Below are 288358 nucleotides of genomic sequence, written 5' to 3'. Positions count from 1 at the left end.
GGGGAGTGAGAAAAGGGGAGAGGGAAAAGGGACAGAGGAAAGGGGAGAGAGGAAAGCAGAGCGAGAAAAAGGGAGAGGGGAAAGAAGAGAGAAAAAATGGGGAGAGAAAAAAGGGGAGAGGGAAGAGGGGAGTGAGGGAGACAGAAAAAAGGGAAAGGGAAAAGGGGAAAAGGAGAGAGAAAAGGGGGGAGGGAAGAAGGGAAAGAGAAAATGGGAAAGAGGGAAAAGGAGGGAGGAAAGGAGAGAGGGCAGAGGGAGAAGGGAAGAGAGGGAAAGAGGAAAGGGGGAAACAGAAAGGGAAAGAGAATGTGGTGAAAGTGGGCAAGTCTCTGGGCCTCAGTTCCCTCCTTTGTAAAATGGGAATTAAATCTTTCTCCCTCTTCCTTAGATTGTGAGCCCCATGCGGGACGGGGACTGAGGAGTCCAACCTGAATAACTTTTACCCAGTCTACTGCTTAGTACAGTGCTTGGCAAAGAATAAGCGCTTAAAGTGTATATATACACATACATACATATATATATATATATACACATATATACATATATGTATATATGTGCATATATACATGTATATATACACATACATACACATATATACACATATACATATATGTATATATGCGCATATATACATATGCATATATGTACATATACATACATGTATATATACACACATACATATATGTAGATGTACACACATATGCACATATATGCATATACATGCACACATACATATATGTATATATACGCATATACGCATATATACATATATGTATATGCATGCATATGCATATGTGTATATATACGTACATATACATGTATATATGTATATACATGCATGTATACGTATATGTATATGTATGTGCATGTATGTGCATGTATGTATACATGCGTGTATATATATACATGCATATGCACATATACATGTACCTGCATATATGTGTATGTATACATATATATGTATATATGCACATATATTATATATATACGAATATATGCATATATACATATATGTATATACACACATGTATGTATATATACATATATACACTTATTTAAATACGATTTATTATATATATACCTGTATATATGTGTATATCTTTGTACATATTTATTATTCTATTTATTTATTTATTTATTTATTTTACTTGTCCATATCTATTCTATTTATTTCATTTTGTTAATATGTGTGGTTTTGTTCTCCGTCTCCCCCTTCTAGACTGTGAGCCCACTGTTGGGTAGGGACCCGCTCTAGACGTTGCCAACTTGGACTTCCCAAGCGCTTAATACAGTGCTCTGCACACAGTAAGCGCTCAATAAATACGATTGATTAATTGAAGTGTACCATTTTTTTTAAATGATCCGTCTGCTTTTCTCTAATTTATTTGCTCTGTGTGTATCTGTTTCTCCAGATTATCTCAGTCTCCCTCTTTTGGTCTCTATTTCTCTTTGTCTCTCACTGTCCCCATTTCTCTGTCTCTACCACTCTCTTTCTGGGTCTATACATTCATACATTCAATCGTATTTATTGAGCGCTTCCTGTGTGCAGAGCACTGTACTAAACGCTTGGGAAGGGAAAATTGGCAACATCTAGAGACGGTCCCCACCCAACAGTGGGCTCACAGTCTAGAAGGGGGAGATGGACAACAAAACAAAACATGTATTTATTTATTTGTACATATTCATTCTATTCATTTTATTTGTTTAATATGGTTTGTTTTGACAATACAAAACACGTATTTATTTATTTGTACACATTTATCCTATTTAGTTTATTTTGTTAATATGTTGTGTTTTGACAAAACAAAACACATATTTATTTATTTGTACACACTTATTCTATTTATTTTATTTTGTTAATATGGTTTGGACAACGAAACAAAACATATATTTATTTATTTGTGCACATTTATTCTATTTATTTTATTTTGTTATTATGTTTTGTTTTGAAAACAAAACAAAACATGTTTGTACACACTTATCTATTTATTTTATTTTGTTAATATGGTTTGTTTGGACAACAAAACAAAACATATTTATTTATTTGTACACATTTATCCTATTTATTTTATTTTGTTAATATGTTGTGTTTTGACAAAACAAAACATGTATTTATTTATTTGTACACATTTATCCTATTTATTTTATTTTGTTAATATGTTGTGTTTTGACAACAAAGCAAAACACATATTTATTTATTTGTACGCATTTATCCTATTTATTTTATTTTGTTAATATGGTTTGTTTTGACAGCAAAATAAAACGTATTTATTTATTTGTACACACTTATCCTATTTATTTTATTTTGTTAATATGTTTTGTTTTGACAACAAAACAAAACCTGTATTTATTTATTTGTACACATTTATCCTATTTATTTTATTTTGTTAATATGGCTTGTTTTGGCAACAAAACAAAACATGTATTTATTTATTTGTACACACATTCTATTTATTTTATTTTGTTAATATGATTTATTTGGACAACAAAACAAAACATGTATTTATTCATTTGTACACATTTATCCTATTTATTTTATTTTGTTAATATGTTTTGTTTTGAAAACAAAACCAAACGTATTTATTCATCTTATCTTACCTCCTTCCCTTCCCCACTGCACCTGTATATATGTATATATGTTTGTGCATATTTGTTACTCTATTTATTTCTTTCTTTATTTATTTTACTTGTACATATCTATTCTATTTATTTTATTTTGTTAGTATATTTGGTTTTGTTCTCTGTCTCCCCCTTTTAGACTGTGAGCCCACTGTTGGGTAGGGACTGTCTCTATATGTTGCCAACTTGTACTTCCCAAGCGCTTAGTACAGTGCTCTGCACACAGTAAGCACTCAATAAATACGATTGATGATGATGATGATGATTTGTACGTATTTATCCTACTGATTTTATTTTATTAATATGTTTTGTTTTGTCATCCGTCTCCCCCTTCTAGACTGTGAGCCCACTATTGGGCCGGGACCGTCTCTAGATGTTGCCAACTTGGACTTCCGAAGCGCTTAGTACAGTGCTCTGCACACAGGAAGCGCTCAATAAATACGATCGAATGAATGAACGAATGTAGACAGGTGTCAAAATCGTCAGAACAAATAGAATTAAAGCTCTATGTTGCCAACTTGTACTTCCCACGCGCTTAGTACAGTGCTCTGCACCCAGGAAGCGCTCAATAAATACGATCGAATGAATGAATGAATGTAGACAGGTGTCAAAATCGTCAGAACAAATAGAATTAAAGCTATATCCATTCATTCCATCGTATTTATTGAGCGCTTCCTATGTGCAGAGCACTGTACTAAGCGCTTGGGAAGGACAATTGGGCAACAGATAGAGACGGTCACTACCCAACAACGGGCTCACAGGCTACAGAATAATAACAATGACATTTATTAAGCGCTTAGTATGTGCCAAGCACTGTTCTAAGCGCTGGGGAGGTGACAAGGTGATGAGGTTGTCCCTCGGGGGGGCTCACGGTCTTCATCCCCATTTGACAGATGAGGGAACTGAGGCCCTGAGAATTATAATAATAATAATAATAATGGCTTTTATTAAGCGCTTACTATGTGCCAAGCACTGTTCTAAGCGCTGGGGAGGTGACAAGGTGATGAGGTTGTCCCCCGGGGGGTTTCACGGTCTTCATCCCCATTTGACAGATGAGGGAACTGAGGCCCAGAGAATAATAATAATAATAATGATGGCTTTTATTAAGCGCTTAGTATGTGCCAAGCACTGTTCTAAGCGCTGGGGAGGTGACAAGGTGATGAGGTTGCCCCCCGGGGTGGCTCACAGTCTTCATCCCCATTTGACAGAGGAGGGAAATGAGGCCCAGAGAAGTGAAGCGACTGGCCCAAAGTCACCCAGCTGACAAGGAGTCAGAGGTTATGGGTTCAAATCCCGACCCCGCCAACTGTCAGCTGGGTGACTTTGGGCCAGTCACTTCACGTCTCTGGGCCTCAGTTCCCTCATCTGGAAAATGGGAATTACGACTGTGAGCCCCGGGTGGGACAATCTGATCTCCTTGTCACCTCCCCAGCGCTTAGAACAGTGCTTGGAGCATAGTAAGTGCTTAATAAATGCCATCATTGTTATTATTATTATTATTATTAAGTGGCAGAGCCGGGATTAGAACCCGTAGATGGATTGACTGATTGACTGATTGATTGATTGATTGATTGATTGATTGATTGATTGATTGATTCCTCCCATCAGGTAGCAGACTTGCAGCAGTTGAGTGTTTGATTGACGCGTCTGCCGGCCGACTGAGAATTTGTAAAGATGTCGCGACGAAGCCTCGGGGAGGAAATGGATTGCTGCTTCGCACATAGTAAGCGCTTAACAAATAATAATAATAATAATAATAATTTATTTTATTTATTTATTTATTATTTATTTATTATTTAATTATTTATTTTATTTTGTTAGTATGTTTGGTTTTGTTCTCTGTCTCCCCCTTTTAGACTGTGAGCCCACTGTTGGGTAGGGACTGTCTCTAGATGTTGCCAATTTGTACTTCCCAAGCGCTTAATACAGTGCTCTGCACATAGTAAGCACTCAATAAATACAATTGATGATGATGATGATGATGATAATAATAATAATAATAATAACAATAATAATAATAATGAGAAGCAGCGTGGCTCTGGAAAGAGCCCGGGCTTTGGAGTCCGAAGTCATGGGTTCAAATCCCGCCTCCGCCACTTCTCAGCTGTGTGACTTTGGGCAAGTCACTTCACTTCTCTGGGCCTCAGTTACCTCATCTGGAAAATAGGGGTTAAGTCTGTGAGCCCCACGTGGGACAACTTGATTACTGTGTATCTACCCCAGTGCTGAGAACAGTGCTTGGCACATAGTAAGCGCTTAATAAATGCCATTATTATTATTAATTAATTAATATTATTGATTATTATTAATAATAATGGCATTTATTAGGCGCTTACTATGTGCCAAGCACTGTTCTCAGCGCTGGGGAGGTAACAAGGTGATCAGGTTATCCCACGGGGGGCTCACAGTCTTCATCATCATCATCAATCGTATTTATTGAGCGCTTCCTGTGTGCTGTACTAAGCGCTTGGGAAGTGCAAGTTGGCCACATAGAGAGACCGTCCGTACCCAACAGTGGGCTCGCAGTCTTCACCCCCATTTTACAGATGAAGGAACTGAGGCCCAGAGAAGTGAAGTGACTTGCCCGAGGTCACACAGCAGGCAACTGGCGGAGCCAGGATTTGAACCCGTGACCTCTGACTCCAAAGCCCGGGCCATTATTATTATTATTATTATTATTATTATTATTATTATTATTGTCATTATTATCATCATCATCATCATCATCATCATCATTATTATGCCCTACTGAGAGCTCACCTCCTCCAGGAGGCCTTCCCAGACCTGTACTTCCCAAGCGCGTAGTCCAGTGCTCTGCACACAGGAAGCGCTCAATAAATATGATTGATTGATTGATTGATGACCTACTGAGAGCTCCCCAGATTGAGTCCCCCCACTTTTCCTCCACTCCTCCTCCCGGTCATTCATTCAGTCGTATTTACTGAGCGCTTCCTGCGTGCGGAGCACTGTACTAAGCGCTTGGGAAGGACAAGTCGGCAACATATAGAGACGGTCCTTACGAAACAGCGGGGTCGCCCCGATTCATTCATTCATTCAGTCGTATTTATTCATTCAACCATATTTATTGAGCGCTTCCTGTGTGCAGGGCACTGTACTGAGCGCTTGGGAAGTCCAAGTTGGCAACATACAGAAGCTCACGATTCCCTCCCTCTACCCTACTTCCTTCCCCTCCCCGCAACACTTGTGTGTAGTTGTCCATATTCATTACTCTATTTTATTTGTCCAAATTTATCACCAATTAATCAATTTTTAATTAATTAATTATCTGTCCAAATTTATTACTAATTAATTTTAATTAATTAATTATTTGTCCAAATTTCTCACTAATCAATTGATTAATTATTAATTAATTCGCTGGGCCTCTAATGAATGAATTATTTAGGGAAGCAGTGTGGCTCAGCGGAAAGAGGCCGGACTTGGGAGTCCGAGGTCGTGGGTTCGAATTCCAGCTCCGCCAGTTGTCAGCTGGGTGACTTCGTGCCAGTCACTTTGCTTCTCTGGGCCTGTAATTAATGAATTATTAATTATTTAGGGAAGCAGTGTGGCTCAGCGGAAAAAGCCCGGGCTTGGGAGTCCGAGGCCGTGGGTTCGAACTCCGCCTCCGCCAGTTGTCAGTTGGGTGACTTCGGGCCAGTCACTTGGCTTCTCTGGGCCTCTATTGAATTAATTATTAATTATTTAGGGAAGCAGCGTGGCTCAGCGGAAAGAGCCCAGGCTTGGGAGTCCGAGGTCGTGGGTTCGAATCCACTCCGCCAGTTGTCAGCTGGGTGACTTTGGGCGAGTCACTTGGCTTCTCTGGGCTTCTAATGAATTGATTACTAATTATTTAGGGAAGCAGCGTGGCTCAGTGGAAAGAGGCCGGGCTTGGGAGTCAGAGGTCATGGGTTCGAATCCCGACTCCGCCAGTTGTCAGCTGGGTGACTTCAGGCAAGTCACTTTGCTTCTCTGGGCATCTAATGAATTAATTATTAATTATTTAGGGAGCAGCGTGGCTCAGCGGAAAGAGCCCGGGCTTGGGAGTCCGTGGTCGTGGGTGCGAATCCTGCCTCCGCCAATTGTCAGCTGGGTGACTTCGGGCCAGTCATTTCACTTCTCTGGGCCTCAGTTCCCTCATCTGGAAAATGGGGATGAAGACTGTGAGCCCTACATGGGACAACCTCATCACCTTGTAACCTCCCCAGCTCTTAGAACAGTGCTTGGTACATAGTAAGCGCTTAATAAATGCCATCATTATTATTATTATTATACATATATATATATATAATGGCATTTGTTAGGCGCTTACTATGTGCCGAGCACTGTTCTAAGCACTGGGAGAGATACAAGGTGATGAAGTTGTATATATAATGGCATTTGTTAGGCGCTTACTATGTGCCGAGCACTGTTCTAAGCACTGGGAGAGATACAAGGTGATGAAGTTGTATATACAATGGCATTTGTTAGGCGCTTAGTATGTGCCGAGCACTGTTCTAAGCACTGGGAGAGATACAAGGTGATGAAGTTGTATATATAATGGCATTTGTTAGGCGCTCACTATGTGCCGAGCACTGTTCTAAGCACTGGGAGAGCTACAAGGTGATAAAGTTATATATATAAAATGGCATTTGTTAGGCGCTTACTCTGTGCCGAGCACTGTTCTAAGCACTGGGAGAGATACAAGGTGATGAAGTTATATATATATAATGGCATTTGTTAGGCGCTTACTATGTGCTGAGCACTGTTCTAAGCACTGGGAGAGATACAAGGTGATGAGATTATAGATCTAATGGCATTTGTTAGGCGCTTACTATGTGCCGAGCACTGTTTTAAGCACTGGGAGGGATCAAGGTGATGAGGTTATATATCTAATGGCATTTGTTCGGCGCTTACTGTGTGCCGAGCACTGTTTTAAGCACTGGGAGAGATACAAAGTGATGAAGTTGTATATATAATGGCATTTGTTAGGCGCTTAGTATGTGCCGAGCACTGTTCTAAGCACTGGGAGAGATACAAGGTGATGAAGTTGTATATACAATGGCATTTGTTAGGCGCTTAGTATGTGCCGAGCACTGTTCTAAGCACTGGGAGAGATACAAGGTGATTGAAGTTGTATATACAATGGCATTTGTTAGGCACTTACTATGTGCCGAGCACTGTTCTAAGCACTGGGAGAGATACAAGGTGATGAAGTTATATATATAAAGGCATTTGTTAGGCGCTTACTATGTGCCGAGCACTGTTCTAAGCACTGGGAGAGATACAAGGTGATGAAGTTGTATGTGTGTATATATATATATATATGTATATATATATATAATGGCATTTATTAGGCGCTTACTATGTGCCGAGCACTGTTCTAAGCACTGGGAGAGATACAAGGTGATGAAGTTGTATATATAATGGCATTTGTTAGGCGCTTACTATGTGCCGAGCACTGTTCTAAGCACTGGGAGAGATACAAGGTGATGAAGTTGTATATATAATGGCATTTGTTAGGCGCTTACTATGTGCCGAGCACTGTTCTAAGCACTGGGAGAGATACAAGGTGATGAAGTTGTATATATAATGGCATTTGTTAGGCGCTTACTATGTGCCGAGCACTGTTCTAAGCACTGGGAGAGATACAAGGTGATTAAGTTATATATATAAAATGGCATTTTTTAGGCGCTTACTATGTGCCGAGCACTGTTCTAAGCACTGGGAAAGCTACAAGGTGATGAAGTTATATATATAAAATGGCATTTGTTAGGCGCTTACTATGTGCCGAGCACTGTTCTAAGCGCTGGGAGAGATACAAGGTGATGAGGTTGTCCCCCGGGGGGCTCACGGTCTTCATCCCCATTTTCCAGATGAGGGAATTGAGGCCCAGAGAAGTGAAACGACTTGCCCAAAGTCCCCCAGCTGACAAGTGGCGGAGGCGGGATTTGAACCCAGGACCCCGGACTCCAAAGCCTGTGAGCCCGCTGTCGGGTAGGGACCGTCTCTCTATGCTGCCGACTTGGGCTTCCCAAGCGCTTAGTCCAGTGCTTCGCACACAGTAAGCGCTCAATAAATACGATTGAACGAACTTGATGGCTTTGGGCTTCTCTGTGCCTCAGTTTCCTCCTCTGTCAAATGGGGATGAAGACCGTGAGCCCCCCGCGGAACAACCTCATCACCTTGTATCCTCCCCAGCGCTTAGAACAGTGCTTGGCACATAGTAAACGCTTAATAAATAACATTATTTTTATTATTATTATTAATGAAAAAATCGTATGGATTGATGGAAACCTCCGTTGTTGGGCAGAGATGTCTCTATTGTTGTATTGTACTTTCCAAGCGCTCAGTACAGTGCTTTGCACATAGTAAGTGCTGAACAAATGGCATTATTATTATTATTATTAATTATAATGAAAAAATAGTATGGATTGATGGAAACCTCCATTGTTGGGAAGAGATTGTCTCTCTTTATTGTTGTATTGTACTTTCCAAGCGCTCAGTACAGTGCTTTGCACACAGTAAGCGCTTAACAAATGCCATTATTATAATAATTATTATTATTAATGAAAAGATAGTATGGATTGATGGAAACCTCCGTTGTTGGGCAGAGATTGTCTCTATTGTTGTATTGTAGTTTCCAAGCGCTCAGTACAGTGCTCTGCACACAGTTAGCGCTTAACAAATGTCATTATTATTATTAGTATTATTATTAATGAAAAAGTAGTATGGATTGATGGAAACCTCCGTTGTTGGGCAGAGATTGTCTCTCTTTATTGTTGTATTGTACTTTCCAAGCGCTTAGTACAGTGCTCTGCACACAGTAAGCGCTTAACAAATGCCATTATTATTATTATTATCATTAATGAAAAAATGGTATGGATTGATGGAAACCTCCATTGTTGGGAAGAGATTGTCTCTCTGTATTGTTGTATTGTACTTTCCAAGCGCTTAGTACAGTGCTCTGCACACAGTAAGCGTTTAACAAATGCCATTATTATTATTATTAATGAAAAAATAGTATGGACTGATGGAAACCTCCGTTGTTGGGCAGAGATTGTCTCTTTTTATTGTTGTATTGTACGTTCCAAGCGCTCAGTACAGTGCTCTGCACACAGTAAGCACTTAACAAATGCCATTATTACTATTATTATTAATGAAAAAAGACTATGGATTGATGGAAACCTCCGTTGTTGGGAAGAGATTGTCTCTCTTTATTGTTGTATTGTACTTTCCAAGCGCTCAGTACAGTGCTCTGCACAGTGTAAGCGCTTAACAAATGCCATTATTATTATTATTATTATTAATGAAAAAATAGTATGGATTGGCGGGAACCTCCGTTGTTGGGAAAAGATTGTCTCTCTTTATTGTTGTATTGTACTTTCCAAGCGCTCAGTACACTGCTGTGCACATAGTAAGTGCTTAACAAATGCCATTATTATTAATATTATTATTAATAATGAAAAAATAGTATGGATTGATGGAAACCTCCGTTGTTGGGAAGAGATTGTCTCGATTGTTGTATTGTACTTTCCAAGCGCTCAGTACACTGCTGTGCACATAGTAAGTGCTTAACAAATGCCATTATTATTAATATTATTATTAATAATGAAAAAATAGTATGGATTGATGGAAACCTCCGTTGTTGGGAAGAGATTGTCTCGATTGTTGTATTGTACTTTCCAAGCGCTTAGTACAGTGCTCTGTACACAGTTAGTGCTTAACAAATGCCATTATTATTATTATTATTATGAATGAAAAAATAGTATGGATTGATGGAAACCTCCATTGTTGGGAAAAGATTGTCTCTATTGTTGTATTTTACTTTCCAAGCGCTTAGTACAGTGCTGTGCACACAGTAAGCGCTTAACATGCTATCATTATTATTATTATTAATGAAAAAATACTATGGACTGATGGAAACCTCTGTTGTTGGGAAGAGATTGTCTCTCTTTATTGTTGTATTGTACTTTCCAAGCGCTCAGTACAGTGCTCTGCACACAGTAAGCGCTTAACATGCTATCATTATTATTATTATTATTATCAATAATGAAAAAATACTATGGATTGATGGAAACCTCAGTTGTTGGGAAGAGATTGTCTCTATTGTTGTATTGTACTTTCCAAGCGCGCAGTACCGTGCTCTGCACACAGTAAGTGCTTAACAAATGCCATTATTATTATTATTAATAATAATAATGAAAAAATAGTATGGATTGATGGAAACCTCCATTGTTGGGAAGAGATTGTCTCTCTTTGTTGTTGTATTGTACTTTCCAAGTGCTCAGTACAGTGCTCTGCACACAGTTAGTGCTTAACAAATGCCATTATTATTATTATTAATGAAAAAATAGTATGGATTGATGGAAACCTCCATTGTTGGGAAGAGATTGTCTCTTTTTATTGTTCTATTGTACTTTCCAAGTGCTCAGTACAGTGCTTTGCACATAGTAAGTGCTTAACAAATGCCATTATTATTATTATTAACAATGAAAAACTAGTTTGGATTGATGGAAACCTCCATTGTTGGGAAGAGATTGTCCCTATTGTATTGTACTTTCCAAACGCTCAGTACAGTGCTCTGCACACAGTAAGCGCTTAACAAATGCCATTATTATTATTACTATTATTAATGAAAAAATCGTATGGATTGATGGAAACCTCTGTTGGGAAGAGATTGTCTCTCTTAATTGTTGTATTGTACTTTCCAAGCACTCAGTACAGTGCTTTGTACATAGTAAGTGCTTAACAAATGCCATTATTATTATTATTATTATTAATGATAAAATACTATGGATTGATGGAAACCTCCGTTGTTGCGAAGAGATTGTCTCTCTTTATTGTTGTATTGTACTTTCCAAGCGCTCAGTACAGTGCTTTGCACATAGTAAGTGCTTAACAAATGCCATTATTATTATTATTATTAATGATAAAATACTATGGATTGATGGAAACCTCCGTTGTTGGGAAGAGATTGTCTCTCTTTATTGTTGTATTGTACTTTCCAAACGCTCAGTACAGTGCTTTGCACATAGTAAGCACTTAACAAATGCCATTATTATTATTATTATTATTAATAATAATAAAAAATAGTATGGATTGATGGAAACCTCCGTTGTTGGGCAGAGATTGTCTCTATTGTTGTATTGTACTTTCCAAGCGCTCAGTACAGTGCTGTGCACACAGTAAGCACTCAATGAATGAGTGAATGAATGAATGAATGAGTGAATGAGTGAGTGAGTGAATGAATGAACGAATGACTGGATGAACGAATGAACGAACGAATGAATGAATAATTGAATGAATGAACGAATGAACGAACGAATGAGTGAACGAATGAATGAATAATCGAATGAATGAATGAACGAACGAACGAATGAATGAGTGAACGAAGGAACGAACGAACGAACGAATGAATGAATGAATGAACGAATGAACGAATGAATGAATAAACGAATGAACGAATGAATGAACGAATCAACGAACGAACGAATGAAGAAATGAATGAATGAACGAATGAATGAACGAATGAATGAACGAACGAATGAATGAATGAAGGAAAGAATGAATGAACGAAAGAACGAATGAATGCATGAACGAATGAATGAATGAACGAATGAATGAAGGAAGGAAACAAAGAATGAACGAATGAACGAACGAACGAATGAATAAATGAATGAACGAACGAACGAATGAATGAATGAACGAACGAATGAATGAGCGAACGAACGAATGAATGAACGAAGAATGAATGAATGAAGGAAAGAATGAATGAACGAACGAACGAATGAATGAACGAACGAATGAATGAATGAATGAACGAACGAACGAACGAATGAATGAATCTCCCAGGCCCAGCAAAGGAGAGAGAGAAGGCGCATGCGCACTCGCCCCTGGCCTACCCCTCCTTCTCAACATGGAGGGCGCCCCCCTCCGTTCTCGCGACATTTTCCGGAAGACCCTCGCGCCCTCATCGTGGGGCCGCCCCTCGGTCTCGCGAGATTCCCTCGACAAAAGCGTGCGGGCTGGAGGGGGCGGGGACAAGGGAGCGCGGCCCAGGGCGGAACGCTAGCGAGACGTGACGCCCCGCCCCCGGAAGCGGCGGGCGTGCATGCGTAGTCGGGGGTCCGTTTCCGGGGAGTGAGCGCGCGCATGCGCCATGATGACGTCATCGCCACCATGGATCCGTCTTCCCCAGCGCCAGTATTGCCCGCCCCCGGCGTTGTACCAAATCATGACGTCATCGCCACCCCTGCCTTCTTTCTTCAGCGCCTACTACGTGCCAAGCACTGTACTAAGCGCTGGGGAGGCCAGAAAGCTCATAATGATGGCCTTATTGGGGCCCAGGCACTGTACTAAACGTTGGTGTGACTCTGCTTATAATGATGGTATTTGTTGGGCGCCTAATAAGTGCCAGCCACTGTACTAAGCGTTGGGGAGGATATAAGTAGCATAACGATGGTCTTACTATGTGCCAGGCACTGTACTAAGCACTGGGGGGGTGACTCTACTTATAATGATGGTATTTGTTGGGCGCCTAATAAGTGTCAGGCACTGTACTAAGCGCTGGGGGGGAATATAAACTGCATAATGATGATCTTACTAGTTGCCATTCACTGTACTAAGCGCTGGGGTGACTCTACTTATCATAATGATGGTATTTGTTGGGCGCCTAATAAGTGTCAGGCACTGTACTAAGCGCTGGGGCGGCAGGAATATAAATTGCATAATGATGATCTTACTAGTTGCCAGGCACTGTACTAAGCGCTGTGGTGACTCTACTTATCATAATGATGGTATTTGTTGGGCGCCTAATAGGTGCCAGGCACTGTACTAAGCGCTAGGGAGGCTAGGAGGCTCATAATGATGGCCTTATTGGGGGCCAGGCACTGTGCTAAACGTAGTGGAGACTCTACTTATAATGATGGTATTTGTTGGGTGCCTAATAAGTGCCAGCCACTGTACTAAGCGTTGGGGAGGATATAAGTAGCATAACGATGGTCTTACTAGGTGCCAGGTACTGTACTAAGCACTGGGGTGGGTGACTCTACTTATCATAATGATGGCATTTGTTGGGTGCCTAATAAGTGTCAGGCACTGTAGTAAGCGTTGGGGGGGAGGAATATAAATTGCATAATGATGATCTTACTAGTTGCCAGTCACTGTACTAAGCGCTGGGGTGACTCTACTTATCATAATGATGGTATTTGTTGGGCGCCTAATAAGTATCAGGCACCGTACTTAGCGCTGGGGGGATTCTACTTATAATGATGGTATTTGTTGGGCACCTAATAAGTGTCAGGCACTGTTCTAAGCACTGGGGGGGAGGAATATAAACTGCATAATGATGATCTTACTAGTTGCCAGTCACTGTACTAAGCGCTGGGGTGACTCTGCTTATCATAATGATGGTATTTGTTGGGCGCCTGTTAAGTGCCAGGCACTGTATTAAGCACTGGGTGGGATACAAGTAGCCTAGTGATGGCCTTACTAGGTGCCAGGCACTGTACTAAGCGCTGGGGTGACTCTACTTATCATAATGATCGTATTTGTTGGGTACCTAATAGGTGCCAGGCACTGTACTAAGCGTTGGAGAGGATATAAGTAGCATAATGATGGGCTTCCTAGGTTCCAGGCACTGCACTAAGCGTTGGGGAGGATATAAGTAGCATAATGATGGTCTTACTAGGAGCCAGGCACTGTACTAAGCGCTGGGGTGACTCTACTTATCATAATGATCATATTTGTTGGGCGCCTAATAAGTGCCGGGCAGTGTACTAAGCGTTGGGGAGGATATAAGTAGCATAATGGTGGTTTTACTAGGTTCCAGGCACTGTACTAAGTGCTGGGGTGACTCTACTTATCATAATGATCATATTTGTTGGGCGCCTAAAAAGTGCCAGGCAGTGTACTAAGCATTGGGGAGGATATAAGTAGCATAATGATGGTCTTTCTAGGTGCCAGGCACTGTACTAAGCGTTGGGGAGGATATAAGTAGCATAATGATGGTTTTACTAGGTGCCAGGCACTGTACTAAGCATTGGGGTGACTCTACTTATCATAATGATTGTATTTGTTGGGTGCCTAATCAATCAATCAATCAATCATATTTATTGAGCGCTTACTATGTGCAGAGCACTGTACTAAGCGCTTGGGAAGTACAAATTGGCAACATGTAGAGACAGTCCCTACCCAACAGTGGGCTCACAGTCTAAAAGGGGGAGACAGAGAAAAAAAAAAACCAAACATGCTAACAAAATAAAGTAAATAGAATAGATATGTACAAGTAAAATAAATAAATAAATAAATAGAGTAATAAATCTGTACAAACATGTATACATATATACAGGTGCTGTGGGGAAGGGAAGGAGGTAAGATGGGGGGGATGGAGAGGGGAATGAGGGGGAGAGGAAGGTAGGGGCTCAGTCTGGGAAGGCCTCCTGGAGGACGTGAGCTCTCAGCAGGGCCTTGAAGGGAGGTAGAGAGCTAGCTTGGCGGAGGGGCAGAGGGAGGGAGGGCATTCCAGGCCCGGGGGATGACGTGGCCCGGGGGTCGATGGTGGGACAGGCGAGAGCGAGGTACAGTGAGGAGATTAGCGGCAGAGGCGCAGAGGGTGCGGGCTGGGCTGTAGAAGGACAGAAAGGAGGTGAGGTAGGAGGGGGCGAGGTGATGGACAGCCTTGAAGCCCAGCGTGAGGAGTTTCTGCCTGATGCGCAGATTGATTGGTAGCCACCGGAGATTATTGAGGAGGGGAGTAATATGCCCAGAGCGTTTCTGGACAAAGATAATCCGGGCAGCAGCATGAAGTATGGCTTGAAGTGGAGAGAGACACGAGGATGGGATATCAGAAGGCTGATGCAGTAGTCCAGATGGGATAGGATGAGAGCTTGAACGAGCAGGGTAGCGGTATGGATGGAGAGGAAAGGGCGGATCTTGGCAATGTTGTGGAGCTGAGACCGGCAGCTTTTGGTGACGGCTTGGATGTGAGGGGTGAATGAGAGAGCGAAGTCGAGGATGACACCAAGGTTGCGGGCTTGTGAGACGGGAAGGATGGTAGTGCCGTCAACAGAGATGGGAAAGTCAGGGAGAGGACAAGGTTTGGGAGGGAAGACAAGGAGTTCAGTCTTCGGCATGTTGAGCTTTAGGTGGCGGGCGGACATCCAGATGGAGATGTCCTGAAAGCAGGAGGAGATGCAAGCCTGGAGGGAGGGGGAGAGAGCAGGGGCAGAGATGTAGATCTGGGTGTCATCAGCGTAGAGATGATAATGGAAGCCGTGGGAGCGAATGAGGTCACCAAGGGAGTGCGTGTAGATTGAGAACAGAAGGGGACCAAGTACTGAACCTTGGGGAACCCCCACAGCAAGGGGATGGAATGGGGAGGAGGAGCCTGCAAAAGAGACTGAGAATGAATGACCGGAGAGATAAGAGGAGAACCAGGAGAGGACGGAATCTGTGAAGCCAAGGTCAGATAGCGTGTTGAGGAGAAGGGGGTGGTCCACAGTGTCAAAGGCAGCTGAGAGGTCGAGGAGGATTAGAACAGAGTATGAGCCGTTGGATTTGGCAAGCAGGAGGTCATTGGTGACCTTTGAGAGGGCAGTTTCCGTGGAATGTAGGGGACGGAAACCAGACTGTAGGGGGTCGAGGAGAGAGTTGTTGTTGAGGAATTCGAGGCAGCGAGTGTAGACAACTCGTTCAAGGAGTTTGGAAAGGAATGGTAGGAGGGATATGGGGTGATAACTAGAAGGTGAGGTGGGGTCAAGAGAGGGTTTTTTTAGGATGGGAGAGACATGGGCATGTTTGAAGGCAGAGGGGAAGGAACCAGTGGAGAGTGAGCGGTTGAAGATGGAAGTTAAGGAGGGGAGAAGGGATGGAGCGAGAGATTTCATGAAATGAGAGGGAATGGGGTCAGAAGCACAGGTGGCCAGAGTAGCACTTGAGAGGAGGGGGTAGAGCTCCTCTGAGGATACTGCTGGGAAGGATGGGAGAGTAGCAGAGAGTGTTGAGAGCCGGGGGGTTGGAGAACGGGGGGAAGTGACTTTGGGGAGGTTGGACCTGATGGATTTAATTTTGTTAATGAAGTAGGAGGCCAGATCGTTGGGGGTGAGGGAAGGAGGAGGGGGAGGAATCGGGGGCCTGAGAAGGGAGGTGAATGTACGGAAGAGCTGGCGGGGCTGATGGGCATGGGTGTCAATAAGGGAGGAGAAATAGTTTTGTTTGGCAGAAGAGAGGGCTGAGTTAAGGCAGGAAAGGATAAACTTGAAGTGAACGAGGTTGGCATGGTGTTTAGACTTTTGCCAGCAGCGTTCGGCAGCTCGAGCATAAGAGCGAAGGAGGCGGACAGTGGCAGTGATCCAGGGCTGTGGGTTGGTGGTGCGAGAGCGGCAAAGGGAAAGGGGAGTGAGTGAGTCTAGCTGAGTAGAAAGGGTAGAGTTGAGAGCAGTAATCTGATCATCAAGACTGGGTAGAGAGGAGAGGGAGGCGAGGTGGGGTGTGAGGTGCTCAGAAAGATGGGTGGGGTCAAGAGAGCGGAGGTCTCTGTGAGGGAGTAATACGGATTTACAGGGGGAAGGAGTGTGAGAGAGGAGGCAGGTGAGAAGATTATGATCAGAGAGAGGGATTTCAGAGTTGGTGAGGGTGGACACAGTGCAGCAGTAGGAGATGATAAGGTCAAGGGTATGACCAAGTTGGTGAGTGGGTGGGGTGGAGGAAGAGGTTGGCAGCATCAAGGAGAGATAGAAGGCGGGTGGCAGAGGAGTCGTTAGGGATATCCATGTGGATATTGAAGTCTCCGAGGATCAGAGTGGGCATGGAGAAGGAGAGAAGGAAGGTGAGGAAAGGGTCAAAGTCGTTAAAGAAGTTGGAAGTGGGGCTGGGAGGGTGGTAGATGACGGCTACAAGAATCTGGAGGGGGTGGTAGAGGCGAATAATGTGGGCTTCAAAGGAAGGGAAGGAAAGGGAAGGGGGAGGAGGGATAGTGCGAAAGCGACATTGGGGGGCGAGAAGGAAACCGACACCTCCTCCTTTTCCGGTGAGTCTGGGGGAGTGGGAGAAGAAAAGGCCTGCACTGCAGAGAGCAGCAGAAGAGACCGTGTCGTCCGGAGACAGCCAGGTTTCAGTTTGGGCGAGGAGGAGTAGAGAGCTGGAAAGGAATAGGTCCAGGATGAAAGGGATCTTACTTAAAACGGAGCAGGGGTTTCAGAGGCCACACTTGGCAGCAGCTGTCGATGGAGGGGAGGGAGGGGGAAGGGTGCGAGGGCTGGGGAGGGTTTGGATTGGGATGAGCTGGCGGGGGCCTGGGCGGCGAGAGTGGGAAGGGGGGTGGCGATGGGAAAGGAGAACTGGGATGGGGTGGGGACGGGGAGAAGGGGAGGGAGGGGGCCCGGAGGGAGGAGCGGAGGACTGGTGCTGGTACAGAGGAATCCTTGGTAGGGGGTGAGGGGGAGTGGTCTTGGTGGGAGAGAGGGAGGGAAAAAGCTGGGTGGGAGAGGGGAAGGGGAAGGTGAGGAATGGGAATGGCAGTTGGGAGCAAGGGAACTGAAAGTTCATGGTGAGGTCAGCAGGGTCAGTGACAGTACAGCAGGAGGTTAACAATTGAGATGCAGAAGCAATAAAACAGTAACAATGATATAAGGCGATGGCATCACAGGGTGCAGTTAAACAAACAATATGCTATGGCAATAATAAAATTGGCAGATAATGATGTCACTGAGAGCAGATACAAACTATTATGTGCTGGAGTAGGGTGGGCCTGTTAAGGGGGGTCAGGGAGCAGAGCAGATCGGGAAGGGGGGCGGGAGGAAAAAGGGGGGCGTCCGTGGGGGCGCTGTGATGGCGGGCGGGCCTCTCAGGAACGGAGTCCCGGGCGTCTATGGCGGCGCTCTGCGGAGAGGATCCTTCCGGGAGCAGCAGGGCCACGCGGTAAAGGCAGCAAACCCTGCCTACAATGAGCTCACAGTCTGGGGGATAGGCGGGGACAGACATTAATACAAATAAATAAAATTACAGATCTATACATAAGTGCTTGGATCATTTCTCTGAAAAACTATTTAGTTCATGTTTCTTCACACCCACAAAACCTCTAGTGTTTGCCCATTCATCTCTGCTTCAAGCAAAATTCCTTGCCATCAGCTTTAAAGCATAGTCACCTTGCCCCCAACTAACTTTCCTTACCTATGTTTTACAACCCAGCCTGCAAACTTCACTTCTCTAAAGCTAACAGACTCATTGAATCCAATCCTTCTCCTAGGCTTTTCCATCCATCACCAAAACCTGCCGGTCTCACCTCCACAACATCGTCAAGATCCACCCTTTCCTCTCCATCCAAACTGCTACCCTGCTGGTTCAGTCTCTCATCCTATCCCGACTGTATTACTGCATCAGCCTCCTCTCTGATCTCCCATCCTCCTGTCTCTCCCCACTTCAGTCTATACTTAATGCAGCTGCCCAGATCATCTTTGTGCAGAAACGCTTTGGGTATGTTACTCCCCTCCTCAAGAATCTCCAGTGGCTACCAGTCAACCTATGCATCAGGGAAAAATTCCTCACTCTCGGCTTCAAGGTGATGGAGAGCCTGCTCCATCACCTCGCCCCCTCCTGCCTCACCTCCCTTCTCTCCTCCTACAGCCCAGCCCACACCCTCAGCTCCTCTGCCGCTAACCTCCTCACTGTGCCTCATCCTTGCCTGTCCCGCCATCGACCCCCAGCCCACGTCCTCCCCCTGGCCTGGAATGCCCTCCCTCCGCACATCCGCCAAGCTAGCTCTCTTCCTCTTTTCAAAGCCCTACTGAGAGCTCACCTCCTCCAGGAGGCCTTCCCAGACTGAGTCCCCTCCTTTCCCTCCCCCTCCCCATCCCCCCACCCTACCTCCTTCCTCTCCCCACAGCACCTGTATATATGTTTGTACAGATTTATTACTCTATTTATTTTACTTGTACATATTTACTATTCTATTTATTTTGTTAATGATGTGCTTTACTTCTATTTATTCTGATGACTTGACACTTGTCCACATGTTTTGTTTTGTTGTCTGTCTCCCCCGTCTAGACTGTGAGCCCGTTGTTGGGTAGGGACTGTCTCTACATGTTGCCAACTTGTACTTCCGAAGCGCTTAGTACAGTGCTCTGCACACAGTAAGCTCTCAATAAATATGATTGAATGAATCACTGTAGGTAACACTGTCATCCTCCCTGTCTCAAATGAAATAGTGGGGCCGAGTGGATAGAGCACAGGCCTGGGAGTCAGAAGGATCTGAATTTTAATCCCAGCTCTGCTCCTTGTCTGCTTTGTGACCTTGGGCAAGCAATTTAACAAACCCTTGCCCACACCCTTCCTCTACTATAAATCAAATCAATCAGTCGTATTTATGAGTTCCTGGTATGTGCACAACAATATAGTAAGCATTTAGGAAACTACAGTATAACATTTGGTAGACATGTTTTCTGCCCATAATGAGGTTACATTCTGGAGGGGGTGATGGACATTAAATAAATATATTTCAGCTGTGTACATTAAGTGTGTGGACTGAAGGTGAGATGAATGAAGGGTAAAAATCTAAGTGCAAGATTGAGGAAGAAGGGAGTGGGAGAAGAGGAATTGAGGACATAGTTGGGAAAGTCCTCTTGAAGGAGAGTGATTTTAAAAAAGTTTCTGGTGGGGAGAGTGATCACCTGTTGAACATGAAAGGGCAGGAAGTTCCAAGCCCGATGCAAAACATGCTGAGGTGTGGCAGCAAGATAAGCAAGATCAAGGTACACTGAGGTGGTCAGCATTAGAAGAGCAAAGTGTGTGGGCTGGGATGTAGAAGGAAATCAAGAAGATAAGGTAGGAGGCGTCAAGGAGATTGAGTGCTTTACAGCTGATGGTTTGATTTAGAATTGAGAGGGTAACAAGGATGTCTTTATGAGTAAGGAAGAATTTAATGGCAAAATTTACTCCCTCAAACACAACGCTCAGTACTGATCTCAACTGACTTGTTCCCCTATCATTCATTCCTTCAATCATGTTTACTGACAACTTACTGTGAGCACAGGACTCTACTAAGTTCTTAGGAGAGTACGATATAACAATAAACAGACACTTTCCCTGCCTGTGACAAGCTTAAAGTCTAAAGGGGGAGATAGACATTAATATGAATAAATAAATTCCAGATATATACATATGTGCTGTGGTGCTGAGAGGGGCTGAACAGAGGGAGCAAGTTGGGGTGATATAGAAGGGAGTGGGAGAAGAGGAAAGGGGGTTTAGTGAGGAAAGGCCTCTATGAGGAGATAAGCCTTCAATAAGGCTTTGAAGCAGAGGAGACTACTTTTCTCTTAGATATGAGGAGGAAACTGCGTGGCTCAGTGGAAAGAGCACAGGCTTTGGAATCAGAGGTCATGAGTTCTAATCCCGGCTCCCCCACATGTCTGCTGTGTGACCTTGGACAAGTCACTTAACTTCTCGGAACCTTAGTTAACTCACCTGTAAAATGGGAATTAATAATAATAATAATAATGATGGCATTTATTAAGCACTTACTATGTACAAAGCACTGTTCTAAGCACAGGGGAGGTTACAAGGTAATGAGGTTGTTGCACAGGGGGCTCACAGTCTTAATCCCCATTTTACAGATGAGATAACTGAGGCACAGAGAAGTTAACTGACTTGCCCAAAGTCACACAGCTGACAATTTGTGGAGCCGGGGTTTGAACCCATGACCTCTGACTCCAAAGCCCATGCTCTTTCCACTGAGCCACGCCGCTTCTCTTAAGACTGTGGGACAACGATCACCTTATATCCCCTTCAGCGCTTAGAACAGTGCTTTGCACGTAGTAAGCGCTTAACAAATGCCATCATAAACCCCCAAACAAATGACATTCTAGGCCAGAAGAACAAAAGGTTAAAATGCTTACCATTTTGCTGAAGATCACTATCTTTTGCAAGATGACCAGAATCACCACTTTGGTAACAGGTGTCTGGAAGAGATGAAGAAACAAATTGGAAACCTTTTGCAAAAATGAATCATCAGTTGACCTCATACCACTAACCCATAGCCTTGGATCACCTCCACCGCCTGGCTTCCCAGACTAAGCCCCTTTTTCCTCAGCTCCCCTTCCCTTCCACATTAACCAGACTTGCTCCCTTTGCTTTACCCTCCTCCCCCCGGCCCCAAAGCACTTGTGTATATACTCCTCCTCGCCCTAACTGAAACATGGTTGTCTCCGGATGACACGGTGTCTTCTGCTGCTCTCTCCAGTGGAGGCTTCTTCTTCTCCCACTCCCCCAGACTCACCAGAAAAGGAGGAGGTGTTGGTTTCCTTCTTGCCCCTCAATGTTGCTTTCGCACTATCCGTCCCCCCCCCTTCCCTTTCCTTCCCTTCCTTTGAAGCCCACATTATTCGCCTCTACCACCCCCTCCAGATTCTTGTAGCCGTCATCTATCGCCCCCCCTGGCCCCACCTCCAACTTCTTTAACGATTTTGACCCCTTCCTCACCTTCCTTCTCTCCTTTTCCATGCCCACTCTCATCCTCGGAAACTTCAACATCCACATGGATATCCCTGATGACTCCTCTGCGGCCCGCCTTCTATCTCTCCTTGATGCTGTCAACCTCTTGTCCCACCCCACCTCACCCACTCACCAACTTGGTCATACCCTCGACCTCATAATCTCCTATCACTACACTGTGTCCACCCTCACCAACTCTGAAATCCCTCTCTCTGATCATAATCTTCTCACCTGCCTCCTCACTCACACTCCTTTCCCCTGTAAATCCATATTACTCCCTCACAGAGATCTCTGCTGTCTTGACCCCATCCATCTTTCTGAGCACCTCACACCCCACCTCGCCTCCCTCTCCTCTCTACCCAGTCTTGATGATCAGATTACTGCTCTCAACTCTACCCTTTCTACTCAGCTAGACTCACTCGCTCCCCTTTCCCTTCGCCACTCTCATACCACTAACCCACAGCCCTGGATCACTGCCACTGTCCGCCTCCTTCGCTCTTATGCTTGAGCTGCTGAACGCTGCTGGCGAAAGTCTAAACACTATGCCAACTTCGTTCACTTCAAGTTTATCCTTTCCTGCCTTAACTCAGCCCTCTCCTCTGCCAGACAAAACTATTTCTCCTCCCTTGTTGGCACCCATGCCCATCATCCCCGCCAGCTCTTCTGTACATTCAACTCCCTTCTCAGGCCCCCGGTTCCTCCCCCTCCTCCTTCCCTCACCCCCAGCTATTTGGCCTCCTACTTCATTAACAAAATTAAATCCATCAGGTCCAACCTCCCCAAAGTCACTCCCCCACTTTCTCCAACCTCCTGGCTCTCAACACTCTCTGCTACTCTCCCATCCTTCCCAGCAGTATCCTCAGAGGAGCTCTCCTCCCTCCTCTCAAGTGCTACTCCGGCCACCTGTGCTTCTGACCCCATTCCCTCTCATCTCATGAAATCTCTCGCTCCATCCCTTCTCTCCTCCTTAACTTCCATCTTCAACAGCTCACTCTCTACTGGTTCCTTCCCCTCTGCCTTCAAACATGCCCATGTCTCTCCCATCCTAAAAAAACCCTCTCTTGACCCCACCTCACCTTCTAGTTATCACCCCATCTCCCTCCTACCATTCCTTTCCAAACTCCTTGAACGAGTTGTCTACATGCGCTGCCTCGAATTCCTCAACACCAACTCTCTCCTCGACCCCCTCCAGTCTGGCTTCCATCCCCTACATTCCATGGAAACTGCCCTCTCAAAGGTCACCAATGACCTCCTGCTTGCCAAATCCAATGGTTCTTACTTGATCCTAATCCTCCTCGACCTCTCAGCTGCCTTCGACACTGGGGACCACCCCCTTCTCCTCAACACGCTATCCGACCTGGCTTCACAGACTCCATCCTCTTATCTCTCCGGTCGTTCATTCTCAGTCTCTTTTGCAGGCTCCTCTTCCCCCGTCCCATCCTCTTACTGTGGGGGTTCCCCAAGGTTCAGTGCTTGGTCCCCTTCTGTTATCGATCTACACTCACTCCCTTGGTGACCTCATTTGCTCCCACGGCTTCAACTATCATCTCTACGCTGATGACACCCAGATCTACATCTCTGCCCCTGCTCTCTCCCCCTCTCTCCAGGCTTGCATCTCCTCCTGTCTTCAGGACATCTCCACCTGGATGTCTGCCCGCCACCTAAAACTCAACATGTCCAAGACTGAACTCCTTGTCTTCCCTCCCAAACCCTGCCCTCTCCCTGACTTTCCCATCTCCATTGACAGCACTACCATCCTTCCCATCTCACAAGCCCGCAACCTTGGTGTCATCCTCGACTCCGCTCTCTCCATTCACCCCTCACATCCAAGCCATCACCAAAACCTGCCGGTCTCAGCTCTGCAACATTGCCAAGCTCCGCCCTTTCCTCACCATCCATACCGCTACCCTGCTCGTTCAAGCTCTCATCCTATCCCGGCTGAACTACTGTATCAGCCTTCTCTCTGATCTCCCATACTCCCATCCTCCCCACTTCAATCCATACTTCATGCTGATGCCCGGATTGTCTTTGTCCAGAAACACTCTGGGCATGTTACTCCCCTCCTCAAAATCTCCAGTGGCTACCAATCAATCTGTGCATCAGGCAGAAACTCCTCAGCCTCGGCTAGAAGGCTCTCCATCACCTTGCCCCCTCCTACCTCACCTCCCTTCTCTCCTTCTACAGCCCACCCTGCACCCTCCGCTCCTCTGCCGCTAATCTCCTCACCATACCTCGTTCTCGCCTGTCCCGCCATCGACCCCTGGCCCACGTCATCCCCCGGGCCTGGAATGCCCTCCCTCTGCCCATCCGCCAAGCTAGCTCTCTTTCTCCCTTCAAGACCCTACTGAGAGCTCACCTCCTCCAGCAGGCCTTCCCAGACTGAGCCCCTTCCTTCCTCTCCCCCTCGTCCCCACTCCATCCCCCTCATCTTACCTCCTTCCCTTCCCCACAGCACCTGTATATATGTATATATGTTTGTACATATTTATTACTCTATTTATTTATTCATTTTACTTGTACATATCTATTTATTTTATTTTGTTAGTATGTTTGGTTTTGTTCTCTGTCTCCCCCTTTTAGACTGTGAGCCCACTGTTGGGTAGGGACTGTCTCTATATGTTGCCAACTTGTACTTCCCAAGTGCTTGGTACAGTGCTCTGCACACAGTAAGCGCTCAATAAATATGATTGATTGATTGATTGTTGCCCTCTGATGGGAGGGACCTTCGAGGGAATGATGACATCTTTCCTTTGATTCAATGCCCTATCAATAGGATCCTTTCAGAAATAGTTTCCCTCTTGTGGTATCTGAGAGAAGGATGATATCTTCCCTGTAATTGAATGCACTGTCTCTGAGCTCCTTTGTGGGACAGGTCCCAAATAGTGAGCTGTTTCCCTGCTTTGGAAACCTCTGAGTTTTTACCATTTACGTCTCTGCAGGTTTAGCCTGCCAGCCAGCTCTCCTTTCAAACATATCTTCCATGTTAATGTCCGTGGGTCTACAGAGTCAAGAACTGTGGCAGAGAAAAAAATATTAGGTTTTAAGAAAATTGGTGGTTCACTTGTTTTCCAAGTAGAAAAATAACACATTAAAACCTCACAAATTTGAAGGAGTAAGTTTCCTTATGATGGAGCAGGGGTTCCATAGGCCACACTTGTCAGCAGCTGTGGAGTTGAATGGAGGGGTGGGAACTGAAGAGGGACGATGCAGGGGGTGGGGAGAGTTTGGATGGGACTGAGTTGGCAGGGGCTGGCTTGGGGGAGGGGGATGGGGGTGGTCCTGGGAGAGGGGGATTCCAGGGAAGGGGCTGGAGGGAGGCATTGGGAATGGGAGAGTTGTTTAGCAGAGAAGTAAGGTGGCACAGACTGGAAAGGGATTGTAGGATCATGGTGAGGTTGGTGAGGTACAACCTCAGGCAATTAGATCAGTTACCTCTTAATATATGACAGCAATAACAATAGAATCTGATGATACTGAGAGGAGATAGTTGAATGGTCTTTGGGCTGTTCAGTGTGAAAAGACCAGTGACTAGGGGAGTCCTGTTTAACTTTTATTTATTATGGTATATGTTAAGAACTTACAATGTGCCAGACACTGTACTTAGCACTGGGTAGGTACATGCCCATGTCTCCCCATCCTAAAATAACCCTCTCTTGATCCCACGGCCCCCTCCAGTTATCACTCCATCTCCCTCCTACCATTCCTCTCCAAACTCCTTGATCAAGTCGTCCATACCTGCTGTCTCAAAGTCTCTCCTCCAATTATCTCCTTGACTTTCTTCAATCTGGCTTCTGTCTCCGTTATTCCACAGAAACCATCTTCTCAAAGGTCACAAATGATCTCCTTCTTGTCAAATCCAATGCTGTCTACTCCACCCTAATCCTTCTCAACTTCTCAGCTGCCTTCAACAACTGTCGACCAACCTCCCGGCCCCGCAACCGATTCTCCTGAAAACATTATCAAACTTAGGCTTCAAAGACACTGCCCTCTCTTGGTTCTCCTCCTACTTCTCTGGCCACTCATACTCAGTCTCCTTCGTGGACTCCTCTTCTGCCTCCTAACTCCTAACTGTGGGGGTCTCTCAAGATTAGTTTTGGGTTCCCTTCTATTCTCCATCTACACCCACTTCTTTGGAGAACTCATTCGCTCACCCTGTTTCAACTACCACCTCTAAGGGGATGATGCTCAAATATAGTTTTCCAACCCCTGTTCTTTCTACCTCTCTGCAGTGTTCCATTTCTTCTTGCCTCTTGCTTGTCCTTCTGTCACCTCAAGGTTAACATGTCCAAAACAGAACTTCTATCTTCCCACCCAAAACCCTGTCCTTCCCCATGACTTTCCCATCACTGTAGGCATCACCACCATCCCTCCTGTCTCACAAGCCTGTATCCTTGGGGTTATCCTTAACACCTCTCTCCCATTCAACTTACATATTTAATCCATCACTAAACCCTGTTGAATCCACCTTCACAGCATCACCAAAATCCTCACTTTCCTCCCCATCCGAATTTTTACCTCATTAATCCAATCGCTTATCCTATTCTGCCTTGATTACTGTATCAGCCTCCTTGCTGATCTCTCAGCCTCCTGTCTCTCTACATTTCAGTCCATACATCACTCTGATGCCCAGATCATTTTTCTACAAAAATTTTTAGGACACATTTTTCCACTACTCAAAAAACTCCCGTGGTTCTCCATCCATCCCCACATCAACAAAAACTCCTCACTACTGGCTTCAGAACATTAACTAATTAATTAACTAAATCAAACTTTTGGTGTCATCCTCGACTCTGCTGTCTCATTCACCCCTCACATCCAATCCATCACCAAAAACTGCCGATATCACCTTCGCAACATCGCCAAGATCCGCCCTTTCCTCTCCATCCTAACCGCTACCCTGCTCGTTCAATCTCTCATCCTATCCCAACGGGATTACTGCATCAGCCTCCTCTCTGATCTCCCATTCATGCCACTGCCCAGATCACCTTTGTGCAGAAACACTCTGGGCATGTTACTCCCCTCTTCAAAAATCTCCAGTGGCTACCAATCAACCTACGCATCAGGCAAAAACTCCTCATCACCTCGCCCCCTCCTACCTCACCTCCATTCTTTTCTTCTACAGCCCAGCCCACACCCTCCACTCCTCTGCCACTAAACTCCTCGCTGTGCCTCGTTCTCGCCTCTCCCACCGCCGCACCCTGGCCCATGTCCTCCCAATGGCCTGGAATGCCCTCCTTCCGCACATCCGCCAAGCTAGCTCTCTTCCTTCCTTCAAAGCCCTACTGAGAGCTCACCTCCTCCAGGAGGCCTTCCCAGACTGAGCCCCGTCGTTCCTGTCCCCATCCCCATCCCCCTGCCCTACCTCCTTCACCACCCCACAGCACCTGTATATATATTTGTACAGATTTATTACTGTATTTAATTTACTTGTACATATTTACTGTTCTATTTATTTTATTTTGTTAATATGTTTTGTTTTGTTTCCTTCTCCCCCTTCTAGACTGTGAGCCCGCTGTTGGGTAGGGACCATCTCTATATGTTGCCAACTTGTACTTTGTAAGTGCTTAGTACAGTGCTCTGCACACAGTAAGCGCTCAATAAATATGATTGAATGAATGAATTAATGAATATTTATTAAGCACTTACTTTATGCCAAACACTGTACTAAGAGCTTGGGAGAGTATCCTCCCCAGTGCTTAGAACAGTGCTTTGCACATAGTAAGCGCTTAACAAATGCCATTATTATTATTACTATTATTATACAACAAACAGACACATTCTCTACCCACAATTAGCTCAGAGTCTAGAAGGGAAGACAGACATTAACATAAATAAATAAATAAAGCACTCAATCACCTGGTCCCCTCCTACCACATCTCATTCATTCATTCATTCATTCATTCAATCATATTTATTGAGCGCTTACTGTGTGCAGAGCACTGTACTAAATGCTTGGGAAGTACAAGCTGGCAACATATAGAGACAGTCCCTACCCAACAGCGGGCTCACAGTTTAGAAGGGGGAGACAGACAACAAAACAAAACATATTAACAAAATAAAATAAATAGAATAAATATGTATAAATACAATAAATACAATAAATAAATAAATAGAGTACTAAATATGTACAAATATAAACATATATGCAGGTGCTGTGGGGAGAGGAAGGAGGGGGAGAGGAAGGAGGGGGCTCAGTCAGTCATTCTGTTGTATTTATTGAGTACTTTCTGTGTGCAAAGCACTATACTACCTTGTTACTCTCCTACCACAACCTAGCCTGCAACACTTCATTCCTCTAATGCTAACCTTCTCACTGTACCTTGATCTCTTCTGTCTCTCAGTTGGCCCTTTGCCCACTTTCTGCCTGTGCCCTGGAATGCCCTCCCTCTTCAAATCTGACAAGCAATTACTCTCCTTGCCTTCAAAGCCTTAATGAAGGCACATTTCTTCCAACAGGCCTTCAAGAGCCCTTCCTTTCCTCTTCCCCTTCTCCCTTCCATGTCACCCTAACTTGCTCCCTTTATTCATTCCCCCACCCAGCCCCACAGCACTTATGTACATATATGTAGTTTATTTATTTACATTGTTGTTTGTCTCCCCCCCTAGACTGTAAGATATTTGCAGGCAGGTAACATATCAATTGTTTAATTGTACTCTCCCAACCGATTAGTATACCGCTCTGTGCACAGTAAACGCTCAATAAATACTATTCAATAAATGAATGAAAATAGCTTTCCCTGCAAGTAAGCAGAATTTAAGTGGTGCAGCCTTCACAGATTGTTTCTGGGTCTGGGATAATAGGTTGGCCTATTTCAAGCCTCTTTCCCTCTATGGTAATGTTTCTCCCTGGGATATGAAATATGAATCCATTCTCTTACCCAGCAAAAAAAGGATGATCCTTTAGTCTACACCTGAGTGTTCAACTTCCAAGATGTGTACAAGCATACAAATGAAAACACTGAGCGATCATCATCATCATCATCAATCGTATTTATTGAGCGCTTACTATGTGCAGAGCACTGTACTAAGCGCTTGGGAAGTACAAATTGGCAACATATAGAGACAGTCCCTACCCGACAGTGGACTCACAGTCTAAAAGATCCTAGAGATGATTAGTCTGAGATCACTGGCCAGCATACCTTCCCAGCACCACAAAGCAAAGTCCATCAAAGAGGATTAGACTACATTAGAAATATTAGTGATTCATTTTTTCTTTATTATTTTATACATTTTCCTTCTCTCTTCTGGTTATTCTTGTCTCTTTCTTTTCATTGAATCATTCCTACATGCCCAGGAATACCCAGCAAATAAAGGGCTAGATGCACCTTAAGGTGCCATAGTGGATAGAGCATGGGACTGGGAGTGAGAAGGTCATGGGTTCTAATTCAGGCTCTGCCACTTATCTTCTGTGTGACCTCCAACAAGTCACTTCTCTCAGTTACCTCATCTGTAAAATGGGGATTGAAACTGTGTGCCTCTCAAGGGACAACTTAATTTTCTTTTATCTGCTCCAGAGCTTACTACAGTGTCTGGCACATAGTAAGTGCCTAACAAATACCAGTCTTATTATTATAGTCATCCCCTCTTGTCACAAGTTAGAGACAACCCCATCTTGTTTTGGGGTTCCCATTATTTTACTCCTGCAGTTGAAAACAACAACAATAAGGAGGAGAAGGAGGAAAAGGAGAATGAGAAGGAGGAGAGGAGAAGGAGAAGAAGAAAAAGAAGAAGAAGAAATTAAGGAATAATAATAATACAACAACCAGTATTTGTTAAACTCATATTATGTACCAAGCACTGGACTAAGTATTGAGGTAGATAGAAAATAATTAAATCAGATTAAGTCCCTCCCCTCTATGGGAACAGGTATTTAATCCCTATTTTAAAGATGAGGAAACTGAGACAAGAGAAGTAAAGCAACTTGCTCATGGTAATACAGCAAGCAAGTGGCAGAGCCAGGATTAGGATCCAGATCTTTTGTCTCCCAATCCTGTGCTGTCCACAATGCCACACTGCTGTTTCTCATCTTTCAGCTCCTTTTCTACTTATTCACAAGACTTTTTGAAAGGGAAATCCTTCTCTTAGTTTGCAAGATAAGCACATTATTATTTGGTTTACATACAATTCTATTTATTCTGATAATAATAATAATAATGGCATTTGTTAGGCACTTACTATGTGCAAAGCACTGTTCTAAGTGCTATTTTGACACCTTTATACATGTTTTGTTGTGTGCCTCTCCCTCTTAGACTGTAAGCCCATTGTTGGGTAGGGACCCTCTCTATGTGTTGCTGACTTGTACTTCTCAAGCGCTTAGTATAGTGCTGTGCTCACAGTAAGTGCTCAATAAATACGATTGAATGAATGAATTCTAGTTTACAATCTAAGCATGGGGGTTGTTCAGAACTCTGGCACCTGAGACATCAAATATAACAAGTAAGTAGGTGGTACAGGACAGTACATTGTGAAATGCAAGCTTTCATGTGCAAATTTAGTCAACTGCCAAAGTGACTACAACATAGTGAAGGTGTCATAATATACCAGGCAGTTACTTCATTAGCAACTTTGATTTTTACTCATGTTAACCATCAGTTTTTTTAAGATTCCTGTTGAGTCTTTCTACCTCATCATGATCCTCTGATCAGAAACCTTCACATATCATAAAATTATGATTGTAATCCTTACTAAATAATAAGCTCCTTGTGAACAAAGTTCCCCCCTACTAGTGAGTAGCTTGTAGTTATTAGTATGGTTACTAGTTAGTAGTCTCTTGTTCTTCAAAGCTTGAAATATAATGCTCTACATAGAGTAGGTACTCAATGAATGCTGTTGATTGAGAGGTGATTATTTTAATAATATTGGGTCCAAATACTGCCTCCAAATTATTTTGAAATAACTTTCATTCATTCATTCATTCATTCAATCAGTCGTATTTATTGAGCACTTACTATGTGCAGAGCACTGTATTAAGCGCTTGGAAAGTAGAAATCGGCAACACATAAAGACAGTCCTTACCCAACAACAGGCTCACAGTCTAGAAGGGGGAGACAGACAACAAAACAAAACAAGTAAACAGGTGTTAATACCATCAAGTGCTTAGTACAGTGCTCTGCACACACTAAGCGGTCAATAAATACAATTGAATGAAGCAGAATAGATAAATATAATTATAGTTATATACACACCATTAATAAAGTAAATAGAGTAATAAATATGTACAAATATACACAAGTGCTTTGGGGAGGAGAACAGCGTAGGGCAAAGAGAGTAAGTAGGGGCGATGAGGATAGGAGGAGGAGTAGAGGAAAAGGAGGGCTTAGTCGGGAAGGCCTGCTGGAGGAGGTGAGCTCTCAGTAGGGCTTTGAAGGGAGGAAGAGAGCTAGTTTGGGGGATGTGTGAGGAAGGGCATTCCAGGCAAAGGGTAGGACGTGGGTCAGGGGCAGACGGCGGGACATGTGAGAATGAGGCACATTGAGGGGGTTAGCGGCAGAGGAGTGGAGTGTGCAGACTGGGCTGGAGAAGGGGAGAAGAGAGGTGAGGTAGGAGGGGGCGAGGTGATGGAGAGCCTTGAAGCCTAGAGTGAGGAGTTTTTGCTTGATTCATAGGAGAGCATTTCTGTACAAAGATAATCCAGGCAGCAGAGTGCAGTATAGACTGAAGCGGGGAGAGACAGGAGGATGGGAGATCAGAGAGGAAGCTGATGCAGTAATCCAGTCGGGATAGGATGAGAGATGAGAGATTGAACCAGCAGGGTAGCAGTTTGGATGGAGAGGAAAGGGTGGATCTTGGTGATGTTGTGGAAGTGAGACTGGCAGATTTTGATGACGGAGAAGGTCCCTCCTAAATTTCCTCTCCCAGCTCAGTGAGTCATCTATGCTTGTTGCCTCAAATTCCTCTCCTCCAACTCTCTCCTGGACCTCTTCCAGTCTGGCTTCTGCCCCCTTCACTCCACTGAGACCGCTCTCACAAAGGTCACCAATAATCTCCTTCTTGCCAAATTCAATGGCTCCTTATCCCATCCTAATCCTTCTCAACCTCTCAGCTGCTTTTGACACTGTTGACCATCCCCTTCTCCTCAATACATTATCCAGGCTTGGCTTCACAGACCCCATCTTCTCCTGGTTCTCCTCTTATCTCTCTAGCCATTCATTCTCAATCTCCTTTGTGGGCTCCTCTTCTCCCTCCCATCCCCTAACTCTGGGGATCCTTCAACATTCAGTTCTCTGTCTCCTTCTTTTCTCCATCTACACTCATCCTCCTTAATTCATTCTCTCCTGCAGCTTCCACTACCACCTCTATGCAAATCTACATCTCTTCCCCTTATCTCTCTCTCTTTCTCTCTCGCATATCCTCCTGCCTTTAAAACATCTCTACTTGGATATCCTCCCATCACCTTAAACTTAACATGTCCAAAACAAAGCTCCTTATAATAATGATGGCATTTATTAAGCACTTACTATGTGCAGAGCACTGTTCTAAGTCCTGGAGCAGTGTTCTAAGTGCTGGAGTACTGTTCTAAACTCCTTATCTTCTTTCCCAAATGCTGTCCTCTCCCAAACTTTCCCATCACTTTCCCATCCCATCACGGCCATCCTTCCCATCTCACAATCCCTTAACCTTGGTGTCATCCTTGACTCTGCTCTCTCATTCAACCCACACATCCAGTCCGTCACCAAATCCTATCGGTCTCACCTTCACAACGCCGCCAAGATCCCTCCTTTCCTCTCTATCCTAACCACTACCACGCTAGTATAATCACTCATCCTGTCCCGACTGGATTACTTAATCAGCCTCCTTTCTGACCTCCCTACCTCCTGCCTCTCCCCACTCCAATCCATACTTCGCTCTTTCTACAGAAATGTTCAGGGCATGTCCAATATCACATGCCTGTTTACTTGTATGTCTTTCTCCCCACCTGTGGACTATCATCATCATCAATCGTATTTATTGAGCGCTTACTATGTGCAGAACACTGTACTAAGCGCTTGGGAAGTACAAATTGGCAACATATAGAGACAGTCCCTACCCAACAGTGGGCTCACAGTCTAAAAGTGGGCTCACAGTCTAAAAGTCTCACAGTCACAGACTATGAGCCTGTTGTGGGCAGGGATTGTCTTTCTTTATTGCTGTGGGGTTTTTTGTGGCATTTGTTAAGCGCTCACTATGTGCAAAGCACGGTTCTAAATGCTAGGGGGGATACAAGGTGATCAGGTTGTCCCACATGAGGCTCACAGTCTTAATCCCCATCTCTGTTGACGGCACTACCATCCTTCCCGTCTCACAAGCCCGCAACCTTGGTGTCATCCTCGACTCCGCTCTCTCATTCACCCCTCACATCCAAGCCGTCACCAAAACCTGCCGGTCTCAGCTCCGCAACATTGCCAAGATCCGCTCTTTCCTCTCCATCCAAACCGCTACCCTGCTAATTCAAGCTCTCATCCTATCCCGTCTGGACTACTGCACTAGCCTTCTCTCTGATCTCCCATCCTCGTGTCTCTCTCCACTTCAATCCATACTTCATGCTGCTGCCCGGATTATCTTTGTCCAGAAACGCTCTGGACATATCACTCCCCTCCTCAAAAACCTCCAATGGCTACCGATCAATCTGCGCATCAGGCAGAAACTCCTCACCCTGGGCTTCAAGGCTCTCCATCACCTCGCCCCCTCCTACCTCACCTCCCTTCTCTCCTTCTACTGCCCAGCCCGCACCCTCCGCTCCTCCACCACTAATCTCCTCACTGTACCTCGCTCTCGCCTGTCCCGCCATCGACCCCCGGCCCACGTCATCCCCCGGGCCTGGAATGCCCTCCCTCTGCCCATCCGCCAAGCTAGCTCTCTTCCTCCCTTCAAGGCCCTGCTGAGAGCTCACCTCCTCCAGGAGGCCTTCCCAGATTGAGCCCCTTCTTTCCTCTCCCCCTCGTCCCCCTCTCCATCCCCCCGCCTTACCGCCTTCCCCTCCCCACAGCACCTGTATATATGTATATATGGTTGTACATATTTATTACTCTGTTTATTTATTTATTTATTTATTTATTTTACTTGTACATTTCTATCCTACTTATTTTATTTTGTTGGTATGTTTGGTTCTGTTCTCTGTCTCCCCCTTTTGGACTGTGAGCCCACTATCGGGTAGGGACTGTCTCTATGTGATGCCAATTTGTACTTCCCAAGCGCTTAGTACAGTGCTCTGCACATAGTAAGCGCTCAATAAATACGATTGATTGATTGATTTTACAGATGAGGTAACTGAGGCTCAGAGAAGTAAAGTGACTTGCCCAAAGTCACACAGCTGACAATTGGCAGAGCCGGGATTTGAAGGCATGACCTCTGACTCCAAAGCCCAGGCTCTTTTCCACTGAACCACTCAGCTTCTCTGTGTTGTACTTGTACTTTGTTGATGTATATCTCCCCCTCTCTAGACTTTTCCCTGTGGGAAGAGAATGTGTTCATTTAGTGTTAGGTTGTATTCACCCAAGTGAGAGTGCTGTGCACACAGTAGATGCTTAATAAACAGGATTGAATGAATGAATTGAATAATATACTCAGTAATGTATCTTTAAATCCTGTTACTTCCTTATGCCCTAATGAGTTTAGTGTCTGGCTACCCAATTAGATTGTAAGCCCCTTAAATGTAGGGACCATGTTTGCTCCTTGTAGTTTCCCAAGTTCTTAGTATAGGGAAATAATAATAATAGAGATATTATTATTATTATTAATAATAATAATAATAATTGTGGTGTGGTCTTCGTTAAGAGCTTACTATGTGTCTGTAGTACACTGTTCTAAGGGCTGGGCATTAGATACAAGATGAACAGGAAACTTCCTGAAGTTGGTCCTCTAATATGTCAATATGCAATATATATTTATGAAGGTGATTGTAAATTGGTGATTTTTTAAAAAATATGTTTGCTTTGCACACTTGCCCACATCACTTTAGGAAAGGGAACTAAATACTAACATATGGAAAGGGAATGGTATTGCTTTTCAGGCCTTACTGGAACACCGATTATTTTTCTCCCGCTTGAGTTTTCTCTCAGTATCCCTTTTCTCTTTTCCTTTGTTGAAGTACAACTCAGTAATAACTGGAAGCAAAGATTATTTTTGAAGCTATTCCATCAATTAATCAGTCAATAAATCAATAAGTGGTATTTATATAGCACTCACAACGTGGTGAGCACTGTAAACTTGTAGGAGAGTACAGTAAAATTGGTAGGTAAAATCCATTCATTCATTCATTCATTCAATCGTATTTATTGAGCTCTTACTGTGTGCAGAGCACTGTCCCGCCATCGACCCCCGGCCCACGTCATCCCCCGGGCCTGGAATGCCCTCCGTCTGCCCATCCGCCAAGCTAGCTCTCTTCCTCCCTTCAAGGCCCTGCTGAGAGCTCACCTCCTCCAGGAGGCCTTCCCAGACTGAGCCCCTTCCTTCCTCTCCCCCTCGTCCCCCTCTCCATCCCCCCATCTTACCTCCTTCCCTTCCCCACAGCCCCTGTATATATGTATATATGGTTGTACATATTTATTACTCTATTTATTTATTTATTTATTTATTTTACTTGTACATTTCTATCCTATTTATTTTATTTTGTTGGTATGTTTGGTTTTGTTCTCTGTCTCCCCCTTTTAGACTGTGAGCCCACTGTTGGGTAGGGACTGTCTCTATGTGTTGCCAATTTGTACTTCCCAAGCGCTTAGTACAGTACTCTGCACATAGTAAGCGCTCAATAAATACGATTGATTGATTGATTGATTGTACTAAGCGCTTGGGAAGTCCAAGTTGGCAACGTATAGAGCCAGTCCCTACCCAACAGCGGGCTCACAGTCTACAAGGGGAGACAGACAACAAAACAAAACATATTAACAAAATAAAATAAATAGAATAAACATGTACAAATAAAATAAATAAATAGAGTAATAAATACGCACAAACATATATACATATATACAGGTGGTGTGGGGAGGGGAAGGAGGTAAGGCGGGGTGTGGGGAGGGGGAGGAGGGGGAGAGGAAGGAGGGGGCTCAGTGTGGGAAGGCCTCCTGGAGGAGGTGAGCTCTCAGTAGGGCCTTGAAGGGAGGAAGCTGAGCTAGATTGACGGATGTGGGGAGGGAGGGCATTCCAGGCCCGGGGGTCGATGGCGGGACAGGCGAGAAGGAGGCACGGTGAGGAGATTAGCGGCGGAGGAGCGGAGGGTGCGGGATGGGCTGTCACGAGGGTCTGCTTGGGCCCCGGGGGAAGAGGGGGGCGGCGGGGCCGGGACCGGGCAGGATCCCGGCCGCGATCATTGTTGCCGGGACGGACCACTTGCCTCCGCCGCCCCCGCCGCAGGGGCCGTCTAATCCCGCCTCCGCCACTTGTCTGCTATGTGGTCAAGTCACTTCACTTATCTATGCCCATAAGGAGTTTACAGACTGCAGGAGGATGCCGATATTAATAAGGGCATGCATCTTCCAAGAGGTCTTCCATGATTACATGCTCTTTCCTCCACTTCTTTTCTTTTCTCTGTTATCTATGCACTTGAATCTGTGACCTTAGGACACATAATTGTCAGCCTTAGGCCCACATCACTTATGTACAAATCCATAAGTGGTTTATTTATATTAAGTGCCTGTCTCCCACTCTAGACTGTAAATTCGGGGGCAAGGAATGTGTTTACCAACTGTTATAATGTACTCTCCCATGCACTTAGTTCAGTTCTTTTTGTAAGGGCTCAACAAATACCGTTGATTGATTGGTCATCTTACTCCTGTAACTTATAATGGGGTTATAATACAGAAATTTTGGGAGTTATTTGTTGAGTACCTTCATTCTTTCATTCATTCAATCATATTTATTGAATACTTGGTGTGTTCACAGCACTGTACTAAGCACCTGGAGAGTACAATACAACAATATAACAGACACATTCTTGCCCACAAGGTCACAGTCTAGAGGGTAAGATATACACCAATATAAATAAATAGATAAAAAAGTAAATAACAGATATATATAGATATATACATATGTGATGTGGGGATGAGAGGGAGGATGAATGAAGTACCTCAATGATATTTGTCATAAAATATTGCAAATTATATATTCAGTTAAAGAAACCATAAAATAATTTCTTTGATCATTAAAAAAATTTTTGTAGTCATTAGAATTAAATCATTTTTAAGAAGTGGTAATTGTTAAAATTTTGTTAAATAACTGTTGACTGTGATGGAACCAATAATTAAAAATCTTTTAAACTTCTTTGCTTTTAAAACATAAGAAATACTCACACGGATTGGGTTCTAAGCTATACTTTTGCATTGATTTTTTTCCTTCCTCTCTTTCCTGAGAACAGCAGATGGATGGGTAAGGGATAATAATAATAATAATGATGGCATTTGTTAAGCGCTTACTATGTGCAAAGCACTGTTCTAAGCGCTAGGGGGGATACAAGGCGATCAGGTTGTCCCACGTGGGGCTCACAGTCACATCCCCATTTACAGATGAGGTAACTGAGGCTCAGAGAATTTAAGTGACTTGCCCAAGGTCACACAGCAGACATGTGGCGGAGCCGGGATTCGAACCCGTGACCTCTGACTCCAAAGCCCGGGCTCTTTCCACTGAGCCACGCTGCTTGGTGCTTTACATCAGCATGTGCTCAACAAATACTGTTGAATGAACAGTTGCTTCTGATGCATCTCCAGAGTTTATGCTTCCAGGGCTGAGAGGCTGTCTTTTGTGCCTTGTTCTCGCCTGTCCCGCCCTCGACCCCCGGCCCACCTCATCCCCGGGCCTGGAATGCCCTCCCTCTGCCCATCCGCCAAACTAGCTCTCTTCCTCCCTTCAAGGCCCTGCTGAGAGCTCACCTCCTCCAGGAGGCCTTCCCAGACTGAGCCCCTTCCTTCCTCTCCCCGTCGTCCCCCTCTCCATCCCCCACATCTTACCTCCTTCCCTTCCCCACAGCACCTGTATATATGTATGTATGTTTGTACATATTTATTACTCTATTTATTTATTTATTTTACTTGTATATATCTATTCTATTTATTTTATTTTGTTAATATGTTTGGTTTTGTTCTCTGTCTCCCCCTTCTGGACTGTGAGCCCACTGTTGGGTAGGGGCCATCTCTATATGTTGCCAACTTGTACTTCTCAAGCGCTTAGTACAGTGCTCTGCACACAGTAAGTGCTAAATAAATACAATTGATTGATTGATTGATTGATTTTGGTAGGCTCTAAGCAGAGGCAAGATGGTCCAGTGGTTACAGCATGGGCCTGAGAGTCTGAAAGCCGTGGGTTCTAATCCCAGCTCCACCCCTGGTCTGCTGGGTGACCCTGGGCAAATCACTTAACTTCTCTGTACCTCAGTCACCTCATCCGCAAAATGGGGATTAAGACTGTGAGCCCCATGTGGGGCATGGACGGTGTCCAACAGTACAGTGCTGACACGTACTAAGCATTTAACAAATACCATAAACAAACGAAAGTAGAAGAAGCAGTGTCTTTTCTCCCAAGTGGACTGCTGTTTTAGGCCGCCATCGTGCCCTGAGGCGGTTGCTCACCTCACACCCCATGGAGCCCGGCTGAGGGGAGGGAGAATGTTGGGTGATCTCATGCCAGCATCCTTATTCACCAGTCATAAGGGTGCCAAGGGGCTGCCTGGCAGGCTCTGCCTGTTTGGCCACCCAATCTGGGGCAGAAACCCAAAGCTCCTTAATTCCCCAGGGGAGGGGAAGAAGGCCAACCGTCAGAATGGCCAACGTTTTTATGGCAGGAGCCTTGCTGGCTACCCTGAAGAGTTGGAGATGTCCAGTCCTGGTTCAGGCTGCTAAAGGCATGGGATCCCCTAAACAAGCTACTTAATTGTAGGATAGAATTGTACCTGAAGGATTATTCCTAGGGAACTTTTTATATTCTTCCAGGTAGTACAGTGCTCTGCACACAGTAAGTGCTCAATAAATATGATTGAATGAATGAATGAATGTACTTCCTGATAAAGTTGCTTCCCATCTTTAAGACGTTCCCAATTGTTCCAGTAATAGCTGCACAAATTCTTAAATAGTTTGGACATAGATAGCTATGTAGCTGGAGGAAGACCTGCTTCTCTACTGAATTGGTATAGAAGGGAAGAGTTCTTGGATATATGAGGCTTCTTGGGATGGGGATCATGTCGACATATTCTGTTGTATTGTACTCTCTGTAGTACTTGGTTCAGTACTTAGTTCAGCAACTTTATCAGAAAGTACATACCTGGAAGAATGTAAAGAGTTCCCAGTGTATAGAGTAAGTTATTAGTGTCTGTCTCCCCTTCTAGACTGTGAGTTCACTGTGGGCAGGAATATGTCTATTTGTTGTTATATTTTACTCTCCCAGCTGCTTAGTACAGTGCTTTGTGTATAATAAGCACTCAATAAATACTTCCCAAGTGCTTAGTACGGTGCTCTGCACACAGTAAGCGCTCACTAAATATGATAGAATGAATGAATGAATGAATAAATAAATGATTGAATGAATGAATGAGTGTAGAAACCTATGTGAAGGAAACCTCGTATGTAGTATTTATCTTATTTCTATATTACCATTATTGTTATTATTACTAATAATTACTTATAATAATTGTAGTATTTGTTAAGTGCGTTCTTTGTATCAAAGACTGTTCTAAGCACTGGGTTAGGTACAAGGTGCTAGGCTCTGTATTTCTTCTCTTTCTTTCAAGTCTCCCATTTCTCTTTACTCCCTTAGCTAGGACTTATCTTAGCTATGACTACTTACTAGGCAAAAGTGGTTTCTCTGCTCCTTTCCCATGGCTAACTAGGAGAAGAATGCTTGGGAGAGTACACCAGAAACAAAAGACTGAGTTCCTGCCCTCAAAGGGCTTTCAGTCTAAAATAACCTAAATTCTTAAATTTAATTCTTTGTCTTAATTCATTAGTTTTTCCCACTTTTATTTCTTGCAACCATTACCTCTGTTGTCAAACCCCTTGTGTTTACCAAATCTATCTCCCTATCAAACAGAAACTTCTTTGAGCCAGTAAGACACTCACTCAGTTCACCTTCTCCAATCTCACCTAACTGATCTTCTACCACAACCCAGCCTGTTCACTTCATTCTTACAACACCAACCTACTCACTGTATTCACTGTTTTTCTCGCTGCTGATCCCTTGCCATGTCCCCTTTAAGGCCTGGCTCTCCCTCCCCATTTTACCACTTTCTCCATCTTCAAAGCCCTACTAAAATAGCATTTCCAAGAGACCTTCTCTTAGTAGTCCTTTATTTTCCCACCATATTTATCTTCTCAACTGCATTGCCTGTGCTCTTGGCTCTCCACCTCCTAAGCATGTTTCTTCCATCCCCACCCTGCCCCCAGATGAAAGTACTTAGGGCTATATCCTTATACTTTGCTATTTCCTTTATCTGTAGTTTATTTTAATATCTGTTTCCCATACTATTCCCCAAGTTGAAAGCAGGACTCTTGTATGCCAACTCTATTGTATTTTACTTTCTCAGGTACTAAATATGGTGTTCTGCAAACAACAAGCAAACAACATGTCTACGACTGAGCTCCTTATCTTTCCTCCTAAACCCTGTCCTCTCCCTGACTTTCCCGTCACTGTGGACGGCACCACCATCCTTCCCGTCTCACAGGACCACAACCTTGGTGTCATCCTTGACTCTGCTCTCTCATTCACCCCACATATCCAATCCATCACCAAAACCTGCTGGTCTCAGGTTCACAACATCGCTAAGATCTGCCCTTTCCTCTCCATCCAAACTGCTACCTTGTTGGTACAGTCTCTCATAGTATCCCAACTGAATTACTGCGTCAGCTTCCTTTCTGATCTCCCAAACTTTGCCCTGGGCAGATTTCCTCAAAAATCTCCAGTGGTTGCCTATCAACCTTTGCATGAACCAAAAATTCCTCACTATTGGCTTCAGTAGTGCCCCCTCCTATTCAGTCATTTATTAAATCATATTTATTGAGCACTTAGTGTGTGCAAAGCACTGTATTAAGTGCTTAGGAAGTACAAGTCGGCAACGTATAGAGACGGTCCTTACCCAGCAACATGCTCACAGCTTAGAAGGGGGAGACAGACAACAAAACAGAACATGTAGACAGATGTCAAAACCATCAAAATAAATAGAATTACAGCTATATGCACATCATTAACAAAATAAAGTAGTAAATATGTACAAGTAAAATAGAGTAATAAATCTGTGCAAATATATACAAGTGCTATGGGGAGGGGAAGGGGACAGGTCAGAGTGGGGGATGGGGAGGAGGAGAGGAAAAAGTGGGCTCAGTCTGGGAAGCCTGCTGGAGGAGGTGAGCTCTCAGTAGGGCTTTGAAGGGAGGAAGAGAGCTAGCTTGGGGGATATGTGAGGAAGGGCATTCCAGGCAAGGGGTAGGACGTTGGCCAGAAGTTGATGGAGGGGTAGGCAAGAACAAGGCACAATGAGGAGGTTAGTGGCAGAGGAGTGGAGGGTGCAGACTAGGCTGTAGAGGGAGAGAAGGTAGGTGAGGTAGGAGGGGGCAAGGTGATGGAGAGCCTTGAAGCCTACCTCATCTCTCTTCTCTCCTTCTCCAGCCCAGCCCTGTACACTCTGTTTCTCTGGTGCTACTAAACTCCTCACTGTGCCTCATTCTTGCCTGTTCCACTGTTGACCCCTGGCCCACGTCCTATCTCTGGCCTGGAATGTCCTCCCTCCTTGCATCCCACAAACTAGCTCTCTTCCCCCTTCAAAGCCCTACTGAGAACTCATCTCCTCCAGGAGGCCTTCCCAGTCTGAGCCCCAGTTTTCCTCTGCTCCTCCTCCCCATTGCCCCTACTCTCTCCCTCTGCTCTACCCCCTTCCCCGCCCCACAGGACTTGTGTATATTTGTACAAATTTATTATTTTATTTATTTTATTAATGATGTTTATATATCTATAATTCTATTTATTTTGATGCTAGTGTTACCTGTCTACTTGTTTTGTTTTGTTGTCTGTCTCCCCCTTCTAGACTGTGAGCCCATTGTTAGATAGGGATTGTCTCTATCTGTTGTAGAACTGTACTTTCCAAGTGGTTAGTACAGTGCTCTGCCCACAGAAATAAATAAATATAATTGAATGAACTGAATGAATGAATGAAGAATGAATCAAATACCAGTGATTGATTGATTTATCGAATATTCTTTTCATTAAAAATGAGAATCCCTGTCAACAATAAAGTAAGCACTTAGTACAGTGCTCTGCACACAGTAAGCACTCAATAAATATGATAGAATGAATACTGTGAAGCCAGGCTGATTGTACAAACACGAGTTCTCCTGTCTGGAGAATTACAAAGATTGACTTTTTTCTAGATGACTTTTTAAAGCCATTCTATCTTTTTCAAGTATACCTAGCTTTGGTTTCAGCATAGTTAAGAAGAAATGGGTAGAAGGAAAAAGAGTGGTATATTAAGGTCTTGCCTGAGTTTTCTGTGGCGATTCTCAGGGAATTAACCCCCTGGCCATCTTTCTCTTCCCATTCCAGTCCATACATCATTCTGCTGCCTATATCATTTCTTTACAAAAACGTTCATTCCATGTTTCACCATTCCTCAAGAACTTCCAGTAGTTGCCATCCATTTCTGCATTAGTCAGTAAATTAAATCAATGGTATTTTTTGAGCACCTACTATAGTAGTGCAGTACTGCAGTTCTGCACTACTAGTAGTACAGTAGTGCAGTAGTGCAGAACACTACTCCAAGCACTTGCAAAGGGTACAATACAACAGAATTGGTAGATACTTTTCCTGCGCACAAGAAGCTCATTCATTCATTCATTCATTCAGTTGTATTTATTGAGCGCTTACTGTGTGCAGGGCACTGTACTAAGCACTTGGGTAGTACAAGTTGGCAACATATGGAGACAGTCCCTACTCAACAGCGGGTTCACAGTCTAGAAGGGGGAGACAGGCAACAAAACAAAACATATTAACAAAATAAAATAAATAGAATAAATATGTATAAGTAAAATAAATCGAGTAGTAAATCTGTACAAACATATACATATATACAGATGCTGTGGGGAGGAGAAGGAGGTAAGGCTGGGGGGGATGGGGAGGGGGAAGAGGGGAAGAGGAAAGAGGGGGCTCAATCTGGGAAGGCCTCCTAGTTACAAAGTTACAAAATAGAAGCTTGTAGGTGAGATTTTTTTTTTCTCCTGGACCTGCAGGAAAACACCAGTCTCCAGTCTGTGATTTTACCATAAAGGAGGGGAAAAAAAATCTGTATAATCCCTGAAACGGAAATGCAGCTAACGTGTTCCATTGGATAACAATATACGGTACATGTTCATTCATTCATTCAGTTGTATTTATCGAGTGCTTATTGTGTGCAGAGCACTGTACTAAGCACTTGGGAAATCCAAGTTGGCAACATATAGAGACAGTCCCTACCTAACAGCGGGCTCACAGTCTAGAAGGGGGAGACAGACAACAAAACAAAACATATTAACAAAATAAAATAAATAGAATAAATATGTACAAGTAAAATAAATGCAGTAGTAAATATGTACAAAAATATATATATATATATATATATATATATATATATATATATATATATATACAGGTGCTGTGGGGAGGGGAAGGAGGTAAGGCTGGGGGTGATGGGGAGGGGGAAGAAGGGGAGAGGAAGGAGGGGGCTCAGTCTGGGAAGGCCTCCTAGTTACAAAGTTACAAAAGCTTGTAGGTGAGATTTTTTTTTTTCTCCTGGACCTGCAGGAAAACGCCAGTCTCCAGTCTGTGATTTTACCATAAAGGAGGGGAAAAAATATCTGTATAATCCCTGAAACAGAAATGCAGCTAACCTGTTCGACTGGATAACAATGTATGGTACATGTGGCTGGAGATCTATTTTAATATTAACGGACTATATCTGCATATCATGCAGTGTTCTTCTCGACAAAAGGTTGACTCTGGTGACATTTAAAATTTGGAAGCTCACAATCTAGGGAGGGAGAGAGACATTAAAATATATTTCTAGATACATAATAGTAATAATAAATTATGGTATTTGTTAGGCACTTAACTATGTGCCAAGCACTGTACTAAGTGCTAGGGTGGTTACAAGCAGATCAGGTTGGATGTGGTCCGTGTACTGCGTTGGGCTCACAGTCTCAATCCCCATTTTACAGATGAGGTAACTGAGGCCCAGAGAAGTGAAGTGGCTTGCCCAAGGTCACATGAATAAATTCCTGTGAAACTAAGAGTGGGGTTAATATCAAGTGCTTCAAGAGAACAGATCGAAGTGTAAACAGTGCCAAAGGGAGACTGAGTAAGGGAAAAATGAGGGTGTAGTCAGGGAAGGCCTTTTGGAGGACATGTGCTTTTAAATAAGGCTTTGAAGGTGGGGAAAGTTATCGTCTGTCAGATATGATGAGGGAGGGCATTCCAGACCAGAGACAGGTGGTCTGAAGGATTGGCATTAAGATAGATGAGATCTTGAGGTATGGAAGCAGGTTGGCATTGGAGGAACAAAGCAAATGGTATGGTTTGATGTAGGAAATCATTTAGTTAGTTCATTCATTCATTCAATTATATTTATTCATTTATTCAATCGTATTTATTGAGCGCTTACTATGTGCAGAGCACTGTACTAAGCGCTTGTGAAGTACCAGTTGGCAACATATAGAGACGGTGTCTACCCAAAGCGGGCTCACAGTCTAGAGAGGGAAGACAAACAACAAAACAAAACATATAGACAGGTGTCAAAACTGTTAGAATGAATAGAATTAAAGCTATATGCACACCATTAATAAAACAAATAGAATAGTAAATATAATAATAAATATGTACATATATATAAGTACTATGGGGAGGGGAAGGAGGCAGGGCAGGGGGGTGATGGTGAGGAGGAGAGGAAAAAAGGGTCTCAGTCTAGGAAGGCCTCCTGGAGGAGGTTAGCTCTCAGTAGGGCTTTGAAGGGAAGAGGAGATCTAGTATGGTGGATGTGTGGGGGGAGAGCATTCCAGGCCAGGGGAAGGACGTGGGCCAGGGGTCGATGGCGGGACAGGCAAGACGAGGCAGAGGAGCAGAGTGTACAGGCTAAGGTGTAGAATGAGAGAAGGGAGGTGAGGTAGGAGGGGGCGAGGTGATGAAGAACATTGAAGCCCAGAGTGTGGAGTCAGTTGTATTGAGAAGCAGCGTGGCTCAGTGGCAAGAGCCTGGGCTTTGGAGTCAGAGGTCATGGGTTCGAATCCTGGCTCCGCCACATGTCTGCTGTGTGACCTCAGGCAAGTCACTTAACTTCTCAGAGCCTCAGTTCCCTCATCTGTCAAATGGGGATGAAGACTGTGAGCCCCACGTGGGACAACCTGATCACCTTGTATCCTCCCCCAGCGCTTAGAACAGTGCTTTGCACATAGTAAGTGCTTAGCAAATGCCATTATTATTGTTATTATTATTATTTAGTGAGCACTTACTGTGTGCAGAGCACTGTACAATATACAATATAATAGACATAGTCCCTACCCACCTTGAGTTTACAGACTAGAGGGGAGGCAGACATTAATATAAATCAATAAACTGAAGATATGTAAATAAGTGTTGAGAGGCTAGGTTTGGGAATGGATAAAGGGAACAAGTCAGTGCAATGCAGAAGGGAGAGGGAGAAGAGGAAAGGAGGGCTTAGTCAGAAAAGACCTTCAATAAGGTTTTGAAGGCGCGGAGAGTAATTGCCTGTTGGATTTGAGGAGGGATGGTGTTCCAGTCCAGAGGCAAGATCAGTCAGGCAATGGGTTTGTTGCAAGACAGATGAGTTCAAAGTACAGTGAGAAGGTTAGCATTAAAGGAGTGAAGTGTGCAGGCTGGGTTGTAGTAGGAGTGTAAGATGATTGACTGTTTTAAAGCCGGTAGTGAGGAGTTTATGTTTGATGTGGAGATAGATGGGCAACCACTGGAGGTTCTTGAGGACAGGGAAAACATAGCCTGAACGTTTATGTAGAAAAATAATAATAGTATTTGTTAAATGCTCATCATGTCCCTTGGTGACCTCATTCGCTCCCACGGCTTCAACTATCGTCTCTACGCTGATGACATCCAAATCTACATCTCTGCCCCTGCTCTCCCCCTCCCTCCAGGCTCGCATCTCCTCCTGCCTTCAGGATATCTCCATCTGGATGTCTGCCTGCCACCTAAAACTCAACATGTCCAAGACTGAGCTCCTTGTCTTCCCTCCCAAACCCTGCCCTCACCCTGACTTTCCCATCACTGTTGACGGCAGTACCATTCTTCCCATCTCACAAGCCCGCAACCTTGGTGTCATCCTCGACTCCGCTCTCTCATTCACCCCTCACATCCAAGCTGTCACCGAAACCTGCTGGTCTCAGCTCCACATCATTGCCAAGATTCGCCCTTTCCTCTCCATCCAAACCGCTACCCTGCTCGTTCAAGCTCTCATCCTATCCCGTCTGGACTACTGCATCAGCCTTCTCTCTGATTTCCCATCCTTGTGTCTCTCCCCACTTCAATCCATACTTCATGCTGCGGCCCGGATTGTTTTTTTCCAGAAACGCTCTGGGCATGTTACTCCCCTCCTCAAAAATCTCCAGTGGCTACCAATCAATCTGCGCATCAGGCAGAAACTCCTCACCCTGGGCTTCAAGGCTCTCCATCATCTTGCCCCCTCCTACCTCACCTCCCTTCTCTCCTCCTACAGCCCAGCCCACACCCTCCACTCCTCTGCCGCTAAACTCCTCACCGTGCCTTGTTCCTGCCTGTCCCGCCGTTGACCCCCGACCCACGTCATCCCCCGGGCCTGGAATGCCCTCCTTCCGCACATCTGCCAAGCTAGCGCTCTTCCTCCCTTCAAGGCCCTACTGAAAGCTCACCTCCTCCAGGAGGCCTTCCCAGACTGAGCCCCCTCCTTCCTTTCCCCCTCACCCCCCCTCTCCTTTCCCCATCTTACCTCCTTCTCTTCCCCACAGCACCTGTATATATGTATATATGTTTGTACATATTTATTACTCTATTTATTTATTTATTTACTTAACTTGTACATATCTATTCTATTTATTTTACTTTGTTAGTATGTTTGGTTTTGTTCTCTGTCTCCCCCTTCTAGACTGTGAGCCCACTGTTGGGTAGGGACTGTCTCTATATGTTGCCAACTTGTACTTCCCAAGCACTTAGTACAGTGCTCTGCACCCAGTAAGTGTTCAATAAATACGATTGATTGATTGATTGATTGATTGATTATGTTCTAGGAACTCTACTAAGCAATGCAGTGGATACAAACAAATTAGGTTGGCACAGTCCTTTTTGCACATGGGACTCACAGTCTTCAACCCATTTTTACAGATGAGGTAACTGAGGCCCAGATAAATGGTCACAAGGTCACAATGAATACAAGCAACAGATCTGGGATTATCACCCAGCTCCTCTGACTCCCAGCTCCATGCTTTATCGACTAGACTACACTGCCTCTCTGATCTGGGCAGCATAGTGAATGAGCCAAGAAGCACAGTGAATGATCCAGAAAACATAGTGACTGGAGTGGGGAGAGGCAGGAAGTTGGAAGTTCAGCAAGGAGGCTGAAATAATAGAGGCAGTATAGGCTAAGTGGCTGGATTAACCTAGTAGCAGTTTGGATGGTGAGTAAAGTGGGGATTTTAGTAATGTTGTGAAGGTGGAACTGACAGGATTTAGTGATGGATTGAATATGTGGTGGGATGAGAGAGAGGAGTCAAGGATACTGCCTGTCTTGTGAGTCAGGAAGGATGGTGCATGCCATCTACTGTGATTGGAAAGTCAGGCAGAGGACAGGGTTTGGGTGAGAAGATAAGTTCCATTTTAGACATGTTAAGTTTGAGGTGACAGGAGCACAGCCAAGTAAAGAAATCTTGAAGGCAGGAGGAAATGTGAGGCTGCAGAGAGGGTGAGAGATCATGGCTGGAGAAGTTGATTTGGGTATCATTTGCATAGACATAGTAGTTGAAGATATGTGAGCAAGTGAGTTCTTCAAGGGAGTGGGTATAGATGAATAATAGAAGGGGACACAGACTGAACCTTGAGAGACACTCAAGTTAGGGAGTGGGAAGCAGAGAAAGAGCCGATGAAAGAAGTTGAGAATGAGCCTCAGAAACATAGGAGGAGAACCAGGAGAGGACAGCGTCAGTGAAGCCAAGGTTGGATAATGTTTCCAAGAGACAGCTGAGGAAGATTAGGAAGATTAGGGTGGAGTAGAGGCTGTTAACTTTAGGAGGAAGGAGATCATTCATGACTTTTGAGAGGATAGTTTCTATCCTAATCCTCCTCGACCTCTCAGCTGCCTTCGACACTGTGGACCACCCCCTTCTCATTCATTCATTCATTCAATCATATTTATTGAGTGCTTACTGTGTGTAGAGCACTGTACTAAGCGCTTGGGAAGTACAAGTTGGCAAATAAATAGACTAATAAATATGTACAAACATATACATATATACAGGTGCTGTGCGGAGGGGAAGGAGGTGGGGGGGGGATGGGGATGGGGAAAGGACGGAGGGGGCTCAGTCTGGGAGCCTCCAGTACAGAGGGCGGGTTTATTTATTAAACGCTTACTATGTGCCAAGCACTGTCCTAAGCGCTGGGGAGGTTACAAGGTGATCAGGTTGTCCCTCATCTGGAAAATGGGGATGAAGACTGTGAGCTCCCTGTGGGACAACCTGATCACCTTGCAACCTCCCCAGAGCCTAGAATAGTGCTTTACACCTAGTAAGCACTTCATAAATGCCATTATTATTATTATTCTCCTCAACACGCTATCCGACCTTGGCTTCACAGACTCTGTCCTCTCCTATTTCTCCTCTTATCTCGCTGGTCGTTCATTCTCGTCTCTTTTGCAGGCTCTTCCTCCCCCTCCCATCCCCTTACTGTGGGGGTTCCCCAGGGTTCAGTGCTTGGTCCCCTTCTGTTCTCGATCTACACTCACTCCCTTGGTGACCTCATTCGCTCCCAAGGCTTCAACTATCATCTCTACGCTGATGACACCCAGATCTACATCTCTGCCCCTGCTCTCTCCCCCTCTCTCCAGGCTCGCATCTCCTCCTGCATTCAGGACATCTCCATCTGGATGTCTGCCCGCCACCTAAAACTCAGCATGTCCAAGACTGAACTCCTTGTCTTCCCTCCCAAACCCTGCCCTCTCCCTGACTTTCCCATCTCTGTTGATGGCACTACCACCCTTCCCGTCTCACAATCCCGCAACCTTGGTATCATCCTCGACTCCGCTCTCTCATTCACCCCTCACATCCAAGCCATCACCAAAACCTGCCGGTCTCAGCTCCACAACATTGCCAAGATCCGCCCTTTCCTCTCCATCCAAACCACTACCCTGCTCATTCAAGCTCTCATCCTATCCCGTTTTCACTACTGTATCAGCCTTCTCTCTGATCTCCCATCCTCATGTCTCTCCCCACTTCAATCCATACTTCATGCTGCTGCCTGGATTGTCTTTGTCCAGAAATGCTCTGGGCATGTTACTCCCCTCCTCAAAAATCTCCAGTGGCTACCAATCAATGTGCACATCAGGCAGAAACTCCTCACCCTCAGCTTCAAGGCTGTCCATCACGTTGCCCCTCCTACCTCACCTCCCTTCTCTCCTTCTACAGCCCACCCACACCCTCCGCTCCTCTGCCGCTAACCTCTTCACCGTGCCTCGTTCTCGCCTGTCCCGCCATCGACCCCCGGCCCACCTCATCCCCCGGGCCTGGAATGCCCTCCCTCTGCCTATCTGCCAAGCTAGCTCTCTTCCTCCCTTCAAGGCCCTACTGAGAGCTCACCTCCTCCAGGAGGCCTTCTCAGACTGAGCCCCTTCCTTCCTCTCCCCCTCGCCCCTCTCTCCATTCCCCTCATCTTACCTCCTTCCCTTCCTCACAGCACCTGTATATATTTATATATGTTTGTACATATTTATTACCCTATTTATTTATTTATTTTACTTGTACATATCTATTCTATTTATTTTATTTTGTTAGTAAGTTTGGTTTTGTTCTCTGTCTCCCCCTTTTAGACTGTGAGCCCACTGTTGGGCAGGGACTGTCTCTATATATTGCCAACTTGTACTTCCCAAGTGCTTAGTACAGTGCTCTGCACACAGTAAGCGCTCAATAAATACAATTGATTGATGATTGATTGATTGATTGATTGATTGATTGATTGATTGTGGAGTGAAGGGGATGGAAGCCAGATTGAAAGGGATGGAAGCCAGATTTAAGTAGGTAGAGGAGAGAATTGGAGGAGAGGAACTTGAGACAGTGGGTATAGACACTTTCTGGACGAGTTTATAGAGGAATGGTAGGAGGGAGATCGGGCAAAAACTGGAGGAAGCCATTCGGTCAAGGAGGGTTTTTTTAGGATAGAGGAGACATGGGCATGTTTGAAACCAGTGGGGAAGAAGCCACGGGGGAGCGAACAGTTGAAGATGGCAGTTAGGGAGGGAAAAGGGAGGGGGCAAGAGTTTTGATAAGATGTGGAAGAATGGGGTCAGATACAGAGGTGAAGGGGTGAATTTTGAGAAAAGGCAGGAGATCACATCTAGAGATTAAACAGAAGGGGTAAGACTGTAAGCTCCATATTGGACAGGGCCCACAGGGCCCGCATCCAACCTGATTAGCTTGTATTTACTCCAACGCGCAGTGCACTGCACTCTAGTGACGCTCAGACAATACCCCCGATTGCTTGCTTGCTTGCTTGCTTGCTTGCTTGCTTGAAATGATGTGTTGAATTTATTCTCTGACCTGTTCATCCAAATGAAAGAAGCACTGTGGACGTTAGTGGAGGTAGGTGTGTGTTTGGGGGATTGAGGAGCTGAAGCAGGGGGAGAGTGTTTTGATGGTATTGACACCCGTCTACTTGTTTCGTTTTGTTGTCTGTCTCCCCCTTCTAGACTGCGAGCCCGTTGTTGGGTAGGGACCATCTCTATACGTTGCCAAATTGTACTTTCCAAGTGTTTAGTTCAGCGCTTTATTACTCTGTTTTACTTGAACATATTTAGTATTCTATTATTTTATGAATGATGTGCATTAGCTTTAGTTCTATTTGTTCTGACGACTTGACACCCGTCCACATGGTTTGTTGTCTGTCTCCCCCTTCTAGACTGCGAGCCCATTGTTGGGTAGGGACCCTCTCTATACTTTGCCAAATTGTACTTTCCAAGGGCTTAGTTCAGTGCTTTATCACCCTGTTTTACTTGTACATATTTACTATTCTATTTATTTTGTAATTGATATGCACTTAGCTTTAATTCTATTTGTTCTGATGACTCGACGCCTGTCCACATGTTTTGTTTTGTTATGTTGTCTGTCTCCCCCTATAGACTGCGAGCCCGTTGTTGGGTAGGGACTGTCTCTATATGTTGCCCACTTGTTATTCCCAAGCGCTTAGTACAGTGCTCTGCACCCAGGAAGCGCTCAATAAATACAATTGAATGAATGAATGAGTGCGGAGCAGCCACTGGCCCTGGTCCCCTTTGCCATCATCTGCGTTCCGTGGACTGGGCCCCTAGTAACCGCTGCCCCACATTTGGCTGCCATTGGGTCGAGTTCATCAGTGGCATTTAGCGGGTGCCCACCGGGCACCCCCAGCCCTAGGCTGATCACTGGGTTAGTTGGCGCTTGGGACACCCAAGAAACCTATTACCGCGGTGAGTCCCAGGAAACCTAGGCCCTTGTCTGTTCGTAGTCCGAGAGGTCAGACCCGGGGGCGTCGCAGAGGGAGGGAGGGACGATGGGTGGGTGGTTTTCTCGGTCGGCCAAGGGTGCCCCCTTCCCCGGGCTCCCTCGGCCCTGAGGGTGGTCCACATGCTAGAAAGCTGGGTGGCGGAGTGGCCGTTAGGGCCAAGGACCCACAGCCTCTGAGTCCGGAGCTTGGCTGCGTTCCGGCCTCCGATTCGCCTTTCTGGCCAGGTCTTTCCAAGTTGGTTGGTGGGGGGTCCGGTGTGTGGGGAATTGTTTCTCCAGCCTTTTCACTATGTCCAGGCCTGCCCTCTTTCCCTTTCTCCCTCCTTTCTCCACTGCTGAAATGAGGGCGGTAGGTTGGTCGGGGGTGAGGGGCGCCTGCTCATTCTCATTACACAGAACTGGGTTGGACAAGACCTAATCTAGCCCAGAATGGTCAGAAATGGCCTGGGTGGGGAATAGAATGGAGCTGGTTGGCTTAGAGGGCTTTTTTATTATTATTTTATTTATTAACGGTATTTGTTAAGTGTGCATTACGTGCTAGGCACCGTACTAAGCGCTGAGGTAACTACAAGCTAATCAGGTTGAACATAGTCCGTGTCCCGTGTGGGGATCACAGTCTTAGAGAAGCAGCATGGCTCAGTGGAAAGGGCTTGGGCTTTGGAGTCGGAGGTCCTGGGTTCAAATCCATGGGTCATGGGCTCTAGACTATGAGCCCACTGTTGGGTAGGGACTGTCTCTCTATGTTGCCAACTTGTACTTCCCAGGCGCTTAGTACAGTGCTCTGCACACAGTAAGCGCTCAATAAATACGATTGAGTGAATGAATGAAAATCCCAGCTCCGCCACTTGTCAGCTGTGTGACTTTGGGCAAGTCTTCCCAGACTGAGCCCCCTCCTTCCTCTCCCCCTCACCATGCCCCCCACCTTACCTCCTTCCCCTCCCCACAGCCCCTGTATATATGTATATATGTTTGTACGGATTTATTACTCTATTTATTTATTTTATTTGTACATATTTATTCTATTTATTTTATTTTGTTAATATGGTTTGTTGTCTGTCTCCCCCTTCTAGACTGTGAGCCCACTGTTGGGTAGGGACCGTCTCTATATCAATCAATCAATCAATCAATCATATTTATTGAGCGCTTACTATGTGCAGAGCACTGTACTGAGCGCTTGGGAAGTACAAATTGGCAACATATAGAGACAGTCCCTACCCAACAGTGGGCTCACAGTCTAAAAGGGGGAGACAGAGAACAAAACCAAACATACTAACAAAATAAAATAAATAGAATAGATATGTACAAGTAAAATAAATAAATAAATAAATAGAGTAATAAATATGTACAAACATATATACATATATACAGGTGCTGTGGGGAAGGTAAGGAGGTAAGATGGGGGAGATGGAGAGAGGGGAGAGGGGGAGAGGAAGGAAGGGGCTCAGTCTGGGAAGGCCTCTTGGAGGAGGTGAGCTCTCAGCAGGGCCTTGAAGGGAGGAAGAGAGCTAGCTTAGCGGATGGGCAGAGGGAGGGCATTCCAGGCCCGGGGGAGGATGTGGGCCGGGGGTCGATGGCGGGACAGGCGAGAACGAGGTACGGTGAGGAGATTAGTGGCGGAGGAGCAGAGGGTGTGGGCTGGGCTGTAGAAGGAGAGAAGGGAGGTGAGGTAGGAGGGGGCGAGGTGATGGACAGCCTTGAAGCCCAGGGTGAGGAGTTTCTTCCTGATGTGCAGATTGATTGGTAGCCACTGGAGATTTTTGAGGAAGGGAGTAATATGCCCAGAGCGTTTCTGGACAAAGATAATCCGGGCAGCAGCATGAAAGACATGAGGATGGGAGATCAGAGAGAAGGCTGATGCAGTAGTCCAGACGGGATAGGATGAGAGCTTGAATGATCAGGGTAGCGGTGTGCTTAGTACAGTGCTCTGCACAAAGTAAGCGCTCAATAAATATGATTGAATGAATGAATGAATATGTTAAGTGCTTAACAAATACCATAAAAGTAAGTATCCCTGACCTATGCTCTTTCCCCTAGGCTATGCTCTTCCCAGGAAACAGGTATCTCCTCCAGTAAATCTTCCTTAATTTACCCCTATTTCCATACTCAGTTTTCTCCCTCTCTCGCTCTCTTTTTTCATATTTGTTAAGCACTTACTATGTGCCAGACACTTTTCTAAGTGCTGGCTTAGATACATACCATTAAGATTGGACAGTCTGCATCCCACTTGGGGCTCATAGTCGTAATCTCCATTTTATGGAGGTAACTGAGGCACAGAGAAGTGAAGTGACTTGCTCAAGGTCACACAACCAACAAATGGTATAATTGGGAGTAGAACACAAGTCCTCCTGACTCCCAGACCCTTGCTCTATTCACTAGGCCCCTCTGCTTCTCCTTACTCCATCACTTTTACACTTTAATTACACCTCTCAGCAATTAATTAGATACTCCCTGCACCCCAATTCCTTGAGCACTTAGGTACTTACCTTTACAATTGCTTCCCTTAACAGTAATTAATTTTAGTGCCTCTTTTCCCTGCTAGATTGTAAGCTATATAAGAGCAGGGATTTTGTCAACCTACTCTGTAGTATTTTCCCAAGACTTAGTGCTCTTAATTCAGTAAATGCTCAAGAAATAATGATACTGGCGGTTGAAAACAAAGGAGAGAGGTTGAGGCTAGTGAGGTACATTTGGGAGTCACACTCCTAGAGGAAGTAGCTGAAGCCATGATAATGGATCATGTAGTAAATGATACCACAAGTGTGGCTCTCCCACCACACATCCCTACTCCATGGGAGTACTTCTGCTCTTGGACTTGACACTCTGATAGCAATATTGTTACTTTCATCCCCTCAGGCATAAGTTTTTCAGGAAGGAAAAATGCAAGTAGCTGGACTGCCCATCATGTTTGTCCTGGTTTGAGGCCAAGGGAGAGTCAAGTTGAAGAGTCCTTACCATCTACCAACAGTAGGGTAGGAAAATATTCACATCCCATGGGTGCTGAGTAAAATATGCACTCCATGTGCCCAGATCTTGAGCAGCAGTAGTAGCACAGGAGGAGGAAGAATTGAGGGTGAGTGATTGCCATCCCCATAGGCTCAATCCTTGTCACTCAGGCCCCTACTCTCAACCATCCCAAATGAATCAGGAATGAGCTTGTTCTGTCTCTGTCTCCATTTTTATTTTTGTGTGCTTTTTGTGCTTTATCTTTCTTCTTTATCTCCTTTCCATCCCTTCTTTCCTCTGCCATTTTCTTCATCTTCTTCTTCTTCTTCCTCCTCTTCTATTTAAATTGCCTGATTGGGTCTTAGCACACTGAGTGCTCAAAAATTTTATTTTTGGCTTTTTGACAAAAATTGATTGCAGCCCCTGCTTCAGATTATCAATCAATTAACCAATGGTATTTATTGAGCTCTTACCATACAGACAGCACCATAGTAAGTGTTAGACAGAGTACAGAGAAGCAGCATGGCTCAGTGGAAAGAGCATAGGTTTTTGAGTCAGAAGTCATGGGTTCAAATCCTGACTCCGCCAAATGTGAGCTTTGTAACTTTAGGCAAGTCACTTAACTTCTCTGTGCCTCAGTTGCCTCATCTGTAAAATGGGGATGAAGACTGTGAGCCCCCCTTGGCACAACTTGATCACTTTGTAACCTCCCCAACATTTAGAACAGTACTTTGCACATAGTAAGCACTTAATAAATGTCATTATTATTATTATTATTACAATACAGAGTGTCTGCTAAGGGACTTTTTTTCTAGAAATAATTGAAAAAATATTTGAAATTATCAGCAAGGGATTTTGTTAGGCAAATTATGAACACTGTGTTATAGTCTGTTCTATATCTTCAGCATATTTCTAGCAAAACTGATTTTTCAGAGTAGTCATAATTTTTGTCATGATATTTCTAATATAGATTTCTAAATTTGTGTATTTTAAGTGAAAATATGTTTTCCTTATTAAATTGAGTCCTGAAGTAAGATTTAGATATGACATTTGAATCATTGATCATTGAATCATTGATTCATTCATTCATTCAATTAATTATATTTATTGAGCGCTTACTGTGTGCAAAGCCCTATACTAAACTCGGGGGAGAGTACAATACAACAATAAACAAATACATTCCCTGCCCACAAAGAGCGTACAGTTTAGAGGAGGGGAGACAGACATTAATATAAATAAATTGTCTCTATTTGTTGCTGAATTGTACTTTCCAAACAGTAGAGTGCTCTAAACACAGTAAGCGCTCAATAAATACGATTAAATTAATGAATATAAGTACATAAATATTGTGGGGCTGGGAAGGGGTTCAACAAAGGGAGCAAGTCAGGGCTACACAGAAAGGAGTGGGAGAAGAGGAAAGGGGACTTAGTCAGGGAAGGCATCTTGAAGGAGATATGCCCTCAATAAGGATTTGAAGGCAGGAAGAGTAATTAATTGTCTATTCTGAGGAGGGAGGACATTTTAGGCCAGAGGCAGGCCGTGGGCATGGTGCTAGTGGTGCAATAGACTGAATTAAGGTGCAGTGAGAAGGTTAACATTAGAGGGGCAAAGTATGTGGGTTAGGTTGTAGTAGGAGAATAGCAAGATGAGATAGAAAGGGGCAAGGTGATTGAGTGTCTTAAAGCCAACGGTGAGGAGGTTCTGTTTAATGCGGGGGAGGATGGGCAACCTCTGGAGTTTCAAACATGTCCTGAGTGTTTTTGTAGAAAAATGATCCGGGCAGCAAAATAAAGTATAGACTGGAACAGGGAGACACAGGAGACTGGGAGGTCAGCAAGAAGCCTGGTACAGGATTCCAAGTAGGGTAAGGTGAGTGATTTTATTAACATGGTGGCAGTTTGGATGGAGAGGAAAAGGTGGATTTTAGCAGTGCTGTGATTACTTAGTTAATTGTGAGCTCGCTGTGGGCAGGAAACGTACCTGATTAATCAATCAATCAATCAATCGTATTTATTGAGCGCTTACTAATGTGCAGAGCACTGTACTAAGCGCTTGGGAAGTACAAATTGGCAACACATAGAGATAGTCCCTACCCAACAGTGGGCTCACAGTCTAAAAGGGGGAGACAGAGAACAGAACCAAACATACCAACAAAATAAAATAAATAGGATAGAAATGTACAAGTAAAATAAATAAATAAATAAATAAATAGAGTAATAAATATGTATGTATAAATAAATTTATTTATGTATAAATAAATAAATAAATATGATTATTGTTATACTGTACTCTCAAGCACCTAGTACAGTGCTTACTGCACAGTAAGCACTCAATAAATATGATTGAATGAAAGAATGGACTATTTAGATATGTGAACATTCAACACAGTTAATAACTGCTGAATGTTCCCAGTTTTGAATCCAGTAATTAGACTGTTTAGACTTTCCTAAATGCGGACCTTAAAATTATGTAACTTTGTTTACTTTTTCCTTAAGGAAACACTGCATCGCATGATTGTGCAGAATCTGGCAGCTTAGACATCATGAAAATGCTTCTATAGTACAGCCCCAAGATGGAGAAAGATGCCTTCGAAATGACTCCCCTTCTCCTAGCCAGCGTGACTGGCCACACAAACATTGTGGACTTTCTGACACAGCATAACCTAACCAGCAAGACAGAGTGCATTAATGCTCTAGAACTGTTGGGAGCTACATTTGTAGACAAAAAAAGAGATCTTCTTGGGCCCTTGAAATGCTGGGAGAGAGCTATGGACCTGAGGTACAGTGATAAGACTAATATCATTCTTAAGCCCTTACCCCAATCATTAATAATGTCTTATGATTATAGTAAGGAAGTGACCGGATCAAAAGAGCTGGAAAGTTTTATTGCAGACCCTGATGAAATGAGAATGCAGGCCTTGCTGATTAGAGAACAAATACTTGGCCCTTCTCACCCAGATACCTCCTACTGTATTAAGTATAGAAGAGCAATCTATGCTGACTCTGGAAATTTCAAGCAAAGCATCAGTCTTTGGAAATATGCTTTGGATATACAGCAGAAGAATTTGGATCCTCTAAGTCCAGTGACAGCCAGCAGTGTACTTTCTTTTGCAGCACTATTTTTTTTTTCATGCTACAGGATCGGACCATAGATTTACTGGGGACTGTTGTTACATTAGTTGGTCGAATGAGTATACTATGCAGAAGTGTCCTTGAAATAGATTGAGCTGTGAAGCAGAGTTAATATCCTGATCAAATTCAGTTGAACAAAGCACCTTCCATTATTTTGCACTTAATTTGATTGATGGAAAATGTTCCTTGCACTCTAGAACAGGACCATTTTAATAAACAAATGACATATAGATGTCTTAAGTGGCATCCTAAATAATAATTTCAGTCTTCTCCATCTAGCTGTGGACAAGAATACTACATGTGTAGGAGGATACCCTGTTTGTAAATTTCCATCTCTTCAAGTTACTGAAATACTGGTGGAATGTGATGCTGACGTGAATGTTCGATACTATGAAGACAGTAGTCCCCTGCACGTTGCTGCATTGAACAACCACTCTGATATCATGAATCTTCTCTTTGAATCAGGTTCACATTTTGATGCCATTAACTTGTACAAAAGAAGTGCTTGTGATTTGCTGAATGGGAAGGCTCTAAGCAAAAAAATTAATCCAGCCCATAAATCATACTGCATTGTAATGTCTTGCTGCTCATGTCATAGTGAATTGTAGCATATATTATAAGGGACATATTCTACAAAAACTGGAGAATTTTGTTTTGCTTCATAGGTGATTCTTTGGCTGGGTTCTTGACGCTTTTAAAGACTGAATTGCTGTCAATTGCCTTGTTTTGAACATAGATGGCATGAAACTAACTGGCTTTCATCTAGCATCATAACTGTGCTCTCTTGACGAAAGCACTGCAATATCATATGTGCAGGATTGGTTGTCTAGAATTTACATGATTATGTTCTATATTATTTACTGGGTTATCTAGAAAATTAATGTCATATTCAAAACTCTAAAATTATCCACTTAAAGTTTGGTTTTGCAGGATTTTGTTTCCCTGGAGGGAATCAGCTGGAGGGATTCTGTAGGTAGACTGTGAATTTCATAAAATCAAATATCACTTTCCCTTTCTTTTTCCTTTCTTGTTCACTCTGAATCCATTCCACATTAATGCATGACCATTTCTATTTCTGCTTATATGTACTTTTTATTGACCACAATAAGGTTGTACTGAATGAAATTTTTAGACTTACTTCCACTTGAAGTTGCCACTTACTTTATCTTCTCTATGCAGATATATAATCAATCATCAATCACCAGTCAGTCATATTTATTGAGTTCCTACTGTGTGAAGACCACTGTACTAGGTTCTTGGGAGAGTATACAACACAATAGTATAACACAGTTAGTAGACATGTTTCCTGCCCACAAAGAGCTAGAAGTCTAGAAAGGGAGGCAAACGTTAATATAAATAAATAAATAACATACATAACATAACAGTACATAGTGCTGTGGGGCAAAGGAAGGGTGAATAAAGGGTGCAAATCTAAGTTCAGGGGCAACAGGAGAGAGTAGGAGAAGAGGAAACGAGGGCCTAGTCAAGGAAGGCCTCTAGGAGGAGATGTACTTTGAAGATGGAAGAGGGTGGGTGTTCCATACCAGAGACAGGAAGTGGACAAGAGGTCAGCAGCATGATAGAAGAGAGAAAGGTACATTTAGTAGTTTAGTATTGAAGGACCAAAGTGTGCAGTCTGGGTTGTAGTAGGAAATTCATTCATTCAATCAATCGTGTTTATTGAGTGCTTACTGTGTGCAGAGTACTGTATTAAGGAAGTACAAGTCGGCAACATATAGAGATGGTCCCTACCCAACAATGGGCTCACAGCCTAGAAGTCAAGGAAGTCAGGGAAGTAAAGTAGGAAGGGGCAAGATGATTGAATGCTTTAAACCTACGATAAGCAGTCCCATATAAATGTGACTTGCATGTCAGGAATATATTTCTAATAGCAGATGACCAACTAATTTCAACTTTACAGTTATCAGACTTCGTCTAACTATTTCATGAGTATTTCACAACACAATAGTATTTATGATAGTTGCCCAGCCTATTTTTTTGTTCTTTAAGATTTTTCAATTGCCCTGTAGTTTTAAGTACAGTGACTTTGGTAATACTACAAAAGCATAACTTGAAGATCAGTCAGTTCAAGATTAATCAAACCAACAGTGGTGTTCCTGAGGGCTTAATGAGGGCAGAGCCCTGTTCTAAGTGCTTGGGAGAGTACAGTACAACAAAGTAAATACAGTACAGAAGAGTAAAGGATGGGCTTTTGAGTTCCCCAGGCAAAGGTGATTTGGATTAACTCTGAACAGAGTATTGCTAAAACTAAAAGCATTAGTTGGAAAGTGTTTACTAAAACTAAAAACATTAGTTGGAAATTGTTTATTTAATATTTACTTGCCTATAAGCAAGCCATAAAAATTAATTTAGAAGAGATCTTTTGCCTTTTTCTAACTTTTTTAGTCTGAATCATATTTCTGCTCATATTATATGGCTCCAAATACAAAATTATAGGATCTTACCTAATGTCAGGAAAAGTTTCCCAGGAATGCATCTAGGGAAATTCCGTTCTCAGTAGAGTTGGAATTTCCAGACCCAGAATAGTTTAGTGTCTTTATGGCTTCAGTCCACCAACTCATCACCATATATAATATCTGCTGTCTTAGCCCACTATTTCCCAACTCCCTGTTTTTAGCTCATCCAAGTTAACATTCTAAATTCTCCTACTTTCTTTTCTTTTTGCATTGTTTTCCCCAGCTCAGAATTCCCTCCCTCCCCAAAGTGTCTGAGAGAAAGCATCGCTTCCTGAATCTAGATTCCTTCCCTAAGTACTGGTAATTTTGAACATCCAAGCCATAAAAACACATAAGCCATCTCTAACACATAAATACCCACAGATACTCATCCTCAGAACTTAGTAGTATTAGTTTATTCAGTTGTACATTCCAATGTTTATTTTGATTACTTTTCAAATATTTTTATGGCTGTCTTCCCCATTACACTGTAAGCCCTTTGTGGATAGGGAATGTGTCACTTGCTTGCTTTCCAAATTTTTTACCCAGAATGAGGTAAAAAAAGATTTTGTATTTCTACCACCACCAATATTATCATTGTTATTATTTTACTAATTATGATTATTAATATCATTGTATTTGTTTAGCACTTACATGTCATGTGTCAAGCACTCTTCTGAGCCCTGGGGTAGATTCATTCATTCATTTATTCAATTGTATTTATTGAGCGTTTACTGTGTGCAAAGGACTATACTAAGTGCTTGGGAGAGTACAGTATAACAACAGGCACATTCCCTGCTCACAATGAGCTTATAGTCTAGAGTGGGAAACAAACATTAATATAAATAAACAAAGAAATAACAGATATATATGTGCTGTGGGATGGGAGAGGATGGATGAAGGAGCCAGTAAGAATGGCACAGAAAGGAGTGGAAGAAGAGGAGAGGAGGTATTGGTCAGGGAAGCCTTCTTGGAGGAGTTATGCCTTCAATAAGGTTTTGAATTGGGGAAGAGCAATTATCTGTCTGATAGGAGGAGTGAGGGCATCCCAGGACAGAGGAAGAATTCAAGTTAATCAGATTGGACAACAGTCCCCATCCTATGTGGTGCTCACAGTCTAAGCTGAGTAGGGTTATTTAATAGGAGTTCCATTTATTCATCTAAAAATTCCCATATGTTTTGAAACCCATTGGCATGTCTGTGTATGAAAGTGAGTGTGTACATGTCTGTGTGTGTGCACTTGCGTGTGTGCTCATATGTGTACATGTTTTTGAATGGTAAATCATCTTGGTCAGTAAAAGGACCAACTAAACATTGTGGTTGAAACATAGGAAGGAATAAAGAATAATATCAGTTATAGGCTGGAGAAGCAGGAAGGAATATAGTGTTGTCAAATGTGATGGGAAAGTTCTTCCCCTTAGGCAGGAAGGAGAAACAGATTTTAAAATTAATTATAAAATGGAAAATGGGAGAATATGAATATACATGAGTGCTAAGGCTTGGGGTGGATATCAGATGTTTAAAGGATAGACACCCAAGTGCATAGGCAATACAAATAGGAGGATAATTAGGGGACTTCTGTTCCTAATTATCTTCCCAATACAGTCAACCACACCACAGTGCTTTCAGCCTCTCCAGCCTGTAACTAGTGTTTTCCTTTACTCCTTCCTTTTACCCCAGTGCTCAGTCAGTCACTAAATCAATCAGTCATTCTTATTATCAAGCATGTACTGTGTGTAGAGCCCTGCACTAAGTGTTTGGGAGAGTTCACTAAATGCTGTTAGTTTCCCCCTGCAACATTTCCTTAGATCTGCCCTTTCTTCATCCATCCAAATGGCCACCACTCTGGTATCACATTATGGCCCAGCTTGAATACCTTTTCAGTTCTCTCCCTAGTTTCTCTACTGTCTTTCCCCTCTCCAGTTCATATCTCTTTTACTTTTCCACCCTCTTCTCGTACTACAAACATTTCATACTTTTCTGATGTAAGACCTTGGACAAGACACTTCTCTGTGCCTCTGTTACCTCATTTATCAAATGAGGATCAAGAGTGTGAGCCCCATGTGGGACAGGGACTATGGCCAACCTGATTTGCTTGTATCAGTCCCTGTGCTTAGTACAGTGCCTGGCACATAGTAAGTGCTTAACAAATACCACAGTTATTAGTCACTGAGTATCTTTTTTTCTTTCCCCACATTGACCTATTTTTGCTCATTCCCTCTCCCTGCCTGGAACCCCCTCCTCTTTTATTTCCAAAGGATCACAGGCCTCCCCATCATCAAAGTCCTTCTAAAATCACCTCCCTGCCTCTTGTCTTTCCCCAGTCCAGCCCATTTGTTACTTGGCTGTTTGGATGATTTTTCTAAAAACCCGGTTCAGGCCATATTTCCCCCTTTACAAGAACCTCCAGTGGTTGCCCAACAGAAATGCCTTACTCATAGGCTTTAAAGCAATTAATCAGCCTGCTCCCTCCTATTTTTTCTCATTGATTTCCTAGTACAACTATGGGACACTCAATTCACTCATCTAACTACAACTTACTAATATACCCTGATTATTCTCTACTTACTCTCCAACCCCTCCCCAAATCTTTCTTTTGCTTTGGAGTTCCCTCCCCTTTCATGAATGGCAAACAGTTACCCTCTCCACCTTTTATTAATTTTTTAAAATAAGTATGTACTTATGTATGCATCTAAGCATTTATTCATTTATTTTATGATGTTTAATAATGGTTACTATGTGCCAGGCACTGTATGATGTACTGGGGTAGATACAACCTAGTCAGTTAATACAGTCCCTGTCCCACATGAGGCTCACTGTCATAATCCCCATATTCCAGATGAGGCACAGAGAAGTGAAATGACATGCCCAAGATGACACCGCACTGCAGCCAAGTGATGGAAGCAGGTTTAGGACTCAGGGCCTTCTGACTACCCTAGTCTTTGCTCACTCTGCTAAGTCACGCTCCTTCTCATGTTCACCTTCTCACCTTCAAAGCCTAATTAAACTCATATCTCCTAGAGACCTTTCCCAACTAAGCACTCATTTCCCCTACCCCCTCTCCCTTCTGTATCACCCTTACACTTCAATTTATATTTTAAGCACTTAATATTCACTCCAACAGGACTCATAATAATTATGGTATTTGTTATGTGCATAGCCTTAAGCTTCCTTCCCTTGATGACAAAATCAACTCTGCCAACACTCCTCTCTCTGTTGAACTTAACTCACTCCCCTATTCCTTTGTTGATCACTTTGTAAGGATAGTGAGTTGCTTGTTGCTTTTTTAAAAGCACTGATTATATTTTTTACCCGTAGTTGAAGTAGATGGAAATCCACCTGGTGTAACTAAAAAAACTCCATCAAAAATTAAAACATTTTGGATATCATCAAGTATATGGTGTATACATATACATTTTTGAGTGAATACAATGTTAAATTTGAATCCTGAATATGAACCTTAAATATAGTTAAATATAATTAACTGGAGTAATAGGGAAAGAGAAAAGAGGACTCACTGATTATATTCTTAGTTGTTTGTATTGAGACAGTAACCCTATTGAAGAATAAACCAGTTAATGAGGCAAAATACACATCATGATAGAGAAAGATAAGATAGAGAAATAAACCATAGTTAAGTGGGTTACTACTGATGGAAATCAGTTATCCCTAACCACTAAACCATAGCCCTGGATCACCTCCATAGTCCACCTCCTTCACTTTTATGCATGAGCTGCAGAGCACTGCTGTTGAAAATCTAGATACCAGGTCGACTTTGTCCATTTCAAGCTTATCCTTGTGTGCTTTAGCTTTTCCCTTTCCTCTACCTGGCCAAATTATTTCTCCACCCTTATGGACAACTATGCCCATCACCCTCACCAGTTGTTCCAGATGTTTACTTATGTTATCAAACTCCTGTCCCACCGCATCCCCCATCCTATGCCCCAAATGATCTGGCCACCTACTTTTTTAAGAAAATTGACGCTAGCAGGAGAGATCTCCCTAAAATCTCCCCTGCCCCTTTTTCAACTCTTCCATCTTTTCTAGAAATATCTTGAGAGGAGATCTCCTGCCTTCTCTCAGAATCCAGCCACGCCACCTGCAAATCCAACCCTTTTCCTTCATACCCTATCAAAACACCTGCCCGCTCATTTCTTCCGTCCCTAATAGCCATCTTCAACTGCTCACTCGTCAATTACTTCTTCCACCCTGCTTTCAAACCTTCCCACATCTTCCCTATCCTAAAAAAGCTCCTATGCCCCCATGGCTTCCTTCTTCCTCCTTCCATGATACCCTATCTCCTTCATACCATTCCTCTCCAAACTCCTTGATGGAGTCATCTATCCCTGCTGTCTCAAATTCCTCTCCTCCAATTCCCTCCTTGACCCCCTCCAATCTGACTTCCATCCCTTTCACTCCACAAAAACTGTTCTCTCAAAGGTCACCAATCATCTCCTTCTTGCCACATCCAATGGCCTGTACTCCATCCTAATCCTCCTCAACCTCTCAGCTGTCTTCGACAATGTCAACCATGCCCTTCTCCTGGAAAAATACAACTTTGGCTTCACTGACACTGGATGACAGTGTCTGCTGTTCTGGTTCTCCTCTTATCTCTGTGGTCACACATTCTCAATCTCTTTCAAAGGCTCCTCTTCTGTCTCCCACCTTTTAACAATGGATGTCCCTCACAGTTCAGATTTGGATCCCCCTCTATCCTTCACCTAAACCTACTTCCTTGGAGAACACATTTGCTCCCATGGCTTCAGCTACCACCTCTATGCGGTTGTTACTCAAACCTTCATCTCCAGCCCTGATCTCTCTCGCTCTCTGCTGTCTCACATTTCTTACTGCCTTCAAGATATCTCTACTTGGATGTTCTCCCATTACTTCAAGCTTAACATGTCCAAAACAGAACTCCTAATCTTCCCACCCAAACCCCCCCTCCTGTTGACTTTCCCATCAATGTAGACAGCACACTAGCCTTCCTGTAACCTGTAACCATAGTATTATCCTTGACTCTTTTCTCTTTTTCAACCCACATACTCAAACCATCACTAAGTCCTGTTGGTCACATCTTCATAACATTGCTAAAATCCTCCCTTTCCTCTCCAACCAAACTGCTACTACGTTAATACAATCACACATCCTATCCTGCCTTGATTATGAGCACACTTCTTGCTAACCTCCCAGCCTCCTGTCACTCCCCACTGCAGTCCACACTTCACTCTACTGTTTGGATCATTTTTGTACAAAAACGTTCAAGGCATGTCACCCCCCTCAAAAATCTCCAGTGGTCACCTCTGCAACAAACAGAAACTCCTCACCATTGTCTTTAAAGCATCCAATGACGTTGCCCTCTCCTACCTCACCTCGCTACTCTCCTACTAGAACCCAGCCTCCACTCTTAACTCCTCTAATGCTAACCTTCTCACTGTTTTTTTTATCTTATCTCTCTCATCAATGATCGCTTGTACATGTCCTACCTCTAGCCTTGATCTCCCTCTCTCCTCAAATCCCACAATTACTCTCCCCGCTTCAAAACCTTATAGAAAGTCATCTCCTCCAAGGAAGCTTCCCTGTCAAGTTCCCCTTTCCTCTTCTCCCACTGCATTCTGCCTCATTCTGACTTGCTCCCTTTATTCCTCTCCCCCACAGCCCCACAACACTTTATGTACATATATGTAATTTATTCATTTACATTAACATCTGTCTCCCTCTGTAGACTGTAAGCTCATTTTGGGCAGGGAACGTGTCTGTATATTGTTACATTGTACTCTTCCAAGTGCTTAGTACAGTGCAATGTACATAATAAATACGTTTCTATTTGGCAATGCTGCTTCTCCATCAGAAGCTCATGATTAATGGCTGATTTTCACAAATGTTGATCACCTGAAATCCCTCCATTTTGTAGTTCCTCTCCTCCTCCCTATCCCCCCCGCCCTACCTCGTTCCCCTCCCCACAGCACTTGTATATATTTGTACAGCTTTCTTTCTTTATTTTACTTGTACATATTTACTATTCTATTTATTTCATTAATGATGTGCATGTAGCTATAATTCTATTTGTTCTGACGATTTGGACACCTGTCTATATGTTTTGTTTTGTTGTCTGTCTCCCCATTCTAGACTGTGAGCCCGTTGTTGGGTAGGGACCATCTCTATATGTTGCCGACTTGTACTTCCTATATATTATTTGTTTTACTTGTTCATGTCTATTCTATTTATTTTATTTTGTTAGTATGTTTGGTATTGCTCTTTGTCTCCCCTTTTTAGACTGTGAGCCCACTGTTGGGTAGGGACTGTCTCTATATGTTGCCAACTGGTACTTCCCAAGCGCTTAGAACAGTGCTCTGCACACAGTAAGCGCTCAATAAATATGATTGATTGATTGATTAGTACAGTGCTCTACACGCAGTAAGTGTTCAATAAATATGATTGAATGAATGAATGAAAAACGAAATTCTTAGCACAGTGTCAATTACAGCATGTGCTCAAATAATGCCACTGATGGGTTGGCTGTCCTGTCTTCATGATATCTCCACTTGAATGTCCCGTCAACACCTTAAACTTAACATGTCCAAAGCAGAACTCCTTATCTTCCCACTCATGATTCTCCTATTACAGTAGATAACACCACCATACTTTCTGACTTGCAAGCCTGTAACTTTGGCATTATCCTTGACTCATCTCTCTTATTCAACTCATATATTCAATCTATCACTAAATCTTTTCAGTTCAACCTTTACAAAATTCCTAAAATCTGCCCTTTCCTCTTCATCCAAACTGCTACCACATTAATCCAAGCACTTGATACCTAAATCTACATCTCCTCCCCTTATCTCTCTCCCTCTCTCCAGGCTTGCATCTCCTCCTGCCTTCAAGACATCTCTACTTTGTTGTCCTCCTGTCACCTAAAGCTTAATGTGTCCAAAACAACTCCTTATCTTTCCACTGAACCCCTGTCTTCTCCCGGATTTTCCTGTTACTATAGATGGCACCACCCTCCTTTTTATCTCACAAGCCTGTAACCTTGGTGTTATCTTTGACTCCACTGTCTCATTCAACCCACATATTCAATCCAACACCAAATCCTTTTGTTCTCACTTTCACATCTCCATCCAAACTGCTACTACGTTAATACAATCACTCATCCTATCCTGCCTTGATTACTGTATGAGGCTGCCTGCTAACCTCCCAGCCTCTTGTCACTCCCCATTTGGAGTTCAACTTGTACTTCTCAAGTGCTTAGTACAGGGCTATGCACACAGTAAGCGCTCAATAAATATGATTGAATGAATGAATGAATGAGTCCATATTTCACTCTGCTGTCTGGATCATTTTTCTACAGAAACGTTCAGAACATAGTGCCCCCCTCAAAAATCTCCAGTGATTGCCTATCCACCGCCGTATCAAAAACTCCTCACCACTGGCTTTAAACCTTGCCTCCTCCTACGCCACCTCAGATAAGAGGTGACAAAGGAGAAGCACTTAATTTAAAACCATAACTATTAATCAAAGGCTAGTTCATTATTACTATCATCGTTCCAGGATGTTCTACAAAGGGAAGGACAGGAAAATCACACCATTGTAATCACTGATTTGATTACAGAATGAATGGGATAGGAGAGTGGTTGGTTTGAAGGTAACAGCCTAATTAATAATTTTCAGTACAAATTCTAGCAGGATGTTTAACACTTTTTCCACACACTCTTATTTCACTGCATTAAATATTGTAATGTTACAGGAACACGATGTCTTGTTTAGGTCAGTAAGACTGATGCAGAAACTTGCCTTTCTAACCCTTTGCACTATGCCATGTTTTTCAAGGGCAGATATGTGCTGTGCAATGTTTGTCCCCTAATTCTTCCACTGGGTTGTATTCAAATAATTTAATGGAAACCTATATTCTAGCAGAACTTGGGAGACTAGTCATATCAGATTACTCAAGCAGTTTATTGTGGAGTGAAATGAAAATGTAATTTGCAAACCTGGAAGGCAGAGAAAACATTTAAAGGATCCAGGGAAACCCAGATTCAACAAATGTGCCATAGCAATGGAATATGGGGAGATCTTAGAGAAAGAACGAGCCTTCTGGGCAGCAGGAAGAAGACTGACTCTCCTTAAGCAGGGACTGCATAAAGATTGTACTTCCCCAGTGCTTAATACAATGCTCTGCACACAGTAAGCACTTTAAATGTATTCTTTCCTTCCTTAACTTACTCTCTCCTCTGCCAAGCAAAACTATTTTTCTTCCCTTATTGACACCCATGCCCATCACCCCCGTCAGCTGTTCTGGACATTAAACTCCCTCCTCAGGCCCCCTGTCCCTCCCCTTTCTCCATCCCTCACCCCCAGTGATTTGACCACCTACTTCATTAGTAAAATTAACACCATCAGGTCTGAGCTCCCCAAAGTCACGCCTCCTCCTTCTCCATTTCTTCTGCTCTAAACCCTCTCCATTACTTTCCCATCCTTCCCAACAGTATCTTTAGATGATATCTCCTCCCTCCTCTCAAGTGCCACACCATCCACCTGTGCTTCAGACCCCTTTCCCTCTCATCTTATGAAAACTCTCACCCCTTCCCTCCTCCCCTCCTTAACTTTCATCTTCAACCACTCACTCTCCACTGGTTTCTTCCACTCTGCTTTCAAACATGCCCACATCTCCCCCATCCTAAAAAAACCCCTCTCGACCCCACTCCCCTTTCTAGTTATCACCCTATTTCCCTCCTAATCCTTCCTTTTCAAACTGCTAAAATGAGTCGTCTACACTCTCTGCCTCAATTTCCTCAACTCCAACTCTCTCCTTGACCCTCTCTAATCTGGCTTCTGTTCCATACACTCTACCAAAACTGCCCTTTCAAAAAGGTTGCTAATGACCTCCTTCTTGCCAAATCCAAAGGCTCCTACCCTATCCTAATACTCCTCAATTTCTCAGCTGCGCCTTCAAAACTGTGGACCATCCCCTTCTCAACACGTTATCCAACCATGGCTCCACTGACTCTGTCCTCTCCTGGTTCTCCTCTTATCTCTCTGGAAGTTCATTCTCAGTCTCCTTCGTGGACTCCTCCTCCCCCTCCCATCCCCTTACTGTAGGGGTTCCTCAAGGGTCAGTTCTTGGTCCCCTTCTGTTCTCCATCTGTACTCACTCCCTTGGTGAACTCATTTGCTCCCACAGCTTCAACTATCATCTCTACGCTGATGACACCCAAATCTACATCTCCACCCCTGTTCTCTCTCCCTCCCTCCAGGCTCGTATCTCCTCCTGCCTTCAGGACATCTCCACCTAGATGTCTGCCTGCCATTCTTCCCTCCACACATCCGCCAAACTAGCTTTCTTCCTCCCTTCAAAATCCTATTCATTCATTCATTCATTCATTCATTCATTCATTCATTCATTCATTCAATCGTATTTATTGAATGCTTACTGGTGCAGAGCACTGTAAGCACTTGGGAAGTACAAGTTGGCAACATATAGAGATGGTCCCTACCCAACACTGAGCTCACAGTCTAGAAGGGGGAGACAGGCAACAAAACAAAACATATTAACAAAATAAAATAGAATAAATATGTACAAATAAAATAAATAAATAGAGTAATAAATATGCACAGACATATATACATATATACAGGTGCTGTGGGGAGGGGAAGGAGGTAAGGCAGGGGGGATGGGGAGGGGGAGGGGGGCAGAGGAAGGAGGGGACTCAGTTTGGGAAGGCCTCCTGGAGGAGGTGAGCTCTCAGTAGGGCTTTGAAGGGAGGAAGAGAGCTAGCTTGGAGGACGAGAGGAGGGAGGGCACTCCAGGACAGGGGGATGACGTGGGCCGGGGGTCGATGGTGGGACAGGCAAGAACGAGGCACAGAGAGGAGATTAGCATCAGAGGAGCGGAGGGTGCAGGCTGGGCTGTAGAAGGAGACAAGAGAGGTGAGGTAGGAGGGGGCGAGGCGATGGAGAGCCTTGAAGCCGAGGGTGAGGAGTTTTTGCCTGATGCACAGGTTGATTGGTAGCCACTGGAAATTTTTGAGGAGGGGAGTAACATGCCCAGAGTGTTTCTGCACAAAGATGATCCGGGCAGCGGCATGAAGTATGGATTGAAGTGGAGAGAGACCGGAGGATGGGAGATCGGAGAGGAGGCTGATGCAGTAATCCAGTCGAGATAGCATGAGAGATTGAACGAGCAGGGTAGTGGTTTGGATGGAGACGAAGGGCGGATCTTGGCAATGTTGCGGAGGTGAGACCGGCAGGTTTTGGTGATGGATTGGATATGAGGGGTGAACGAGAGAGCGGAGTCGAGGATGACACCAAGGTTGCGGGCTTGTGGGACGGGAAGGATGGTAGTGCCATCAACAGTGATGGGAAAGTCGGAGAGGGCAGGGTTTGGGATGGAAGATAAGGAGTTCAGTCATGTTGAGTTTTAGATGGTGGGCAGACATCCAGATGGAGATGTCCTGAAGGCAGGAGGAGATGCAAGCCTGGAGGAAGGGAGAGAGAGCAGGGGCAGAGATGTAGATTTGGGTGTCATCAGCGTAGAGTTGATAGTTGAAGACCTGGGAGCGAATGAGTTCACCAAGGGAGTGAGTGCAGATACAGAACAGAAGGGGACCAAGAACTGACCCTTGAGGAACCCCTCCCTACAGTAAGGGGATGTGAGGAGGAGGAGGAGCATGCAAAAGAGACTGAGAATGAATGGCCAGAGAGATAAGAGGAGAACCAGGAGAGGACAGAGTCTGTGAAGCCAAGGTTGGATAGTGTGTTGAGGAGAAGGGGGTGGTCCACAGTGTCGAAGGCAGCTGAGAGTTCGAGGAGGGTTAGGATAGAGTAGGTGCTGTTGGATTTGGCAAGCAGGATGTCATAGGTGACCTTTGAGAGGGCAGTTTCCGTGGAATGTAGGGGACAGAAGCCAGATTGGAGGGGGTCGAGGAGAGAGTTGGCATTGAGGAATTTGAGGCAGTGCGTGTAGACGACTTGTTCAAGGAGTTTGGAAAGGAATGGGAGGAGTGATTTGGCAAGAAGGAGGTCATTGGTGACCTTTTAGATAGCAGTTTCAGTGGAGTGTAGGGGACAGAAGCCAGATTAGCACATGGGTTCTAATCGCAGCTCCACCACTTGTCTGCTGTCACTTCACTTCTCTGGGCCTCAATGACCTCATCTGTAAAATGGGGATTAAGACTGTGAGCCCCATGTAGGACAAACTAATTACCTTGTATCTATCCCAGTGCTTAGAACAGTGCTTGACACATAGTAAGCGCTCAACAAATATCATTATTATTATTACCTCACCTCATTATTGTTCAATTATAACCCAACTCCAACTACAAAGTTGGTACACTTTGCTCCTCTATCACTAACCTTCTCACTGTCCCGCCCACCTTCTATCTCTCCTTGACACTGCCAACCTCCTGTTCCACCCCACCTCGCCCACTCACCAACTTGGTCACACCCTTGACCTCGTCATCTCCTACTACTGCACTATCTCCACCCTCATCAACTCTGAAATCCCTCTCTGATCATAACCTTCTCACCTGCCTCCTCACTCACACTTCTCTCCCTGGTAAATCTATACTACTACCTCACAGAGACCTCCGCTCTCTCGACCCCATCCATGATTTTGAGTGCCTCACACCCCACCTCGCCTCCCTTTCCTCTCTACCCAGTCTTGATGACCAGATTACTGCTCTCAATTCTACCCTTTCTACTCAACTCGCTCACTCCCCTTCCCTTCGCCACTCTCGTACCACTAACCCATAGCCTCGGAGCACTGCCATTGTCCGCCTCCTTCGCTCTTATGTTCAAGCTGCTGAACGCTGCTGGTGAAAGTCTAAATACCAAGCCAACTTTGTTCACTTCAAGTTTACCCTTTCCTGCCTTAATTCTGCCCTCTCCTCTGCCAGGCAAAACTATTTCTCCTTTGTTGACAGCCATGCCCATCATCCCCATCAGCTCTTCTGTACATTTAACTCCCTTCTCAGCCCCCCTGTTCCTCCCCTTCCTCCATCCCTCTCACCCAACGATCTGGCCTCCTACTTCATTTGTAAAATTAACTCCATCAGGTCTGAGCTCCTCAAAGTCACTCCTTCCCCTTCTCCAACCCTCCTGCTCTCAACCCTCTCTGCTACTCTCCCATCCTTCCCAGCAGTATCTTCAGATGAGATCTTCTCCCTCCTCTCAAGTGCTACTCCATCCACCTTGCTTCAGACCCCATTCCCTCTCATCTTATGAAATCTCTTGCCCTTTCCCTCCCCCCCTCCTTAACTTCCATCTTCAACCGCTTACTCTCCACTTGTTCCTTTCCCTCTGGCTTCAAACATGCCCATGTCTCCCCCACCCTATAAAACCCTTTCTTGATCCCACCTCCTCTTCTAGTTATTGCCCTGTCTCCCTCCTACCATTACTTTCCAGTCTCCTTGAATGAGTCGTCTACACTCACTGCCTCAAATTCCTCAACGCCAACTGTCTCCTTGACCCCCTCCAATCTAGCTTCCATCCCCTACACTCTACTGAAACTGCCTTCTCAAAGGTCACCAATGACCTCCTTCTTGCCAAATCCAATGGCTTCTACTCCATCCTAATCCTCCTTAGTCTCTCAGCTGCGTTCGACACTGCAGACCGCCCCCTTCTCCTCAACATGCTATCGAACCTTGGCTTCACAGACTCTGTCCTCTCCTGGTTCTCCTCTTACCTCTCCAGTCGTTTATTCTCAGTCTCCTTTGCGGGATTCTCCTCCTCCTCCCATCCCCTTACTGTAGGGGTTCCTCAAGGGTCAGTTCTTGGTCCCCTTCTGTTCTCTATCTACATTCACTCCCTTGGTGAACTCATTCACTCCCACGGCTACACCTATCATCCCTAAGCTGATGACACCCAAATCTAAGACATCTCTGCCCCTGCTCTCCCTCCCTCCCTTCAGGCTCGGGTCTCCTCCTGCCTTCATTCATTCATTCATTCAATCGTATTTATTGAGCGCTTACTGTGTGCAGAGCACTGTACTAAGCGCTTGAGAAGTACACGTTGGCAACATACAGAGACGGTCCCTACCCAACAGTGGGCTCACAGTCTAGAAGGGGGAGACAGAGAACAGGACCTCCCCATCTGCCTGCCACCTAAAACTCAATGTGTCCAAGACTGAACTCCTTATCTTCCCTCCCAAACCCTGCCCTCTCCCTGACTTTCCCATCACTGTAGATGGCACGACCATCCTTCCCATCTCATAAGCCCTTAACCTTGGTGTCATCCTCGACTCTGCACTCTCATTCACCCCTTACATCCAATCCATCACCAAAATCTGCCGGTCTCACCTCCACAATATCGCCAAGATCCGCCCTTTCCTCTCCGTCCAAATGGCTACCTTGCTGGTTCAATCTCTCATCCTATCCTGACTGGATTACTGCATCAGCCTCCTCTCTGATCTCCCATCCTCCTGTCTCTCCCCACTTCAGTCTATACTTCACACTGCTGCCCGGATCATCTTTGTGCAGAAACACTCTGGGCATGTTATCCCCTCAAAAATCTCCATCAAAACAAAAACTCTTCACTCTCTGCTTCAAGGCTCTTGATCACCTCACCCCCTCCTACTTCACCTCCCTTCTCTCTTTCTACAGCCCAGCCTGCACCCTTCACTCCTCTGCTGCTAACCTCCTCACTGTACCTCATTCTCACCTGTTCCACTGTCGACCCTCATCCCACGTCCTCCCCCTGGCCTGGAACGCCCTCCTTCCGCACATCCGCCAAGCTGACTCTCTTCCTCCCTTCAAAGCCCTATTGAGAGCTCACCTCCTCCACATCCACCAAGCTGGCTCTCTTCCTCCCTTCAAAGCCCTACTGAGAGCTCACCTCCTCCAGGAGGCCTTCCCAGGCTGACCCTTTATCCTCTCCTCCTCCCCATCCCCCCATCTGCCCTACCTCCTTCCCCTCCCTACAGCACCTGTATATATGTTTGTACAGATTTATTACTGTTTATTTGACTTGTACATATTTTCTACTTATTTTGTTAATGATGTGCTTCTGGCTTTACTTCTGTTTATACTGATGACTTGACACCTGTCCACATGTTTTGTTTTGTTGTCTGTCTCCCCATTCTAGACTGTGAGCCTGTTGTTGGGTAGGGACTGTCTTTATATGTTGCCAACTTGTACTTCCCAAGTGCTTAGTACAGTGCTCTGCACACAGTAAGCACTCAATAAATACAATTGAGTGAATGAATGAATGAATGAATCTTTCTCAAGATCAGCCCCTCATGCACGTCTTACCACTGGTCTGAAATGCCCTCCCTCCTCAAATCCAACTGATACTCTCCCCCCTTCAAAGCCTTGAAGAGGGGGGACTTCCGCCAGGAAGTCTTTCTTGACTGAACACGTCTTACCACTGGCCTGAAAGGCCCTCCCTCCTCAAATCCGACTGATACTCCCCAACCTTCAAAGCTGTGTTGAGGGGGCACTTCCTCCAGGAAGCCTTTCTTGACTGAACCCCTCTTTCTTTCTCTCACTACCTTCTGTCACCCTAACTCCTTTTGTTCATCCTGCCTTACAGCCCCACAGCACTTATGTACATTATCATTAATTTATGTATTTATATTAATGTCTGTCTCCTCTTCTAGGCTGTAAGCTCATTGTGAGCTGGGAATGTGTCTGTTTATTGTTACATTGTACTCTCCCAAGTGCTTAGTACAGTGCTGTACACAGACTGTGTTCAGCGTATTCAGTTGAATGGAAGGAAAGAATCCTAGCCTGGGGAATAGGTATCTTGATGTGCCATTTTATTGGTACTGTAGCATGAGGGTCCCATACTACAAGAACTGCTTTGGGTTCAGATCTAAGTGATATTCACCTTGGGGGAAAAAATCCTTAAATCCATTAACCAAGAGTGCTAGATAAATTTAGGGGCAGTTGTCTCATGCAGAGGCTAAACTTCCTTCCATCTCAAAGACAGAAATAATGGTGGCATTTATTAAGCATATTAAGGTAGATACTGTACAATTAGCTTGAGCCCACTCCCTGTCCCAAGTGAGTTTACAGTATAAGAGGGAGGGAGAGAAGTTATTAAATCTCCATTCTTTTAAAGTGAGGAGATGGAAACACAGAGAAGCTAAAAGACTAACACAAGTCACACGGCAGGCAGGTTGGGGAGCTGGGACTAGAACTCAGTTTTCCTGATTCCCTGTGTTGTGTTCTTTCCACATGCTCTAAATTTAAACCCCTGAATGTTTCACAGGGCACAGAGGGCAATAGTTGAATAGGCTAGCAGATTTGCAGAAAATTCTGAAGTATGCATAAGATGCTTATTGACACCTATCTAACTTGTTTTGTTTCTTTGTCTGTTTCCCCCCTTCTAGACTGTGAGCCCATTGTTGGGTAGGGACCGTCTCTAGAAGCAGTGTGGCTCAGTGGAAAGAGCATGGGTTTGGGAGTCAGAGGTCATGGGTTCTAATCCCAACTCCGCCACATGTCAGCTGTGTGACTTTGGGCAAGTCACTTAACTTCTCTGTGCCTCAGTTACCTCATCTGTAAAATGGGGATTAAGACTGTGAGCCCCAAGTGGGGCAACCTGATCGCCTTGTAACACCCCCAGCACTTAGAACAGTGCTTCGCACATAGTAAGCACTTAATAAAATTATTATTATATGTTGCCAATTTGTACTTCCCAAGCACTTAGTGAAGTGCTTTGCACACAATAAGTGCTCATTACTCTATTTATTTTATTAATGATGTGCTTTTAGCTACAATTCTACTTATTCTGATGGTTTTGACACCTGTCTACTTGTTTTGTTTTGTTGTCTGTCTTCCCCTTCTAGGCTGTGAGCCCATTGTTTTAGGGACCATCTCTATATGTTACCAACTTGTACTTCGCAAACACTTAGTACAGTACTCTGCACACAGTAAGCACTCAATAAATACGACTGAATGAATGAATGGATAAGTACAATCGAATGGATGAATGAATGAATAAGGATTTTTATATTGCAGGATTTATCCAAAAGGAGGGCATTAGAGACTTTGTTGAGCAGAGCCTCAGTATAGTGGGAATGCAAAATTACAGGGGGTTAAAAGAATGGAACAGAATTGAGAGAAAGTCATTTGTAGTCTCTTCAAGTAGCTGGGAAAGAAACTGAAGCAAGGAGGGTTTGAAGGTGTTGAGAATTTTTCATTCTGGATAAAGGAAATGTGATAACATTAGGCAAAGGGATGGGCCTAGAGGACAAAGTCTGTGAGTAACATTAAGGAATGGGTGGAGAATGGGAATGAATATTTTTAAGTGAAGAGAGATAGGGCAGGGAAATAAAATACATTTCTGTAACCTGGATCTACGAACCTTAATTAAATCCATGGCTTTGATTAATTTTTCCACTGTGGAAAACTGTACTATTAAAACTGGACCTGATACTCTCAGGGGATAACAGGCTGGATATCTGATACTCAGGAAAGTAGTTAACTCTGTAAAATTCACCCAGACTAGGACCTTCCTGTTCCTTTGACCTTAATGGAAATAATGGAGAAGCAGTATGGCATAGTGGAAAGAGCACAGGCTTGGGAGTCAGAGATCGTGGGGTATAATACTGGTTACGCCATTTATTAATAATGGCATTTATTACGCGCTTACTATGTGCAAAGCACTGTTCTAAGCAGTGACTCTGGGCAAGTCACTTCATCATCATCAATCGTATTTATTGAGCGCTTACTGTGTGCAGAGCACTGTACTAAGCGCTTGGGAAGTACAAGTTGGCAACATATAGAGACAGTCCCTACCCAACAGTGGGCTCACAGTCTAAAAGGGGGAAGCCACTTGATATCTGTGTGCCTCAATTACAAAATCTGTAAAATGGGGATTAAGACTGAGAGCCACATGTGGGACAACTTGATTACCCTACACAACCTGATTACCTTGTATGTATCACAATGCTTAGATCAGTGCTTGGCACATAGTAAGCACTTAACAAATACTATTATTATTATTATTATTATTATTATTATTATTATTAGAATGTCCCAACATCTTAGGAACCAAACAGATTCTGATTTGAAACTGAAAGATACAAAAGTCAATTTCCAGTAAGTAGGATTATTGGTTTTGGAGTCAGAACCCAGGAAGCCAAACAAGACAGATTTCAAGAGTAGGTGAAAGCCTCAAAACATGCTGACACTGGACAATTTATTCAGTAACTTCACCCCTTTTGCCTCCCCATGCCCCACCACAAATACACAATAATTCATGCATTTTGGGTTGACAAAAACAAATAAAAAGTACTTTAATAGGCAGTTTAAATTACTTTGTATAGGGATCATATAAACATGAATATGACCAAATGATGTGCTTCACATCAACACTTGTAAAGAATCACTTGCACGAAGAAGGACATTGGCATAAATACACACGTAATCAGAATGCCTAAATTCTGAATGACAAAATAGATGGTTAGAACATTTGTAATACACTCGTTAGAGAAATAAAGCTTTATCAAATAATATGAGGCAAGAAGAAGGATCAACTCGCTGAAGATAAAACAAGCATCACAGAAAGCAAAGAATATTCACACCTGGAAGTAAAGAAAAGGGCGAAACATAAATTGGTGAAGAATCAAAAAAATGCACTGAAATTGCATCCAGTGGATTTTAGGTGGTTGTTTGTGCTCAGGAGAACAAAATGGTATTGAAAAATCATTTACCCTCCCTTTGAAGGCTGTGTCCTCAACAATTCCCACTGCTTTCCCTCTGTTTGGCTAGAAGGTAGTCATAGGTTTTTTTGAGTTTCTGAGTTTGATATATTGATGGAGAACGTGGATTCAATGACCAAGCACAGAGTAGATGCAAGCTCACTATTCTGAAGTGTATGAGTGACCACCAACGTGAAACCAGTATAATAAGGAGAGTTTATTTATGGGATTCCCACTTTCCGTCACTAGGGTGGAATCTCAAGAGGACGAGTTACTTCTCATACAACACTGATTGCATACCACATGCCTGGAAGTTAGAAGGACCTGGGTTCTAATCCTGTCTCCACTAACTGTTTACTGTGTGACCTTGGGCAAGTCACTTCACTTCCCTGGGCCTCAGTTACCTCATCTGTAAAACAGGGACTAAGACTGTAAGCCTCATATGTCCAACCTGAGTAACTTGTATTTACCCAGCACTTAGTATAGTGCCTAGCACATGGCAAGTGCTAAACAAATACTGTTAATAACAACAACAACTGCAGATCCCCATATGAAGGAAATCTTGCACTATAATACTTTTACCACCTGTCACCCCACATAAGAAAGTGAACACACTACACACAACTATTTACTCTGACCCCAGACTCCATTGTATTCTAACCAGCTCAAATTGGTTAGTGAAAACACATTATGCCCGAAGTTAGTGTATTTTCATTACTTCGGATGTTAATCCCTATGCCTTGTTCGGTTATGCAAATTACCCTAAATTAAGCAGATAATTCTCCCCTTGATATCTACACCATACAGATATTTATATCTTTCCAAATATTTCGATTGCCAAAATCATTCAATTGTGTAAAGACCAATACATTAGCCTCCAGGAGCCTTAACTGCTTTAAATTCTAGTTTCCATCTTGAGGGCATCAAATCAAATCCATTGTCAACAATGGCCTTAATGCCAACTACCTGACTTAAAAAGCATAATAAGGCAGTCAAATTCAAACATTCTCTAAGGATATGCTATGTACACTTTGCTTCAAGTTTTTGGTGATGGTTCATCTTTAAGTTCCCAATGGATGTTTAGAATTTCATATTCTATAGATAAGCCTCAGTAGGTTTGTGTTTTTTAGTGCCATTCACACTTTCGTCTGTACTAGTCATGTTGCCCAAGGGAGTGTCCAACATATGTTATTATCCCTTTCTTTTTCATCCCAACTGCCACTATGCTGGTCCAAGCAATTGTTATATCTTATCTCGACTACTGTATCAACATCCATTGGCCTCTCTGCCTTCCCTTTGCAATCCATTCTTCACTCTATTGTCTGGATCATTTTTCTAAAACATCATTTTGTGTAGGTCTACCTACTCCTCAAAAACCTCCAAGATCACCTTTCCATTTCCACATTAAGCAGACATTTGGGATCTAATTCTGGCTCTGCCAGCTGCCTGCAGTGTGACCTTGGAGAAATCACTTAGCTTTTCTGTGCCTCAGTCTCTTCATCTGTCTCCTCATCTGTAAAATGAGAATTTTTGTTGGCCCGCCTACTTAAACTGTGAGCCTCACAGTCTGCTTACCGTTTATCTACCCCAGTGTTTAGTATAGTGTTAGGCATAGAGTAAAGTGCTTAACAAAAATCACAACTGTTATCTTTCATATCTCAGTGCTATTTCACTCCCTGCTGCACCACATATGCACTTACGTCCTTACTCCTCAAGCAATTATGTTACTAACCCCAGTGCCCTCACCACCTTAGTCCTTAGATACATATTCTTTCAATCGTATTTATTGGGCACTTACTGTGTGCAGAGCACTGTACTAAGTGCTTGGGAAGTACAAGTACATATCTTTATATTAGGCTGCTTTCTCTTTCAAATAATGTACTTTAATGACTATCTCCTGTGCTAGATTTTAAATTCCTTTGGTGTAGTAATTACACCAATGTACTCTACTCTCCCAAGTACTTAATGCTGTGCTCTGAACACAGTGAGCACTCACTACTTGTTAAAAAATATTCTTTTGGTGAAATATCAAATAGTAAAATGTAACTATTTAGAACAAAATAAGGGCTCCGCCATTCTAAAGTGTTTGGGAATGTTTAATCAGGTCTGCAAGCACTCAGCTCAACCAGGTCATTTGGGCTCAATGTAGCCAAATGAGAATGTTTAATCTTTTGTGCTAGCCATAGGTGTTTGATCCAGGGTAGTTTTTACATCTGGAATAGCTTTTGGCACACAAACTCAATCTGGATTAAAGCCACAAGGCCTCAGTTTGTTTTGGCAGCTAGGTTCTTGGGGAAAGAGACTACCCTTTCATCTCTCCTTTCGAACACTCTATTTCTGGTCAAACCTGTAATTTGGCAGTATGTATACGACCCCATAATGGTGACATAATGGAAGATAAATCCACTACACGCACCTCTACGTTAAGAATTTCTTCTGTATTTATGGTCTTTTGGTTTTACTTGAGGAGATTTCCAGCCCACAATATGTCAAACCCAAATTTTCACTACTCCTATGTCTATCTCACTATCTTGATGCATGGATTCAAAAAATCTAATCATGGAGGTATCATAGCCTTCTTAAAAATACACAAAAACGTGAGGACAAATAATATTCCCTTTTCCAGTAAGCTAAAGAATCAACACAAAAACAAGGCTGAGAAACTTCTAGAATTCTACACAACAATTAGACTTTGGAAATGAATACCTCTATATTTGCTTTAGGTAGGAGAAGTCACCTGTATATTACTGTAAGCTTGTTATGGGAAGGGAATGTGTCTACTAATTCTACTGTACTGTAATCTCCCAAGTGCTTAGTACAGTGCTCTGAACGTAGTAAGTGCTCAATAAATAAGATCAATTGACTGTTGGCAGCAATTCTCCAGTTAAGAAAGAGAGTGTGAAAGCTTCTAAACAACAGGAGATTTCAGTATTTTAGAAATAGAATCTTTTCCTAGTGACAAAAAGCTCCCAACTTTACCAGACAAAAGAAAATATCAAGTGGAGCATCAGTTTAAAACAAAACAAAAAAATATACTTACAGCATGCTTTTCAACTATTTTTTGAGGTTAATATTGAGGGACACAGACACAGAAAATGACGCTCACAACAGAAGTTCTTTGAGTATTATATTACCTTGTGCAGGGGTTCCATGTTCTTTCAGACTCAGGGGAGCCCAGACAGATTGAGGGGGAGAGAGAAGATAGGGAGAATTACATGACACTCCTCCCTATGGGGGATAAATGACATCTTAGACTGTCTGCTAGTTGTGGGTAGGTAACATGTCTACCAACGCTGCTACAGTGTGCTCTTCCCAAGTGCTTAGTATAGTGCTCTGCCTACAGTAAGCTCTCAACAAATACCACTGGCTGAGTGATTGATTAGGGAAGTAAGATATAGTACATTCCTTCTCAGGAATTAATAAAATGTGATTGGAGCAAAGTGATATTGGGAATGAAAAGCAAAAGAATCTAAGTCTGTCCTAGGTTAAAAAAAATCAAACCCAAAAGAAGCCCTTCTTTGCCCTTAGCAAAATATGTGGAGATTTAAGTGCATTCACAGATAATTATGAAATAAAAGCCTCATGGAAGTATGAAAAAAGCAACTATTTATGAACAGAATAAGAACCAGGATACACAGAACTAGCTACTCCTCTTTAAGACAATTTAAAATAATCACATCATTTAAAACAAAGGAAATTTTTGTAATTATTCCCCATTTTTTAACACATTGAGGTCTCCTGAGAAATGAATGAGATCAAACCAAGTTATATTCTTTCAGGTTGAGCTGCAGAATGGTGTCCTTGACAGCAGCAAAAACGAAACGGATGTTCTCTGTGTCTGTGGCACATGTGAAGTGAGAATAGATGATTTTATCACTGTCTGGGTTTAAATCCACAAACATCTTCAGGATAAACTCTCTGGCAGCTTGGGCATCCCTTTGAGGACCTGCGACAACAGTAAGAAAATGAGTCATTATTTCTTGTTCTGCACCGTATTCTGTTTGAAAATACTTCTATCACTCCAGCCTAACCTTTCTCTTCTGCAGTCTCACATTTCCTCCTTCCTTAAGAACATCTCTACTTGGATGGTCCACCAACACCTCAAACCTTAGGTAGGAGTCCCAAACAGGATGTGCCTGTTAGGATGTCCCAAACAGAATTCTTCATCTCCCTATCCAAACTCTGTCCTCCCTATGGCTTTCCCAACAATGTAGACAGTATCATCATCCTCCCTGTCTCAGAAGCCTGTAACCTTGGAATCATCTTCAACTCATCTCTCATTCAATTTGCATGTTATGTCTATCACCAAATCCTATTTGATTCTACCTCCACTACATCCTTTAAAATCCACCTCTTCCTCATCATCCAAACTACTTTTGCGTTGCGTTCACGTTGTTTTCACCCACCCTAAAAACCGAACCTACCTTGAATATGCTATTGATACTTGTTTACTTGTTTTGTTTTCTGTTTCCCCCCTTCTAGACTGTGAGCCCATTGTTGGGTAGGGATTGTCTCTATCTGTTGCCAAATTGCACTTTCCAAATACTTAGTACAGTGCTCTGCACAAGTAAGCACTCAATAAATATGACTGAATGAATGAATGAATACTGCATCATCACCTTGCTGACTTTCCTGTCTCCGGTCCCTCCCCTTTCCAGTCCATACTCTAGACTGTAAGCTCCTTTTCGACAGAGAATGCGTGTCCCTATTCTTACTGTATTGAATGCTTCCACGTGCTTAGTGCAGTGCTCATCACACAATAGATGCTCAATAAATTCTACTGATTGATATTCCATTCTGTTGTCTGGATCTTTTTTCTAAAAATGTCTCCAAATTCATGTCTTCCCATTCATAAAAACTTTCAATACTTACTCATTCACTTCCACATCACAGAGAAACTCCTTACCATTGATTTTAAGGCATTCAATTAACTTTCCCCACTCCTACCTTACCACAGTGATCTCCTACTACAACTCAGCCCACATATTTCACACCTCTAATATCAATCTTCTTATTCACTGTACCTCAATCTTGCCTTTCCTGCCCCTGAACCCTAGCCAATGTCCTTCCTTTGGATGTTTGTTTTGTTTCGTTGTCTTTCTCCCCCTTTTAGACTGTAAGCCCGTTGTTGGGTAGGGACTGTCTCTACGTATTGCTGAATTGTACTTTCCAAGTGCTTAGTACAGTGCTCTGCACACAGTAAGTGCTCAATAAATACAACTGAATGAACGAATGAATGATTGCAACTCCCTCCTACTTGGTATCCAAGAGACCACCACTCTCCCCACCTTCAAAACCCTCCTATCTATGTTATTATTTAAATGTCTGTCTCTCTCACTAGGCAGTAAATTCCTTGAGAGCAGGGATAGTGTCCACTGAACTGTACTCCTCCCTTACGAAATTAGTACACTGCTCTGCATACAGTAAGCATTTCATGAGTATCACTGATTGATTGATTCTATTCTTCAATTTTTCTGTATAAAATGTGAGTATAACTGCCCTGGAGATTTCCAAATTGTCCATTGTTAATTAGCCATTTCAAGAAAGGACTCTCCTGTGGCCTGTGGAACACCCGCTACATCATGGGGAAGCTTCATCATTCCTGACAGTCACTGATCTTCCTCTCCTCACTGAAACTGGGGTCTTCCCAAATAAGTCTCTCCTGCAGCCTTCTCTAGAATGGATATCATTTTTTTTCCCATTCCCTCACACTCACTGGGAAAGGAGAAGTCAGCTTCCTTCTCACTCCCAATGCCCTTTTCGCACCATCCCACCTCCCCCATCCCTCTCTTTCCTTCCCTTTAAAGCCCATATCATCTGCCTTTACCACCTACTCCAATTACTAGTTATGATCATCTACTGCCTGTCCTTCCCCCACCAGGTTCCACCTCCAACTTTCTGAACTACTTTAATCCTTTTCTCATATTCCTTCTCTCATTCTCAATCCTTACATTGATCCTTGGAAACTTCAGTTTTCATGCAGATGTCCCGGATGATCCTTCCAAAGTCCACACCTTCTCACTCCTTTACTCCAATGACCTGCTCCACTCCACCACCCACCCTCACCAATTTGGGCACAATAATAATAACAATAATAATAATAATTTTGGTATTTGTTAAGTGCTTACTATGTGCAAAGCACTGTTCTAAGCGCTGGGGAGGATATAAAGTGAACAGGTTGTCCCATGTGGGGTTCACAATCTTAATCCCCATTTTACAGATGAGATAACTGAGGCACAGAGAAGTTAAGTGACTTGCCCAAAGTCACACACCTGCCAAGTGGCAGGACTGGGATTTGATGATGACAATGATGGCATTTATTAAGCACTTACTATGTGCAAAGAATTATTCTAAGCGCTGGGGAGGTTACAAGGTGATCAGGTTGTTCCACGGGGGGCTCACAGTTTTAATCCCCATTTTCCAGATGAGGTAACTGAGGCACAGAGAAATGAAGTGACTTGCCCAAAGTCACACAGCTGACAATTGGCGGAGCTGGGGTTTGAACCCATGACCTCTGACTCCAAAGCCCGGGCTCTTTCCACTGGGCCACACTGCTTCAAATGATTTCATAATCTCCAAAAACTGTTCAATTTCTACTCTTATCAATTCTGACATTCCTCTAACCGTAACCTCCTCACCTGCTCTCTTTCCCATTCACCCACCCTGCCTCAAACTTGTCCTTTTCTCCCAGAGACCTCTGTGCTTTTGACCCCTTCCAGCAGTCTACAGCCAATCCTACCCCAACTGGTCTCCATACCCAAGTTACCCTTCTCCTGATGCACAAATCGACACACTCAGTGCCACTCTCTCCACTAAACTCCCGGTTCCCCTGAACTGCCACCAGGCTCATACCACTAACCCACAGTCTGGGAACATCTCCGCAATACACTTCCTCTGCTCACATGCCCGAGCTGTGGAGAGCTGTTGGAGGAAATCCACACATCGCTCTCACCTTGTCCACCTTTAATTCATTCTTATCTGCTTCAATTCGGCCCTCTCCACTGTCCCACAATACTTCTCCTTCCCATTTCGCTCCCATACTCACTGCCCCTGCCAGTTGTTCCAGACATTTAACTTCTTTCTCAAACCTCCTGTCCCCCTGCCATCTCCATCAGTGAAGCAGCATAGCAATGTGGATAGAGGACAGGCCTGGGCATCAGAGTGTCATGAGTTCTAATACCTGCTCTGCCATTTGTCTGCTGTGTCACCTTCGGCAAGTCACTTCACTTCTTTGGGTCTGTTACCTCATCTGTAAAATGAGGAGGATTGATAATAATAATAATAACGATGGCATTAATTAAGTGCTTACTATGTGCCAAGCACTGCTCTAAGCCCTGGGGTAGATACAAGGTAATCAGGCTGTCCCACGTAGGGCTCACAGTCTTAATTCCCATTTTACAGATGAGATAACTGCGGCCCAGAGAATTGATGTGACTTGCCCAAAGTCACAGAGCTTTGGAATTGTGGAGGAATTTGTGGAATTTGTGGAATTTGTGGAATTTGGAAAAGTGGCGGAATTGGAATTAGAATCCACGACCTCTGACTCCCAAGGCCACACTCTCTGTGAACCCCATGTGGGACAGGGACTGTTGTCCAACACTATTTGCTTGTATCCACCTTAGTGCTTAGTACAGTGCCCATGCCCACCATGCTTAACAAATGTCATACTTATTATTATTGTGGTGAGCAAGAGTGAATCCATTTTGTAATACAAGAAACCATTTTACAAATGACAACAGAGAAGGAGGTACTTGATGAGGCATGGACTGATCTTGCCACAGACAGAAGAAAGACTGCCGGAGGTGTACTCCAGATAATATTTACTATTCTATTCATTTTGTTCTATCCTTCTACAGCCCAGCCCGCACCCTCCACTCCTCTGCCGCTAATCTCCTCACCGTGCCTTATTCTCGCCTGTCCCACCGTTGACCCCCGGCCCACGTCATCCCCCGGGCCTGGAATGCCCTCCCTCCCAACATCCGCCAAGCTAGCTCTCTTCCTCCCTTCAAGGCCCTACTGAGAGCTCACTTCCTCCAGGAGGCCTTCCCAGACTGAGCCCCCTCCTTCCTCTCCCCCTCGCACCCCTCTCCACCCCCCCATCTTACCTCCTTCCCTTCCCCACAGCACCTGCATATATGTATATATGTTTGTACATATTTATTACTCTATTTATTTATTTATTTTACTTGTACATATCTATTCTATTTATTTTATTTTGTTAATATGTTTGGTTTTGTTCTCTGTTCTCCCTTCTAGACTGTGAGCCCACTGTTGGGTAGGGACTGTCTCCATATGTTGCCAACTTGTACTTCCCAAGCACTTAGTACAGTGCTCTGCACACAGTAAGCACTCAATAAATACAATTGATTGATTGGTTGTTAGTGATATGCATTTAGCTTTAATTCTGTTTGTTCTGACGACTTGACACCTGTCCACATGTTTTGTTTTGTTTTCTGTCTCCCCCTTCTAGACTGTGAGCCCATTGTTGGGTAGGGACCTTCTCTATATGTTGCCGACTGTACTTCCCAAGCTCTTAGTACAGTGCTCTGCACACAGTAAGCGCTCAATAAATACCATTGAATGAATGAATAACCTATCCTGAAAGAACGGCCTGCAGGGTGGGCATGATGGGAGGGTAGCCATCCCACCTGGTTTTAGCTGGTAATAGACCTGAGGCAGCAGGCAATCGAAGCAGCAGATCAGGGCCTGCCGAGACCCTCCAAACCAATCTTGAGTGGATAAAAGGGGTAAAGAACCAGACCCCAAGCGGCAGCGGAGGCAGAGATTCCTTGAGATCCATGATGGCCACTGGTAACCACCAAGGACGAGCTAGGACAATGTTCTGCAGGCAGCTGATCTACTTGAACTTCTCCAACATGGGACCATCTGCATGAATTTGGGAGAACAGCAGGGGGAGGTGGGGTGGGGTGTGTGTGTGCATGTGTGCGTGCGTGCGTCTGTCTGTCTGTCTGGGTTTACCCATTCAATTAGACCAAGAATTGAATACACCTTTCTGGTGTATACAGCGGTGGTTTGGTTTTTACTTTGACTTGTCATTGAGTGCCTGATTGAGGATTGGGAGGAAGTGGGCCCCTCTTGAAAAGGGCTCCACAGTTGAGAGCCTGACTAGGAGACCAGAGGCAGCCTGACTGGGAGTGGACAAAGGGAGAAAAACCTCCTGAAGACAGATGGACTTAAGGGATTGAGTGCCTAAGGAAGTGGGAAGCAGGTCCCCTAATGGCAGGCTCACAGACTGAGTGCCTGACCAAGTGGAAGCTTGGAAATGGAGGCCAACTTAGGAAGGTCATCCTAAGAGCCAGTCTCACAAAGTTGGGTGCTTGGCATCAGGGGGCAGATGAGCACCAGTCAAAAATCAACTTTGAAGTGGAAGCTGACGAGGGAGGAGAATCCTCAGAGACAGGGTCATGACAATTACTATTTCTCCTAATGACTAGGCTATGTACTTCATCTACAAAATTGAAACTATCAGGGATGATCTCCCCTAAAATCTCCCTTGCTCCTCTTCCTCCACTCTCTTTGACTTGCCCAGTGTTCCCTGCGATAACTCAAGATGAAATCCCTGTCATCCCTCTAAATCTACCCTCTCCATCTGTGCTTTTGACCCAATCCCTTCATACATTTTCAAATCCTCACCCTCTCTTCTTCCCTCACTGATTGTGATCTTAAACTGTTTACTCCAACTTCTTTTCTACTGCTTTGAAACATGCTAACATATCCTCTATCCTAAAAACCCCCACCTCCCTTGACCCCTTGGCTCCTTCCAGGAATCACCCCATCTCCCTCTCACCAGTTCTCTCCAAATTTCTTGGGAGTTGATTACACCAACTATTTCCACTTCCTGGCCTCCAATTTTCTCCTACATCCCCTCCAATCTTGCTTCCACCCACGTCTCTACAAAGACACAACACTATTTATGGTAACCGATGACCTACTTCTCACCAAATCTGATAGCCTCTACTTCATCCTAATCTACTTCATCTACTTCATATTGTAAACCAAAACTTTCTCCTTGAAACTTTATCCAATTTTGGATTTGCTGACACTGTTCTCTCTCAGTTCTCCTATCTCTGACCCCTCCTTCTCAGTTTCTTTTCCTGGGTCGTCCTCTGCCTCCCACCCTCTGACAGTTGGGTTCCTCAAGACTCAGTTCTATGTCCCCTCCTATTCTCCTTCTACCTTCACTCCCTTGGAGAACACATTCACCCCTATGGCTTCAATTATCATCTCTATGCTGATGATTCCCAAATCCACATCTTCAGCCCTGATCTCCCTTCTTCCCTGCAAGCTCAGATTTCCTCCTGCCTTCAAGACATATCTACTTGGATTTGCTGCCAACACTTCAAAATAAGCATGTCCAAAACTGAACTCCTTACCCTGTCCTCCCTATGTCTTTCCCATGACTACAGAGAACACCACTAACCACCCTACCTCACAAGCCCATCATCTGGGCATTGTTCTCAACTCATCTCTCTCATTCCACCCACACATTCAATCCATCTCCATATCATTTCAGTTTCACCTTCACAACTCTGTTAAAATTCACTTTTTCCTCTCCATACAATCTGCTACTATGTTGATCCAGGCAATTAACCTATTCTGTCTTAACTACATATCTGCCTCCTTGTTGATCTCCCGGACTCCTGTCTCTCCTCACTCCAATCCATACTTCACACTGATGCAAATATCATTTATCAAGAAAAACATTCAGTCATATCTCCCCACTCAAGAACCACCAATGGCTTCACTGCTGCATCAAACAGAAATTCCTTACCACTGGCTAAAACAATCAGCTCACCCTATTCTGTTTCACCTCACTAATCTATAGCCCAGCCAGCACACTCCACTCCTCTAGCATCCATAGCTGACCACATTCCCACATCCGCCCCAGTAACGAACACTTTTTCCATCTTCAAATCATTACTAAAGTCCCATCACCTCCAAGAGGCCTTCCCCCAAAAGCCCGGCCTTCCCCAAAAAGCCCTCTTTTCCTTGGCTTGCTCTTCCTTCTGCATCATCAATCAATCTACATTTCAATCTGTGATCTTTTGACATTTGATATTCACCCCACCCCAACCCCAGATTACTTATGTACATACCTTTAAGTTATTTACTATAAATTACGTATTAATTCATATTGCTGTCTGTCTCCCCTGAGGCTGTAAGCTTGTTACATCTGCTAATTCTGTTTTTTTGTACTCCAAGCACTTAATATAGTACTCTGCACATATTATGTGCTCAATAAATATGACTGATTGATAGAATAAATTTTTCTAATCCCAGTTTCCAAAATTTTGTCCACACTCTGTTCAACTCATGCTGTCTATCCGAAAATCTTCTTGCTCGTATTCCACTCTTTATTTTATATTTTATGTTCTGGACACAATGCAATCAACCAATCAGTGGTACTTACTGAATACTTATTGTTGTCATAAGCAGGGTACTTAGCATTTGGAAGAGTACTATACAACAGAATTGGTAGATACGTGCCCTGCCCACACGGAGGTGAGTGTCTAGAGGGGGAGACTGACATTAGTATAAATAAATTAATAAATTACAACTAAGTAAATATATTTTATTGGGTTGAGGTGGGGTAATTATCAAGAACTTAAGTACAAATACAAGTTCAGTAATGATGCAGAAAGTAAAATAGCCTTCAAAATGCACTGCTTTACTTCACTCCATTTCTTCCAGTTCCTTTTCCACATTAATATTTCAAGGTCACCTTCATTCATTCATTCATTCATTCTTATTTACTGAACGCTTACTGTGTGCAGAGCTCTATACTAAGCACTTGGAAAGTACAATTCAGCAACAGATGGAGACAATCCCTACCCAACAACGGGCTCACAGTCTAGAACACTACACCTCCTACATGATGTTTTTACAAGCTGCATAGCTTAGTGGAAGGACCATGGGCACGAGATTGGAGGACATGGGTTTTAATCCTGACTAGCTTCCCAATGCTGCTTTCACACAAGTCCACTTCCTCCGTCTCTCTCTTACCTGTCCTTTGAAGCTCACTCTAACACTTACTCCAGAAACTAATAATAATTTTTTGGTATTTGCTTACAATGTGCCAGGCACTATTCTAAGTGCTGGGGTAGATATAACTGTGTTCGACACAGTCTCTGTCCTTTATAGGGCTCACAGTCAGATACGAGTCATGATCATCTACCCCCAGGCTCCACCTCCAACTTTTTGAACACTTTGATTCCTCTCATTCCTTCTCTTTCTTCATCCCTACATTGATTCCTGAGGACTTCCATATCTATGTGAATGCTCTTAAGAACCCTTCAGCTACCTGATTTCTATCACTTCTCAACTCCACTGACTTCCTGCTCCACTTTACCTCATCTAGTCATCAATTTGGGCACACGCTCAATCTCATCATCTCTAGTTACTGTAAAATCTCTATCATCATCAACTTTAAAATCCTTTTCGGATCAAAACCTCCTCACCTGCCTCCCATATTCCTCTCCCCTCAAATCTGTCCTGTTCCCTCATAGAGACCTCAATTTGACCCGATCAAATTATCTCGTCATCATGTCTCATTTAGTTTCCATACCCAAACTGCCTTCCCTTGATAACCAAACTGACACCCTCAACACCACCCTTTCTATATAATTCAACTCACTTGTTCCCATATCACTTTGCCAATTCCGTACCACTAACCCACAACCTAGATCATTTCCAGAATTCAGTGACTTTGCTGTTGTGCATGAACACAGACCACTCCTGGCAGGAATCCAGACATCAGGCCAACCTCTTCCATTTCAACTTCACCCTTACTTACCCTCTCTTCTGCCAGGCAACGTTATTTCTCCATCCTCAATGACTCCCAAGCACACTGCCCTCACAAGGAGTTTCACACATATAATTCTGTCTTCAAACCCTCTATTTCTTCCAATTCCAATCAATCACTCAATCAATCATATTTATTGAGAGCTTTTTTGTGTGCATAGCATGGTATTAAACGCTTGGGAATGTACAATATAACAGAGTTGGTAACACATTCCCTGTCCACAGCAAACTAGAGGGGAAAATAGACATTAATGTAATTGGATATGTATCTAAGTGCTGTGGGGCTGGGGGTGGGGTGAAAAAAGGATGCAAATCAAAGTGCAAGGGTGACGTGGAAGGGAGCGGAGAAAAGGAAATGAGGGCTTAGCCAGGGAAGGCCCTTTTAAGGAGATGCACTTTCAATTAGGCATGTTTAAATGCGGGGAGACTGACAGTCTACTAGATATGAAAAGGGAGGGTGTTCCAGGCCAGAAACAGGACATGGGCGAAGGTCAATGGCGAGATACACAAGATCGATATACAGAGGTTGGTACTAGATAAGCGAAATGTGCAGGATGTGCTGTAGTAGGAAAACAGCGAGGAAAGGTAAGGGGAGTAAGATGATTGAATGTCTCAAAGCTAATGGTAAGAAGTGGTGTTTGATACAGAGGTGGGTGGCCAACCACTGGAGGTTCTTGACGGGTGGGAAATCAGAGATTGAACTTTTTTGTAGAAAAATTATCTGACAACGGAATAAAGTACAGATTAGTGTATGGAGACACAGAAAGCAGGAAGGTCAGCAAGCAGTAGTCAAGTCAGGATAGGGTAAGCCCCTGAATCATCCCCCCCGCCCCTCCTGGCCAAAAGTCTCCAGTGGCTACCAATCAATCTGCGCATAAGGCAGAAATTCCTCACCCTCGGCTTCAAGGCTCTCTATCACCTCGCTCCCTCCTACCTCACCTCCCTTCTCTCCTTCTACAGCCCAGCCCACACCCTCAGCTCCTCTGCCGCTAATCTCCTCACTGTGCCTCATTCTCGCCTGTCCTGCCATCGACCCCCGGCCCACTTCACCCCCCTGTCCTAGAATGCCCTCCCTCTGCCCATCTGCCAAGCTAGCTCTCTTCCTCCCTTCAAGGCCCTACTGAGAGCTCACCTCCTCCAGGAGGCCTTTCCAGACTGAGCCCCCTCCTTCCTCTTCCCCTCGTCCCCTTTTCCATCCTCCCCATCTTACCTCCTTCCCTTCCCCACAGCACCTGTATATATGTATATATGCTTGTACATATTTATTATTCTATTTATTTATTTTACTTATACATATCTATTCTATTTATTTTATTTTGTTAATATGTTTGGTTTTGTTCTCTGTCTTCCCCTTCTAGACTGGGAGCCCACTGTTGGGTAGGGACTGTCTCTATATGTTGCCAACTTGTACTTCCCAAGCGCTTAGTACAGTGCTCTGCACACAGTAAGCACTCAATAAATATGATTGATTGATTGATTGATCATCATAGTAGGAGTTAATAAGGAACAGAAAGGCTGATTTTTGGGATGTGTGGAGGTAGAACTGACAGGATTTGGTGACAGACTGGATATGTGGGTTGTGCCCCAGAGTGACCTGGCCACATACTTTATTGAGAAAATTGAAACCATTAGATGTGATTTTCCCTAGACCCTTCCCTAATTCAATCGAATTTCTCTATCCTCCTGCCCCTTCTTAAACTCTTCCATCTTTACCAGCAGAATCTCAGGAGATATCCCTCCTCCTTTCAAAAAATATCTCATCCAGCAGTACCTCTGACCCCATTCCTCTGAACCATATCAAAACACTTTTCCCCACCTTTCTTCCCCACCATGACCACCAATCTTCGACTGTTCTCTCTCTAATGGAATTTTCCTCACTGCTTTGAAACATATATCCGTCTGTCCGTCCGTTCGTTCGTCCATCCATCCATCCATCCATCCAAGCTCTTATTGTGTGCAGAGAGCTGTACTAAGCACTTGGGAGAGTACAATATAATAATAAACAGACAATTCCCAACACACAGTGAGTTTACAGACAAGAGAGGGAGACAGACGTTAATATAAACAAACAAATTACAAATATATACATAAGTGCTGTGGGGCTATGAAGGGGGATGAATAAAGGAAGCAAGTCGGTGTGATGCAGAAAGGAGAAGGAGAAGAGGAAAGGAAGACTTAGTCCGGGAAGAGCTCTTGGAGGAGATGTATCTTCAATAATGCTTTGAAACAGTGGAGAATAATTTGAGGAAGGAGGGTGTTCCAGGTCAGAGGCAGGATGTGAGCAAGGGGTCAGCCATGAGATAAATGAGATCAAGGTACAGTGAGACAGTTGGTATTAGAGGAGCAAAGTGTGTGGGCTGGATTGCAGCAAGAAGGTAGGGAAGAGAGGTAGGAGGGAGTAAGGTGATTGAGTGCTTTAAAGCCAAAGGTGAGGAGTTTTTGTTTGATGCAGAGGTGTGTGGGCAAACACTGGAGTTTCTAGAGTAGTGGGGAAACGTATTGCATTTGCATACAAAATTTGCAACATTTGCATACAAAAATGATCCACGCAGCAGAGTGAAGTACAGGCTGGAATAGGGAGAGACAAGAGGCTGGGAGGTCAGATGATTCAGTAATCAAGGAGGGATAGTATAATAATAATAATAATAATAATAATAATAATAATAATAATAATATTTGTTAAGAGCTTACTATATGCCAGACACTGTTCTAAGTGCTGGGGCAGATACTAAATAATTGGGTTGGATAAAGTCCCTGTCACACGTGGGGCTCACAGTCTTAGTCTCCATTTTACAGTTCAGGGAACTGAGGCACAGAGAAGTGAAGTGACTTGCCCAAGGCACCACAGCAGACAGGTGATGGAGCAGAATTAGAAACCAGATCCTCAGACTCCCAAGCTTGAGCTCTACCCACTAGGCCAAGTTTAGAGAGGAAAGGGCAGATTTTAGCAATGTTGTAAAGGTGGAAAGGTGGATTTGGTGAAAGACTGAATATTTGGTTGAATGAGTAAGGAGTCAAGGGTAACACCAAGATTACAGGCTTGTGAGACAGGAAGATAGTGGTGCCATCTACATTAGTACCATGCAAGCGCTTAGTACAGTGCTTTGTACACAATAAGCGCTCAATAAATACGACTGAATGAATGATGGGAAAGTCAAGGGGAGGACAGGGGTTGGGTCGGAAAATAAGAAGTCCTGTTTTAGACATGTTAAGTTTGAGGTTACGGGAGGATATCCAAGTAAAGATGTCTTGAAGGCAGAAGCAGTTGCGAGGCTAGAGAGAGGGAGACAGTTCAGGGCTGGAGATGTAGATTTGGGTATCATCCACATAGAGGCGGTAGTAGAAGCTGTGGGAGTGAATGATTTCTCCAAGGGAATGGGTGCAGATGGGGAATAGAATGGACTCAGAACAGAACCTTTAGGGACCCCCACAGTTAAGGAATGAGAGGCAGAGGAAGAGCCCATGAATAAGACTGAGAATGAACGGCCAAAAAGATAGGAGAACCAGGAGAGGACAGAGTCAGTGACACCAAGCTTGGTTATTGTTTCCAGAAGAAAGGGGTAGGCCACAGTGTCAAAGGCAGCTAAGAGGTTGAGGAGGATTAGGATGGAGTAGAGGCCATTGGGTTTGGCAAGGAGATCACTGGTGACCTTTGAGAGGGCAGTTTCTGTGGAAAGAAGGGGATGGAAGTCAGATTAGGGGGGCAAGGAGATAACAGGAGGAGAGGAATTTATATATCTGTAATATATCTTTTATCTATCATCTATCTATCTATCTATCTATCTATCATCTATCTATCTATCTATCTATCTATCATCTATCTATCTATTTATCTATCTATCATCTATCTATCTTCTCTCTATATCTATCTGTCTGTCTGTCTGTCTGTCTGTCTGTCTGTCTATCTATCTACCTATCTAATCTATCTATATTAATGTCAGTCTCTAGACTGTGAGCTTGTTGTGGGTAGGAAATACGTCTGATGTTATATTGTACTGTCCCATATGCTTAGTATAGTGCTTTGTACATAGGAAGTGATGTACTAAGCTCTTGGGAAGTACAAGATGGCAACATACAGAGATGGTCCTTAACCAACAATGGGCTCACAGTCTAGAAGGGGGAGAGAGACAACAAAACATGTAGACAGGTGTCAAAACCGTCAGAATAAAAAGAATTATAGCTATATGCACATCATTAATGAAATAGAGTAGTAAATATGTACAAGTAAAATAAGTAATAAACGTACAAATATATACAAGCAATGTGGCTCAGTGGAAAGAGCACGGGCTTTGGAGTCAGTAGCTGTGGGTTCAAATCCCGGCTCCGCCACAGGTCACCTGGGTGACTTTGGGCAAGTAACTTCACTTCTCTGGGCCTCAGTTCCCTTATCTGTAAAATGGGGATGAAGACTGTGAGCCCCTCGTGGGACAACCTGATTACCCTGTGTCTACCTCAGCACTTAGAACAGTGCTTTGCACATAGTAAGCACTTAACAAATACCAACATTATTATTATTATTATTGTGGGGAGGGGAAGGAAGTAGGGCAGATGGGGGGGTCGATGGAGAGAAGCATAGGAAAAAGGGGGTTCAGTCTGGGAAGGCCTCCTAGAGGTGAGCTCTCAGTAGGGCTTTGAAGGGTGGAAGAGAGCTAGTTTGGTGGATGTGTGCAGGGTGGACATTCCAGGCCAGGGGAAGGACGTGGACCGGAGGTCAATGTCAGTACAGGTGAGAACGAGGCACAGTGTGGAGGTTAGCAGCAGCAGAGGAGCAGAGGATGTGGGCTGGGCTGTAGAATGAGAGAAGGGAGGTGACGTAGGATGTGGCGAGGTGATGGAGAGCTTTGAAGCCGAGAGTGAGGTGCTTATGCTAGATTTGTAGGTTGACAGTATCCTCAGAGGAGCTCTCCTCCCTCCTCTCAAGTGCTACTCTAGCCACCTATGCTTCTGACCCCATTCCCTCTCATCTCATGAAATCTCTCACTCCATTCCTTCTCCCCTCCTTAACTTCCATCTTCAACCACTCACTCTCCACTGGTTCCTTCCCCTCTGACTTTCAAACATGCCCATGTCTCTCCCATCCTAAAAAACCCCTTTCTTGACCCCACCTCACCTAGTTATCGCCTCATATACCTTCTACCATTCCTTTCCAAACTCTTTGAATGAGTTGTCTACATGCTCTGCCTCGAATTCCTCAACACCAACTCTCTCCTCGACCCCCTCCAGTCTGGCTTCCGTCCCCTATATTCCACGGAAACTGCCCTCTCAAAGGTCACCAATGACCTCCTACTTGCCAAATCCAACAGCTCAAACTCTATCCTAATCCTCCTCGACCTCTCAGCTGCCTTCGACACTGAGGACCACCCCCTTCTCATCAACACGCTATCCGACCTTGGCTTCACAGACTCTGTCCTCTCCTGGTTCTCCTCTTATCTCTCCAGTCATTCATTCTCAGTCTCTTTTGCAGGCTCCTCCTCCCCCTCCCATCCCCTTACTGTGGGGGTTCCCCAAGGTTTAGTGCTTGGTCCCCTTCTGTTCTCGATCTATACTCACTCCCTTGGTGACCTCATTCACTCCCACGTCTTCAACTGTCATCTCTATGCTGATGACACCCAGATCTACATCTCTGCCCCTGCTCTCTCCCCTTCTCTCCAGGCTCGCATCTCCTCCTGCCTTCAGGACATCTCCATCTGGATGTCTGCCCGCCACCTAAAACTCAACATGTCCAAGACTGAACTCCTTGTCTTCCCTCCCAAACCCTGCCCTCTCCCTGACTTTCCCATCACTGTTGACGGCACTACCATCCTTCCCGTCTCACAAGCCCGCAACCTTGGTGTCATCCTCAACTCCGCTCTCTCATTCACCCCTCACATCCAAGCCATCACCAAAACCTGCCAGTCTCAGCTCCGCAACATTGCCAAGATCCGCCCTTTCCTCTCCATCCAAACCGCTACCTTGCTCGTTCAAGCTCTCATCCTATCCTGTCTAGACTACTGCATCAGCCCTCTCTCTTATCTCCCATCCTCATGTCTCTCCCCACTTCAATCCATACTTCATGCTGCTGCCCGGATTGTCTTTGTCGAGAAACGCTCTGTGCATGTTACTCCCCTCCTCAAAAATGTCCAGTGGCTACCAATCAATCTGCACATCAGGCAGAAACTCCTCACCCTTGGCTTCAAGGCTCTCCATCCCCTCGCCCCCTCCTACCTCACCTCCCTTCTCTCCTTCTACAGCCCACCTCGCACCCTCCGCTTCTCTGCCGCTAATCTCTTCACCATGCCTCGTTCTCGCCTGTCCCGCTGTCAACCCCCGGCCCACGTCATCCCCCGGGCCTGGAATGCCCTCCCTCTGCCCATCTGCCAAGCTAGCTCTCTTCTTCCCCTCAAGGCCCTACTGAGAGCTCACCTCCTCCAGGAGGCCTTCCCAGACTGAGCCCCTTCCTTCCTCTCCCCCTCGTCCCCCTCTACATCCCCCCCATTTTACCTCCTTCCCTTCCCCACAGCACCTGTATATATGTATATATGTTTGTACATATTTATTACTCTGTTTATTTATTTATTTATTTATTTATTTATTTTATTTGTACATATCTATTCTAGTTATTTTATTTTGTTAGTATGTTTGGTTTTGTTCTCTGTCTCCCCCTTCTAGACTGTGAGCCCACTGTTGGGTACGGACTGTCTCCATCTGTTGCCAACTTGTACTTCCCAAGCGCTTAATACAGTGCTTTGCACACAGTAAGTGCTCAATAAATACAATTGATTGATTGACAGGCAACTACTGGAGATTTTTGAGGTAGGGATAGTGACATGGAACGAAACTGGAATGTGTTGGCAGGGGACTGGGCAGGGAGAGGGGGAAGAGGGGTAGTGATGAGAAAGGAGAACTGGGATGGGGCAGGGAGGCGGGAAGGGAGGGGGTTGGAAGGCAGACATCCAGATGGAGATGTCCTGAAGGCACGAGGAGATGTGAACCTGGAGAGAGGGAGATAGAGCAGGGGCAGAGATGTAGATTTGGTGTCATCAGCGTAGTGATGATAGTTGAAGCCATGGGAGCGAATGAGTTCACCAAGGGATTGAGTGTAGATACAGAACAGAAAGGGACCAAGCGCTTAGTACAGTGCTCTGCAGACAGTAAGCACTCAATAAATACGATTGAATGAATAAACGAATGAATCCTAATCCTCCTCGACCTCTCAACTACCTTCGACACTGTGAATCACCCCCTTCTCCTCAGCACGCTATCCAACCTTGGCTTTACACCCTCCACCCTCTCCTGGTTCTCCTCTTATCTTTCCAGCCATTCATTCTCAGTCTCCTTTGAGGGCACCTCCTCCCTCTCCCATCCCCTTACTGTAGGGGTTCCTCAAGGGTCAGTTCTTGGTCCCCTTCTGTTCTCTATCTACATTCACTCCCTTGGTGAACTCATTCGCTCCCACAGCTACACTATCATTTCTACACTGAGGACACCCAAATCTACATCTCTGCCCCTGCTCTCTCTCCCTCCCTCCAGGCTCGTATCTCCTCCTGCCTTCAGGACATCTCCATCTGGTTGTCTACCCACCATCTAAAACTCAATATGTCCAGGACTGAACTAATTATCTTCCCCAAAACCCTGCCCTCTCCCTGACTTTCCCATCACTGTAGACAGCATGACTATCCATCCTGCAAGCCTATCACAAGCCTGCAAGCTTGGTTCACCCTCGACTCCACTCTCTCGTTCACCCCACACATCCTATCCACCACCAAAACCTGCCAGTCTCATCTCCACAACATTGCCAAGATCCACCCTTTCCTCTCCATTCAAACCGCTACCTTGCTGATTCAATCTCTCATCCTATCCCAACTGGATTACTGCATCAACCTCCTCTCTGATCTCCCATTCTCCTGTCTCTCCCCACTTCAGTCTACACTTCACTCTGCTGCCCGGATCATCTTTGTGCAGAAATGCTCTGGGCATGTTACTCCCCTCCTCAAAAATCTCCAGTGACTGCCTGGCCACCTACAAATCAAGCAGAAACTCCTCACTCTCGGCTTCAAGGCTCTCCATCATCTCACCCTCTCCTACCTCACCTCCCTTCTCTCCTTCCCCAGCCCAGCCCGCACACTCCACTCCTCTTCCACTAACCACCTCACTGTGCCTCATTCTCACCTGTCCTGCCAGCGACACCTGGCCTATGTCCTCCCTCTAGCCTGGAATGCCCTCCCTCTGCACAATCGCCAAGCTTGCTCTCTTCCTCTCTTCAAAGCCCTACTGAGAGCTCACCTTCTCCAGGAGGCCTTCCCAGACTGAATCCCCTTTTTCCTCTCCTCTTCCCCACCCCCTTGCCTTGCCTCCTTCCCCTCCCCACGGCACTTGTATATATATTTGTATAGATTTATTACTCTATTTATCTTACTTGTATATATTTACTGTTCTATTTATTTTATTAATCAATCAATCAATCAATCGTATTTATTGAGCGCTTACTGTGTGCAGAGCACTGTACTAAGCGCTTCGGAAGCACAAGTTGGCAACATATAGAGACAGTCCCTACCCAGCAGTGGGCTCACAGTCTAGAAGGGGGAGACAGAGAACAAAACCAAACATATTAACAAAATAAAATAAATAGAATAGATAAGTACAAGTAAAATAAATAAATAAATAAATAAATAAATAGAGTAATAAATATGTACAAACATATATACACATATACATATATACAGGTGCTGTGTGGAAGGGAAGGAGGTAAGACTGGGGGGATGGAGAGGGGGACGATGGGGAGAGGAAGGAGGGGGCTCAGTCTGGGAAAGCCTCCTGGAGGAGGTGAGCTCTCAGAAGGGCCTTGAAGGGAGGAAGAGAGCTAGCTTGGCGGATGTTGGGAGGGAGGGCATTCCAGGCCAGGGGGATGACGTGGGCCGGGGGTCAACGGCGAGACAGGCGAGAACGAGGCACGGTGAGGAGATTAGCGGCAGAGGAGTGGAGGGTGTGGGCTGGGCTGTAGAAGGAGAGAAGGGAGGTGAGGTAGGAGGGGTGAGGTGACGGAGAGCCTTGAAGCCGAGGGTGAAGTAGTTTTTGCCTGATGCGCAGATTGATTGGTAGCCACTGGAGATTTTTGAGGAGGGGAGTATCATGCCCAGAGCGTTTCTGGACAGAGACAATCCGGGAAGCAGCATGAAGTATGGCTTGAAGTGGGGAGAGATAAGAGGATGGGAGATCAGAGAGGAGGCTGATGCAGTAGTCCAGACAGGATAGGATAAGAGCTTGAACGAGCAGGGTAGCGGTTTGGATGGAGAGGAAAGGGTGGATCTTGGCAATGTTGTGCATATAGCCATAATTCTATTTGTTCTTATGATTTTGACACCTGTCTATATGTTTTGTTTTGTTGTCTGTCTCCTGCTTCTAGACTCTGAGCCCATTGTTGGGTAGGGACCGTCTCTCTATGTTGCCATCTTGTACTTCCCAAGCACTTAGTACAGTGCTCTGCACTACAGTAAGCACTCAATATAAACGACTGAATGAATGAATGAACATGCAATGGCAATAATAAAATAAGCAGATGATGACATTATAGAGAGCAGTTAACAAATAATATGCAGAAGCAATCATAAAATAGGCATATGATGCCCAAAGCAGAAGGATGAGTTGTCCACGGGTCAGTCAAATCAAATCAAAAAGGCTAATGGCAAGGAGAGTCCAGGGGCTCTTGGCAGAAATGTTTCAGGTGGTGGAGGATGGAGTCCTATGGATGGCAGTTCTGGAGTAGGGTGGAACTGTTATGGGGGTTCATGGGAGAGGAAATGCCTGGGAAGAGATGTAAACAGCCAAATAGAATGACTCAACTTGTACTTCCTAAGCTCTTAGTACAGTGCTCTGCAAACAGTCAGCACTCAATAAATACGACTGACTGACTGACTGAATGAATGAATGAATGAATGAATAAGGTGCGAGGGAATGGGGTCTGAAGCGCATGTGGAGGGGGTGGCATTTGACAGGCGGCAGGAGATCTCCCCTGGGGAAACTGCTGGGAAGGATGGGAAAGTTGAAGAGAGGGCCTAAAGGTGGGGGTGTTGAGGACTAAGAATCACATCTTACACGTTTGGAATCCTATATATGAAAACCATTAGGGACCTTGGACAGGATTTTGCTGGTCTAATTCAATAACTCATTAGAATATAATTCATTCATTTGTGAATTACGAGGTCTTCGCCTCAGATTTGATTCCATCCTCCTGATGACCAATTTCGTACTCTTTCACAGCTTCAAAAAGTAAAAAATAAAAAAATAAAAGAAGCCAAGGCAAATCAACTTGCAGAATATATTACTTTTGAACAACTCCAGTGATAATTTCAAACTTTTCCTTATATCTATATCGGTACATACATTATGTTTCTATAATTATATGGGAATTGAAGGCTAATGCCTAACAACCCCAGATATTACACATGAGTATTGCAGAACCATTTCTATCACCCTACTGCTCATCTAAACATGTCGACCTAATCTTCACTGTCTTCTTTCCATTTTTCTTAAGCAACAACAAATCTGTCATCCTCAGCCAAGTAATCAAGTGTTCGAACTCATATTACTACATATGGCTGTCACAACTTCTTCACCTCCAAAGTTCTTACCAAGCTCTTTAACCAGAGAAAACCCTCATCAAAAAACACTGGGAAATACTTTACTTACCAAGTACTTACCAAGCTCCCCAACACAAAAGATACTCACCATCAAACTCTGGGAAATAGTCCACAAGGTGAGAATACAAAATCTTATCTTCCAGCAGGTCTTTTTTGTTGAGGAAGAGGATGACTGAGGAATTTTGGAACCAAGGGTAGGTAATAATGGTTCGAAAAAGGGCTTTACTCTCCTCCATTCGGTTCTAACCAATGAGGAGGAAAGAAGGAGAGAAGGAAATAAGTATTAATGGAAAGCACTAAAACCTGGCCAAGAAAAGTGACATTTTTTTCTTCTATGAAATCTACCCATTATCCTCACAATTCTCAATATGTTACTAAGTATATTAGCTGCCCAAAAAGTCATCATGGCTTTTAATTCTTTCCAAAATTCCCCAATACAGGAGCAACTCAAAATACAATTAAACTACAATCTTGGAATATGTAATGTGTACTTGGTAGAAATCTTAACGTCAGGCAAACCTTGTCCATTTCAAGTTTGTCCTTTCTTACTTTAACTCTGCCCTCTTCTCTCTTGACTCCCATTGCCCATCACCCTCACCAGTTGTTCCACACATTTACCTCCCTCCTCAGGTCCCATGACTCCCCAAACACTCATCCCAAACCCCCAACAATCTGGCCATCTATTTTATTAAGAAAACTAATGCCATCAGGTGTGAGCTCCCCCAAATCACCCCTCCCCCTTCTCAACACCCCCTCCTTTAGGACCTCTCTTCAACTTTCCCATCCTTCCCAGCAGTTTCCCCAAGGTAGATCTCCTGCCTCCTATCAAATGCCACCCCCTCCACATGCGCTTCAGACCCCATTCCCTCGCACCTTATTCATTCCTTCATTCATTCATTCAATCGTATTTATTGAGCACTTATTGTTTGCAGAGCACTGTACTAAGAGCTTAGGAAGTACAAGTTGGCAACATATAGAGACAGTCCCTACCCAACAGTGGGCTCACAGTCTAGAAGGGGGAGACAGAGAACAAAACAAAACATATTAACAAAATAAAATAAATAGAATATGTACAAGTAAAATAAATAAATAAATAGAGTAATAAATACATACAAACATATATACATAAATACAGGTGCTGTGGGGAAGGGAAGGAGGTAAGGCAGTGGGGATGGAGAGGGGAGGAGGGGGAGAGGAAGGAGGGGGCTCAGTCTGGGAAGGCCTCCTGGAGGAGGTGAGCTTTCAGTAGGGCCTTGAAGGGAGAAAGAGAGCTAGTTTGGCGGATGTGCAGAGGGAGGGCATTCCAGGCCAGGGGGTCGATGGCGGGACAGGTGAGAACGAGGCACGGTGAGGAGATTAGCAGCAGAGGAGCGGAGGGTGTGGGCTGGGCTGTAGAAGGAGAGAAGGGAGGTGAGGTAGGAGGGGGCGAGGTGATGGAGAGCCTCGAGGCCAAGCCTTATAAAAACTCTCTCCCCTTCCTTCCTCTCCCCTAACTACCATCTTCAACCGCTCACTCTCCAATTGCTTCTTTCCGACTGCCTTCAAACATGCCCACATATCTCCCATCCTAAAAAAGCCCTCCCATGGACCCCACAGCCCCTACAATTACCACCCCATCTCCCTCCTACCTTTCCTCTCCAAAGTCCTAGAGCGAGTCGTCTGCACGTGCTGCCTCAAATTCCTCTCCTCCAATTCTCTCCTGGAACCTCTCCAATCTGGCTTTTGTTCCCTCAACGTCCTCTCAGTGGTCACCAATGATCTCCTTCTTGCCAAATACAACAGCTCCTACTCCATCCTAATTCTCCTCAACCTCTCAGTTGCCTTTGATACTGACACCATCCCCTTCTCAATACATTATCCAACCTTGGCTTCACTGACTCTGTCATTTCCTGTTTCTCCTCTCATCTCTCTGGCTGTTCATTCTCAGTCTCCTTTGCAAGCTCCTCCTCCACGTCCCACACCGTAACTGTGGGGGTCCCTCAAGTTTCGTTCCAGTTCCCCTTCTATTCTCCATCTACACTCACTACCTTGGAGAACTCATTCACTCCCATGGTTTCAACTACCATCTCTGTATGAATGATATCCAAATCCACATCTCTTCCCCTGTACTCTCTCCCTCCCTCCAGGCCCGCATCTCCTCCTGCCTTCAGGACATCTCTACTCGGATGTCCACCTGCCACTTCAAACTCAACATGTCCAAAACGGAGCTCCTTATCTTCCCTCCAAACTCCTGTCCTCTCACGAACTTTCCTGTCACTGTAGATGGCACAATATCCATCTCACAAGCCCATAACCTTGGTGTCATCTTTGACTTGGTTCTCACATTCAACCCACATATCCAATCCATCACCAAATCTTGTGGGTCTCACCTTCACAACATTGCCAATATCCACCCATTTCTCTCCATCGACACTACTACCATGTTAATGCAATCTCTCATGCTATCTTGCCCAGATTACTGCATCAGCATCCTTTCCGATTTTCAACCTCCTGCCTCTCCCCACTCCAGTTTATATTTCACTCTGCTGCGCAGATTATCTTTCTACAGAAACGTTCAGGGCATGTCACCACCCTCCTCAAAAATCTCCAGTGACTGCCTATCCACTTCTGTATCAACCAAAAACTCCTCAGTAGTACTTCTTTCCTTTAGAGGAAAGAGGCCTTCCCAGGCTAACCTCTGCTTTTCCACTCCCACTGCCTTGTGCATCACGATGACTCGCTCACCTTGATCTTCCCCACATCTCTGCCCCACAGCACTTATGTATACTGATAATTCTATGTATTTTTATTGATGCCTGTTTATGATGTCTGTCTCCCACCTCTAGATTGTAAGCCTGTTGTGGGCAGGGATTGTCTCTATTGCTGCGTTGTACTTTCCAAGTGCTTAGTACAGTGCTCAGTACACAGTAGATGGCAGTCAAAGAGGGAAGAAGGAAGGGAGTGAGAGGGTAAATTTAGAGAAGAGGGAAGAGATTTAATCTTGAGTTACTGCAGGGAATCAAGGGAGAGTCGATGAGAATGGAGGAAGAAGGGTGACTGGAGAAGAGGAGGGGAGATTTTAGGGAGATCAAACCTGACTGCTTCAATTTTGTTGATGAAGTATGTGATCAGGTTGTTTTGGGAAAGAGATTGTCAGATTATCACGGACAGGAGGTTTGAGAAGAAAGTTGAATGTCTGGAACAGCTGGTGGGGGCAGTGGGTATGGGTGTAAATTAGGAAAGAGAAGTATTGTTGTTGGGCACTGGAGAGGGCCAAATTGAAGCAGAAAAGAATTAATTAAAGGAGGACAAAGTCAGAGAGATGTGTGGATTTCCTCTAACAGTGCTCTGCTACTTGGGCACAGGAGCAGAGTCAGTGTGCTGCAGTGAAGTTCCCAGATTATAGGTTATTGGTATGAGCCTGGTGATGTGACAGGGAAGCAAGGGAGTTCATTTCAGTGGAGAGGGTGGTGTTGAATATGTTGATTTGTGCATCAGAAGGTAATGTGGGTATGGAGACCAAATGAAGCAGGAGTGGCCATAGGCTGCTGGAGGGGGTCAAAAGCACAGAGGTGTCTGTGGGGGAAAAGGACAGGTTTGAGGCAGGGTGGATGAATGGGAAAGAGAGCAGGTAAGGAAGTTATGGTTAGATACAGAAATTTCAGTATTGTTGAGAGTAGAGATTGAACAGTTGCTGGAGATTATAAAATCAGGTGTGTGCCCAAATTGATGAGGGTGTGAGGTGGAATGGAGCAGGTCACTGGAGTAAAGGAGCGAGAAGAGGTGGACAGCAGAAGGATCATCAGGGACATCCACATGAATATTGATGTCGCCAAGGATCAATGTAAGGATGGAAAATGAGAGAATTGTGAGAAAGGGATCAAGAGGAACAGGCAAGAGTTAAGGCACAATGAGGACGTTAGCGGCAGAGGAGCGCAGTGTGTGGGCTGGACTGTAGAAGGAGAGAAGGGAGGTAGAAGGGGGCAAAGTGATGGAAAGCTTTGAAGCCAACAGTGCTTAGAACAGTGCTTGACATAATAATAATTATTATTATGGTATTTTGTAAGCACTCACTATGTGCCAGGAACAAAGCAAATCGAGCCGGACACTGTCCCAGTCTCGCACAGGGCTCACAGTCTTCATCCCCATTTTACAAATGAGATAACTGAGGCAAAGAGAAGTGAGGTGAGCTGTCCAAGGCCACAGAGCAGACAAGTGGCAGAGCCTATCCAAGGCCAGCGGACAAGTGGCAGAGCTGGGATAGGGACTCAAGACTTTCTGACTCTCTGGCCCATGCTTTATCCACTACACCGTGCTCCTCCTCTATGGAATAAGCACTTAACAAATGCCATAATTATTACTAGTACTAGTATTAGAATTAGTAGCAATGGCAGACATCTGGGTGGGGACTGACACCTATCATGCTTGTTTTTGGCTGGGGGGATACGAAAGAAAGTGGAAAGGAAAAGTTGGCGAGGTGAACTACGGGAGAAACAACCATTAAGGTCACACACTACACACAGTAAGCGCTCAATAAATATGACTGAATTAATGAAATATTGAAACAATAAGAATTAATGCTATTAAGTGTAAACAGAATGTTGGGGTGGCCAAAGAAATAATAGAGAGATGGACAAAATTTGGAGTGTTGAGAGGGGACCACAGGAAGAATGGGAAGAAGGGATGGCACCTATGTATATATCCATGATTTATTCATTCATAATGATGTCTGCCTCCCATTTAAAATTGTAAGCACATTTTGGGCAGGAAATGTGTCTAACAACTGTGTTACATTGTACGCTCCCAAAAGCCCAGCACAGTGTTCTGCACACAATAAACTCTCAATGAATATGACTGTTTGATTAACTGAGGCTCACAGTCTAAGAAGAAGGGAGTGTAGGATTTAATTCCCATTTTACAGACAAGGTTACTAAAGCCCAGAGAAGTTAAGTGACTTGTCCAAGGTCACACAGGAGACAAGTAGCAGAGCCCAGAACAAAGATTCTCTGATTCCCAAGCTTATGCACTTTTCACTGTGCCACGCTGCTGGTGATGGGACACTCAACACTCAGTTCTGGGTCCCCTTATATTCTCCAGTTACACCTACTCCCTTGGAGAACTCACTTTTTTCACAGCTTCAATTACCACCTTTACATGGATAAATCCCAAATTTACCTCTCCAGGAATGATCTCACTCCTTCTCTGCATTATTAACCCACCTTCAGAACATCTCTACCTGGACATTTCACCAACACCCCAAACTTCACATGTCCAAAAGAGAACTCCTCACCTTCCCACGCAAACCCTTGTCTTTCCCATCACTGTAGACAGCATAACCATTCTCCCTATCTCACAAGCTTGTAATCTAGGCATTTATCATTCATTCATTCATTCATTCATTCATATTTATTTAGAGCTGACAGTCTCCATCTACAACAAGCTTATCAATTCATTTCTTTAATTCATTCATTCATTCAATCGTATTTATTGAGCACTTACTGTACACAGAGAACTATACGAAGCACTTGGAAAGTACAATTTGACAACAAGTAGAAAAAATCCCTACCCTACACCGGGTTCACAGTCTTGAGGAGGGAGACAAACAACAAAACAAAAAAAGTAGACAGGCACCAGTAGCATCAATGTAAATAAACAGAATTACAGAATTCAGCCTACATTCAATCTGACCAAAGCATGTCAGTTTAACCTTCACAACATAGCTAAAATCCACATTTTCCCCTCCATCCAAACTTATCCTCTGCTGATCCAAGCACTTATTCTATCCTCTCTTGACTAATGCTTTTGCTTGCTTGCTAACTTTCCAGCCTCCTGTCTCTCCCCACTTAAGTCCATACTTCACTTTGCTGCCCAGATAATTTATCTAAAAAAAGTTGTTTTTAAACCCTATTTTAAACCCTCTAGTAGTTGCCTTTCTAGACTGTGAGCCCATTATAGGGTAGGGACCATCTCGATATGTTGCTGACCTGTACTTCCCAAGCGCTTAGTACAGTGCTCTGCACACAGTAAGGGCTCAACAAATATGACAATGAATGAATACCATTCTACTCTCAGCATGCAACAAAGCTTCTTTACTATAGGTGATAAGACAATCAGCTTGCCCCCTATTTCATAACTTACTGACTTCCTACTACAACTCATTCATTTAATCATATTTATTGAGTAATTGCTGTGTGCAGAGCACTGTACTAAGTGCTTGGGAAGTACAAATCGGCAACATATAGAGACAGTCCCTAACCAACCCTGCATACTTCACTCCCTTAGCCCCAGCTTGCTCACTGTGCTGTGATCTTGTCTACCTTACTGCCAACCACTTTCTTACAACCTCCCTATGATCTGGAATTCTCTCCCGCTCTTAAATATGCCAGACCAAAGCTTCATTAAAATCATATCTCCTACATGATGGCTTCTTCAATTTCTTCTACTCCCTTTCCCTTCTGTGTCCCTTACACACTTGGATCTGTATCCTTGATATTCACTTGATATGCACTTGATATTCACCCTGCCCTGACCCCCACAGCACTTACATATATATCCATAATTTGTATATGTATAAATTTTGGATATCATAATTACATATAGATTTAAGTCTGTCTCCCCAAGTAGGCTGTAATATCTTCACAGCAGGAAACGTGTTCACCAACTCTACATTGTACATAGTCCTTTGTGTACAGTACACATTCAACAAATACCACTGATTGGCTGATCAATTCACTGATGTGGCCAAAGGTTCGATAGCTGACTGTGAATATTATATAAACAAATATCCATAGGAAAAAAACATTCAATTCTTTAGATTTGACATTCTCTCTCATTTCAAAGGCTTACCTCATTATCCGACTCCACTAAAACTTGATCATATTCACTAAGGGCTACTAAAAACATAATGGAGGTCACGTTTTCAAAGCAGTGGATCCACTTTCTCCGCTCAGATCTCTGACCGCCAACATCCACCATTCTAAGGAGAGAAACCCATAAACACGTTATAAATTTTCTTCAGCCCCTCATTTTTTGAATCAGAAAAAAGAGGCTTGGTGTAAGTCCTCAGAGCTGATTTCACACTAAGTAATCTGGTTTGAGAAGCAAGGGGTAGGGAATTGTATGTAAACGTTTCAGGCACAGACTATCGAAATAAAAGTTCCAAAACTAAACTTCTCTTAACTACTTGTTTTCTGTATTTTACTTAGTTCTCTTTCTCTGGCAGTGATGTGGCAGAGGCAGGATTCCTTATTTATGAACCAGAAATTGGTCCCAACCAGGTCTCCCACTAGCTTTTATATCATGTAAATGAACCATTAGGAGAAGATATCCAAATACTGAATGGACTTTTCCAGGGCCCAAGTATTTAGTGCTTTTGTACAAAATAACTACATATTCATGACCTAATAAAACAGCAGTAGCAACATACCAGTATCTATCCTAAGTAGCCGCCACAGTCATTTTTTATCTACCAAGGACAAATCAGCCTAATTTGTTTGCCTGTGATACCACTATACACAAGACTTGTCTTCCACAAGAAATAATTACCTCATTTAGAGTAGGTCTGTTTTCTTAGGGAAATTTAACTTTTAGATCACAAAAATCAATCAATCAATCAATCGTATTTATTGAGCGCTTACTATGTGCAGAGCACTGTACTAAGCGCTTGGAAAGTACAAATTGGCAACACATAGAGACAGTCCCTACCCAACAGTGGGCTCACAGTCTAAAAGGGGGAGACAGAGAACAAAACCAAACATACCAACAAAATAAAATAAATAGGATAGAAATGTACAAGTAAAATAAATAAATAAATAAATAGAGTAATAAATATGTGCAACCATATATACATATATACAGGTGCTGTGAAGGGAAGGAGGTAAGATGAGGGGATGGAGAGGGGGACGAGGGGGAGAGGAAGGAAGGGGCTCAGTCTGGGAAGGCCTCCTGGAGGAGGTGAGCTAACAGCAGGGCCTTGAAGGAAGGAAGAGAGCTAGCTTGGCGGAGGGGCAGAGGGAGGGCATTCCAGGCCCGGGGGATGACGTGGGCCGGGGGTCGATGGCAGGACAGGCGAGAACGAGGTACAGTGAGGAAATTAGCGGTGGAGGAGCGGAGGGAGCGGACTGGGCAGTAGAAGGAGAGAAGGGAGGTGAGGTAGGAGGGGGCGAGGTGATGGACAGCCTTGAAGCCCAGGGTGAGGAGTTTCTGCCTGATGCACAGATTGAATGGTAGCCTTTGGAGGTTTTTGAGGAGGGGAGTAATATGCCCAGAGCGTTTCTGGACAAAGATAATCCGGGCAGCAGCATGAAGTATGGATTGAAGTGGAGAGAGACACGAGGATGGGAGATCAGAGAGAAGGCTGGTGCAGTAGTCCAGACGGGATAGGATGAGAGCTTGAATGAGCAGGGTAGCGGTTTGGATGGAGAGGGAAGGGCGGATCTTGGCAACGTTGCGGAGCTGAGACCGGCAGGTTTTGGTGACGGCTTGGATGTGAGGGGTGAATGAGAGAGCGGAGTCGAGGATGACACCAAGGTTGCGGGCTTGTGAGACGGGAAGGATGGTAGTGCCGTCAACAGAGATGGGAAAGTCAGGGAGAGGACAAGGTTTCGGAGGGAAGACAAGGAGCTCAGTCTTTGACATGTTGAGCTTTAGGTGGCGGGCAGACATCCAGATGGAGATGTCCTGAAGGCAGGAGGAAATGTGAGCCTGGAGGGAGGGGGAGAGAGCAGGGGCGGAGATGTAGATCTGGGTGTCATCAGCGTAGAGATGATAGTTGAAGCCGTGGGAGCGAATGAGGTCACCAAGGGAGTGAGTGTAGATTGAGAACAGAAGGGGACCAAGCACTGAACCTTGGGGAACCCCCACAGTAAGAGGATAGGAGGGGGAGGAGGAGCCTGCAAAAGAGACTGAGAAAGAACGGCCGGAGAGATAAGAGGAGAACCAGGAGAGGACGGAGTCTGTGAAGCCAAGGTCAGATAGCGTGTTGAGGAGAAGGGGGTGGTCCACAGTGTCAAAGGCAGCTGAGAGGTCGAGGAGGATTAGGACAGAGTAGGAGCCGTTGGACTTGGCAAGCAGGAGGTCATCGGTGACCTTTGAGAGGGCAGTTTCCGTGGAATGAAGGGGACGGAAGCCAGACTGGAGGGGGTCGAGGAGAGAGTTGTTGTTGAGGAATTCTAGGCAGCGCGTGTAGACAACTCGTTCAAGGATTTTGGAAAGGAATGGTAGGAGGGATATGGGACGATAACTAGAAGGTGAGGTGGGGTCAAGGGGTTTTTTTTAGGATGGGAGAGATATGGGCATGTTTGAAGGCAGAGGGGAAGGAACCAGTGGAGAGTGTGTGGTTGAAGATGGAAGTTAAGGAGGGGAGAAGGGATGGAGCGAGAGATTTCATAAGATGAGAGGGAATGGGGTCAGAAGCACAGGTGGCCGGAGTAGCACTTGAGAGGAGGGAGGAGAGTTCCTCTGAGGATACCGCTGGGAAGGATGGGAGAGTAGCAGAGAGTGTTGAGAGCCGGGGGGCTGGAGAAAGGGGGGAAGAGACTTTGGGGAAGTCGGACCTGATGGATGAAAGTAAAAAATGAAAGTAAAAAATGAAAGTAATGGTTTCTGCAGCGCAATATTCCATCTGTGACAATGGCAACAGAAAATTTAGATGCTTAGTTCACTCTCACAGTTAAATATCTTCTATACTCTTCCCACGAAGCTTTCTTCTAGCACTCTGTTACAGACTCCTGTCAGAGAAAACTTCACAGACTCTTCAAGTGGGTATGTCAGTGACCAGTTTATCTCTACTACTGTTAGTAGGGAGCAGTGGCAGGTAGTTTCCTCTTCTAGTCAAGACCTGCTCAACTCCAAACAAAATAGAGTTTCTTCATATATGGGGGGTACAGCATCCAAGTTTACTCTGTGGTGGTAAAGCATGATACATGCATGATACATGTCTAAGAGAGGCAGAAGTAAATTACTCAGGGTAACTGCTCAGCTCTGCCTAATTGTCCTCATTATCTGCTCTGGTGGGCAAGACCCATGACCTTCCTAAGGAAGGAACAGCTTCATCGTGCTTGAGACCCTGACATGCCTAGCTGCTTAGTAAGGCAGATATCTGGACAAGATACAAAAAGGGGAGGATATGTGATGTGCCCACCCCAAGTAAATATGGTGGCTTGGCTAGACAATATGGAGTTCAGGCCTAATGGCCTTTTATGCTCCACCCTTTGGTATCCTACGAGAGTAACCCTTGTTCACTGGAACAAAATGGGGGCCCAGAGACAAAACAGTTTAAAAGAGATGGTCTGAAGAGAGGGGACAAATGCAAGTACCTGATCCCTGTGCTTCCAGAGCACTCATCTATAAATCTGACCAAAGCACTTTTGAACTCACTTATATTTTCCAACTGAACGAGATCATTAAGCCACATTTCTTAGTCTACAGTTTACCTAAATGTGGATGTACCCCAAGATATGTTAGGAGATTATGTTCCTCAAAAGTGTGCTTGTATCACAAATACTTGTATTGCAAGTTCCATTTTCCAGAGTTTTACAGGTGAAGTTTATACTGTAATACAAATTTCCTTGACTTCCCTCAACACTATTCTCACCCATTTTCCTGTCTCTCCCTACCTTCTCACTTCTCTGCAGCCCAAACAAGCTTATCCGTGTAAAAATAATAATAATTATGATATTTGTTAAGCACTTACTATGTGCCAAGCACTGTTCTAAGCTCTGGGGTAGATACAAGGCCATCAGGTTGTCCCATGGGGGCCTCACAGTCTTAATTCCCCACTTTACAGATGAGGTAATTGAGGCACAGTGAAGTTAAGTGGCTTGCCCAAGGTCACATAAAAGACAAGTGGTGGAGCCACTTACTCCACCCACTCTTACTCCACTCAGGATTAGAATTGCTTTCTGTTGGGACTTTAATCATAACAGCAACTATTAGAGAAGCAGCATGGCCCAGTGGCTAGAGTACGGGCCGAGGAGTCAGAAGGTCAGGGGTTCTAATCCTAGCTCTGCCACTCGTCTGCTGCGTGACTTTGGGCAAGTCATTTAACATCTCTGGGCCTCAGTTCACTCATCTGCAAAATGGGGATTAAGACTGTGAGCCCTATAGGACAGGGACTGTGTCCAAACTATCTTGTACCTACTCCAGTGCTTAGAACAGTACCTGACATATAATAATTGCTTAACAAATAGCATAACTATTTGTTATATGCAAATATATATGTTATTTGAACTATGTGCAATAACTGCTGCAGGCCCAATCATTACTGATACTACTGTTAACCTCTCTTTCTTTCTGTATCTTTTCAGTTTACAGACCCATATCTCAGCCTTGCCAAGATTATAAAATTGGTAAAAGAGTTTAAATGGGGGAGAGTGAATAGGTACCTTGGAGCAGCAATCTATCCTAATTTCTATTCAAATGTTTCTCTGGCAACACTGTGGTGCTGAGCTGTCAAAATGAGGAGGGCAATTTTCCTCCTGGAAGAAAATGGTGCCGCTCACTTTTTATTTTATTTTTTCACTGGTATTTGTTAAGCTCTTCCTATGTGCTAGGCACTGTTTGAAGTGCTGGACTAGACATAGGATAATCAGGTTGAGAACAGTCCACATCCCCCACAAGGCTCACAGTCTTAATCCCCATTTTACAGATGAGGTAACTGAGGCAGAGAGAAGTAAAAGTGACTTGCCCAAGGTCGCACAGCAAAGTGACAGAGTCAGGATTAGAACACAGGTCCTAGGACTCCCAGGCCTGTGCTCTTTCCACTAGGTAATGCTGCTTCACTTTCACTCCTACCCCTCAGCTAAGTGGCTTATTTTTAATCTTTAGGTGTAGTTTCAGTTCAACTTGAGCTGATCCACTCCGAAACATCAGGTTAGGGAGTGAAATCACCAGAAGGGTATTAACAGATTTTAAGATCACTTAATACTAGTAAGCTGTTTGTCTACCAACTCTATCTATCCCAAGTGCTTAGTACAGTACTCTGCAAACAGTAAATGCTCAACAAATACCATTCACGGATTGATACTAATATCAGCTGCAGCTATGCCACTTTAGGGTTCAGTTTTCTGAAACACTGAAAATTCTGAAAGGGAGTTGAAAATTTTGTTGCAAGGTAACATAATTTTATATTAACAATAGTATGGCATTACAGCATAACTTCACTTCTGCTGTAGTCAAGTTAACTATAATTTTAACTTGAAAATTATTGCATTCACTTCAACAGAGAAGCAGCATGGGCTAGTGGGTAGAGCCTGGGCCTGGGAATAAGAAGGTCATGGGTTCTAATCCTGCCTCCACCATTTGTCTGCTGTGTAACCTTGGGCAAGTCACTTCACTTCTTTGTGCCTCCGTTATTTCATCTGTAAAACAGGGATTACGACTGGGAACCCGATATGGGACATGGACTGAATCCAACTTGATTTTCTCGTATTCTCCACCCAGGAGCTTAGTACACTCCCTGGCATATAGTATCTGCTTAACAAGATACCACAATTATTATTAGTTATAATTATTCATAACATGTTAAATCCTGACTCTTCCTTCAGTTGCTCTTATTAGCTCAAAAAGAACAACCAGACAAGGAGAAAAGAGTGTAAACTGCCAAACCTGTATTAAAATCAATTCTGCTACACAGGCTCTCTAATACTGAGATCTTCACCAATAGACAGCCACTATAATTGTTGCCCACTTGTCTTCAACATCACCACCATCACAATCACCACTATCATATTAATTAGTTTCAGTACCTAAAAATGATATTCTCCAGGTCAAAAGGGTACTCTATGATTCCAGTCGTGGGGACTCGAACTCGAAGCACATCTTGTTGAGTGGGTAAGTATCCTGGGGTAGCAATACGATCTACATCCATAAGGTAGCTAGAAGGCAAGTAGATATAATTACACCATTGAATCTCAAAACAAATTATAAGTGCGAAGAGGAATAAAGACCGAGGGGATACTACCACATTTATAGGAAGTTTTCCTTTGTGTTTGAAGAAGATGCCACTGAACAAGTCTGATTTCAGATAGTAGGTGAAGTAAGCAGTAACATTAGGGTGGCATATTGCAGGGTGGCTTGAACATTTCCTGATCCTCCACAGATGGCCATCAAAATAGGCCTTGCCAATATGGTAATGCCAATGACAGAGGGCAAAGTAGCCCTGGAGCTGAAATACTTAAGTTTCTGCTGCTGCCACTTCTGATAAAGGCACAGATAATAACAATTGTTACTGTGCAATTTGTTAAGTGTTTACCATGTGCCAGACAGTGTACTAAGCATTGGGTTGCATTCAAGTAAATTGGATTGGACACAGTCCCTGTCTCACATGGGGCTCACAGTAACAATCCCCATTTTACATTTTACAGATAAGGTAATTGAAGCAAAGGGAAGTGAAACAATTTGCCCAAAGTCACACAGCAGAGAAGCAATAAAGCCTTAAGACCTTCTGATTCCCAGGCCAGTGCACTATCCACTATACCATGCTGCTACTTACTAGTTTTCAATTCTCCAAAAGCTCTCTGTTACGTTCTTCTTGCTTTTATATTTTCGATGCTATCTCCCAAAAGAAGAAAGTTAAAGGATGCCTCTGAGACGTTTGATTATTTACCTATCTAAAGTCCAATTTACCCATCCCAAAGCAATTTTTGGCTCCCCCCTCATCAGATCAGGCTCCTGAAAGCTGTTAGCAACCAGGTAGGGTGTTTATTGTGTTAGAGGGGATATGCAATGGGAAGTAAATGGGGGTGCTAGGGCATATGCAATGGTGGGTAGAGTAGGACTAATTTGCCTGGTTCAGAAAGGCTGGGATTTAGAGAGTAGGAGGGTTGTCAGGCCACTGGTAGGTAGTTCTATACAGTTCTGGGAGAGAGGCGGCAGTTGTTCCTTTCAAGCATGGGCTATATGTCCAATTTAAAGGGAACAAGGGCTGGGAAGATACACTATTGGTAAAGCGGGTGGCCTTGCGCAGAGCCCCATCATCTCAGTCAAACAGGATTCTGGGTGAAGGTCAAAGTAAGCTGAACTATCTGGGGGATTTCCCAAAGCATAGTGAATGAAAGCAATGTTGCTTAGTGGAAAGAGCCCAGGCTTGGAAGTCAGAGGATGTAGGTTCTAATCCTGGCTCCACAACTTGTCTGCTGCATGACCTTGGGCAAGCTACTTAACGTCTCTGTGCCTCAGTGACCTCATCTGGAAACCTGAGATTAAGACTATAAACCCCACTTGGGCTCATCTGATCATCTTGTATCAACCCCAGCACTTAGAACAGTGCTTGGCACATAGTAAGCACTTAACAAATAACATAATAATTATTATTAATCATTATTATTAAGAGAGAGAGAGAGAACTTTTCTTCAATTCACTTTGATTGCATTGCTGTCCTTCTGCCTAACATTTTCTAAACTGAAGAAAAGTTTACAAAATGTTAGGCAGAAGGACGGCAATGCAATCAAAGTGGGGTTGTGCTGTACTGAAAGGAGAAACAATGGCTTGGGTCTCCCAGCACTTTGCAAAGGTCCTGATCCTTATCCCATTCCCAAAGTCTTGCAATTTTGGTGTTCTCCCATGATTCAGTGAATGGTCAGGTATTCCCTAAGACTAAGGAAAGTTGCTCATATAAGCTATTTAGCATTGCTGTTGCTGCTCCCAAACATGGAGCTAAGGGCAGCTCTCAGTCCTAAGATGGAGCTGCCTCCTACTTTGTTACCAGAACTGGAAAAACCTGACAATATAATGGCATTATTCATTCATTTAACCATATTTATTGAGCACTTACTGTGTGCAGAGCACTGTACCTAAGCACTTCAGAAGTACAAATCAGCAACAAACAGAGATGGTTTCTACCCAACAACAGGTTCACAGTCTGGAAGATATGTTACCCTAGCAGTGTCCTGATGTTTACTGCTCTCAACTCCACCCTCTCTAATTAACTCAACTCGCTCGCTCCCCATTCCCTTCGCCACTCTCGTACCACTAATCCACAGACTTGGATCAGTCCCATTGACCACCTCCTTCGCTCCTGTGCTCGAGCTGCTGAACACTGCTGGCAGAAGTCTAAACACCAAGCCAACTTTGTTCACTTTAAGTTTACCCTTCCCTGCCTTAACCCTGCCCTCTCCTCTGCCAGGCAAAACTACTTCTCCTCCCTTATTGACACCCATGCCCAACATCCCCATCAGCTGTTCCGTACACTTAACTCCCTTCTCAAGCCCTTAATTCCTCTTCCTCCTCCATCCCTCACACCCAAAGATCTGCCCTCCTACTTTCATACATTCATTCAACCGTATTTATTGAGCGCTTACTGTGTGCAGAGCACTGTACTAAGCACTTGGGAAGCCCAAGTTGGCAACATACAGAGACGGTCCCTACCCAACAGTGGGCTCACAGTCTAGAAGGTGGAGACAGACAACAAAACAAAACATATTAACAAAATAAAATAAATAGAATAGTTAATATGTAAATAGTAGTAAATAATAGTAAATACAATTCGGATCCAAGCAGAAGGGCAGGAAGCAGGGTAAGCCCTATCAGTCATCCATTCATTCAATCGTATTTATTGAGAGCTTGCTGTGTGCAGAGAACTGTACTAAGCACTCGGGAGAGTACACTGTAACAATAAACACATGGCACTGTGGCAAGAACACACGCTTAGGAGTCAGAGGACATGGGTTCTAACTGCCATTAGGTCTGAGCTCACAAAATTCACCCCTCCTCCTTCCCCATCTCCCCCAGCTTTCAACCCTCTCTGCTACTCTCCCATCCTTCCCAGCAGTATCTTCAGATGAGATCTCCTCCCTCTTCTCAAGTGCTACTCCACCCACCTGTGCTTCACCATTCCCTCATCTTATGAAAACTCTTGCTCCTTCCCTCCTCCCATCTTCAACCACTCACTCTGCCCTGGTTCCTTCTCCTCGGCCTTCCAACATGCCCAAATGTCCCCCATCCTAAAAAAACCCTCTCTTGACCCCACCTCACCTTCTAGTTATTTCCCTATCTCACTGCTACCCTTCCTTTCCAAACTCCTAGAACGAGTTGTCTACACTAGCTGCCTCAAATTCCTCAACACCAACTCTCTCCTCAATCCCCTCCAATCTGGCTTCCATCCCCTAAACTCCACTGAAACTGCCCTCTCAAAAGTCACCAATGACCTCCTTCTTGCCAAATCCAATGGCTCCGACTCTATCCTAATGCTCCCCGACCTCTCAGCTGCCTTCGACACTGTGGACCAAGCCCTTCTCCTCAACACGCTATCCAACCTTGGCTTCACAGACTCCATCCTCTCCTGGTTCTCCTCTTATCTCTCCTGCTATTCATTCTCAGTCTCCTTTGTGGGCTCCTCCTCCTCCTCCCATCCCCTTACTGTAGGGGTTCCTCAAGGGTCAGTTCTTGGTCCCCTTCTGTTCTCAATCTACACTCACTCCCTTGGTGAACTCATTTGCTCCCATGGCTTCAACTTTCATCTCTATGCTGATGACACCCAAATCTACATCTCTGCCCCTGCTCTCTCTCCCTCCCTCCAGGCTCATGTCTCCTCCTGCCTTCAAGATATCTCCATCTGGATGTCTGCCTGCCATCTAAAACTCAATATGTCCAAAACTGAACTCCTTATCTTCCCTCCCAAATCCTGTCCTCTCCCTGACTTTCCAGGCACTGTAGACAGCACTACAATCCTTCCCGTCTCACAAGCCCACAACTTTGGTGTCATCCTCGACTCCGCTCTCTCATTCACCCCTCACATCCAAGCCGTCACCAAAATCTGCCGGTCTCAGCTCCGCAACATTGCCAAGATCCACCCTTTCCTCTCCATCCATACCGCTACCCTGCTCGTTCAAGCTCTCATCCTATCCCGTCTGGAATACTGCATCAGCCTTCTCTCTCATCTCCCATCCTCGTGTCTCTCCCCACTTCAATCCATACTTCATGCTGCTGCCCGGATTGTCTTTGTCCAGAAATGCTCTGGGCATGTTACTCCCCTCCTCAAAAATCTCCAGTGGCTACCAATCAATCAGCGCATCAGGCAGACACTCCTCACCCTGGGCTTCAAGGCTGTCCATCACCTCGCCCCCTCCTACCTCACCTCCCTTCTCTCCTTTTACAGTCCACCCTGCACCCTCCGCTCCTCTGCTGCTAATCTCCTCACCGTGCCTTGTTCTCTTGTCCCGCCATCGGCCCCCGGCCCACGTCATCCCCCGAGCCTAGAATGCCCTCCCTCTGCCCATCCGCCAAGCTAGCTCTCCTCCTCCCTTCAAGGCCCTACTGAGAGCTCACCTCCTCCAGGAGGCCTTCCCAGACTGAACCCCTTCCTTCCTCTCCCCTTCGTCCCCCTCTCCATCCCCCACATCTTACCTCCCTCCCTTCCCCACAGCATCTGTATATATGTATATATGTTTGTACACATTTATTACTCTATTTATTTATTTATTTTACTTGTACATATCTATTCTATTTATTTTATTTTGTTAGTATGTTTGGTTTTGTTCTGTCTCCCCCTTCTAGACTGTGAGCCCACTGTTGGGTAGAGACTGTCTCTATATGTTGCCAACTTGTACTTCCCAAGCACTTAGTACAGTGCTCTGCACACAGTAAGCGCTCAATAAATACGACTGATTGATTGATTGATTGATTCCCGTCTCACAAGTCTGCAACCTTGGTGTCATCTTCGACTCTGCTCTCTCGTTCACCCCTCACATCCAATCTGTCACAAAAACCTGCCGATCTCACCTCCACAACATCACCAAGATCCGCCCTTTTCTCTCCATCCAAACCGCTACCCTGCTGGTTCAGTCTCTCATCCTAACCCGAATGGATTACTGCATCAGCCTCCTCTCTGATCTCCCATCCTCCTGTCTCTCCCGCTGCTGCCCGGATCATCTTGTGCAGAAATGCTCTGGGCATGTTACTCCCCTCCTCATAAATCTCCAGTGGCTACCAATCAACCTACGCATCAGGCAGAAACTCCTCACCCTGGGCTTCCAGGCTGTCCATCCCCTCGCCCCCTCCTACCTCACCTCCCTTCTCTCCTTTTACAGCCCAGCCCACACCCTCCCCTCCTCTGCCGCTAACCTCCTCACTGTGCCTCGTTCTTGCCTGTCCCGCTATCAACCCCCAGCCCATGTCCTCCCCCTGGCCTGGAATGCCCTACCTCTCCACATCTGCCAAGTTAGTTCTCTTCCTCCCTTCAAAGCCCTACTGAGAGCTCACCTCCTCCAGGAGGCCTTCCCAGACTGAGCCCCCTTTTTCCTCTCCCCCTCCCCATCCCCCCACCCTACCTCCTTCCCGTCCCCACAGCACCTGTATATATGTTTGTACATATTTGTTACTCTATTTATTTTCCTTGTACATATTTACTAATCTATTTATTTTGTCAATGATGTCCATCTAGCTTTACCTCTATTCATTCTGATGACTTGACACCTGACCACATGTTTTGCTTTATTGTCTGTCTCCCCCTTCTAGACCGTGATCCCACTGCTGGTTAGGGAATGTCTCTATATGTTGCCAACTTGTACTTTCCAAGCGCTTAGTACAGTGCTCAGCACACAGTAAGCGCTCAATAAATACGACTGAATGAATGAATGAATGAATGAATAGTTGCTTCGGACTATCCCTCATCTTTTGTAATTGAAAACAGGAAGGGTTTTTATGAGCATTAGTGTGTACACAGTTTGAAAGTGTGTACTACAACAAAACTGATAGACATTCTCTGTTCACATCAAGTTTACAGTCTAGCAGGGGAGGCAGACATTAAAACAAAGTATGGATATGTACATAAGTGTACTGGGGCAGTGGAGGTAAATAAAAGGTAAAAATCCAAGTGCAGGGGCAACTCAGAAGGGCGACAATGTAAGGAAAATGAGAGCTTAGCCAGGGAAGTCTCCTTGGAGGAGATGTGATTTTTAGAAGGCTTTGAGGGTGGGGAGAGTGATGGATGTCGGTTATGAACAGGGAGGGAGCGCCAGGCCAGAGCTGGATGGAGGTAAAGATTTGACAGTGACATAGACAAAATTAAGGCCCAGTGAGCGTGTCAATGTTAGTTATCCGTCTTTCTGTCCGTCCGCCCACCCATCTATCCCAGTCTCCCCACTGTGGGCAGGAAATTGTCTGTTTCTTGTTATATCGAACTCTCCCCAGCACTTAGTTCAGTGCTCTGCACACAGTAAGCACTCAATAAATATGACTGAATGAATGAATGAATGTTAGAGGAGTGAACTGAATGTGGTGGGTTGCCGTAGAAAATCCGCAAGGAAGGGGCAAGGTGATTGAGGTCTCTGAAGTAATGGAAAAGAGATTTTGTTAAATGCCGAAGAGGTTGGGTAAACACTGAGAGTTCTAGAGTGAGAAACAGGGACTGAATGATTTTTAGATAAATGATCCAGGCAGTACAGTGGATTGGAGACTGGATAAGCAGGAGGCTAGAAGGTCAGTGAGGCTGATGAAATTACCATGGCTGGAGAGTACAAGTGCTTGGATTAATGTGGTTGTGTAGTTTGGATAGAGAGGAAACGGGGAGGATTTCAGCAATCTTGTGAAGGTAGAACTGACCAGATTTGGTGACAGACTAAATGTGAGAGTTAAATGAGAGAGATGAGCCAAGGATAATGCCAATGTTTTGGGCTTGTGAGACACAGAGGATGATGGTGCTGTCTAGTGATGGGAAACTCAATGGGAGGACAGGGTTTGGGTGGGAAGATGAGAAATTCTGTTTTGGACATGTTAATCAATCAATCAACTATATTAATTCATTCAATCATATTTATTGAGCACGTACCATGCACAGAGCACTGCAATAGCTGTTAGAGTATGCTATAACAGAATTGGTAGAAATGTTCCTTGCTTACAATGAGCTTACATCCAGAGGGTACAACATACATTAATATCAATAAAAAAGTCACGGATAGGTACATAAGTACTGTGGTGCTTAAGGAGGGATTGGAAAATGGGCACATTTCCAAGCAGGAGGAAGTGGGAAAAGAGTAAATGAGGGCTTAGACAGGGAAGGCCTCTTGCAATGCTCTGGGCATGTTAGTCCCCTCCTCAAAAATCTCCAGTAGCTGCCTGTCAACCTATGAATCAAGCAAAAACTTCTCACTCTCGGCTTCAAGGCTCTCCATCACCTTGCCCCCTACCACGTCACCTCCATTCTCTCCTTCTACAGCCCAGACTACACCCTCCACTCCTCTGCTGCTAACCTCCTCATTGTACTTCATTCTCGCCTGTCCCACCGTCGACCCTCGGCCCACATCCTTCCCCTGGCCTGGAATCCATCAATCAATCAATCAATCAATCAATCGTACTTATTGAGCGCCTACGTTGTGCAGAGCACTGTACTAAGCGCTTGGGAAGTACAAGTTGGCAACATATAGAGACAGTCCCTACCCAACAGTGGGCTCACAGTCTAAAAGGGGGAGACAGAGCACAAAACCAAACATACTAACAAAAAAAAAAAATAGAATAGATATGTACAAGTAAAATAAATAAATAAATAAATAGAGTAATAAATATGTACAAACATATATACATATATACAGTTGCTGTGGGGAAGGGAAGGAGGTAAGATGGGGGGATGGAGGGGGGGCAAGGGGGAGAGGAAGGAAGGGGCTCAGTCTGGGAAGGCCTCCTGGAGGAGGTGAGCTCTCAGTAGGGCCTTGAAGGGAGGAAGAGAGCTAGCTTGGCGGATGGGCAGAGGGAGGGCATTCCAGGCCTGGGGGAGGACGTGGGCCGGGGGTAGATGGCGGGACAGGCGAGAACGAGGTACGGTGAGGAGTTTAGCGGCAGAGGAGCGGAGGGTGCGGGGTGGGCTGTAGAAGGAGAGAAGGGAGGTGAGGTAGGAGGGGGCGAGGGGATGGACAGCCTTGAAGCCCAGGGTGAGGAGTTTCTGCCTGATGCGCAGATTGACTGGTAGCCACTGGAGATTTTTGAGGAGGGGAGTAACATGCCCAGAGCGTTTCTGGACAAAGACAATCTGGGCAGCAGCATGAAGTATGGATTGAAGTAGGGAGAGACACGAGGTTGGGCGATCAGAGAGAAGGCTGATGCAGTAGTCCAGACGGGATAGGATGAGAGCTTGAACGAGCAGGGTAGCGGTATGGATGGAGAGGAAAGGGCAGATCTTGGCAATGTTGCGAAGCTGAGACCGGCAGGTTTTGGTGACGGTTTGGATGCCGTCCCTCCACACTTATGCCAAGCTAGGTCTCTTCCTCCCTTCAAAGCCCTACTGAGAGGCCTTCTCAGGAGGCCTTCCCACACTAAGCCCCCTTTTTCTTCCCCTCCTCTCCATCCCCCCAGCCCTACCCCCTGCCCTACCTCCTTCCCCTCCCCACAGCACTTCTATATATATTTGTACAGATTTATTACTCTATTTATTTTACTTGTACAGATTTACTATTCTATTTATTTTGTTAATGATGTGCATTTAGCTTTAATTCTATTTGTTCTGACGATTTTGACACCTGTCTACATGTTTTCTTTTGTTGTCTGTCTCCCCCTACTAGACCGTAAGCCCGTTGTTGGGTAGGGACCATCTCTGTAGTTGCCGATTTGTACTGCTCAAGCACTTAGTACAGTGCTCTGCACACAGTAAGCGCTCAATAAATACAAATGAATGAATGAATGAATGAGTGAATGAATGAGTGAATGAATGAGTGAATGGAGGAGATATGCCTTTAATAAAGCTCTGAAGGTTGGGAGAGAGATCATCTGTAGACACTTAGTACAGTGCTAAGAGCTTAGTACAGTACTCTGCACACAGTAAGCACTAAATAAATACGATTAAATGAATGAATGAATCTTTCAGATATGAAGTGGGAAGGCATTCCAAGCCAGAGGTGGATGTGGGTAAGGGTTCCACGGTGAAATAGATGAGACTGATGTAGAGTGGGCAGTTGGCATTAGAAGAGAAAAGTATGTAGGCTGGGTTGTAGAAGGACATAAGGGAAGTATGGTAGCTAAGGTGATTAAGTGCTTCAAAGCTAATGGTGAGGAATTTCTGTTTGATGTGAAGGTGGATAGACACCCACTGGAGGTTCCTAAGGAGTGGGGACACATAGATTGACTGACTTTGTAGAAAAAATGATCTAAGCAGCACAGTGAAGTATGGGGTGGGGAGACACTAGAGTCAGGGAGGTCAGCAAGGAAGTTGATGCATTAAACAAGGCAGGATATGATTATTGCTTGGATTAATGTGGTAGCAGTTTGGATGACAAGGAAAGAGCAGATTTCAGTGATGTTTTGAACACTGAACTGACAGGATTTGGTGACAGATTGAATATGTGGGCTCAATGGGAGAAATAAGTCAAGGATAACACCAAGGTTATAGGCTTGTGAGACAGGGAGGATGATGGTGCTGTCGAACAGTAATAGGAAAGTCAGGGGGAGGGCAGGGTTTGGGTGGGAATATGAGTAGTTCTGTTTATATAAGTGTGAGATGTTGGTAGGGCATCCAAGTAGAGATGTCCTTAAGGCAGATGTAATGGAGAGAGATCAAGGCTGAAGCTCCAAATGTGGGAATAATCAGTTCAAACAATCAATGACATTTACTGAGAACTTACAATGTGCAGAGCACTGTAGCAGCATTTGACAGAGTATTATGCAAGAATTGCCAGTTACATTCCCTGCCCATAATGATCTTACATTCCAGAGTGAGAGACAGAAATTCACATAAATAAATCATTTGAACTATATAATTTACATGGCATATACATTCATGCTATGGGTTTCAGGTAGAGTAAATATCTAATTCCCCAATGTCACAAATCTAAATAGAATATAAAGAAATGTAGGGAGGTAGCAGTTTGGATAGAGAGGGAAGGTAATATTTTAACAATGTTGTGAAGTTAGAACTGCCAGAATTTAGTGATAAATTGAATATGGGAATGGAATGACAGAGATTAGTAGAGAACAATGATGCCAAGGTGAAGGGTTTGTGAGATAAGGAGAACAGAGTTATTATCTTCAGCAATGGAAAAGGCATGGGGAGACGATTTGGGAGGGAAGAGGAAGAGCTCAGTTGTGACATGCTTAGTTTGAGGTGTCAACAATGCTGGAAATGCAGATTGGGGAATCATCCACATAGAGATAGTAGTTGAAGGCATGGAAGCGAATGAATTTTCCAAGGGAGTGAATGTAGATGGAGAACAGAAGGAGATTCAGAACTTATTTCTGAAGGACTCTGACTCTTAGGGGGTGAGAAGCAGAGGGCATTCCAAGCCAGAAGTAGGACATGGGTCAGGAGTCGTCGATGGTACAGGTTCCTCACCTTCCCTCTCCTTCTCCATGCCCACTCTGATCCTTGAAGACTTCAACATCCACATGGATATCCCTGATGACTCCTCTGCGGCCCGCCTTCTATCTCTCCTTGATGCTGCCAACCTCTTGCTCCACCCCACCACACCCACTCACCAACTTGGTCACACCCTCGACCTCATCATCTCCTATCGCTGCACTCTGTCCACCCTCACCAACTCTGAAATCCCTCTCTCTGAACATAATCTTCTCACCTGCCTCCTCACTCACACTCCTTTCCCCTGTAAATCCATATTACTCATCATCATCAATCGTATTTATTGAGTGCTTACTGTGTGCACAGCACTGTACTAAGCGCTTGGGAAGTACAAGTTGGCAACATATATGATCTTAACACAACCTTACCTCTTGACAATATAATTCAGAGAGAAGGCTTGCTGCTCCCCCACAGAGATCTCCGCTCTCTTGCCCCATCCATCTTCCTGAGCGCCTCACACCCCACCTCGCCGCCCTTTCCTCTCTACCCAGTCTTGATGATCAGATTACTGCTCTCAACTCTACCCTTTCTACTCAGCTAGACTCACTCGATCCCCTTTCCCTTCGCCGCTCTCGTACCATGAACCCACAGCCCTGGATCACTGCCACTGTCCGCCTCCTTCGCTCTTATGACTTGAGCTGCCGAACGCTGCTGGCGAAAGTCTAAGCACCATGCCAACCTCGTTCACTTCAAGTTCATCCTTTCCTGCCTTAACTCAGCCCTCTCCTCTGCCAGACAAAACTATTTCTCCTCCCTTATTGACATCCATGCCCATCACCCCTGCCAGCTCTTCCGTACATTCAACTCCCTTCTCAGGCCCCCGGTTCCTCCCCCTCCTCCTTCCCTCACCCCCAACGATCTGGCCTCCTACTTCATTAACAAAATTAAATCCATCAGGTCCGATCTCCCCAATGTCACTCCCCCACCTTCTCCAACCCCCTGGCTCTCAACACTCTGCTACTCTCCCATCCTTCCCAGCAGTATCCTCAGAGGAGCTCTCCTCCCTCCTCTCAAGTGCTACTCCGGCCACCTGTGCTTCTGACCCCATTCCCACTCATCTCATGAAATCTCTCGCTCCATCCCTTCTCCCCTCCTTAACTTCCATCTTCAACCGCTCACTCTCCACTGGTTCCTTCCCCTCTGCCTTCAAACATGCCCATGTTTCTCCCATCCTAGAAAAACCCTCTTGACCCCACCTCACCTTCTAGTTATCGCCCCATATCCCTCCTACCATTCCTTTCCAAACTCCTTGAACGAGTTGTCTACACATGCTGCCTCGAATTCCTCAACACCAACTCTCTCCTCGACCCCCTCCAGTCTGGCTTCCGTCCCCTACATTCCACGGAAACTGCCCTCTCAAAGGTCACCAATGACCTCCTGCTTGCCAAATCCAACGGCTCGTACTCTGTCCTAATCCTCCTCGACCTCTCAGCTGCTTTCGACACTGTGGACCATCCCCTTCTCCTCAACACACTACCTGATCTTGGCTTCACAGACTCCGTCCTCTCCTGGTTCTCCTCATCTCTCCGGTCATTCATTCTCAGCCTCTTTTGCAGGCTCCTCCTCCCCCTCCCATCCCCTTACTGTGGGGTTCCCCAAGGTTCAGTGCTTGCTCCCCTTCTGTTCTCGATCTACACGCACTCCCTTGGTGACCTCATTCGCTCCCACGGCTTCAACTATCACCTCTACGCTGATGACACCCAGATCTACATCTCTGCCCCTGCTCTCTCCCCCTCCCTCCAGGCTCGCATTTCCTCCTGTCTTCAGGACATCTCCATCTGGATGTCTGCCCGCCACCTAAAGCTCAACATGTCCAAGACTGAACTCCTTGTCTTCCCTCCCAAACCCTGCCCTCTCCCTGACTTTCCCATCTCTGTTGATGGTACTACCACCCTTCCCGTCTCACAAGCCCGCAACCTTGGTGTCATCCTCGACTCCGCTCTCTCATTCACCCTTCACATCCAAGCCGTCACCAAAACCTGCCGGACTCAGCTCCACAACATTGCCAAGATCCGCCCTTTCCTCTCCATCCAAATCACTACCCTTCTCGTTCAAGCTCTCATCCTATCCCGTCTGGACTACGGCACCAGCCTTCTCACTGATCTCCCATCCTCGTGTCTCTCCCCACTTCAATCCATACTTCATGCTGCTGCCCGGATTGTCTTTGTCCAGAAACGCTCTGGGCATGTTACTTCCCTCCTCAAAAACCTCCAATGGCTACCAATCAATCTGCGCATCAGGCAGAAACTCCTCACCCTGGGCTTCAAGGCTCTCCATCACCTTGCCCCCTCCTACCTCACCTCCCTTCTCTCCTTCTACAGCCCACCCCGCACCCTCCGCTCCTCTGCCGCTAAACTCCTCACCGTACCTCGTTCTCGCCTGTCCCGCCATCGACCCCCAGCCCACGTCATCCCCCGGGCCTGGAATGCCCTCCCTCTGCCCATCCGCCAAGCTAGCTCTCTTCCTCCCTTCAAGGCCCTACTGAGAACTCACCTCCTCCAGGAGGCCTTCCCAGACTGAGCCCCTTCTTTCCTCTCCCCCTCGTCCCCCTCTCCATCCCCCCATCTTACCTCCTTCCCTTCTCCACAGCACCTGTATATATGTATATATGTTTGTACATATTTATCACTCTATTTATTTATTCATTTACTTTACCTGTACATATCTATTCTATTTATTTTATTTTGTTACTATGTTTGGTTCTGTTCTCTGTCTCCCCCTTTTAGACTGTGAACCCACTGTTGGGTAGGGACTGTCTCTATATGTTGCCAACTTGTACTTCCCAAGCGCTTACTACAGTGCGCTGCACACAGTAAGCGCTCAATAAATACAATTGATTGATGGCACAGAAAGAAAGTTAGCACCAGTGGAGCGGAGGGTGCGGACTGGGATGTAGAAGGAGAGAAGGGAGGTGAGGTATGAAGGGGCAAGGTGATGGAGAGCTTTGAAGTCAATATGAGGAGTTTTTCCTTGACATGAAGTTGACAGGCAAACCCTGGAGATTTTTGAAGGGGGTGACAGGCCCAGAATGTTTCTGAAAACAGATAATCCGGGCAGCAGAGTGAAGTACAGACTGAAGTGGAGAGAGTCAGGAGGTTGGGAGACCAGAAAGCATGCTGATGCAGTAATCCAGTCAAGATAGAATGAGTGACTGTACTAACGTGGCGGTGGTTTGGATGGGGAGGAAAGGGCAGATCTTGGCGATGTTGTGAAGGTGACACTGGCAGATTTTGGTGCTGGACTGGACATGTGGAGTGAATGAGAGAGTGGAGTCAAGAATGACACTACAGTTGCAGGCTTGTGAGACAGGAAGGATGGCAGCACCCTCCAAAGTGATGGGAAAGTCAGGGAGAGGATAGGGTTTGGAACATATTAATGTCTCTCTCACTCTAGACTGTAAGCTTTTTGTGGGCAGAGAAAGTGTCTACTTACTTTGTTATACGGAATTCTCCCAAGAGCTTGTGCAGTGTTCTGCACAGAGTAAGTGGTCAATAAATACCATCAATGATGATGATAATGATGGTGGTGATGTGCCTGTAGCACTGCTTTGAAGCTTTGTTTGTCTGTGTCCTTAACACATTTTCTTTTCCCTGTATGTTTTTGGTTTCCCAATTTTGGGTCGTTATTCAATAGCTGTTTGGATGGATCTCTCTCTGTCAATCTCTCTCTCTCTCTCTCTGTCTCTGTCTCTCTTAAATATTTGTTAGGTATTTACTATGTGTCAAGCAGTTTACTAAGTGCTGGGGTAGACATAAGATAATCAAGGCTCACATGGGGCTCATAATCTAAGCAGGAGGGAGAACAGGTATTGAATACCCATTTTGCAAAGGAACTGAAGCACAGAAGTGAAGTGACTTCACCAAGGTCACACTGCAGGTAAGTGGCACAGCCAGGATTAGAACCCAGTCCTGTAATTCCCAGGCCTGTGTTTTTTCCACTAGGCCACCTGCTTGCTGTTCTTCATTCTTTTCACATGTTCTACCTAGTCTAGTTGTGTTTTAGTGAGCATAGTTGCAATGCTTAGGATGCTATGTTTAAACAATTGCATTGCTCAAGATTGATACAGTCTCGCTCTCAACAGAGTCATTTCTGACCAGAGGGATATCTTTTCAAAGCTGTCTAGGTAACAGAATCTGGACATATGTTTAGCTCTGTCTTCCCAATTTTACTGTGGGAAGGGTTTCACTGGGGTTGGCAGAATCATTATTGATACATCATCAGTGCTTGGCTAATTACAACCCCCATCTTCATCACTTTCTAATGATTCTTTCTCCACCATTTTCAAAACTCTGCCATCTACCCTAAGAAAATCCCTTCTATGACCCTACAGCACCTTCCAGTTATTGCCCAATCTTCCTCTTATCATTCCATTCCAAACTCCTGAAGCAAGTTGTTTATACTTGGTGCTTCCACTTTCTCTCCTATTTTCTTCTTAATGCCCTACAATCTAGCTTCTACCCATTCTGCTCCTCAGAAACTGCTCTCTCTAAAGTCACCAAAGACCTCCTTCTTGCCAAATCCAATTGCCCTTGTTTTCTCACCTATTACATTGTTGACAATCTCCTGGAAATATTATTTAAACTTAGCTTCAATGACATTCTCAATCAGTAAATCAATTAATCAATCAATCAATCGTATTTATTGAGCGCTTACTGTGTGCAGAGCACTGTACTAAGCGCTTGGGAAGTACAAGTTGGCAACATATAGAGACAGTCCCTACCCAACAGTGGGCTCACAGTCTAGAAGGGGGAGACAGAGAACAAAACCAAACATACTAACAAAATAAAATAAATAGAATAGATACGTACAAGCAAAATAAATAAATAAATAAATAGAGTAATAAATATGTACAAACATATATACATATATACAGGTGCTGTGAGGAAGGGAAGGAGGTAAGATGGGGGGTGGGGGGGGCGAGGGGGAGAGGAAGGAGGGAGGAATTAACCAATCAATTATATATACGAGCACTTACTTTGTGCAAAGCACTGTACTAAGTGCTTGGGAGAATACAATACAACACAGCTGGTAAACACATTCCCTCCCCTCAAGAAGCTTGGAGTCTAGATGGGGAGACAGACAGTAATACAATACATAAATTATGGATGTATATGACAGTGATTTGGGTCAGTGAATAAGGAGTGCAAATCCCAGTGCAAGGGTGATACAGAAGGGAATGGGAGCAGGGGAAATAACAGCATTGTTGGTGAAGGCCTCTTGGAGGAGATGTATTTTTAATAAGGCCCTGAAGGTGGGGAGAATGATTATCTATTGCATATAAAAAGCTATGGCATTCCAAGACAGAGGCAGGATGTGGATGTGAAGGCAATAAGGAAATATATGAGACTGAATAGGTCTGCACTGAGAAGGTCAGCAGTAGAGGAGTAAAGTGTGTGAGCTGGGTTGTTGTAGGAAATCAGAGAGGTAAGTGGGCAGGGCAAGATGATTGAGTGTTTTAAATCAGATGGTAAGGAGTAACGGCTGGCTGCAGAGGTGGATGGGCAATACTGGATGTTTTTGAGGACTGGGGAAACATGGACTGGAAGGTTTTGTAGCAGCGTGGCTCAGTGGAAAGAGAACGGGCTTTGGAGTCAGAGCTCATGGATTCAAATCCCAGCTTTGCCAATTGTCAGCTGCGTGACTTTGATTAAGTCACTTAACTTCTCTGGGCCTAAGTTACCTCATCTGTAAAATGGGGATTAAGACTGTGAGCCCCCTATGGGACAACCTGATCACCTTGTAACCTCCCCAGTGCTTAGAACAGTGCTTTGCACATAGTAAACACTTAATAAATGCCATTATTATTATCATTATTTTGTAGAAAATGATCTTGGCGGCAGAGTAAAGTATGGACTGGAGTGGGAATAAACAGGAAACAGGGAGGTCAGCAAGGAGGCTGATGCAGTAACAAGGCTGGAGAGGACAAGTACCTATTAATGTGGTCGCAGATGAATGGAGAGAAAAGGGTATATTTAAATGACGTGAAGTTTGAATAAATAGAATTTGGGCTTGTTAATTCATTCAGTCAGTCATATTTACTGAGGGCTTACTGTGTGCAGAGCACTTGGGAAGTACAAGTTGGCAACATATACAGACGGTCCCTAACCAACAATGGGCTCACAGTCTAGAAGGGGGAGACAGACAACAAAACAAAACATTTGGACAGGTGTCAAGTCATCAGAACAAACAGAATTAAAGTTAAATGCACATCATTAACAAAATAGAGTAGTAGATATGTACAAGTAAAATAAATAGAATAATAAATCTGTACAAACATATATACAGGTGCTGTGGGGAAGGGAAGGAGGTAGGACGGGAGGGATGGGGAGGAGGAGAGGAATAAGGGGGCGCAGTCTGATGTGGGCCAGGGGCTGTGTACCATCTGATTATCTTGTATTTACGCCAGTGCTTGTGAAACTGGGAGAGTGGTGGTGCTGTCTACTGTGATGGGAAAGTGAGGGGAAGAGCAGGGTTTCCTTAGGTTTAAGTCTGTTTTGGACACGTAAAGTTCAAAGTGCCTAAGGGGAACCAAGTAAAGATCTCCTGAATGAAGGACGAAATACGAGATTGCAGAGGAGAGAGATCAGGACTGGAGACGCAGATTTGAGAATCATCTACCTAAAAATAGTAGTTGAAGTGGGAGTGAATGAGTTCTCCGAGGAAATGGATGTAGATGGAGAATAGAAGGGGATCAAGAGCTGAGCCTTGAGGGGCTACAGTCAGGATGTGGGAGGCAAAGGAGGAGCTAGCGAAAGAGATTGAGAAGAAATGGCCAAAGAGATAGGAGGAGAGCCAGGAAAGAATAATGTCAGTGAAGCCAAGGCTGGATAATGTTTCCAGGGGAAGGGGTGGTCAACAGTGTGAAAGACAGCTGAGAGGTCGATGAGGATCAGGATGGAGTAAAGGCTGTTAGATTTGGAAAGAAGATCACTGGTGACCTATGAGAGGGCTCATTCTGTGGAGTGAAGGAGATGAAAGCCAGATTGGAAGGGGTCAAGGAGAGAATTGGAGGAGAGGAAGTGGAGATTGTGGAAGAAGACAACTCACTCACGGAGTATCAAGTGGAATGGTAGGAAGGAGATCAGGCAGTAACTTGTGGGATCCAGTGGCTCAAGGGAGGATTTTTTTAGAATAGGAGACATGCACATGTTTGAAAACAATGGGGAGGAAGCCATCAGAGAGCTAACTATTGAAGATGGCAGTCAAGGAGGGAAGATGGAAGGAGGCAAGTGTTTTGTTGCAAAGGAAAGGAGTCAGAGGCACAGGTGGATTGGTTCGATTTTGAGAGGTTGTGGGAGATCTCCTCTTGAAGTACTGCAAGGATAGACTGAAGAAGGGGCAGGTGGAGGGAGAGGCTGGAGAAGAGCTGGGAAGATTTGCAGAGATGCAGTCTCTGGCCTGGAACACCCTCAAATCTGACAATTACTCTCCCCCACTTCAAAGCCTTATTGAAGGCATATCTCCTCCAAGAGGCCTTCCCAGACTAAGCCCCACCTTTCCTCAACTTCCACTCCCTTCTGGGTCACCCTAACTTATTCTCTTTACTCTTCCCCTCTCCCAGCCCCACAGCATGTCATTCATTCAATTGTATTTATTGAGCGCTTACTGGATGCAGAGCACTGCACTAAGCACTTGGGAAGTACAATTCGGCAACATATAGAGATGGTCCCTACCGAACAGCAGGCTCACAGAAGGAGGAGACAGACAACAAAACAAAGCAAAACAAAACAAGGAGCAGCACTTACACATCTGTAGTTTTATTTATTTGTCATGTCTTTGTCTGCAACCCTAGACTGTAAGCTCACTATGGACAGGGAATGTGACTGCTTATTGTTTTGTGATACTCTCCCAAGCACTTAGTAAAGCGATCTGTACACACTAAGTGCTCAATAAATATGACTGACTAACTGACTGACTGACTGAATGAATGAATGGTTACAACTGTCTCAATAAAGTACATGGCCAGGTCATTAAGGGCAAGGGGTAGGAAAAACTGGGGGATCAGTGGTTTGAGGACAGAAACTTTAACATTTGACACAACTAGGGAGATCAGTGGGAATGAGAGTCAATAAAGATGGATAAATAATGTTGCTGGACAGAGATAAGGGCAGAATTAAAGCAGGCAAAGATGAATTAGAGCACAACAAGGTTGGCCTGATATCTGGATTTCCACCAGGAGCTCTCTGTGGCTCATGTATAGAATTGAAGGAAGCAGACTGTTTAGGTGATCTGGCATTATAGGTTAGTGGTACTAGATCAGCAAAGAGATAGGGAGGCAAGTGAGTTGAGTTCAGTAGAGAGGATGGTGTCAAGAGTATCAATTTGGTAATCAAGAGAAGATAATTTGGGTACAGATACTAAATTGGGCACCATGACTTGAGAACATTTAATTGTGTCCAAAGATCTAGGTCTCTTTGGGGAGCAAGACAAATTGACGACCTATAGCATTGGTGCTTGCAATGCTACTGTGATTTATTTTGCAAATCCTTCTACAAATCAAAAATCAACAGAGAAGGAGAGAATCCTAGTGAACAGAACATGGGCTTTGGAGTCAGAAAGACCTGGTCCTAATGCTAGCTCTGACATCTGTCTGCTGTGTGTCAAGATTTGGGCAAATCTTTAACCTTTTCTGTGCCTTAGTTATCTCCCTCCGCTCCTCCACTGCTAATCTCCTCACCGTACCTCGCTCTCGCCTGTCCCGTCATCGACCCCCGGCCCACGTCATCCCCCTGGCCTGGAATGCCCTCCCTCTGCCCATCCGCCAAGCTAGCTCTCTTCCTCCCTTCAAGGCCCTGCTGAGAGCTCACCTCCTCCAGGAGGCCTTCCCAGACTGAGCCCCTTCCTTCCTCTCCCCCTCGTCCCCCCTCCATCCCCCCATCTTACCTCCCTCCCTTCCCCACAGCACCTGTATATATGTATATGTGTTTGTACATATTTTTTTTTTACTCTATTTATTTATTTAATTTATTTGTACATATCTATTCTATTTATTTTATTTTGTTAGTATGTTTGGTTTTGTTCTCTGTCTCCCCCTTTTAGACTGTGAGCCCACTGTTGGGTAGGGACTGTCTCTATATGTTGCCAATTTGTACTTCCCAAGCGCTTAGTACAGTGCTCTGCACATAGTAAGTGCTCAATAAATACGATTGATGATGATGATGATGTTCTTTAAAATCAAAATTAAGATGGTGAGCCTCATGTGGGATATGGACTGTGTCCAATGTGATTATCTTGTATCTATCCCAGCATTTAGTACAGTGATTGGCACATACTAAGCATATAAGAAACATCATTAATTAAAAACAAAAAAAAACGAAAATAAAATTACCTTGGCAGTTAGGAGGCTAGTTTCCAAAGAATGAGAAGTATCATGACTTAGTGGAGAAACGATGGGCCTGGAAGTCAGAGAACCTCTCAGCTTTGCCTCTTGCCCTCTCTCTAGCTTTGGACAAGTCACTTAACTTCTCTGTGCCTAAATTCCCTAAACTGCAAAATGGGGATTCAATACCTATTCTCCCTATGACTTATATTATGAGCCCCACATGGACTAGGGACTGTGTCCAACCTGATTAAATTATATAAACCCCATTTCTTGCTAGTTCTTGATACATTGTAAGGGCTTAACAATTAATTTCTTTTTGTAAAAAGGTGATTATAATCAGTAAAAGCTTGGGACGAATCACATGATGATATGTCCAGCACGCATGATTACCATAATAAAGACAATGGTATTTATTAAGTGCTTGGGAAGTGCCATGAACTTTGTAAAGCACTAAAGCAATACCAGATATCAGATCAAATCTACTCCCTTTCCTAAGTGCAGAACATAGTGTATTGAGAGGAAGAACAGTTTAACTCAATTTTACTGAAGGGGAATCTTACAAATAAGCTAAGTGGCTGTCTTAAATTACTTAGCAGGCAAGTGGTAAAGTGATCTCTCTCTATTATTTTATATATATTTAAGTACTTATTATGTGCCAGGCATTCAAATATGTGCTGGCAAACATTAAAGAAAATTGGGTTAGACATTTTCCTGTCCCACAGGCTGAGTCACCTCAAAGCAGCAGCATGGCATAGTGAGAAGCAGCACGGTGAAGCAGAAAGAGCAATGGGCCTGGAAGTCAGAAGGTCATGGGTTCTAATCCCAGCTCCGCCACTTGTCTGCTGTGTGACCTTGGGCATGTCCTTTCACCTTTCCGAAGCTCAGTTACCTCATCTGTACAGTGGGGATTAAGACTGTGAGCCCCATGCAGGACAACCTGACTATGCTGCATCTACCCCAGCACTTAGAACAGTGCTAGGCACATAGTAAGTGCTTAACAAATACCATAATTATTAATTATTATTAGCTACACTAAATAAAGACAATGAAATTTCACTGTTGAGACTGTGGATGAACCTAGGATATTTAGTTTATTTTGATAAATGCTGGGCTGTTGTGTATGGTTAGATAGTATCTGGTACATTTACTGAACCTCAGAAATACTTACATATATAATCCATTGCTAGCTGTTGGTAATCATATCTGGCCTGAAGATTTTTTTATTTCCATGTTTGGGCATCAGTACCAACCCAAGTCTTAAAATCATCCAGTATGTACAGAACATTAATCTTTCACACTATTCATGGAAGTTCCAACTCCTCACCAGGAGCCTGGTGGAATGAGGGATTGCAGCTGCAAACTCATAGGAGCTGAGCAAGAGGAAAGAGGCAAAATGGGATTTAATGAGACCCGTATTCACACAAACACAAGCTGAGAAGCAGTGTGGCCTAGTGGAAATAGTACAGGTCTGGGAGCCAGGGGACCTGGATTCTAATCCCAGCCCTGCCACCTGTCTTCTATTAGTTGTACAAGTCACTTAACTTCTCTGTGCCTCAGTTTCCACACCTGTAAAATGGGGGTTAAGACTGTGAGCCCTACATGGGATATGGACTCTGTCTAACCTGATTATCCAGTATCTTCTCTAGTGCTTAGTACAGTGCTAGCAAATAGTAAGCACTTAACAAATACCACTAAAAATTGTCTGGGTGTCTAGAAAAATTAGTATTTGTCTACTGATGGGACTAGAGTAACCATGGCACTTTTGAACTTTGGTACCACAAATTCAAAATACTGGGATTCTAAAACCACAACTTTTCCCTCTGTATCAAGAAAAGAATGGGTACAATATAACTGGATTGCCAATTAATATGGTGAGCAACTGAAAAAGCAATGTCTATAAAGGTTTGGAGGCCCAAAAGAATTAGCAATCTTTCCCCAACTTTCCCATTTTTCTCCCCAAAATTCATAAGCAAGATTCTTCAGAACGCTGCACATCTAAAAGTCTACCACACAATCCATACAATCAACAATCCACAACCCACACTAGTGGTAGAGAGTGGGAATAGAACAATGTTGGGATGAAGCACTAGTCATTCAGGGACTGAGGAAACTCTGATGGTCCTGGGGGTTGAAACTGGAGGAGACAAATACATTTGCAGATGCCAATCTTAACAACTATTAACACACCCACAGTCCTTTGTTCTCACTGACCCAGGAAGCTGTACTGAGGAAGAGATTTGGGCAACACATCTCCAGAATTCAAACTAAGTACAGTGTACATATATGCTTATCTCTGTGGGGATCTAGAGTGACTGGTCAATTACATCTAACAGACCATTACAAAATCAGTTTTAAAGATACCCAAAACTGAAATTGTAAAAGAGTACCAGAAGTAGATTATTTCATTTTCTTAAATACATTTTTACAGGTAATTAAACAAAATACAGATATCACCTATTGCTTGAAGAGACTTACGTACTTTACAATGTCCCTGCTCTAAAGTGTCAGATTGGACATATACTTACTATTTAGCTGAATCAGAGAGCTGATATTCCCGCCTTCTGTCATAACACTCCTGGATTCCAGGGTCATTCCATAAAGTCTTAATTGCATTTACATACGGCTGCTCAAATGCTGTGATTTTTTCTATGTCCACCTCCCAAATCAGTAAGGCATTGGCCTAAAATAAACAGAAATAAAAAAATTAGTGAGCTGGTTTTATATTTAATAGAAAATGTAGTTGTAATAGTGGTATACATACTGAGTATCCACTTCGTGCAGTGCACTGTAGTAAGGGTTTAAGAAGCACAAAACATAGAAAAAACCATAGAATTCCCTGCCCATAAGTAGTTCATACTATAATATGAGGAAGATAGACATTCAAATATTTACAGAGGAGATAAATAATTCAATGTACAACAAAAATACATTAAATGAGGATGGATATAAATAAGTTCCTAAGTATTAGGAATGGTTGACAGGGCATGTGAGACCCTTTTTCACTAATGAAGAAAATTTCAATTTTGTGGATGTAATAAATTATGCCATGAAGAAAATTTTAGAATAACAGAACAGAAATTTGAAAAATACAGTTTTTCAAATTATCAACTCAACTTTTATTTACACATTCTTCAGTTTGCAGAAAAAGTTCAATTGGATATTCTCAGTTTTAGCAATTATTTTCCAAATCATAATGTGATGAACTAATATCGAAATTATGGGAGAAGACAGAGCAAAGAAATCAAGAGGAGTGGCTTTACCTTGTATGGCCTAGGTATTTCTGCCACAAACTGAATTATTTGTCTCTAGTTTTAAAAAATTGGAACTCTACAGGGAAAGTCTCTAATACAATTTTATCTCAAGATCACTAGAATTAGTCAGTCATCATTTGGAGGTTATTACTGCCATATTTTCTTCTTACGACATGTTCATGGCTACATAGATCCACCTATTCTTTCTTTAAAAACAACACTTTAATGCAACTATCCTAGCAACCTCATTAATGCAGAAAGATCAAGACTCAAGTACAAAATCCACAGACCAGATATCCTCTGGAAGCTGATATCAAAGAATGGTTTTGAAAAATTTCATAAGGAAAAGAGTACAATTTTTCAATACTCTGCAGAAGCCAGAAATGACATGGCCCAGTGGCAGGTGCACGGGCTTGGGAATGTTGGTTCTAATTCTGATTCTGCCACTTGTCTGCTGTGACCTTGAGCAAATAACTTTACTTCTCTGTGCCTCAGTTACCTCCTCTGAAAAATAGGGATTAAGACTGTGAGCACCATGTGGGACAACCTGATTACCCTGAATCTACCCCAGTGCTTAGAAGAGTGCTTAGCACATAGTAAGTGCTTAACAAATACCATAATTATTAAGCACTTAGTACAGTACAATTTCTGCACACTGTAAGCATTCAATAAATATGACTGAATGAATAAACTAGACTGTGAGTTTGTTGTGGGCAGGGAATGTGTCTATTTGTTGTTGTGGTATACTCTCCTAAGCTCTTAGAACAGTGCTCTGCACACAGTAAGCACTCAATAAATATAACTGAATGAATGAATTTAACAGTTATGGAACTGAAGTTCTATATCTCCCAACCAATTTTTGAGACCAGAGATCATATCTTCAAAGTCTCTTTTACTCTAGTACTTCCGCTCTGTCCTCAGTATACAACTCAAAAAATGAGAAAGTGTCACCGTGAATACAACACAGGCCTGGGATTCAGAAGGATACGGGTTCTAATCCCAGTTCTGCCACTTTTCTGCTGCATGGCCTCTGGTAAGTCAGTTAAATTATCTGTGTTTCAGTTACCTATGTACAATGGGGATTAAGACTGTGAGCCCCATATGAGACATAAATCGACCCCAACACTTAGCGCTGTGCCTGGCACATAGTAAGTGCTTAACAAATACCATAAAAAACAAACAACTCCCCCAAAATAAAAACCAATGAAAAACTACTGACAAAGATAATCCAAATGTTAAAACTTCAATTCACAGTACTCTTTTCTCTTTTTATCTCCCTCTTTTAATCAAAGATTAAAAGGGTACACAGTCACCCTCCAGACTGTACACTCGTTATGGGCAATATTGTACTCTCCCAAATGCTAAATAGAGTGCTTCACACACAGTAAACACTCCATAAATACGAACATATGAATGCATGAATGAATTAGAGAAGCAGAATGCTTACTGGATAGAGAATGGGCCTTGGAGTCAGAAGGACTTGGTTTCTAATCCCGGCTCCACCTCATGTCTGCTGTGTGACCTTGGGCAAGTCATCGGAGAAGCATAATGTTGTAGTGGATACTGCAAGCAACTGGGAGTCAGAAAATCATGGGTTCCAAACCCAGCTCTGCCACTTGTCTGACGTGTGATGTTGGGCAAGTCCCTTCACTTTTCTGAGTCTCAGCCTCATCTGTAAAATGGGTATTTTGAGCCCCAACCTGATTGCTTATATCTACCCCATCGCTTAGTTCAGTGCCTGGCACATAGTAAGCACTTAACAAATACTACAATTATTAACTTCTCTGGGACTCAGTTACCTCATCTGTAAAACGGGGATGAAGAGTGTAAGCACCATGTGGTACATGGGTTGTATCCAACCTGATTAACTTGCAGCTACCCCAGTGCTTAGATCAGTTTGGGACATACTAAGCACTTAACAAATACCATAATAATAATAATAACTATTATTATTGTTAATAATTATTATTAATCATAATGCTAATGTGGTTTTCATAACTCAGTAGTTGACAACAATTTGCAGTGCACTTCATTAGTTCATTTCAAACCAATACTTGAAATGAAAGGTTTTGTTCTCTATTACATACTGTCACCTCAGCTAAATCTTGTGATGAGCACTAATTTTTAGTTTGGACTAGGTTTTGATCAACCCTGGGTGAATTACCCACAAATTTAATGGCAGGGGGAAGAGAAGAAAGGAAAAATAAAATACATGTAGCATCTGAAATTATTTTTAAAAGTGAATTAATTTAAACTACACTTGGTACTAAAATTCACTCCTCCTATTTTAAACACCAGCCTAATGCTTTTTTGAAGGGACTGAAATAAAAAGCCCTTAAAACCCAACACCAACAGAAGTAAAATTTAATAGGCCCTCAGGTATGGGTGAAGAAGTAGGTGTCACCACTAATTCAAATTTTTTAAAATTTCTAAATCCAAGACAAAAGGTGATGGAATATCTTCTGAAGAAAACTTCAATAAAAACAGTAAAATTAGGTAAGTTAGTTTTTTTCCACGCCCAGCTGGCTTCTTAAGGAGGCTCCTGATACTTTCCAATTTACCAATATTCAAAAATGCATGACCAGGCTTCAGATTGATGCTTCTCTTCCCAATATGCTGCAGGTATTGACACTTGGGCCTCACCTAGAACCTATATATCTAAGTAATGAAAATGTAATTATTAAAGATAGGTATGAAAGAGAAAATGCAGCAGAATATGATAATGAATTTTTTTTTCAACCACAGTCCAGCATACCACTGGCCAAACAAAACTGGTAGTAAGGAGTCAGTCCTACACAAATTTAAGAAATATGTGCAATGAACAATTAGAGGAATGACTGTTTCAATAATGAAGTCTAAGCTCACCTTATTCTGCTCGTGCTTGAAAAGGATCTTCAGTGTCTCCATGGCCCTGATCATAGACTGCATTGCAGTAAAGATGTTCTGATATACCAACTTCGTGAAACCTCTCTTGTCCTCTTCTGAATAGCCAGAGCCATGAATTATTCTCATTTGTTTAATAAATGTGCTCTTCCCACTTTCTCCAGTTCCTAAAAGTGGACAAGTGAAGGGAAAAATAAAGTTGTCAAATTATATAAACAGAGAGGGTAAGAGACAGAATACTGAGTAGGATGCACCACTAACTCATCTCAGTATAGCATTTCTTCCAAGTTCTTAAAGACAGATTAGAGTCTACTAATTCAATGGCATTTTTCTGAGTGCTTGGGTCTCTGCTCTGCATGTAACTATTGCTCAATAAACATTACTTATTTACTGTGACGTGTTCTTCTACTTGAGTACGTCTTTAGATTAAGGTTCAGGAGAGCAAGTATCACATCTTATAAATCTCCCATTTTCTTAACTACTTCTTATTACAATTGTTCACTACTAGTTGTAACAATCACTGGTATTCCGCACAATTCTTACTGTGTTCAGAGAACTGAATTCCATACCTCGGGAAGTATGATAAAACAGACTTGGTAAAAATGAACCCTGTTCATGAGGAAATTACAATATACAGTGGGGAGACAGTCACTGAAATAGATTACAGATAGGGAAAATAGTAGAATACTTACATAAGTACAGAGGGGATGGAGTAAGTATCAAAGTGCTTACAGCGTTTACAGCATAAGCATAAATGAGGAAAAGGGTGGTATGGGAAATTAAGGGTCTAGTCAGAGAAAGCCTATAGGAGACAATGTGATTTTAGGTGGATTTTGAAAGTGAGTAAAGTGCTAGACTGTTGGACATGAAGCTGTGGGGGAGTTCCCAAGGGAGAATGTGAGCTAGGGATTAGTGGTGAGATAGACAAGATCAAAGTACAAAAAGTAGACTGGTGTTAGAGGAATGGAGTGTGCATGTCAAGCTGTAGTAGGAGATCAACAATGTAATCATTCAGAAGGTTGTGGTTTCTAATTTCAGCTCTGCCACTTGTCTGCTGGGTGACCTCGGGCAAATCACTTCACTTCTCTGTGCCTCAGTTACCTCTTCTTAAAATGGAGAATGAGACTGTTAGCCCATGTGGCCTGTTTATTGTACTCTCCCAAGTACTAAGTGCAGGGCTGTGTACACAGTAAGCACTCAGTAAATACAACTGAATGAATGAATGACAAGGGACTGTGTCTAACCTGATTTGTTTTTATCCACCCCAGGGCTTAGTAAGATGCCACAATTACTGTTATTATTATTATTATGTGCTTACTATTTGAGTACTTACAATGTGAGTGCTTACTATGTGCACAGCAAGGAACTAACTGCCTGGGAGAGAACAGAGTTGGTAGTCACAATCCCTGCCCATAACACTAGATACAGACAGTTAATAGTCTAGAGGGTAAGATAACAAAGAGAGTGTTGACTGAGTACAGTGTTTGACACACATACCATTATACAGTGTTTGACACACATACCATTACTTGCTAAGCCTTTTACTTGCTGTGTGACCTTGGACATGTCATTTTATTTCTCTGTGACTCAGCTGTCTCACCTACAAAGTAGGATTCCAACTCTGCTCTCCATCCTACCTAGACCATAAGTCCCATGTGGACTTAATTATCTTTTATCTGTTCCAGCACATAGTAAATATAGTAAATGCTTAGAAAATTATTATTACTGTTATTGTTAATCCCATCACTGGTGACAGCACCATCCTTCTGTTTCACAAACCTGTAACCATGGCATTATCCTTGACACTTCTCCATCATTCAAATCACATGTTCAGGCCTTCAATCAATCAATCAATCAATCAATCGTATTTATTGAGCGCTTACTATGTGCAGAGCACTGTACTAAGCGCTTGGGAAGTACAAATTGGCAACATATAGAGACAGTCCCTACCCAACACTGGGCTCACAGTCTAAAAGGGGGAGACAGAAAAAAAACCAAACATACCAACAAAATAAAATAAATAGAATAGATATGTACAAGTAAAATAAATAAACAAATAGAGTAATAAATATGTACAAACATATATACATATATACAGGTGCTGTGGGGAAGGGAAGGAGGTAAGATGGGGGGGATGGAGAGCGGGACGAGGGGGAGAGGAAGGAAGGGGCTCAGTCTGGGAAGGCCTCCTGGAGGAGGTGAGCTCTCAGCAGGGCCTTGAAGGGAGGAAGAGAGCTAGCTTGGCGGATAGGCAGAGGGAGGGCATTCCAGGCCCGGGGGATGACGTGGGCTGGGGGTCGATGGCGGGACAGGCGAGAACGAGGTACGGTGAGGAGATTAGCGGTGGAGGAGCGGAGGGTGCGGGCTGGGCTGGAGAAGGAGAGAAGGGAGGTGAGGTAGGAGGGGGCGAGGTGATGGACAGCCTTGAAGCCCAGGGTGAGGAGTTTCTGCCTGATGCACAGATTGAATGGTAGCCACTGGAGATTATTGAGGAGGGGAGTGATATGCCCAGAGCGTTTCTGGACAAAGATAATCCGGGCAGCAGCATGAAATATGGATTGAAGTGGAGAGAAACACGAGGATGGGAGATCAGAGAGAAGGCTGGTGCAGTAGTCCAGACAGGATAGGATGAGAGCTTGAACGAGCAGGGTAGCGGTATGGATGGAGAGGAAAGGGCGGATCTAGGCAATGTTGTGGAGCTGAGACCGGCAGGTTTTGGTCACGGCTTGGATGTGAGGGGTGAATGAGAGAGCGGAGTCGAGGATGACACCAAGGTTGTGGGCTTGTGAGACGGGAAGGATGGTAGTGCCGTCAACAGAGATGGGAAAGTCAGGGAGAGGGCAAGGTTTGGGAGGGAAGACAAGGAGTTCAGTCTTCGACATGTTGAGCTTTAGGTGGCGGGCAGACATCCAGATGGAGATGTCCTGAAGGCAGGAGGAGATGCGAGCCTGGAGGGAGGGGGAGAGAGCAGGGGCAGAGATGTAGATCTGGGTGTCATAAGGGTAGAGATGATAGTGGAAGCCGTGGGAGCGAATGAGGTCACCAAGGGAGTGCGTGTAGATTGAGAACAGAAGGGCACCAAGTACTGAACCTTGGGGAACCCCCACAGTAAGAGGATGGGAGGGGGAGGAGGAGCCTGCAAAAGAGACTGAGAAAGAGCGATCGGAGAGATAAGAGGAGAACCAGGAGAGGACGGAATCTGTGAAGCCAAGGTCAGATAGCGTGCTGAGGAGAAGGGGGTGGTCCACAGTGTCGAAGGCAACTGAGAGGTCGAGGAGGATTAGGACAGAGTATGAGCCGTTGGATTTGGCAAGCAGGAGGTCATTGGTGACCTTTGAGAGGGCAGTTTCCGTGGAATGTAGGGGACGGAAGCCAGACTGGAGGGGGTCGAGGGGAGAGTTGGTGTTGAGGAATTCGAGGCAGCGCGTGTAGACAACTCGTTCAAGGAGTTTGGAAAGGAATGGTAGGAGGGATATGGGGCGATAACTAGAAGGTGAGGTGGGGTCAAGAGAGGGGTTTTTTAGGATGGGAGAGACATGGGCATGTTTGAAGGCAGAGGGGAAGGAACCAGTGGAGAGTGAGCGGTTGAAGATGGAAGTTAAGGAGGGGAGAAGGGATGGAGCGAGAGATTTCATGAGATGAGAGGGAATGGGGTCAGAAGCACAGGTGGCAGGAGTAGCACTTGAGAGGAGGGAGGAGCGCTCCTCTGAGGATACTGCTGGGAAAGATGGGAGAGTAGCAGAGAGTGTTGAGAGCCGGGGGGTTGGAGAAGGGGCGGGGGGGGGGGGAGTGACTTTGGGGAGGTCGGACCTGATGTATTTAATTTTGTTAATGAAGTAGGAGGCCAGATCGTTGGGGGTGAGGGAAGGAGGAGGGGGAGGAACCGGGGGCCTGAGAAGGGAGTTGAATGTGCGGAAGAGCTGGCGGGGCTGATGGGCATGGGTGTCAATAAGGGAGGAGAAATAGTTTTGTCTGGCAGAAGAGAGGGCTGAGTTAAGGCAGGAAAGGATAAACTTGAAGTGAACGAGGTTGGCATGGTGATTAGACTTTCGCCAGCAGCGTTCGGCAGCTCGAGCATAAGAGCGAAGGAGGCGGACAGTGGCAGTGATCCAGGGCTGTGGGTTAGTGGTACGAGAGCAGCGAAGGGAAAGGGGAGCGAGTGAGTCTAGCTGAGTAGAAAGGGTAGAGTTGAGAGCAGTAATCTGATCATCAAGACTGGGTAGAGAGGAGAGGGTGGCGAGGTGGGGTGTGAGGCGCTCCGAAAGATGGGTGGCGTCCAGAGAGCGGAGATCTCTGTGAGGGAGTAATATGGATTTACGGGGGAAAGAGTGTGAGAGAGGAGGCAGGTGAGAAGATTATGATCAGAGAGAGGGATTTCAGAGTTGGTGAGGGTGGACACAGTGCAGCGACAGGAGATGATGAGGTCGAGGGTATGACCAAGTTGGTGAGTGGGTGAGGTGGGGTGGAGGGAGAGGTTGGCAGCACCAAGGAGAGATAGAAGGCGGGCGGCAGAGGAGTCGTTAGGGATATCCATGTGGATATTGAAGTCTCCGAGGATCAGAGTGGGCATGGAGAAGGAGAGAAGGAAGGTGAGGAAGGGGTCAAAGTCGTTAAAGAAGTTGGAAGTGGGGCCGGGAGGGCGACAGATGACGGCTACAAGAATCTGGAGGGGGTGGTAGAAGCGAATAATGTGGGCTAAATCCTTCACTACTTCACTAAATCCTGTCAGTTCTACCTTCACAATATCACTAAAATCTACCACCCCCCATTCAAACTACTACCACATTAATACAATCACCTACCCTATCTAGCCTTGATTATTGTATCCTCCTTGCAGACTTCTCTGCCTCCTGTCTCTCCCCATTCCAGGCCGTACTCAATTCTGCTGCCTGGATTATTTTCCTTCAAAAATGTTCAGACCACATTTCCCCACTCAAGAAATTCCAGGAATTGACCATCCACCTCCACATGAAACAAAAAGTCCTCACCATTGGCTTTAAAGCACTCAATCACTTGCCTACTACAACAGAGCCTGCACACTTCACTCCTCTAATGCTAACCTTTTCACTCTACTTCAGTTTTGTCTATCTCACCACTGACCTCTCGCCCACATCTTGCCTCTGGCCAGGAATACCCTCGCTCCTCATACCAGACAGATAATTGCTCTCCCACCACATCACAACCTTACTGAAGGCACATCTCCTCCAAGAAGCCTTTCCTTGATGAATTCTCCCTCTCCTCTTGTCCCACTCATTTCTGCATCACCCTGACTTACTTTCTTCATTCATCATATTCCTGGCCCCACAACATATATGTACATATGCATGCACATATCAATCTGTTTATGTATATATGCTTGTATGCATGTATATACATATATTTATGTCTGCCTCCCCCTCTAGACTGTGAGCTCATTATGTGCAGGGAATATGTCTGTTTGTTGTTGTATTGTACTTTCCCAAGTGCTTAGTACAGTACTTTGCACACAGTAAGTGCTCAATAAATTTGAATGAATGAATGAGTGGGTGAATGAATGAATGAATGTGAAAAATTTCTGTTTAGAGCACAGGTGGATGGGTAACCACTGGAGGCTGTTAAGGAATGGGGAGATGTTGACTGAATAGTTTTTCAGAAAAATGATCCAGGCAGCAGAATGAAGTATGGACTGGAGTGGGGAGAGACAAGATGCAGAAAGGTCAGCGAGGAGGCAGGAGGCAAGCAGTCAAGGCAGGATATGATGAGTACTGGGATCAGAGTTGTAGTTTGGATGGTTGGCTCAATCAATCAATCATATTTATTGAGAGATTAATGTGTGCAAAGCACCAAATAAAGCACTTGCAAGAGTACTATACAACAGGTGATCTTTATTAGGAAAATTAACAGCATCAGGAGTGAGTTCCCTAATATCTCCCTAATATTCTTCAGTCCCTTGCGCCTCCTGCCCCTTCTTCAACCTCTCCCATCTTTTCCAGTATTTCTAGAGGACATCTACTGCATCCTCTCAAAAGCCACCCCCTCCACCTGTTCATCAGACCCCATTCCTTCATACCATATCAAAACTCTTGCCCCCTACCTTCTTCCCTCACTAATAGCCATCTTCAACTGTTCACTCTCCAATGGCTTCGTCCCTCTGCTTTCAATCATGCCTTTGCCTTCCCTATCCTAAAAAAACCCTTCCTTGACCCCATCTCTCTCCTACCACTCCTTTTTGAACTGTTTAAATGAGTTGTCTACAACCGCTATCTCTAGTTCCTCTCCTCCAATTTTCTCTTTGACTCCCTGCAATCTGGTTTTCATCCTTTTCACTTCAGAGAAATCACCCTGCCAAAGGTCATCAGTGATCTCCATTTGCCAAATCCAACAGCCTCTGCTCCATCCTAATCCTCCTCGACCTCTCAGCTGCCTTTGACACTGTGGACCAACCCTTTCTTCTGGAAACATTATCCAACCTCAGCTTCACTGATGTCCTTTCCTGGTTCTTCTTCTATCTCTCTGGCCACTCAGATTCCTTCACAGGCTCCTCCTCTGCCTCCCACCTCCCTCAAGGTTCAGTTCTGAGTCCCCTTCTATTCTCCATCTTTATCCACTTCCTTGGAGCACTCATTCACTCCCATGGCTTCAACTACCACCTCTAGGTGAATGATACCCAAATCTACATCTGCAGCCTTGATCTCTTTTCCTCTCTGCAGCCTCCCAACTTCTCCTGTCTTCAAGATGTCTTTACTTGGTTGTCCTACTGGTCACCTCAAATTTAACATGTCCAAAACAGAGCACCTTATCTTCCCACCCAAACCTTGTCCTCCCCTTGACTTTCCCATCCCTGTAGATGGCACCACCATCCTTCCTGTCTGACACAGCAGTAATTCACCACTAAATAATGTAGGTTCCAACTTTACAATATAGTTGAAATCTGCCCTTTCCTCTCTGTCCAAACTGCTACAATGTTAATACAATCACTCATCCTATCCCACCTGGATTACTGCATCAGCCTCCTGGCTGACATCCTGTCTCTGTCTCTCTCTGTCTCTCTCTCTCTCTGCCCACTCCAGTCCATACTTCACTCCACTGCCCAGATCATTTTTCTACTAAAAATTCAGAACATGTTAACCAGCTCTTCAAAAGACTCCAGTGATTGCTCATCCACCTAAGCTGCAAACAAAAACAAGTCACTACTGACTTTAAAGCACAATACTACCTTGACTCCACCTACCTCACCTTGCTTCTCACCTTCTATAACCCAGCCTGCACACTTCACTTCTCTAGTGAAGTGCTTCTCTTGAGAGAAGCAGCGTGGCTCAGTGGAAAGAGCCTGGGCTTTGGAGTCAGAGGTCATGGGTTCAAATCCCAGCTCCGCCACTTGTCATCTGTGTGACTTTGGGAAAGTCACTTAACTTCTCTGGGCCTTAGTTACCTCATCTGTAAAATGGGGATTAAGATTGTGAGCCCCACATGGGACAACCTGATCACTTGTAACCTCGCCAGTGTTTAGAACAGTGCTTTGTACATAGTAAGTGCTTAATACATGCTATTATTATTATTATTATTATTATTATTATTATTATTATTATTAGTGCAAACCTTTTCACTGTGTCCCATTCTTGCCTACCTTGCCACCGGTACCAGCCCACGTCCTGCCTCTGGCCTGGAACACCCTCCCACCTCAAATCCAACAGACAATTACTCTCCCACCCTTCAAAGCTTTAATGATAATATCTCCTCCAAGAGGCCTTCTCAAACTGAGTCTCACCTCTCCTCATCTCCCACTCCCTTCTGCATTGACCTGACTCACTCCCTTTGCTCTCCCTGCCTCCCAGCTCTACATATCTGTAATTTACTGATTTATATTGATGTCTGTCTCCCCAGCTCTAGGCTGTAAGCTCTTTGTGGGCAGGGTCTGTATCTGTTTATTGTTGTATTGTACTTACCCAAGCACTTAGTATAGTGCTCTGCAAACAATAAGTGCTCAATAATTACTAATGAATGAATGAATGAATGAATGAGTTGATAGGACATGTTCCTTGCCCTCTGTGAGCTTATGGTCTAGAAGAGGCAGGCATTAATACAAATAAATAAGTTACTGATATTTATATAGATGCTGGGAGGCTGATGGTGTGGTAATCAAGTGCTCAAAGGGAACAGCCCCAAGTGCATAGGGAATACAGCGGGAAGTGAATAGAAAAAAATGGAGGCAAGATGGGATTTTTTTTGTATGTATTTACTACTCGATTTTATTTGTACGCATTTACTACAGTCACTTTATTAATGATGTGTATATAGCTATAATTCTATTTATTCTGATGGTATTGACACCAATCTACTTGTTTTGATTAGCTGTCTGTCTCTCGCTTCTAGAAGGCAAGCCCGTTGTTGGGTAGAGACCGGCTCTATATGTTGCCTATTTGTACTTCCCAAGGGCTTAATACAGTGCTCTGCCCACAGTTAGCACTTAATAAATATGACTGAATGAAAGAATGAATGAATAAGACCTCATGGATGAGATGTAATGTTAACAGGACTCTGAAAGAGGAGAGAATGAGGGTCTGCCAGATATGAAGGAAGAGGGAGTTCCAGGCCAAAGTAAGTGAGTAAATGTGAATTAGAGGAGTGGAGTTTGCAAACTGAGCTGCAGTAGGAAATAATAATAATAACAGTAATAATAATAATAACGATGGTATTTGTCAAGCACTTTCTATGTGCCAAGCACTGTTCTAAGCACTTGGGGAGATTCAAGGTAATCAGGTTGTCCCTTGTGGGCTTCATGGTCTTAATCCCATTTTACAGATGAGGTAACTGAGGAACAAAGAAGTGAAGTGACTTGCCCAAAATCACAGAGCTGACAAATGGCAGAGCCGGAATTAGAATCCACAACCTCTGACTCCCAAGTCCGTGCTCTTTCCACTAAGCCATGCTGCTTCCCCTAAGGAGGAAGGGGTGGATTCTAGAGGTGTTGTGAAGGTAGAACAGACAGGATTTGATTGCTTTGATTCGATTCAATTCAATTATACCTACTGAGTACTTACTTTGAGCAAAGCACAATACCAAGTGTTAAAGAAGAGAGTTGGGGTGATGCAGAGGGGAGTGGGAGCTAAGGAAAAGGGGGGCTCAGTCTGGGAAGGCCTCCTGGAGGAGGTGAGTTTTCAGTAGGGCCCTGAAGGGGAGCAGTGTGATTGTTTGGTGGATTTGAGGGAGGAGGTGGTTCCAGGCCAGAGGGAGGACATGGGCCAGGTGAGAACAAGGCACATTGAAAAGTTTAGCACGAGAGAAGCAGAGTGTGCAGGCTGGTATGTAGAAGAAGAGAAGAGAGGTGAAGTAAGAGGGGACAGGGTGACAGAGACCATTCAAGCCAACAGTGAGGAGTTATTGCTTGATACAGAAATTGAAAGGCTGGAGATTTTTGAGGAGGGGGGGTGACCTGCCAGAACATTTCTGTAGAAAGATAATCCAGGCAAGCAGAGTGAAGTACAGACTGAAATGGGGAGAGACAGGACACTGGGAGGTCAGAAAGGATGCTGAAGCAGTGATGCAGCATGGTATTTCAAAAGGGCCTTCCAAAGAGTTATGGACTGCCAGAAGTGAAGGAAGAAAAAGGAAGAAAAGGAAGCTCCAGGAATGAGAGAGAGGACATGAGTGCAAGTGACCAGCAGTGAGAAAAGATGTACAGTGAATAAGCTGATTTCATAGGTAACCAAGATATCAAGAAGATTAGGGAGAAGGAAAATGATCTCTAGATCATTTGATTTGGCCAGAAAATGGTCACTGGTGTTCGTGGAGAAAGCAGTTTCAGTGGGTAGAAGGGTGGAAGCAATATTTTAAGGGGTTAAGTGGTTGGAAGAGAAGAAGAGGCAGCAGGAGTAAACACTCAGTTTGAGAAATATGGAAAGATGTTGGAAGTGTCCTTTCTTAAGTCCTGAGTTTTCACCCTATTTAATAATAATAATAATAATAATGTTGGTATTTGTTAAGTGCTTACTATGTGCAAAGCACTGTTCTAAGCGCTGGGGGGGATGCAAGGTGATCAGGTTGTCCCACGGGGGGCTCACAGTCTTAATCCCCATTTTACAGATGAGGTAACTGACGCCCAAAGAAGTTAAGTGACTTGCTCAAAGTCACACAGCTGACACTTGGCGGAGCCGGTATTTGAACTCATGACCTCTGACTCCAAAGCCTGTGCTCTTTCCACTGAGCCACGCTGCTTCTCTAGCCACGCTGCTTCTCTATTTACCTTCCCCTTGTGTGTTGGCTACGCATGTGCATGGATAGCCCTTAAATCTTTGGACAGTTATCTTAAGCCCAGCCCCACCACACTTATGAACATATCCTTATGCTTGTATCTTTTATTTTTTTAATGCCTGTCTCCCCTCTCCAGGCTTATTATGGACAGGTACTGTGTCTACCAATGGCATTAAATTGCACTTTCTCAAGCCATAAACATAATGCTCACACATGATTGCTTGAAGTAGAGGAGGCAGCAGCTGAACTGTGCAGTGGGGTTAAGAGTTTTTTTAGGATAAGGGTCACACTGGCATTTTAGGAAGCAGAGAGTGGCTGATGATGGTGGCCAAAAGGAAAGAAGCATTTTTATAAGTTGTGAAGTGATATAATTAAAAGTACAAATATAGTGGGAGATACAAAATAATTACCTTCATAACATCGCTAAAATCCACCCTTTTCTCTCCATCCAAACTGCCACCACATTAGTACAATCACTCATCCTACCCACCTAGATTACTGCATCAGCCTACTTTCTGACCTCCAAAACTCCTGCCTATCCCTACTCCAGTCCATACTTTACTCCACTGCCCAGATATCTTCCTTCAGAAACTATCAGGGCATGTCACTCCGCCTCCTCAAAAATCTCCAGTGGTTTCCCATCCACCTTCATATCAAACAAAAACTCCTCATTATTGTTTTTAAAGCTGTCCATCACCTTGCCCCCTTCTATCTCACCTCACTTCTCTCTTTATACAACCTAGTCCACACCCTTTGCTCCTCTGGTGCTAACCTTCTCACTGTGCCTTGATCTTGCCTGTCTTGCCCCTAGCCCATGTCCTATCCTACCTCTGGCCTGGAAAGCCCTCCCTCCTCAAATCCACCAATCCACCAATTACTCCCCTCCCCACTTCAAGGCCTTAGTGAAAGCACATCTCCTCCAACAGGCCTTCCCAGATGAAGACCCACTTTTTCTCATCTCCCACTCCCTTCCACATCACCCTGACTCACTTTCTTTACTCTTCCCCCTCTCCCTGCCCCACAGCACTTACGTATATATCTGTAATTTTATTTATTTATATTGATGTCTGTTTACTTTTATTGATGTCAGTCTCCCCTCCCCTAGACTGCTTGTCTATCTAGGGGGACTGTCTCTCTTAACTGCTATATTGTACTTTCCCAAGCACTTAGTACAGTGCTCTGCACACAGTAAGTGCTCAATAAATACGACTGAATGAAAGAATGAATAATTACAAGAGACAAAGTCCCATTACTGCAAGACCTACTTTGAATTTCTCACAATTTTGAAACACTTGCCCTCCCTTCACTCCTTTACCACTATCTTCAACCTCTCACTTTCTGATGGCTTCTTTCCCTAAGCCTTTGAAAAATCATTCTGCCCTAAATTAAGAAAGTCTTCTTGCCCAAATTCCTTCAATGGCTTGGCTTGTAGAAGAGTACTTCTTCTACGACACTATCTTCACCCTCTACTGTGGGTTCTCACATTTTCCACTTTAGTGAATCTGCTCTTATCAAGGACTCGCACAGAACTGGTTTGGTGTATACTAATCTTTCTTCAGTCATATTTACTGAGCACTTACTGTGTGCAGAGAACTGTACTACGCACTTGGGAAAGTACAATACAACAATAAACAGTAACATTCCCTGCCCACACTGAATTCACAGTCTAGAGTGGGTAAGATAGACATCAATACAAATTAATAAAATTTCAGATATGTATAAGTGCTTTGGGGCTGGGAGCCAGAGAAGAGCAAAGGGATAAATAAAATTAATGGTATATACATAAGTGCTTTGGACTGGGGGGACAAGAGCAAAATGAGCAAGTCAGGGCAACGCAGAAGGAAGTGGGAGATGAGGAAAAGTGGGGCTTAGTCTGAAAGGCCTCTTGGAGGAGATGTGCCTTCAATCAGGCCTTAAAGCATGGGAAAGTGGTTTGTCAACCCATCCTGACACACTTCACTTTTTTCACTTTTATTCCCTTGGGTTTCCAACTAGGTTCTGCTCTGGAATCCTAATTTTTTTATAAGCTCATACTATGCATTGTAAACTCACTGTGGCAGGGAACTTGTCTATCAACTCTGTTGTACTGTACTTTCCCGAACTTTTAGTATAGAAAGGCTCAATAAATACCAATGACTGATTGAATCTCTCAGGGAGTTCATCTGCTCCCATGACAACAGGTGCCACCTCAATGTGGATAACTCCCAAATCTATTAAATACTGCAGTCTTTCTTTTGCATTTAATCTCACATTTTCTCTTGCCCTAGGACAATGGAGGACGAAGATCCAATACTCTTTTCAAGAATTACAGGATGCAAGTTCTAGCCCCAGTTTCACTACTGCTTGGGCAAGACAACTTCTCTGATCTCAGTTTCCTCATCTGCAAATCAGAGATAATATATTTGTTCACTCTGTAAATTGTGGGATAGGAACTTAGTTCCATCTCATTATCTTTGCGTAGAGTAAGCACTTAATAAAAACCATCATCATCATCAACATCATCATTATTAACAACATTGCCACAACAGTGTCTCACCAGTACCATATATTCAAAATAACTAAAACTTCCAACTTTCCATATTTATTGATTTAACCATCCTTATTGATACCCATGCCATTGCCTTAGCCAGTTGTTCCAGGCACTGAACTCCCTCCTCAAACCCCCTGGTCCCTCACCTATCCCATCCCTTGCCCCTAATGATCTGACCTCCTACTTTATTGAGAATACTGACGCTCTCAGATATGATCTCCCTAAAATGCCCCCTCCCCCTTCCAGTCCCTCCCCACTCCTGCTCCCTTTTCAACTCTCCCACATTTCCCAGCAGTATCTCTAAAGAAGATCTCCAGCCTTCTCTCAAAATGCCCCCCCTCCATGAGCATCTGATTTCATTCTTTCGCACATTATCAAAACACTTGACCCCTCCCTTCTTCCCTCCATAACAGCCATCTTTATCTGTTCACTCTCCTTTGGTTTATTTCCACTGCTTTCAAACATGCTCATAACTCCCCATCCAAAAAAAACCAAAAACCTCTCAATCCCATGGTTCCCTTCAGTTATCGCCCCATCATGCTGCTACCTTTCCTCTCCAATCTTTCAACTCCTTGGAAGAGTTGTCTACACCTGCTCTCCCAAGCTTCTCTCCTTCAAATCTCTCCTTGACCCCCTCCAATTCGGTTTCTGTCCACTTCCTCCACTCCACAGAAACCACAGTCTCAAAGTTCACAAGTGATCTTGTCCTTGCCAAATTCAACAGCTTCTAATAATAATTATAATAATGTTGGTACTTGTTAAGCACTTACTATGTGCCAAGCACTGTTCTAAGCCTGGGACAGATACAAGGTTATTAGGTTGTCCCACTTGAGGCTCACAATCTTGACCCCCATTTTACAGATGAGGTCACTGAGGCACAGAGAAGTCAAGTGATTTGCCCTAAGTCACACAGCTGGTAAGTGGCAGAGCCGGGATTAGAACCCACGACCTCTGACTCCCAAGCCCATGCTCTTTCCACTAAGCCACGCTTCTTCTACCCCGTCGTAATCCTCTTTAACCTCTCAGCTGCCTTTGACTCTGTGGACCACCACTTCTCCTGGAAACATCCAACCTTGGCTTCACTGACACTGTCCTCTTATGATTCTCCTCCATCTCTTCGCCGCTCATTCACAGTCTCATTCACAGAGACACTGCCTCCCACCCCTAACTATGGGGGGGTCCTCAAGGTTCTGTCCTGGGTTCCTTTCTATTCTCCATCTACACCCACTTTCTTGGAGAATTCATTTTCTCCCATTGCTTCAACTACCACCTCTATGCATATATGATACCAAAACCTACATCTCCAGCCTTCATCTCTCTCCCTCTCTGTAGTCTTGAATTTCCTCCTGCCTTCAAGACATCTCTATATGAATGTCTTCCTGTCACCTCAAATTTAAAACGTTTAAAACAGAACTTCTTATCATCCCACCCAAACTCTGTCCCGGCCGTGAGTTACTTATCACTATAGATGGCACCACCATCCTGCCTGTCTCCTCACAAGGCAGTAATCCTGGCGCTATCCTTGGCTCCTCTCTCTCACTGAACTTATATATTCAATCCTTCCTAAATCCTGTCAGTTCGACCTTCACAACATCACTAAAATATGTCTTTTCCTCTCCATCCAAACTGCTACGACATTAATCCAGTCGCATATTTTATCCAGCCTTGATTACTGTATTAGCCTTCTTGCTGACCTCCCAGCATCTGGGTCTCCCCACTCCAGTTCATACTTCACTCTGCTACCCAAATCACTTTTTCTGCAAAATGTTCAGGCCAAGTTTCCCCTCTCCTCAAAAACCTCCAGTGGTTGCCCATCCACCTTTGAATCCAAAATAAACTCCTCACCATTGGCTTTAAAGCATTCAATCAACTTGTCCCCTTATATCATCCTTGCTACTCTCTTAATGTGCATACTTCACTCCTCTAATGCTAATCTCCTCACTGTACCTTGCTCTCACATATCTCACCACTGAACTCTTGTCCACATCCTGCCTCTAGCCTTCTTTCCTCATATCTGTTCTTCCTCTCTGCCTTCAAACATGCCCATGTCTCTCCCATCCTAAAAAAACCCTCTCTTGACCCCACCTCACCTTCTAGTTATCATCCCATATCCCTCCTACCATTCCTTTCCAAACTCCTTGAACGAGTTGTCTATACTCGCTGCCTAGAATTCCTCAACAACAACTCTCTCCTCGACCCCCTCCAGTCTGGCTTCCGTCCCCTACATTCCACGGAAACTGCCCTCTCAAAGGTCACACATGACCTCCTGCTTGCCAAATCCAACGGCTCCTACTCTGTCCTAATCCTCCTCGACCTCTCAGCTGCCTTTGACACTGTGGACCACCCCCTTCTCCTCAACACGTTATCTGACCTTGGCTTCACAGACTCCGTCCTCTCCTGGTTCTCCTCTTACCTCTCCGGTCGTTCTTTCTCAGTCTCTTTTGCAGGCTCCTCCTCCCCCTCCCATTCTCTCACTGTGGGGGTTCCCCAAGGTTCAGTGCTTGATCCCCTTCTGTTCTCGATCTACACGCACTCCCTTGGTGACCTCATTCATTCCCACGGCTTCAACTATCATCTCTACGCTGATGACACCCAGATCTACATCTCTGCCCCTGCTCTCTCCCCCTCTCTCCAGGCTCGCATCTCCTCCTGCCTTCAGGACATCTCCATTTGGATGTCTGCCCGTCACCTAAAGCTCAACATGTCGAAGACTGAACTCCTTGTCTTCCCTCCCAAACCTTGCCCTCTCCCTGACTTTCCCATCTCTGTTGACGGCACTACCATCCTTCCCGTCTCACAAGCCTGCAACCTTGGTGTCATCCTCGACTCCACTCTCTCTTTCACCCCTCACATCCAAGCCGTCACCAAAACCTGCCGGTCTCAGCTCCACAACACTGCCAAGATCCGCCCTTTCCTCTCCATCCCAACCGCTACCCTGCTCATTCAAGCTCTCATCCTATCCCGACTGGACTACTGCATCAGCCTTCTCTCTGATCTCCCATCCTCGTGTCTCTCTCCACTTCAATCCATACTTCATGCTGTTGCCCGGATTATCTTTGTCCAGAAACGCTCTGGGCATATCACTCCCCTCCTCAAAAATCTCCAGTGGCTACCAATCAATCTGCGCATCAGGCAGAAACTCCTCACCCTGGGCTTCAAGGCTGTCCATCACCTCGCCCCCTCCTACCTCACCTCCCTTCTCTCCTTCTACAGCCCAGTCCGCACCCTCCGCTCCTCCACCGCTGATCTCCTCACTGTACCTCGCTCTCGCCTGTCCCGCCATCGACCTCCGGCCCAAGTCGTCCCCCGGGCCTGGAATGCCCTCCCTCTGCCCATCCGCCAAGCTAGCTCTCTTCCTCCCTTCAAGGCCCTGCTGAGAGCTCACCTCCTCCAGGAGGCCTTCCCAGACTGAGCCCCTTCCTGCCTCTCCCCCTCGTCCCCCTCTCCATCCCCCCCATCTTACCTCCTTCCCTTCCCCACAGCACCTGTATATATGTATATATGTTTGTACATATTTATTATTCTATTTATTTATTTATTTTACTTGTACATAGCTATTCTATTTATTTTATTTTGTTAGTATGTTTGGTTTTGTTCTCTGTCTCCCCCTTTTAGACTGTGAGCCCACTGTTGGGTAGGGACTGCCTCTATATGTTGCCAATTTGTACTTCTCAAGCGCTTAGTACAGTGCTCTGCACATAGTAAGCGCTCAACAAATACGATTGATGATGATGATGATCTGACAATTACTCTCCCCACTTTCAAAGTCTTACTGAAGGCACATCTCCTCCAAGAGGCCTTCCCTGACTGGGCCCTCCTTTATTCTTCTCCCACTCCTGTATTCTCATCCCACAGCACTTGGTACATATCTGTAATTTATTTATTTGAATAAATGTCTCCCCCTTGAGATTGTAAGCTCCTTGTGGGCAAGGAATATGTTAGTTTATTGTTATATTCTCTCAGGTGCTTAGTACATGCTTTGTACTCAGTAAGTGCTCAATAAAATGACCAAATTGAATTGAACTGAATGAAATCCTGTTGGTTCTACCTTCACTCCATCTCTAGAATCCACTCCTTCCTCTTCCTGATTTCCTACTATACATCAATCAGCAAACTTTGCTCCTTTAATGTAAGCTTACTTAATAACGAGACAGTTGTGGGGAATACAGGGTGGAGATATGATTGTTTCTTCAGGGACTGACTAATCATCCTCCTGGAAATGTTGATCTCATCACCTCACAACTAGATGACTGCATCAGTTTCCTCAGATTACAATATCAGGCTCCTCACTGATCTTCCTGGCTCCATCTCCTCCCTTCTCCCTCTCCCTAATACAGTTATTACTACTAGTACTGACAGTATTTGTTATGTTCTTTCCATGTGCCAATTGCTGTATTAACACTGAAGTACACTGGTCTATAACATATTCTGCTTCACAAATAACCTTCTTAAAATGTCATTTAGCAAGCACCTCTGCTCTTCTGAAAAATAACCAATGATTACTCATTCCCCCAGCAATGAGCAGAAACTTCTGACCAATGGCTACAGGGCTCTTTACCAGCTCTCTTACTTGTCTGCATCCTTCACTCACTACTACCCAGTTTATGTTCTTTGCTCCCGATTCTCACACTTCCAACAAACATCTTCCCTCCGTTAGAAAAAATTATTTCCTTCAAATTTGCTAACCATAATCTCAACTTCAAAACCCTCCTTAACTTTACTTCCTTTAAGAATCACTCCCTTATTAATTTATATCATTTAATTACACATTTTCCCAATAGCCACCATTATCAAATATATCTTTTTTAATAGTATTTGTTAAGCACTTACTATGTGGTATGCATTGCACTAAAGCTCTGGGAGAGAGATAAGCCAATTGGGTTAGACACAGTTCATATCCCTTGTGGATCTCGCAGTCTTAACTCCCATTTTATATATGCGGTAACTGAGGCACAGAAGTTAAGTGACTTGCCCAAGGTCATACAGAAAACAAATGGTGGAGCCAGAATTAAAATTAGGTCCTTCTGGCTCCCTGGCCCTTCCTCCAACCACTACCACACTGCTTCCCAATATCAACTTATTATATTATATATAGCCTTATTTATTAATGTATTCATCATTCCATACTACAACTGTACTCTTGCTGGTCCTTCTGCTCCCACTATTTGTAAATAATTTTTATTTACATTAGATTACTTCACCCCTTGCCCCTAACCCCAATTTTAAGAACAAGATATGTCTCCCCTATGTCTTGCTCTTTTTTGCTGCTGGGATCCAAGTGAAGGACGGAGAGAGGGAGAGTTAGAAAATAGATCTGGCCCCTCCTTTGGGGTAGTGGAGAATAAGAACCTTTCTGGATGGAATGTCTGGGAGTCCCATTCTGATGGGATCATAAGTCAAACAATCAATTGTATTCATTGAGCACTTATAGTGTACACAGCACTGTACTAAGCACTTAGGAGGGTACAACAGAATAGAGTAGATAAGATACTTTCCCTATTCCTAATAATAATGATGGTATTTGTTAAGAGCTTACTATGTGCAAAGCACTGTTCTAACCACTGGGGGTATACAAGGTGATCAGGTTGTCCCATGTGGAGCTCACAATGGTAATCACCATTTTACAAAAGGAAGGGTTTACTGGAGAGTAGCATGGGAGATTTTAGAGTGATCACACTTGACAGCTTCAATTTTGTCAATAAAGTATGTGGATGGTCACTGGGAGCAAGAGGCAGGGGTTGGGCAGAGGTTTGAGGATGGAGTTAAATGTTTGAACAACTGGAAAGAGCAATGGGCAACAGGACTCAATAAGGCTCAATCAGTCAACCAATCCTTTTTATTGAGTGCTTACTCTGTGCAAGAGCCCTGTATCAGGGAGGGTAAAATATAATAAAGTTGGTAAACATGCTCCCTGACCATAACAAGTTACAGTCTAGAGGGGGAAACGGAAATTAATATAAGTAAATAAAATTACAAATATAGACATAAGAAGTGCAAATCCAAGTGCAAGGTGACACATTAGGGAGTGGGAGAGGAGAAAATGAGGGCTTAGCTGGGGAAGGCCTCTTGTAGGAAATGAAGCCTTTTAATAAGGCTTTGAAGGTGGGAGTCTGCTTCAAGGTTGGCTTCAAGGCTTTCCATCAGCTCGCCCCCTCCTATCTCAACTCCCTTCTCTCCTTCTGCAGCCCAGCCCACACCCTCTGCTCCTCTGCCTCTATCCTCATTACTGTGCCTCGTTCTGGTCTGTCGTTGCTGTCAATCCCTGGCCCACATCCTTCCCCTGGCCTGGAATGCCCTCCCTCCACACATCCACCAAATGAGCTCTCTTCCTCCCTTCAAAACCCTACTGAGAGCTCACCTCCTCCAGGAGGCTTTCCCAGACTGAGCCCCCTTTTCCTCTACTCCTCCCCTCCCCATCGACCCCATCCCCCAACCTACCCCTTTCCCCTCCTTCAAATTTAAATCAAATATCCTCCAACAGGCCTCTCCCAACTAAGCCCTCATTTGTCCCTTCTTCCTCTCTTTTGTATGTCACCCTTGCTCTCTGGATTCATACCCTTTAGGCACTTCATTTTCATTCCACACTCTACCCCTCAACACTTATATCCATATCTGTAATTTATTTAAATGTCTGTCTCCCGCTCTAGAATGTCAGCTCCTTGTGGACAGTAAACACATCTACCAATCTTGTTATACTGTATTCTCCCGAGTGATTACAACAGTGCCTTGCACATAGTAAATGCTCAATTAATACTTGATTGATTGTTTAATTGATTCCCCTCCTAGTTCTGAACCCAGCCTCATAGCCTTGGCTCTGTTTCCTCTGTCTACCTTGTTCTTTATCTCAGAACCATTCCATGCCTTTCCTCCTTAAATCTCAATCCCACAAAGACACTCCTCCTCCCAACTTCACCCATCCAGTCTCAACACTACTCCAGTGCCCTTTCCTTTTAGCAGCACTGCATTCCCTACAGTTCCAGCATTTCCTGGCAGTTCAAATTCCCCACATGAAGGCTCCACTTCCCACCCAGCCCTGTTTCTCCCATCTATGATCTTTCTTTCTTAATCACAACTGCAGACTCTTCATCTCTACAGTACTGTTCAAAACTTATTTCTCCTCTCTCACATAACATCATCTCACTCCACTTCTACATACCTTCCTTATGAGAAGCAGCATGGCTCAGTGGAAAGAGCCTGGGCTTAGGAGTCAGAGGTCTTGGGTTCTAATTCCAGCTTTGCCACTTGTCAACTATGTGACTTTGGGCAAGTCGCTTAACTTCTCTGTGCCTCAGTTACCTCATTTGGAAAATGGGGATTAAGGCTGTGAGCCCCACGTGGAACAACCTGATCACTTTGTATTCCCCCCAGCGCTTAGAACAGTGCTTCACACATAGTAAGTGCTTAACAAATGCCACCATCCCCATCATTATGTTTCTCCTCCCAGCATCACCTCTCCTCTCATCTCTGTTAAATTCCAACTCAGGCCTCCTTGTCTCTGCTCCACCCACCTAACTTTCATTTCACCTGCTGTTTGGAAATGTATTTTCTTCAGTACCTGAATATGATTTATAAACATAGCAAAATACTGGACTGAAACTTATAAAGGCAGGGATTGTATCTACTTACTCACGTGTACTGTCTCAAATATTTAGGACAAAGTCACGCTCATGGTAAATCATTATTATCCATGGTATTTTTTTAGTGGCTAATTTACAGTGTACAGAGCACTGTACAAAGACCTTGGGAGTGCACAAGAGAATAAGTAAGTGGCACTATCCCCTGCCCACAATAAGTTTACAGTTTAGAGAACAGATTTTACTATAAATATATAATTTATAATCCATGAATGCTCCATAAATACTTTTGATTATTTGACTCCTGAGTTTGTTATTCTGATTAAATGTATAAATTCTCTAGACTGTAAGCTTGTTATGGGCAGGGAACATCTGTGTTAATTCCGTGGTACCATAATCTCCCATGAGCTTAGTTTAGTGCTCTGCACATGGTAAACACTCAATAAATAACACTGATTTATTGACTGACAATTACATCTTGGGAAGATGTAATCACATTCTGTGGTTAGAATTGACTTCATCTGTTTCCACATAGTTGAGGCTTCTCCAAAATGTCTAATTCTATTTAATTCTATAATCTACTACAAGTAGTGGGGCTTACTGGATAGAATATAGGCCTGGAAGTCAGAAGGACCTGTGTTCTACTCCTTGCTCCCCTACATGTCTGCTCTGTGACCCTGGGCAAGTCACTTAACTTCCCTGGGCCTGAGTTACATCATCTGTAAAATTGGGATTAAGAGTGTGAGCCCTATGTGGAACAGGAATTGTGTCCAACCTAATTAACTTGTATCTATCCCAGCGTTTAGCACATAGTAAGTGCTTAAAAAGTACTATTATTATTATTACATTAAAACTCAGGGATATATTTATTTACACAAGTTCATAGTTAAAAACTATTTCTGGAGTTATTTTACCAATCAATCAACAATGGTATTTATTGTGTGCAGTACAGTTACTGTGTGTAGAGCAATGTACTAAGCACTTGGGAGGGAACAATACAAAAGACTGATAGACACAATTCTATCCACAACAAGCTTACAGTCCAGAGAGGAAGACAGGCATTACTATAATTTACAATGTGTAATTTATAGTTATGTATGTAAGTACTGTGGGGCTGAAGGGGTGGGAATACCAAATGCCCAAAGATCTAAGGTGATCCAAATTCCCAAAGGTACACGTACAACCTTTTTTGGAATTATCTGGTCCTTTGATGTGGCTTTTAAATACAATTAATTTTTTCAGCCTTAAACCTGGATTTCACATTTAACTTTTTGTATGGAGATATGTGTCCATGGCGTTGCTATGGGTCTGAGATGACTCCACAGCATAAGACAGTACATAAGACAGAAACCTACAGTTAGTAAGGGATGACTTCGTTTTCAAAAAATCCTCATTTCTAAATTACATTACATTAACTAATGGTTCACACCGTTAAACTTTAAACGGGCTTCCTTTGAGATTTATGCATCCTTAATTATTTACAGAAGATGGAGTGAGTTACACGGCACCTATTTATAAAGGGTCGATTATTAAAAGGAGAAACATAACACCTAGGACCACATTACTGTACTCAAGCAGAGGGAGGATGGGCCCTTTATCAATCAATCAATTAATCATATTTATTGAGTATTTATTTTAGGTCATAGATTGTGGTTCACAGATGACACAGAAGGAAGAGAGAGTTGGGAAAAAAGGACATAATCAGGGAAGGCCTCTTGGAGGAGATCTGACCTGAGTAACTCTTTGAAGGTGGAGAGAATGGTGGTCTGGCATATATGGATGGGGAGGGAATTCCACGCTAGGTAAAGGGCTCATTGGTGAGATATATAAGACTGAGGCACAATGAGCAGGAGGCACTAGAAGAGTGGAGTGTGCCAGGCTGGGCTGAAGTAACAGATTAATAAGGTGAGGTAGAATAGAATGAGCTGACTGAGTGCTCTAAAGCTAATTGTAAGGAGTTTGTGAGGCGTACAGCTGAGGCGGGTTTCATTCCACTCTCACTACAGTCCACCATAATACCTTAGTGTAAAAGGTTTGAAATTGAAATTCTGTAGACCAAAGTTCTGCTCTCATTCATTCATTCATTCCTGCGTATTCATTGAGTCCTTACTGTGTGCAGAGCACTGTACTAAGCGCTTGGACGGTACAGTACAGTGGGCTCACAGTCTAGGGCTCTATGCCTCACCTGCTATGTGACCTTGGGAAAGTCACTTAACTTATCTGGGGCTCAGTCTCTTCATTGTGAGAATGAGGATGGCATAACTGTTCTCCCTCCCTCTTACCTTGTGCATTTTGAGTGGTACTGGAGCTATGTCCAATCTCATTATCTTTCTACCCCAGTGCTTAGCAAAGGGCTTAATACACTTTAAGAGCTTAAAAATACCATGATCATTATTACATTTTTCCCAATTCTGGAAAAAACAAGACAAGCAAGCTGTGACTTTTATTGAGTTCTGTTTGCAGAGCACTGTACTAAGTGGTTAGGAGGATATAATATAGCATAATTGGTAGATATGTTACTTGCCCACAACAAATTTACAGTCTAGGGGGGGAGACAGATATTAATATAAATGCATTACGGATATTTACCTAAGTGCTGGGGAAGCTAAAGAAGGGGTGAACAAAAGGTGCAAATCCAAACCCAAGCACAACATAAAAGGGAATGGGAGAAGAGTGTAGTCAAGTGGATAAAACATTGGCCTGGGGGTCTAAACCCGGCTTCACCACTATCTGCTGAGTAACCTTGAGTAAATCACTTAACTTTTCTACATCCCAGTTACCTCAATGGTAAAATGGGGAGTACAACTTTGAGCGCTATGTGGGACAGGTATTGTGTCCAATCTGATACCCTTATATCTTCACCAGCGCTCAGTAAGGTGCCTGACACAGATAAAGTGCAAAACAAACACTATGAAAAATCAAAATAAAGAAATAAGGTCTTAGGTAATGCATTTCGGGAATATGCCTTCAATAGTACATTTATGGTGGAGAAAGTCATTGTCTGTTGGATATAAAGAGGGAGGCCGTTCCTGGCCAGAGGCGGGCAGGTCGACGGCGGGACAGGCGAGAACGAGGCCCAGTGAAGAGGTTTAGCGGCATTAGGGGGGCGGAGGCTGCGCGCTGGGCTGGAGAAGCAGAGAAGCGAGATGAGGTAGGAGGGGGCAAGGGGGTGGATTGTTTTAAAGCGCCTGGTAAAAAAACAAAGATCACGAAAATATTCCCTCATTACAGGCAACAAAACGTCGCTTCCTGAGGAAGGGGTGGGGGGAATGTCTCAGCTGGAACCTCGTTTTATTCTTCTCCGGAACACCCAAAAGGATAATGGAGGATGGCAACTGAGAGGAAGATTCGATCCACTGGAGTGAGTTAAAGGCATTTCAGGTGGCGATGATGGTAGGGGTAATATGTAAAGGCCGATGAACACTCACCCAGTAGGAGCAGTTTCAGTTCCCTCCGGGCATCCCGCTTGTCACGTCGCAGCTGCTTCTCAATCTCGGCGTTGATCCGTTTGGATTCTTTCACCTCATCGCTCAGGCAACACGCCATCATGGATTCCAGAGTCATCCTCTTTTTCAGCACTCCTCCAGAGTCCCCACTCGCTACTGCTTTCGGAAAACCCTGCGTCTCCCGCCCACCTAGCAGGGAGAGGAGCCGCCGCGGACGCCTTTTCCCCCCTCTCACCTTCCTTTAATCCCGATAACCTCTCACTCTCAATTCAGGTCGGCTTTCGGGCCAAATCCGGTTCGCCGACCTTATTCGTGGCTCCTTTAATCTTAGATCTCGACCTCTGAGTCTTCTCTGGAGGGCGTTGCACACCACTCCTCGGTCGTCTGATTCTTCATCGGCCTTCCCGATCTTCTTTACTACCAACCTCCCACTGCAGCCACAAAATCCAAGCAACGAGGACTGACAACCTAACTATGTGAAAACAACCTCTTCACCCCATACGTGTTCTCTCAAACGGGCATTCGTTTTGGCCAATGGGAAGGGAGGTAACACGCAATAGCTTTAGTATTGTAGCTGAGAATGGTTGAAAATAGGCGGGTTTAGGCTGATCGCGGTGGTGAATTAGGGAGAACGGGGTTTGGAGAGAGGGAATGGGGCGGGAAGAAAAAAGCTTAAGTGGAAGTGTGTTTGGTTGCACCTACGCGATCTGGTGAAGAGTTTCGAAAATATTCAAGAGCAAATTACAGAGCTAATGGGAATTGTGGGAATGTGGAAGACTACACGCTTACCAGTTTTCGGTGATAGGAGGGTTAAATGGCGAGAAGCGAAAGTAGTGATTGATAGATAAGAGCGCGAGGATAACCTTTTAACTTCCCTAAATAGGAAAGAAAAGTTAGGAAGGATGCCGCCTATTTTTCGGTACTAATTCCATAATATACCAGTATATTCATGAAGGGAAAATAAAAGTACCCGGAAAGCACTTAAATTAAGGCTTAGTGGGTGCAGTGTACCAAGCATTTCAGAAATGCTGTTAAGAAGCAAAACACACTATCCCTACTCTGAAGGGGTCTATAACTTCAATGAATCAATCAATAACCAATCAATCAATCGTACTTATTAACAGGTTACTATGTGCAGAGCACTGCATTAAGTGCTTGGGAGAGTACAGTACGACAGAATTAGAAGACAAGTTCTTTGACGATCATGGAGCTTACTATTTAGGGGGGAAACAGACTGAAAAAATATGAAAAAATATTGAAAATTAAAATGAATAAATAGATCATTTATAATCCATAATTTAAAGATATGTGTATAAATGCTTTGGAATTAGGGGTGAGCAAATATCAAATGCCAAAGTTTACAGATTCAAGAGCGTAGACTAACAGAGAGAGAAGAAGAGCAAACCAGGGAAAAGAGATCTAAATGAAGGAGACATGATCTTAGTATTGCTTTGAAAGTAGAGAGGGTGGTAGTCTGACATATGTGGATTGTTATTACCTATAATAATAATTGCTATTATTAGTATATGGAGGGGAAGAGAGTTCCAGGCTAGGGGAAAAATGTGGGCTAGGGTCTGCTGTGAAACAGATGAGTTCTGGGCACTGGGAGTAAACTGGTGCTAGTGGAGCTGAGTGTACTGGCTGGGCTGAAGTGGCGTAGTGAGATGATGTAGGGTGGGGCAAGCTAATTGACTGCTTTAAAGCCAATGGTAAGGAAATTTCTGTTTGATGTGGAGGTGGATGGGCAACCATTGGAGGTTCTTGAGGACTGGGGAGACATGGACTGAATGTTCTGATAAGTGATCTGTACAGCATGGTGAAGTCAGGATAGCTTTTTTTACACTTACTGCCAACATTGCAACACTAACAGATTTGGTGAAGCGGTTCACAATAATATTTGCTTGTCTCTAAGGATGTCATTAGGGATGCCTCTGGAGAGTTGTCATCTGGAATGACTGTTTCCCATACCCTAAATATGGACCAATGCTTTTGAGTTAGGAAAGCTTCCCAGGGTTGAGAAAGCTAGTTCTGCTAGATGCTCTTCACAGTAAGTGCTCAATAAATTTGATGGAGTGAATGAATAAATGAATGAATGACAGGAGTATCAAGGGATTACTTTTTTACTTAGGGTAGCAGTTCTCCTACTCCCTTCCCTCCTGCAGCCCCAAAGGTGGTGGTGGCAGTGACAGGAGCAGCAGCTTTCTACAAACAGCCAGTAGATACCAGATGTGGTGGCCCAGACTGGGGTACCTCTGCTACAGAAGTTAGCTCCAGACTCATCCACACAAACACTTTTATTGAAGGGGAAACCATGTTTACTCCTACGGTTATCCTGGGTTCCCCATTCTTCGGGTCCACTTCCTGTTCTCCAGAGCAACCAACCTAATAATTCAATATGGAAGGCACATTGTTCTCAATTTATTTGAGCCCACTGCCTGGTATATCATCTTGACGGATTTTGCCCGAAGAATTTGCCATAGAGAAAAATGTCCCCCTGTTGTGGACCCGACAGCACCGGCATCTTCCCTCTCTCAAGCTTGGAATCTTGGCATTCTTCTTGGTTCCTCTCCTTTAACCCCAACTTCCTTTACTCCCTACCCCTGGGTCCTAATACACCCCATGTGTGAAGTACAATGCTTCTTTTTCATGACAATGCATCTCCCACTAGCACCTCAATCAATCAATCAATCAATCAATCGTATTTATTGAGCGCTTACTGTGTGCAGAGCACTGTACTAAGCGCTTGGAAAGTACAAGTTGGCAACATATAGATGTGGTCCCTACCCAACAGTGGGCTCACAGTCTAGAAGGGGGAGACAGAGAACAAAACAAAACATATTAACAAAATAAAATAAATAGAATAGATATGTGCAAGTAAAATAAATAAATAAATAGAGTAATAAGTACGTACAAACATAAATATATATATACAGGAGCTGTGGGGAAGGGAAGGAGGTAAGGCAAGGGAGATGGAGGGGAGAGGAGGGGGAGAGGAAGGAGGGGGCTCAGTCTGGGAAGGCCTCCTGGAGGAGGTGAGCACTCAGTAGGGCCTTGAAGGGAGGAAGAGAGCTAACTTGGCAGATGTGGGGAGGGAGGGCATTCCAGTCAATCAGTCAATCAATCAATCAATCATATTCATTGAGTGCTTACTGTGTGCAGATCACTGTACTAAGTGTTTGGGAAGTACAAGTTGGCAACATATAGAGACAGTCGCTACCCAACAGTGGGCTCACAGTCTAGAAGGGGGAGACAGAGAACAAAGCAAAACATATTAACAACATAAAATAAATAGAATACCTATGTAGAAGTAAAATAAATAAATAAATAGAGTAATAAATACGTGCAAACATATATACATATATACAGGTGCTGTGGGGAAGGGAAGGAGGTAAGGCGGGGGGATGGAGGGGGGAGAGGAGGAGAGGAAGGAGGGGGCTCAGTCTGGGAAGGCCTCCTGGAGGAGGTGAGTAGGGCCTTGAAGGGAGGAAGAGAGCTAGCTTGGCGGATGTGGGGAGGGAGGGCATTCCAGGCCAGGGGGATGACATGGGCTGGGTGTTGATGGCAGGATAGGAGAGAATGAGGCACGGTGAGGAGATTAGTGACAGAGGAGCGGAGGGTGCGGACTGGGCTGTAGAAGGAGAAGGGAGGTGAGGTAGGAGGGGGCGAGGTGATGGAGAGACTTGAAGCCGAGGGTGGGAAGTTTTTGCCTGATGTGTAGGTTGACTGGTAGCCGCTGGAGATTTTTGAGGAGGAGAGTAACATGCCCAGAGTGTTTCTGGACAAAGACAATCTGGGCAGTGGCGTGAAGTATGGATTGAAGTGGGGAGAGACAGGAGGATGGGAGATCGGAGAGGAGGCAGATACAGTAATCCAGACGGGATAGGATGAGAGCTTGAACGAGCAGGGTAGCGGTTTGGATGGAGAGGAAAGGGCAGATCTTGGCAATGTTGTATAGCTGAGACTGGCAGGTTTTGGTAATGGCTTGGATGTGAGGGGTGAACGAGAGAGCAGAGTCGAGGATGACACCAAGGTTGCAGGCTTGTGAGATGGGAAGGATGGTATTGCCGTCAACAGTGATGGGAAAGTCAGGGAGAGGGCAGGGTTTGGGAGGGAAGACAAGGAGTTCAGTCTCGGACATGTTGAGTTTTAGGTGGCGGGTAGACATCCAGATGGAGATGTCCTGAAGACAGGAGGAGATGCGAGCCTGGAGGGAGGGGGAGAGAGCAGGGGCAGAGATGTAGATTTGGGTGTCATCAGCGTAGAGATGATAGTTGAAGTCGTGGGAGCGAATGAAGTCACCAAGGGAGTGAGTGTAGATCGAGAACAGAAAGGGACCAAGAACTGAACCTTGAGGAACCCCCACAGTAAGGGGATGGGAGGGGGAGGAGGAGCCTGCAAAAGAGACTGAGAATGAACGACCTCTTTCAGTATAGGGAAGTAATAATAATAATAATAATAATAATAATAATAATAATAATAATGGCATTTCGTTAAGTGCTTACTATGTGCTAAGCACTTTTCTAAGCGCTGGGGTTGATACAAGGTAATCAGGTTGACCCACGTGGGACTCACAGTCTTAATCCCCATTTTACAGTTGAGGTAACTGAGGCACAGAGAAGTTGTGACGTGCCCAAAGTCACAAGGCTGATCAGTGGAGGAGCCGTGATTAGAACCCATGACCTCCGACTCCCAAGCCTGTGCTCTTTCCACTGTGCCACGCTGCTTCCGGCAGAGCTTAATAGAGTTCCAAAGCCCTCCAAATCCCCCCAAGCCGCCTGCCCCGTCCCCGATACAGAAAAAGACCATCTAGAAAGGTGGCGGTATTCTCCGTCTGTAGTATCAAGCGGTAGAAACGTGAACAGCTGCAGTCTGGACTCGCCAAGAGCAACCTGATGATTCCGGGAGGGGTCGGGCACCCACATCGCCGCCGGGCAGTTGGGGCAGGGCCTGGCACCCGAGATTCCCAAAGTCGTGGAAAAGGATGGGGCCCCCGGACCCGGATCGGCCGGTGAAAAACGTCCGTATGAAAAACTCCTCCCGCCGCCGCTCTCCCTCCCTGTTGCCGCGGGAGATTTCTGATTGATCTGTGGGACGTGGAGTCGACCAACAGCAGAATGAGTTTTTTGTGATTTAGAACAATGAGGAAATAACTGCTATATCCTTACCTGGACTCCCATGACTTTTGGTCTGAGGTTTGAGGAGTCTGCAATGCTGCTGCTTCTTTCTCATTTGTTTTCAACTTTGTCATTGCATTTTTATTTGTCTTTAATTAATATATCAGTTGCCATAGCCTTTAAGTCCTTAAGTCTTAAGCCCTTTGGTAGCCAGGGACCATACTTGATACGATTTTTTCATAGTGCTTTCTTTGTATGTGGTAAGCACTAACTACTATTACTACTACTTTCCCTCTTTGAAGTTAAATTCAACTGTCACCAAATTGTATTGGTTTTTCCTTCATATCATCTCCAGAATCGATGCTTTAGCACATCCGTACTTAGTACCGTGCTCTGCACATAGTAAGTGTTCAATAAATACAATTGAATGAATGAATGCCTTATTCTCCATTTTCACTAGCATTATACTGGTCTAAGCCCTTCTTATATTTCAATTCAACATCTACATAAGCTCCTTTCAGTCCTTCAGGAGATGTTCCTTCAATTAGGCTTTGAAGAGGAGGAGAGTAATTATAATAATAATAATTACAGTATTTGTTAAGCACTTGCTATGTGCCAGGCATGGTCCTAAGCACTGGGATGGATTCAAGCAAATCGGGTCCTTCATGGGGCTCACGGTCTCCATCCTGTTGCATTATACTTTTTAAGTGCTTAGTGTGTGTACACTGCTGCAGTAAGCACTCCATAATACCACTGATTGACTGAAAGAAATAGTATATAAAGCATAATAGAATATGAAGACTTAAAGCAGAACTCTTGCTAGAAAGAAAACACTCGGTTAAAAACCTGAAATGGGCTCTGAATTCCTTTTTTGGTTTTCTAATTTCATCTCCCTGTACAACCCCTGGTGGGATTTCTCAATGTCTTCCATTTTCTTCATGTATTCCATCCAGTACAGTTGGGTAGTAGTTCAATGATAGGAAACTAACTTAATTCCAGGACTTCAGTGTGACTGTATCTTGCTGTTTGAGGAGCATGGTCTCTAAGTGGAGAATGAGTTATGAGAGGATTTGAGTAGAAAAGATTGAACCCCACTCTAGCTCTGTAGACCTTTGATTTAGTATCTGAAACCACACAGCCTAATAATAATAATAGCAGTAATAATCATGATAATTGTGATGGTATTTGTTAAGCACTTACTATGTGTCAAGCTGTGTTCCAAGTGCTAGGATAGATACAAACTAATCAGGTTGGACACAGTCTGGCATACTGACATTCTCTCAAAGGATATTTTGGCTTTTTTATTCAGTTTTCTACTCTCTGTTCACTGCTTTGCTAGTCACTATGGTTCCTAGGTAACAGATTTATTGGACTAGATTTTTCCTTCCCTAGCAGAGGCAGATTCATCACCTTGGTGTTCTACTGACTAGTTATCTGCACAGTCTGCACAGCAAGAGCTCAATAAATAAAGTTGACTGTCTAATTATCAACCAACAGTATGTGATATTAGCGGTTTACGGTCAATTGTAAATTGTATATATGTTGCCAACTTGTACTTCCCAAGTGGTTAGTATAGTGCTCTGCACACAGTAAGCGCTCAATTAATACAATTGAATGAATGAATGAATGAATTGTATGTCTTCTTGGTGTGGGCCTCTAGTACACAGTCAGCTCTATTCAGCAATTCTTGAATGGCTGTTTCCTGGTCTTTGGAAATTGCATGAAATCTTTTCAGGTGGTAGTGTCCTGAAATGTATTTTGATGGTTGCAGTCAAGTCTCTCCTTGGTTTGCAGGGATGACCTTAATGACTGTTTAAGTGTATGCGAGTTTCTCACCCAGTGGGTGCAAACTGAATTCATTCATTCATTCATTCAATCGTATTTATTGAGCTCTTACTGTGTGCAGAGCACTGTACTGTACTAAGCGCTTGGGAAGTACAGGTTGGCAACATATAGAGATGGTCCCTACCCAACAGTGGGCTCACAGTCTAGAAGGGGGAGACAGAGTACAAAACAAAACATATTAACAAAATAAAATAAATAGAATAAATATGTACAAGTAAAATAAATACTCTCAGCACTTGAGGTCCCCAAGGGACAGAGACTGAATCTAATTCATCATCATCATCATCAATCGTATTTATTGAGTGCTTACTATGTGCACAGCACTGTACTAAGCGCTTGGGAAGTACAAATTGACAACATATAGAGACAGTCCCTACCCAACAGTGGGCTCACAGTCTAAAAGGGGGAGACAGAGAACAAAACCAAACATACTAACAAAATAAAATAAATAGAATAGCTATGTACAAGTAAAATAAATAAATAAATAGAATAATAAATATGTACAAACATATATACATATATACAGGTGCTGTGGGGAAGGGAAGGAGGTAAGATGGAGGGATGGAGAGGGGGACGGGGGGAGAGGAAGGAAGGGACTCAGTCTGGGAAGGCCTCCTGGAGGAGGTGAGCTCTCAGCAGGGCCTTGAAGGGAGGAAGAGAGCTAGCTTGGCGGAGGGGCAGAGGGAGGGCATTCCAGGCCCGGGGGATGACGTGGGCCGGGGGTCGATGGCGGAACAGGCGAGAACGAGGTACGGTGAGGAGATTAGCGGCGGAGGAGCAGAGGGTGCGGGCTGGGCTGTAGAAGGAGAGAAGGGAGGTGCGGTAGGAGGGGGCGAGGTGATGGACTGCCTTGAAGCCCAGGGTGAGGAGTTTCTGCCTGATGCGCAGATTGATTGGTAGCCACTGGAGATTTTTGAGGAGGGGAGTAATATGCCCAAAACGTTTCTGGACAAAGATAATCTGGGCAGCAGCGTGAAGTATGGATTGAAGTGGAGAGAGACACGAAGATGGGAGATCAGAGAGATGCAGTAGTCCAGACGGGATAGGATGAGAGCTTGAATGAGCAGGGTAGCAGTATGGATGAAGAGGAAAGGGCGGATCTTGGCAATGTTGCGGAGCTGAGACCGGCAGGTTTTGGTGACGGCTTGGATGTGAGGGGTGAATGAGAGAGCGGAGTCGAGGATGACACCAAGGTTGCGGGCTTGTGAGACGGGAAGGATGGTAGTGCCGTCAACAGAGATGGGAAAGTCAGGGAGAGGACAAGGTTTGGGAGGGAAGACAAGGAGTTCAGCTATATATGTATTATATATATATATATATATATATATATATATTCCCAGCTATAATATTATTTCCCTGTGTTAATAGAGTGCTTGACACACAGTAAGTGTTTAATTAATAGTTATTACTAATACGACTACAACATAGCCTTAAACTCTCCCGTTTCATTGAACACTTACAGAGTTCCGAGCACTAAGAGATTGAGAGAGTACAATATAACAGAGTTGGTAGACATGTTCCCGGCTCACAAGGAACTTACAGTCTACAGTGGGAAACAGACAATATAAATAAAGAAATTATGGATATGTACATAAGTATCACAGAAATGAGAGTGGTGTGATTATTACTATTTATTATTATTATTATGTGCCATTGAGTCATGTCCAATTCATAGCAACTCCATGAATATACTTTTTCCAGAATGTCCTGCCCTCAACCATAGTCTACAATCTTTCTAATAGTTCTTTCGTTATCATTGTTATGTTCTCTATCCAACTAGCTGCTGGTCTGTCTCTTCCATGTTTTCCTTGGACTTTTCCTATCATTAGTGTCTTCTCCAGAGAATTAGTCCTCCTGATTATATATCCAAAGTATACTAGTCCAAGTCGAGTATTTTGTTTGTTTTTCAGTCCATGGTATTCACAAAAGTCTTCTCCAATATCACATTTCAAAAGAATTGAGATGTTCTTTCTAGCCTATTTTTTCAAGGTCCAGCTTTTGATGATGATGATGATGATGATGATGATGATGATGATGATGGCGTTTGTTAAGCGCTTACTATGTGCAGAGCACTGTTCTAAGTGCTGGGGGGCGACACAAGGTGATCAAGTTGTCCCACGTGGCTCAGAGAAGTTAAGTGACTTGCCCAAGGTCACACAGCAGACATGTGGCAGAGCCAGGACTCAAACCCATAACCTCTGACTCCAAAGACCGTGCTCTTTCCACTGAGCCACGCTGCTTCTCTAGGTCAATCAATCAGCTTCTGGATCAATACATTGACACTGGAAACAACACAGAGTTGACAATTTGTATTTTTGTGGCAATAATAACATAAGCATATTTCATGACTATTTCCAGGCTCTTCATGGCATTAATCTTCAGCATATTTCTTGGCTATTATATCCTTTATTATTATCAATCCCAGGAGAGAATAATTGTCAACTTTCTCAATCTTCTCTCCGTCCACTACAAATGTGCTAAAACTTCCAGTTGCCATGATCTTTGTTTTCTTAACATTCAAATATAGGCCTATCTTTTTGCTCTTTTCCTTAACTTTCAATAGTAAGCCCTTCAAGTCTTCTTCACTTCCTGCTAGTCGGGTTGTATCATCAGCATAATGAAGGTTGCTTATATTCCTTCCTCCAATCTTTAGTTTAAGGGTGCAAAATGTCTATAATAAGATTTAAACACTGAGACAGAGGTAGTGAAGAGATTCAGAATCTCAGGCATAAGGCAGGTTTTGTGGAACTGCACATTCCAGGTTCTGCACACAGTGAATATTCAATAAATACCATTGGTAGTTTCCAGGACAACTGGAACCAAGGCTAACAGAAGGAAATTTAACACTATGATCTGCACAGTAGTAAAAAGGTGACTGCCAATGCTCATCTATCCTTTGACTTACATTTCCTTTAAACATGTCAGTCCCCATTGATTTTTAATGGTTAAAAATAGCAAATAATTGGCTTCTCTGTGTTTGACATATATGTCATATTGACCCAGAGAGATTAGGATTAAATCCTTCCTCATCTCACTGATCTACTAACGCCCAGCCCACACACTCTACACCTGAAGTGCCAGTTTACTTACTGGTGGTATCCACCAATCCCTAGCACTCTGCTGACCTGTCACCCACATTCTTACCCTCTGTTCTGGAACTCCCTCCTCCTACATACATACCAGACTATCACTCTCTTCACCTTCAAAGCAATATTAAGAGCACATCTCCAAGAGCCTTTTCCAGATTAAGCCTCTTTTCCCTGGCTTGCTTTCCTTTCTTCACTGTCTATGTACTTATATCTGTGTCCGCTGGACAATGGATTTTAATTCACCCCCAACCCCGTAGCAGTTATGAACAATATGTTTAAATTATATGTTACTTATTTAAATTAATGTCTGTGTCCCCTTCTAGACTGTGAGCTCATTATGGAATGCATCTGCTAATTCTTTTATATTGTACTCTCCCAAGCACTTAGTACAATCTGCCCTTTCCTTTTCATACAAACTGCTAACACATTAATAAAATCACTCATTTTACCCTGCCTGGATTACTGCATCAGCCACCTTGCTGCCCTCCTAGCCTCCTGTCTCTCCCTAAACCATTTCATACTTCACTCTGCTGCCCAGGTAATTTTTCTACAAAAACACTCATCCTTAAAAACTCCAGGCGTTGCCCATCCACCTCTATATTAACAATATTAACAATAATAATAATAATAATAATAATGGGATTTGTTAAGCGCTTACTACATGCCAGGCACTGTACTAAGCACTGGGGTAATAATAATCATAATGGCATTTATTAAGTACTTACTATGTTCTAAGCGCTGGGGAGGTGGCAAGGTGATCAGGTTGTCCCACGGGGGGCTCACAGTCTTAAGCCCCATTTTACAGATTAGGTAACTGAGAAGTGAAGTGACTTGCCCAAGGTCACATAGCAGACAAGTGGCAGAGCCAGGATTAGAACCCATGACCTTCTGACTCCCAAGCCCATGCTCTATCCACTACACCATGCTGCTTCAAAAAAACACTCCTCATCATTGGCCTTAAAGCACTCAACACCTTGACCCCTCCTACCTCATCTCACTTCTCTCCTTCTACAACCCAACCTGCACACTTCACTCCTCTAGTACTAACCTTTCACTATGCCTCAATCTTGCTTACTTCTTCACTGACTCCTACTGCACATCCTGCACTTTCTCAAATATTAAAGTCAATTACTTTCTCTGTCCCTATCCCTAGCCACACTGCGTCAAAGCTTTATTGAAGGCACATCTCTCTCTCTCTCTCTCTCTATATATATATATATATATATTTGAGTCCAAAAGAAACATTTTTTATTTGAAAAAACAATGCGTCAGAGAAAAAATAATCTTTATTTCCAAGGAGGAGATGATATAGTCCTTCCAGTTTTTCTTTCCTTAATTCAAAATCCAGATGATAATATTTTTTCCTTAAGGAAGGAAAATTAAAGTAAACATTAAGATTAGTATTTTTATGAGACCACAAAACTTTTTAGGGTTAGTATATTTATGAAAATACAAAATTTATTGAAATTGAGGATGACATTAACCCATCATGGTATTACCATTCCCATTTTGAGACTGCAGTTGTAATCACAGTGACTTCACATCAAACCTGAGGAGCACCATGACTTAGTGAAACAGAATAGGGTCTAGGAGTTAGGAAACCTGGGTCCTAATCCCTCGTCTGCTACTTGTCTGCTGTGTGACTTGAGTAAGTCACTTAATTTCTCTGTCCCTCAATTTCTTCATCTGTAAAACGCTCTTCCTACCTCTTAGTTCCATGTGGGACCTAAACTAAATCCAGTCAGAAATCTTGAATATACCCCAGTAATTAGTACAATAATTACAACTTAGTAAGCACTTAGCCAAGCTAATATTGTCATTTTATTATAAATAATAAAAATATTTCCAAAATCTATTTTTTCTTGTGGCAGCAAAAATGACTGATAGGGAAATCAATGTATTTGATCTATTTTCTAAGAATCAGATGTTATCCAATTTATGGCCCTGTAAAATTTATTTTAATGGTGTTTATTACTACTAGTAGTAGTAATGATAATTGCAGTATTTTGTAAGTGCATACTACATGCCAGTCATTCTACTAAGTGCTGGGGTGAATTCAAGCAAATCAGGTTAATTTTAGTTTTAATACCCTTTTTACAATTGAAGTAAAAGAGGCATAGAGAAGTAAAGTGACTTGCCCAAAGTCACACAGCAGACAAGTGACAGAGGCAGGAGTAGAACCAAGACCTTCTGATTCCCGGGCCCATGTTCTAGGCCATGCTGCTTCTCTAAATTATTATTTAAGAATTATTAAATTCTGACTTCTGAACACAGCAAGCACTTAATAAATATCACTAATGGTTTGACTTACTGACTGATTTAGTTTGCTAAGCATTTGGGTGGATATAAAATAATACGATTGGATAAAAAATCAGACCACTTCTCGATTAGATCAAGGTCATGGAGTAAACTAACTTCTGAACTAAAACTAGAATAAGGGTCTCTGACTCCCAGGCCTGCGTACTGTCTCTTAGGCCACAATGCCTTCCAGTACCTTAACACAGTGCCTTGAACCTTGTACCCAAGAAGCAAGATGACCTAGTGGAAAGTGGAAAGCCTGGGAGTCAGAAGGCCTGGGTTTTAAACCTGGCTCTGCCACTCAGTTGATGTGTGTGCCTTTGGATAAGTCACTAAATTTCTCTCTAACTCATGTTCCTCATCTAAAGAAAAAGGATTAAATGCCTCTTCTTCCTCCAAGACTGTGAGCTCCAAGTGGAACAGGAACTGAATCCAAAATGATTATCTTATAGCCATTCTAGTGCTTAGTAGAGTACTTGTAATAAGCATTTGCTCAATAGTGGCATTATTACTATTTGAGAGGTAATCTCTTTCTGCAGGAAAAATAAACCTTAATGTTTTGTACCAAGTCTAATATTATAAGAATTTATTAACAAACTGTTAATAGGTATCCTTGCAGGAAATGAGGAAGAGAGACTTGGCTTCCAAAGATGTGTATGGATTTTGTAAGAAATATAGAAGTGGGTGAGATGAGGAAGGAATACCTGTGGACACAATCACAGCTTCACCCTACATATGTTGTGGGGAACTGGTGTTTTAGTCTCAATTTCTCCAGTTCTACAAGATGCTGAGAGGGAGGAGAAAAGGGTAATGATTATGTTGCTAAACCTTGCTCTTGAATTGTCTAATGGAACACTAAATATAGCTTGCAGAGGTGAGGTTTGGATGTATTTGACCCACTATAATCACTGCCAATTTGTAATTTCTCAGCTTTAAGATCCCACTTCCAATCACAACCACCTCACTTGCACTGTCTATCATTAAGTTCCTAACAAAATTGTTCTACTTCACAAAGACCTCCCGTTTCTTGATGCCCTTTATTTATCCAAGGCCATTCTGACCTATTTGATCTGCTATCCAACCTCATCTTTCTTGAAGCAAAAATCTACTCCCTTAGCCCCAGTGAGTTCAATCATCTTGATATTCTGCACAACATAGTGTTGTTGGCAGAAATCCAGACATCAGGTCAAACTTGTCTATCTTAAACACATTCTTACTCTTCACTCTCCTCTGCCCAGCAGCAGGCTTTTTGTCCATTTCCAACAGCTGGCATATTTCTGATTTTTATTTCTCTCCTTAAACTCCTAGTGTCCTCACTTCCCCTGACTTTTACCCGTAATGGTCTTCCCACCTACTTCATCCAGAGAAGCAGCATGGCATAGTGGATGGCATAATGGATAGAGCAAGGGCCTAGGAGTCATAAGGTCATGAGTTCAAATCCTGTCTCTGCTGCTTGAATGCTGCAATACCTTGGGAAAGTCACTTCACTTCTCTGGGCCTCATTTGCCTCATTTGTAAAATGGAGCTAGAGACTGTGAGCCCCACATGGGACAGTCCATCTTTAACTTCCATCTTCAACTGCTCACTCTCCACTGGTTCCTTCTCCTCTGCCTTCAAACACGCCCACGTCTCCCCCATCCTAAAAAAACCCTCTCTTGACCCCACTGCCCCTTCTAGTTATCACCCTATCTCCCTCCTTCCCTTCCTTTCCAAATTCCTAGAATGAGTTGTCTATACTCGCTGCCTCAAATTTCTCAACTCCAACTCTCTCCTAGACCCCCTCCAATCTGGCTTCCATCCCCTACACTCCACCGAAACTGCCCTCTCAAAGGTCACCAATGACCTCCTTCTTGCCAAATCCAATGGCTCCTACTCTATCCTAATCCTCCTTTACCATTCAGCTGCCTTCGACACCATGGACCATCCCCCTTCTCCTCAACACGTTATCCAACCTTGGCTTCACAGATTCCGTCCTCTTCTGGTTTTTCTCTTATCTCTCTGGCCATTCATTCTCAGTCTCCTTCATGGGCTCCTCCTTCCCCTCCCATCCCCTCAATGTAGGGATTCCTGAAGGGCCAGTTCTTGGTCCCCTTCTGTTCTCTATCTATACTCACTCCCTTTGTGACTAGACTGTGAGCCCGCTGTTGGGTAGGGACTGTTTCTATGTGTTGCCGACTTGTACTTCCCAAGCGCTTAGTACAGTGCTCTGCACACAGTAAGTGCTCAATAAATACGATTGATTGATTGACTGATTGATTTGTGAACTCATTCATTCATTCAATCATATTTATTGAGTGCTTACTGTGTGCAGAGCACTGTACTAAGCGCTTGGGAAGTACAAATCAGCAACCCATAGAGACAGTCCCTACCCAGCAGGCTTACAGTCTAGAAGGGGGAGACAGACAACAAAACAAAACATATTAACAAAATAAAATAAATAGAATGAATATGTATGAATAAAATGAATAAATAAATAGAGTAATAAATATGTACAAACATATATACATATATACAGGTGCTGTGGGAAGGGGAAGGAGGTAAAGCAGAGGGGATGGGGAGGAGGAGGAGAAGGAGAGGAAGGAGGGGGCTCAGTCTGGGAAGGCCTCCTGGAGGAGGTGAGCTCTCAGTAGGGCTTTGAGGGGAGGAAGAGAGCTAGCTTGGCAGATGTGCAGAGGGAGGGCATACCAGGCCAGGGGGAGGACATGGGCCGGGAGCTGACAGCAGGACAGGTGAGAATGAGGCACAGTGAGGAGATTGGCATCAGAGGAGTGGAGGGTGTGGGCTGGGCTGTAGAAGGAGTGAAGGGAGGTGAGGTAGGAGGGGGTGAGGTGATGGAAAGCCTTGAAGCCGAGGGTGAGGAGTTTTTGCCTGATGCGTATATTGATTGGTAGCCACTGGAGATTTTTGAGGAGGGCAGTAACATGCCCAGAGCATTTCTGCACAACGACAATCCGGGCAGCGGCATGAGGTATGGATTGAAGTGGGGAGAGACTGGAGGATGGGAGATCGGAGAGGAGGCTGATGCAGTAATCCAGTCGGGATAGGATGAGAGATTGAATGAGCAGGGTAGCAGTTTGGATGGAGAGGAAAGGGCAGATCTTGGCAATGTTGCAGAGGTGAGACCGGCAGACTTTGGTGACGGATTGGATGTGAGGGGTGAATGAGAGAGCGGAGTTGAGGATGGTAGTGCCATAAACAGTGATGGGAAAGTCAGGGAGAGGGCAGGGTTTGGGAGGGAAGATAAGGAGTTCAGTCTTGGACATGTTGAGTTTTAGATGGTGAGGAGACATCCAGATGGAGATGTCCTGAAGGCAGGAGGAGATGCGAGCCTTGAAGGAGGGAGAGAGAGCAGGGGCGGAGATGTAGATTTGGGTGTCATCAGCGTAGAGATGATAGTTGAAGCCGTGGGAGTGAATGAGTTCACCAAGGGAGTGAGTGTAGATAGAGGACAGAAGGGGACCAACAACTGAACCTTGAGGAACCCCTACAGTAAGGGGATGTGAGCAGGAGGAGGAGCCCGCAAAAGAGACTGAAAATGAATGGCTGGAGAGATAAGAGGAGAACCAGGAGAGGATGGAGTCTGTGAATCCAAGGTTGGATAGCGTGTTGAGGAGAAGGGGGTGGTCCACAGTGTCGAAGGCAGCTGAGAGGTTGAGGAGGATTAGGATAAAGTATGAGACGTTGGATTTGGCAAGCAGGAGGTCATTGGTGACCTTTGAGAGGGCAGTTTCCATGGAATGCAGGGGACAGAAGCCAGATTGGAGGGGGTTGAGGAGCAAGTTGGCGTTAGCTCCCACAGCTTCAACTATCATCTGTACGCTGATGACACCCAAATCTACATCTCCACCCCTGCTCTCTCTCCCTCCCTCCAGGCTCATATCTCCCCCTGCCTTCAGGACATCTCCATGTGGATGTCTGACCACCAACTAAAACTCAGTATGTCCAAGACTTATCTTCCCTCCCAAATCCTGCCCTCTTCCTGACTTTCCTGTCACTGTGGGTGGCACTACCATCCTTCTTGTCTCATTAGCCCGCAACCTTGGTGTCATCCTTGATTCTGATCTGTCATTCACCCCACACATCCAATCCATCACCAAAACCTGCCGGTCTCACCTCCACAACATCACCAAGAGCCTCCCTTTCCTTTCCATCCAAACCGCTACCTTGCTGATTCAACCTCTCATCCTATCCCGACTGGATTACTGCTGAACAAGTGCTTAGTACAGAGCTCTGAACACATTAAGTGTTCAAACATATGATTTAATGAATGAATAATAAGTGTTCAATACGTGCCATTGATTGATTTATTGAAACCCTTATCTATAATTTAACACCTATCTCCCCCACTAAACCGTAAGCTCTGTAAAGAATAGTGATCTTGTCTACTAACTCCATTGTATTGTACTCCTTTGTATAGCCTCCTTTCTGATCTCCAATCCTCCTATCTCTCCCCACTTCAATCTGTACTTCACTCTGCTGCCTGGATTATCTTTGTACAGAAACGCTCTGGGAATGTCACTCCCCTTCTCAAAACTCTCCAGTAGCTGCCTATCAACCTTTGAATCAAGCAAGAGCTCCTCACTCTTGGCTTCAGAACTCTTCATCCCTTTGCTCCCTCCTACCTCACCTCCCTTCTCTCCTCCTACAGCCCAGCCTGCATACTCTGTTCCTCTGCCATTAACCTCGCTGTGCCTTGTTCTCATCTGTCCCACCATTGACCCCTGGCCCACATCCTAACTCTGGCCTGGAATGCCCTCCCTCCACACATCTGCCAAACTAGCTCTCTTCCTCTCTTCAAAGACCCACTGAGAGCTCACCTCCTCCAGGAGGCCTATCCAGACTGAGCCCTCCCTTTCCTCTCCTCCTCCTCCCCTCCCTATCACCCTCCTCCCTCCCTCTGCCCTATCCCTTTCCCCTTCCCTCAGCACTTGTGTATATTTGTACATATTTATTACTCTATTTTATTTATGATGTGCATATAGCTATAATTCTATTTATTCTGATGGCACTGATACCTGTCTACTTGTTTTGTTTTGTTGTCTGTCTCCCCCTTCTAGACTGTGAGCCCATTGTTGGGTAGGGACTGTCTCTATATGTTGTTGATTTGTTATTTCCCAAGTGCTTAATACAGTGCTCTGTGTACAGTAAGTGCTCAATAATATGATTGAATGAATGAACGACAGGGACTGTGTCCAACTTGATTTGTTTGTATCCACCCCAGAACTTAGTGTAGTGCCTTGTACAAAGTTAGCACTTAACAAATACCATCATTAATATTGAAACCATCAACATGAAAATCTCCCAAATCTTTTTTTTGTGTGTGTGCCAGCCCAGTGTTTTCTAACAGTATCTAGACTTTAAGCTCGTTGTGGGCAGGGGATATGTCTGTTATATCGCTGTTAGTACTCTCCTAAGCACTTAGTAAAGTGTCCTATACACAATAAGTCCTCAGTAAATATGACTAGTTGATTTTTAAAACCCCTATGCCCATACTTCTTCTCATCCTCACTGCTTTTTTCACCCACTTACTCTCCAAGGGCTCATTCTCTCCCAGTTAAAACACAGTCAACTACCTCCTATCCTAACAAAAATCTTCCTTAATCCCAATGCCCCTTCCAGCTGTCACCTCATCTCCTTTCTACCATACCTGTCCAGACTCTCCTGATTCTCCTATATCCTGATTCCTCCTCAAAATCACCAATGGGCTTCTTCCTATATTCAATGGATGCTATTTTAAGCTAATTTTCCCATCCTCTTTCTCCTGGAAGCTCTATCTAACCTTCGTTTCTCTGACACTGTTTTATTTCTTCTAGTTCTCTTTCTACCTCTCTTGCCACTTCTTTTCTTCTCATCTTCCACACTTCCACTCTGTTGAGTAGTTCATCTTAACCCAGGAGTCCAACTACTGCCTCTATGTGGATGATTCCCAAATTTTCCCTTTTAAGAGGTAGGAGGTCCCTAGAGGTTTGGGAGTCAAGTATGGGGAATTACCTCAGGGAATAGATCAGTCCTGAACAGTGAAAAGGAAATTTAAGAATGGAATTTTTTTGCATAATCCTCTCTGTCCCACTCCCTTGGGTCCTCTTCAACATAATTCAGAATAGTAGATCTATTCCTAATCTATTTCTAGTTTGCAAGTAAATAAATTCTTGCAGAGGTTATACCATTTGTGATGAAAATTTCTGATAACTGAAGAACCATTATGATATTTCTGGGTATTGTTTTCCCAGGAGAAATCCTGAAAATCTATATTCTATCTATTTATCTGTTTTGATGGTACTGACACCTGTATTCTTGTTTTGTTTTGTTGACTGTGTCCCCCTTCTAGACTGTGAGCCAGTTGTTGGGTAGAGATTGTCTCTGTTACTGAATTATACTTTCCAAGCGCTTAGTACAGTGCTCTGCACACAGTAAGTACTCAATAAATATGATTGAATGAATGAAAAAAATCATAATTCCTATTCCTAATCTTCCATTACTATGCTAATTCAGTTTATGGAATAATAGGTTTTCTGAATATCATTTTAAATTTAATTTTTTCTGTGGGTGAAATCTTCCCCTATTTTAAATTAAGAGCTCCTTGACAGTAGGGAAACTGTTAATGTTCATGGTTTGTCCTCAGTGCCTAGAAAAATGTTTGACAATTTAATAAAAAATAAGGAAAATAATATTCACATTTCTGTCTAGTATTTTTCATACTTCTTACTTTTGAGATGTGAGGGCTTGTAGGAGATATTTTAGGACAAAGAGCCTTTGTGAAGGAAATAATTATAGTACTAGTGGCTTGTGCAGTACCACTGCTGGGTCACAGAGTAGTAGATAGGATACAGCATCTCGCAAACTGCATGCATACATTTTTTTTTTACATGAAACACCCATTTCATGATGACGTGACCACCACATTGTCCTGTTCTGTGCTGAAGTGCCAAAAGTGAACAAATGACTACAATCATAGCCACTGTAGCCATACCATCCATTTAGTTAGCTATTTTTTGGGATTCCTCCTGGGAAAACCACATCCCAAAATGTCCTAATGGTTCTTTGATGACCAGAAATTTTAATCAGAAATAGCATAACCTTATTTGCAAAGTCGGCGTTCATTATTCCTGGAACCAACAGCTAGACTCAGGAGTAATTCCCTTTCATTTCTCAATTTTTGTTAAACCGAAGTTTTTCTTAAAATACAAATAGATTAGAAATGAAAGAGGAACAGAAATAAAATAGGTAACAGTGATGGGTGAATCACTGTGAAGCAAAAAATCACTTTTGTCTTTTCAATCCCCTTCAACCCTCTTCCACTCTTTCACATATATAAACTCACAATTGTTTACAGGATAGCAAGGGAAAGGCTTAGGACTCTAAAAACAATTTCTAGTTTCTAACATAGATTCAAATCATTGAAACTGTCCCCTAACTTCCATGTGGGAAAGCTATAATCTCACTGGAAGCTTTATTTTCCTAATTATTTTGATTCTTGATTTTTCTGTATTTTATCAAATTGAAAAATAAAAAATTATTTTCTTAGTGCTTGCTCTACTATTGTCATTTGAAATTAGACATTTGAAATTCATTTATCCTTACCAGATGAGAATGATCTTGTGTCTTCTCATCCTTATGTGTAAAGTTCAATGAAAAAGGACTGCAAAGAGATAAGAAAATTCAATTAGTTGCAGAAACCCCAAATTTAAAATACTATTTAGAAGTATTTTTTTGCTGACCAGATTGGAAACTGGACAATGCTTTTCATTATAGGTAAAAAATACAAAAATCCTGAAGAATTTTAATTTTGTTTAATAGCAAAATTAGGAAATGATTCCCTAAAAGATAAAGCACCAGTCAGATAATTGCCATAATCAAGCACCCATCTTAGAAAAAAAGATGTCCATTCCATTGCTGACAGATATCACTGAAATCCATGACTACTTTGAAGATTCTCTTCCCTGGAGAGCAGAATTCTAGCCATAAAGAATTTCTCACTTTTATGTTCTGAATTTGATCACTATTTTGCAGTTTGGTCCAAGGCTCACAAGGCATACTGGTTCTAGATAGGTCTAGAACAAAACAAATTCCCTAGGAATTTTGAGCCCAAGATGACGTATTGGAATTAATTCCTAAGGGAAAATCTGGGCAGGTCCAGTTCAGACTTACAACAGGGGAACCAGATGTTATATGACTTGTCCATTTTACAAATGAAATACCTGAAGCACAGATAAATTGAGTGACTGGCCCATGGTCACAAATTAGACACATTTGTTGGTTGTGGACAGGGAGTATGTCTGTTTATTTTTAAATTGTACTCTCCCATGTGCTTAGTAATACTCTCCCATGAAGCAGCGTGGCTTAGTGGAAAGAGCCTGGGCTTGGGAGTCAGAGGTCATGGGTTCTAATCCCAGCTCTGCCACCTGTCAGCTGTGACTTTGGGCAAGTCACTTGACTTCTCTGTGCCTCAGTTCCCTCATCTGTAAAATGGAGATTAAGGCTGTGAGCCCTACGTGGGATAACCTGATTACCTTGTATCTACCCCAGTGCTTAGACAAATGCCATTATTATTAGTAGTAGTAGTAGTAGTAGTAGTAGTAAAGTGTTCTGCACACAGTAAGTGCACCATAAATATGATCGAGTAAATGAATGAATAAATGAATGTTGTGAAGCTGGGATTAAACCCCAGGTTCTTCTGACTCCCAGGCCTATGTTCTAGGGAAGACTGCTTGCATTTGCCCTGCTTCCCTTATCAATTAATCATTGTTATTTATTCAACCTTGTTCAAAGCCCTATACTAAACACGTGGGAGAGTATACTACAATAGAGTTGGTAATAATAACAACTCCCAGCTTCCAGTCTTTTTTCTCTCTACCTTAAATACCCAGTTTACTCTTGGGATCATTCTTCTAAAACATCATGCATCTTATTTGCTCCCCTATCCCTTCACCAAACTTGTACCAGTAATCCACCATTGTGGATTGCCTCCACAGTCCTTTTTCTTTGAGCCCGCACGTAAGCCACAGAGTGCCGCTGGTGGAAATCCAGATATCAGGCTGACCAAGTCCTTCTCACATTCATCCTTTCCTGCTTTAGCTCCATCCCGTCCTCCACCCAGCAATGTTATTTTTCCACCTCTAATGATTCCGCAGCCTACTGTCTTCAACAGTGGTTTCAGATATTCAACTTCCTCCTCAAATCCCTTGTCTTCCTTACTTCCCCAATCCTGACCATATACTTAACTGAGAAACCATCAGTCTTGTTCACCCTACATCTCCCCTATTCTTCTCCAGTCCTTCCCTTCTACTGATCCCTACTCTCCCATCTTTCCCAGCAAAATCTCAAAAGGGGATCTCCCTCTTCTTTTCTGTGCCCCTTCGCACTTTATCAAAAACTTTCTTCCTCCTTTTTCCCCTCCTTGACCATCATCTTCAACTGTTCACTCTTCACAGGCTTCTTTCCCATTACTTTCAAACATGCTAAAAAACCCTCCTTTGACTCCATGGCTCCCTCCAATTATCTCCCTCCCTCCCTCCATCCTCTCCAAACTCCATGAATGTATTGTCTACATCAACTGCCTACACTTCCTCTCCTCCAATTCTCTTCTTCACCACTTCCAATTTAGCTTTTTTCCCCCTTTACTCCACTAAAACTCATTTGCTTCAGCTACCATCTCCATGAGGACATTTTCCAAATCTTTATCTCCAGCCCTGATCTCGCCCCTTCCCTTCAGTCCTGTATTTTCTCCTGCCTTCAGGACATCTCTAAATGGTTGTTCTGCCAACAGCTCTAACATAATATGCCTAAAAGAGAAGACCTCATTTTCCCACCCAAATCCTACTCTCCCCATGACTTTCCAATCACTCTAGACAACATCACCACCCTCCCTTTCTCACACATCTGTTACCTTGACTTACCCTGAACTCCTCCCTCATTCCAACTATGTATTCAGTGATACTACATTCCACCTTCACAACCTCACTTCTCTTTTCAAACTGCTACATGTTAATCCAAGCACTTATCCTATTCCTTGTTGATTATCGCATCAGCATTCTTGCTTACCTCCCTGCTTCATGTCTCTTCCCACCTGAATCCATAATTCACTCTGCTGCCCAGATCACTTTTCTACAGTACTATTCAAGAGCTCCAGTGGGCACCCATCCACTTCTCACCATATATTTTAAAGCACTCAGTCACCTTGCCCTACTACACTACTTCAACCAACCCATACACTTCCCTCCAATAAGAATAATAATAATAATAACAATAATAATAGTATTTGTTAAGCACTTACTATGTGCCAGGCACTCTACTAAGCACTGGTATAGATACAAGCAAATTGGGTTGGGCACAGTTCCTGTGCCATGTGGCGCTCACAGTCCCAATCAGCGTTTTACAGATGAGGTAACTGGGGCACAGAGAAGTGAAGCAACTTGCCCAAGGTCACACAGCAGAACTCCCAGGACAATGCTCTATCCACTATACCATGCACATGATCCCTGCCCTCAGGTTGCTTCCAGTCTTAAAGGTGAGATATTGAAATACACAGAGAGAAGGGAAACGGCAAGGTAAAATGATATTTATGTGCTATAGGTAGATGAATATTACATTAAATACAGATCAAAGTGCATAGGTCATGCATAAGGGAGAGGGAATGGGGAAATGAGGCTTAGTCGGGGAAGCCCTCTTGAAGGAGAAGTGATTTTAATAAGGTTTTGAAGTTGGGGAGTGTCGTGGTCTGCCATATATGAAGGGAGAGGATAAGCTCACTATGGGCAAGGATTGCTCAGTACTGTACTTTCCCAGCACTTAGTATAGTTCAATAAATGTTCAATAAATACCACTGATTGATTTATTGAGGGAGTTCCAGGCCAGAGGGACAAAGGAATGGTGATGGGATATATAAGATTGAGGTACAGAGAGTAGATTGGTGTTAGAGGAATGGAATGTGGGGGATGGGCTGTAGTAGGAAATTAGCAAGGTACGTTAGGATGGGACAAGCTGACTGAGTGCCTTAAAGCCTTCTGTAAGGAGTTTCTCTTTGATTTGGAGTTGAATGGAATAAAACCACTGTTAAAGGCAAGAAATGACAGCTGTTTGAGCAATAGCTCAATAGCATTTTATTTTCAAGCTTGCTTTAGGCAGGGAAAGTTTCTGCAGACTCTGTTGGGTTGTACTCTCCCTAAGCACTTAGTTCAATCCTCTGCACAAAGTAAGCATTCAGTAAATACTACTGATGTCCAAGACTGAGCTCCTTATCTTCCCTCCCAATCCCTGTCCTCTCCCTGACTGTCCCCTCACTGTAGACAGCACTACCACCCTTCCCGTCTCACAAGCCCGCAACTTTGGTGTTCTCCTTGACTCTGCTCTCTCATTCACCCCATAAATCCAATCCATCACCAAACCCTGCTGGTCTCACCTCCACAACATTGCCAAGATCCACCCTTTCCTCTCCAACCAAACCACTACCTGGCTGGTTCAATCTCTCATCCTATCCTGACTGTATTACTGCATCAGCCTCCTCTCTGATCTCTCATCTTCTTGTCTTTCCCCGCTTCAGTCTATACTTCACTCAGCTGCCCGGATTATCTTTGTACAGAAATGCTCTGGGCATGTCACTCCCCTCCTCAAAAATCTCCAGTGGTTGCCTGTCAACCTACTTACTAATCAAGCAAAAGCTCCTCACTCTCGGCTTCAAGACTTGCCATCACCTCACCCCTATTATTCATTCATTCATTCATTCATGCATTCATTCATTCATTCATTCAATCGTATTTATTGAGCACTTACTGTGTGCAGAGCACTGTACTAAGCACTTCAGAAGTACAAGTTGGCAAAATATAGAGACGGTCCCTACCCAACAGCAGGCTCACAGTCTAGAAGGGGGAGACAGACAACAAAACAAAACATATTAACAAAATAAAATAAATAGAATAGTAAATATGTACAAGTAAAATAAATATAGTAATAAATATGTATAAACATATATACAGGTACTACCTCATCTCCCTTCTCTCCTTCTCCAGCCCAGACCATGCTCTCCACTCCTCCGCCTATAACCTCCTCCCTGTGCCTTGTTCTTGCCTGTCCCACCGTTGACCCCCGGCCTATGTCCTTCCCTGGCCTGGAATGCCCTCCCTCCAAACATCATCATCATCAATCATATTTATTGAGCACTTACTATGTGCAGAGCACTGTACTAAGCGCTTGGGAAGTACAAATTGGCAACATATAGAGACAGTCCCTACCCAACAGTGGGCTCACAGTCTAAAAGGGGGAGACAGAGAACAAAACCAAACATACTAACAAAATAAAATAAATAGAATAGATATTTACAAATAAAATAAATAAATGAATAAATAGAGTAATAAATATGTACAAACATATATACATATATACAGGTGCTGTGGGGAAGGGAAGGAGGTAAGATGGGGGATGGAGAGGGGGACCAGGGGGAGAGGAAGGAAGGGGCTCAGTCTGGGAAGGCCTCCTGGAGGAGGTGAGCTCTCAGTAGGGCCTTGAAGGGAGGAAAAGAGCTAGCTTGGTGGATGGGCAGAGGGAGGGCATTCCAGGCCCGGGGGATGACGTGGGCTGGGGGTCGATGGCGGGACAGGCGAGAGCGAGGTACGGTGAGGAGATCAGCGGTGGAGGAGCGGAGGGTGCGGGCTGGGCTGGAGAAGGAGAGAAGGGAGGTGCGGTAGGAGGGGGCGAGGTGATGGAGAGCCTTGAAGCCCAGTGTGAGGAGTTTCTGCCTGATGCGCAGATTGATTGGTAGCCACTGGAGATTTTTGAGGAGGGGAGTAATATGCCCAGAGCGTTTCTGGACAAAGATAATCCGGGCAGCAGCATGAAGTATGGATTGAAGTGGAGAGAGACACGAGGATGGGAGATCAGAGAGAAGGCTGATGCAGTAGTCCAGGTGGGATAGAATGAGAGCTTGAATGAGCAGGGTAGCGGTTTGGATGGAGAGGAAAGGGCGCATCTTGGCAATGTTGTGGAGCTGAGACCGGCAGGTTTTGGTCACGGCTTGGATGTGAGGGGTGAATGAGAGAGCGGAGTCGAGGATGACACCAAGGTTGCGGGCTTGTGAGACGGGAAGGATGGTAGTGCCATCAACAGAGATGGGAAAGTCAGGGAGAGGGCAAGGTTTGGGAGGGAAGACAAGGAGTTCAGTCTTCGACATGTTCAGTTTTAGGTGGCGGGCAGACATCCAAATAGAGATGTCCTGAAGGCAGGAGGAGATACGAGCCTGGAGAGAGGGGGAGAGAGCAGGGGCAGAGATGTAGATCTGGCTGTCATCAGCGTAGAGATGATAGTTGAAGCCGTGGGAGCGAATGAGGTCACCAAGGGAGCGCGTGTAGATCGAGAACAGAAGGGGACCAAGCACTGAACCTTGGGGAACCCCCACAGTAAGAGGATGGGAGGGGGAAAAGGAGCCTGCAAAAGAGACTGAGAAAGAACGACGGGAGAGGTAAGAGGAGAACTAGGAGAGGACGGAGTCTGTGAAGCCAAGGTCAGATAGCATGTTGAGAAGAAGGGGGTGGTCCACAATGTCAAAGGCAGCTGAGAGGTCGAGGAGGATTAGGACAGAGTATGAGCCGTTGGATTTGGCAAGCAGGAGTTCATTGGTGACCTTTGAGAGGGCAGTTTCCGTGGAATGTAGGGGACGGAAGCCAGACTGGAGGGGGTCGAGGAGAGAGTTGTTGTTGAGGAATTCGAGGCAGCGAGTGTAGACAACTCGTTCAAGGAGTTTGGAAAGGAATGGTAGGAGGGATATGGTGCGATAACTAGAAGGCGAGGTGGGGTCAAGAGAGGGTTTTTTTAGGATGGGAGAGACATGGGCATGTTTGAAGGCAGAGGGGAAGGAACCAGTGGAGAGTGAGCGGTTGAAGATGGAAGTTAAGGAGGGGAGAAGGGATGGAGCGAGAGATTTCATGAGATGAGAGGGAATGGGGTCAGAAGCACAGGTGGCCGGAGTAGCACTTGAGAGGAGGGAGGAGAGCTCCTCTGAGGATACTGCTGGGAAGGATGGGAGAGTAGCAGAGAGTGTTGAGAGCCGGGGGGATGGAGAAAGGGGGGAAGAGACTTTGGGGAGGTTGGACCTGATGGATTTAATTTTGTTAATGAAGTAGGAGGCCAGATCGTTGGGGGTGAGGGAAGGAGGAGGGGGAGGAACCGGGGGCCTGAGAAGAGAGTTGAGTATACGGAAGAGCTGGCGGGGGTGATGGGCATGAGTGTCAATAAGGGAGGAGAAATAGTTTTGTCTGGCAGAAGAGAGGGCTGAGTTAAGGCAGGAAAGGATAAACTTGAAGTGAACGAGGTTGGCATGGTGTTTAGACTTTTGCCAGCAGCGTTCGGCAGCTCGAGCATAAGAGCGAAGGAGGCGGACAGTGGCAGTGATCCAGGGCTGTGGGTTGGTGGTGCGAGAGCGGCAAAGGGAAAGGGGAGCGAGTGAGTCTAGCTGAGTAGAAAGGGTAGAGTTGAGAGCAGTAATCTGATCATCAAGACTGGGTAGAGAGGAGAGGGCTGCGAGGTGGGGTGTGAGGTGCTCCGAAAGATGGGTGGGGTCCAGAGAGCTGAGATGTCTGTGAGGGAGTAATACGGATTTACAGGGGAAAGGAGTGTGAGTGAGGAGGCAGGTGAGAAGATTATGATCAGAGAGAGGGATTTCAGAGTTGGTGAGGGTGGACACAGTGCAGCGGTAGGAGATGATGAGGTCGAGGGTATGACCAACTTGGTGAGTGGGTGAGGTGGGGTGGAGGAAGAGGTTGGCAGCGTCAAGGAGAGATAGAAGGCAGGCGGCAGAGGAGTCGTTAGGGATATCCATGTGGATATTGAAGTCTCCGAGGATCAGAGTGGGCATGGAGAAGGAGAGAAGGAAGGTGAGGAAGGGGTCAAAGTCGTTAAAGAAGTTGGAAGTGGGGCCGGAACAAACATCTGCCAAGCTAGCTCTCTTCCTCTCTTCAAAGCCCTACTGAGAGCTCACCTCCTCCAGGAGGCCTTCCCAGACTAAGTCCTCTTTTTCCTCTCCTCCTCCCTATCCCCCATCCTACCTTCTTCCCCTCCCCACAGCACTTATATTTATTTGCACAGATATATTACTGTATTTATTTTATTTGTACATATTTACTATTCTATTTATTTTGTTAATGATTTGTACAAAGCTTTAATTCTATTTGTTCTGACGATTTTGACACCTGTCTACATGTTTTGTTTTGTTGTCTGTCTCCCCCTTCTAGACTGTGAGCCCGTTGTTGGGTAGGGACCGTCTCTATATGTTGACAACTTGTACTCCCCAAGCGCTTAGTACAGCTGTGCACACAGTTAGTGCTCAATAAATGTGTTTGAATGAATGAATGAAAATGTTTTGCAAGGTTCTTAAAAGCAAGAAATGTCTCTGCTGTGATTTTCCAACAACTTAATACTGTGCCTCCTGTTCAGTAAACACTCATCTAATAACAGTGATGTATTTTATAGTCAGACATGAAAAACACCCAAAAATTATGCACCAAAAAGCATAGAATTTAAGATTGCCAACTTCTTTGATTCTAAATAAACCTGAAGACTCCCAAGGACCACCTGGGCCACACTCAAAATGTGGGCTGCTAGGCAGTCTATGAGAAAATGATGAGGGTTCAATAGATAAAGACAAAATCACCATGACAAGGTAAAAAGACCACCAGCAGACTGTGGATGAAGGAGTCAGCCCAGCCAATCTGTTCAGGTACAACCAAAGCTCTCTCATTGTTCCAGAATTTGTGGAGGCCTCATGCTGCCTGCTAAAGCGGGGCAGATGGTGAAGACCCAGGATGATTTTCAATTTTTAATCGATTGTAGACCAGTGCAACCTGTTTTCACACCATTTGTAAAGGAACTGTTGTAAAAACTGCCTTTGTTCCTGCAGCTCCTAGACTATAGGCCGTTCCAACTCCTGACTTCTGACTCCAATACATAAATGAAAATGGGCAGTATGGTCTACATAGGGAAAAAGTAGCAAAACCAGGCAAAATACATACACATGTGAATAGTTCCCTGCTAGCATTCTTTCATTCACTCCTTCAATTCAATCGTACTTATTGAGCACTTACTGTGTGCAGAGCACTGTACTAAGTGCTTAGGAAATACAAGTCTACACTTGCTCCCTTGGTGACCTCATTCACTCCCACAGCTTCAACTATCATCTTTACGCTGATGACACCCAAATCTACATCTCTGCCCCCGCTCTCTCTCCCTCCCTCCAGGCTCGCATCTCCTCCTGCCTTCAGGACACTGCCATCTGGATGTCTGCCCGCCACCTAAAACTCAACATGTCCAAGACTGAACTCCTTGTCTTCCCTCCCAAACCGTGCCCTCTCCCTGACTTTCCCATCACTGTTGATGGCACTACCATCCTTCCCGTCTCACAAGCCCGTTACCTCGGTGTCATCCTCGACTCTGCTCTCTCATTCACCCCTCACATCCAAGCCGTCACCAAAACCTGCCAGTCTCACCTCCGCAACATTGCCAAGATCCACCCTTTCCTCTCCATCCAAACCACTACCCTGCTCGTTCAAGCCTCTCATCCTATCCCATCTGGATTACTGTATCAGCCTCCTCTCAGATCTCCCATCCTCCTGCCTCTCCCCACTTCAATCCACACTTCACGCCGCTGCCCGGATTGTCTTTGTCCAGAAACGCTTTGGGCATGTTACTCCCCTCCTCAAAAATCTCCAGTGGCTACCAATCAACCTATGCATCAGGCAAAAACTCCTCACCCTGGACTTCAAGGCTGTCCATCCCCTCGCCCCCTCCTACCTCACCTCCCTTCCCTCCTTCTACAGCCCAGCCTGCACCTTCCACTCCTCTGCTGCTAGTCTCTTCACTGTGCCTCGTTCTCGCCTGTCCCGCCGTCGACCCCCAGCCCGCATCATCCCCCGGCCTGGAATACCCTCCCTCCACACATCCGCCAAGCTAGCTCTCTTCCTCCCTTCAAGGCCCTACTGAGAGCTCACCTCCTTCAGGAGGCCTTCCCAGACTGAGCCCCCTCCTTCCTCTCCCACTCCTCCCCCTCCCCATCCCCCCTGCCTTACCTCCTTCCCCTCCCCACAGCACCTGTATATATGTATATATATTTGTATGTATTTATTACTCTATTGATTTATTTATTTCATTTGTACATATTTATTCTATTTATTTTATTTTGTTAATATGTTTTGTTTTGTTCTCTGTCTCCCCCTTCTAGACTGTGAGCCTACTGTTGGGTAGGGACCCTCTCTATATGTTGCCAACTTGGACTTCCCAAGCACTTAGTACAGTGCTCTGCACACAGTAAGCACTCAATAAACACGATTGAATGAATGAATGAATGAATGAATGAAATACAAGTCAGCAACATATAGCAGGGTTCACCAGCAAGAAAAGTAGCAAATAATTTAATGATCAGAAGGAATCAGAATGTCCTCAAAACAATCTTAGAGAAATGGAAATATATTAACAGACACTTACTCTTCAGGATGTAGGGGGAAATCATTAGAAAAAAAAGAAAAAAACTTACTCTGGAAATTTGTTTCAAAAAAAAGCAAAGTATTAGTGATCATTATTTCATTTATGATCCAATCATTTATTTATATGTAATGGAATTATTATTCCCTGATGGCTAGACCTTCACCAGGTGGAGAGTTACATGGCTACTGGAAGTTCATGTCATTAGTAGTAGTAATAGTATTTATTAAACACTTATTATGTGCAGAGAACTGTACTAAACACTGGGAGAAAATACGCAAAGTAGGAATCAAACTTGGTCTCTGTCCCTTGGTGGGGATCACATACTAAAAGTTTAAGTGGGGAGAAGGGATTGGAAATTGGCACAATAGGAGAGATGAAACATTAAAACACAACATAATCAAATAGACAAATCCTGTCTATTTGTCTGTTTCTAAGGCATTCTGCCTTAGAAAATTTATCTCAGTATACTGTCTAAAGGTGTTGCATTATCTTCTGAAATTATGTATTTTCTTCAAGATAATTACAGATAGGTAAATCAAGGAGACTAAACTCAGATAGTTCAAGTAACAACTTCCTAACAGACTTTTCAAAAGCATAGAATATGGACTCACATTTCATTGAAAAGGCCTTTGACAGCTTTTTCCCACTCATCTGATGATCTGTTCAAGAAACTTATAATTAGAGGTAAAGGATAAAAGAGCCTGGTACACTGGGGTCTGGGAAAGGTGGCCTAAAGTAGTGAATCAATGGTCTTTATTGAGAGCTTACAGCTTACTGTGTTCAGTGCACTGTATTTGAATGAATATTCCTTGAATGTGCTTGGAAGAGTAAAGTACAACAGAATAAGCAGACATGTTTCCTGCCCATAACAAGCTTATAGTCTAGAGGGGGAGACAGACATTAATATAAATAAATTAGTAATTGAAAATATATAATTTAAATATGTGTACATAAATTCTAGCAGGGTTGGGGGTGGGTAAGGTCAAAGATAGATGACCAGAGGTCACAGATATAAGGGCAAAAATGAAGCAAAAGGGAGAGTGAGCCCAATAAAAGAGGGCTTAATCAGGGAAGGCCTCTTGTAGGAGGTGTGACATTTATAAGGCCTTGGAGGTGGGTAGAGTGGGTCTGGCATGTATGGAGGGAGAGTGAGTTCCAGGTCATGGAGAGGATGTAGGAAATGGTTCAGTGGTAAAATAGGTGAGATCGGGGCACAGTGAATAAGCTGGGGCTAGCGGAGCAGAGTGTGTTGGCAGGACTGTAATAGGAGATTACGGTGTGAGCCGACTGACTGCTTTAAAACTAGTTTCTGTTTCATGTGGAGAAGGATTGGCAGACACTGGGGGTTCTTGAAGATTTGGTTGACAGGGTCTGAATTTTTCTGTTGAAAAATGTTCCATGTGTCAGAGTGAATATGGGCTGGAACAGGGAGAGACAGGAGGCAGGGAAGTCAGTGAGGAGGCAGGTGCAGTAGGCTACGTGGGCTAGGATATGTCTTGATTCAGTGTAGTAGCAGTTGGATGGAGAGGAAAGGGTGGATTTTAGCAATGTTGTGAAGACAAAACAGACAGGATTTGGTGATAGAATGAATACGTGGGTGGAATGAGAGAGATGAGTTGAGTGCAGTGCCAATGTTACAGGCTTCTGTGAGAAAGGGAGGGCAGTGATATTGTCTAAGGAGATAGGAAAGACTGTGGGAGGACAGCTTAATGTTTTGTGCTACCAGAGTTCTTGAAGGCAGGAGAAGATAATGTGATCTACCCTGTAGCTAAAAGTATTGTTCTATAAAAAGGATCTGTGATTGGATTTTAGCTTGCTAGCTAATTTATTAGGCTATTATCTCTCTAGACTGTGAGCTCACTTTGGGCAGGAATGTGTCTGTTTCTTTTTATATTGTACTCTCTCAAGTGCTTAGTACAGTGCTTTGTACACAGCAAGCACTCAATAAATACGATTGAATGAAGTGCTTATAGTGTACAGAGTACCATCCTAATCACGGAAAGAGAATATGTTAATGGGAATTGAAAGTGATCTCTATTCCTCAGAAACCTCACAGTCTAAATCAGACCTGAGTATTTTGTATTAAATAATGCAGAGAAAGAAATCAGCATATCATCACTTGCACTCAATTCCATACAAGTCCTCCAACAAGAAGAGATTCAGTCACTTGATTAGAATCACAGAATTGACAGGAGAGATCAAAAGATGAAACTCCAATAGATTTTTTACTTCAATTCCCTCTTCTCCTTTCTCAATTGATTATGGCTGAACTTAAAGTTAGATACAGGTATGGCATACGTTTAGGTGCATAGCTTTATCTAGATTTCTTAAGTGATTTTTCTCTGTCTCAGAACCTAGGTACATTCATACACTCACAAAAATTTATGCTTCTTACTCGCAGTTATATCCAAAGCAGGCTGATTGAGAGGAGTTGCAAGTCTGGCAAGTTATTGTGTCATATGTATAGATTCCTGGAACAGACAAGATAATTCCATGTTTGGTTGAAGCAGTTGGACAAGATGCTGAAATAATATCATACAGATCTTTGAGTCTGGGTCATTTCCTTTTTACAGCAAAAAAATAAAGTGCTTCTTAGAGCAATGTCCCAAAGCCTGAGATTTGTTACTTACCACAGTGGTGCTCACATGCTAATTTACCTAGTAAAGGAAAACCAAAGAGGGACAATGGTGAACATTCTTTTGGAATTGGTAATTGATCATTATCCTAACCTCCATTTATATGGATTACAACAACCTTCATTATTCAAATAAACTTTATATTTAATAGGTGCATTTATAAATAATTTTTTTTGGAGAAAATATTTTACAAGAAAACTTCATGTTAAGAAACTAGTAAGAGTAGCACTGGAACCAAAAAACAAACCAACAATTTTGTTGCCCCTGCCATTATTCATACTTCCAAGCTTATCCCAAAGCTGACTGATTTCAGCATCTGTCTAATAGTTGGAGACTGAATGAAGGAAGTGAAGGACAAAGCCAAAAATGTCAAAAAAATTGCAAGCTTTAGGGACAGAAGGGAAAGGAAAGTTAAAAGGCGGAGTAGGTTTCACAAGTTTAGATGAATAATTTTAAGTATTCATTCATTCATTCAAATGTATTTATTATGTATTTACTGTGGGCAGAGCAGTTTACTAAGTGCTTGGGAAGTACAGGACAACAAGAAACAATGACAATCCCTGCCCACAACAAGTTCAGTCTAGAACATGGGGAGACAGACATCAATACAATTAAATAAAATTACAGATATATACATAGGTGCAATGGGGCTGAAAGGGGCGGGAAAGAGCAAAGGGAGCACATCAGGGCAACACAGAATGGAGTGGGAGATGCAGAAAAAGGAGCTTAGTCTGGCAAGTCCTCTTGGAGGAGATGTGCCTTCAATAAGGCTTTGAATTTGGAGAGAGTAATTATCTGTCAGATTTGAGGAGGGAGGGTGTTCCAGACCACAGGCAAGATGTGGACCAGGGATAGGTGATGAGACAGGCAAGATTGAGGCAACAGTGAGAAAGGTAGCACTAGAGGAGCAAGAAGCAGTGAAGGAGAAAAGCAAGGTGAGGTAAAAGGGGTTGAAATGATGGAGTGCTTCAAAGCCAATGGTGAGGCATTTTTGTTTGTTATGAAGGTGGTTAGGACAGTAACAAGATGAGGTAGGAGCGGCCAAGGTGATTGAATGCTTTAAAGTCAATGATAAAGAGTTTCTGTTTGATGTAGAGGTGAATGGACAACCCTTGGAGTTTTGTAAAGAGTGGGGAAACATGGCCAGAACATTTCTGTAGAAAAGTGATCTGGACAGCAGAGTGAAATATGGACTGGAATGTGAAAAGAAAGAAGGCTGGAAGTTCAGCAAGGAGGCTAGAGAAGATAAATGTTTGGACTAATGTGGTAGCAGTTTTAATGGAGTGGAAAGTGCTGATTTTAGCAGTGTTTAGAAGGTGGAATCAATATGAATTAGTGATGGATTGATTATATGGGTTGAATAATAATTACTGTATTTATTAAGTGCTTACTATGTGCCAGCACTGCACTAAGCACTCGGTGGATACAAGCAAATTGAGTTGAACACATTGGGCTCACAGTCTCAATCCTCATTTTACAGATGAGGTAACTGAGGCCCAGAAAAGTTCCTTCCTTCCTTCATTCATTCATTCAATTGTATTTATTGAGCGCTTACTGTATGTAGAGCACTGTACTTGACTTGCCCACGGTAACACAGCAGTCAAGTGGCAGACCCGGGATTAGAACCCAAGACCTTCTGACTCCCAGTGAGAGAGAGGAGTCAAGGACAATGCCAAGGTTTTGGACTTATGAGACAGGAAAGATGGTGGTGTCATCTACAGTGATGGGAAAGTAAGGAGGAGGACAGGGTTCAAGTGGAAAGATAAGGAGTTCTGTTTTAGGCATGTTAAGTTTGAGGTGAAAGCAGGACATCCAAGTAGAGATGTCTTCAAGATAGGAAGAAATGCTAGACTGCAGAGACAAAGAGATCAGGGCAGGAGACGTAGATTTGGATATGATCTGCATAGAGATGATCGTTGAAGAGATGTGGTGAATGTGTTCTCCAAGGGAATGGGTGTAGATGGAGAATAGAAGGGAACCCAGAACTGAATCATGAGGGATACCCACAGATAGGGTGTGAAAGGCAGAGGAGGAGCCTGTGAAAGAGACTGAGAGTGAGCAGCCAGAGAGATAAGTGGAGAACCAGGAGAGGACAGGGTCAGTGAAGTTGAGGTTGGATAATGTTTCTAAAATAAGAGGGTGGTAGACTGCGTCACAAAGTGTCATCAATCAAAGGTATTTATTGAGCACTTACTCTGTACCTAGCACTGTACTAAAAATATTTGATTCCTACTCATAGAGAGCTTATGTCTATTGGGAGACAGGCATTGAAGTAAATTAGGGATAGAGGAAATAGTAGAGTATAAGAATATTACATAAGTAATGTAGGACTGGGGTAAGGAGCCCATAGTGCTTAAGGGGTAAATAGTCAAGTCTGTAGTTCACTCAGAGGGGAGGGTGAACACAGAAATAAAGAACTTGGCTTGGGAAAACCTTTTGGAGAACTTGTGATTTTAGAGGGGTTTTGAAGGCACAGAGATTGGAAGGGGAAGAGAATTCCACACCCAAGGGAGAGTGCAGGCAAGGCATCAGTGGTGAGATAAATGATATTGAAGTACAAATAGTAGGTTGGTGCTAGAGGAACAGAATATTCAGGCTGGGTTCCAGTAGGTGTTCATAAAGGTTAAGTAGGAGGGGGAAAGCTGGCTGAGTGATATAGAGCTGATTGTATGGAGTATCTGTTTAATGTAGACTAGATGAGCAACCATTGGAGGTTTTTGGAATGTGGGGAGATGTGACCTGAATAATCATTCAGAAAAATGACACAGGGAGCATAGTGAAATATGGACTGAAGAGGAGAGAGTTAGGAGGCAAGGAAGTCAGAGAGAAGGTTGACACAGCAGTCAGAAGAGAAACGATGAGTGCTTGGATCAGCATGGTAGCAGTTTGGATGGAGAGGAAAGGGAGAATCCTAGAGATGTGAAGGTAGAACCATCTGGATTTCATGACAGGTTGTAAGTGTTGGCTGAATGAGGGAGATGGCAGTATTATCTATGGTCACAGGAAAGTCGGGGCATGGGGGGGACAGGATTTGGGTGAAAAGATAATGAGTTCTATCTTGGACAGGTTAAATTCGAAGGCAAACTCCTTCCTTCCATTGGACTGATAGAATATTTGGATTCTCCATTTCTAACTGATATAGAGCCTGTTTCTTCTGAACTGAAACTAGTGAGAAAGCACATGGTTTCCAGAGAAAAGCTAGAAAAGGAAAAAGGAACATGGGAAAAACTCACTTTCAATAATGGCAACCCGTAGCATCTTTATCTGCTCTTGGAAAATAGAACGCAAAACTTTGGGGAAGAAACCTGAAATAAAGAAAAATGATTCAAAATAGTCACTTCTGCTGCTTATTTAATAATTCTTAATGGTATTTGTTAAGTGCTTTCTATGTGCCAGGGACTGTACTTGTCCAAGGTCACACAGCAAACAAGTGGTGTAGTCAGAATCAGAATTAAGATTCTCTGACTCCCAGTTCTGTGACAAGCAGAGCAGTTCCAGAAAATTCTGAAAGATTAGGACAGGGGTAGAGAGAACTCTAGTAACTAGCAGTAGTTCAGCAAAATTAAATTAGTTTTCCTACACTTTTAATGTGTTCTTGCCCTGGATCGGTAAAAAAAAAAAACCCTTACCTGAAGTAATAATAATAATAATTTTGGTATTTATTAAGCACTTTATTTGTGTGAGACACTGTACTAAGTGCTGGGGTGGATATAAACAAATTGGGTTGACATCAGTCCAAGTCTCAATCCCAATTTTACAAATGAGGTAACTGAGGCCCAGAGTAGTGAAGTGACTGGCCCAAGGTCACACAGCAAACAAACGGCAGTGATGGGATTAGAACCCATAACCTTCTGACTCCCAGACCTGTGCTCTCTCCACTATGACATGCTGATGTGAATAGAATCTGCTGCCTAAAATCCCTGATCTGTCCAGGCCAAGGTCCGCCAATCCTGGGTTAATGTAACTGATTTTCCCATCTTTATTGATCCTTGATCAAAGTACTTTCTCATGTAAAATCAACACTAAAAGATTCGAGAAGTTAATCAAGTTAGTGGACTATCTTCCTTCTCAAAATAGATGTGTAATTTTTAGTCATTTCAATTCTCATTAACATTTATACTAGACTTGCAGAGGTAAGGAAAAAAGATATGTGCTATTTATTCATTGCCCTGATGAAGTGTTTTCTAGAAGAAATAGAAACTACTAACTAAAAATAAACTTTGAGATCAAATGGGTGATTTTGAAATTTCAAATTGCATTTAATAGTTAAAAAACATAGACATTCCCTCTCTTCTTGTTCTTCTTCCCAGTGTCCAGTAGTTCTTGGATCTTTTCCTCAACCACATTGTAATCATCATCATCAATCGTATTTATTGAGCGCTTACTATGTGCAGAGCACTGTACTAAGCGCTTGGGTTGTCCTCATGAAACATGAAATTGCCCTCTTGCTTTAACACACTAATCTGATTGATATCTACCAAATATAGATGCAATTCCTTTCAGTTATTCCCAATTCTGGATCCTTTTCTTTCCCTCTGTCCCCAGGTCTCACTCATTTCTAAAGCAATTAAAATGGTTACAAAACAATGTTTTTCTCCCTTTCTACTTAGTTACATTAATTCCTTATCAGAATTAATTTTCTTACCAGGGTGATACATCTTCCTTTCATACAGTTTGTCTAGTTTCTTGTACACTTCTGCAGCAATATGGTGCAATTTATTCAAAGCTAGAATTTAAAAAATAGTATTTTTGGCATGAATCTGGGCATTTTTGGCCTTTTGAAATTAATTTGTGACTCTTTAGCTGACAGATCATTTGAATTCTGGTAATGATTCCAAAGGTTTGGCATAACCCAGGAATTTTAAACTGGATTGATCTTTACGAAGTATGTGTTTCCAGAAGGAGACTATTCATCTCTGTAACAGAACAACTTATCTAGGGATGGTGAGGAACAGTATATATATATGTATTTTTTCTCCTTAGCTCAAAAAGGGAGGGGAGAAAGGTGGAAAGGGTAGTTTATCTGTATCAAATTAGAGGGGCACAGCCCTGGACACCCTATTCTTGAAGAAACTCATGGGTTAGATTCTTACACTAGTTTTTTGCCTCCATTTCTTTTTTCCTTTCTTCATTTAATAAATCACATTTATTAAGTACTTAATGTGTCCAAAGCCAGTCACTGTTCTAAGCTTGCACGTTGAAAATTAATTCCAATCCTTGACTGTCCTATAAGGACTCAGTCTTGAGAATACTGTGCAGAGGTGGCACATCACACTAATTTCCACCAGATCCAGCGCTTAGAACACTGCTTTGCACATAGTAAGCGCTTAACAAATGCCATCATTATTATTATTATTACCAGATGAAACAGCCATTCACTCATTCATTCATTCATTCATTCATTCATTCCTATTTATTGAGCACTTACTGTGTGCAGATCATTGTACTAAGCGCTTGGGAGAGTACAGTGCAACAATAAGCCTGCACATTCCCTGTCCCCAACGAGCTTACTGTGTAGAGGGCGAAGACAGACATTAATATATGTGAATAAATGTGAATAAATATAAATAATAAATAAATAAATAATATATGTGAATAATACAGATATTACAGATTAAATGGGTCTTTCTAAAGATCTAGACTGTGAGCTCTGTGTTCAGTAGGGACCGTCTCTATATGTTACCAGCTTGTACTTCCCAAGCGCTTAGTACAGTGCTCTGCACACAGTAAGCGCTCAATAAATACGATTGAATGAATGAATGAATGTAGTTCCTGCATAAAGTGAGTTAGTTCTCCAAAACAGATTCATTAAAAGACCACCTCTCTCCAATTTAACTTACTGATTTCGGGTGGAAAGGTGAAACGGAGTTTCTCCATTGTGTCCTTAGGCCAATCGTTTAAGAGGTTCCTCGAGACAGGGATGTCTCCAACCCACCAGGATTTGAGACTCAAATGGTGTCGGTAAAAAGCGAATTTCGTCGAGAAGTCCTCATCACAGTGCAGGCAACCCACCGTCAGAGCAACCATTGCCCACTGATACAACCAGAAAAACCGGCTGCCACAGCCGTGGTACAGCTCCATCCCCACAGCCAAAAGCTAACGGCCCCTAGCGGGCAGGAATTTGCGCGAGCAAAATGGAGCAGTGATGAGGCAAGAATCGAAGCACGGGCACGCGGAGAGAAGATATCCGATGATTGGTTAACACTCAACAAAAGGGAGGATATGAAAGAGAAGAGGAAATCTGAGATTAGAGAAGGACACAGTGTTGCGACAGAGTTGCGATTCGGATAACAATCATGTTGTCATGCAACTTGATAACTGTAACCTCCCTTTACGCTTTAAACTCGTTATGGGAAGGAAATGTGCTTGTTATATTATAGTCTCCCAAGTATTCATTCATTCATTCATTCAATTCATTCAATCGTATTTATTGAGCACTTACTGTGTGCAGAGCACTGTACTAAGCGCTTGGAAAGTACAAGTTGGCAAGATATAGGGACGGTCCCTACTCAACAGTGGGCTCACAGTCTAGAAGTGGGAGACAGACAGCAAAACAAGACATATTAACAAAATAAAATAAATAGAATAAATATGTACAAATAAAATAAATAAATAGAGTAATAAATACGTACAAACATATATACGTATATACAGGTGCTGTGGGGAGGGGAAGGAGGTAAGGCGGGGGGATGAGGAGCGGGAGGAGGGGGAGAGGAACGAGGGGGCTCAGCCTTGGAAGGCCTCCAAGACAGTGCTCTGCACACAGTAAGTGCTCAGTAAATACGACTGACTGACTCGCTGTTGACTTCCAGGTACTTTGGGCGTCCTATCAATTCTATCAACCTCGAAGCAAAGGTATTTAATTGCTCACCTGCTAAGTGTCAGAAGCAGCTGGAGAGAATTGAGGGCCTGATGGGTCGAGGAAGCACCCTAAATGCAAAGCCCGTACCAACTTCATAATTACTTTTAGGTGTAAATTATTTTTCTACTCTTTTTGCAGTGAGAAGCAGTGTGGCATAATGGATAGAGCAAGGTCCTGGGATTTGGAAGGACCTGGGTTCTCATCCGTGTTGTCTGTGTGACCTTGGGCAAGTCACTTTACTTCTCTGTGACTCAGTGATTTCATCTGTAAAATGGGGATAAAACCTGAGAGCCTTATGTGGCCCATGGAGCTTGTTCATTCTGCTGAGTTAAAAATAAAGTGGAGGGGGGTTGATGTGAGGTCTTATTTCTACTTCAACTACCATCTCTTTGTGGATGATACCCAAATCTATATTTCCTCCCCTGTTCTCTCTCCCTCTCTCCAGGCTCACATCTCCTCCTGCCTTCAGGTCATTTCTACTTGGATGTCCTCCTGCCACCTGAAACTCAACATGTTCAAGACAGAGCACCTTATCTTTCCTTCCAAATCATGTCCTCTTCCTGACTTTCCCATCACTGTAATGACAGGATGACATGACCATCCTTCTAGTCTCACAAGCCAGTAACTTTGGTATCACCCTTAACTCTGCTCTCTCATTCAACCCATTTATCCAATCCCTCATCAAATCCTGTCGGTTTCACCTTCACAACATCACCAAGGTCCTCCCTTTCCTCTCCATCCAAACCGCTACCAGGTTAGTAAATTCACTCATCCTATCCTGCCTAGATTACTCATCAGCCTCCTTTTTGACCTCCCAGTCTCCTGCCTCTACCCACTCCAGTCCATACTTCACTCCACTGCCCAGATGATCTTTCTACAGGAATGTTCAGGGCATATCACCCCACTCCACAAAAACCTCCAGTGGTTGCCACTTCCATTTCAAACAAAAACTCCTCATTATTGGCTTTAAAACTCTCAATCACCTTGCTCCCTCCTACCTCAGCTCCCTTCTCTCCTTCTACATCGAAGTCCACAAACGCAGGCCCTCTGGTGCTAACTTTCTTACTGTGCCTACATCTCTCCTATCTCACTGCCAACGCCTGGCCCATGTCCTACATCTGGCCTGGAATGCCCTCCCTCCTCAAATCAGCCAGATAGTCCTTCTCCCCTCTTCAAACCCCTTCACCCCCTCCAAGAGTAGTCCTTCCCAGACTAAGCCCCATTTTTTCTCAGCTACCATTCCCTTTTCCATGTCTCTCTGACTCACTCCCTTTGCTCCCCCCAACCACAGCACTTATGTATATATGTACATATCTATAATTTTATTTATTTATATTGATGCCTGTTTACTTGTATTGATGTCTGTCTCCCCCGCTTCTAGACAGTGACCCTGTTATGGACAGGGTTGTCCCTCTTTATTGCTGTATTGTACTTTCCAAGTGCTTAGTACAGTTCTGTATTTGTTCTCTATCTATACTCACTCCCTTGGTAAGTTCATTTGCTCCCACGGCTTCAACTATCATCTCTATGCTGATGACACCCATCAGCATTTTAGACTGTGAGCCCACTGCTGGGTAGGGACTGTCTCTGTATGTTGCCAATTTGTACTTCCCAAGCGCTTAGTACAGTGCTCTGCACATAGTAAGCACTCAATAAATACGATTGATGATGATGATGATGACACCCAAATCTACATCTCCACCCCTACTCTCTCTCCCTCCCTCCAGGCTTGTATCTCCTCCTGCCTTCAGGACATCTCCATCTGGATATCTGCCCGCCATCTAAAACTCAACATGTCCAAGACTGAGTTCCTTATTTTCCCTCCCAAACCCTGTCCTCTTCCTGCCTTTCCCATCACTGCAGATGGCACTAACACCATCCTTCCCATCTCACAAGCCCACAACCTTGGTGTCATCCTTGACTCCGATCTGTCATTCACCCCACACATCCAATCTGTCACCAAAACCTGCCGGTCTCACCTCCACAACATCATCAAGATCCACCCTTTCCTCTCCCTCCAAACGGCTACCTTGCTGGTTCAATCTCTTATCCTAACCCAACAGGATTACTGCATCAGCCTCTTCTCTGATCTCCCATCCTCCTCTCTCTCCTTGCTTCAGTCTATACTTCACTCTGTTGCCCAAATTATCTTTGTACAGAAACCCTCTGGACATGCCATTCCCCTCCTTAAAACTCTCCAGTGGTTGCCTGTCAACCTACGAATCAAGCAAACACTCCTTACTCTCAGCTTCAAGGCTCTCCATCACCTCTTCCCCTCCTACCTCACCTCCCTTCTATCCTACAGCCCAGCCCTCACCTGCTGCTCCTCTGCCACTAACCTCCTCACTATGCCTCATTCTCACCTGTCCCACCATCGACCCCTGGCCCACGTCTTTCCCCTGGCCTGGAATGCCCTCCCTCCACACATCTTTGAGTAGGGAGTTAAACATCTGGAACAACTCGTGAGGGCAATAAGCACGGGTGTCAATAAGGATGGAGAAATAGTTTTGCCATGTACATGAAGTGGATGATAGCCTGTTATCTAGATTTCTGCCAGCAGGGCTTTACAGCTTGTGTGCAATAATAATAATGATTATTATGGCATTTGTTAAGCACTTACTATGTGTCAAGCACTGTTCTAAGCAAGAACGAAGGAGGTGGACTATGGAGGTGATCCTGGTCTGTGGGTTAGTGATATGAAACCAATGAAGGGATAAGAGAGGATGAGGATGTTCAATTGAGGATGTTAATTTGGTCATCACGGGACGGTAGTTTGGGTATTGGAGTCTAAAAGGGGCATAATGAGTTGAGAAAATTGTATGGGTCAAAAGATGGGAGCTCTCAGTGGGGGAACAGCACAGATTTGCAGGAAGGAAGTGTATGGGAGAGAGGCAGGTGAGGAAGTTGTGGTCAGATAGAGGTATTTTGGAGTTGTTGAGGGTAGTGATTATGCGATGGCTAGAGATGATGATGATGAGATTGAGTGTATGTCCAAGTTGGTGAGTGGGTGGGGTGGGGTGGAGCAGGAAGTCAGAGGAGTTGAGAACTGATATAATTTGGGCAGTGACAGGGTTATCAGGAACATTTTTGTCGACATTGAAGTCCCCAAGGATCAATGTAGGGATGGAGAAAGAGAGAAGGAATGGGAGAAAATGTTCAAAATCGTTCAAAAATTTGGAGGAGGGCCTGGGGGAGTGGTAGATGACCACTACTAGAATCTGGAGTGGGTGGTAGAGGTAGATGATATGGACTTTGCAGGAAGGGGAAGAAAGAGACGGAGGCGGTGGAGGACTGTTCAAGTAGCACTAAGGTGCAAGAAGGAAGCCAACACCTCCTTTCCCTCTAGAGAGAGCAGCTGGAAAGACAATGTCATCTGGGGAGAACATTAAGCATAACACCAAGATTATGTGCTTGTGAAACAGGAAGTTGGTGGTGTCATCTACAGTCATGGGAAAGTCAGGGTATGGACAGGGTTCGGGTGGAAAAATAAGGAGTTCTGTAAATGAGACTCTACTCTCAATCAATCACATTTACTGGGTGCTCACTGCGTGCAGAGCACTGTGTTGAGACTTGCATATGTTTGCATTAGGGCAAGGAGCCAATCCCTACTTCTCTAACACCCCTTTCCCATACTAATGCCCCCTCCACCTCGAAATCCAAATACAATGGCTTGAACTTGGCTCAGTGGAAGCCAAGCTTACGGGCTTTGGAGTCAGAGGTCATGGGTTCAAATCCCGGCTCTACCACTTGTCTGCTGTGTGACTTTGGGCAAGCAACTTAATTTCTCTATGCCTCAGTTACCTGATCTGTAAAATGGGGGTTAAGACTATGAGCCCCACGTGGGACAACCGTATCACTTTGTATCCCTCCAGTGCTTAGAACAGTGCTTTCCACTGTTATTATTTATTATTAAAGTATTAACACTAATACACATACCACTCACCCAACAGGAACTGGCATTCTCTTGCCCCACAACTTAGCAGCCATTTGGAGAGTGGATCAGACTGCAGGAAATTGTGACTCACCTCCGAACTCCTCTGCTCCCCTGAATGACATGGGTAAAAAATTCAGAATAACCAGGAATAAGCAAAATAATGTAGGCTGTAGAATAGAAGGAATGCAGTGTTTACTGAAAGGGTGATAAAGTTAATCACTTCATTTTGGGAGTGGGAAAGATGCCTAGGAGTCATAAGGACTTGGGTTCTAATCTCTGCTCCACCACTTGTGTGCTGTATGACCTTGGGCAAGTCACGTAACTTCTCTGTGCCTCAGTTACCTCATCTGTAAAATGGGGATTAAGATTGTGAGCCCCCCGTGGGACAATCTGATCTCCTTGTAACCTCCCCAGTGCTTAGAAGAGTGCTTTGCATATAGTAAGCGCTTAATAAATGCCATCATCACCATTATTATTATTTTCTATTCCTCAGTTGCCTCATCTGTAAAAAGGGGATTAAGACTGTGGGCCACAGATGGAACAGGGACTATGTCCAACTTAATTAGCTTGTATCTGCTCCAGGGTTTAGTACAGTGCCTGGTACATAGTAAGCACGTAACAAATAACATTAATAAAAAAGGGAGGGAAGGTAGGCATCAGCAAAAGGTCAATATTTAGAGAGGTTAGAACTGCACACAGTAAATAGGAAGGTTTGAGAGGAGCAAAGTGTGTAAACTGGTTATAGAGCGAGAATAGATAGAAGGAGAGATATTACTGAGTAGTTTAAAGCCAATGGTAAGGAGTTCTTGGTTTATGTAGCGATGGATTGACAACTACAGGAAGTTCTTGAGGAGTGGGAGACATGAACTGAACTTTTTCTTTAGAAGAATGAAGACTGGATTTAGGAAAGGAAAGGCCAGAGAAGGCAGATAAATAGCAAGATTGAAGAATTCTCCCTCTCCATCTTTCTTCCTCCTCTTTTTTCTTGCCACCCCCCTTTCTCTCCCCTCAATTTAGAACTCTTTTTCTCACCAAATACACCACACCAAAATATCCCCACAACTTCAAGTCCCTCCTAAGATCACAGTTCCTCCATGAAACATTTTCTGAATAATCCCCGACCTTCCTGAGTATCCATACTTAAAACCTGGTCTCATTGGAACTTACATGCACATCTATTTATCAATCACTCAGTGAATCAGTGGTATTTATTGAGCATCCTAAGTGCTTAGTAAAGTTCAGTACATTAGCTTTGGTAGTCATGATCACTCCCCTCCAGGATATTAAAATTTCATGAGATAGATTGACATTAAAATAATCTACAGGTAGGTAAAATAGTAGAGTATTAGGGTATGTTCACAAGTGCTATGGAGATGAGGGTGGCATGACTATCAAAGTGCTTTGTGATACATTAGGGAGGGTGAATATGGTGGGAAAAGAGAGGTTGGTCAGAGATTGTTTTTGGAAGAAATATAGTTTTAGTGAAATTTGAGGATGAGAAGATTGCTGATCAGCTGGTTAGGCAGTGAGAGGAAGTTCCATGCCACTCTGAAGGCATAGGTAAGGGATTGTTTGTAAAATAAATAAGATGAAGATACAGTGAGTAGTTCAGTTTTAAAGGAGTGAAGTATGCCAGCTTATTACTGAGATAAGGTAAATTATTGAGATAAAGTAGAATGGGAGCACTAATTGAGATGCTAATTCCCTTCTAGAAACACTGGATTCTGACTTCTTCTTCTTCAACATTGGTTCTCTCCTGCTTCTCTTCCTCTTTCTCTGACCCCTCTTTCACAAGCTCTTTCATCTGCTCCTCCTTTGTCTCCCACTCCCCAACTCCCCTTTTTTCTTCCCCTCCACCTTCCCCCCAAGTGCTGTTTTCAACTGTTTATTCTCCAGTGACTTTCCCCCCACTACTTTTAAACATGCCCTCATCTCCCCTATGTTAAAAACACCCTCCCTTGACCCCTTGGCTCCCTTCAGTTATTGCCCATCTCCCCCCTACCATTCCTCTCCAGTGAGTGAGCTGTCTACATTCACTGTCTCGAATTCCTCTCCTCCAATTCTCTCCTTAACCTCCCCCTGCCCCCCTGAGTCTGGCTTCTCTCTTCTTCTCTCCACAGAAATCACCCTCTCAAAGGTCACCAATGATCTTGCCAAATCCAATCTCCATCCTAATCCTTCTTGACCTCCCAGCTGCCTTTGACACTGTCGACCATTCCCTTCTCCTGGGAACATTATCCAGCCTTGGCTTCGCTGATACTGTCCTCTCCTGGATCTCCTCCTATCCCTCTGGCTACTCATTCTCAGGCTCTTTCATGGGCTCCTCCTCTGCCTCCCATCCCCTAACTGTGGGTGTCCCTCAAGGTTCAGTCCTGGATCCCCAGCTTTTCTCCATCTACACCCACTGTTTTGGAAAACTCATTCTCTCACATGACTTCAGCTTTCACCACTATGCTGATGACACCCAAATCTACATCTCCAGCCCTGATCTCTTTCCCTCTCTGCAGTCTTACATTTCCTCCTGCCTTCAAGATATCTCTACTTGCAAGACCTCCCATCACCTCAAACTTAATGTGGCTAAAACTGAACTTCTCATCTTCCCACCCAAACCCCATCTTCCTACTCACTTTCCCATCACTGTTGACAGCACCACCATCCTGCCTGTCTCAAAAGCCCATAAGCTTGACATTATCCTTGACTCCTTTCTCTCATTCAACCCACATATTCAAGCCAACACTAAATCCTGTCAGTTTTACCTTTACAACATCGCTAAAATCCACCCCGTCCTCTCTGTCCAAACTGCTACCACATTAATGCAAGCACTTACCCTATCTTGCCTCTTTGCTGATCACCCCACTCCAGTCCATTCTCCATTCTTCTGCCTGAGTCATTTTCCTTCAAAAATGTTCAGACCATGTTTCCCCATTCCTCAAGAATGTCTAGTGGTTCCTCATCCACCTTAGCATCAAACGAAAACTCCTAACCCTTGACTTTAAAGCACTTAATCACATTGCCTCCTCCTAGGTCTCCTCACTACTCTCCTATTACAACCCAGACTGCGCATGTCATTTGTCGAATACCAACCTTCTCACTATATCTTGATCTCATTTATCTCACCACCGGCCTCTCACCCACGTGTTATCTCTGACCCAGAATGCCCTCCCTCCTCTTATCAGACAGGTAATTGCTCTCCCCCATTTCAAAACCTTATTAGAGGCACAGTAAGCACTCAATAAATATAATTGATTGATTGTTTGATCTCCAAGAAGCTTTTACTAACTGTGCCCCCTTCTCCTCTTCTCCCTCTCCTTTCTGTGCCACTCTTGCTCCTTTCTTCATCACAACCTGGCTTTATATATCAGTTTATATTTGTAGTTTATTTATTTGTTTATTTATTCATTCATCTATTTATTTGTTTATATCAATGTCTGTCTCCCCTTTTAGACTGAGCTCATTCATTTATTCATTTACTCATTCATTCATTCAGTCTTATTTATTGAGCACTTACAGTGTGCAGAGCACTGTACTAAGCGCTTGGAAAGTACAATTCGGTTGCAGATAAAGACAGTCCCTACCCAACAGCGGGCTCACAATCTAGAAGGGGGAGATAGACAACAAAACAAAACAAGTAGACAGTTGTCAATACCATCAGAATCGATAAATAGAATTGTAGATATATGCACATCATTAATAAAATAAATAGAATAATAATTATGTACAAATATACACAAGTGCTGTGGGGAGGGGAAGGAGGTAGGGCAGAGGGAGGGAGTGGGGGGCAATGGGAAGGGGAGGAGGAGTAGAGAAAAAGGTGGGGCTCAGTCTGGGAAGGTCTTCTGGAGGAGGTGAGCTCTCAGTAGGGCACTGTAGGTAGGAATGTGTCTGCTGATATATTGTACTCTCCCAAGTGCTTGGTATAGTGCTTTGCACACAGTAAGTGCTCAATAAATATGAATGAATTAATGAATATATGAATAACTGTGGGAATCTCTCAAGACTCAGTGTTGTGCCCTCTGTAATTCTCCAATTATACCCGTTTCCTTGGAGAGCTAACTTATTCCCATGGCTTCAACTACCATCTCTATGGGAATGACTCCCAAATCTACATCTCCAGACCTGACTTCTCTGACCTCTCAAACTTTTTCTTGCCTTTAGAACATCTCTACTTGGCTATCATACCAACACTTTAAAACTTAACATGTTCAAACAGAATTCCTCATCTTCCCATCTAAACCCTGTTCCCCATGCATCCAATTTTCCTATCACCATAAAGAACACCATCATCCTCACTGTTTCACAAGCCCATAACCTTGGCATCATCCTCAACTCATCTGTGTATTTAAATCCTCATGTTCAATTCATCACAAAACCGGGTCAATTCTACCTTCACAATATATTTTGAATCTGCCCTTTCCTCTCCATTACAACTGCTATTATATTCATTCATGCAATTGTATTTATTGAACTCTTACTGTGTGCAGAGCACTGTACTAAGCACTTGGCAAAGTACAAATCAGCAATATATAGAGGTGGTCCCTACCCAACAGTGGGCTCACAGTATTGATCCGAGCCTTTTCCCTATCCCTCATTGTTTACTGCAACAGCCTCCTCACTTATCTCCCCACCTCCTGTTTCTCCCCTTTCTCATCATAGTTCACTTTGATGTCCAGATTATCTTCCTGAAAAAAACAAAAACAAAAAAAAACAAGAAAAATTGAGGTCCACATCTCCATACTCCTCAAAAGCTCCCAGAAGTTGCCCATCCATCTTTACTTAAAAGAGAATGTGACTAGGACAAAGAAAGAAAAAGGGATAGGTCCAGGAATTTCTTGCTTTCAGAATGGGAGGTGAACAAGGAATGCTTCATGCTCACAGCATAGTTCAGGACAGAAAATGGAGAGATGAAGCAATGTGGCCTAGTAGATAGAGGCCAGGGTTTATGTCAGGACCAGATTCTAATCTTGGCTCTGCCACTTGTCTGCTACATAAACTTATTTTTAAATGACATAACAACTCTCTCAGCAATATATTTTGGTGTCTGTCTTCCCCTGTAAACTGCAAGCTCCTTGAAGGCAGGATTATGACATGTAGGTATAGGTGTAGGAGAGGGGATGTAATTTATGCATTAACAGGACTTGTGAAAGCAAAGTTTATTTAAGGATGTAAGACAGAACGCCAGGAAGGCAGATAAGGATGTACGGAATAAGGCCAATATAATAAGGTCAAAAGTTAAGCTTGTGAAATGTTGACCACCAGAAGAAGAGAAGACTCCAAAGTCGTCATGGAATTAATCTGCTTTAGAGAAGAAGCATGGCTTAGTAGATAGAGAATCAGCCTGGAGAACAGAAGGACCTGGGTTCTAATTCCGACTCTGCGACCTGCCAGCTTTATGACACTGGGCAAATCATTTCACTTCTCTGTGCCTCAAATCCCCTATTAGGGAAATAGAGTGGCCTAGTGGATAGAGCATGAGCCTAGGAGTTAGAAGGGCCTGGGTTCTAGTCCCTCCTATTCCACTTGTCTGCTGTGACCCTGGGCAAGCCAGTCAACTTCTCTGTGCCTTGGTTACCTTATATGTAAAATAGGGATTAAGGCTGTGAGCCCCATGTGGGATAGGGACTATGTCCAACTCAATTTGCTTGTATCCACCCCAGCACCTAAGCACATGCTAAGTGCTTAACAAATATCACAGTTATTATTATTACTATTATTAATAATAATAATCAAGCAAACATTAATTCAATAGAAATCCACTAGCATAGTCTAGAGCACAGGCCTAGGAGTCAGAACCACCTGGCTCGGCCACTTGTCTACTGTGTGATCTTGGGTAAGTTACTTAATCAATCAATCAATCATATTTATTGAGCGCTTACTGTGTGCAGAGCACTGTACTAAGCGCTTGGGAAGTACAAGTTGGCAACATATAGAGACGGTCCCTGCCCAACAGTGGGCTCACAGTCTAGAAGTCTTAACTTCTCTGTGTCTCTTTTATCACATTTGTAAAAATGGGAATTAAGAAAAATGTGGGGCATGGACTCTGTCCAACCTAAGTATCTTGAATCCACACCAGTGCATGGCACATAATCAGCTTTCAACAAATACCACGGAAAAGATATTTATTGAGCACTTACTGTGAGGAGAGCACTATACTAAAAGCTTGAGAGAGTACAACGCAGCAGGATTGGAAGACACATTGCCTGCTCACAGTGAGCTTAGAATCTGTGGAAGTAAGAATCCACTGCAAACCTTATCTGAAACTGGTTGAGACCAGGAGATGAAGGGACCTCTGGAGAGGAGCAGATACCAGCTCACATGACCAACAAATCACATAAGCATTCAATAAATGTGATTGACATACTGAGAAGCAACATGGCTCAAAGGAAAGAGCATGGGCTCGGGAGTCAGAGGTCATGAGTTCAAATACCGGCTCTGCCAATTGTTAGCTGTGTGACTTTGGGCAAGTCACTTCATTTCTCTGTGCCTCAGTTCCCTCATCTGTAAAATTGGGATTAAGACTGTGAGCCCCCTGTGGGACAACCTGTTCACCTTGTATCCTCCCCAGCACTTAGAAAAGTGCTTTGCACATAGTAAGTGCTTAACAAATGCCATCATCATTATTATTATTATTACTGACTGACAAAAGGACACAGATTGAGAAGAGGACCAATAACACTGTCAAATATCCTCACAGACAATAACAGGGAGGGTGCATATTCAGGGTTAGAATTCTATGATAGATGTGAATCTCTTTGGTTGACACTGTCCCTATAGAGATCACCATCAGATAGTGTGACCTAAGTGGAACCTCTGATTGGCAGTAAAAATACAGTTGCTTCCAAGAATCTCCTTTTTGTAACCCTGAAGAACAAGGAAAAAGAATGAACAAAAAACAAAGAAGAAGCCCCACCACCACAAGTGGAGAATAAGACTGCTTCTTGTTGCTTCAGAGCACCTTCTTGGTACTATGGCTTGGTGCTGTTGCTTGGTAGTCTTATCCACTAGAGATGACATGTTCCAAGGTTAACAGTAGAGATCATGACTGTCAGTTATATTGTACTGTGCTTTCCCAAGTACTTACCTAGTTATAATGCTCTACACAAAGTATGGAATCAATAAATAGCACTGATTGATTAGTCAGTGGAATTGATTGAGCATTTACTGTGTGCAGAGCATTACACTAAGCACTTAGAAGAGAACAATACAACAGAGTTGGTTGACACCCTCTCTGCCCATAGCAAGCTAGAGCCTAACAGGTGAGATAAACATTAATATAAATAATTTATAATATATAAATTAAAGAAATGTACAAATGTAGAAGTATACCTTTTGAGAAGCACCATGACCTTGTGAGGAGTACCATGGCCAAGTATTTAGAACACAGGTCTGGAAGTCAGAGGACCTGGGTTCTAATCCTCATCCTTGCCTGCTGTGTGACCTTGACCAAATTACTTCACTTCTTTGGGTCTCAATTACCTCATCTGTAAAATGGGGATTAAGACTGTGAATTCCACTTGGGACAGGGACTGTTATTAATCTGATAATCTTGTACAGTGTTCAGTACAGTGTCTGGCACATACTAAGCAGTCAACAAATACCATTAGAAAAATTAAAATAAATTTACAAAGAAACTGCTGTGGGGTTGGGGGAGGGGTAAATATCAAATACCCAAATGTCACAGATCTAAGGGCATACCATAGTTCATTATGGAGCAGAGAACATGTCTACTCATTCTTTTGTCTTGTAATCTCCCAACTACTTAGAATAGTGTTCTGCACAAAGTAAGTGTTTAATAAATAGCATTGGTTGATTGATTAATTGATATGCAATGTAGAAGGGAGAGGGAGCTGGGGAAATAAACGCTTAATTGAAGATGGTCTCCTGGAAGAGATTTGACCTTAATCAATCAATCCTTTTTATTGCATGCTTACTATATTCAGAGCACTGTACTAAGAACTTGGGAGAGCACAATACAAAATAATTTGCAGACCTGTTCCCTGCCCATAATGAGTTTACAGTCTTGAGGGGGAAATAGACATTAATATGAATAAATTAGTAATTTATAATACATAATATATTTTCAAGATGGGGAGAGTGGTGGTCTACTGAATATGGGGGAGGAGTGGGTTCCAGGCTAGGGAGAAGACATGAGAAAGAGGTTAGGAACAAGATAGATGAGACTGTGGCACAGTGAGTAAGCTGGCATTAGAGGAGTGATGTATGCAGGCTGGGTGTACACCCAGCAGGAGAAGATCAGTCAAGTTAGGTAGGAGATGGCAAACTGATTGAGTGCTTTAAAGGCAATGATGTGGAGTTTCTGTCTGTTGTAAGGATGGATGGGCAATGACTGGAGGTTCTTGAGGAGTGGGGAAACATGGATTGAACATTTTTTAGTTCTTAAATGCTTACTGTGTGATGACTCTGAAGAATGTAAAGAAGAGGATGCTAACAATAGTCACATAAGGAGAGATGAATTATGAATACAAAACTAACATAAAAAGGAATACATTTATAAAGATAAAAGCCAAGATTAGCATCAATGAAATGTGTTGTTATCCTGTGTACAGAACACTGTACTAAGTAAGGTACTGAAGTTGAAGGAGTAGAATTTTAGGTTTCTCGTGGTCCATAGTCCACAGCAGCCAAGGGACTTCTACAGCAGTAGCCACCACAATCTTCCCAAGATTTGGAGAAGTAATGCAACCATGTTGCAGTTATTTTCCTTTGTTTAGCCATGAGGCCCCAGTTAGTTGTCATCCTTAGTAATCAAGCCAGAGCTGGTCCTGAATCCATACAGAGAATAGTTGTGAAATGTACCCTTTTTCAAGAACTGAGTGAAAATTCTATCCCATCACTGTTCCTCCCTTCTGCCCCAGTCCGCTGTTCTTCTATGAGGAATACAGCCTCTCTCAATGCTTCCTGGCTAATCAATCTTTGATTCTGTTTTTCTCGCAGTCATGTTAAGCGTGCATTGGATGCAGTTCTACCCTGTTGAATTAAATTCAATAGCAGTAAACATGAACAATTTCCAGTACTGAGTACATTATTGAGTACAGCCCCAAATCATTTATTGCATCAGCCTCCTTGCAGACATCCCCATTCCAGACTATACATCAATCTGCTGCCCAAATAATTTTTTCTACAAAAACATTCAGTCCATGCTTATCCACTCTTCCAGAGCCTCAAGTGGTTGCCCATCCACTTCTGCTTCAAAAGAAGCTCCTTACCATTGGTTTAAAAAGCACTCAATCACCTTGCCCTATACTACCTCACCTTGCTACTCTCCTACTACCTCTCTTAATTTCAGCAACTCATTTGAGCTCACTCTATACCACATTTACTTGTGAAATTGCCCTACTTTTTTATATAATTCTTGCATCTCATATCAATGAAGAGGCTATTATGCAGGAAATTAAGGCTAGCAATAAAGGCTGAAGAAACAATAACCCCAAAATATTTCCTGGACTCACAAGACAGGATAAAGATGCTAGGGAAGGGTGGAAAAGTGAATTAACAAAGTAAAGGCTCCTTTGCTTCTGAAACTATCTCCTGAAGCTGCAAAGAAAAGTAATCTGCTCTGGACCAGTTGAAAGAGTATCTTAAGGTGCATTGGCCAAAATGATCCTGTGGATTTTTTCCCTCTAATATAAAAACTGAAGTGTTATAGATTGTCATTAGAGCAGATAAATTGGACTTATTTGTTGCACTAATCAATCAATCAATCAATCAATCGTATTTATTGAGCGCTTACTATGTGCAGAGCACTGTACTAAGCGCTTGGGAAGTACAAATTGGCATCACATAGAGACAGTCCCTACCCAAGAGTGGGCTCACAGTCTAAAAGGGGGAGACAGAGAACAGAACCAAACATACCAACAAAATAAAATAAGTAGGATAGAAATGTACAAGTAAAATAAATAAATAAATAAATAAATAAATAGAGTAATAAATATCTACAACCATATATACATATATACAGGTGCTGTGGGGAAGGGAAGGAGGTAAGACGGGGGGATGGAGAGGGGGACGAGGGGGAGAGGAAAGAAGGGGCTCAGTCTGGGAAGGCCTCCTGGAGGAGGTGAGCTCTCAGCAGGGCCTTGAAGGGAGGAAGAGAGCTAGCTTGGCGGATGGGCAGAGGGAGGGCATTCCAGGCCCGGGGGATGACGTGGGCCAGGGGTCGATGGTGGGACAGGCGAGAGCGAGGTACAGTGAGGAGATTAGTGGTGGAGGAGCGGAGGGTGCGGGCTGGGCAGTAGAAGGAGAGAAGGGAGGTGAGGTAGGAGGGGGCGAGGTGATGGACAGCCTTGAAGCCCAGGGTGAGGAGTTTCTGCCTGATGCGCAGATTGATCGGTAGCCATTGGAGGTTTTTGAGGAGGGGAGTAATATGTCCAGAGCGTTTCTGGACAAAGATAATCCGGGCAGCAGCATGAAGTATGGATTGAAGTGGAGAGAGACACGAGGATGGGAGATCAGAGAGAAGGCTAGTGCAGTAGTCCAGACGGGATAGGATGAGAGCTTGAATGAGCAGGGTAGCAGTTGGGATGGAGAGGAAAGGGCGGATCTTGGCAATGTTGCGGAGCTGAGACCGGCAGGTTTTGGTGATGGCTTGGATGTGAGGGGTGAATGAGAGAGCAGAGTAGAGGATGACACCAAGGTTGCGGGCTTGTGAGACGGGAAGGATGGTAGTGCCGTCAACAGAGATGGGAAAGTCAGGGAGAGGACAAGGTTTGGGAGGGAAGACAAGGAGCTCAGTCTTCGACATGTTGAGCTTTAGGTGGCGGGCGGACATCCAGATGGAGATGTCCTGAAGGCAGGAGGAGATGCGAGCCTGGAGGGAGGGGGAGAGAGCAGGGGCAGAGATGTAGATCTGGGTGTCATCAGCGTAGAGATGATAGTTGAAGCCGTGGGAGCGAATGAGGTCACCAAGGGAGTGAGTGTATATTGAGAACAGAAGGGGACCAAGCACTGAACCTTGGGGAACCCCCACCGTAAGAGGATGGGAGGGGGAGGAGGAGCCTGCAAAAGAGACTGAGAAAGAATGTATATGCATTTATGTGTTAAATAGGTGAATACCATTTATTTGCTGAATTATGAAAAGCATAATTTTAAAAGAACCCACCTAATTCCTATGGTTATGAAGCACTTTGATTCTCACTCCACCTCCAGCCCCACAGCACTTATGTACATATCCTTGTATTCTATAAGTTTTCCTATATGCAATTTATTTTAATGTCTTGTCTTAAGTCTATCATGGACTCTATTGTGAACTCTTTGTTGGCAGTGATAATTTTAATTGTAATTATTAAAATTAATCTTCCAAGGATTTAGTACAGAGCTCTGCACACAATAAGTGTTCAGTAAATGCCACTGATTGATCGACTGTCTGAAGAGAAAAGAGAAGAAAATAAAGGAGGAAGAAGTTAGGGGAGAAGAGGAAAATAAGTATCAATTGCTGTATTCAATAAGCATTTGAGAAATTGTGCCAACCCCCAATCCCTTCTCTTCTTTCTATTCCAATGATAATTTGCACAATTTGACAATGAAAACTTCATGGTGCCAACCTGTATCCAGGACATCACGACTCTCATTTTCCTTCTATCACCAGGAGTATCAGTATCAAAAAAGACATCTTTTATCCTGTATCTTGAGCATCCTTAGTATGCCTTTTCCTACCTCAGCATTTTCAGGAATAGTGATTCCTGCTTAAATAATAGATTTTTTTTGCTCCTTAAAAACTTGAGATGAGAGCAGCAGTTATGTGGTGGAGGTACTCTTATGAGTAAATATGGTAGCTGCTTTTTAACAAAACACCAGTTGAGGCTTACAGTGGGCACAGGGTCAGACTAACCAGAGGAAAGGACAGGAGAGAACTGGGGAGACAAGGAGTGGATTTTGTTTTACAGGGCATGGATAGTTCAAAAAATTAGGATAGGATGGGGAGAATTGAGTAGGAGTTGGGACATGAAAGCCAAGGAGGAGAAGTTGTTAGTTAACTCTGGGAGGAATACATAGGTGACACAATGGGACAAAATAGGAAACATGTGACATATAATGCTAATGTATGCAGAGAGGCATTTTTCAGGCCCACATTGCCACAGAAACGTTGATATATTTGTGGGGAATTATATTTACTGAGTGTTGACTGTTTTCAAAGCATTGTACTAAGAGCACAGGAGAGCAGAGAATAACAGAGTTGAAAAGTTCCCTGCCCTCAACAAGCTTATAGTCTAACAATAATAATAATAATAATAATAATGGCATTTATTAAGCACTATGTGCAAGGCACTGTTCTAAGCGCTGGGGAGGTTACAAGGTGATCAGGTCCAAAAAGGGGAGATAAAAGAACAAACACGTAAATTATGGACATGAATGGAAACATTTAGGGTCCAAGGGAAAAGTGCATAAAGAGTGCAAAAACAAGTTCAAGGATAAAGCAGAAAGACATGGGAGAAGAGGAAATGAGGGCTTAGTTGGGGAAGATCTTTGGAGGGGTTCTGCTTTTAATAAGGCTTTGAAGGTGGGCATAATGAAGAGGGAAGGTGTTGTAGGCCTGAGGCAGGGTGAGGAGAGATGTGGCAGGGAGATAGACAAGATCAAGGTATTGTGAGTAGGTTGGCATTTCACTCCTCCAGTGAAGTGTGAAGTGTGAAGTGTGTTGCCTGAATTGTTGGAGGAGGACAACAAAATGAGGTAGGAGGAGGCAAGGTGATTGAGTGGTTTAAAACCAATGGTAAGGAGTTTTTGTTTGATGTGGGAGTGGATGCGCAACCACTGGAGGTTCTTGGGAAGTGGGAAAACATGGATTGAATGTTTTTTGTAGAAAAATGATGTAGGCATCAGAGGGAAGTATGGCCTAAAGTTGGGAGAGACAGAAGGCATGGAGATCAGCAAGGAGGCTGATGCAATAAGCAAGTGATAGGATAAGTGCTTGTATTAATGTTTAGCAGTGGAATGGAAAAGAAAGGGTCGATTTTACTGATGTTGTGAAGGGTCAATCAACAGGACTTGTTGAGAAACTGTCTATTTGGGTTTAATGAGAGCAGTGACTTGAGGTTAACACCAAAACTTTGGACTTATGAGACAGGAAGGATGGTGGTGCTATCTACAGTAATTAGAATGTCAAAGGAATGACAAGATTTTGGTGAGAAGATGAGGAGTTCTGCTTTAAACATATTAAGTTTGAGTGACAGCAGAACAACCAAGTGTAGATGTCTTAAAGGCAGGAGGAAACCCAAAACTGTAAAGAAGGAGAGAGATCATGGCTGTTGATGTAGAATTGGGAATCATCCACATTGAGGTGGTAGTTGAAGCCATGGGAGAGAATTAGTTCACCAAGAGAGTGGGTGTGGAAGGAGATTAGAAGGGGATACACACTGAACCATGATGGATTCCTATATTTACAGGATGGGAGACAATGGAGGACCTGCAAAAGAGACTGAAAGGAGGGCCCAGAGAGATAGGAGAGGAAACATGAGAAGACAGTGTCATTGAAGCCAGGATTGTAATATTTCCAGGAAAACTGAATGGTCAACAGTATCAGAGGTAGCTGAGAGGTCGAGGAGGATTAGGATGGATGGACCAGAGGCCATTGGATTTGGCAAGAAGGAGAACATGGGGTACTCCATTTATTTATTTATTTACTTTATTTATTTATTTAACTACTCTATTTATTTTATTTGTATATATTTATTCTATTTATTTTATTTTGTTAATATGTTTTGTTTTGTTGTCTGTCTCCCCCTTCTAGACTGTGTACCTGTTGTTGGGTAGGGACCATCTCTATATGTTGCCAACTTGTACTTTCCAAGCACTTAGTTCAGTGCTCTGCACACAGTGAGCCCTCAATAAATATGATTGAATGAATGAATGAATCTTTGAGAGAGCAGTTATTGTGGAGTGAAGGGGGTGGAAGCCAGATTGAAGGGGGTCAAGGAGAAAACTGGAGGAGAGGAAGTGGAGACAGCAGGTGTAGACAACTCTATGAGTGAGTTTGGAGAATAATGGTAGGAAGGAGCTAGGAAGGTAAGTGGAGGGAGGTGTGGGGTCAAAGGAGGATTTTTTAACATGAGGGAGTCATGAGCACATTTGAAAGCAGTGGGGAAGAAGCCACTGGAGAGTGAACAGTTGAAAACAGTGGTCAGGGATGAAAGAAGGAAGAGGGTAAATGCTTTAATATGGGGCAGTGGTATAGAGTTGGGGGAAGGAAGTGGAATTTGAGATGCGGCGGGAAATCTCAATATATTGCTGGGAAAAATGGGAGAGTTGAAGAAAAGGCAGGAGGAGGGAGGGACTGGAGAGGAGCATGGGAGATGTTAGGGAGATCACACAATATGGTTTCAATTTTCCCAATAGCGTTCTTAATCAGATCATTAGGGGCAACACATAGAAGAGGCCAGATGGATGGGCATAAGGGCTTTGATGAGGAAATTAAATGTCTGAAACAGTGGCCAAGAAAAATGGGTGTGGAAGTCAATAATGATGGAGAAATAAAGTTGCCAGGCAGACTTTAGGGCAGAGCTAAAGGAGACAAGAAAGAAGTTGAGATGGACAAGATTGGCCTGATGTCTAGATTTCAGCTAGCAGTGCTCTGTGGCTCCAGCACAGGAGCAAAGGAAGCAGATTGCAGAGGTGATCCAGTGTTGAGGATTAGTGGTACAAGATCAGCAGGGGTCTAGATAAGTGATTCAGCTGAGCTAAGTAGAAAGGGTGATGTTGAAAACTTAAGTTTGGTTGTCAAGAGAAGAAAGTTTGGGTATGGAGTCTAAATGGGGCATTATTATTTGAGAAAATTGGGTGGGTTCTTCCAAGGTTTGAGATTAGCTGCCTGTTTCTGGGATTTTGAGGTCATCAACATTGCTGTTTAATTTCCACAGGTTATCATTTTTAGGAGGGAAATACAGAAGCAGCATGGCCTAGTGTATAGAGCAGAAGCCTGGAAGTCAGAAGGACCTGAGTTCTAATCCCAGCTCTGCCACTTGTCAGCTGTGTGGGCTTGGTCAAGTCACTTCACTTCTCTGTGCCTCAGTTAATGGGGATTAAGATTGTGAGTCCCATGTGAAAAAGGGCTGTGTCCAACCTGATTAGCTTTTATCTACCCCAGTGCTTAATAGAGTGCATGGCATTGAGTAAGCATTGAACACAAAACATACAAAAACATTTTTAAAAGAGGATAGCGATGAGCAATATTCCATTTTATTGCCCTTTATCCAGTTGAGGGAAGGAAATGTATGAGAGGGGTCTGGAGAAGAAAAGAGGGAAAGAAGTAAGATAACCACTTAGTACAGTGCTCTGCACACAGTAATTGCTCAATAAATATGATTGAATGAATGAATGACCCTAATAGACTTATATGCCCCACATCCTTCCTTTTTTTGTCCTCTGGCTCCCTCAGCAGAAGTACCTTCTACATCAAGTCTATGTTCGACAAATATAATCAAAGATAGAGTTCTCTAACTTCCTAAACTCTCAGAATTTTGAGCACTGTCTTTAACTCCACTTCTGAAGGTATTCAAAGAGCTTTCCTTCGTGATACAGGCTGTTAATTCCTTTCAGGAAAGAGATAAAATTAGAGTGGAGACCTCCAGGGGTGGAAACTTTTATTGGGGAACTACTCCTTACTTTTCTCCTTACTTCAGCTGTATCTCAATATCAAGTTCCATACTGGTGGGGGATAGCTGGTAGTGTCTTAGAAGCAACTCTTGATGCACCCAGTCCCGCCAACTGTTCTGAATGAGGCAGGCAGCTGAACGGGTTCGGCAAAAGAGCTTTCTAAATCTCCTCATCCTCACCAATGACTGCAGCTGCACAGCTGCCCTCTCTTGATGTACGTAATTTACTAGAACACTTAGGCGCCATTCCTCCCACCAATGGCTAGAACACCACCGCCACCAGCACTGGACGGTCCACGCCTGTAGAGCTGCATGCAGCAGTGTCCGCCGAACCAACTGTCCCCTCCACCAGGTCTGGATTATCATGGCTGCCTGCCACTCCATGTACTATAAAGTATAGGAGAGAAGGCAGAAAGCAAACTGAGAATGTGCTGAAATTTACCCCTCTAATTCTGAGCTTCATCATGATTGTTTTGGCTATGTGAATCACAGAATCTGGGTTATAATCCTATTTCTAAGCCTGAGTCTGACACTCTTTTATGGTATTTGTTAAGCTCTTACAATTGTTGAGATAGATAAAGTTAATTCATCTAAATACTGTCTGTGGCTCATATGAGATTCACCATCAAAGTAGGAGGGGAGAACAGGTTTCGAATGCCCATTTTAGAAATTTGGTAACTGAGGCAAAGAAAAGTGATTTGTCTGAGGTCACAGAGCAGACAGGTGGAGGAGCTGGGATTAGAATTCATGTCCTCTGGCTTCAAGGCCACAACTACTTCCACCAAACAGCATTTGCCTTGAAACAGCACAGCTTAGTGAAAAGTGGGCCTGGAAGTCAGAGGACCTGGGTTCTAATCCTGCCCTGTCAATTGCCTTCTGTGTGGCCTTGAACTTATCACTTCACTTCTTTGTGCCTCAATTTCCCTACCTATAAAATGGAGATTTTTAAGAATGTGAGCCCCAGGAAATGTGTCCAACCTGATTAACTTGTATCTATTTCAACACTTAGAACAGGAAATGACCTGTAAGTGCTTAGCAAATGTAATAATAATAATAATAGCAATGTCCACATCTCCCCCTATACTCTACTATAATTTGACAGGAGAGGGAGCCTGTTGTCGCCTAGATTTTGCCTGAGTTTTCGATGATTGAATCACCTTCAGGCACCTTTGGGAAAGGTAGCACTTACCTTTCGTGACTTACAGGCACTTTCTAATGAATGGCTACCATCCCAATCTTTCTGAGCAGGGGCTGAATTCTGGTCCATAGCTATGAGGTATTGCTTATCTGGAACTGGAACTGGAACTGCCTTTTCAGGAGTCGTCCCCTTACAAACCTTCTTCTGCCTCAGACAAAGACAGAAGTGAGAAGGAGCAACTAAAATAACAACTAAAATTTATCACCACTGCAACTATTTCTAAGAGGCTTCAAGATCTCTCAGAATCTCCAAGAAGAGAAGAAATAGCAGATTCCCAAACCTAAATAAACCCTTCAAAGATTACCCAACCTCTCTCCTTCCCTCCAATCAGTACCTGTTCCTGTCTAGTTTAATCTGAGCCATGAAGTAAGTGATCAGTTAGCTAAATTCAATCAATCTGTCATCAATACCTAATCTGATCCCCTCACTCATCCCAAATAATTAATAATGGTAAACTTCTTACAAAAGTTTGCCCCATAAGGATATGCTGTAGACTTTCTAGAATCATTTTAGCTTCTCTCAAATCACTCTGATTGGAGGAAACACCAGTGATGTCATAAGGACAGATTGAAGGTGTTATCCTTGACTCCACTCTCTCTATCCAATCTGTCACCAAAACCTACTGGTCACCATACCTTAGCATCACCAAGACCCACCGTTTCCTCTCCATTCAAACCATTGCCATATTAGTAAAACCACTCGTCCTATCCTGACTGGATTACTGAATCAGCATCCTTTCTGATCTCCCAACCTCCTGTGTCCCCTGACTTCAGTCTATACTTCACTCTGCTGCCCATATTATATTTCAACAGAATCGTTCTTGGCATGTCACAACCCTCCTCAAAAATCTCCAGTAGTTGCCTGTCAATCTCCATATCACACAAAAACTCCTCAGTGGCTTCAAAGCTCTCCATCACCTTGGCCTCTTCTACCTCACCTCCCTTCTTTCTTCTAAATCCCAGCCCACATTACTTTGCTCCTCTAGTTCTAACCATCTCAGTGTGCCTTATTCTTACCTGTCCCGCTGTCAACAACTGACCCCATCCTACTACTGGCCTAGACTGCCCTCCCTCCTCAAATCCACCAAACAATCGCACTTCCCCCACTTCAAAGTCCTACTGAAGGCTCACCTCTTCCAAGAGGCCTTCCCAGACTAAGACCGCCTTTTCCTCAGATCCCCCTCTCCTCCATATCACCGGACTCACTCCCTTTGCTCTACCCCTCTTCCTGCCCACAGAACTTGTGTGTATATGTACATATCTACAATTCTATTTACTTACATGAATGCCTGTTTACTTGTTTTGATGTTTATACATCTATAATTCTATTTATTTATATTGATTCTATTGATGTCTGTTTACTTATTTTGATGTCTGTCTCCCCTTTCTAGACTGTGAGCTCATTGTTGGGTAGGGATTGTCTCTATCTTTTGCTGAATTGTACTTTCCAAGCACTTAGTACAGTGCTTTGCACACAGTAAGCGCTCAATAAGTATGATTGAATAAATGAATGAATGAATTTATCTCAGCAACTGAAATATTTTCCTATCAAGCCCCTAGCTCTGTCCTAATCTATTTTGACCCCCGCAAAGTTTCACTGATGCTGACACTGCCCTCTCCTGGTTCTCTATCTATCTCTCTGGACACTTTTTTGTGTGTTTCTCAGGCTGGTGGATTTTATACTACTACTACTACTCATTGTGGTATTTGTTAAGTGTTCGTTATATGCACTGTACTAAGCGCTGAGGTGGACACAAGGTAATCAGGATGGACTCAGTCCATATCTTACATGGGGCCCACAGTCAATCCCCATTTTACAGATGAGGTAACTGAAGCACAGAGAGGTTAAATGATTTGCCCAAGGTCACACAGAGACAAGGGGCAGAGCTGACCCTCAGGCCCATTGGTTTTGAAGCACCTCCATTGGCTTTAAAGTGCTTATATACCTTCCCCCACCTGACATACCTCACCTGCACACTTCGATCCTGTAATGCTAACCTTCTCACTGTACCTCAGTCTCACCTATCTCTCCACCAACCTCTCACCCACATCCTACCTTTGGTCTGGAATGACCTCCCTCTTCAAATTGAACAGGTAATTGTTCTCCCCCACTTCAAAAACTTATTGAAGTCACATCTCCTCCAAGAAGTCTTTCCTGATGAAGCCCTCCTCTGCTCATCTCCCACTACCCTCTGCACCACTCTTACTGCTCATTCATGAATACTCCCTCCTAACCCCATAGCACATATGTATACATCTGTAATTAACTTATCTATTCATTTATTTATATTAATGTCTGTCTACCCCTCTAGACTGTGAGCTCTCTGTGGGCAGGAATGTGCCTGTTATTATACTGAACTCTCCCAAGCACTTAGTACAGTGCTTTGCACACAGTAAGTGTTCAATAAATATGGTTGAATGAATGAATGAATCTGTCCACTAGGTCATGCTGCTTCACTACTACTACTACTTACTACCACTACTATCATTATTATTGTTACTATTATCAACTAACCCCCTAGCTCTTCTGTAACACATTATGACTCCACAATGTTAAATTATAAATTATAATGGTGATAATAATATACTGTTCTGGGGGTATAATAGATTAGGGCAGAGCTAGGGGCTTGAGAGATACTACTACTACTACTACTACTACTACTACTACTACTACTACTACTACTACTACTGCTGCTGCTGCTGCTGCTGCTGCTGCTGCTGCTGCTGCTGCTGCTGCTGCTGCTCTGCTACTGCTGCTGCTGCTCTGCTACTGCTGCTGCTGCTGCTGCTGCTGCTGCTACTACTACTACTAATAATAATAATAGCATTTATTAAACATTTACTATGTGCAGAGCACTGTTCTAATCGCTGTGGGGGATACAAGGTGATTAAGTTGTCCCACGTTGGGGCTCACAGTCTTAATCCCCATTTTACAGATGAGGTAACTGAGGCTCAGAGAAGTTAAGTGACTTGCCCAAGGTCACACTACTACTGTTACTACTACTACTACTACTGTTACCTCCCCGTCACCCATACTCTCTCCCTCTGCTCTACCCACTTTCCCACCCCACAGCACTTGTGTATATTAGTACATATTTACTATTCTATTCATTATATTAATGATGTGTATTTATCTATAATTCTATGTATCTATTTTGATGTTATTGATGTCTATCTACTTATTTTGTTGTCTGTCTCCCCCTTATAGGCTGTGAGCCCCTTGTTGGTTAGGGATTGTCTCTATCTGTTGCCAAGTGTACTTTCCAAGTGCTTATACGGTGCTCTGCTCACAGTAAGCACTTAGTAAATATGATTGGTCATGGGTTCAAATCCTGACTCCACCACTTGTCAGCTGTGTGACTTTGGGCAAGTCACTTCATTTCTCTGGGCCTCAGTTACCTCATCTGTAAAATGGGGATTAAGACTGTTAGCCCCACGTAGGACAGATGGATAACCTTGTATCTACCCTGATCACCTTGTAACCTCCCCAATGCTTAGAATGGTGCTTTGCACATGGTCATTGCTTAACAAGATGCCATTATTATTATTATTATTATTATTGAATGAATATTACTCCTACTACTATTATTATCAGCAGCAATAATAATAATAATAAAATCCAGAAGCCTGCAAAAAAACAGAAAAGAAGTGGCCAGAGAGATAGGAGGAGAACAGGAGAGGTCAGTGTCAGTGAAACCAAGATTCAATAGTGTTTCCAGAAGAAGGGGATGGTCCACAATGCCAAAGACAATGGACTATCAAGAAAAATTTAGATGGGGTACAGTCCATTAGTTCTGTGAAATGATGAGGTTATTGATGACCTTAAGGAGAAATCAGTTTCAGAGCTTTTGGAAACAGGTAATTGTTCTCTCCCACTTCAAAACCTTATTGAAGTCACATCTCCTCCAAGAAGTCTTTCCTGATGAAGCCCTCCTCTCCTCATCTCCCACTACCCTCTGCACCACTCTTACTGCTCATTCATGAATACTCCCTCCTAACCCCATAGCACATATGTATACATCTGTAATTAACTTATCTATTCATTTATTTATATTAATGTCTGTCTATCCCTCTAGACTGTGAGCTCTCTGTGGGCAGGAATGTGCCTGTTATTATATTGAACTCTCCCAAGCACTTAGTAGGTAGAGCGTACTAAGGAGGTAGAAGCCAGTTGTAGGGAATCCAAAGGAGGGAGTTGGAGGAGAGGAAGTAGAAGCAGAGGATGTCAACAAATAGTTCAAGGAATTTGGATAGGAAATGGGAGCAAGGTAGGACCATAGCTCAAGAGTGAAGAAGGGCAAGGGAAATTTTTAGAACAAGAGAAATATGGCCATGTTTGAAAGTCCAGGGGAAGAAGCCTTTGAAGAATGGTTAATGATGGGGTCAGAGAGGAAGGAAGGGTAGTGCAAGAGTTTTTATATGGTTTACATATGAATGTGGTTGGAGATGAAAAGAAGGGATAGATTTCAAAAGAAGAAATATGTCAAGAGATATTAGTGAAGGATGAGAGAATGGGGTAGTTGGAGTGGTCAGCAGGTAAGGAGGTAAAGGGAGATTTGGGGGAGTTTATGTCTGAGGTTTTAAATAAATGAAGTAGATGACAAGAGATGGGGAGTTGGAGGGATGGGGATTTTAAGGGAGTTGAAAGTCAAATAATTAACATAGACAATTTGGTGGGGGGTGAGGTGGAGTCAGAAATGAGAGAAAGAAGCAACTGGGATATCCATCAAGAATGCCCCCGAGGTTATTGAAGGTTTGAGAGTCAATGAAGTGTCAGAAAATGAGAAAAAGGTTCAGTTAATACCCAGTTCACAGGGCATAAGCCCCAGGCCCACATTTTGCAAAACTCTCACTGGACTCATAGAATCATACCACCTATAAACCTTACCAACATACCCAGAGCTCTGGACATTATGAGGGTGAGCAGCAACATGGCTTAGTAGATAGAGCATGGGCCTGGGAATCATAAGGACTTGAGTTTTAATCCCAGCTCCATGACTTGTCTGCTATTTGACCCTGGGCAATTCACTTAACTGTGGTAAATCTCAGTTACCTCATCAGTAAAATGGGGATCAAGAGTATGTGGAACAGGGACTGTGCCCACCCTGATTGATTTGTATCTACCCTAACACTTACAAAGGTGCTTGGCACATAGTAAGTGCTAAACAAGCTCTATAATTATTATTATTATTACTATTATAGCACTCATTGTGGGCGGAGAATGTGCCTGCTGACTGTAGTACTGGACTTCCCTCAGTGCTTATACAGTGCTCTGCATACATTAAGAATTCAATAAATATGATTGAATGATTGAATGAATTCTCTTGAAACATCTGCCACATTGTAGCTTATGACAGTATGTCTGGCCCTGATAGGAAACACACTCCTTCAAACTCTGGGGAATGGGGTAGCTGGAGAGATGATCCTCTTCCTCCGAAGTTCCTCTCCATTATTCTCAGTTTACACATGGGAGGTGGGGGTGACTGATGCAAGTGGTTCCAAATCACCCATGATAATCACTCCCCCCTCCCACTCCATTCACCTCTGCCAACACTTGGGCTGATGGCGTTTTAGGGACGCCAGAGATAGGAACTGGGCAAAAGGTTGGTGGCTAGATAGACGAGAATGAGGTACACTGAAAAGGTTAGCATCAGAGGAATGAAGTGTGCAGGCTGCATTGTAGTAGGAGAGTAGCAAGGTGAGGTAGGTGAGGAAGATAGTTTTTGTCAAATTCATTTCTTTGATTTTTATTTAGGGTTTGGAAAGTCATTTGATATTCTTGTTTTGGAGATTAAGTGCTTACTATGTGTAAAGCACCATTCTAAACTGGAGGCTTATGCAAGAGAGTTGAGTAAGACACAGTCTCTGGCACCCTTGGAGGCTCCCAGTCAGTAGGATGGAAGATAGGCATTGAATCCCCATTTTGCAAATGAGGAAACAGAGGCACACACATTGAGAAGCAATGTGATGTAGTGGATAGAGCACAGGCCTGGGAGTCAGAAGGTCACAGGTTCTAATCCCGGCTCTGGCACTTGTCTGCTGTAATAATAATGATGATGGCATTTGTTACGCACTTACTATGTGCAAAACATTGTTCTAAGCACTGTGACTTTGGGCAAGTCACTTCATTTCTCTCTGCTTCAGTACCTTATCTTTAACATGGGGATTAGGATTATGAGCCCTATGAGGGACAGGGACTGCATCCAATACCATTTCCTTGTATCCACCCCAGTGCTTAGTTCAGTGCCCGGCACATAGTAAATGCTTAACAAACACCATAGTTATTATTGTTAAAATCCACTCTTCCATGCTTATCCTCTTAGCCTATCCTGCCATTATTACTAAATATGCCTCCTCCCTGGCCTCCCTGCTTCCTTTCTCTCTTCACTCCTGTTCAAACTTCACAATGTTGCCTGGACCGTTTTTCTTAAAAATTATTTATTCTATGTCTCTCCACTCATCAGAAATCTCCAGTGGTTGTTCATTCACCTCTGCATCAAACAGAAATCTCTTACTATCAGCTTTTAAGCACTCCACCAGCTCAACCCCTCCTATTTTACCTAGCTATTTTCTTACTACAACCCAGTCCTTACACTTCGCTGCTCCAGTGTCAACCTACTCACTGTACCTTGATCTCATCTGTCTTGCTGCCAATCCCTCGCCTATGTCCTGGCTCTAGCCTGGAATGGAATCCGCATAATGGTGGTAATTGAACCCGTGGCAGTGAATGAGTTCTCCAAGGTAGTGGGTGTAGATGAAGAGTAGAAAGGGATCCAGAAATTAACCCTGAGGGACACACTTTCATTCATTCAATTGTATTTATTGAGCGCTTACTGTGTGCAGAGCACTGTACTAAGCACTTGGGAAGTACAAGTTGGCAACATATAGAGGCGGTCCCTACCCAACAGTGGGTTCACAGTCTAGAGTGGGGAGACAGACAACAACACATATTAACAGAGTAAAATAAATGGAATAAGTAGGTACAGGTAAAATAGAGGGATAAATACGTCCAAACATATTGGAAGCAGAGGAGGAGTTTGCAAAAGAGTCTGAGAATGAGCAACCAGAGAGATAAGAGGAGAACCAGGAGAGGACAGTAACTGTGAATCAGAGGCAAGTCATTTAATTATCTTTTCTTCAGTTACCTCATCTGCAAAATACAGATTAAGACTGTGAGCCCCAAGAGGAAAGTGGACTATGTCCAATCTGGCTAGCTTGCATCTATTTCAGTGTACAGTACAATACCTGGCAAAGAGTAGTTGTTTAACAAATTTCATCCTGGACCTGTTCCTTTCCCACACTCTCCTCCTCCTCCTTCTTCACCTCTTCCTCCTCCTCCTCCTCTTCCTCCTCACCCTTACAGAAACTTGGCTTACCCTGGATGACATGCTTTCTTCTACTGCTCTCTCCAGCAGAGGTCTCTTCTTCTCCCACTCCCCCAGACTCACCGGAAAAGGAGGAGGTGTCGGCTTCCTTCTTGCACTACAATGTCGCTTTCACACTATCCCTCCTCCCCCGTCTCTTTCTTTCCCCTCCTTTGAAGCCCAACTCCCCACTCTCGGCTTCAAGGCTCTCCATCACTTCGGCCCCTCCTACCTCACCTCCCGTCTCTCCTTCTACAGCTCAGCCTGCACACTCTGCTCCTCTGCTGCTAACCTCCTCGCTGGGCCTCTTGCCTGTCCCACCGTTGACCCCCAGCCCATGTCCTTCCCTGGCCTGGAATGGCCTCCCTCCAAACATCTGCCAAGCTATCTCTCTTCCTCCCTTCAAAGCCCTACTGACAGCTCACCTCCTCCAAGAGGCCTTCCTAGACTGAGCCCCCTTTTTCCTCTCCTTCTCCCCACCCCTCCGCCCTACCTTCTTCCCCTTCCCACAGCACTTGTATATATTTTTACGTGTTTATTACTTTATTTATTTTACTTGTACATATTTACTACTCTTTTTAATTAATGATGTGCATATAGCTATAACTCTATTTATTCTGATGGTTTTGACACCTGTCTACTTGTTTTGTTTTGTTGTCTTTTCCCCATCCTGGACAGTGAGCCCATTGTTGGGTAGGGACCATCTCTGTATGTTGCCTACTTGTACTTCCCAAGCGCTTTGTACAGTGTTCTGCACACAGTAAGTGCTCAATAAATACGATTGAATGAATGAATTAAATCCATCCATTGCCTCTCCCACCCCCTCCAGATTCTTGCTGCTATCATTTACGCCCCCTGGCCCCACCTCCAACTTTTTTTTCAATGATTTTGACCTCTTTCTCAACTTCCTTCTCTCCTTTTCCATGCACACTCTGATCCTTAGTGACTTCAACATCCACATGAATGTCCCCAGTGACTCCTCTGCCACCAGCCTTCTATCTTATTGATGCTGCCAACTTCCTGCTCCACCCCACCTTGCCCACTCATGAACTTGGTCACACCCTCTACCTCATTATCTCCTACCGCTGCACTATCTCCACCCTCACCAACTCTGAAGTCCCTCTCTCTGATCATAACTTTAATAATGATAATAATTTTATTTCCCAATATTGGAGATATTTATTTTATTTGTACATATTTATTTTATTTATTTTATTTTGTTCATATGTTTTGTCTTGTTGTCTGTCTCCCCATTCTAGACTGTAAGCCCACTGCTGGGCAGGAACCATCTCTAGATGTTGCCAACTTCGACTTCCCAAGCGCTTAGTACAGTGCTCTGCACACAGTAAGCGCTCAATAAATACGATTGAATGAATGAATGAATACGATTGACTGATTCCCCCTTCTAGACTGTGAGCCCGCTGTTGAGCAGGGACTGTCTCTATATGTTGCCAATTTGTACTTCCCAAGCGCTTAGTACAGTGCTCTGCACACAGTAAGTGCTCAATAAATACGATTGATTGAATGAATGAATGAATGAATAATAATGATGGTATTTGTTAAGCACTTACTATGTGCAAAGCACTGTTCTAAGCGCTGGGGAGGTTACAAGGTGATCAGGTTGTCCCACGGGGGCTCACAGTTTTAATCTCCATTTTCCAGATGAGGTAACTGAGGCACAGAGAAGTTAAGTGACTTGCCCAAAGTCACACAGCTGACAGTTGGTGAAGCCAAGATTTGAACCCACTACTTCTGACTTCAAAGCCCGTGCTCTTTCCACTGAGCCATGCTGCTTCTTCTCACCTTCTCACCTACCTTCTCACTCATACACCTCCCTCTGTAAATCTATATTTCTACCTCACGGAGACCTCTGCTCTCTGGACCCCATCCATCTCTCTCAGCACATCACACCTCACCTCGCCTTCCTATCCTCTCTACCCACTCTTGGTGACCTGATTACTATTCTCAACTCCACCCTCTCTACTCAACTCAACTTGCTCACTCCCCTTTCCCTTTGTCGCTCTCATACCACTAACCCACAGCCTTGTATCACTGCCACTGTCTGCCTCCTTCGGTCTTATGCTCGAGCTGCTGAATGCTGCTGGCAGAAGTCTAAACACAAAGCCAACCATGTTCACTTTAAATTTTATCCTTTCCTGCCTTAACTCTGCCTTCTCCTCTGTTAGGCAAAACTATTTTTCCTCCCTATTGACATCCCTGCCCATCACCCCCGTCAGCTGTTCCGGATATTTAATTTCCTCCTCAGGTCCCCTGTTCCTCCTTCTCCACCATCCCTCATTCCCAACGATCTGGACTCCCACCTCATTAGTAAAATTAACACCATCAGTTCAAAGCTCCCCAAAGTCACCCTTCCCCCTTCTCTAACCCCCCCCACTTTCAACCTTCTCTGCTATTCTCCCAACTTTCCCAGCAGTATCTTCAGATGAGATCTCCTCCCTCCTCTCAAGTACCACCCCATCCACCTGTGCTTTGGACCCCTTTACCTCTCATTTTATGAAAACTCTTGCCCCTTCCCTCCTCTTCTCCTTAACTTCCATCTTCTACCGTTCACTTTGCACTGGTTCTTTCCACTTTGTCTTCAAACATGCCCTCATCTCCCCCAACCTAAAAAAACGCATCTCTGGACCCCAGTGTCCCTTCTAGTTATCACCCTATCTCTCTCCTACCCTTCCTTTCCAAACTCCTAGAATGAGTCATCTACACTTGCTGCCTTGAATTCCTCAACTCCAACCCTCTCCTAGACCCCCTCCAATCTGGCTTCCATCCCCTACACTCCACTGAAACTGCCCTCTCAAAGGTCACCACTGACCTCCTTCTTGCCAAATCCAACGACTCCTACTCTATCCTAATCCTCCTCGACCTTTCAGCTGCCTTTGACAGTGTGGACCACCCCCTTCTCCTCAACACGCTATCCAACCATGGCTTCACAGACTCCATCCTCTCCTGGTTCTCTTCTTACCTCTCTGGCAGTTCATTCTCAGTCTCCTTCGTGGGCTCCTCCTCCCCCTCCCATCCCTTTACTGTAGGCGTTCCTCAAGGGTCAGTTCTTGGTCCCCTTATGTTCTCTATCTATACTCACTCCCTAGGGGAACTCATTCACTCTCACGGCTTCAACTATCATCTCTACCCTGATGACACCCAAATCTACATCTACACCCCTACTCTCTCTCCCTCCATCCAGGCTCATATCTCCTCCTGCCTTCAGGACATCTCCATCTGGATATCTGCCTGCTATCTAAAACTCAACATGAATAAGACTGAGCTCCTTATCTTCCCTCCCAAACCCTGTCCTCTCCCTGACTTTCCAGTCACTGTAGATGGCACTACCATCCTTCCCATCTCACAAGCCCACAACCCAGGTGGCATCTTCGATTCTGCTCTCTCATTCAGCCCAAACAACCAATCCATCACCAAAACCTGCTGGTTTCACTTCCATTAACATAGCCAAGATCCTCCCTTTCCTCTCCATCCAAACAGCTAACTTGTTGGTTCAAACTCTCATTCTATCTCGACTAGATTACTGCATCAGCCTCCTTTCTGATCTCCCATTCTCCTGTCTCTCCCTTCTTCAGTCTATATTTCACTCTGCTGCCCAGATTACCTCTGTGCAGAAACAGTCTGGGCATGTCACTCCTCTCCTCAAAAATCTCCAGTGGTTGCCTGTCAACCTTCGAATCAAGCAAAAACTCCTCACTCTGAGCTTCAAGGCTCTCCATTACCTCACCCCTTCCTACATCACCTCTCTTCCCTCCTTCTACAGCCCAGCCCACACCCTCCATTCCTCTGCCGCTAACCTCCTCACTGTGCCTCGTTCTCGCATACCCTGCCATCGACCCCTGGCCTACATCCTTTCCCTGTCCTGGAATGCCCTCCCTCCACACATTCACCAAACTAGCTCTCTTCCTCCCTTTAAAGCCCTACTGAGAGCTCACCTCCTCCAGGAGGCCTTCCCAGACTGAGCCCCCCTTTTCCTCTCCTCCTCCCCTCCCCATTGCCCCCACTCCCTCCCTTTGTCCTACCCTCTTCCTCTTCCCTCAGCACTTGTATATATTTGTACATATTTATTACTTTTTAAATTTTATTTGTACATATTTACTACTTTATTTTATTAATGGTATGCATATAGCTATAACTACTTATTTTGATGAATTTGACACCTGTCTACTTGTTTTGTTTTGTTGTCTGTCTCCCCCTTCTAGACTGTGAGTAGGGACCGTCTCTGTATGTTGCTGACTTGTACTTCCCAAGTGCTTAATACAGTGTTCTGCAAACAGTAAGCTTTCAATAAATATGACTGAATGAATGAACAAATGCCCTTAAAAAAACAAAAAGACTGTAACCAGAAATCTCATTACATCACCCAATAAATAACTGAATAGGCCTTAGCTGACTTTGTTGAGTCAGTGGTCTTATTTATTAAGGAGTTACTCTGGAAAGGACTATAATTTTTTGTGGTACTAATACTGCCCATAGCATGAGGGAATCCACAGCCATCCTCCTTATTCTAGCAACCCCAGGGGCAAAAGCAATGCTGTTTCCTGGGAAGTAGAATGAGTTATTGGATACAGCAAAGGCCTGGGAGTTAGAAGGATTTGGAAGCAGCATGGCTCAGTGGAAAGAGCCTGGGCTTGGGAGTCAGACATCATGGGTTCTAATCCTGGCTCCCCTGCTTGTCAGTTGTGTGACTTTAGGCAAGTCACTTAACTTCTCTGAGTGTCAGTGCCCTCATCTGTAAAATGGGGATTAGGACTGTGAGCCCCATATGGGACAGCCTGATGATCTTGAATCCCCCCACACTTAGAACAGTGCTTTGCACATATTAAATGCTTAACAAATGTCATCACTATTAGTCCCAGCTCCACCAGTTGTTTCCAGTGTGAGCTTTGGCAAATTACTTCACTTCTTGGTGCCTCATTTACCTCATCTATTATACAGGGATTCATATCATAAGCTCCATTTAGGACATAGGCTCCATCCAGTCTGATTAGTTTAAATCTACTCTAGTGCTTAGCACAGTGCATGGCTTGTAGTAAGTGCTTAATAAGTACCATAAAACAAAAAACAGGTAAACTGGAGGGCAGCCATCCCCACACTGGTCCCCCGACCAGTGATTTCTCAACCAATGGAATCAAGTGGTGTTTGAGGCCCAGCACTGTTTTGGATGCCCTCTTTTTATAGCCTCCTATTTCTTATATTCTGCACTGGTTCCTCTCCAAGAGCAAGTCTCCCCTGCCTCATCTGATATCATTTCTCATAATTTGGGGTGTTCCTGGTTGGTGTTCCTGATTCTTATCCCCCTCTGGATAGATTCTGTAGAGCAATTTTGTTAATATTCACCATATCACACGATGATGATGATGATGTTGATTATTATTATATTTGTTAAGTTCTTACTATGTTTCAAGCACTGTTTTAAGCCCTGAGGTAAACATAAGTTTAACATTAATTCATTCAGTCATATTTATTGAGCACTTATTGTATGCAGAGGACTGTAGTAAGCACTTGGGAAGTGCAATACAGCAATGAAGAGAGACAATCCCTGCTCACAACAGACTTACAGTCTGAGGCGGGGGGGAGACACACATAAAACAAGTAAGCAGGCATCAATACAATACATATATATGTAAGTGCTGTGGGGACAAAAAGTGGGCAGTAGCAAAGAGAGCAAGTCGAGGTGATGTAGAAGGGAGAGGGAGATGAGAAAAAGGGGACTTAGTCTGGAAAGGCCTCTTGGAGGAGGTGTGCCTTCAGTAGGGCTATGAATCAGGGAGGAATGATTGTTTAGTGGATTTGAGAAGGGAGGGCAGGTTGGACACAGTTCCTGTCCCATTTGGTGATCCCAGTTTAAGTAAGAGGGAGAACAGGAATTGAATCCCCATTTTAAGGATGAGGAAACTGAGGCACAAAACAGTTAAGTAACTTGCTGTGACTAACCAGGCCTTGGACAGGCTAACAAACTTAAGCTCACTAATGCCTAAGGGTATAGGAAGCAGTTGGCTAAGCAATCACACCCCAAACCTCCTTGATCCACTGTTCTGGAGGTCTGTCTGGCTGAACAATAAGTCCAAGTGATTATTATTGTTAATACTATTATTTAATAATAATCATTTTGATAGCTTGAATTATTATTAATAAGTATTAATTATTTATGACAACTGACCCAACATTGTCAATATAATTATTAATTATTATTGATAGTAGTTATGGAATTTGTTAAGCCCTTCCTATGTTCCAGGCACAGTACTAAGTACTGGGAAGAGTGCCTGGCACATACTAAGAGATTAACAAATACCATCATTATTATATAGCAAATTAGACCTGGAATTAGTAAATTCTATAGGGTCTTGTTACAAGTTCCTGGAAACAGGATCAGGAAATATTACAGTATAACTGGGTAAGGGTCTCCACAAACTCTTTTTAGGAGATTGGAAATCTGTCATACTAATGTGGCAAGTCTCCTCCACCCAGAGTCAGGGACACACATTCTGTTAGACCCTGAGTGGTGCTGAGTGACCAATCAGACTTCGTTGCAAGAGCAAGGAGAAGTGAGTATCCCTTGGGTGATTTGAAAGGTAGCCAGGAGATAACTGGTGTTTCTTTCCTTGTTCCAGTAGCTGCTAGAAGTTGAGGGCTATGCTGGCTGCATAAGTGTATTCCTCCCTAGTGGGAAGGATTCATGAGGTGGGAACTAGGTGCTTCACCACATGCGAGCAACTAGATAAGTGTATTCCTACCAAAAAGGAAAGTTCAATTCAGTATGCAGAATAAATCTTGCATTGACTCGGCTTTCTGATCCCAGTCTCTCACTCTCAACTTAAAGATGCTGGAGCCCACTGCTGCGCGATGGGAGACATTGCCCAAGGACACACAGCAGACAAGTGGTGGAGCCAGTATTAAAATGCAGGACATTTGACTGGTTGGTCTGCGATCTTTCCACTAGGTCCCACAGCTCCTCACCCATCCTTCACTCTGATGCTCAAATCATTTTACTAAAAAAAAAAAAAAATCATTCTGTATATTTCCCCACCATTCAAAACTTCCAGTGGTTGTTCATCAATCTCTGTATGTAGAAAAAACTCCTGACCATCAACCATCAGCTTTAAGGCACTCAATCAGCTCTCTATCCCAATTCCTAATTTACTGTTGAAGAAGCTGAGGCACAGAGAAGTTAAGTAACTTACCAAAGTCACACAGCAAGCAATTGGTAGAGCTGGGATAAAAACCCTGATTCTCTGACTCCCATGCCTGGGCTCTTTCACTAGGCCAAAATGTTTCCCTTCAGTAGGTTAATAGCAACCTACCTACTGTGCCTCATTCTCATCTCTCTCAACTGTCAGTGTTTTCCCCACATCCTCTCTCTGGCCTGGCACTCTCTCCCACTTCATATCTAACAGTCCAGCCCTGGCCACTCTCCCCATTTTCAAAGCTCTTCATCATTATGAGCCGGGTACATTCTGCTAATCCTGCTATAGTGTACTCTCCCAAGTCCTTAGAACAGTGCATTGCACATAGTAAGCACTCCTCCAAGTAACTTTCTGTGACTAATCTTTCATTTTCCCATCTTATTTTTCCTTCTACCTTCATCCCTTTAGAATTTGAGTCTGAAACCCCTAAATATTTAGGAACCTGCTCTATTCTCCTTCCCAAAACCCCAGAAATATCTTTAGTCAGTTGCCTCCTCTACCTGGAATTTATTTTAATGTATATCTCACAGAGTGCTTTCTAAACCACTTGAGGGTAGAAGGAAATTGTGTCTACTTCATCATCATCATAACAATAATAACAATAATTATGGTATTTGTTAAGTGTTTACTATGTGCCAGGCACTGTACTAAGCACTTGGGGTAGATAGAAGCAAATCAGGTTGGAAACAGTACCTGTCCCTTGTGGGATTTACAATTTCAATTCCCATTTTACAGATGCAGTAACTGGAGCCCAAAGAAGTAAAGTGACTTGCCCAAGGTCACACAGCAGATAAGTGGTGAAGTCAGTATTAGAACCCATAACCTTCCAAGCACTTATTATATTGCTCTGCACACAGTCAGGGCTTGATAAATACCATTGATTGATTGATGGTACAGTTCCTTCAAAAGATTACCTGTGTTTACCTTAAACTACCATTGCTTTGCAGATGATTTTCAAATCTAACTCACTAGCCAACCAGTTAATCGATCAAGTAGTCAATGGCATTTATTAATGACTAGTCATCTGGGAGATGTGATCTTAATAATTCTTTGAAAATGGAGAGTGGTCGACTGGTGTATGTGGCCAGGGGTCCTGACCTTGTTAAGGAAAGAACTGCTCCATCCTTTCTCAATATCTTGGCTTGCCAATCTCTCTGATAAGGCAATGTAATTTATATATATATATTTGTTGTTTATTTATATTAATATCTGTCTCCCTCTCTAGACTGTAAGCTTGCTGTGGGCAGTAATTTGTTTGTTGTTATATTGTACTCTCCCAAGTGCTTAGTACAGTGCTCAATAAATGAAAGACAGACATTTGCACAGGAGAAACAAAGGAAGAGAGGCTATGTGATGTGCCCACTTTGAATAAATGGTGTATATGAAGTGGGAGGGAATTTCAGCTTACAGGGAGGGTGTGGGAAAAGGTTCTTGTGGAGAGATAGGAAAGATTGGGGCACAGTGAGTAAGCTGGTACTAGAGGAGCAGAGTGTGCAGGCTGGACTGTAGTAGGAGTTTAGTGAACTGAAATAGGGTGGGGCAAGGTGACTGAGTGCTCTAAAGCCTATGATAAGGAGTTTCTGTTTGATGCAGTGGTGAGTCATTGAAGGTTCTTGAGGAGTGGAGAGTCATGAACTGAATGTTTTTCTTGATAAATGATTCGTGAAGCAGAGTGAAGATTGATTGGAGTGGGGAGAGACAGAAGGCCAGGAGGTCAGCAAGGAGATGAATAATCAAGGCAGGATAGGATAAGTGCTTGAATCAGCATCGTTGCAGTTTAGATGGAGAGGAAAAGGTGGATTTTAACAATGCTGTAATTGTATGATTTGGGGACAGATTGAATATGTGTGTGGAATGAGAGAGAAGAGTTGAGGGATGAAGGGAAGTTATCCTTGATTGATTGATTGATCCTGTCATGGAAGAGGGGTTCCAGAGGCTGCACTTGGCAGAAGCTGAGGGGAGGTGACATGGACAGTGGACAGTGCAAGGATTAGAAATGAGTTTAATGGGAATGAGTTGTCAGGGACTCGGGGTGGAGGAGGTGGGGCAGCACTGCAACAGGATGACAGGGATAGGGTGGGAGAGAGCGGTTGGGAGGGTGCAAGAGGTGAGGAGGGGTTGGATGGGAGTACACTGAGTAGGGCCGTCCTATGGGGAGCAGAATGAGAGGTATGCAGGGGATGGGGTGGAGGATCAGAGGGAGGGGGCTAAGGGCACATGGAGGGGCAAGGGCATAAGGGAAAGAAAGTCCAGAGCTGCAGCAGCTGATCTGTAGCTCCAGTGGCCAACCCAGTTTCCTCTAATAAGGAGCTACTCAGCAGCTCCCAGCTGGCATGGGAAAATCAACAATTATTAGGCTGCTAATTGTCTTGTCTTATGCTGTTGAGTTGTTTCTGACCCATAGCACCTTCATAGACATATCTCTCCAAGAAAGTCCCAATTCCATCTACAGGTGTTCTGTTAATTAGTGTAAGGTCATTATAGTGGCCATCCAGAGTGAATACACAAGTTGTTGGTTGTTGATGGGTGAATGTTGGCGGTGTTGTTATCTCCTCTGTGAGTTGCTGCCCTGCTCCTTTCTGGGGGAATCTGGATCACTGTGGGTGGAGGGTGGAGGCAGTAGGGGGATTAGTAATTCCTCCTCCTGCAGTCCCAAATCCTCGGTGGGAGGGGGAGGGGAGGGTGAACAAGGGAACCAGTTTCACCTCCTCCTGGGCATCGGGGGAGGTGTCCAGGGGGCTGGGGTCCCTTCCCTTGGAGCAGTCCCTGGGCGGAAAGTGGGTGAGCCTGGGGGGATCACTACCTTCCCCTATGCTCAGCCCTCAAGCATGTGCTCTGGGCTATTTGCAGTCTAGTCACAGGACCTGCTCTGCTCTCCAGGTGATCATATACCACTGAGTTTTGCGTAGTGGAAAAAGCACAAGCCTGGGAGTCAAAAGGTCATGGGTTCTAAACACAGCTCTGCCACTTGTCTGCTCTGTGGCCTTGAGGAAGTCACTTCACTTCTCTGCACTTCAGTTACCCTATCTGTAAAATGGGGATTAAGACCATGAGCACCATATGGAACAGGGACTGTGTCTAACCTTATCCTTTTGTATCTACCCCAGAGCTTAGTACAGTGCCTGGAACATAGTAAGCCCTTACAAACACCATCATTATCATTATTATTATTAAAATCTTGTTTTGGCCTTCTTCAACCGTGATTATTCATTCATTCATTCATTCAATCGTATTTATTGAGCACTTACTGTATGCAGAGCACTGTACTAAGCACTTGGGAAGTACAAGTTTGCAACATATATGGTCCCTACCCAACAGTGGGCTCTCAGTCTGGAAGGGGAAGACACAGAACAAAACAAAACATATTAACAAAATAAAATAAATAGAATAAACATGTACAAATAAAATAAATAAATAGAGTAATAAATACGTACAAACTTATATACATATATACAGGTGCTGTGGGGAGGGGAAGGAGGTAAGGTGGGGGGATGGGGAGGGGCAGGAGGAGGGGAGGAAGGAGGGGGCTCACTCTAGGAAGGTCTCCTGGAGGAGGTGAGCTCTCAGTAGGGCCTTGAAGGGAGGAAGAGAGCTAGCTTGGCGGATATGGGGAGGGAGGGCATTCCAGGCCAGGGGGATGACGTGGGCCAGGGGTCTAGGGCGGGACAGGCGAGAATGAGGCATGGTGAGGAGATTAGCGGCAGAGGAGCAGATGGTGCGGGCTGGGTTGTAGAAGGAGAGAAAGGAGGTGAGGTAGGAGGGGGCGAGGTGATGGAGAGACTTGAAGCCGAGCGTGAGAAGTTTTTGCCTGATGCGTAGGTTGATTGGTAGCCACTGGAGATTTTTGAGGAGGAGAGTAACATGCCCAGAGTGTTTCTGGACAAAGAAATATGGCATGAAATATGGATTGAAGTGGGGAGAGACAGGAGGATGGAAGATCGGAGAGGAGGCAGATACAATAATCCAGACGGGATAGGATGAGAGCTTGAACGAGCAGGGTAGTGGTTTGGATGGAGAGGAAAGGGCAGATATTGGCAATGTTGTGGAGCTGAGACTGGCAGGTTTTGGTGAGGGCTTGGATGTGAGGGGCGAATGAAAGAGTGGAGTCAAGGATGACACCAAGGTTGCGGCCTTGTGAGGCCTATCTTTCCCCACTCGAGTACCTACTTCACTCTGCTGCCTGGATCATTTTTCTACAAAAAAAGTTCAGTACACTTTTCATCAAAAACTCCAGTGGTTGCCCATCTACCTCTGCATCAAACTAAAACTCTTCACCATTGACTTCAAAGTACTCAATCAACTTGCCCCCTCCTATCTCACCTCACTATTCTCCTACTACAACCCAGCCTGCATACTTCACTCCTCTAATGTTAATCTTCTCACTATACCTCGACTTTGTCTATTTCCCCCCGGCCCCCGGCCCATGTCCTTCCTCTGGCCTGGAATGTCCTTCCTCCTCAAATGGACAATTACTCTCCCTAGCTTCACAGTCTCACTGAAGGCACATTTCCTCCAAGAGGCCTTCCCTGACTAAGCCCTCCTTTCTTCTTTTCCCACTCTCTTCTGCACTGCCCTGACTTTCTTGTTTTGTTCTTTCCCCCTTCCAGCCCCACAGGAATTGTGTACATTTCCGTAATTTATTTATTTATATTAATGTCTGTCTCCCATTCCAGACTGTAAACTCGTTGTGAGCAAGGAATGTATCTGTTTATTGTTGTACTGTATTCTCCCAAGTGCTTAGTACATTGCTCTGCACACAGTAAGTGCTTAATAAATACGATTGAATTAATGAATGAATGAACACCCAAATCAATATTGATAATCCTATCTTCTCCCTTCTACAATCTTATATTTCTCCCTAACTCCAAAACATTTATTCATTCATTCATTTTCCCTAATCCTATGTCCCAGAGACACCCTTTCTTCCTCTCTATTCTAATTCCCACCACACTAGCCCAGGAATTTGTCATATTCTGGCTTGATGACTAATTCCAAGAACATTCTTTACTTAACCCCCTGCGCCAGTCTCTCCCTTCTTCATGCCTTACTTCTTACTGCTGCCCACAAAATTACTTTTAAATTATTATTCTGTTCATGTATCCTCAATCTCCCAAAACCTCAAATGTTTTCTGTTCCTCTCCACATGAAGCAGAAACTCCTAACCATTGGTTTTAAAATCTCTCTTCCCCTCTTACTTATTCACTCTCTTTCCACTACACCCCAGGTTACATATTTGATTCCCCTCAAACAAACCTACTCACGTTCCTGATTTCTTCTGACATCACAACTCTCTAAGGGATCTTCCTAGTTTCTAATCTCCTCTACTTTTATCATCAAGTCTTTTCAGAACTTCAGTGACCACTTTAAACACCTAAATTTAATTTCCTATAGTACCTTTGAATCAAACTTCCCAAAGTAACTTTGAACTAAACTTACTTAACTCTTCTAGTTAAGCTTTAACTCACACATATATGTGTATGTATACATATATATATATATATATCCCTTTTTCCTTCCTACTCTTATGTATAATTTATTGTAGTGACTGAACACCAAACTATACTGGATGCTCTCTGAGGATGCTGATCATATCTATGGAATCTGTAACACTCTCCCAAAATACAAAAATAAACTCTACACAGAGTAGGTACTTAAAAAATATCATTAATTTATTTAAAGGGTTTTTCAAAAAATGGATTTCTACCAAGTTTAAAATATAAGTTTTTTAAGTAGGAAATAATTATACTAAGGGTTCAGAGAGAAAGGCATGGTTTTAGAATGATACACTACAAATATTGGATTGATTATAAGAGGTGATGATAGATCCATACTGCTCTAGTAGTCTATTAAGGATAATGGAATAATCTAGAAAGGGTCCTCAATTCACATAACATTCATTCATTCATTCATTCATTCATTCAATCATATTTATTGAGTGCTTACTGTGTGCACAGCACTGTACTAAGCGCTTGGGAAGTACAAGTTGGCAACATATAGAGACGGTCCCTACCCGACAGTGGGCTCACAGTCTAGAAGGGGGAGACAGAGAACAAAACTAAACATACTAACAAAATAAAATAAATACAATATGTACAAATAAAATAAATAAATAAATAAATAGAGTAATAAATACGTACAAACATATATACATATATACAGGTGCTGTGGGGAAGGGAAGGAGGTAAGGTGGGGGAATGAGGGGGGGAGGGGGAGAGGAAGGAGGGGGCTCAGTCTGGGAAGGCCTCCTGGAGGAGGTGAGCTCTTAGTAGTGCCTTGAAGGGAGGAAGAGAGCTAGCTTGGCGGATGTGGGGAGGGGGGCATTCCAGGCCAGGGGGATGACGTGGGCCGGGGGTCAACGGCGGGACAGGCGAGAACGAGGCACGGTGAGGAGGTTAGTGGCAGAGGAGCAGAGGGTGAGGGATGGGCTGTAGAAGGAGAGAAGGGAGGTGAGGTAGGAGGGGGCCAGGTGATGGAGAGCCTTGGAGCAGAGGGTGAGGAGTTTCTGCCTGATGTGTAGGTTGATTGGTAGCCACTGGAGATATATGAGGAGGGGAGTAACATGCCCAGAGCATTTCTGGACAAAGACAATCTGGGCAGCGGCGTGAAGTATGGATTGAAGTGGGGAGAGACAGGAGGATGGGAGATCGGAGAGGAGGCTGATACAGTAGTCCAGGTGGGATAGGATGAGAGCTTGAACGAGCAGTGTAGCGGTTTGGATGGAGAGGAAAGGGCGGATCTTGGCAATGTTGCGGAGGTGAGACCAGCAGTTTTGGTGACGGCTTGGATGTGAGGGGTGAACGAGAAGCGGAGTCGAGGATGACACCAAGGTTGCAGGCTTGTGAGATGGGAAGGATGTTAGTGCCATCAACAGTGATGGGAAAGTCAGGGAGAGGGCAGGGTTTGGGAGGGAAGACAAGGAGTTCAGTCTTGGACATGTTGAGTGCTCACAATCTTAATGCCAACTTTTCAGTTGAGGTAACTGAAGTACAGAGAAGTCAAGTGACTTGCCCAAGGTCCCACAGCAGGCAAGTGGCAGAGCTGGAATTAGAATCCAGGTCCTTCTGACTCCCATCTCCATGCTCTATATCAACTAGGCCATGCTACTTCTTGAACATTCAGGGTCAGGGCATACTACAATTGCTGATAAAGAGCAGCAGCAGGAATATGCTCCTGGGTCAGGCTGGCCCCAAGGCCCAGGCTGAGTTTGAGGCTGGTGGGGAGGGGGCAGTCCAGAAGGAGAGGCTGGGGTGGGCAGGAACCCCAGCCCATGACAGAAAAGAAATTCTAATGGGCCCTGCCTTGGTTTTGAGCTGCTGGACAAAGACAGGCCTTTGGCGGGTTTTCTGGGGCCTCTTTTGTATAGGGTGAAAACACCTAATAGTGGAATAGTAATAGTAATAGTGGGAAGAACCAGCGACAATGCAGGTACCCTTGAAATGGCTATTTGGGTAACTGTGGAATTTTCTGGAGATGTGTTTGCCCTGATGAGAAAACAAGGAGCTTATCAGATTGGAAGGAGTTAAAAGAGGAAAGAACTCAACCATTTATTCATTCATTCAATCATATTTATTTATTCATTCAGTCGTATTTATTGAGTAGTACTTACTGTGGACAGAGCACTGTACTAAGTGCTTGGGAAGTACAGTACAACAACAGACAGACACAGTCACTGCCCTCAGTGAGCTTACATTCTAAAGTTGGGTTACAGACATCAATATAAATAAACAAACTAGGGGTACATGCAAGTGCTGTGGGGTTGGGAGAGGGGAAAAACAAGAGCAAGTCAGAAAGACGTGGAAAGGATTGGAAGGCGAGGAAAGGGGGACCTAATCTGGGAAGACTTCTGGGAGGAAATAAGCCTTCAATAAGGCTTTGAAGAGGGGAAGAGTAATTTGAGGTGGGAGGGTGTTGAGGCTAGAGGCAGGACCTGGGTCAGGGGTTGGTGGCAAGACAGGAGTGATTGAAGCACAGTGAGTCTGGAGGAGTGGGTGAATAGTTTGTGAACTCCATGGGGGACAGGGAGAAGATCATCAGGTCAGATAAAGTATCTGCCCCATATGAAGTTCCAAGTCCAAGTAGGAGGAAAATTGAGGTACAATTAAGTTAAGTGACTTGCCAAAGATTACATAGCAGGAAACAGAAAGAGGTCATCTGACTCCTAGCACCTTAGCATCCCACATGGCCTCAGCCAAGTGCAGTCTGTGGAATTCCTTCTCCGTTATGGCAAAGCTTTGCTTCATGTTGCCTAATTGTACTTTCCAAGCTCTTAGTACAGTGCTCTGCTCACAGTAAGCGCTCAATAAATACAATTGAATGAATGAATGAGTCCCTGGTCTGTTCCTGATGGAGTCACTGTTCCTCCTCACCATCCCTGAAATCTGGATCTCCCTAGGTGATACTGTCTCCTCTGCTGCTCCCTACAAAGAGAGCCTCATATTGCCTCACTCCTCCAGAATAACTAGGATAGAGGGAGGAGTAGGCACTTTCTCACTCCCCAGTGCTGCTTTGGTACCATTCCATCTCCCCCATCCGTTTCTTTCCCTTCTTTCAAAGTCCATATCATCCTCCTCTATCACCCACTGCAGTCATCTGCAGTTCCATCCCTATATTGATCCTAAGGGACTTCAATATCCACTTTGATGTTCCTGATGACCCTTCCATTATCCAACTGCTATCATTCCTCAGCACCATTTATCTTCAGCTCCACCCCTGTTTACCCACTTATCACCTGGACATGTACTCAATCTCATCATCTTTATTCACCACAGTCTCTACCCTCATTAGCTCTGAAATACCTCTCTCTGACCACAACTTCCTCACCTGTCTTCTGTCCCACACTTCTTCCCCATAAATCTGTCCTGTTTTCCCAACAGAGACATCCAGTCTTTTGACCCCACCCAGTTATCTCAAATCATCATGCCCCATTTAGTCTCCATACCCACCTTCCCCTTCTCTTGGTGACCAAAGTGATGCACAACCCTCTGTACTGAACTCAACTCACTTGCTCCCCTATCTCTTCATCAATCTCATACAATTAACCCTCAGTCCTGGATCACCTCCACAGCCTGCCTCCTTAACTCTTGTGCATGAGCCACAGAGTTCTGATGGCAGAAGTCTAGATATCAGCCCAACCTCATCCACTCAAATTCATTCATGCATGCATTAACTCTGCCCTCTCCTCTCCTCCTTCTCTCCTCCATCCTTATTGATGCCCATACCCATTGTTCTTGCCAGTTGTTTCCGATGTTCAACTTCCTCATCAAACCCTCATCTGACCTTGTTATCTCCTGGATTTCCTCACATCTAGCCACTCATTCTCAGTCTCTTTCATGGCTCCTCCTCTGCCTCCCACCCCTTAACTATGGTATCCCCAAAGGTTCTGTTCTGGGTCCCCTTCTATTCTCCATCCACACACACACCTGTGGAGAATTTATTTGCTTCCATGGCTTCAACCACCATTCCTATGTGGATGATACCCAAATCTACATCTCCAGTGCTGATCTCTCTCCCTCTCTGCAATCTCACATTTCCTCCTGCCTTCAAGACATCTCTACTTGGTGTCCTACCATTACGTCAAATTTAACAGACCCTAAACAGAAATCAAAAGGAAAGGAAAGGTTTCCACCCAAATCCTGTCCTCCCCTTGACTTTCCTAATACTGTAGACAGCATCACCATCGTTTCTATTTCATAAGCTTATTACCTTGGCATTATACTATCTCTCTCATTCAATCAATCAATCAATCAATTGTATTTATTGAGTGCTTACTGTGTGCAGAGCACTGTACTAAGCGCTTGGGAAGTACAAGTTGGCAACATATAGAGACGGTCCCTACCCAACAGTGGGCTCACAGTCTAGAAGGGGGAGACAGAGAACAAAACCAACCATATTAACAAAATGAAATAAATAGAATAGATATGTACAAGTAAAATAAATAAATAGAGTAAGGGAAGGGAAGGAGGCAAGACGAGGGGGATGGAGAAGGGGGTGAGGGGGAGAGGAAGGAGGGGGCTCAGTCTGGGAAGGCCACCTGGAGGAAGTGAGCTCTCAGTAGGGCTTTGAAGGGAGGAAGAGAGCTAGCTTGGCGGATGTTGAGAGGGAGGGCATTCCAGGTCAGGGGGATGACATGGGCCGGGGGTCGACGGCGGGACAGGCGAGAACAAGGCACGGTGAGGAGATTAGTGGCAGAGGAGCGGAGGGTGTGGGCTGGGCTGTAGAAGGAGAGTAGGGAGGTGAGGTAAGAGGGGGTGAGGCAATGGAGAGCCTTGAAGCCGAGGGTGAGGAGTTTCTGCCTGATGAGCCGATTGATTGGTAGCCACTGGAGATTTTTGAGGAGGGGAGTAACATGCCCAGAGTGTTTCTGGACAAAGACAATCTGGGCAGCAGTATGAAGTGTGGATTGAAGTGGGGAGAGACACGAGGATGGGAGATCAGAGAGGAGGCTGATACAGTAGTCCAGACAGGATAGGAAGAGAGCTTGAACGAGCAGGGTAGCAGTTTGGATGGACAGGAAAGGGCGGATCTTGGCAATGTTGCGGAGCTGAGACCGGCAGGTTTTGGTGACGGCTTGGATGTGAGGGGTGAATGAGAGAGCGGAGTCGAGGATGACACCAAGATTGTGGGCCTGTGAGATGGGAAGGATGGTAGTGCCATCAACAGTGATGGGAAAGTCAGGGAGAGGGCAGGGTTTGGGAGGGAAGACAAGGAGCTCAGTCTTGGACATGTTGAGTTTTAGGTGGTGGGCAGACATCCAGATGGAGATGTCCTGAAGGCAGGAGGAGATGCGAGCCTGGAGGGAGGGGGAGAGAGCAGGGCCGGAGATGTAGATTTGGGTGTCATCAGCGTAGAGATGATAGTTGAAGCCGTGGGAGCGAATAAGGTCACCAAGGGATTGAGTGTAGATCGTTAACAGAAGGGGACCAAGAACTGAACCTTGAGGAACCCCACAGTAAGGGGATGGGAGGGGGAGGAGGAGCCTGCAAAAGAGACTGAGAATGAATGACCGGAGACCATTCAATCCACATACCCAATCTATCACTAAAGTCTGTCAGTTCAACCTTCACAACATTGCTAAAATCTTCCCTTTCCTCTCCATCCAAACTGCTACTATGTTTACTCAGGCACTAATAATAATAATGATGGTATTTGTTAAGAGCTTACTATGTGCCAAGCACTGTTCTAAGTGCTGGGGGAGATACAAGGTAATCAGGTTGTCTCACGTGGGGCTCACAGTCTTAATCCCCATTTTACAGATGAGGTAACTGAGGCACAGAGAAGTTAAGTGACTTGCCCAAAGTCACACAGCTGATAAGTGGCAGAGCTGGGATTAGAACCCAAGACCTCTGACTCCCAAGCCCTTGCTTTTTGCAATGCTGCTTCTCCACGCTGCTAATCCTATCTCACCTGGATTACTGTATCAGCCTCCTTGCTGACCTCCCTGCCTCCTGCCTCTCCCAACTAGAGTCCATACTTCAATCCACTGCCCAGATCATTTTTCTACTAAAATGTTCCGCACCACATTTCCCCATTCCTCAAGAACTTTCAGTGGTTGCCTAACCACCTTTGTATCAAACAAAAACTCCTTACCTTAGTCTTCAAAGCACTCGGTCACCTTGCCCACTCTTGCCTTCCCACACTACTCTCTTATTATGCTAATATACTCACTTTGCTCTCATCTATCTCACTGCTGACCTCTAGCCCATATCCTGCCTCTGGCCCGGAATGCTCTCCTTCTTCATGTCTGACAGACAATTCTTCTATCCTATTGAAGGCACATCTCCTTCTAGAAGCCTATCCTGACTAAACCCTCATTTCCTTTTCTTCTGGCTTGTCTAATTTACTCCCTTCATTCACCTTTCTCTCAGCCCCACAACATTTATGAACATATCTTTAATTTATTTATTTATATTAATGTCTGTCTCTCCTAGAGTCTGTTCATTGTGGACAGGGAATGTATCTTTTATATCGTTGTATTGTACTCTGCCTGGTCCTTGGTGCAGTACTCTGCACAAAGTAAGCACTCACAGTCTTCTAGACTGTGAACCCAGCTTCTAGACTGTAAGCCTGTTGTTGGGTAGGGACTGTCTCTATATGTTGCCAACTTGTACTTCCCAAGTGCTTAGTACAGTGCTCTGCACACAGTAAGCACTCAATAAATACGACTGAATGAATGAATGAATGAACAAATGCGATTGATTGATTGATTGATTGATTGAAACCCCCTGCTGTTCAACCTGCCCCATCTCTTGCCAATAATGACTTGGCTACCTACTTTATTGAGGAAATTGAAACTATCAGCTGAGATCTCCCTAAAATCTCCCAGGCTCTTCTTCAATCCCCCTGTCCTCCTCCACCCTCTACCACTCTCCTCTTGTTCCCTACAGTAACTCAAGATGAAACATTTTGCCTCTTCCTTAAATCTACCCCCTCCAGCTGTGCTTCTGACCTCACACCTCCATACTTTTTTAAAACACCTGCCCCCTCCCTTCTTCCCTTTTCGACTGCCCCCTTCAACTGTTCACTAAAGAGTGGCTTCTTCCACATTGCTTTTGTACATTTTCATGTGTTTCCTACCCTAAAAATCCCTCCTTTGACCCTACAGTTCCCTCTAATCATCATCAATCATATTTATTGAGCACTTACTGTGTGCAGAGCACTGTACTAAGGGCTTGGGAAGTACAAGTTGGCAACATATAGAGACAGTCCCTACCCAACAGTGGGTTCACAGTCTAAAAGGGGGAGACAGAGAACAAAACCAAACATACTAACAAAGACTTGCTGATAAACTCAGCCTTGCTGATAAGCTCAGCCTTGCTGATAAGCTTGCAGGCTGATAAGCCTGTCCCCTGACTCCCTTGAGGCTCCTCACTGTATAAAATCCTCTACAGTGTGCTGAATAAACAGTCTCCTTGTCCACCTTGAGACTCGCCTGGCCTGTGTTCTTCCATTGAGCATGCCCGTCTCCCCGCAGCACCGGACGCATGGAGGCAGACGGCAACAAATAATGATAATAATAATAGTATTTGTTAAGCACTTACTTTATGCCTAGCACTGTTCCAAGCACTGGGATAGATACAAGGTAATCAAGGTACTCAAATGGGGCTCACAGTCTCATCTTACCTCCTTCCCTTCCCCACAGCACCTGTATATGTGTATATATGTTTGTATATATTTATTACTCTATTTATTTATTTATTTATTTTACTTGTACATATCTATTCTGTTTATTTTATTTTGTTAGTATGTTTGGTTTTGTTCTCTGTCTCCCCATTTTAGACTGTGAGCCCACTGTTGGGCAGGGACTGTCTCTATATGTTGCCAACTTGTACTTCCCAAGCGCTTAGTACAGTGCTGTGCACACAGTAAGCACTCAATAAATATGATTGATTGATTGATTGACTGATTCCCTGCTTTACAGATGAGGTAACTGAGGCCCAGAGAAGTGAAGTGACTTGCTCAAGGTCACATAGCAGGCAAGTGACAGAGCTGGGATTAGAACCCATGACATTTTTACACCCAGGCTCGTGCTCTGTCCACTATGCAATGCTCAGTGCTATTTGATCACCTGGAGAACAGAACAAGCCCTGAGACTGGAGGCAAATAGCTCAGTGAGGATTATTGTTATCTCTTATGTATCCTGCATTGTGCTAATGTGGATACTTTACCAACTGTATAAAGTAACTCTGGATAGCTTGAAGTGGCACTGGCCTTGATTAGCAGAGGAAACTATGCCCATCAATCACCACTCCCTACTAGTGCTAGGAAAAGCACTAGTACTAGCATATTTGTCTCTGAAGAAACCTTTTTGAACATAATGAAGTCTGAGGAGTTTTCTTCCAGAGTAATTTGGTGCCATGACATGGAGCATGACAATGCTCAACAGAGATTTGGAGCAGTCTGTCTCTCAGTGACCCCCGACCAGCACAACCAAAAAGGAAAGAGACCTTTTGAAATAGCTCCTGGGGCTTAGAGATAGAAGGACTAAGGGCATTAGACTAAGTGTGCCTATGTCTTTCTACCACTTGGTGGAAGGTATGTTAGAAACAAGTGAGTACTTTGATCTATTTAATAATGTAAACAGGATTTTGACTTTTCTCATGAGTTGAGCTAGTTAGTGATGCAGGATAATATGGACATAAATATGCAAGTTCTTAATAACAATAATAATGATGGCATTTATTAAGCACTTACTATTTGTGAAGCACTATTCTAAGTGCTGGGGGGATACAAGGTGAACAGGTTGTCCCATGGGGGGCTCACAGTCTTAATCCCAATTTTACAGATGAGGGAACTGAGGCACAGAGAAATGAATTGACTTGCCCAAAGTCACACAGCTAACAATTGGCAGAGCCGGTATTTGAACCCATGACCTCTGACTCCCGAGCCCATGCTCTTTCTTTTGAGCCATGTTGCTTCTCAGTATGTCAATCACATTTATTGAATGCTTATGTGATTTGTTGGTCGTGTGAGCTGGTATCTGCTCCTCTCCAGAGGTCCCTTCATCTCCTGGTCTCAACCAGTTTCAGATAGGGTTTGCAGTGGATTCTTACTTCCACAGATTCTAAGCTCACTGTGAGCAGGCAATGTGTCTTCCAATCCTGCTGCGTTGTACTCTCTCAAGCTTTTAGTATAATGCTCTCCTCACAGTAAGTGCTCAATAAATATCTTTTCCGTGGTATTTGTTGAAAGCTGATTATGTGCCATGCACTGGTGTGGATTCAAGATACTTAGGTTGGACAGAGTCCATGCCCCACATTTTTCTTAATTCCCATTTTTACAAATGTGATAAAAGAGACACAGAGAAGTTAAGACTTCTAGACTGTGAGCCCACTGTTGGGCAGGGACCGTCTCTATATGTTGCCAACTTGTACTTCCCAAGCGCTTAGTACAGTGCTCTGCACACAGTAAGCGCTCAATAAATATGATTGATTGATTGATTAAGTAACTTACCCAAGATCACACAGTAGACAAGTGGCCGAGCCAGGTGGTTCTGACTCCTAGGCCTGTGCTCTAGACTATGCTAGTGGATTTCTATTGAATTAATGTTTGCTTGATTATTATTATTAATAATAGTAATAATAATAACTGTGATATTTGTTAAGCACTTAGCATGTGCTTAGGTGCTGGGGTGGATACAAGCAAATTGAGTTGGACATAGTCCCTATCCCACATAGGGCTCACAGCCTTAATTCCTATTTTACATGTAAGGTAACCAAGGCACAGAGAAGTTGACTGGCTTGCCCAGGGTCACAGCAGACAAGTGGAAGAGGAGGGACTAGAACCCAGGCCCTTCTAACTCCTAGGCTCATGCTCTATCCACTAGGCCACACTATTTCCCTAATAGGGGATTTGAGGCACAGAGAAGTGAAATGATTTGCCCAGTGTCATAAAGCTGGCAGGTCGCAGAGTCAGAATTAGAACCCAGGTCCTTCTGTTCTCCAGGCTGATTCTCTATCTACTAAGCCATGCTTCTTCTCTAAAGCAGATTAATTCCATGACGACTTTGGAGTCTTCTCTTCTTCTGGTGGTCAACATTTCACAAGCTTAACTTTTGACCTTATTATATTGGCCTTATTCCGTACATCCTTATCTGCCTTCCTGGCGTTCTGTCTTACATCCTTAAATAAACTTTGCTTTCACAAGTCCTGTTAATGCATAAATTACATCCCCTCTCCTACACCTATACCTACATGTCATAATCCTGCCTTCAAGGAGCTTGCAGTTTACAGGGGAAGACAGACACCAAAATATATTGCTGAGAGAGTTGTTATGTCATTTAAAAATAAGTTTATGTAGCAGACAAGTGGCAGAGCCAAGATTAGAATCTGGTCCTGACATAAACCCTGGCCTCTATCTACTAGGCCACATTGCTTCATCTCTCCATTTTCTGTCCCTGAACTATGCTGTGAGCATGAAGCATTCCTTGTTCACCTCCCATTCTGAAAGCAAGAAATTCCTGGACCTATCCCTTTTTCTTTCTTTGTCCTAGTCACATTCTCTTTTAAGTAAAGATGGATGGGCAACTTCTGGGAGCTTTTGAGGAGTATGGAGATGTGGACCTCAATTTTTCTTGTTTTTTTTTGTTTTTGTTTTTTTCAGGAAGATAATCTGGACATCAAAGTGAACTATGATGAGAAAGGGGAGAAACAGGAGGTGGGGAGATAAGTGAGGAGGCTGTTGCAGTAAACAATGAGGGATAGGGAAAAGGCTCGGATCAATACTGTGAGCCCACTGTTGGGTAGGGACCACCTCTATATATTGCTGATTTGTACTTTGCCAAGTGCTTAGTACAGTGCTCTGCACACAGTAAGAGTTCAATAAATACAATTGCATGAATGAATATAATAGCAGTTGTAATGGAGAGGAAAGGGCAGATTCAAAATATATTGTGAAGGTAGAATTGACCCGGTTTTGTGATGAATTGAACATGAGGATTTAAATACACAGATGAGTTGAGGATGATGCCAAGGTTATGGGCTTGTGAAACAGTGAGGATGATGGTGTTCTTTATGGTGATAGGAAAATTGGATGCATGGGGAACAGGGTTTAGATGGGAAGATGAGGAATTCTGTTTGAACATGTTAAGTTTTAAAGTGTTGGTATGATAGCCAAGTAGAGATGTTCTAAAGGCAAGAAAAAGTTTGAGAGGTCAGAGAAGTCAGGTCTGGAGATGTAGATTTGGGAGTCATTCCCATAGAGATGGTAGTTGAAGCCATGGGAATAAGTTAGCTCTCCAAGGAAACGGGTATAATTGGAGAATTACAGAGGGCACAACACTGAGTCTTGAGAGATTCCCACAGTTATTCATATATTCATTAATTCATTCATATTTATTGAGCACTTACTGTGTGCAAAGCACTATACCAAGCACTTGGGAGAGTACAATATATCAGCAGACACATTCCTACCTACAGTGCCCTACTGAGAGCTCACCTCCTCCAGAAGACCTTCCCAGACTGAGCCCCACCTTTTTCTCTACTCCTCCTCCCCTTCCCATTGCCCCCACTCCCTCCCTCTGCCCTACCTCCTTCCCCTCCCCACAGCACTTGTGTATATTTGTACATAATTATTATTCTATTTATTTTATTAATGATGTGCATATATCTACAATTCTATTTATCGATTCTGATGGTATTGACAACTGTCTACTTGTTTTGTTTTGTTGTCTATCTCCCCCTTCTAGATTGTGAGCCCGCTGTTGGGTAGGGACTGTCTTTATCTGCAACCGAATTGTACTTTCCAAGCGCTTAGTACAGTGCTCTGCACACTGTAAGTGCTCAATAAATAAGACTGAATGAATGAATGAGTAAATGAATAAATGAATGAGCTCAGTCTAAAAGGGGAGACAGACATTGATATAAACAAATAAATAGATGAATGAATAAATAAACAAATAAATAAACTACAAATATAAACTGATATATAAAGCCAGGTTGTGATGAAGAAAGGAGCAAGAGTGGCACAGAAAGGAGAGGGAGAAGAGGAGAAGGGGGCACAGTTAGTAAAAGCTTCTTGGAGATCAAACAATCAATCAATTATATTTATTGAGTGCTTACTGTGCCTCTAATAAGGTTTTGAAATGGGGGAGAGCAATTACCTGTCTGATAAGAGGAGGGAGGGCATTCTGGGTCAGAGATAACACGTGGGTGAGAGGCCGGTGGTGAGATAAATGAGATCAAGATATAGTGAGAAGGTTGGTATTCGACAAATGACATGCGCAGTCTGGGTTGTAATAGGAGAGTAGTGAGGAGACCTAGGAGGAGGCAATGTGATTAAGTGCTTTAAAGTCAAGGGTTAGGAGTTTTCGTTTGATGCTAAGGTGGATGAGGAACCACTAGACATTCTTGAGGAATGGGGAAACATGGTCTGAACATTTTTGAAGGAAAATGACTCAGGCAGAAGAATGGAGAATGGACTGGAGTGGGGTGATCAGCAAAGAGGCAAGATAGGGTAAGTGCTTGCATTAATGTGGTAGCAGTTTGGACAGAGAGGACGGGGTGGATTTTAGCGATGTTGTAAAGGTAAAACTGACAGGATTTAGTGTTGGCTTGAATATGTGGGTTGAATGAGAGAAAGGAGTCAAGGATAATGTCAAGCTTATGGGCTTTTGAGACAGGCAGGATGGTGGTGCTGTCAACAGTGATGGGAAAGTGAGTAGGAAGATGGGGTTTGGGTGGGAAGATGAGAAGTTCAGTTTTAGCCACATTAAGTTTGAGGTGATGGGAGGTCTTGCAAGTAGAGATATCTTGAAGGCAGGAGGAAATGTAAGACTGCAGAGAGGGAAAGAGATCAGGGCTGGAGATGTAGATTTGGGTGTCATCAGCATAGTGGTGAAAGCTGAAGTCATGTGAGAGAATGAGTTTTCCAAAACAGTGGGTGTAGATGGAGAAAAGCTGGGGATCCAGGACTGAACCTTGAGGGACACCCACAGTTAGGGGATGGGAGGCAGAGGAGGAGCCCATGAAAGAGCCTGAGAATGAGTAGCCAGAGGGATAGGAGGAGATCCAGGAGAGGACAGTATCAGCGAAGCCAAGGCTGGATAATGTTCCCAGGAGAAGGGAATGGTCGACAGTGTCAAAGGCAGCTGGGAGGTCAAGAAGGATTAGGATGGAGATTGGATTTGGCAAGATCATTGGTGACCTTTGAGAGGGTGATTTCTGTGGAGAGAAGAAGAGAGAAGCCAGACTCAGGGGGGCAGGGGGAGGTTAAGGAGAGAATTGGAGGAGAGGAATTCGAGACAGTGAATGTAGACAGCTCACTCACTGGAGAGGAATGGTAGGGGGGAGATGGGCAATAACTGAAGGGAGCCAAGGGGTCAAGGGAGGGTGTTTTTAACATAGGGGAGATGAGGGCATGTTTAAAAGTAGTGGGGGGAAAGTCACTGGAGAATAAACAGTTGAAAACAGCACTTGGGGGGAAGGTGGAGGGGAAGAAAAAAGGGGAGTTGGGGAGTGGGAGACAAAGGAGGAGCAGATGAAAGAGCTTGTGAAAGAGGGGTCAGAGAAAGAGGAAGAGAAGCAGGAGAGAACCAATGTTGAAGAAGAAGAAGTCAGAATCCAGTGTTTCTAGAAGGGAATTAGCATCTCAATTAGTGCTCCCATTCTACTTTATCTCAATAATTTACCTTATCTCAGTAATAAGCTGGCATACTTCACTCCTTTAAAACTGAACTACTCACTGTATCTTCATCTTATTTATTTTACAAACAATCCCTTACCTATGCCTTCAGAGTGGCATGGAACTTCCTCTCACTGCCTAACCAGCTGATCAGCAATCTTCTCATCCTCAAATTTCACTAAAACTATATTTCTTCCAAAAACAATCTCTGACCAACCTCTCTTTTCCCACCATATTCACCCTCCCTAATGTATCACAAAGCACTTTGATAGTCATGCCACCCTCATCTCCATAGCACTTGTGAACATACCCTAATACTCTACTATTTTACCTACCTGTAGATTATTTTAATGTCAATCTATCTCATGAAATTTTAATATCCTGGAGGGGAGTGATCATGACTACCAAAGCTAATGTACTGAACTTTACTAAGCACTTAGGATGCTCAATAAATACCACTGATTCACTGAGTGATTGATAAATAGATGTGCATGTAAGTTCCAATGAGACCAGGTTTTAAGTATGGATACTCAGGAAGGTCGGGGATTATTCAGAAAATGTTTCATGGAGGAACTGTGATCTTAGGAGGGACTTGAAGTTGTGGGGATATTTTGGTGTGGTGTATTTGGTGAGAAAAAGAGTTCTAAATTGAGGGGAGAGAAAGGGGGGTGGCAAGAAAAAAGAGGAGGAAGAAAGATGGAGAGGGAGAATTCTTCAATCTTGCTATTTATCTGCCTTCTCTGGCCTTTCCTTTCCTAAATCCAGTCTTCATTCTTCTAAAGAAAAAGTTCAGTTCATGTCTCCCACTCCTCAAGAACTTCCTGTAGTTGTCAATCCATCGCTACATAAACCAAGAACTCCTTACCATTGGCTTTAAACTACTCAGTAATATCTCTCCTTCTATCTATTCTCGCTCTATAACCAGTTTACACACTTTGCTCCTCTCAAACCTTCCTATTTACTGTGTGCAGTTCTAACCTCTCTAAATATTGACCTTTTGCTGATGCCTACCTTCCCTCCCTTTTTTATTAATGTTATTTGTTACGTGCTTACTATGTACCAGGCACTGTACTAAACCCTGGAGCAGATACAAGCTAATTAAGTTGGACATAGTCCCTGTTCCATCTGTGGCCCACAGTCTTAATCCCCTTTTTACAGATGAGGCAACTGAGGAATAGAAAATAATAATAATGGTGATGATGGCATTTATTAAGCGCTTACTATATGCAAAGCACTCTTCTAAGCACTGGGGAGGTTACAAGGAGATCAGATTGTCCCACGGGGGGCTCACAATCTTAATCCCCATTTTACAGATGAGGTAACTGCGGCACAGAGAAGTTACGTGACTTGCCCAAGGTCATACAGCACACAAGTGGTGGAGCAGAGATTAGAACCCAAGTCCTTATGACTCCTAGGCATCTTTCCCACTCCCAAAATGAAGTGATTAACTTTATCACCCTTTCAGTAAACACTGCATTCCTTCTATTCTACAGCCTACATTATTTTGCTTATTCCTGGTTATTCTGAATTTTTTACCCATGTCATTCAGGGGAGCAGAGGAGTTCGGAGGTGAGTCACAATTTCCTGCAGTCTGATCCACTCTCCAAATGGCTGCTAAGTTGTGGGGCAAGAGAATGCCAGTTCCTGTTGGGTGAGTGGTATGTGTATTAGTGTTAATACTTTAATAATAAATAATAACAGTGGAAAGCACTGTTCTAAGCACTGGAGGGATACAAAGTGATACGGTTGTCCCACGTGGGGCTCATAGTCTTAACCCCCATTTTACAGATCAGGTAACTGAGGCATAGAGAAATTAAGTTGCTTGCCCAAAGTCACACAGCAGACAAGTGGTAGAGCCGGGATTTGAACCCATGACCTCTGACTCCAAAGCCCGTAAGCTTGGCTTCCACTGAGCCAAGTTCAAGCCATTGTATTTGGATTTCGAGGTGGAGGGGGCATTAGTATGGGAAAGGGGTGTTAGAGAAGTAGGGATTGGCTCCTTGCCCTAATGCAAACATATGCAAGTCTCAACACAGTGCTCTGCACGCAGTGAGCACCCAGTAAATGTGATTGATTGAGAGTAGAGTCTCATTTACAGAACTCCTTATTTTTCCACCCGAACCCTGTCCATACCCTGACTTTCCCATGACTGTAGATGACACCACCAACTTCCTGTTTCACAAGCACATAATCTTGGTGTTATGCTTAATGTTCTCCCCAGATGACATTGTCTTTCCAGCTGCTCTCTCTAGAGGGAAAGGAGGTGTTGGCTTCCTTCTTGCACCTTAGTGCTACTTGAACAGTCCTCCACCGCCTCCGTCTCTTTCTTCCCCTTCCTGCAAAGTCCATATCATCTACCTCTACCACCCACTCCAGATTCTAGTAGTGGTCATCTACCACTCCCCCAGGCCCTCCTCCAAATTTTTGAACGATTTTGAACATTTTCTCCCATTCCTTCTCTCTTTCTCCATCCCTACATTGATCCTTGGGGACTTCAATGTCGACAAAAATGTTCCTGATAACCCTGTCACTGCCCAAATTATATCAGTTCTCAACTCCTCTGACTTCCTGCTCCACCCCACCCCACCCACTCACCAACTTGGACATACACTCAATCTCATCATCATCATCTCTAGCCATCGCATAATCACTACCCTCAACAACTCCAAAATACCTCTATCTGACCACAACTTCCTCACCTGCCTCTCTCCCATACACTTCCTTCCTGCAAATCTGTGCTGTTCCCCCACTGAGAGCTCCCATCTTTTGACCCATACAATTTTCTCAACTCATTATGCCCCTTTTAGACTCCAATACCCAAACTACCGTCCCGTGATGACCAAATTAACATCCTCAATTGAACATCCTCATCCTCTCTTATCCCTTCATTGGTTTCATATCACTAACCCACAGACCAGGATCACCTCCATAGTCCACCTCCTTCGTTCTTGCTTAGAACAGTGCTTGACACATAGTAAGTGCTTAACAAATGCCATAATAATCATTATTATTATTGCACACAAGCTGTAAAGCCCTGCTGGCAGAAATCTAGATAACAGGCTATCATCCACTTCATGTACATGGCAAAACTATTTCTCCATCCTTATTGACACCCGTGCTTATTGCCCTCACGAGTTGTTCCAGATGTTTAACTCCCTACTCAAAGATGTGTGGAGGGAGGGCATTCCAGGCCAGGGGAAAGACGTGGGCCAGGGGTCGATGGTGGGACAGGTGAGAATGAGGCATAGTGAGGAGGTTAGTGGCAGAGGAGCAGCAGGTGAGGGCTGGGCTGTAGGATAGAAGGGAGGTGAGGTAGGAGGGGAAGAGGTGATGGAGAGCCTTGAAGCTGAGAGTAAGGAGTGTTTGCTTGATTCGTAGGTTGACAGGCAACCACTGGAGAGTTTTAAGGAGGGGAATGGCATGTCCAGAGGGTTTCTGTACAAAGATAATTTGGGCAACAGAGTGAAGTATAGACTGAAGCAAGGAGAGAGAGGAGGATGGGAGATCAGAGAAGAGGCTGATGCAGTAATCCTGTTGGGTTAGGATAAGAGATTGAACCAGCAAGGTAGCCGTTTGGAGGGAGAGGAAAGGGTGGATCTTGATGATGTTGTGGAGGTGAGACCGGCAGGTTTTGGTGACAGATTGGATGTGTGGGGTGAATGACAGATCGGAGTCAAGGATGACACCAAGGTTGTGGGCTTGTGAGATGGGAAGGATGGTGTTAGTGCCATCTGCAGTGATGGGAAAGGCAGGAAGAGGACAGGGTTTGGGAGGGAAAATAAGGAACTCAGTCTTGGACATGTTGAGTTTTAGATGGCGGGCAGATATCCAGATGGAGATGTCCTGAAGGCAGGAGGAGATACAAGCCTGGAGGGAGGGAGAGAGAGTAGGGGTGGAGATGTAGATTTGGGTGTCATCATCATCATCATCAATCGTATTTATTGAGTGCTTACTATGTGCAGAGCACTGTACTAAGCGCTTGGGAAGTACAAATTGGCAACATACAGAGACAGTCCCTACCCAGCAGTGGGCTCACAGTCTAAAATGCTGATGGGTGTCATCAGCATAGAGATGATAGTTGAAGCCGTGGGAGCAAATGAACTTACCAAGGGAGTGAGTATAGATAGAGAACAAATACAGAACTGTACTAAGCACTTGGAAAGTACAATACAGCAATAAAGAGGGACAACCCTGTCCATAACAGGGTCACTGTCTAGAAGCGGGGGAGACAGACATCAATACAAGTAAACAGGCATCAATATAAATAAATAAAATTATAGATATGTACATATATACATAAGTGCTGTGGTTGGGGGGAGCAAAGGGAGTGAGTCAGAGAGACATGGAAAAGGGAATGGTAGCTGAGAAAAAATGGGGCTTAGTCTGGGAAGGACTACTCTTGGAGGGGGTGAAGGGGTTTGAAGAGGGGAGAAGGACTATCTGGCTGATTTGAGGAGGGAGGGCATTCCAGGCCAGATGTAGGACATGGGCCAGGCGTTGGCAGTGAGATAGGAGAGATGTAGGCACAGTAAGAAAGTTAGCACCAGAGGGCCTGCGTTTGTGGACTTCGATGTAGAAGGAGAGAAGGGAGCTGAGGTAGGAGGGAGCAAGGTGATTGAGAGTTTTAAAGCCAATAATGAGGAGTTTTTGTTTGAAATGGAAGTGGCAACCACTGGAGGTTTTTGTGGAGTGGGGTGATATGCCCTGAACATTCCTGTAGAAAGATCATCTGGGCAGTGGAGTGAAGTATGGACTGGAGTGGGTAGAGGCAGGAGACTGGGAGGTCAAAAAGGAGGCTGATGAAGTAATCTAGGCAGGATAGGATGAGTGAATTTACTAACCTGGTAGCGGTTTGGATGGAGAGGAAAGGGAGGACCTTGGTGATGTTGTGAAGGTGAAACCGACAGGATTTGATGAGGGATTGGATAAATGGGTTGAATGAGAGAGCAGAGTTAAGGGTGATACCAAAGTTACTGGCTTGTGAGACTAGAAGGATGGTCATGTCATCCTGTCATTACAGTGATGGGAAAGTCAGGAAGAGGACATGATTTGGAAGGAAAGATAAGGCGCTCCGTCTTGAACATGTTGAGTTTCAGGTGGCAGGAGGACATCCAAGTAGAAATGACCTGAAGGCAGGAGGAGATGTGAGCCTGGAGAGAGGGAGAGAGAACAGAGGAGGAAATATAGATTTCATTCATTCATTCAATCGTGCTCTTTCCACTGAGCCACGCTGCTTCTCTGTCAGTTAAATGGAATTATATAGTTGAATTGAATTATATACCTGGGATAAGTCAACTACTACATTGTTCTTCATTGAAGGAACATTTGATCTAGATAAAATAGTTCATTTCTGCAGAGCACTGGAGCATTAGAATCTAAAGGAAGTAAGATTGACCAGGATCAGTGGGATTTAGGATTTATTAGGCAGGAAAATATTTTGGTCATTTCTCTCTGCCTTGTCTACTTTCCTATCTCTGTCCTTCTGATTGGCAAGTCACCTCGGGCACCCTAACATCCATTTTGAATGGCCTTGGATGAGCAAAAAACTTCAAGCTTCAAAAAACTTGGGTGGTACTTCGAATTCATACATCTGCCTCTGCCATCTGACTCTACCCTGATTTTTTTCTCATTTATGACACATATGTGTCTGAAAGAAACACAGTGTTTAGTAGTAAGCCCACCAGGTGACTTAGATCAGTCAGAAAGACTTAGGTGTCAGAAAGAAAGGAGCTCAGGGAAAATGCTAAGTAGATAACAACCAATTCTCTGGGAAACCTTCATTTGTATTTACCCAACCTGGACTCCTGTCCTCCAGAGTCCAAATAATGAATTTGTAAAATGGGATAATAGTAACAATAATAACAATGATGGCATTTGTTAAGCACTTACTATGCTCCAGGTACTGCTGTAAATGTTGGGGTAGATACAAAGTTACTAGGTTGTCCCATATGGGCTCGCAGTCTTAATTCACATTTTATACATTAGGTAACTGAGGCGCAGAGAAGTTATTTGTCCAAAGTCTCATAGTTTGACAAATGATAGAGTCAGGATTAGAACCCACGACCTCTAACTCCAAAGTCCGTGCTTTTTCTACTAAACCACACTGGGGACTCTCCTGGAATTGAAGTGTACTCATTCATTCATTCATTCAAACGTATTTACTGAGTGCTTACTGTTTACAGAGCATTGTATTAAGCACTTTGAAGAGTACAATATAATAATAAGCAAGCATATTCCCTGCTCACAATGAGCTTACAGTCTTTTAGGGGGAACAGACATTAATATAAATAAACAAACAAACAAACAAATAAATAAAAACAGAATATATACATAAATACTGTGGGCCTGGGAAGGGGAAGGAGACGAGAAAAGGAGGGTTTAGTCAGGGTAGGCCTCTTGGAGACGATATGCTTTCAATAAGGCTTTGAAGTGGGGAAGAGTAATCATCTGTCAGACTTGAGGAGTATATGTTTAAACCAGCTCTAATTTACCAGTTTAAGTTGCAAGGCACCAAACTAGCCACACAAGAAAGATCAGTGTCTGTGAAAGGCCTTTTGTGCTTTAACCCTTAATGTCTGATGAAGAGAAGTTTCTGATGATGACCTGAGAACATCTCCATTCTGTTTTATGCGCCAAAAGACTGTAAGAATGTTTTGAGTTTGGTTGCACTTGTTTGTGTAAGAGTGGGAGTGTGCGGAGTGTTTGGTTTTAAGTGTTTTAAGTGGTTTTAAGTGCAAAAGATTGCATGGATGTGTTGGGTTTGAAGGTCCCATCGTGTTTCTGTGGGCAGAATAGAGGATGGTTTGGGGATGCCAAGGAGTTGAAATTTGTGGTGATGCCTTATAGAGAAATAATGTGAATTGATTTGGGTGAATCTGGAATGAGGAAAGGTAAAGATGGGAAAGAGTGAAAGGCTTGAGGAAAAAGAGTGTAAGACTTGAACTATTAGCTCTAAAGAGATAATATGGGAGTGACTATAGATTGAGAGGGAATCTTTATGTTGGTGAAAGGAATGAAAATCTTGACTAAGGATTTAGGGACTTGTTCTGGGTGAATAGAAACTGACATCTCACTCAATAGGAGAGATTGGCTGTACCCCAGTTTCTGTTTGGAAGTGTGCATAGAATAAGTTTGAATGTTTGAATGAACTGGCCAGTGTTTCACAAATCTGACAGATGTTTACTCTTCCCCACTTCATTGTGTATTATCATTGTGAAGAAAAATTCACAACTGAATTTGGGCAGCTTCACAGGTTGAGAGTCATCTTATTGGTCTGGCTTTTTAAATGTTTCCTTTCTCTCAGCAATTCTCAACTGATTAGTTTCAAGGACTCTGCAACCACGACTTGGGGTCAGAAAACCTAACCAACCTTTTCTGTGGGTCTTACTGGGAATAAGAACTCTAGGGGTCTGGAGCTATCAGTTTAGAAAACCAAAGAGAAAATTTATCTGAAGGGAAGGCATCTCCATCAAACTGGTTGTTAACTAGTTTTATTGTGAATAGGTTGTTGAAGAGATAGTTCTCAGCTGGTTAAACAAAAGGAGATGACAACTTGCACTTGCTCTTTCAGACTAGGAATGCCTGTAGGGATGGTGATTCAGTTACTGTCTGAAATTCTACTGTGTTAATTGTAGATTTTTCTCATTTGCTAAAGAGGTTAATAAGCAAGTTGAATACAAACTTTTGCCTTTATATCTGGACAGCATATAAGTAATGGCTTGAGCAAAGAAACTTGCCTTGATGTGTTTGCTACAGTCCTAAAAATGTGTAGTAAAAAAAAAGAATGCAAAGAAAATATCTATGTTCCTTTCTTATATAATTTTAAATAAATGGGAATATGGAAATTTGGCATAAAGGAATGTTCCTTTCCTTAATGTTTGTCACTATGTCATATACATATGAAAAAGAAAAGGCACAGATGTTTACTTTGTCTTTGCAATTGTATTTCCTTTTAAGGGACTGGGAGAAGGTTTAGGCATCATATCCAAAGGATTTGGAAAGCAACAGGAGGATAATAATTGGAAATAATTGTTAAATTATTAAGAATAATTTTTTGAAATACTTTTTAATAACTAATAATAGTTAAGATTAATTAAGAATAATTGTTAAATATTACTGGGAAAGAGCTGCTCTGCTGCCCAGATCATTTCTGTGTAAAAACGTTCAGGCCATGTTTCTCCAATCCTCAAAAAACTCCAGGGATTGCCCATCCACGTTAACATCCAACAAAAACTCCTCACCATTGTCTTCAAATCACTCAATCACCTTACCCCCTCCTACCTCACCGTGCTACTCTCCTACTACAACTCAGCTGGCATGCTTCTCTCCTAACTTTCAAACTTTTCTTTGAATCAGTCTATCTCACCACAGACCCTTCACCATGTCCTACATCAGGTCTGAAATGTCCTCCCTCCTCAAATCTGATAGATAATTGCTCTCCCCAACTTCAAAGCCTTATTGCACACATCGTTCCAGAGGTCTTCCCTGACAAATCCCCCTTTTCTCTTCTCCCGCTCCCTTCTGTATTACTCTGACTTATTCCATTTGTTCATCACGTCCTTCCCCCCAATCCCATAACACTTATGTACATATCTGTAACTTCATTCATTTATATTAATGTCTGTCTTCCCCTCTAGTCTGTAAGCTCGTTGTAGGCAGGGAATGTATCTTGTTTATTGTTGTACTGTACTCTCCCAAGCATGAGTACAGTGACCTGCAAACATTCATTCACTCAATCAGTATTCACTGAGCACTTACTGCATGCAGAACACTTCGAGATTCCTTGAAGGCAGGAGGAAATGAAGGACAGCATAGAGGGAGAGAGATCGGGCTGGAGATGTAGATTTGGGTATCATCTGCATAAAGGTGGTAAATGAAGTCACGGGAGCAAATAAATTCTCCAAGGGAGTGGGTGTAGATTGGGAATAGAAGGGGACTCAGAACTGAACCTTGAGGGACCCCCACAATTAGGGGGTGGGAGGCAGAGGAGGAGTCCATAAAGGAGACTGAGAATGAGATGCCAGAGCAATGAGGAGAACTAGGAGAGAACAGTATCAGTGTAGCCAAGGTTGGATAATGTTTTCAGGAAAAGGGAGTGGTCAGCAGTGTCGAAGGCAGCTGAGAAGTCAAGGAAGATTAAGATGAAATAGATGCCATTGAATTTAGAAAGAAAGATCATTAGTGACTTTTGAGAGGGTAGTTTCTGTGGAGTGAAAGGACTAGAAGTCAGATAGGAGGGGGTCAAGGAAAGATTTGGAAGAGAGAATTTGAGACACTAGGTATAGTTGTGTTGTTCTCTCCCAAGCTCTTAATACAGTGCTCTGCACACAGTAAGTGCTCAATAAATACTACTGATTGATTGACAACCCACTCAAATTTGGAAAAGAATGGTATGAGGGAGATGGGGCAATAACTGGAGGGAACTGTGGGGTCAAGGGACGGGGTTTTTTTAGAATAGGGGAGACATGGGAATATTTGAAAGCAGTGGGGAAGAAGCCATTAAGAGAGCAAATATTTGGAGATGTTTGCTACAGAGGGAAGAAGGGAGGGTGCCAGAGTTTTGTTAAGGTGCAAAGGAATGGGCTTGTATATTGCAGATGTAGGGGGTGGATTTTGAGAGAAAGCAGGAGATCTCCTCTAGAGATCCTGCTGGGAAAGGTGGAAGAGTTGGAGAGGAGGAAGGAATGGGGAGGGACTGAGGAAGGGCAGGGGAAATTTTAGGATTCACGTCAATTTTTTTTAATAAAGTAGGTGGCCAGGTCATTGGGGGCAAGGGTCGGGGGGTGGGGGAACAGGGGACCTGAGGAGGGAGTTAAATGTTTGGAACAATTGACCAGGACAATGGCCCTGGGTGTCAAAAAGGACAAAGAAATAATTTTGCTGGGCAGAGAAGAGGGCAGAGTTAAAACAGACAAGGATAAACTTGAAGTGGACTGAGTCAGCCTGATATCTAGATTTCTGCCAGTGGTGCTCTGAGGCTCATTCACAAGAGCAAAAGAGGTGGACTGTGCAAGTGATCTAAGGCTGTGGGTAAGCGCTCAATAAATATGACTGTATAAATGAATGAATGAATGAATGAATGTGACTGATAAGACCCTGGCCAGGCTAATAAGGGACTGGTGGGGGCCACAATAGTAAGAATTAACACTTCCTATACATGCTGGTGCTACCGAGGAGGAGTGGCATTGCTTTGTAGAAAGAGTACAGTCTTGGGAGTCAGAGGTCCTGGGTTCTAAACCCAGCTCTGCCACTATTCAGCTGTGTGATTTGGGGCAAGTCACTTCACTTCTCTAGGCTTCAGTTACCTCATCTGTAAAATGGGGATTAAGACTGTGAGCCCCACATGGACACTCTACCCTACTGCTTAGAACAATGGTTGGCACAAAGTAAGCGCTTAACAAATACCATTATTATTATTATTGTTATTGTTATACTATCATTATTATTACTGATCCCTGGAAAGTTGGGTGAACAATAACGCTGAGCAATTGGACCTGAATTGAGAAAATTGCACTAGGTCTTGTCACATGATACTTTTTCACTCCAAATATGGCTGAAGGAAGGAAAGAGGATCGGGAAATAACAAAGTATATCTAAGGAGGGGTCTCCACGAGCTCTGTGAAGCAGATTGAAATTCTGTCACACTGATGTGGCGTGTCAACTCTACCCAGAGTTGGAGACCCACTCTGTCACAAAACCTGTGTGCCTCCAAGAAATTGATCAGACCTCCTTGCTGGAGCTAGACTGAGTGAATATTCTAGAACTTGATGAGTGAACTTGAAAGGAAGAACATTCTGGATGATTTGGTAGCCAGTTTGGGGTTTCTTGAAAGGAAATTTGTTTGAAAGGTAGCCGAAGGAGATAACAAATGTCTCCTTCCCAGTTTTACCATTTACTAGATGTGGGGTACCATGCTGACCAATGTACTTATTGCTTACTAGCCCAGAAATTGCTTTGCTCTTGAGGGTTACCTATCACAAGTTTTTTGTGCTATCCTCTTAATAAACCTGCTTCCATTACCCATAACCTTTGAGGTTGTGAATCCATTTGAAATCATCCCATCAGTGAGCTCATGAGTTACCCAGTGGCTCATTCTAACCGGTGATATTGCCACATCTCCCCACTACAGTTCTTTCTCAAACTTCTTAAGTGAACTTACCTTAAATTTCTCTCCTCCAATTCTCTCCTTTACTCTTTCTTACCTGGCTCCTTTCACTCCATAGAAACTGCTCTCTCAAAGGTCACAAATGATCCTCTTGTAGAATGGCCACTACTCCATTCTAACCCTCCTCAACCACCCAGCTGCCTTTGACACTGTCAACCACCCACTTCTCCTAGAAACAGTATCCCACCTTAGCTTCACTGATACTGTCCTCTCCTGGTTCTCTTCACATCTCTCTGGTCACTCATTCTCAGACCCTTCCATATGCTCTTCCTCTACTTCCCACTCCCTAACTGTAGGATTCCTTCAAAGTTCAGTTCTGGATCCCCTTTTATTCTCATTCATTCAGTTAGTCATTCATCCATTCATTCATTCATTCAATCATATTTATTGAGTGTTTACTGTGTGCAAAGCTCTGCTAAGCACTTGGGAGAGTACACTACAACAATAAGCAGGCACATTCTCTTCCCACAGCAAGCTCACAGGCCAGAAGAAGAGACATATATTAATGTTAATTAATTAATTAATTAATTAATTGATTAATTAATACATCATTATTAATTCATTCATCCATTCATTCATATTTATTAAGTGCTTACTGTGTGCAGAACACTATCCTAAACTCTTGGGAAACTAAAATTCAGCAATAAAGAATGACAATCCCTGCTCACAATGAGCTTATAGTCTGGTGTGGGGGGAGACAGACATAAACAGGGTGGCTCAGTGGAAAGAGCATGGGCTTTGGAGTCAGTGGTCATGCATTCAAATCCTGGCTCTGCCAATTGTCAGCTGTGTGACTTTGGGCAAGTCACTTATCTTCTCTGTGTCTCAGTTATCTCATCTGTAAAGTGGGGATTGACTGTGAGCCACCCCGTTGGACAACCTGATCACCCTGTAACCTCCCCAGCACTTAGAACAGTGCTTTGCACATAGTTAATGCTTAATAAATGTCATTATCATTATTAAATACAAATAAACAGACATCAATATGAATAAATAAAATAACAGATATATATATATAAGTGATATGAGGTGGGGAGAGGGGGGAAGAGCAAAGGAAGCAAGCAGGGTAACGCAGAAAGGAGTAGAAGGTGAGGAAAAGTGGGGATTAGTCTGGGAAGACCCCTTGGAAGAGATGCACTTTCAGTAAGGCTTTGAAGAATATGGGGAGAGTCATTGTCTGGCAAATTTGAGGAGGGAGGGCATTCCAGCTGAGAGATAGGGCATGGGCCAGGTCAGCAATGAGATCAAGGCACAGTGAGAAGATTAGCACTAGAGGAGCAACGTGTGTAGGCTGGGTTGTAGAAGGTGAGAAGCAAGGTGGGGTAGGAGAGGGTGGCATGAATGAGTGCTTCAAAGCCAAAGGTGAGGAGTGGTTGTTTGATACAGAAGTAGATAGGTAACCCATGGAGATTTTTGAAGTCGGGGGTGGGGGTGACATGTCCTGAACTTTTCTGTAGAAAGGTGATCTGGGCAGCATAGTGAAGAGTGGGGAGAGGCAGGAGATTAGGAGGTCAGAAAGAAGACTGATGCAGTAATATAGGCAGGATAAAATGAGTGAATGTATTAACGTGGTAGCAGTTTGGATGGAGAGGAAAGGGTGGAGTCTAGCGATGTTGTGAATGTGAGACCAAAAAGATTTAGTGACTGATTGAATATGTGAGTTCAATGGGAGAGCGGAGTCAAGGACAACACCAGAGAAGTGGACTTGTGAGATAGGAAGAATGGTGGTGCCATCAACAGTGATGGGAAAGTCTGGAAGAGAACAGTGTTTGGTTGGGAAGATAAGGAGTTTTGTTTTAAGTTTGAGGTGACGAGAGGACATCCAAGTAGAGATGCCTTGAAGGTAGGAGGAGATGTGAGCCTAGAGAGAGGGAGAGAGATCAGGAGAAGAGATGTAGATTTGGGTATCCCTGTAGATGGCAGTTGAAGCTGTGAGAGGGAATCAGTTTTCCAAAGGAATGAGTGTAGACGGAGAATATAAGGGGACTGAGAACTGAATCTCTAGGGGCTTGTGAAACAGGAAGGATGGTGGTGCCATCAACAGTAATGGGAAAGTCAGCAGAAAGATTGGATTTGGATGGGAAGACAAGAGGTTCAGTTTTAGTCATATTAAGTTTGAGGTGATGGGAGGACATTCATTCATTCATTCAATAGTATTTATTGAGTGCTTACTGAGTGCAGGACACTGTAATAAGCAGAGGAAAGTACAATAAAGTAATAAAGAGAGACAATCCCTGCCCACAATGGGCTCACTTCTGGAGGGGGAGACAGATATCAATACAAGTAAACAGGTATCAATATAAATAGAATTATATACCTATACATATATATGTAAATGTTGTGGGGCAGGGATGGGAGGAAGAGTAAAGGGAGCGAGTCAGGGTGCTGCAGAAGGGAGTAGGAAATGAGGAAAACTGGGGCTTAGTCTGAGAAGGTCTTTTGGAGGAGGTGCATCTCCAGTAGGGCTTTGAAGGGGGAAAGAGTGATTGTCTCATGTATTTGAAGGAGAGAGGGCTTTCCAGGCCAGACATAGGACACAGGCCAGGGGTCAGTGGCGAAACAGGTGAGACTGAAGCACAGTGAGAAGGTTAGCACCAGAGGAGCAGAATGTGGAGGCTGGGATGTAGAATGAGAGAAGGGAGGTGAGGTAGGAGGGGGCAAGGTGATAGCTTTAAAAACCAATAGTGAGGAGTTTTTATTTAATACAGAGGTGGGTAGGCAAACACTGGAGATTTTTGAGGAGGTGAATGACATGCCTTGAAGATTTCTGTAAAAGGATAATCTGGGCAGCGGAATGAAGTGTGGACTGGAATTTGGAGAGGCAGGAGGTTGTGAGGTCAGAAAGGAGGCTGATGCAGTAATCTAGTCTGTATAGGAATGAGAGACTATACTAATGTGGAAGCGGAAGCAGTTTGAATAGAGAGGAAAGGGTGGATCTTGGCAGTGTTGTGAAGGTGAGACTGGCAGGGTTTGGGGACAGATGGGATATGTGGGTTGAATGAGAGAATTGAGTCAGGGATTGTCTCTATTTGTTGCCGAATTGAACTTTCCAAGCACTTGGTACAATGCTCTGCACACAATAAGGACTCAATTAATACACCTGATTGAATGAATGAGAATGAGTAATAACACCAAGGTTATGGGCTTGTGAGATGGGAAGGATGTTGTGCTGACTACAATGATGGTAAAGTTCATAAGAGGACAGGGTTTGGGAGGGAAGATAAGGAGCTCTGTTTTGTTCATGTTGAATTTGAAGTGGTGGGAGGACATCCAAGTAAAGATGTCTTGAAGGCAGGAAGAGATGAGAGCCTGAAGAGAGGGAGCTTAAACAGGGGAGGAGATGTAGAATTGGGTATTATCCACATAGAAATGATAATTGAAACCATGGGAGTGAATGTGTTCTCCAAGTGAGTGAGTATAGATGGAGAAAATAAGGGAACCAAGAACTGAACCTTGAGGGATCCCTTCAGTTAGGGGATTGGAAAGGGAGAAGCCAGCAAAGGAAACTGAGAATGAATGGCCAGAGAGACTAGAGGAGAATAAGGAGAGGACAGAGTCAGTGAAGCTAAGGTTGGATAATGAATCCAGAGAAGGGGATGGTTCACAGTATCAAAGACAGCCTGAGAGGTCGAGTAGGAATAGGATAGAGTGGGAGCCATTGGATTTGGCAAGAAGGAGATCATTGGTGACCGTTGAGAGGGCAGTTTCAATGGAGTGTAGGGGACAGGAGCCAGATTAGAGGGGGTGTAGGAGAGAGTTGGAGGAGAGGAATTTGAGGCAGTAAGGGTAGATGACTCGCTCAAGGAGTTTGGAAAGGAAACATAGGTGGGAGATGGTGTGATAAATCAAAGGGGCTATGGGCTCAATGCAGGCTTTTTTTAGGATGGAGGAGATATGGGCATGTTAGAAGGCTGTGGGGAAGAAGCCATTGGAGAGTGAGTGGTTAAAGAGGGTAGTGAAGGAGGGAAGGAGAGAAGGGACAAGAGCTTTTATAAGATGTGAAGGACTAGGACCCAATGTGCATGTGGAGGGGTAGCATTTGAGATGAGGCAGGAGATCTCCTCTGGAGATACTGCTGGGAAGGATGTATTGAAGGTAGGAAGAAATGCAAGACTTTAGAGAGGAAAAGAGATCAGGGCTCAAGATGTAGATTTGGGTGTCATCAGCATAGTCATGGTAGTTGAAGCCGTGGGCATAAATGAGTTCTCCAAGGGAGTGGGTTTAGATGGAGAATAGAAGAGGACCTGGAACTGAACCTGAAGGACACTCAATGTTAGGGGATGGAAGGCAGAGGAGGAGCCCATGAAGAGACTGAGAATGAACAGCTAGAGAAATAGGAGAACTAGAAGAGGACAGTGTCAGTGAAGCCAAGGTTGGATAACGTTTCCAGGAGAAGGGGCTGGTAGTTAGTGTCAAAGGCAGCTGAGAGGTTGAGGAGGATTAAGATGAAGTAGAGACTATTGGATTTGACAAGAAGGAGGTCATTGGTAACTACCAAGAGAGTGGTTTCAGTGGAGTGAAGGGGATGGAAACCAGATTGGAGGGGGTCAAGGAGAGAACTGGAGGAGACTTGAGACAGCAGGTGAAGACAGCTCACTTAAGGAGGTTGGAAAGGAATGGTAGGAGGGAGATGGGCTATAACTGGAGGGATCTGTAGGGTCAAGGGAGTATTTTTTTCAGATAGGAGAGATATGGACATGTTTGAAAACAGTGGGGAAGAAGGCTTTGGGGAGTGAACTGTTGAAGATGGCTGTTAGTGAGAGAATAATAATAATAATTTTATTATTATAAGGGTGTTTGTTAAGTGCTATGTGCCAGGTACTGTACTATTCATTCATTCAATCGTATTTATTGAGCACTTACTGTGTGCAGAGCACTGTACTAAACGCTTGGGAAGTACAAGTTGGCGACATATAGAGACAGTTCCTACGCAACAGCAGGCTCACAGTCTAGAAGGGGGAGACAGAAAACAAAACAAAACATATTAACAAAATAAAATAAGTAGAATAAATATGTACAAGTAAAATAAATAGAGTAATAATAAATAGAGTAATAATAAATAGAGTAATAATAGAGTAATAATGAATAAATAGAGTAATAATAAATAATTAGAGTAATAATATTCCCTGTGGAGTTCATACTCAGAGTTTGGACAGTCTAAGCATTGGGGTGGGTATAAGCAAATTGGATTGGACACAGTCCCTCTCCCATGTGGGCTTATAGTCACAGTCCCCATTTTATAGATGAGGTAACTGAGGCACAGATAAATGAATAATTTTATATTCATAGCTATAATTCTATTTATTCTGACAGTTTTTACACCTGTCTACATGTTTTGTTTTGTTGTCTGTCACCCTCTTCTAGACTGTGAGCCCGTTGTCGTGTGTAGGGACTGTCTCTATATGTTGCCGACTTGTACTTTCCAAGTGCTTTGTACAGTGCTCTGCACACAGTAAGCACTCAGTAAATACGATTGATTGAATGAATGCATGAATGAAGTGTCCTGCCCAAGGTTACACAGCAGACAAGTGTCAGTGCCGGGATTAGAACCTATGGTTTTCTAACTCCCAAACCTGTTCTCTATCCACTATTCATTCATTTATTCTTTCAATTGTATTTACTGGGCGCTTACTGTGTGCAGAACACTGTACTAAGCACTGGGGAAGTACAATTAGGCAAAAGATAGAGACAATCCCTAACCAATGGGCTCACAGTCTAGAAGTGGGGGAGACAGACAACAAAACAAAACAAAGCAAGTGGATAGGCATTAATAGTATCAATGTAAATAAACAGAATTATAGATATGTATGCATTCATTCATTCATTCTTTCAGTTGTATTTATTGAGTGCTTACTATGTGCAGAGCTCTTGGGAAGTACAAGTCGGCAACTTATAGAGATAGTCCCTACCCAACAATGGGCTCACAGCCTAGAAGTGGGAGACAGAACAAAACAAAACATATAGACAGGTGTCAAAATTGTCAGAACAAATAGAACTAAAGTTAAATGCACATCATTAACAAACTAAATAGAATAGTAAATATGTACAAATGAATAAATAGAGTAATAAATCTTTATAAATATATACAAGTGCTCTGGGGAGGGGAAGGTGAAAGGGGGGATGGGGAGGAGGAGAGGAAAAAGGGGGCTCAGTCTGGGAAGGCCTCCAGGAGGAGGTGAGCTCTCAGTAGGGCTTTGAAGGGAGGAAGAGAGCTAGCTTGGCAGATGTGTGGAGGGAGGACATTCCAGGCCAGTGGAAGGACATGGGCCAGGGGTCGACGTTAGGACAGGTGAGAACGAGGGAAAGTGAGAGGTTAGCAGCACCAGTGGAGCAGAGTGTGTGGGCTGGGCTGGGGAAGCAGTCAAGGGAGGGGAATTGCGGGGGGGCGGGGGGGGGGGGCAAGGGGATGGACAGCTTTGAAGCCAATAGTGCTTAATTTTTGCTTGATTCGAAGGTTGATGGGCAAGCCCTGGAGATTTTGGGGTGGGGTGGGGGGAGTGGTGGCACGCCCAGAGTATTTCTCTAGAAAGATAATCCGGGCCACTGAGTGAAGGGATCCCCTCCGCAGAGCGCCGCCATAAACGCCCGGGACTCCATTCCCGAGAGGCCCGCCCGCCCGCCATCACACCTAGTGGCCTCCGGTGGTCCCGGGAGGCTCCTCTCCTCAGAGCGCCGCCATTGACGCCCGGGACTCCGTTCCCGAGAGGCCCGCCTGCCGTCCGCCATCACACCACTAGGCCTTGCTGCGCCTCGAAGGCTCCTCTCCTCAGAGCGCCGCCATGGACGCCCGGGACTCCGTTACCGAGAAGCCCGCCCGCCCGCCTGCCATCACACTGCGTGGCCCCCGCTGCTCCCGGAAGGATCCTCTCCTCAGAGCGCCGCCATTGACGCCCGGGACTCCGTTCCCGAGAGGCCGCCCGCCATCACACCATGCTGCCTTGCTGCTCCCGGAAGGCTCCTCTCCTCCGAGCGCCCCCATAGACGCCCCCTGCTTCCACCCCCGCCCCCCCCCAACTTAAGCGACCTTCTTTGAAGTGCCTCCCATTACCCACTTCCCGGTCCGGTCCTGACAGACTCTCCCCCCCACCCCACCCCCCGCCTCCCGGGAAAAAGGCCCTTGTTATCACGAAGTTACATTAACGACAACCTCATGCACACCTTCTCAGCCCTCCCATGCTAGCTTGCTGTTCACTCTTCTCCCCAGGTATCTCTGCTCCCTGACCCCCCTTAACAGGCCCACCCTACTCCAGCACATAATAGTTTGTATCCGCTCTCTTTGACATCATTATCTGCCAATTTTATTATTGCCACAACATGTTAATCGTTAGCTGCCCCTTGTGATGCCAACACCTATTTATATCATTGCTACTGTTTTATCGCTTCTACATCTCAATTGTCAACCTGCCGCCGTACTGTCACTCGCCCTGCTGATCACACCATGAACTTTCAAATCCCTTGCTCCCAACTGCCATTCCCGTTCCTCACCTTCCCCTTCCCCTCTCCCACCCAGCTTTTTCCCTCCCTCTCACCCACCAAGACCACTCCCCCTCACCCCCTACCAAGGATCCCTCTTTACCAGCGCCAATCCCCCACTCCTCCCTCCCTCCCCTCCTCCCCTCCCCCACCCCGTCCCAGTTCTCCTTTCCCATCACCACCCCCGTTCCCACTCTCCCTGCCTAGGCCCCTGCCAACTCATCCCAATCCAAACCCTCCCCACAACCTCGCACCCTTTCCCCTCCCTCCCCTCCCTCGACAGCTACTGCCAAGTGTGGCCTCTGGAACCCCGCTCCATTTTAAGTAAGATCCCTTTCATCCTGGACCTATTCCTTTCCAGCTATCTACTCCTCCTCGGCCTAACTGAAACATAGTTGTCTCAGGATGACACGATCTCTTCTGCTGCTCTCTCCAGTGGAGGCCTCTTCTTCTCCCACTTCCCCAGACTCACCGGAAAAGGAGGAGGTGTCGGTTTCCTTCTCGCCCCCCAATGTCGCTTTCGCACTATCCCTCCTCCCCCTTCCCTTTCCTTCCCTTCCTTTGAAGCCCACATTATTCGCCTCTACGACCCCCTCCAGATTCTTGTAGCCGTCATCTACCACCCTCCCGCCCCCAATTCCAACTTCCTTAACGACTTTGACCCCTTCCTCACCCTCCTTCTCTCGTTTTTCATGCCCATTCTGATCCTCGGAGACTTCAACATCCACATGGATATCCCTGGTGACTCATCTGCCGCCCGCCTTCTATCTCTCCTTGATGCTGCCAAACTCTTCCTCCACCCCACCTCACCCACTCACCAACTTAGTCATACCCTCTACCTCATCATCTCCTACCGCTGCACTGTGTCCACCCTCAGCAACTCTGAAATCCCTCTCTCTGATCATAATCTTCTCACCTGCCTCCTCACTCACACTCCTTTCCCCTGTAAGTCCATATTACTCCCCATTCATCTTTCTGAGCACCTAACACCCCACCTCGCCTCCCTCTCCTCTCCACCCAGTCAATGATCAGATTACTGCTCTCAACTCTACCCTGTCTACTCAGCTAGACTCACTCGCTCCCCTTTCCCTTCGCCGCTCTCGTACCACTAACCCACAGCCCTAGATCACTGCCACTGTCTGCCTCCTTTGCTCTTATGCTCGAGCCGCTGAACGCTGCTGGCGAAAGTCTAAACACCATGCCAAACTCGTTCACTTCAAGCTTATCCTTTCCTGCCTTAACTCAGCCCTCTCCTCTGCCAGACAAAACTATTGACACCAATGCTTATCATCCCTGTCAGCTTTTCCATACATTCAACTCCTTCTCAGTCCCCTGGTTCCTCCCCCTCCTCCTTCCCTCATCCCCAACGATCTGGCCTCCTACTTCATTAATAAAATTAAATCCATAATATCCAACCTCCCCAAAGTCACTCCCCCTCCTTCTCCAACCCCCCGGCTCTCAACACTCTCTGCTACTCTCCCATCCTTCCCAGCAGTATCCTCAGAGGAGCTCTCCTCCCTCCTCTCAGGTGCTACTCTGGCCACCTGTGCTTCTGACCCCATTCCCTCTCATCTCATGAAGTCTCTCGCTCCGCCCATTCTCCCCTCCTTAACTTCCATCTTCAACTGCTCACTCTCCACTTGTTCCTTCCCCTCTTCCTTCAAACATATCCATGTCTCTTCCATCCTAAAAAAACCCTCTCTTGACCTCACCTCACCTAGTTGTCGCCCCATCTCCCTCCTACCATTCCTTTCCAAACTCCTTGAACGAGTTGTCTACATGCGCTGCCTCGAATTCCTCAACACCAACTCTCTCCTCGACCCCCTCCAGTCTGGTTTCCGTCCCCTATATTCCACGGAAACTGCCCTCTCAAAGGTCACCAATGACCTCCTGCTTGCCAAATCCAATGGCTTATACTCTGTCCTAATCCTCCTCGACCTCTCAGCTGCCTTCGACACTGTGGACCACCCCTTCTCCTCAACACGGTATCCAACCTTGGCTTCACAGACTCCGTCCTCTCCTGGTTCTCCTCTTATCTCTCCAGTCATTCATTCTCATCTCTTTTGCAGGCTCCTCCTCCCCCTCCCATCCCCTTGCTGTGGGGGTTCCCCAAGGTTCAGTGCTTGGTCCCCTTCTGTTCTCGATCTACACTCACTCCCTTGGTGACCTCATTCGCTCCCATGGCTTCAACTATCATCTTTATGCTGATGACACCCAAATCTACATCTCTGCCCCTTCTCTCTCCCCCTCCCTCCAGGCTCACATCTCTTCCTGCCTTCAGGACATCTCCATCTGGATGTCTGCCCGCCACCTAAAACTCAACATGTCCAAGACTGAACTCCTTGTATTCCCTCCCAAACCCTGCCCTCTTCCTGACTTTCCCATCACTGTTGAAGGCACTACCATCCTTCCCGTCTCACAAGCCCGCAAACTTGGTGTCATCCTCCATTCCACTCTCTCATTCACCCCTCACATCCAAGCCGTCACCAAAACCTGACAGTCTCAGATCCGCAAAATTGCCAAGATCTGCCCTTTCCTCTCCATCCAAACTGCTACCCTGCTTGTTCAAGCTCTCATCCTATCCCGTCTGGACTACTGCATCAGCCTTCTCTCTGATCTCCCATCCTCGTGTCTCTCCCCACTTCAATCCATACGTCATGCTGCTGCCCGGATTGTCTTTGTCCAAAAGCGCCCTGGACATGTTACTCCCCTCCTCAAAAATCTCCAGTGGCTACCAATCAATCTGCGCATCAGGCAGAAACTCCTCACCCTGGGCTTCAAGGCTCTCCATCACTTTGCCCCCTCCTACCTCACCTCCCTTCTCTCCTTCTACAGCCCAGCCCGCACCCTCTGCTTCTCTGCCGCTAATCTCCTCACCGTGCCTCGTTCTCGCCTGTCGACCCCTGGCCCACGTCATCCCCCTGGCCTGGAATGCCCTCCCTCCGCACATCCGCCAAGCTAGCTCTCTTCCTCCCTTCAAGGCCCTACTGAGAGCTTACTTCCTCCAGGAGGCCTTCCCAGACTGAGCCCCTTCCTTCGTCTCCCCCTCGTCCCCCTCTCCATCCCCCCGTCTTACCTCCTTCCCTTCCCCACAGCACCTGTATGTATGTATATATGTTTGTACATATTTATTACTCTATTTATTTATTTTACTTGTACATATCTATTCTATTTATTTTATTTTGTTAATATATTTGGTTTGGTTCTGTGTCTCCCCCTTCTAGACTGTGAGCCCACTGTTGGGTAGGGACTGTCTGTATATGTTGCCAACTTGTACTTCTCATGCACTTAGTACAGTGCTCTGCACACAGTAAGCGCTTAATAAATATGATTGACTGATTGAGAGACAGGAGGTTGGGAGATCAGAAAGGATGCTGATGCAGTATTCCAGTCGGGACAGTACTGATACTTCTACAAGGTAGCAGTTTGGATGGAGAAGAAAGGGCAGATCTGGGCGATGTTGGGAAGGTGACACCGGTGCGTTCTGGTGATGGATTGGATGTGTTGGGTGAATGAGAGAGCAGAGTCAAGAATGACAGCAATGAGACGGAAAGGATGACAGTGCCATCCAACTGTGATGGGAAAGTCAGGGAGAGGACAGGGTTTAGGTGGGAAGATAAGGTTCTCAGCCTTGGACATGTTGAGTTTTAGGTGGTGGGAGGACATCCAGATGGAGATGTCCTAGGCAGGAGATATGAACCTGGAAGGAGGGAGAGAGGACAGAGGAGGAGATGTAGATTTGGGTGTCATCTGTGTAGAGATGATAGCTGAAGCCGTGGAAGAGAATGAGTTCCCCAAGGGAGTGAGTATAGATAGAGAACAGAAGTGGACCAAGAACTGACCCTTGAGGAACCCCTACAGTTAGGGGATGGGAAGGGGAGACTGACAATGAATGGCCAAGCTGCCGAAGGGAGGAGGCATTAGATTAGATTAGATTTTGATTAGACCCATAGGAATGGGTTGGATGTGCCCTGAGCTCCTTCCTTCCTCTCCCCCTTGTCCCCCTCTCCATCCACCTCATCTTACCTCCTTCCCTTCCTCACAGCACCTGTATATATGTATATATGTTTGTACATATTTATTACTCTTTATTTATTTATTTTACTCTATTTAATTTTATTTTATTCTATTCTATTCTATTTATCTTACTTTGTTAGTATGTTTGGTTTTGTTCTCTGTCTCCCCCTTTTAGACTGTGAGCCACCTGTTGGGTAGGGACTGTCTCTATATGTTGCCAACTTGTACTTCCCAAGCGCTTCGTACAGTGCTCTGCACACAGTAAGCGCTCAATAAATACGATTGATTGATTGATTGATGTGCAGGTAGAGGGTGTAGATTTTGAAAGAAGCAGGAGATTTCCTCTAGGACTGCTGGGAAAGTTGGGAGAGTTGAAGAAGAGGCAGGAGAAGGGAGGGACTGGAGAGGGACAGGGGAGATTTTCAGGAGATCACACCTGATAGTTTTTTTGATGAAGTAGGAGGCCAGGTCACTGGGGGTAAAAGATGAGGGAGGCAGGGGGACAGGGGGTTTAAGGAGGGAGTTAAACATGTGGAACAATGGAACAATTGGTGAAAGCAATGGGCTTTCTTGTCATTAAAGATGGATAAATAATTTTACCAGGCCGAGGAGAGGGCAGAATTAGAGCACCTAAGGATAAACTTGAAGTGGATGAAGTTGCCCTGATACCTAGATTTTTGCCAGAATGCTCCGCTGCTCATGCAGAGGCGTGAAGGTGGCAGACTGTAGAGTTGATCCAGGACTGTGCGTTAGTGGTATGAGACTGATGAATGGATAGGGGAGCAAGTGAGTTGAGTTCAGTAGAGTGGGTGGAGTGGAGGATGACAATTTGGTCATCAAAGTGGCTTCAACTACCAATTCACTGCAGGCAAATCTCAGATCTATATCTCTCATTTTTCTTTGATGTCTCACATTTCATCATCATCATCATCAGTCGTATTTATTGAGTGCTTACTATGTGCAGAGCACTGTACTAAGCGCTTGGGAAGTACAAATTTCCTGGTTCCTTCAAGGCCTATCTACTTGGATGTCCCACTGAAACCTCGAACTTAACATATCTGAAACAGAACTCCTTGTCTTCCCACTCAAACCCTTCCTCCCTAAGATTTTACCATCACAGTAGACAGAACCACTATCCTTCCTAACTTCACAAGTCCATGATCTTGGTGTTATCCTTGACTCATCTCTCTCATTCAATCCACATATTCAATGTATCACTAAATCCTGTCGATTCAATCTTCACAACATTACTAAAATCTTTCCTTTCCTCTCCATTCAAATTACTATGTCAAACACTTTTCCTATCCCACCCGGATTACTGCAGCAGTCTCCTTGCTGACCTTTTTGCCTCCTGTCTCTCACCACTCCAAGCCATACTTCATTCTGCTGCCAGGATCATTGTTCCACAAAAACATTCAGTCCCCATTTCCCCACTCTTCAAGAATCTCCAGTGTTTGCCCATCCTTAACGATTTTGACCCCTTCCTCACCCTCCTTCTCTCGTTTTTCATGCCCACTCTGATCCTCGGAGACTTCAACATCCACATGGATATCCCTGATGACTCCTCTGCCACCTGCCTTCTACCACTCCTCGATGCTGCCAACCTCTTGCTCCACCCCACCTCACCCACTCACCAACTTAGTCATACCCTCGACCTCATCATCTCCTGTCACTGAACTGTGTCCACCCTCAGCAACTCTGAAATCCCTCTCTCTGATCATAATCTTCTCACCTGCCTCCTCACTCACACTCCTTTCCCCTGTAAATCCATATTACTTCCCATTCATCTTTCTAAGTGCCTAACACCCCACCTCACCTCCCTCTCCTCTCCACCCAGTCTTGATGATCGGATTACTGCTCTCAACTCTATCCTGTCTACTCAGCTAGACTCACTCGCTCCCCTTTCCCTTCACCGCCCTCGTACCACTAACCCACAGCCCTGGGTCACTGCCACTGTCCACCTCCTTCACTCTTATGCTCGAGCTGCCGAACGCTGCTGGCAAAAGTCTAACTACCATGCCAACCTCGTTCACTTCAAGTTTATCCTTTCCTGCCTTAACTCAGCCCTCTCCTCTGCTAGACAAAACTATTTCTCCTCTCTTATTGACACCCATGCCCATCACCCCTGCCAGCTCTTCCATACATTCAACTCCCTTCTCAGGCCCCCGGTTCCTCCCCCCCCTCTTTCCCTCACCCCCAACGATCTGGCCTCCTACTTCATTAATAAAATTAAATCCATCAGGTCCGACCTCCCCAAAGTCACTCCTCCCACTTCTCCAACCCCCCGGCTCTCAACACTCTCTGCTACTCTCCCATCCTTCCCAGCAGTATCCTCAGAGGAGCTCTCCTCCCTCCTCTCAAGTGCTACTCCGGCCATCTGTGGTTCTGACCCCATTCCCTCTCTTCTCATGAAATCTCTCCGTCCCTTCTCCCCTCCTTAACTTCCATCTTCAACTGCTCACTCTCCACTGGTTCCTTCCCCTCTGCCTTCAAACGTGCCCATGTCTCTCCCATCCTAAAAAAACCCTCTCTTGACCCCACCTCACCTTCTAGTTATCGCCCCATATCTCTCCTACCATGCCTTTCCAAACTCCTTGAACGAGTTGTCTACATGCGCTGCCTTGAATTCCTCAACACCAACTCTCTCCTCGACCCCCTCCAGCCTGGCTTCTATCCCCTAAATTCCACGGAAACTGCCCTCTCAAAGGTCACAAATGACCTCTCTTCAAGGCCCTACTGAGAGCTCACCTCCTCCAAGAGGCCTTCCCAGACTGAGCCCCTTCCTTCCTCTCCCCCTCGTCCCCCTTTCCATCCCCCATCTTACCTCCTTCCCTTCCCCACAGCACCTGTAAATATGTATATATGTTTGTACGTATTTATTACTCTTTTTATTTATTTATTTAGTTAGTTTACTTGTTCATATCTATTCTATTTATTTTATTTTGTTAGTATGTTTGGTTTTGTTCTCTGTCTCCCCCTTTTAGACTGTGAGCCCACTGTTGGGTAGGGACTGTCTCTATATGTTGCCAACTTGTACTTCCCAAGCGCTTCGTACAGTGCTCTGCACACAGTAAGGGCTCAATAAATATGATTGATTGATTGATTGATTGATCCCCTATACTAAAGAAAACCCACCCTTGACCCCCTGGCTCCTTCCAGCTATTGTCCCATCTCTCTCCTACCATTTCTCACCAGACTTCTTGAGAGAGTTGTTTACTCTGCTGTCTCCACTTCCTCTCCTCCAATTCTCTGGTAGTTCCCGTCCAATCTGGTTTCTCCCCCCTTCATACCACAGAAACAGTCCTCTCTTCTTCTTGCCAGATCTGACTGCCTCCACTCTGTCTAAATCTTCTTGGACCGCTTAAACACCTTTGACACTGTAGAAAATCCCTTTTTCCTTGAAACTTTATCCAACCTCAGCTTCACTGACCCTGTCCTCTCCTGGTCTTCTTATCTCTCTGACAGCTCCTTTTCAGTTTTTTGTTTGTGTTTTGCAGGCTCCTTCTCTGCCTTCCATCTCTGACAGTAGAGGTCCCTCAAGGCTCAATTATAGGTCCCCTTCTATTCTCCACTTACATTGCTCCCTTGGAGAACCAACTCACTCTCACAGTTTCAGTTATCATCTCTATGCAATGATTCCCAAATCTACATCTCCAGCCCTGATCTCTCTCCTTCTCTGCAATCTTGCATTTCTTCTTGCTTTGAAGACATTTTTATTTGGATATGCTGGTAACATCTCAGATTAAATGTATCCAAAACTGAATCCCTTAATTTTCCCCATGCAAACCCACTCCTTTGCCTGTCTTTTCCATCACTGTAGACAACGCCACTATAACACCACTATACTCATTCATTCATTCATTCATTCATTCAATAGTATTTATTGAGTTCTTACTGTGTGCAGAGCACCGTACTAAGTGCTTGGAAACAACAATTTGGCAACAGATAGAGACAATCGCTACTCAACAACGGGCTCACAGTCTATAAGGGGAGAAAGACAACAAAACAAGACAAGTGGTAGAGCTGGGACTACTCCTCTGAAGTTTTGTCCTCAACTAATAGCTCTCATTCTACCCACATATTCAGTTTGTCACCAAATCCTATTGGTTCTACCTTGACCACATTGCTAAAATCTTCTCTTTCATCTCCATTAAAATTGCTCCCATGCTGATCTCATACCTTATCTTATTCTGCCTTGACTACTGTATCTGCCTCCTCAGTGACCTTCTGGTGTCCTGTTTCTCCCCACTCCAAACGACGTTTCACTCTGCTGCAGGATCATTTTTCTACAGATGTTCAGTTTGTGTCTCCCCAGTCCACAGGAACCGCCAATGGTTGCCCATCCATATCCACATCAAACAGAAACTTCTTACCATTGGCTTCAAAGCAGCCAATCAACTCGACCTATCCTACCTCATCTCACTAATCTCCTGCTTCATCCCAGACTGCACACTCCACTCCTCTAGTACCAGATTAACTCACTGTGCCCAGTCTCATCTATCTCACCACTGACTACTTTCCCTACTGCTCCTCTGCCCAGCCAAGTGCCCCTTCCACAACCATACATACTCAAATACCGTTGTCTCCACCTTCAAAGCATTATCATCACATGGAGAAGCAGTGTGGCTCAGTGGAAAGAGCACGGGCTTTGGAGTCAGAGGTCATGGGTTCAAATCCCGGCTCCGCCAACTGTCAGCTGTATGACTTTGGGCGAGTCACTTCACTTCTCTGTGCCTTAGTTACCTCATCTGTAAAATGGGGGTTAAAACTGTGAGCCCCCGTGGGAAAGCCTAATCAACTTGTAACCTCCCCAGCGCTTAGAACAGTGCTTTGCACATAGTAAGCGCTTAACAATTACCATTATTATGATTATTATTACCTCTGAAATGCCTTCCCCCAATAAGCCCTCGTTTCCCCAGCTCACTGTCATTCATTCATCCATCCATCCATCCATCCATCCATCCATCCATCCATCCATCCATCCATCCATCCAATCAATGGTATTAATTGAGAGCTTACTGTGTGCAGAGCACTGTACTAAGCGCTTGGAAAGTACAATTCTGCAACATATAGAGTCCCTACCCAACAATGGGCTCACAGTCTAAAATGGGGAGAAAGACAGCAAAACAGAACAAGTAGAAAGGTGTCAGCACCATCAGAATAAATAGAATTATAGCTATATACACAACATTAATACAATAAATAGAGTAATAAATATGTACAAATATACACAAGTGCTGTGGGGAGGAGAAGGGGGTAGGGCAGAAGTAGGGAGTGGGGGCGATGGGGAAGGGAGGAGGAGCAGAGGATGGGGGGCTCATTCTGGGAAGGCCTCCTGGAGGATATGAGCTCTCAGTAGGACATTGAAGGGGAGGAAGAGAGCTAGTTTGGCAGATATGTGGAGTGAAGGCATTCCAGGCCAGAGGTAGGACATGGGTAGGACAGCTGTCAACAGCCAGACAGGTGAGAATGAGGCACAGTGAGAAGGTTAGCAGGAGAGAAGTGGAGTGTGTGGGCTGGGCTGTAGAAGAAGAAGGAGGAGGGGGCAAGGTGATGGATAGCTTTGAAGCCAGTAGTGAGGATTCTCCCTTCTGCGTAGTCTATGCACTTGGACATGTGACTTTTGGACATTGGATATCTGTCTCACCCTCAACTTTATAGTACTTATGTACATAACTTTAAATTACATATTATAAATTACTTATTCATGTTAGTGTCTGTCTCCCCCCAAGACTGTGATCACTGTGGGCAGGGAAGATGTCTCCTAATTCTGTTGTATTGTGCTCTCCCACATGCTTAGTACAATATTCTGCCCCTTGTTGGGTTGGGATTGTCTCTATTTGTTGCCGAATTGTACTTTCCAAGTGCTTAGTATAATGCTCTGCACACAGTAAGCGCTCAATAAATACAACTGAATGAATATTCTGCCCATAGTAAATGCTCAGTAATTACCAAAGATTGATTGTTTGAGACCAAATAGGGACAGATTAATTATGGACATTGAAAGAATAGAGTCAAGGTTAATGCCAAAGTTTTGGGCTTGCAAGACAAGGAGAATTGTGGTGTTGTTAACCGTACTAGGAAGTTGAAGGGAGGTGGGATTTGGGTGGGAAGATGAGAGGTTTAGTTTTTAAACATGTCAGGTTTGTAGGTTCAGCGCAATATCAAGGTAGAAATACCATGAAGTCAGGTAGAAACGCAAGGCTCCTGAGAAGGAGAGGTTGGGCCTGAAGAAGTAGATTTTGGAATCACCCATGTCGAGTTGGAAGGTGAACCAGTGGGAATGAATGAGGTCTCCAAGGGAGTGGATGTAGATGGAGAATAGAAGGGGACTCAAAACTGAACCCACTCCACAATTACAAGGTGGGGGAGAGAGGAGGAACCTGTGAAAGAAACTAAGGAGTAGCCAGAAACAGGAAGAGAACCAGGAAAGGAGTATGAGAGAAATCAAGACAATAGTTTCCATCTGCAGCAATGTTGTACAAATCCAACATTCAAGCCATCAACATTTTTATGCTTGTTTGTTTTTTCAGTTGTATATTCAGCTATTTTTCTTGAATTATTCTGTTTGTAAATTTAACTTATGTCAGTCTCCCTCATTAGATGTAAGCTCCTTATGGATGGGAAATTAATTATTTCTTTTTCCTAAGTTTCCCAAGAACTTGGTACGTGGGCATTTAATAAATCTATTATTATAATTTCTATATATAATAGATAATATTATTATATAATGTATAGTATAATTATTATATTATAGTTATAATACAATGTATCATAATTGTAACATATAATATAATCCCATTATTATAATTATATAGTTATAATTATTATAATTTCTACTGTTACTATTATGTATTACTAGAATGACTACTGCTACTGCTACTACTTCTAATACTATTGTTACTATTACTACCACTATTATTACTAACACTAACACTACTATGACTACTACTACTACTACTATTATTTCTATGACTACTACTACTACTACAATCTAGAGAGAGGGGTCAGATACTAAAATAGATTATGGATAGGAGGAAATAATACAGAATGTAAGAAAGAAACACAAATGTCACAGAGGTTGTCTTTTAATGCTTAAGTGGCATGAAACTAGAGATGTAGGAATTGGGGACATAAGAGTACAACTTAGAGATGGTCTCCTGGAGGAGATGTGATTTCAGAAATGTGCTGAATATAGGGAGACCAATGTTTTATTAAATAAGAGTGGGGATAGATTTAGGCAATACTGTGGGCATGAGCAGTAGTAAGGGCAGAAGAGATGAGTAGGTTATTTTGAGAGAAACGAGGAATGCTTCCCGATCTCTCTCCCTGTCTGCAGTTTCACATTCAATCATCCCTTCATTCATTCATTCAATTGTATTTATTGAGTGCTTACTGTGTACAAATCACTGTACTAAGCATTTGGGAGAGTACATTAGCAGGAGTGAAGCAAGGTGAGGTAGGAGGGGGCAAAAGGGATCTTCAAGGGTCAGTTTTTGGTCCCTTTTGTTCTCTATCTATACTCACTCCCTTTGTGAACTCATTCATTCCCATGGCTTCAAGTATCATCTCTACATGGATAATACGCAAATCTACATCTCCTCCCTTGTTCTCTCTCCCTCCCTCCAGGCTCGTATCTTCTCCTGCCTTCAGGACATCTCCACCTGGATGTCTGCCTGCCATCTAAAACTCTACATGTCCAAGACTAAGCTCCTTATCTTCCCTCCCAAGCCCTGTCCTCTCCCTGACTGGTAGTGCCATCCTATCACTGTGGATGGCATTACCATCCTTCCTGTCTCACAAGCCTGCAACCTCGGGGTCATTCTTGACTCTGCTCTCTCATTCACCCCACACATCCAATCTGTCACCTACACCTGCCAGTCTCACCTTCACAACATCATCCAGATCCATCTGTTATTGGGTAGGGACTGTATATGTTGCCAATTTGTACTTTCCAAGCGCTTAGTACAGTGCTCTGCACACAATAAGCACTCAATAAATACGATTGAATGAACGAATAATGCAAGAGTTGGTAGACATGTTCCCTGCCTACAAAGAGCTTACAGTCTTAAAGGCAGCTTACTTACTGCTATGTGATCTTAGGTAAGTCATGCAACTTCTGCATTAGGTCACACTG

The 288358-nt window shown here is 44.0% G+C and overlaps 3 protein-coding genes across 6 annotated transcripts; all 3 read right to left on the bottom strand.

Moving 5' to 3' along the window:
• Positions 1 to 79487: 79487 nt before the first annotated feature.
• Positions 79488 to 164314, bottom strand: LOC119946744 (guanine nucleotide-binding protein subunit alpha-11-like). Its single transcript, XM_038768180.1, has 7 exons — positions 163822 to 164314; positions 140042 to 140226; positions 136451 to 136605; positions 114075 to 114203; positions 108175 to 108304; positions 101438 to 101591; positions 79488 to 81857 (listed from the first exon to the last, which is right to left on the bottom strand). The coding sequence occupies exons 1-7, from the start codon at positions 163955 to 163957 to the stop codon at positions 81667 to 81669; spliced, it is 1080 nt and encodes a 359-aa protein (XP_038624108.1). The 5' UTR covers positions 163958 to 164314; the 3' UTR covers positions 79488 to 81666.
• Positions 164315 to 175155: 10841 nt separating this feature from the next.
• IZUMO4 (IZUMO family member 4) lies at positions 175156 to 202377 on the bottom strand. Of its 4 annotated transcripts, XM_038768194.1 has the most exons (8): positions 202125 to 202377; positions 200930 to 201010; positions 199518 to 199589; positions 196279 to 196305; positions 196044 to 196119; positions 194260 to 194307; positions 183767 to 183824; positions 175156 to 175251 (listed from the first exon to the last, which is right to left on the bottom strand). In XM_038768194.1, exons 1-8 carry the CDS (start codon positions 202363 to 202365, stop codon positions 175225 to 175227), a joined length of 630 nt encoding a protein of 209 aa, XP_038624122.1. In that variant the 5' UTR covers positions 202366 to 202377; the 3' UTR covers positions 175156 to 175224. The 4 variants fall into 4 exon arrangements, with proteins under 4 accessions (XP_038624122.1, XP_038624124.1, XP_038624123.1 ...); XM_038768196.1 differs by lacking the exon at positions 194260 to 194307; XM_038768195.1 differs by lacking the exon at positions 196279 to 196305.
• A 20294-nt stretch (positions 202378 to 222671) lies between these two features.
• Positions 222672 to 243733, bottom strand: IQCF6 (IQ motif containing F6). The gene is made up of 4 exons (XM_038768124.1): positions 243713 to 243733; positions 224347 to 224412; positions 223875 to 224027; positions 222672 to 223072 (listed from the first exon to the last, which is right to left on the bottom strand). The coding sequence occupies exons 1-4, from the start codon at positions 243731 to 243733 to the stop codon at positions 222704 to 222706; spliced, it is 609 nt and encodes a 202-aa protein (XP_038624052.1). The 3' UTR covers positions 222672 to 222703.
• Positions 243734 to 288358: the final 44625 nt, after the last annotated feature.

The sequence above is a fragment of the Tachyglossus aculeatus genome, chromosome Y3, assembly GCF_015852505.1.
Source record: "Tachyglossus aculeatus isolate mTacAcu1 chromosome Y3, mTacAcu1.pri, whole genome shotgun sequence".
NCBI classification, from domain to species: Eukaryota; Metazoa; Chordata; class Mammalia; order Monotremata; family Tachyglossidae; genus Tachyglossus; species Tachyglossus aculeatus.
The sequence above is the reverse complement of the archived record's forward strand: the minus strand, read 5'-3'. Positions and strand labels throughout refer to the sequence as shown.

Bases quoted from the DNA above. Each gene is read 5' to 3' on its own strand.
- LOC119946744 (XM_038768180.1), bottom strand. From the start codon at position 163,957: ATGACTCTGGAATCCATGATGGCGTGTTGCCTGAGCGATGAGGTGAAA. The intron at 140,227-163,821 runs GTGAGTGTTCAT...GTCCACTTTTAG, and splicing joins ACTGAAACTGCTCCTACTGG to GAACTGGAGAAAGTGGGAAG. The intron at 81,858-101,437 runs GTGAGTATCTTT...CTGTTGTCGCAG, and splicing joins CTATTTCCCAGAGTTTGATG to GTCCTCAAAGGGATGCCCAA.
- IZUMO4 (XM_038768194.1), bottom strand. From the start codon at position 202,365: ATGGAGCTGTACCACGGCTGTGGCAGCCGGTTTTTCTGGTTGTATCAG. The intron at 196,306-199,517 runs GTGAGTTTTTCC...TTCCTTTACTAG, and splicing joins ACGGGTTGCCATTATTGAAA to GTAAATTAGCATGTGAGCAC. The intron at 183,825-194,259 runs GTGAGTCCATAT...ATCTCTTTGCAG, and splicing joins AAAGGCCTTTTCAATGAAAT to TCCTTTTTCATTGAACTTTA.
- IQCF6 (XM_038768124.1), bottom strand. From the start codon at position 243,733: ATGTCAGAAGAAATCAGGAAC. The intron at 224,413-243,712 runs GTGAGTAGGTTT...TCCTCCAATCAG, and splicing joins TGTCAGAAGAAATCAGGAAC to AGTGATTTGAGAGAAGCTAA. The intron at 224,028-224,346 runs GTAAGAAGTTTA...TGTCTGAGGCAG, and splicing joins TCCTTATGGGGCAAACTTTT to AAGAAGGTTTGTAAGGGGAC.